The sequence below is a fragment of the Melospiza georgiana genome, chromosome 12 (assembly GCF_028018845.1).
Source record: "Melospiza georgiana isolate bMelGeo1 chromosome 12, bMelGeo1.pri, whole genome shotgun sequence".
NCBI lineage: Eukaryota > Metazoa > Chordata > Aves > Passeriformes > Passerellidae > Melospiza > Melospiza georgiana.
The window spans coordinates 16,567,542-16,769,552 of NC_080441.1; the positions used below are offsets into that span (position 1 = coordinate 16,567,542).

At 44.6% G+C, this 202,011-nt stretch overlaps 3 protein-coding genes across 5 annotated transcripts; 1 reads left to right on the forward strand and 2 right to left on the reverse strand.

The window, feature by feature from the left end:
- Nucleotides 1-5,265: 5,265 nt before the first annotated feature.
- Nucleotides 5,266-20,417, forward strand: LOC131088392 (serine/threonine-protein kinase PAK 3-like). 2 transcript variants are annotated; one of them, XM_058032410.1, is made up of 8 exons: nt 11,170-11,185; nt 12,089-12,152; nt 14,356-14,468; nt 15,309-15,426; nt 16,691-16,790; nt 16,908-17,104; nt 18,124-18,261; nt 19,904-20,417. In XM_058032410.1, exons 3-8 carry the CDS (start codon nt 14,371-14,373, stop codon nt 20,030-20,032), a joined length of 780 nt encoding a protein of 259 aa, XP_057888393.1. In that variant the 5' UTR covers nt 11,170-11,185; nt 12,089-12,152; nt 14,356-14,370; the 3' UTR covers nt 20,033-20,417. The 2 variants fall into 2 exon arrangements, with proteins under 2 accessions (XP_057888394.1, XP_057888393.1); XM_058032411.1 differs by lacking the exons at nt 15,309-15,426; nt 16,691-16,790; nt 16,908-17,104; nt 18,124-18,261; nt 19,904-20,417 and adding exons at nt 5,266-5,333; nt 9,609-9,658; nt 10,480-10,614 and having other exon boundaries at nt 11,032-11,185; nt 14,356-14,375.
- A 3,734-nt stretch (nt 20,418-24,151) lies between these two features.
- CAPN6 (calpain 6) lies at nt 24,152-71,135 on the reverse strand. The gene is made up of 12 exons (XM_058032392.1): nt 70,971-71,135; nt 44,500-44,631; nt 43,457-43,665; nt 42,589-42,781; nt 38,096-38,289; nt 36,460-36,537; nt 35,087-35,282; nt 32,420-32,542; nt 29,867-30,069; nt 28,652-28,773; nt 25,154-25,290; nt 24,152-24,334 (listed from the first exon to the last, which is right to left on the reverse strand). The coding sequence occupies exons 1-12, from the start codon at nt 71,133-71,135 to the stop codon at nt 24,152-24,154; spliced, it is 1,935 nt and encodes a 644-aa protein (XP_057888375.1).
- An 18,392-nt stretch (nt 71,136-89,527) lies between these two features.
- Nucleotides 89,528-174,051, reverse strand: DCX (doublecortin). 2 transcript variants are annotated; one of them, XM_058032426.1, is made up of 7 exons: nt 173,816-174,051; nt 171,938-172,328; nt 161,434-161,774; nt 115,147-115,249; nt 110,314-110,436; nt 103,131-103,225; nt 89,528-100,715 (listed from the first exon to the last, which is right to left on the reverse strand). In XM_058032426.1, exons 2-7 carry the CDS (start codon nt 172,299-172,301, stop codon nt 100,659-100,661), a joined length of 1,083 nt encoding a protein of 360 aa, XP_057888409.1. In that variant the 5' UTR covers nt 172,302-172,328; nt 173,816-174,051; the 3' UTR covers nt 89,528-100,658. The 2 variants fall into 2 exon arrangements, with proteins under 2 accessions (XP_057888409.1, XP_057888408.1); XM_058032425.1 differs by having other exon boundaries at nt 110,299-110,436.
- Nucleotides 174,052-202,011: the final 27,960 nt, after the last annotated feature.

Sequence of the window (202,011 nt, forward strand, 5' to 3'; positions counted from 1 at the left end):
CACTCCTATTTGCAACTGGCTCAGACCTTTCCATTAGCAAATTAAAATCTGTTCAAATTTATTTACTAATATATTAGGAGAAGCTTCAGGCTAACCCCTGTTGACCTGTATTATATAGCAAACAACTGTAGCAGAGAAAATAATTAATAGAATGTATTGCACCTCCTGCTTGTTTCTCCATCACAGCCCGGGGTCGGCCGCAGAGTGGGTTTGCCATCTGCATTCTGTTACAAGGCCACATTTACTTAAAAATTGTCAATTATATTCTGAAATTACTTCCTTTAATTGAACTCTCTCTATTCAAGGCATCCCCTGTTTTTAAGGCTTCTGAAAGCATGTACATGAAAATGTTTTCTTTTTCAAAACTTAAGGGGAACTTGCTGAATTACCTGTGGATGCAAAAGGAGCAAATATGCAACAGGAATTCCTTGTTACATCAGTTATTCATTACTATTATCATATCATACTTGTGTCATTCAGGTGGAAAGTATTACAAGACTTTTTTTTTATTTTGTATTTGCTATTACAATGTTTTCCAGAGAAGCTGTGGCTGCCCCATCCCTGGAATTGTCCAAGGCTGGGTTTGACGGAGCTTGGAGCAATCTGAGATAATGGAAGGTGGAACTGGATGAGCTTTAATGTCCCTCCCCAAACCATTGGGGTGTTACCCTCATCCAGCCTTTTCACCCTGGAGAACAGCTAATTCTGAGCTCTTCATCTGATTGATAAAGGAGAAAGTGATTATGAGACGTAGAATGATAAAAAAACGGGGTGTGAGGAAAAAATGCAGTTTCCAGCTGCCCAGACTGAGGTTTAGGTGCTAATAAAAGCTGGGGATGTGTAAATGCTTCCTTTCTATCAACACAAACAGCTATAATAAAAGCTGTCAGAGGGTGGTCAGCTGGGAAGTCTTGGCCTTACACAACATATTCAAGTTTTAAGAAGGAAATCGACATGCCACTTTTACATCTCAGTGAAATTTTTAAAAATGTATATAGATATAGAAATAAATTTGCACATTAATGGCCATGGTGACAAATTTAACAAAGTGAATGTAAGCTTATTTTATTATTATATGAACAAAACAAATCATGATCTCTGGAAAACATACAATTCTTGACAATTTACTTAGTTTTTGATAACTTCCTTTCTGTATAAAGGTAAACCGATTAATTAATGAGTGCTAGATCATCACCCTTCAAATGCCTTTAGAAAAAGAGATTGTTAACAACATTATAATTATTTCTATAAACAATAGAAGATCTTCTTTAAAATAACTAGAAAATCAAGTCTGATTAGGTGTTTTTATTAAAGTGTTTCATTTACAGGAAGAAGGGGTATTAGCCATTACAGGTCGCTGTTGACCTCTTGTGGTCCCATTCTGTGGTTACAGCAAAACCCTAAGGCCAGCCAGGAGTTGGACATCGATGTTCCTTGTGTGTCCCTTCCAAATCAGGATATTCTATAATTCTGTAACTCTCTGATAGCCAGGAAATCCCTGGAATTCTCCCCTAAACCTTAAAAAGAACAAACCCAAGATTTCTTCTGCACCATATAAATGTGCTATAAATGGAATATAAATAAAATTGAATATAAATGGAATATAAATAAAATGATTTATTAGAACAGCTTCTTTCCTGTGGAGAGGCCTAAATGTTGATTTATCAATTATTATCAATTAATTTATCAATTAATGTACCAATTTATCAATTATCAATTCTTAACAATTGTGTTTAAATACATGCAAGACTAAAAAGATTTGCATTGCCAGCAGCTAGCTCTTTCTTTTCGAAAGTGGAAAAGAAAAAAAATTATTAAAAAAAAAAAAAATTGAAAACGATAGAATACAACACGATGTTCTTCTTCTCTATTAAGTATTCAGCTAACCACCAAGCAACAATTAGCAGCAGGAGAAAAGGCAATCAGGGATGTGCAGTGTAATTACTGTGCCCCAGGTCTCATCTGGAGGGCAGTGAATCCAGCAGGGATTGGTGCACTGCTTCCAGCAGCCTGACTGCAGTTCTGCTGGGTCAACTTATTTACACAGCAGTCTCCACCCCAGCAGGCGGGCAGACACTGAAAATCCATTATTTACTGATCACTGCTATTAATATTGTGTTAGAATGTGTTCATCTGTTGAAACAAAGCTTGTGGGGGTCAGTGCTTTGTTCTGGAGGGGAAAGGGGAGAGGAGGAAGATGAGAAATAGAAGAATGAAGATGCAGATTACTTTCAGCACTGATAAATCAGCATTTAGGCCCCTCCACAGGAAAGAAGCTGTTCTAAACAATCATTCCCTCTGGAAGCTCTACATGCTCATAACTTTCTGTGCTAGTGAAAGATTATCTGATAAAAATTCAATCTCTATATTCAAGTGAAAAAAATATGTTTAGAAACTCATCCTGGCATATTATCTGCTTTCTCACAAAACAAAACAAACCCAAACATGTTAATAAACAGCTGAAATAAAGCAGCACAGTTCTAAGTACTACTAAAAAAATAAACAGAGCAGAAGCCCCCTCCATCTCAATACCAGAAACTGGAATATTACTGAGAAAACAAAATTCTGTTGAGCTACACATATTTGTGAAGAAGATATTAATTTGCACTTTTATGCTAAGCAGGAACAAGGAGAACTGTAGGTGATCCCATGGGGTTTTTCCTCCTGAAATTTCATGTTCCTGCTACCTACAAAGACAAAACAACATTTCCCAGCATGAAAACATAGGCGTTGCTCAAAAGCAAAGAAATATTCTATACCATTGCTAAGTGAAAAAAAAAAAAAAATTAGTTAAAAATGAATAGATGCTGTTGTGTCTGCTATCCCTGTTTTACCTTCTGGCATGTGTCCCGTTTCCTCTGGCCCACCACAATTCCAGCAGCCTCACAGCGCCTGGTTCAACCACCTGTGACCTCTGTGCCACTCCAGGCTGCAGAACAGCCCCCAGCTGGTTTCCCCTGGCTGGGAGGGTGAATGGGCAAACAGGAGCCCTCTCCTGAGGAAATGAACACAATCCTAAACTGACTCCAGGAAACTGAGCTGTGCTAATTCACAGAAATGCCACGAGGTGGCAAGGTAGGATTGCATTAAACCCTTGTACTCACACAACAGCAGCGAGGGAAAAATCAAACTGCAATCACTGGGATGGGAAAGGTGCATTCATAAGAAACATTTATGCAATCTAATGTTCCTATCAAAAACAAAAAGAGTTTTGAATAATAACAATAATTTTGGAATTATTTCCTTTCTCTGTCTTTAAACTTAGCAGGATGCTCTCACACACTTCTCCATGGATAGGGTTGTCACACCCTGGAACAGGATTCCAGGAAGGTGGTGAAGTCTCCATCCCAGGAAATGTTCAAAATCCATGTAGGCATGGCAGCTGAGGACATGGTGTAGTGGTGAGCATGGTGACAGTGCTGATGCTTGGTGATCCTAGAGGCCTTTTCCAACCTTAATGATTCTATAATTCTATTTCGCTCGGTAGTTTCTGGTTTCTTTTAAACAATAGCAAAAATAAAGAACCTCATATTGTCACAGACATCTTTTATGGAAAATCCTTTCCTTAAGATTCTTCCTCCTGAGAAGCTGAGAGACCTCAGGAACAAAATGTAAACAATGGTTATCTGCTGCTGTGGAATGCAACAGGTGCATCTGTGATTGGTCTCATGTTGGATGTTTGTAATTAATGGCCAATCACAGTCAGCTGGCTCAGACTCTGTCCAAGACAGAAGCCTTTGTTATCATTCTTTCCTATTCTTAGCCAGCCTTCTGATGAAATCCTTTCTTCTATTCTTTTAGTATAGTTTTAATGTCATATATATAATAAAATAATAAATTAAGCCTTCTGAAACATGGAGTCAGATCTCCATCTCTTCCCTCATCCTCGGACCCCTGTGAACACAGTCACATCATATCACAGGTTTTAAATATGTAACCACAAAATATATATATAATGTTCACTTCCAGTGAAATGGACCCAAAACTACACGATTCAAATGCAAGTTAATGTTTTTTCCTTGGGGACCAAGCCAGGGTAGCTGTGGGAATACATGCCAGGAACTGTTCAGCATCTGCATGCACACATTTGTACCTGAGGGTATGGAGGATCTCCACCCTACACCCCAATGGCTCCAGTGCCAGAAATCCCATTACTTTCCCATGACTCTGCATTTTGCACACAATATTTGTGCCTTTAATTGATGAAGGGAACCTCAGGAGCACTCCCAGCTCCTCACTGGGAGCAGGACAGCTCCTTGGTGCCACTCCACCACCAAGAGCTCATGATTTATTGTTAAATGTGAATTTGTCCTATAACAGCACGGTGTCACTTGAAAACCGTCTTCTGGAGAAAATAAAGAGAACAAAACTGCTCTTCCAGGCTCTTTCCCTTTGTTCTGCCATGAAGATTCTTCGCTTGGTATTTTCGCTGTTTTCCAGAAAAGTGAAGCTCTGTAGCACCTGGTACAGGTGACCTTTGGGTCTGAGGAGGGACCCATGTCTCCCTCCTATCCCAGTCTCTCTCTTATCCAAGTCTCCCACATTCCCAGTTTCCCCCATTCCCACTTTCCCCATTCCCACTTTCCCCATTCCCAGTCCCCCATTCCCAGTCTCCCCCTATTCCCAGTTCCCCATTCCCAGTTCCCCATTCCCACTTTCCCCATTCCCAGTTCCCCATTCCCAGTTCCCCATTCCCAGTTCCCCATTCCCACTTTCCCCATTCCCAGTTCCCCATTCCCAGTTCCCCATTCCCAGTTCCCCATTCCCAGTTCCCCATTCCCACTTTCCCCATTCCCAGTTCCCCATTCCCACTTTCCCCATCCCCAGTTCCCCATTCCCAGTCTCCCCCATTCCCAGTTCCCCATTCCCAGTTCCCCATTCCCACTTTCCCCATTCCCAGTCTCCCCCCATTCCCAGTCTCCCCCCATTCCCAGTTCCCCATTCCCAGTCTCCCCATACCCGGGCCCTCCGCGCCTCAGGCCCCTCAGTCCCGGCCCGGCAGCGCCACCTGGCGGCCGCGGCTCACAGCCCCGCCCCCTCCCTGCCGAGCCCCGCCCCCTCAGCTCCGCCCCCACCACCGATTGGTGGGAGCGGCCGCGGGGCGGACGGAGGCCACGCCTCCCCGCGGTTATTGAGGGGCTGGTGGGGTCTGTGCTAAGATGGGTGGCTGGGTGGGGGACGGGGAGCGGGACCGAACCGGAGCGGCGGGGCTGGGGGTCCTGCGCACCTCGCCCTCTCCTTCTCATCCCTGGGGGAGGCGGGCAGCTCCGGCATCCTCCGCCTCACCGGGATGCAGCTGCGCGATGGGCCCAGCAGCGACAGCGCGGCAGCGGGTGAGGGGGCTCCTGCAGGGACGGGGCTGCGGGGCCGTGAGGGGAGGCAGCGGAGGCAGTCAGCCCCTGTGAGCGCGGCGGGGCGGCACGGGAGCGGCCGGTGCCTGCTATGTGAGGGTGTGGGGACAGCGGGGGCTCCGCCTTTGGGGCCTCTCCCTGCAGTTTTGCAGCGTGAGGGGAGCTCCGGAGCTGGCGCTCGGGCCAGTCAGAGCTCCGAGCTGAGGTGGGGTCGGACCTGCAGGGTGTGAGATCCCTTGCCGTGAAGCTGTCCCGGTCTGTCCTTCTCAGCTCAGCAGGAACATGTTCCAAGTGCCGAGGGATGCGTGATGGTAAAAGTAAACCCTGGACAGCTGCACAAGCAGGGCAAAGTAAAGCCATCCCATACAGTAGGAAAGCCCAAATGAGTAAATTTTTTGATAACATGCAAGGAAAGAGCTCTTCACATAACACCAAATGAAATTCTGGAAGAAGGGGTCATTCCTGAGTGCTAGTTATTAAAGTAACTTTTTTTTTCCAAATATATTTCCCAACAGGTGGATGCTCGTGGAGAAGGGAAGCTGCGGGGGATGAGAAGATCATTGCTGAATCAGGGCACACTGCAAACATGACGTGCTCTTCCATGCTTGAAGCTGGATAAAACTCCCTGCCTCAGCAGGTGGAAAGTGAAACGCAGGCCTGGAGCAATTCTGGTGTGTAATCCCCAGGCAGTGCTCCCCACTCCTCAGAAGCTCATGGCGCTTCTGGGCTTTGCTTTCTTGGTTCTGGTGATCTCAGTACCACATTTACACTGAAATGTGGTCCAAGAGCCCTGGGGCAGCTCAGAACCCTGCTCCACATTCATTGCTGGCATTTCTTGTCTGGATGGCTTGGTTTTACATGATGCCTTGTGCTCAAATGCCTTTCCTTACTCCTGCTCTTGCTGAGGACACTTAGTAGGTTGGAGCAGAAAAGGATGGGATTGCAAGGAACTTCTTTCCAAACTGGGAAAACACAAAGACCCTGATGAGCCAGTGTGCCTGGCAGTCTGCCTTTTTCACAGCTCCAGGGGCACAGCCTGCTCCTGCAGCCCCTCCCTGTCTGCCTGTCCCCTGCCCCAGGATCTGTATTTCCTGAAAATAAATGGAATTTCACCCTTCAAAAGTTTGCTTCAAAGTGACAGAGGAAAAGCTTAATAAAAATGCCAAGGTCATATTTTCTTTGCCTCCTAAAATAATACGACAGATCCAATATCTGTATTATTAACTATGAGTGTGAGCTTGTTTTCTTTTTAGGGGCTTTCTAATTTACCTGGGGCTGTTTTTCTTGTGCTGCACAAGCACATGGCTGCAGCCACTCCTGAGAGCCTGTGGGCAGCAGCTCTCTGGGACCAGTAGTTATTTATTGTCTTGGCTAAAGATGCCCTCTCACTGCAGAAATAGCTCTGTGAATGCTCCTCTCTTGGCAAACATTGTATTCTGACAAAATAATGTCAGTGTTTTGCAGAAAAGTCCCTTTGCAAAAGACATGTATTGTTCTGTTTTGAACTGGAGCAGTCCTCAGGCTGAGCAGAGACAAGCAGGATTTCTCCCAACATCTCCAGCACTGTCCTCACCTGCCCATTGGCAGTCCAAGATAAGGCTGCAAAATGTCACTAAAATCTTCCAGGAAGTGATTTAGCAGCAATAATACTTTAAAAAACCCCAAATTTTGATGGAGATGTAATTTCATGCAGCAGATCACTTTGGTTTGTAGGTAAAAGCTGGTGGAACAGAGTGTGTGATCACTTGGTGTTAGAAAAAAACCCACAAAAATAGCATGTTTGGCAAATTAGCTGCAATAACTGAGGTATCAAAGACAGTTACTGATGGGGTAATTTGGGTTATTTAAGTCTGTTCTGGGAAAATGAGGATTAGGAAGAGGCATAATTAAAATATGCAAAGCCAAGGGGAATAGAGAATAGATATTAAGTCACTTTAAATTAGTAATTCATGAGAGGGTGGAAGGGAGAGAAATGGATGAAATTATGCTCTGAAAGGGCCCTGATATTCCATTGTTGCAGAGAGAAAAGCTATTCAGAGCCTGAGCACATCTTCTGTGCACACAGAAATTGGAGAGGAGGAGGATTGAAGAGCTGTCTGTCCACTGAGGGAGCTGATCCTGCAGGGTTCCCTCACATCCAAGGGAATATGTTTTTGTAGGGGCATCAGGGATTTCCAAGCTCTGTGTTCTGTACATTGACAGCAGAGCTACAGGAGCTGGGCCAGGAGAGTCCTTAGCACCAGAGTCTTTCCCCCACAGTGTTCCCTGGTGTGCTGGAAAGTAATTCCATCAGGGTGAGGTTTTCCCTCTAATCTGACAGCAGAGACCATTTCAGCAAGATTTTGTTACTGAGCATCAAAAGTCCAGTGTTTTGTCTACCAACGGAGAAGAGATTTGTAATGGAATCAAAGAATCATCAGGAAAATGAGTTTTGTCACAGTTATATTTTCTGGAAAAATCCTTTTGCCTGGGATTTTGCTCCTGGGAAGCTGAGAAGCCTCAGAGAAAAAGGAAAACAATATTATCTCATTGCTTCTCCTCTATTTTGCTCATGTGGAATGTTTGGAGATTTTTTTTATCCAACAGGTGATTGTTTCTTTGGATTCTGTTATGAATTATTTTCATTCTTTGGCCAATCAGTGCCAAGCTGTGTCAGGGCTCTGGAAAGAGTAATGAGTTTTCATTATTAGCTTTTTAACCTTCTGTAAGTATCCTTTCTGTACTCTTTAGTATAGTTTAGTTTAGTATTCTTTTATATAATATAGTATCATAAAATAATAAATTAGACTTCTAAGAGCATGGAGTCAGATTCATCATTCCTTCCTTCATCTGGGAACCCTGCAAATACAGTCGAGTTTAGCCTTAAATTTTTACTCCATGGAAGTGAAGAATTGATTTCCATGATGAGCTCCATGCAGAAAGAGGAGCTTTGCATCAGGAGGAAGGTTGACATCTCACTGCCATAAAGGGATCTCCAGAATGAGCCAAATGGAGCATCCAGCTGCTGCAGGAGCAGCCTGGAACCATTCCACAGAGTGTGAGCCTGCAGCTGCTGCCACTGTGATGTCAGGGCCCGTTGGGGTGCCACTGAAAGGTTGGCACATCCCTGCAGTGCCAACAGGACACTGCCATTCCTGCAACCCAGACCACCTCGATGCCCCTTCTGCTGGCATTCCAGGAGGATCCTCCTCCTCCAGGAGTTCTCAGTGGGCTGCCTGCACACCAGCAAGGGTTTTAGCTGAATTTTGGGTTATGCAGCTCTGCAAGTTCTAGCACAGCTCTGCAGAAATGATCCAGCAAGTTGTTGCCACAGTGCGTGATTTTCTGTCTGCCGCATCTGCGCTGTATTTTGACCCAGATAAACCCTGGCTGCTGACAGCTCATCTGAGGAGTGAGTAGTGCTTTGCCCTAGGTGCAGCATACCTGGCTTTGGGATCACTGTGGCCTTTCTGCTCTTCCTTAGGAACTGAGCTGAGTTTGGAACAGCAATGACACTGAGATGGCATTGGTTTGGTAGAGCTCCTGTCAACAGCTTCTGCTAAAAGGGGTGTCTCAATGGGGACAGCATTTGGAATGTGGGGAGCCCTGTGGGGGTTCCATTCCCTATGCACGACAGTTTGGGGAGTCTGTAATTCCCTCACTTTGCTCTTTCCAAAATGCAGCCTGGAAGAGCTTGTCAGAAGTGCTTACAAAAACTGTGCAATTATCTTCAGAACTGAGGGAAAAGATCTTTTTCCCCCCATAATTAAAAGATTTTACTAACCACCTGTGCTAAAATAGTGATAACCTTCATGAGGAGATGTAACTTCCCAATAGTGTATGCTCCTGAACCCAGGAGCTGTTCCTGTGCAGTATCAGAATAGAATTCACACAGCTAAGGGGATTTTGGGAAGGCTTTTCTAGGGAAGCATTTTCAGCAAGCTAAAGAGAACCAACATATGCAATTTAATAGTAGGAAAACTTCTTTAGCTCTTGGGCAGAGCAGAATCATTGATTATTAAAGAACAATTTGCATTTTCTTGACTGAGTTTCTACTTATTTGCTGGTGAAACAGCATAAAAAATAGAAAGGTATAAAAAAAAATAATCTGGTATTTTGTCCCGTTCTGTTCCTTACTGTGGAAAAGAACTGTTGCTCCTGGAGGGATTTGGTGAAATAAAAATGCTCTTTTCTTTGGGCTGACGTGTTCCATGGAGGATGCCCCACAAGAGGCAGTTTTCTAACAGCATCTGGTTCATCTTCTCTTGCCCACTGCAGATCTGATCATCCAGTTATCCAGAGGTGGATACATGGCAACCTGTCCTTTGGTGAGTGGGAAAGGAACCTCTGACATTCCTAGAGTTTAAGGACTGTGGAGTAAGCTGTGAATGAGCTTTGCCTGCTCCAACAGCGTGCCACCCTGAAAAAATGTCCATGTCTGGTTTTGCAGCAGCAGCAAAGGGATCCCTGGCTGTTTCCTCAGTTTCTGTTCAAAGCTTTTAAACAAATTAAAGTCTGGTTTTGCTGGGGGAAGATTGTGGGTTTAGCCATGGTGGAATATCTAATTCACAGCAATTTTCAATACTGTATGACTGCCCCATTTTAATTTAGTTTTAACAACTTAGAACTCCCTTTCTAGCAAGTTTCATGATTTATCTTTAGTACAGCTGGATATATAGCTGAGCATAAATAAGGTTATAATTGATAATGTAACTCACTGGAACCATTGAAAGGAAGTTTTAAATAACAATCCACACTGATAAATGTTGGGTTGCAGTAACAATCCTAGAGAGAGGCATGACATCCACTGGCCAAATTTATTAGGGTTAATATTAAGCATTTTAAATAGAGCAACAGTGAGGTGTGAAGGTGTAAAATGGTGCCTTTGATTTGCTTCAGTTCTCTAAGTGGCCTTTAAGCTTTAAAGCAGGTGGAAACATCAAATTTGGGGCAACTTGATGTAGTGCTCTGCCCCTGCAGGGCAGCAGCTGGGGTTGTTTCAACCCCCCATAATTTATAGATATTTAAATTGTACTGGGACATGTGCAACAGAGAATTGAGGCTGTAGGACCATATGCATGTCTAGATCAGTTTCTGATGTCAAAGCAGCTGAAAGTTGTGTGTAACTATCAAACCTCCCAAATGGCAGAAGGGAGACTCTCACTCCTGTCCCCAAGCCACAACATTGCCACCAGAACCTCAGCTGGCTCTTTCCCTTCCTGGACAAGAGGATAATGAGAAGAAGGTGGACAAGGAACCTGCAGCTGTTTCCTCAGGAGGATCAGTAAGTGCCAGCTTTGGTTACCATTGGTGCAATTCAGAGTTTCTGCCATTCAGCAGCTGCCATTCACAGCTGGAGTCCTGCCATGACATTGTGCTTCACCCCAGCCAGTGGCACCTGGAAAACTGGGTTTGAATTTCCCTTTTAGTCATTAGTTTCCCTTGCAGCATACAGGAGAAATTGTCTCCTGGATGTACCTGCCCCTCTGCACAGATTATTTGAGAAAATCCATGAAAATTGAACATGTAACTGGCCATGAACTTGCTTTGGTTTTATTCATTCAGTTTGTGATGTGGACAGCAAAAAGCTGTTTAGAGCAGTGGATATGGCTGACAGGCGTCTTCCTGAGGGTTTGCATTTGGAATACAAGCTCAGGGTATCCCTGCCAGCTCCCTTCCTGACACTGATTTCTCATCACAGATCCACACGAGCTCTCTGCTGGGAGCTGAAGATGCAGATGATGAGACACTTCTCCTGTCTGACACCCTCAGCAGAAGCTCAGGTCCTCTGGACAAACCCAGGGTCCGGCTGCAGAAGAAATTCTGTGTGACAGAGGAAGTGCTGGAACAGCTGAGTATGTGTGCTGTGCCTCTTGTCTGGTGTGTGTGTCCCAGCCTCAGCTGCACCAAAGGACACAGGAAGCAGAATTCTCTCTGGGCATTCCTCAGGGCAGCTCAGACTGGGTTCAGTTTCCCTGCCCTTCCATCTGTGCTGAAGGCAAAAGCAGGGATGGTTTCTGATTCAGCAGAAGGTGCTGTGACCTAGTGAATGAGCTACTGAACTCCTGAGTGCTGATGGCCTAATCAAGCAGGATATTTGGGTTCCTAAATTCTCTTTAGTCCCCTGACAAGACATTGGAGCAAAAATACTTCACAGCAACCTCTTAGACTGAAGACAAGCAGTGTGGTCCTTCAAATGGCACAGGCAAGGTTATCACCAGAACTTAGCCTGGTAACCCATGATGAGGGTCCTGGATCCTAAAGCCCCATCATTATTGATTATAACATGAGATGTTCTTTAAAATCATAAAGACAATCCTTTGGTGAACTGCTGAAAGTTGGGAAGGTCCCCTTCTCTCCTGGAAACACTTTGCACCGTTTCTTAAAAATGAATCCCAGAACCCAAGGTGCATTAAATCTTCAGAAATATTAAACCTTTTGTTGAATCACACAAAGGGTTTATTCCCAGGAAAATAAAGGCTGTGTAGTTTTAAATCTCCTAAATATTTGTAGAAAACAAACTCTTGCTTTGGTACCTGGTCTTTCCTGTCTCTTGTGAATATTTCTGCTGGTGCTTTGTTTCCTGTCAAGGTAAGTCTTCAAAAAGAAATATATGTGGAAATATCTGTGCTTTGGAGCTGCCTCTGTTGCTATTGTTGCCCACAGAGGGCTCACAGCCAGACAGTGGGGCTGCATCTCCCATCTGCTGGGGGGTGGTGTCTGTTTGAAGTGAGCATCCTGCATTTCATTTCTTTCAGGGGGCATTGTCAACGAGGGGGACCCTAAGACCAAATACATTGATTTTGTTCAAGTTGGCCAAGGGTAAGTCCCATCCCAGTTACTCCTACAAAGCCATGGCTGGGCATTTTGCTGCTGTAATATCAAGTGTGAATCCAGGCAAGCTCCAAACATGATGTGGGTTTAGATCCTCCATCTCAGTACAGGTCAGAATTAATAATTGTGGTCAGAAGGTGTTGTCAAAGAAAACTCGATGCTGGCAATGCCTCACCTGCAACAAGGAGCAGGACCTGAAAAATCTCCCATCCCTCAAACCTTATTGCCTAAAAGAACACCTTACCACTCCACAGCTGTCAGATAAAAGTTCTCAGTAACACTTGTTTCAAATATTTTGCTAAAAAAATATTTGGTACTCTGGATTATACACTTGCAGGACCTGCAAGATCTCTCATCCCTCAAACCTTATTGCCTAAAAGAGCACCTTACTACCCCACAGCTGTCTGATAAAAGTTCTCAATGACATTTATTTCAAATATTTTACTTAAAAACCTTCAGTAATCCAGATTATAACCACATCGTTTAGCAATTGAAACTGGAGGTGAAATAATAAACTTTTGCACTGTCATACAAAATCCCACCCTGTGTAGTCTGCAGCATGCATTCTGTGGGAAAAAAAAGACACACAGAGATACAAAAAGAAGGAAAAAACCCAATGCAATAAGGCAAAATTGATAAAATTTAAATATTTCTCAGTTTTTGTAGGCACACCCTCCCCCTGCTCTTAGGTTTTGAAGATCTGTGCTCCAGCTCTTTTTCTTCAGAGGGCTGCTGTGCTGCTGTTTGAAGACTAGATGAACCAAGGTGTTTTAAAACACTTCATGCAGCAGAGATCTCCTGTCTGGGCGGGCTTTCATCCCCAGCACCTGAACTGCTTCTCCTTTCTTCACTGCTCTTTTGTTTCCAGGGGTTTCGGGACTGTTTACAAAGCCACGGACCCAGCTACAGGAGATGTGGTGAGTGCCAGTGTGCTCCCAGCACACTGAGCGGCTCTTCAGGGCTTTCCCCTCTGCTGTGAGTTCTGCTGGAGCTTTGGGTGCCCAGTAGAGCTTTCCTGCACAGCCTTTCCTCAAGCACAGAGCAATGGCAGCCTGCAAAAAACTCGTTTTGGACAGGCTTTGTTCCTACTCAGGTGCAGAAAGAATGCTAGAGGGCCAGTGGTGTCTTTAAGAGAGGGACATAATTAAGGCTTAAAATACCAGAGAATGGGTTATTTCTTTAGAAACCCAGAAAATAATTGCAAATCTGAACTGTGGAGTTCAGATTGCTCATGGAGTAGCAAAATCGAAGTTCAAGAGCTGAGAAATTTTGTGGGATCATATTTTTTTTGTGTGTGTGTAACTCCTATGATCGTTTAGGATGGGATTTTATCCATCGTGTGCACATGTGTTTGCTTTGTTATGCAACCAAGACAAGCAGCAATTGCTGAAATAATGGCCAAACCCCATTGAATTGCTGAAGGATTCCCAGCTGTTTTGATGTATTTTCGAAGTCACAAAATCCTGCTTTGCAAAAACCTGTGTGAATAACAACAGAGGTGATAAACTGAGGCCATCAGGGAAGAATGTGGGTGCAGGGTGTTGTCAGAGATCTGTGGGTGATAGTTAAGGGAAATTTTTGCAGAGTTTAGAAGGCAAAATGTGTCTGGCAAGTGTCCTGTAAGTGGCACCTAAACAAGTGGTGAAACCAGCTGTTGTCCTGTCACTTCCTGAGCCCTGGTGTGTGGTCACAGGGCAGTTGGCACAGCCCGGCCCCATCATTCCAAAAACACTCTTTCCATGATCATTTTGCTCTATCCAAGCTAGGCACCCCCAATGCACCAAATAATGTGCTCTGACTCCATGATTCAGAAGGTTGAACAATTGCTTTATTAAAACTATAATATATTACACTAATACTATATTATAACTATACTAAAGAAAACCCATAACTGTCTCCAGACAAACACAGCTTTGAGTGATTGGCTAATCACTCAAAACCACTTTCACTTGTGTCCAATTAACAACTCACTTCAGGTCAACAGTCTCCATAACACATTCCACATGTGAAAAAACAGGAGCAGTGAATAGGGATAAGAATTGTTTTCTCTTCTTCTCTCTGTGCTTCTCACTGCCTTCCCAGGAAAAATCCTTGGGGAGTTGTGCCTGCTGCTCTCTGTGAAGAGAGCTGTGGCCACAGTGCTCTCCTGCAGCAGAACTTCTGGAGCCCCTGGGCTCCACTCTCATTTCAGGTGGCCCTAAAGAAGATGCCTCTGCGCAGACGGAGCAGGAAGGAACTCCTTGTCAACGAGATTCAGATCATGAAGGAAAACAGGCATCCCAATATTGTCAATTATATAGACAGGTGAGTGGTTCTGCTGTTAGCATGGGAATGTTTGTTCACACACAGCAAGGCAAAGGTTAAAAAACCCCTTTGGGCACTGGCAGAACATGGAGCTCTTTCTTATTTCTCTATTCATCTCCAGTGGATGGGTGGAGATGGCCTTGGGTCTCCATTAATCTTTTCTGATGTATGTAGTTGGAAACCTCTTTTCAAAAACCTGGATGTGCCATGTCTTACTGAAACAACAGCCTGTCAGTTCATTACCTCTGTGTTGTTTGGGGGGTTTGGTTTTTACAGGTTGATCATATTTTCTATGCCTTAACAACAAGTGCTGATAAACCATCATAGAAATTATCTCCCTTGGGCTGTTTTCCATTTTTCATTGCTGTGGAAGTCAGGAAGACTAAATTCTCATTTGGAGATCCACATAATTTGCCAGGTTTTACATAGTTTTTCCTGTTTCTGACTGTATTTTATGCAGTATTTTCAAAATGGTTGGCCAACAGCTGTCCTCAGTGCTGCAGAGCCTCCTCCCACAGATAACTCTGGAGTTGTGTTGCCTTGTTCCTGGAGTGAATGGTGGAAGTGATAAATTAAGATAATGATTCAGTTGATGGCAAGTGTCCTGGTTCCAGATTGGTCTCTGCTGTTACTAAATTGCATTTTTCATTTCATTTCTCATGAGCCTTTCTCATTTAGACTGCACAGGTTCCAAATACTCTGTAGCCTACAAGGAACGTCTCTCCATTTCATTCTGCCTCCATTTACAAGTGACCCAGAAACAAAACCCCCCTGCAGTCTTTCCCACAAGGTAATTTAGCTGTGCACATTGATCTCCATGCCATTGTTTTCTTCTCTCAGCTACCTGGTGAATGAAGACCTGTGGCTCGTGATGGAATATGTGGATGGAGGCACTTTAACCAGTGTTCTTGTCCGAGTCTTAATGGAGGAAGGAATGATAGCTGCTATCAGCAAGGAGGTGAGGGACCCTGCTTGGGCTTCCAATAGCTTGGACAGGAGTGACTTCTTGTTCAGAGCTTTATTTCAGTGCTGCTGTTATGAAATGTAAAATAAAAGGGTGTCTTGGTTTGAAAAGACAGGTGTCTATTAAGGAAGGCAGGAGCTTCTCTTGAAATGGAAAATGTAAACCCTCTCTCTCTGAATTATTATAATTTTGAAATTAAGAGGCTCTCAGGAAAGATAGAGGAATAGGAATAACAGTTCTTTACTAGGAAAGTTAAAAATGCAAATGAAACAGTACACTGCCAAAAGAACCACAGGCAGTGGAGGACAGAAAATGGGCAAAGTCTTGGAGGAGATGGTGTCACTCACAAAGATGCATTTTGTAAGAAATGGACTTAAAGAAACCCCAAAAAGCCGTGCCACAAAATCACAAAGTGTACCTAGATCCACACCTCTATTCCCTATGGCTCTTCTCCCTTAACAGAATTTCCTTTTGTCAGAAGATTTGACTAGGAAAACATTCCATTTTTGTGAGGTGTTGTGAACTGTTTTTACTACTTGTAATAACCATCCCGGCTCTGAGTATTCCTGTAATGCAATGCCATGCAGCAGAGAACCTGTCCACTTTATAGCTTTGCTCTCAATATTTGTTACTCATTGTTTTCTCATCTAAATGTACATTTGCAAAATGTGTGTCAACCTAAGACAAAGGGCATCTAAGTGAGCCTCCTGCCAATACAACTGCATTTCCTATACTCTGTTATTAGACACTTTTGTCAGTCTCTTTTTTAATTTATTTAACATTCTAAACTTTGCCTCATTAAACTGGAGCATGTCTGCACTGCATTCTTGGCCAGTAAAAGCAAACCTGCTGGTGGCAGAATTTTAAACTAACGGCAAATTAAAACAGAGACTCATTTCTCACAGCCCTCAGCTTAAAAGGAGAGCATTGCATCCCAAATGGTGTTTGTTTCTGTAAAGTGACTAATGTGCTGCTTAATGTGCTGTTGAGGCCAACATAAAACCTCTGTCATGCAGCCTCCCACACAAAAGTGATCCACCTCATAATGGAGGGAGAGATTTTTTTTTTTGGTAAACTTTCCTTTGTCACCTGGATGGAGAGAGCAGAACCACTGCAGCCATTCTGGCTGGGTTAGGAATGGACAGTCTATAGCAACAATTGGTGTTTCACCTAGAAATTCAATCTTTTAGGGCCATTTCCTTGTCTTGTGTGATGAAATGAGGTTTACTAACTTTTACCCTCATGGGTTTTGTCTCAGTGCCTCAAAGCCCTGGATTTTCTTCATTCAAAGAATGTGATCCACAGAGATGTCAAAAGTGACAATATTCTTCTCGGGATGGACGGCTCTGTGAAACTGAGTAGGTGTTCTTGGTCGGGCACAGCATCCCTGTGTTCTCAGACACAGAGTGGGGAATTCTTGTGCTTGGTTCCATGGTTCAAGCTGGCTTTGACAGTATTTTTCTTTTCCTCCTCAGCTGATTTTGGCCTGTGTGCTCAGCTGAGCCCGGAGCGGAGCACACGGTGCACGATGCTTGGCTCTCCTTACTGGGTAGCACCAGAAATTGTGAAAAGAAAGGAATATGACACCCAAGTGGACATCTGGGCCCTTGGGATTGTGGCCATTGAAATGCTGGAGGGAGAACCTCCATACTTTAAAGAAAGCCCCATCCAGGTAAGGTGCAAACACTGTCAGATGCCACTGTCTTGCCAATCTGTCCCATTCTTTGTCTCCCATGAACCAAAATCCCACTTAAATCAGCCTGAAATAGTTCCACCAAGGCCTACTTCTAGAAATGTCCCTGCAGAACATCTCATCAGAGGAGAAGTGACCTGTGCCAGTGCAAAAATGTGCCTTTTTTTCCTCCAGCACTGTTTGAGTTCCTCCTGCTGTGTTTGATCTCTCTCTGAGCTGGAGCTGGGAATGACAGCAGCAAGTTTCTCCAATTGGGAAATTATTATGAAAAGCATTACAAGCGTATCTGCAGGCCCAGAAGCCTCTTCAAATTCTGACCAGTGTCTTTAAGGGAGGGTCACTGGTTCTAGTGATGCCATAATTATGTATTACCATAAAAATTTCTAAAAGTATATTTGAGCAAAGCTACTTGTAGTAAACATATTTTGAAGCTTTCAGTTTTAGATCCTAATTCCTTAAAATGAAATTATGAGTTCTTATACCAAACAAGCAAGGAGTAGTGGAAGAATGTATACCAGGATAAAATCTCATGGCTATTAGCTGAAACCAGGTTAAATGCTGCACAGTTAATTCCCGAGGAATACAACAGTTTTGAAGATTTGAGTCTTCTACTCTTTTTTAAAAAGTTCCTAGACTTTTCTTGGAAGACCACTTTTGGATTGCTTTTGCCTTGTATAAGGCAGCAAACCCAGATGAAGAGAATGATTTCCAGATCCCAGAATATTCTGAGTTGGGAGGGATCACCAAGTCCAGCTCCTGAGTGAATGGCCCATCTGGGGATTGCTGTTACCAGCACCATGCTCTGACCAGCTCGGCTACACTCAGGCTCATTGTCATCACTGCTCTGGAGGCTGACAGTTCCCTCCTTCCTTGCCCTCAAACGCTGATCACAGCCCCTCGAGAGGCACCAGGAGCTCTCAGACAGCCAGGAGGGGCCTGCAGTGGAGCTGTCAGCCCAGGGATGGTCAGTGGCTGCCCCGTGCTTCCTCTGTCCCCAGGCTCAGCGCCTGATTGCCCGGAACAGGTACCCCCCTCTGAGGATGCCCAGCAAGATGTCAATTCTGTTCCACGCCTTCCTGCACTCCTGCCTGGACACCAACCCCAGCATCCGCTGGACAGCCAGGGAGCTCCTGCAGGTACAGGCCCAGGGGCTGCAGGGGGAAGTCTCCTCTCCTGATAATCCCCTGTTGTGAAGGTGTTCACAGGGGTCTGAGGATGAGGGAAGAGATGGAGATCTGACTCTGTGTTTCAGAAGGCTTGATTTATTATTTTATGATATATATTATATTAAAACTATACTAAAATAATAGAAGAAAGGATTTCATCAGAAGGCTGACTAAGAATAGAATAGGAAAGAATAACAAAGCTTCTGTCTCAGACAGAGAGTCTGAACCAGCTGACTGTGATTGGCCATTAATTACAAACAACTCTATGAGACCAATCACAGATGCACCTGTTGCATTCCACAGCAGCAGATAACCATTGTTTACATTTTGTTCCTGAGGTCTCTCAGCTTCTCAGGAGGAAAACTCCTAAGGAAAGGATTTTTCATAAAGGATGTCTGCGACACCCAGTCTGGGTGCTTTGCAAAGTAGAATCATACAAGAATTTGTATGATTCAATGGCTTGGAAGGGACCTTTAAAGTCCATCTGGTCCAACCTCCCTGCCATGAGTGAGGATGTCTTCAACTTGATCAGGTTGCTCAGAGCTCTGTCTGACCTGACTTTGGATGTTTTCAGGGATGGGGCATCCAATACCTCTCTGGAAAACCTGTGCCAGTGTTTCACCACCCCTAGCATAAACAGTTTCTTCCTTAGACCTAACCTGAATCTCTCCTCTTTTCATTTAAAACCATTATCCTTTGTCCCTTTGCCCCTTTGCAACAGGCCCTACTAAAACTGGGTCCCCTTGAAGTTTTGAAAGGCTGCAGTAAGGTCTCCCTGAGGCCTTCTCTCCTCCAGCCTGAACAATCCCAGTTCTCTTGGCCTTTCCTCAGAGGAAGGGTGTTCCATCCACCCTCTGACCATTTCTGTGTTGTATTTTGGGAGTGCATTCAGTCTTAGCTGGTGGCAAGAGAACTGCAGTAGAATGGTGCCAAAATGGTGTTGGTGGAAAAGGAACCCAGTCCCAGCCCAGCAGTCAGAGATTTGGCTGTTCTTGTCTTGGTGCTGAAAACCTGCACCTCAGTGTTCTTCAGAACAGCACAGCCCTAAATCCTCATGGGATCAACCTTTCTTAGCGGTGCTGGAGTTCCCTGTGGAACAGCCTGCACTCATCTTTTCTGACAACTAAAGCAGCCCCTACCTTTAGAAAAAAGGAACCTAAGTGAGTCCTTTGAGTTTCCTGAAATGGAAAAAGCCCTAAGGCAGCAAGTGGCATTCCCAGAGTGCTGGCAGGGTCAAAATCCCAGCCAGCTGAAGACACCTTGATAAATTGATTATTGCCTCTGACAGCAAGGTCTGAATATTAAAACTGAAGTAGAGATGGTCCCCCTCAGTCCTATTTATGTGTATTTCTGGTAAGCAGAGAATTCATGCTTCCTCTTGTGAGAAACTGGCTTTGGAAAGTAACAGTTTCTCTCTTTCTTTCTTTCTCTCTTTCTTTCTCTCTTTCTTTCTCTCTTTCTTTCTCTCTTTCTTTCTCTCTTTCTTTCTCTCTTTCTTTCTCTCTTTCTTTCTCTCTTTCTTTCTCTCTTTCTTTCTCTCTTTCTTTCTCTCTTTCTCTCTCTCTCTCTCTCTCTTTCTCTCTTTCTTCCTTCTTTTTTTCCCCTTGGGCAGCATCCATTTTTACGAACAGCCGTGAGTCTCTCTGTCCTGCCTGACTTGATCTGTATAGCCAGGAAAGTCTGTCAGACCACGGAAACAGCTCAGGACAGCAGTGCCAACACACAGGAAAAGAAGGAATAAAATTTTCACTCCTTTGGGAGATTTGCTCCCTTCTCACCCAATGGTTCCATTCACTTCTGAATTATTGGTTGCTTCTCAAAGATGCAAAGTCCCAATTATGGGGGTTTTGGAATGGTTTGGAAATGGGGAAGGGTCTCCTTCATTCATCAGCTTCATTCATCAGCCACGCTGGCTCTGAAATGCCCATGGGCTGGGATTTGCCCACTTGTGGCACTTCTGGGTGAGGGAGAAAGTGCAATGCATTTCCAGCCAAATGGGGGAGGCAAAACATCCTGTTGGATACACACAATCAGCTGGGACTGTGGAGTGTTTGGGGAATTCACTGTCCTCCCTCCACCTGGCAGAACACATTGACAAAAAAAAAAAAAAATAGAGATTACAGAGGAAGATATGTATATAACATAGATTGTTAAATGGGGGGGGGATGGGGGTGTGCAAATGTACATAGACACGTGATATACTGGATAATTATTACATGTGTAAATATACATGTATATAATTATTATATGTATAAATATTTATAGAATATACATACTATTATATATACTATATATGTATATACACTATATATATAATGTTTTTATATAATTATATGTATAGATAGTGTGTTACAGAGCTATGGACATACATTTACCTTGTACCTTATATTGTCCCCTATGCACAAATGCCCCCATAACTCTCCTGAACTGTAGTTCCTTATATAATGCTCCTTTTATATATATATATGATATAAAAAATATGTATCAGTATATACATATATGTATGTACATATATGGAATATATATCAGTATATACATATATATATTGGGGGTGTGTATATATAGTGTGTGAATATATGTATAAATGTATATATGTGCATATATCAAAAATATATTAAATTTTTATATTAATATATGTGTATATATATGTATGTGTGTATATATATATATATATGTATATATATATATGTATAATTTTTATATTAGCTCACAGGTGCTTCTATACCTGTTAGACAGTGTGTAGAGAGCTATAATAGCGTGTATAGGGCAACTCTATAAATTAAACACCGTTTTTATCCGGGTGTGTTGCACCCACCGCGGGCAGGTGTCGGCACCTGGCCCTGGTCACACCTGTGTGGGTGGACACCGAGCGCCCTCTCGCGGCCGCAGCAGGCGCAGAAATCACTAAAATTGAAATTTTTTGTAACATTTTATTTAGGTCACTTCGTATTGAAAAGTTCCAAAATGTTGCAATGAAATATTTTACACACTTTCCCACCTGTTTTTATTTTTGAGGTGGTTCGAGTGTGTACATAAATGCAGCCCTTCTCCCCTCCCAAAAAACCAACCCCAAGATATTTTCCCACGTGCTGATATTGTTACAAAATGAACAATTTTAAGTACCAATGTTAAAAGCAGGCAGCAGCACAAGCCCCTGTCAGTCTGCCCTTGCCTGGCTTCACCTGGGAAGGCAGAAGCATCTGTAAACCAGCAGAGCCAGCTGTGTTCCCAGGCTGGATCAGCTCCCCTTATGGGTAAACCCCAAAGAGTTTTCCCAAAAATAATCTCTGCAGAGGTGCAGGCATCCTGCTGAGCCTCCTGCAGCTCCCAGCCCTGCCAGTCCCTCAGGGCAGCACTGGCCAGCAGTGCCTGTCCCCATGCCACAGGGACAAACTGGGGCAATGTCTGGAGCTGGCACAGGGATCAAGGCCTAGAAGTGACCCTGTCTGTGCCCCCCACCCTGAATTCCCACTTTGCCAGCTTGTACATGCCTGAAAACTGCTGGTTCACTCCCTGTGTCCCACTGATGCTGGGGACAGCCCTGGACAGAGCCTGGAACAGGCTGGTGCTGCTGGCATTGGGGCCAGGGCTGTGTTGGCTGCAAGGAATGAGCCAAGGGACTCCCCTCCTGCTTGGGGCTGAGCTGGCTTTGTGCCCTCAGGGGGCTCAGGAGCCTTCTCAGCCAAATTGTGGGGCAGGGAGGCACAAACCTCTGGTGCCATCTCGGTGTGGAACGTTTTTCAGGATAAACACTGATCTTTGGGCAAGCCATGCCCTGGGAATGGCCCCCATCCCATAGGGAACACTGCAGGAAGCAGCTCCCACAGCCTGGAGCAGAGTGTGAGGAAAAGCAAAGCAAACAGCTCTCAGTGCAGGACGAGGGCAGCCCTGACCTTTGCAGTTCCCCTCATCCAAGCTCTGGTCTGCACGAGACAGTTATGCTTTATGCTTTTTTTATGCTTTTAAAGAGAGAAATCTCAGTTTACAAACATTTCTGGAGTCAGCAGCCCTGCAGCCATGACACAGAGAATGTCACCTGCCTGTGGGGCCTGTAGTTCACACCTCTGACAAGATCTCTGCTGTGCCAAAGGGCCTGAGCCCAAACTGTCTGAAAAGAGCTGGGTTTTGGTCCTTGGTACATGCAAGCTGATAGCACTGCAGCATCATTCACAGCCCCGCAGACCATCTCTGGCATGTCAGAGAAAGCATTTTCCTACCACAGCAATGATCCTTTTGCAGCCCTGAGGAGACCTTTTGTGAAAACATTAGCTCTGTCAAGGGCCATTTCATAAACTGTAAAAATTGCACAGTGTGGCTGAAGTGGCTACGAGGCACACAGAAATCCAAATTTCCTGGCTGTGAAAAGGCAGAATGGTCCTTCTGCTTAGAAATCCAAATTTCCTGGCTGTAAAAAGGCAGAATGGTCCCTCAGCTTCACTTTCCCACCCGGAATGTGCAGCTGTGTAAAATCCATTTCTGAGTGTGTGGCACAGAGCCCCTGCACTGCCAGGGTCACTGCCCAGCGTGCCCACCCCAGACAGCTGCTGAGGGAACCCTGCCCAGGGCTGCAGGGGAAGGGGAGAGCTGGCACCAGAGCCCTGCTGTGAGGGAAATGTGAAATAACACCCATCCTCCATGGTACCCAGTGAAACTCCAGCAAACATCAGCGTGCCAGCAATAAACGACTGCAAAATTTTGAGAGTGAGACCTGACAAGTGCCAGGGAACAGCACCCTGCTTTTACAAACCCACCCTTCTCATAAGCTCATTTTCTCCTCTTTTGGGCTGGTGCTACATCCACCAAAACAAGAGGGCTGTTATCTCATTTTTAGCATTATGTGGCTTAAACAAAGCAAGGAGGCTCCCATTACTGAATCTGTGCTCTGAGCAAAGCCCCAGCTGAACTGTGAGGTGCCCTTGGATAGAAATATCAAACTGTGAGTCATCAGCTCAAGGTGGAGAAGAGAACAATCAGAAAATCAATCTGAGAGCCTTTAGGTGGACAAAGTTGGTATTTGCTGTGGTGTTCAAACAGGCACTGCAAGATCTGCCCCTCTATTTTAGTGTTGTCCTGGCAAGACTGGTCTTAAGGCCATGAGCTATGACTGAGCTCCTCAAATAGTGACATTTTCACCAAGGAACAGAAACACCAAATCTGTAGTGAAATTCATCAATAAATGTGTATCCTTCTGTGGGAAGAATATGGAAAAAAATCCCCACGAATCCCCCTTGTATTTGCCAGTCCCCAAGCTGCTGGTGGGGGCCTGAAGGAGCTGCAGCCATTCCTGCCTGCATCCTCAAGGATGCTCCCATCCTCACAAGCTTACCTCAGTATTCCATTTGGCCCCTCTCCTGTCACTCTGTTCTTCTAAGTTCTTCTGATGTTTACATTCTTGTAATGGAGTTTCTCACGCACTTTTATGTAAATAATTCTTGTTTTTACATTCCTCTCTGGAGGAAGAGAAATTTGATGGACTGTTGGTTTGTCCAGTGTCATTGGAGAAGCGGCACTTTCATCCTCCAATGCACTGTCACTTTTGAAAGTCTATAAATGTTAGAGTCCAGAAATAAACCACCCTTCCTCTTCCCTTGCTGGTCCACGTAGTTTTGTTTTGTGTCCTACTGCGACACTCTCCTACTGCATGAGCTGTATCATAGATATGTATTAATATATATATTAATATATATTAATATATATATTAATATATATTAATACATATCATAGATATGTATTAATATAATATTAATATATATATTAATATTCCCCCTTTCCCAACGGAGGGCTTTTCTTTCCCCCCTTTATCGCGATGATGCTGATGCGCTCCCCGCGCTGCCCGGCGGTGACAGCAGCTCCGCGGCGCTCAGAGCTCGCCCAGGTCATCGCTGCTCAGCACGGTGACGCTGATGTGCCCCGGCACCTCGGCCGCTTCCCCGCCGCCCCTGCCCCGCAGCTTCAGCCGCTGCTGCTGGCGGGGCTCGCCGGGGGACGCTGCCAGCACCGCCTGCCCCAGGAGCTGGTCCCTCAGGAGGCTGCTGTTCCACACCTGGCGGCGAGGGGACACAAAGAACGCGGCTGTCACGCTCCGCCGGGAAGGGTCGCCCCCGATAACCCCTTGGAAAAGAGTGTGTCTGAATTTAGCTAATTGTCTAGAGAGCATGAGGGGGAGTCTGGATTTGCATGCTCATTTACATAGACTATGCAAATAAGGAGAGAAATGCAGCGTTTTGCTTTCTAGGTCAGAGCCTGCCTAGGAGAGGAATAAAAATGACCTTTTTTAGCTCATCAGCAGTAAAACCTACCTAGTGTAGCCTGTCTGCTGCTCTGCCTGCCTGTGCCTACCTCTGCCCCTCCTCAGTGCTAGAGTTTTAGAGCCTGGCCCACAGACTAGGCTGAAGACAAACTTTTCCTGGACTGCATCATCTCAATGCCAGGCTCTATTTCTCCAGCTAGTGCTGAGGTAAACAGTGAGGTCTCGTTCTCACAGGACTAGAACTCAAGGGTAGAAAAGTTCTTAATAGCATCCTTAGCTTTGGGTTTGTTTCCAACCCTGACTTGGGACAGCACTTGGCTTTTCTTTGTCTCTGTTTCATCAGGGGCAAAAGGAATTCTGTAAATTCCTTCAAAGCCTTGGAATTAAACATTCCTTGGAAAGAAATATACATTGGAATGAAACATTTCTTGGAATGAAACATTCCTTGTGATCCCCAAGTGCCATCAGCTGGTGCTTGTGGAGCAGCAGAGCTCCAGGCAGCGCCCAGCAAGGGGAGCAGAGGCTCTCACTCTTCTCTCGTGGGTCACACAAAGAATAGCTGGCCCAGTGAAGCCCAGGGCTGCTGCTGTGCTGCCCCTGAGGCTGTCTCACCTGGATTGTGACAGGACTGTCGATGTCCTTCCTGTAGAAGATCACCTGGGTGTTGAACACGGGGCTGGTGGTGTCGTGCTGCACCGGGGAGCGCCGGCTCTGGTTCTCACACTTGATGAGCACGTAGGGATCTGCCCCTGGAACACAGTCAGCAGCACAGCTCTGGGCACACAGAATGGCAGCTGAGAGCTGCCCAGAAACCCAGCAGAGACAATCCCCTCCTGTGCCTGGCAGCACCAGAGGACAGGGCACCAGAGCACATCACAGCCACGGCTCCCTGTCCCGGTGAAAACACAGAATCATGGAATGGTTTGGGTTGGAGGGACCTTAAAGCCCATCCAGTTCCACCCCCTGCCATGGGCAGGGACATCTCCCACTGTCCCAGGCTGCTCCAAGCCCATCCAGCCTGGCCTGGGACACTTCCAGGGATCCAGGGGCAGCCACAGCTGCTCTGGGCATCCTGTGCCAGGGCCTGCCCACCCTCACAGGGAACAATTTCTCCCTAATATCCAATCTAACCCTCATATATGACCTCCCTGCAATTGTTCAACATTCTAAAAATGCCTTGTTTAGACACTGAGCTTTTTTTCTTTCTTATTAAAGTTGATATTCTCTTTCCTTTACAATGAGGAGCAAGATCCATTTTGGAAACACCAAACACATTCAAATAGAATGGGCCATTCAATTTTCTAATTAACTTTTAATTAAATAAAGGCAATACTATGTTTTTATTTCAACACAACTCTATCCCTTTCTATTGTTAATGACAGAATACCTTTTTTCCCACACCTTGCAACTTCTTAGATACAGATTTTAAATAAACTCAGGGTATCTGTAAGTCAGGCTCATGAGAGTTTCTAACACACTTTATTTCACCATCTACTTGAAAATACCATTGCAGCCAGAAGGCAGCACAATTTTAGGCAACTTTAGCTTTTTAATTAACCATAGCCAGATGATTTCCCTCAAACTCATCACTCATTTACCAACACGACCAGGTACCAACACGAACAAACCACACAACAGCTGCATCCAAGGCAGACACAGAGTTTTCCATATGTTGCTCTGTGGTTACACCTGGCCAGAGCTGTTTCCCTGACAACCCCTCACAGCTCCATGGCAGGGAGCAGGATATTGGCTTTTCTGATGGGCAATTGCCTTCTGTGTCACTGAGCTGTGAATTCAGCTCTGGGGCATGGGGTGGCACCAGGCTGTGTCACCAGGGGTGGAAAAGCTGCCTTCCTTGCAAAGCAATTTGGAAAATGGATCTGGATAAAACGGGGTCTTGCCTGTTACCCCAATGGTGTTAACAGCTTTGTTTGAGGGCAAAGAGCAGAGCAGCACCCGATCATTAACAGTAATTAGGAGATAGAGAGCATAAGGAGGGGTGGGGAAAGGGCACAGAGCTAAAGAGGTGACAGGCACATCTGCTGGATGGATGAGGGAGCAGTTAATGAGGGGACTGGCTAAGTGAAGGGAAAAGGAAAGAAAATATCTGAAGGAAACATTCACATTCTCAGCAAGACCTCACAGAGGGAGGTAGAAGGGGGACACAAAATGTTCCTGTAGCCATGATGCTCCAAAATGTTCTGACCCTGTGATGGCAGTGCTGGATGGGTCAGTGTTTTAGGAAAACTGGCTCCAATTCCACAACAAAAGCAAGCAGTGGGAGAGAACATGGGGGATCAGATGTTCTCAGCTATGGATGGCCCAGTTCTGTGCCTGGTTTATTTACAGGACAAAGAAAAAACACCAAGGTCTGCTAGAGTGGAAAATCAATGTCCTGGTATTGGCCATGAGGTGGGAGTGAAACTGGAGCTGCTGCTCAAGGGAACAGCTCTGGCAGAGGAAGGAGGGCTGGGTTCAGCTCTGGGGCACACAAATGGCTCCAGCCCTGCCCTGAACCCCGTAACAGCTCTCCTGCCTCGGCCCTGGCCATGCTGCTGCTTTGGGAAGCTGTGCAAAAGAACAGTGCAAAGGAGAAAGTTGGAATCTGTAAAAGCCAGAAACACCTGAACAGTAATGGCATTTCTAAGGCTTAAGGAAATCTGTGCTCAGTAGTCTAAGGCTTAATTTTTGGGTTTTTGAGAACTGCTCCAAGGATCTAACACCCACACCCTGCAGCACTGTACCAATGCAAAAGGCTTTCAAGAAAACACTCCTGAGGAAACATTGCCAGCTGCATTCCCACTCCTCTGCTGCTCTTCACAGAACCTGGGGAGCTCTTACAGCCTCAGCCACTGGAAAAGGGCATGGCCCAAAGAGCAGGAACAGTGCTGAGACACGAGCACTGCCCTGGCAGTCACGGCAGGTTGTTTTGCCCCTTGCAGGTGAATCTCTGCTTCTCCTTCCTCCTGCTTCTCAGGCTGCTCCCACTAAAGATTCTCTGCCTCCAGGGCTGTCACACACACCACAGATCTCAGCACTCTGTTCATATTCTAAGAGGTGAAAAACAATTCAATGTCCAAATCCAACGTGGAATGTCAGCAGGAAGACTTAAAAGTGCAAAAGGTGATTTGTTCTCAGAGAGAAACTCAGGGAAAATGCCTGACAGACAGTAGTGAGAGCCATTTTAAAACCAGGCTGGGGGATGAGTGACAGAAAATCCTCTAGCACAGAGTTTCCTCATCATCCTGCAGACCTGCCACTGTGCCTGGCTCACAGACAGCTGGATCCACTTCAGAACACTGACTTGGAGAGAGGTACTTCCACAAGGAGCATCCAGGACTGAGTCTGGATTCATCCACTATTCCTGACAACAGCAAACCATCCATTATCTTGTCCAGACAGAGCAATGGATCAAAGACAGCACCAAGGAGGAGCTTTCCAATAAACATTTAAAATAAAAATAAAATAAATTTCCTCTGGCCTGGAACAGGGCTCTAATAATAACCAGCATTGAGTTGTGAAAAATGAAGACTATCAGACAGAGCAGGAGTAGAAAATGAAAAAGCAAATGACAACTGGGCAAGTTTCCTAATTAACTCAACATCAGGTGCTATAAAGCCATTTTGATGTCCTTCAGGACACTTCCGCTGACAGACACACAGTCATGTATAAAGCATATAACCCCTGTTCTACTTTACCCAGCTGAAAATGAATGTTTGAAAACCACAAAGTCCTTCCTGAAGCGCTCTAACGAGGTAAATGTAACACACTGCATGAGTCTGTGCCATTCAGCTGCCTCCTGGATATTTTCCATTTAGAAAACACACAGCCCTGACAGAAGAACCTTACTAATCCCCACAATTAGCTCCTCAGAAGAAGTCTGCCCACTCCTGCCCATCCTGACCAGCTACGGACCTGCCCATAACTTGCTGTTGTGCATCCCCATATTCATCTGATCTCACCACTGGGGCAGGTTTTACAGCAAGATGGTAAAAACAAGTCCCATAAATCCTCAGTTCGAATAATTTCTGATTGCTTACATATCAACCCAAATCATCTTTAGAGGATCGAAAAGCCAATCCCACTTGTCCACACTCTCTTTCCACTTACCTCCTGATCTGTCTTGTTTCTGCAAACCCTCTGCAGAGTGGACTTTGATTTGGGTGACTCTGCGTGGGTAGCCACAAAGAAGACTCCAACACGTCATTTTAGGCCTATCTTCCTTCAGCTCCCTGAAAAATCATGGAAAAAGCAACCTAAGCAAAGAATGTCAAGCAAGCAATCAATGGTTGTGGAAATCTGGCATTTTTAGAACATGAGATTTGTAGCTTTTCCTCATCTGCCGTTTTTGAAGTCTGTGGTGCAGAAATGACAGATGTAAGAAATAAAAATAGAGCAAAGCAAAGTAAAACAAATTTGTGTTATCTTTTGTGTGGAAGCAAAAATGGTGAATAAACCCCCAACTTTAAATAGTGGAAAATACTATCAAATCAAGAAATAAATGCAGCAGGCCTGATTCATGAAGCACTGGTTCTACTCTTGCAGCAGCCACTGCTTTCAGAGGAGATGCCCACAGAAACAACAAGTATCACTGTAACCACAAGCACCAGTGCTCAGGGTCCTGACCTAGAACTGGGGGCCACTGCAAGAACTGAACTAAAAAAGCCAAAAGACTCAAAGTGAATCATCCAAGATGCCCTTAACTAAACATTTCCTGACCATGTACAATAAAAACGAGAGCAGGCTCCTGGTTCTATAGTGATTTCAGCATTTATTATAAGAAAAGAAAGGCCTAAAGCAAGGGGGCCCTGGGCAGGAGCGTTCCCGGTGCTGGGGCTGCTCAGCAGCGATGGCCCTGACATCCCAGATGGAGCAGCACATATTCAGTGGGTCAGAAGCCCCTTTTTATCCTGTTTTTTGTCCCTTTGGATTGGTTTCTTTCTGGATCCTTCATTTTCATAAAGGTTTAAGGCGCTCGATTGGCCATTACAGTTCTGTCCAGGCTGGCTCGTGGTGCACTTTACTGAGCTGTGTTCTGGTACCTTGAGTACCGTATTTCTTACAACTCCCCTTTTAACCCCCTTTACAATATAATAACCAAACTAACAGTACATCCCTAATGATCTATCAACTATTTTACAACAGCTTCTAACCTATTTTTAACAATGTACAAACCTGGATATCCTCAGAGCTGCTCCTGATGTCTCCAAGGCCCAGTTCTGGAGCCACATGTGCCAGTGAGCTGCAGGACAACCTGGCAACCCCTTCATGGAGCTGCAGCCTGTGGGCTAAGGAAGACCTCCTGCAGCTGTGAGTGGCACCCACCTGAGTTTTGAAGGCACATCTGTGTAGAGCCTGAGGATGAATTTTGTGGGGACACCTGGGATGTAGGTGGTGGGGACCAGGACGTAGCGGCCTTGCTGCAGGGTCCTCCTCAGGAACACGCTGCGAGTGTTGGAGTAGGGAGACGTGGCCACTCTCTCCTGCACCGTCAGCTTGTGCAGCCTGTACCTCCTGTTGTCCTCCACCTGCAGCAGGAGAGGGGTTAGGGACAGCAGGGCTAAGGGCAGGGCTCTCCCTGAGCACCACACAGCTTCTCACCCAACAAGGCAAATCCTTTGGCAAGTGTTTTCTCATTCAGTTAAGCTGTGGCAGGTGAAAGTTTGGGGCTGGCAAAGACAGGAGCCCACTGAAAGAGATGATGTGATGCTGCTGCAGAGCTTGGAACACTTCCAGAGATGGACACACACACAGCCCAAGGACTGCACCTGCTCAGAAAAGGCTGAAATCCCGTGGAAGAGGTTTTACAGTGACTTCTGTGAGCCAGAGAGAAGTTTGATAAGAGGATCCATGTTTACCCCTGAAAGAATTTTCTACCAAGGTTGTTGACGAAGAAACCAAGAAAGACAGAAGGATAAATAAGAGAAACCTGCAACTGCCTACTCTAATGAGCATTTTCTTTGTTTTTCCTGACCAATTGTCACAGACATCTTTTATGAAAAATCCTTTCCTTAGGATTTTTCCTCCTGAGAAGCTGAGAAGCCTCAGGAACAAAATGTAAACAATGGTTATCTGCTCCTGTGGAATGCAACAGGTGCATCTGTGATTGGCTCATGTGGTTGTTTCTAATCACAATCACAGTCAGCTGGCTCAGACTCTCTGTCCAAGACAGAGCCTTTGTTATCATTCCTTCTTTTTTTTTCTATTCTTAGCCAGCCTTCTGATGAAATCCTTTCTTCTATTCTTTTAGTATAGTTTTAATATAATATATATCATAAAATAATAAATCAGCCTTCTGAAACATGGAGTCAGATCCTCATCTCTTCCCTCATCCTCAGACCCCTGTGAACACCGTCACAACCAATGAGTAAAGTGTAAACTGATAAGCTTTGGTAGAATGTATAAAAAGCATGCAGGCTATAAAAAAACAAGTTTGAAGCCTTCTGAAAATTGAGTGTTGCTTTGTATTGTGACCATCTCAACTATGACAAAATCCCTCTACCTCCTTTCTCTAGCCTTTCACAGCAGGCTCCCAATCCAGAAGCACACAGCTGGATTTTTCTTGCCCTTTTCTGAATACAAAAGCCACAGAATAACCATGAATGTTTTCTTCTAAGCCTTGAAGCTGTGCTTAACTCTTAACATCCTCTCCAGGGAACTGGTATTGCCAGAGCACAGTTTAAATCTAAACCTCTCTCTCAAGCAGCTCTGGAGCAAAGGCAGCCCTTCATTCTTTACTGGCAGCTCTCTTCCCAAGGCCTTTAGTCATGCTAATGAACCTGGTGTGTTAGAATATATCTAAAATAGAAAAATTATTGATTAGAAATAAAAATAGAGCACTGAAGACTTTAGGAAGGTGTGATTTTCTTTTTCAAGCCTTTCCAAATTACAGGCACGAACAAGGGAAATTATTCTGCTTTCTGCAACAACACTTTTCAATATATGTGGTTAACAGGTGATTGGCAAATGAGTAGGTGTGATGAAGATGTCAGCAGATCTAACCAACTGTTAAAAATTGATTTTTTTTTTTAGGGTAAGGCCATAGATTTAATGCAGTCCCAGGAGGTGTAGCAACAGATGACAGGATTACCCCAATCCTCAATGAAAGAGTAGAAAAATTGCTGTTTCTTTGCTTCCCTCCTCTGAGTTTGAGTGTTTTCATTTTACCCAATTTGCCTTAAGAGTGCAATTAAATTACCTTTTGGGATCCCTATGGTTCCCAATATATTTTTCCCATATATTCATTTCCTGCTCACCAGTCCAGCTTTTCAAAAGACTTTTTTCCTAAGTGGCAATAGAAAAACTGCAGATTTTTCAACCTCATTGTCCTGGCTGTATTTGCTGGTGAAATGAAGGCAGAATAAGGAGAAAAAAACCTCCATGTTTTAAGTATTAATATAATTTTGCCTTTCTCTAGAAAGTTTTGGGGTAGGAAAAACACTTAAAATTCTTTTGCAATGTGCAAAAATTATTTATCACAAATAAATGAAATTTATCCAAATAGAGTTTGAGCTGAACTAAAATCAATTGAGTTCCCATGGCCTGAGTGCAGTGCCCACACAGAGTTTGAGCACAGAGCCAGAGCCCAGGATAATCCTGGTATATTATCTGAAAGATCCATTTTCAAAGTAGTAACTACCAGAGTGAGTGTCCAGCACCCACAGACAGTAACAGAAGTTATAGGTCTGAATTTTCATGTGCTGGAGAGAGAAGGTCAGGAAGGTGGGAAAGGGAGTTGGAATGGATGAACAGATCACTGATTATCCAGATTTATCTATCTAGAGATGATCTCTAGCTGCCAAAGACCTCACTGGCAAGGAGAAGCAGGACTGAGCAAACTGAACGAGCTCTACACCAGGAGCACAGCTGGCTGCCTACCTTGAGGATTTCAAAGCCAATGGTGATGTTGTCTCCTTTGCCTTCTTTCTTGTACTTGCGGCGATCCTCCTGCTGTAAGGACACCAGCACTTTGTCCTGGGCCTTCTTAACATCAAAGAGGTACTGGGAGGAGACAGGAGAGAGAAGAGCTGTTGGAATTTTACCCTCAGGAGGCTGAGGGTAAAGCCATCATCAAGGAAATATGTTATCTGAGGTTGGAAATAGAGATGTGTGTTCTATCACCATCTGTCAGAGCTGGAGCAGTTCTCTGCTGTCCATGGGCAGTTTTTCCTTTCTCTCTCCCACACCAACCCTCCCTCCAGGAGATCTCTGCTGTCCATGGCCACTGAGTGTCCCTGCAGGGCTGATCCAATCCCAGCATCCCATGGGGAGCTGCTCCGCCCAGGGGAGGAGCCAAGCATTCCTGCCTGGATCCAATCTGAGCCTGGCACAGCACAGCAGCCTCTGCCCCCTGCATTGCCAGAGGAGCAGCTTTCTGCTGCCCTGCATGGCCAGAGGGAGCCCAGGCCCATCTCACTAAATCCCACTTGAACAGTTACCTTACTAAAAATCACTACCTGACCAGTTCATAAGTATGAACAAAAGAAGGTCAGACAGATGTCTCTTTATATGATCAGGAATTTAATTAATTTGTTCATTATTAGAGAGCCCTTTAAATTTTGCTTTGTGCATGCAGAGAGCAAACCTGAGTTGTCAGGAGGGGAGGGGAGGGGATTTACCCCAAGTTTGGACAGATGCTGTACTCTCCCATCCTCAAAGACATTTAAATGTGAAGAAAATAAATAGAAACATAAACCTGCAGCAGTGCACAGCTGGGTACCATGCGCACCACATGTTCTGATTTAAGCAGAAATTCTTTGGCAGCATAGGGAGGGATATCATCATTGGTTCAATTCCCCCTCCCTCTTCCTTTGACTGCTGCTAAAACACAAATTATTGAGCTTTGCTTTGAGGTAGATATTGAGATTGCCTTGGTTACAGAACCATCCACATCCCTCTGCCTTGGAGCTCTGCTGAGCAAGGCCCCATCCCAAGCTCTGATTTGTGTTTTATATCACTTACTGCAGCAGAGAAAGCACAGTGCCTGGGAGAGTCCCAGGGGTTGTAAGAGAACCTAGAAAGTGAGATATAAAATGCAGCAACACCCAGTAAGGCACATTTTAATCCTTGTCCCTGTTGAGCCATGCACAGGTTACCCCCCCAGGCTGCTCCAAGGCCATGGAGGGGTGGAAGGGCAACAAGTGGAATCAGGAAAGTTCTCCTGGTATGGTGACAGCTCTGCAGCTGTGACCTTCTTCTGATGGCACCTCAGCTGTCCCAATGGGAAATGATCTAGAATTCAGCACATGACTGTAGAATACACAAATACTTGGCTGAAATTGCCTTATCAAAGGGACTGCAAGTGGCACAGTCCCTCTCTGCCCAGATAAACCTCACAGGAGGCCTCAGAGCCAGGAGAACAGAGAGATTATCTCTAGATTATGGTGGGGTGTGCCACAGTAGCCTAAGATAACAGAAATATGTTCCAGCACTGCTGCTAAGAGCCTTTTAATCACCTGGCCCAGAGATGACACTGGAATACAGAGGCATTCCACTGCATCAGGCATTGCACTCAGCTAGAACTGTGCATTTTGTTCTCTGTGACAGCTAAACACTTACAAATGAGACCAGACAAGCTCTTGGAACACATCCAGAATCCCACAGGCCAATACCTGAATTCCATCACCCCCTGGAAATGAGGCACTGACAGAGGCAGAGCAGTGAGGATGAGCTGGGAAGCTGAGACCTGATGTGAGCAGCAGAGGCTGCACTGCTGCAGCATCCTGTTCTGAAACAGGCTGCAGGCAGAAACCTCCCCTGCAAGTGCACAGAAGCAGATGCAAAAATATCTTTAATTAATCTGGACAGAAAGATCCATTCTCAAAGTAGTAACTACCAGAGTGAGTGCCTAGACCCCACAGACAGTAACAGAAGTTATAGGTCTGAATTTGCATGTGCTGGGAGAGAGAAAGGCAGGAAGGTGGGAAAGGGAGTAGGAATGGATGAGTAGATCAACTGAATAGCTTGAAATGACCAGGTAGGATGAGAAAAGGAAAATTCCATAATGCTGATGAGAGGGCGAGCTTGGGGAAGAGATCAGGTACTTCCAGAATCGCACAGTAATGCCAATGTGTACTAACTAAATACAGTGGATCAAATCCCTGAGCTGTTTAAGGGGGTTAAGTGGGTTCTGTCATTATAAAATCAGACTTGCTGCCTTTCTATGCCTGGGAAAATGAAAGAAGTCCAGGCAGGATATCAGTAATTCTGTTGTGTGTGTGACTCACCAGCCCCAAGCATGATTAGTCCTAAATAAATACATAAACCCTTCTGAGAAATTGCACCAAAACATGCAGCACACAGCACACCCCCAGGGCAATGAGATTTTTTGTTTGGTAGTCACTGCCAACTCCTAAACAGCGTGGGTACTTCAGGAGCCCCAGTTAAAGTGGATACACTTGAATACCTCACAAAACTTCCCACCTGGGGGTTCTGCAGGAAGGTCTCTGTTATCAAATACCCCACAAAACACAGGGGTTCCCACCTGGGGTTCTGCAGGAAGGTCTCTTTATTATCAAATACCTCACAAAACACAGGGGTTCCCACCTGGGGGTTCTGCAGGAAGGTCTCTCTGTTATCAAAGCAGCCCCCAGATCGGTTCAGCAGGGGCTCTGGATGCTTTGCCCAAGCCCCATACATCATTTCCTTCTCCCAGGTCTTGTGGAGGCTGAAGCAGGAGGTGTTCACAGTCCTGCAGATGTCCACATCTGTGAAATTCTTACACCAGTCCTCAAACGTCATCCTGCTCCAGGCAACACCAGGGAAGAAATGGTTTGTTTAAAAATAAACAGTGATATTCACGCACAGAGCCAAAACAAAACACAAAATCTTCCAGTAATTTGAAGAGGAGGCATTGCTCAGCTGTCCAGGGGACAAACTGATTCACTGGAAAGCTTTCCATGTGGAAATACTTGTGAAACCACAATCACAGAGTTTTAATTCAGAGCAGCATCACTCAGTGCGTTTGGTCAGATCAGGATCTGTCCTGTTGCATCTCCTAAGCATAAATGACTGCTTGAACCCCCAAGGTTGGATTTGATAACACATTTTACAAAGGCCAGAGAGATCACCTGCAATTAAAGCAGGATGCACTCCTCACTGTTACAGTCCTTATTGTCACATCTGTCCCTGAGCACAACTCCAATCTCTGCCCTCTGGACAGAGCTTTCCTTTAAGCCCATCTCGCCTGTGCCTGCTAAAGGAAGGGGCTGGACTGCAGAGCAACTGAAAACCAGCTTGGTTCTTTGAGTTACCATCATGTCCTGGCTAATTCATGGCCCAGAGCCAAACCCTGCAGCTGCCAGTCCTGACAAAGCCAACAGAATGATTTCCACTGTGAGCCCTGCCAGCTCACTTGATGCAATATTGATCATCTCCTGAAGGACCTGCTGGGCTAAGGATCTAAGCTTTAAGCAAGCTCAAAATTAATAGAGCTCTAGACATTGGATAGAGAATGAACACTTGGAGAACACCAACAAATATGAAAATTCACTGGATGCAACTCTATTTTTAGATGCCTCAGCCATGGCTGACTGCAGACAGGCATAGTACTCAGTAAACAAGGTGTGAAATGCACATGGTACTTTCTCAGATATTTTTGCCTATTTCAAAATTTAACTGGTCTAAACAGTGTTCAACATTGGGCATTGTGTCCTGTAAACCAGCCCATGCTCTCCTAGTTTCTGAGAGATTATCCTAAATATAAGCAATAGATTGTGAGAGCTACTAATTCTGTTCTACTAGTTTTAAATCCGTTTTTAAATCTGTTTTTATTCTTCCTTGTGACCCCTTGGGAGTTTGAAAGAAACAGACCTTGGGATAACTTTAGCCATCTGTTTTTGAAGCTGTTAAATGGCAGATTAATGACAGTTCCTCAGTGTAGCCAGTGTCTCCAAACCCTTCTCATCACTCCCACTCACCAGAACTCTCCATCGTTCTCAACAGTGAGCCCCAAATTCTTGCGCTCAGAATCGCTGACTTTCTTCCACTCTTCAGAGCTAAAAAGGAAATAATAAAAAAAAGGGGGAAAAAATCAACAATAAAGATGATTAATAATTTAAAATAAAAACCCTCATCTGGAAAAAAAAAATGAAGCAAAAAAAAAATCTCTCCTGCTCTGTGGTTTTAAAAAGAATATCAGAGTACTGAAAGGGCAGATGATATTGATGAAAGTGTGAGGCTTTCAGGAGGGGTTTTAAAACATTAATTGATTTGAAAGCTACTAAAAAAGAAAGAGATTAATAGGAAATAGGCTCAACTAGAGCAGAACTTTATTGATTTCCTTTGTCACACCCTCCATTAGGACTCTTAAACACTTAAACAGCTGGTTTCCAAGGTCACAGGAGATTGACTCCATTCCCTGAAGGCCCCTCAAATGAAACCTGGTTTTCCTCCTCGGGAGCTTATTGAACGCTTCACTTAGACCAGAGTATTCTCTTTGTCTTTTAATCACCTTAATAAAACAGCCCTGAGGTCTGAGATTTCCCCGGGGGCCTTTGAGCAGAAACTGCTGGAGCCTGAGCTCACTGTCCAGTGTGCAGAGGGGTATTCCAGTGCACAGACCCTTCAGGCACACAGCCCCTGCAGGGGAGCACAGACCCTAAATTCCAGCAGCCTCCTGCTGAAACCCAAACCAGGGGTTACACCAGACAAACAGAGCCACAACTCCCCCCTGCTCCTCCAAAAGCACCTGGAGGCTAAAGCTGGAGGAGGCTGGAAGGACGGAAGGGAGGCTGCTCACCATAACAGTCATTTTCTTAACCTATTTGGAAATTGTCTATTTAATTCTGCTAGACCAAAGCCATGGGCCACTTTTAGAGTGCTCAGTGCTGGCATGAGTGGCATCTGTGCCAGGCTACCGGAGAACCCCAAGGGCTTCAGCTAAACAAGACACAGCAGCTCTTTTGTGCATTTTCTGCATTTCACCCAGACCAATCTCTCAAAGTAGTAGATTTTTGCTTGCTAAAGCAGGGATTATAAGAAATTAATATGCTGCTGTTCAGAGCACTGCAATGTTAAATACTAAATGCTAGCTGGTGAGCCCAGTGCTGAACTGTCACATATTTTTCATGTATAAATCACCCATGATAGAAGACATCCCCTCCAGCAACAATTTCTCTTGCTGTGGATGTACCTGCTAAGCCCATGGCCCACAAGAAAACTAATTAGAAAAAAAATCACAAATATGGCACTTTTACAGCATTTTTCACCAGTCACTTAAACTATCTACAATACTTTTACCATCCTCATCGGCTGGAAATGACAGGTGAGAAACTGAGTCACAGACAAGCTCAGTGGTGAAGCTGGGAATGATCCTTGTGTTCTTGACTCCTGAGCTGTTTTTCTTCCCGTGTTTCAGTGGGCCAGAAGAATGATGTAAACAGTAAATGAGGTCGAGGGAGCCAGGACAATAAATAAGGTCCAGACTCCTCCAGGACACGCTCATTTTCTCAGAGGTGGCAAAGAGGTCCAACCATCTCTGAGTAGGAGTGTGTCCCACAAATTGCAGTGCCCCAGCACAGCTTCACCTCTTCACACCGGGTTTGCAGCTCTTACCTGTCACTCCAAGCACCATGCCACTCCTTCTTGCCCCAGGGGTTCCTCAGCCTGATCATGAACAGCTTTTGTGCCTTGAAGGAGAGCACCATGGTCTCGCCGAGGCGCAGCTTCCTGATGGCAGTCACGGAATAGGCATGGCCCACGATCAGCCCCTTCTCTGTCTCTGCCTCGCTGGGCCGCCCAGGGGACTCCTGGGGCATGGAAAAATGACAATTAAACAAAAAGAACTCACATCTCTGAGGAACCTGATGTGGCAGCAGCTCTCTGGCCACAGAGAGAAACAGACAACTTTGCCAGGCATCGTACTGGGAAGGGCTGGGAGAAGATCAGAGAAAAGAATGAGAAACAATTCTTATCTTCACTTGCTGCACCTGGTATTGTGAACATGTGGAATGTGTTAGGAAGATTTGTTTACCAAAGGGTGGTTTCTTAATTAGCCAATGGTGATGGTGTTTTAACTAAAGGACCAATTAGGTCAACCCTGTAGCAAACTAGAGTATAAAAATTATGGGTTTCTTAATAAAGAAATTATCAGCCTTCTGAAATACATAGAGTTTATATCAATTATTATCTAGCTGGGGAACTGTTGTGCTGACAACCTGACAGCTCCACGTTCAAGGGGAAGGACGAGAAACATTTGTTTTTTCATTCTCTTCCTGAGCGATTTTACTATGCATAATAATGCCACTAGGAATCAGAACTAGGGGCTCACTAGTGGGGTGTTGTTAGTGCCAGACAATCCCAGGGCATGGGGGAATCTTGCCTGCTGCAGCCAGTCTGTCTCCTCCTGGCCTCAGAGTTAGAAAATCAGCCCTCCCAAAATCTTGGCATCTCTATCAAATGGCTCTTCTGGACACTGATGGCTGTGCCCAGACTGTCTGGGGTGTCCTCACCTGGGCACTCATTAATTTATTTGGCTATCCAATGCTTGTTGTAGTGTTGGAATAAATTAATACCCAGGAAGAACTACTGGCAGTGGGCAAAGTGGGAGAGCACAGACACAAGTAAAAAGGCTTCCAAGGCGTTTGTGTCCTTCACCTCAGTCACTCCTGGCAGGGCTCTCTTACATGGCAAAGGGAAGATCTTTAAGGTGCTTTAGGAACTGGGTTTGCTCATCATAAACTCCACATAAGAATCCCAGTTTCCAGCAGTGATCAGGCTGTCCCTAAACTAACCTGTTTGATGTCCCTAAACTGTCCTGTTTGATGACCTAGGCCTGATCAGATGCTGATCTAAGAATACAAAAAAGTAGTCAAGCTCTGAAAAAGAGCACAATTTCATTTAATGCATCCAAATCTCCTGATCTAAACCCAGAAAAGCAGCACCATACAAAGATGTTGGAGTTGTTTTGATGGTGCTGGATCCAGATTCTCCTCACCCTCACTGAATCCAGCCAAGTCATCTTTGAGTCTCTCTCATCTATCACCCACAGGGCCTGGAAACACTCATTCCCTTGGACATCAAGGAAGGAAAATTTGACTCAGTGCAGATCCTTGTGTGTAAACTTGTAATTACCTAATTAATGCTCAATCAAGCCTTGGCTGGGGTGGAGAGAGCAAGAGGTATGGTCTCTTGGTGTTACTAATGCAAATATTTAAACATGAATATGTTTTTATAATTAGACATTCATATATTAGTATAAATATATGAATATTTAAACATAAATAAGGACTTACCACAAGTGTGAAATGCACACAGTATTTCCTCAGATATTTTTACCCATTTCAAAATTTAACTGGTCTAGACAGACAAGATCTTTGTCCTAAGGCAAATGTTGCACTGATACAACAGTGCTCAGCCCCAAAGGTAAGAAATCACATTAAAAAAAAAAAAAAAAAAAAAAAAAAAAAAAAAAAAAAAAAAAAAAAAAAAGAGGAAGGAGAAATTCCTATCAAATTGGAGCTGACAGATGGGCGGGCAACTGTGAGAGTGTCACCAAGGCCTCTGTGCCTCTCACTGACAGCAGCTCCCAGAGAATCAGCTCAAGTGTTCCCCCATCCTGGCTGACAGCCCCTGGCTCTGGGCTCCCTCCTGTGTAACACTTTCACTGGCATTTTTCACAACTAAAAGCAAACAAAGAGTCCTTGACAGCACGGGAGTCTGTAACTTCTCCTGCTGCCTTTATCACCCCCCAGGCTTTTCTCACTGCTGGCCTTTCCCACCTCATTCTGCAGATACTTATTTATTTCTTTATTCAAATGAGATATTGAAGCATCTCCTGTCTGTTCAGATTTCCAAATGGTGATGCTCAGGGCCATTCTGTAATCCAAGGCAAATGATGACATGTTTGTAAGGCAGCAATGAAGCCACTCGAGTATTGAATATTCTACACCTAGCAAGCTCCACTGGGTGCATATTACATCAAAAAGTGACAAATGCAGGCAAACTTAGGAATGGCCTCTCTGCAATCAATGTTTAGAAGCATTTGTGTTTAATTTGGAAGGCAGAAACATAATGCCAGGAATTAGTGGAAGCACTACAACTGCCTAATTAATTGCTCTTTAAAATACAGCTCCTTGTGTCCTGGTCAATCACCTCAGTAAATTCTTGTTAACAAACAGAACTGCTCTAGCATTTGGGAGCAGCCCATCATTCTGGAAACAATGTCTGCAGCAACAATTCACGCCAGGCAGTCTGCTCTGAGCAAATCAGATGGAATTCTTGCAAATAAAAATTCAGGTCTTATGAAAAAAAGGTAAAACAAAACCCAAAGACCTTGAAGCTTTTGTTTCTGAGCTGTTTCCTGATGCTGCTGAAGGGACAGTCCCTGTTCTATCTCAGGGTAAAGTTTGTGTCCCAGAAAGTACCAAGTGTATCAAATTCAGGTGCCCCTGATGTGAGGAATGATTGGCATTGATTCAGAATGCTGAACAATTGCTTTATTAAAGCTGTACTATATTACTTAATACTGTATTATAACTATACTAAAAAGATACCATACTCTATTAAAGAGATACTAAAGAAAAATCCATAACTGTCTGAGACAGCCAGGACACAGCTTTGAGCCAATTGGCCAAGGAATGAAAACAATCCTCAGCAGAATCCAACTGACAAATCCCTCCAGGTAAACAATCTTCCTAAAACATTACACAACAGGAGCACAGAATAGAGATAAGAATTGTTTTCTCTTCCCTTCTCTGTGCTTCTCACTGCCTTCCCAGGAAAAAAGCTGTGTGGATTTGTGAATGTGGAAAAATTCAGTGGATTTGGGAAAGCTTGTGCCTCCTGCTTTCTGTGAAGGGAGCTGATGCCACACCAGATGTTCCTCTTTGGTGCCAGGCCCTGATGCAGGACCAGGGCTAGATCAACAGGTAACATTCTGAGGAACCCCCAAAACCAGCTGGTTTTCTACTGTTCTTGACAATTCCACAGCTCTCTTTATAGTAACAAGAATTTCTGAATGAATCATCTTCATTCACAGAGAGGGAAATTAAAGCAAAATGTTTAAGTGTTTAACTAAGATCAGCCTTAGCTAAGGCCTTAAACTGAAGCAGGGGTTGTGGGAAGAAGATGCTGAAATGCACTTAGATGCCAACCCTGCAGCTCCTAGAAAATGATCCCTTTTCTGTGGGCTGCTGGATTAATGGTTCATTATAAATGATTAAAAACATCATTTTAAAGCAATTTTTAAGGAAATATTCAGGTGCCATTGCAGTTTGTTAGCCCTTCAGATGTGATAATAACTGTGGACCAGATGAGGATTTCAGACTATCCAGCCAGGGTCTGACATTGCAGACTTAGGGGAGTTCAGTCCAGCTGTCAATGGTTTGCCTCCTGTGGCCAGGGGCTGGGCCAGAGGTGTTTTGTGAAGCACAGAGCATCCTCTGGGAGCTGTTATTCAACCATCTTCTAGCATAGGACTGGAGAGGGGTAAATCTTCCTCAGACACCATCCCCTCTCTACTGACTGCAGGAACTTCAGGGCTCCTAATGTGGGCACTGAGATACCTGAGCCCCACGTGAGCCAGCACAGGCAAGCTCTGCAGGTTAATTCCTGTGGGAAAATTATTCCATATATTGACTATATTTAATATATTCAATAGCAAATAGCTGAAATATCAATTAAATACCAAATACCTGAATAACCAGGTGAGCTCAGCCCTTCAGCTCAGCTCCACTGTTACCCTGGGCCGCACTGGCACAACCAAAGTCAAGAGGTCTCAGCAGCTCTATGCCAGAAGTGTTTTCTCTAAAGAGATTTCTCCAAGAAATAAAGCAGTTGAATGCTGCTATCTGCTGTGTAAATTAGGGTGGATTTACCTCAGGTCAGTTCACAACTGTGACCATGCAGAAAAAAAGAATTTCAGACACACAGTGAAGTGGCAGCACAAGCAGTTGTGATTGTATTTAGCGGCTCCTGGAGCTGGAAGCACTTGCTAGATTTCTCCATACAAAGCTTTTCCAAACATGCCAAGGAAGGACATACTCAATATCCTAATAATGCTATTTCTTTCAGAGTATTTTCATTGAAATCCAGCTCTCTGTACTCACCGAAATGGAGCAGCTGATGAACCCTCCTCTTTTATGCACTTTCATCAAGTCTTCAAACAGCTTCATCTGCTCAGGAATAAGCTCACCATATTTGCCCTCCTCCAAATTGATGGATTCTGCCACTGCTCCAGTGAAATCCACCAGGGCTTCTGCAGCACAGCCTCCATCCAGGGCTTGGTAGGATCCAGCCAGCCTGGGGGCAACACAGAACATCCTCAGTTTACAGGGGGCTGGAACAAGTGCTCTAATTTGGCTTGAATGAAGGGAACATGTTTGTGTTTCACCAAGAAAATCAGAACAAAGAAGAACAGAACAAAATAGAGGTGGAGAGAGCAAGAAGTGTGGTCTCTTGGTGTTACTAATGCAAATATTTAAATATAAATATGTTTTTGTCATTGCACATTAATATATTAGTATAAATATATGAATATTTAAATATAAATAAGGACTTACCGCAAGTATGAAATGCACATAGTATTTCCTCAGATATTTTTACCCATTGCAAAATTTAGGTGGTCTAAACAGACAAGGTCCCTGAATTAAGGTAAATGTTTCGCTGATACAACAGTGCTCAGCCTCAAAGGTAAGAAATCACATAAGTGAACAGAATCACATATAAGAACAGCGCAAAAAAGCCTGAGAAAACTGCAGATAAATCTTCTCTGGTTTCTAGGATCCTTAAGGATTTGGGCTGCTGAAGAAGAGAGTATTGCGGTCATTTATGATTTTAACAGAGATTAAAGAAGGAGTTTTCAGTCCTTTTTAGGTTCTCTACTAGCAGCAAAACTAAAACCTATGGAAAGTTTGACAGAATTGAAAGACAAATGGACCACACTGAGGACTACAAGGACAAGGAACCAGCTCATACTTAGCATAAGCTTTCTCCAGCAGAGCACTCCAGAATTCATTCCTCACATTGGAATGGCAGTAGATGAGCCTGCCATTCTCAGTGGGCAGCAGATCATCCACCACCACCTCTGTCCACTCTCCAAAGCGCCAGAAGCGGAAACGGAAAATCCCAGCGTACTTCCTTGGGCTTTTGGGGTCCCACTCCTGCTCACTGTAGTCTGGAATCACCTGAGAAACCATGGAAGGGTGGGGAAAAGGCCAAATCACTTGGTTTTAGGATTTTAAAAGTTTAATAGTAATAAAATGGTTATGAAAATAGTAATATAATCAGAGTAATAAAAATTTGGACAATTAGGATTTAGGTAAATACGAGACAATAAAAACAAAGAGTTATGGACAGTCTGGGTACCTCTTTTTGGGCAAAATAAGCCCAAAAAAGGACCCTCGTTAACAGAGCACTAATCCTTAAAAGCAATGGCCTGCTGAATATTCATACATCTCATACATGATGTATAAATTCCATTCAAACACAGGATTCTGTCTGGTCAGTGTCAGCTTCTTCCTCTGAATCCTGACAGCGTCTTCAGAGCTGAGCAAGGTGGGGAGAAGTTAATTTCTCCTGATAAAGGAGCAATAAATTCTCTTTCTCTGAAAGATTCAGGTGTCCTATGGCTGCTATCTGGTGTGAGTACCTCATTCCTCTCTTTAAAAAAATATCTTACATACATAGTTTCTATTTTAACGTCATGTTATAACCTAAAACTATATTTAACACTCTACTTAAGAAAATTAATACAGCATAACTTTCTAACATAACAAATATAATATTCATTTTAATATTTGTGAAAAGCCAATCATAAAATATGCATTTTTCACAGAGAGGAAGTTCAGCAAGTGCATTGTGCTGAGGTTTATTCCCAGGGCAGACTGCCCTAGAACATGTTAAAGAAAAGGAAGATTTGAATCCACCAAAATTTACCCCTTGTTAGTCTAGGGAGAAAAACAACCAAGGCTAGCTTGGTTTATCAGTTTTATTTCCTGCACGACACTCCAATCACCCACCTGCTGCCAGAGGCTCTTCCTCAAAGCCAGGCAGGAGCACGCAGCCACAAACCAGCAATTCCCCAGCTTGCCCTGGTGGAAGTCGTGGGAGCTCATTCCATCCACAAGCAGGTGGGGATCGTCACAGAGGTCCTGGCAAAGCAAACCAGAGATTGCTGGAGACTCCACTCCCAAAATGAGCACAGCAGCCTTCTGTTGTCTTATATATTGCAACAGTTCTCTTATCATTAACAGTGCAATGTTGTCTTATATGTATTGAGTTCTATTATCATTATGGTGCAAGGATTCCATAGCCTCAGAGTTGCATACCTCCTCAAAGTTTTCTGTAGGCAGCTCCTCTAAGCACTGACTGTTCTTGGTCCTTGCAGCAGCCATCTGACTCCAGTTCCCACTAATCCAATTTCTTATGCCACTTGTTTTTCTTGGCTACAGGTGTGGCCTGTTAAGATCAGTCCTGCTCCTAATCTTTGTAGTAATTGGTTCCAGTTGAAACTCTTTGGGGGATAAGATTACATTCTACATTACCTTCATTTATCCATACTGTGTCCCCCTACATCCTTCCAGTCAAGAAAAGCAGCAGGAATTGATGCTGCTGACACCTGAGCTCTGAGATTCTCCTTGTCAAGCCTCTAAAGGGGGGGAATGCTGCCTTAAGATTTTAGCCTTTATCTTTTTCAAATCCTGTGCTACAATAGTGCATAACTCTACACTTCATATAAAGTGTTAACTACTGTCTTCACACTTTGGTCAGACAAAACAATTCCTCTGGGCCTGGAACCCAAGGACAGCCTACAGCCCCAGGCCCCAAAAAAAGTACAAACAAAAGTGAATTGGGGAGAAGCAAACTGAGGGAATGTGACTTCATTACCTGAAGATGTAATTGAGGAATGAACCTCTGATATGCAAATAGGCCAAACTTATATCTGTCCAAAGAACTCGTGACCATTGTCCATCTTGGGTGTAGCCTCTGCCAGGCTCCTGCACTGCCCAAGGTGTGCCTGTTAAAGGCCTTTAATAAATACCCACTTTATTATTGTAACTTTGTCCTTTGCCTTATTCTAGGCGGCCACTCCAAGGCATCATCTCCACTGCCATTCCTTTGGCTGACACATTGGAAACCCTCCTTCACCAACAGCCTGGGTCACTGCAGTGACCCCAAGAGAACATCCCTTTGTGAAGCACACTTTTCATTCTCTGGGTCTCACAGCTCTGGCTCCTGTTAGAATTATTTGTCCCCTCCTTTCCTGGCTCCATTTCTCTCCACATGCAGATTCCCACCAGAATGTGGCTGGGATGTCTCCCTGCTCCTCCCTGGATTACACCTTGCACTAAAGGGAGTGTTTCATGGACCATGGGAAAGCCACAGGGGTGCATTTTGCAGCACTGATGTGTTTGTCCCCACAAAATCCTTGGCAGAGGTGTCCTGCTGAATGGAGAGGGAACCTTCCACCAACACTTCATCCCTAACTGGTGTGGAACCTGCAGGGTTCACCCCAGTCACTACTCCTGACACTCTCCTGTCAGTCACAGCTCCTCCTGACTGGCTGAGAAGATGGCAAAGAAGTTCTGCTCTTTCACAGTTTAATAACCCTCAATTTCAACACTGTGAAGATGATCCTGTACCCAAGCATTAGAAATGCAGAATAAGTAACTCCATCTCATCTCAAAATGGCAGGAGACCCCAGATCTCCTGCAGTTTGTCCTGTCTGCCATCAGCAGCAGAGGAAGGAGCTGTGTGTAGATTCTCTCTGCCCTTTGGCAATTAAAGATGATGATCCCCAAATAGCAGGAGTGCAACCCAAGCATAGCTACACACCACAGGCATCCATCCCTCTGATGTGACTCTGACAAATCAGTGCCAGATTAACTCATTTCCAGAGAAAAGAGCCACCTCAGTGCTCAGCTGATGGTTTAAAAACCTGGCTGGATTAGCTGAAATCAGCTCACAGCATGGAATTCATAGAGCTCCAGCCGTTATCCTTAAGGAAATTATATTTTGGGGATGAGGCTTTTCTCATTAAATAACAGTTTATTTTATTCTCATAAAATAAGCAGACATTTTAAGTGCTTTTTGAGAAACAAGCAACTGATCATTGCATGACACTGCTCTCCTGTCAGGAATTCTCATGTGTCTGCATTTAGAGAAAATTCAAAGCTTATTAAGAGACCTCAACAAAAATCTGAGTAACAAAAAAGCTGCCCAGGAGGAAAACTGAGCATGGACAAGATGCTCATCAGCATCATGGACAGATTCACTGAGCCTCCCTGGATGTTCTGACATGGAATGGCACCTCAGAGATGTGAATCCACCTGGCTGCAGGGGTGGACATCATTTGGCCACTTGGCTTTCATGGTGGCAGCACACATCCCACATCCACGTGGGCCAGATTCCATTTTATATCCCATTTCCTGGCAGCTCTGGCATTAATAATTTCTAGTTTGTTTTTCCTTTCAAAATGTTATTTTCTTAGAATAATAAATGAGGGATAAATGGAGCCATTGGGGTTAGAACTGTCCAAACTTTTCTGTCACTAGTGGAAGCCAAAGCTTTAATTGGTTTTAAAAAGAAATTAAGCACTGCTGTGTATTATGAATATCTTATTTGGTTTGTTTTGATAAAAATAACCACATTAAACTGCCATTTTTTAATTGAAGTGTGTCTTGCATCTCACAAAGTCCTCAGAGGAAAAACAGAGCAGCATGTGCCAACTGCCAAAATTTATGGATGAGATCAGCATTTGCTGAGTGCTGGGGTCCAAAGCAAACAGGGAACAGCAGAGCTCAGAAACAGAACCTCCCTGCTTCCCCCAGAGCCACCAAATCCTCCAGGATCCTGCCTGATAAACCCTTTCTGATTAAACCACCTAAGAACCCTGGAGTTCTGGGGCTAAAGAACGGTGTAAGAAAATGCCACAAATTCAGTTTCTTTTATTAATTAATAAATTAATAAATTAAAGAATTAATGTCATTATAACACCTTCTGTGGTGACTGTCACTGTGTGGCTCAGATGAGACACAATAACACTGAGGCACAGCCCAGAGCTCACTTCAGCTCTTTGCTCTCTTCTGGGCTTTGGGATTTTCACCACTTATGCCATATAGTCAATTCTTAGGAATACTTTTATCTGTCTAAGCCACAATTCCCCCAACACAAGTTAGAAATGTGCTATTTCAATGTATTATTCTGCAGTCCTTGTGAGGGTCTTTAAGCATTTTTGGTTGCCCTAAGCATGTAAAAATAGAAATTAAAAAGAAAATATATTAAAAATTTAAAAATATGTTTGTCTACAATGCTCCCAGCAGTTAGTATATCTAATGTGACCGTGTTCACAGGGGTCTCAGGAAGAGGGAAGAGACGAGGATCTGACTCCATGTTTCAGAAGGCTGATTTATTATTTTATGATATATATTTTATTAAAACTATACTAAAAGAATAGAAGAAAGGATTTCATCAGAAGGCTAGCTAAGAATAGAATAGGAAAGAGTGATAACAAAGGTTTGTGGCTTGGCTCTCTGTCCAAGCCAGCTGTGCTTGGCCTTTAATTAGAAACAAGCACATGAGCCAATCACAGATCCACCTGCTGCATTCCACAGCAGCAGATAACCATTGTTTACATTTTGTTCCTGAGGCTTCTCAGCTTCTCAGGAGGAAAAATCCTAAGGAAAGGATTTTTCATAAAAGATGTCTGTGACAATATAATGTTCCCAATTTAGAATAGCTGAGGATCAAGCCAGTTACAATTGGAGGAATTCCAAGGAGGAGACACTGACAGGAGATGTGATCCAGGCACTTCAGGAGTCCCAATCCCTTCTCTCTCTTGCTGCCTGAGCACCCAAGCACTGGGGCTGGGAGTTCCACCAGAACCTCCTCCTTTGCAGACACAATGGTTTAACCCCAATCCTTTTTCTCAGGATCATCTCGCATCATCTGTGCTGTGAAGGAGAGAAATATCTTCCCATTTCCAAGGAAACATGTAATTGTAGTTACTACAGGATCCCACTACACACCATTAATGCCTGACAGCCACCCTGTTTCTGACACAGCCCCGCAATAAAAGCAGTTGTTGCAGTATTTGTGCCTGCAGGGAGCATCCCAAATGGGAGAGCAGAGCTCTCCCCATTTCTCCCCTCACACAATGAAATAAACACCATCTGCAGAGCTCTAATTGGGCTGGGCACAGTCTGGAAGGGAGGTTGGAGGTTTCAGGGCCTCCTGGCTCTGCTGAAAGCCCTGATGCCCTCATTGTCCTACCAGGCTTTGATTTGCATGGCAGAAGTCTGGTTGTGTCACCTCCCATCCTTGCTGTGCAGTTGAAATATCTGACATTCAGAAACTGATGCTGTGAGGAATAAAGTGGCTAAGAAACTCCTTTTTCCTGATTTTAAATGGTCCCTTTATTTGTAACAGAGCAACCTTGTCAGCTGGCTTGTAATCTTGTCCCAGTCTGGATCCTACAGAATTCCCATTCCTACCTTCCTAGCCCCTCATCCAAGCAGCAATGAAAATTGTGATGGGGGATATTCCTGTAGGACTCCTGCAACACAATCTGAGAGTACTACAAGTAATTTATTTCACCAGCTATGCATCCCCATGAAGGAGTTTTGCAAAACAGTGTGAACCATGGTAGACAACAGACACTCATTTCACTGGAGCCATGAAATGGTTTGTGTGTTGTTCTTCCACAATTCCCTAAAATTAAAGAATAAATAAATAAAAAAGAAAGAATGTGCTTTATTTGAGACCAGATGCACCACAAAGTCCAGCAGGTAACTGATTGTGCATTGATAAATGCATTGACTCTTGGAGTAATTTAGCTAAAGGAAAAAAATTCCCCTTAGCTCTGAACATGCATCTCCTGGTGTGAGTATTACAAATATTCATTAACTAAAGGTTATGCAGTATTGGTTAGAGATAGGGAGAAAGACATTCAGAAGGTTATTAATTAGCTGTGTTTCTTCACAGGTGTTAGCTGAAGCTGCACTGTAAAAAAATGTTAATTATTGGACGATCTCAGATGTCCAAGAAAAGGGAAAGATTATTTTTAACAGACTGGGGACTGTCAACTGTCTCAGAGACAGACCCTCATTATTCAGAGAATATACAGGGTCCATATAACAGAGATTATATAGAGATTCAGTCAAGGGAAGAAGACAGAAGAGCAGTAAATTTTTGCAATTAAGATTTTCAAAGGTTTTTTAATAGTTAGAGCTTCCTTTCTCCAGCACCCTTTAACCCAGCCCTAGCATGACAAATAATCCACCTTCGCTTGCACATGAGACCTACAGAGGCAGGCATTATCAGACTGATCTACTTAAGCCCAGTCACCATTCCCTTAAATTCTTTAAAGCAGGTTGATTTCTGTCAGAGCTGAGAATTGTTTCCATTTTGTTCCCTTCTCCCACCCTCACATCATCTTGAGGCAACTCCTGTAGAGACAGTGTAGGGAGCAGGGGAAAGGCAATTCTTTCTGAACATGGATGGGAAAATTCAGCTTTGGCTGCAGCTGACACTGAACCAAACTCATCTAAAGGAGGGCAGCAAAGACAGCACCCTGTGATTGTGGAGCTGAGCAGGTAAATGGGGTTGTCCATCCTGCGATAAACCCCAGCTGTGTTGGCATGGCCACAGAAGCTCTCCCCAGAGCAGGATGTATGCCAAAGTGTCTGCAGTTAACCCAAGAAGCAAAAGGACCAAGCCCAACTGCACTGGATATTCCAGTGCATGCAAAAAGACTTTTAAACCTCGTTGTGGCTGAAAAAAATCTGCCTGTGGAGTGGAAAAAGAGAAGTGACCCCACAGGAGGCATCCATAAAACCCAGGGTCAGATGTGACCTGACTGAAACAGCCCTTGCTTCTCGGGTTGCTGTTGCTAATTGCTGCCCAAGATGTGCAGGATGTCTCTGCTTCAGCCCCGCAACTGAAGAACGAGTCTGGACTCTTCACTTTTCCATCTTGATGTTGTTTATTAATTCTTATCTATAAAATTTTCTCTCTGCCCAGCCGAGGTCTGCTCAGCAGGGCAGCCACAGGCACTCTGTGTTGTCCTCTTATACTACAAACTACTATAACATATTTACACTTAATTCCCAATACCCATCACCTATGTTAGACAGTGCCCTTCTACTCTAAACCAATCCCAAAGTGCCAACATCACTGCAGAAAATGGAGAACAAGAAGAAGAAGAAGAAGGAAGGCTGGACATGCCCAAGTTCCTCCATCTTGTCCCCATAACCCCCATACCAAAAATCCTAAAATCTACATTTTCACCCTGTGATAATTTTATTATTACACCATTCAACCTGTGTGACTTTCATCTCCTCATACAAAGTTGGCAACTTGCTCCAGGGGTCAAAATCAAATCCCCAGGTGCTCTGGGCTGTGTGCCAGGGTCTCTGAGCCCCCTGGCAGTGTCCCAGCAACTCCGGATGCCTGGAGGGATGCACTGAGTTCTGACACTTGCTGAGATCAGGAGGGGGCTTTGGGCAGGTTTAGCCCCAGGTTTCTGTCTGTCCACCCTGAGCTCAGGATGTGCAACTCCTCTGAAAGCTCTGAGCCCATCATCCAGCAGCATCAGTTCTTGAAAATGAGATAATGCCCAGTGCTGCTTCAAGAGAAACTGAGCAGCACAGGAGCAAGGGGGAGGACACGCCAGAGCTCCAGCCTTGTGTAAAAGAAAACTCAGCTATCTGAGGATTGAGAAATGCTTCTTTCCCCTCCTCCCTCTCTGCTAAATCCTGTTACAAAACCAAATGCATCACAACATTTTTATAGTGTTCTTTTTTTCCTTTTTCAGTTTGGGGCTAGTGGTGACTAATGCTCAGTCCATGGGTTTCAGCCCTGCCCTGCCTGTGGGACACGTGTGTTTGGGGAGGATCTGAATCAATATTTTGGAAGAAAAAACCCCAAAAATTGCAATTGGGCAACATGGTGTGTGTATCTTGGCTGTCTGTGGGTTTCACCTGACCCCTGGAGCAGCTGTGCTGTTCTCTCCAGAATGCTGACAGGGCTGGGCAGGGCTCAGTGAGTGATGGGCCCTAGGGCTGACCTCCTCCTGAACCTCCTGACAAAGCCTCTGCTGAAGCTCTGCCAGCCCTCTGCCAGTGCAGCCCAGAAATCACTGCAGACTCCAGTGAGAGATTTGCTGTTCTCCCAGAGCCCTCAGACAAGGACAAACCACCTCAAATCACCTCTTGCTGCACCATCCGAGTTTGTGATGCTCCAGAACGGCAGCACATCCATAACACCTCTAGAGAAAAGCTGCCTTGTTTGAGAAGAACACTTTGATTTTCACTGAATTTACCAGAACCCAGCCTTTGCCTCCTGCCTTCTTCCCCTTGGACCTATTCCCTTCTCTAAACTCAATTTGTGTGACTTTCCCCCAGCAGCAGCAGCAGCAGCAATCAGAGATGCCATTCTTAGGACAGGATTCACCTCAGGGAACATCAAATTCTCTCAGCCAGATGTCCAAGCTCCCCTGGAAGCAGAGCTCAGGTTCTTCCAAAGGGCAGTGCACAGACATCACCCTGCCACTGCCATGGTGCTGGGACATGGAGAGAGCCCTGAGTCTTTACTGATCATATAAACTGTGACGGTGTTCACAGGGGTTTTCAGGTGAGGGAAGAGACGAGAATGTTGACTCCATGTTCAGAAGGCTTGATTTACTATTTTATGATATGTATTACATTAAAACTATACTAAAAAGAATAGAAGGAAAGGTTTCATCTCAGAAGGCTAGCTAAGGATAGAAAAGAAAAAAATTATAACAAAGGCAGCTGCCTCAGATTCTCTGTCTGAGTCAGCTCTGCTGTGATTGGCCATTAATTAGGAACAACCCCATGAGACCAATCACAGATGCACCTGTTGCATTCCACAGCAGCAGATAACCATTGTTTGCATTTTGTTCCTGAGGCCTCTCAGCTTCTCAGAAGGAAAAATCCTAAAAAAGGATTTTTAATGAAAAGATGTCTGCGACAATAAACCTAAATATAAAATTGTTCACAGCAATTCCAACCCCTATGAAACTTGATTTTCAGCTATTCCAAACTACAACAACTGTGACATGATGTGGGGAAAAAAATTAATCAAAGTCCCAATATAATTGGCTAAAAATGTATATGTTTCAACTTTCTGGGAAAAGTGATAGTTTTCCATCCTAAAAGGACCATTTTGGGATCACTAATCTGAAGTTTTCTTGCAAACTGCTTTTACAAGGATTCATTCTGATTTTGAGGTGGTGATGCTCCATGAAAAACAGGTAGATACAGTAGCAGCATTTGAAAGAAAATCTGAACGTAGCCATGCACCAAAGCAGGGAAAATGTTTTTGCATTAAATGCAATAAAAGAGGATGGCCAGGAACAAAGCCAGTCCTTGGAGCAACTCCCTGACATCATTTCCTAAACACCCTGATGTGGTGAGGTCAGACATGGGCTGTAAGGCCACTCATCACACTCAAAGGCCACCCACTGTTCAGCTCCAGCTTTTTACTGCTTCCTCAAAATATGTTTGTCCATCAAATTCTTGGACGAGCTTCCTCAGATGGGGAATAAAAACAATAAGAAAAGGAGGTTGGAAAAAGTCACACACATTTTTTCACAGCACTGACATATTCAGCACTGGAGCAGTGTGGAATAAACTATTCCCAGGTCAGAACTCCTGACTGTCCAGCTCTGCCTGGGGAGGAAAATATTTGTTTGCCTGATAATGAGCATCATTTTGGCTCAGGGGCCATGATCTTGTCCAGTCTGACCTTCTGCTTTGTCTCAGGGGGCTGGCAACAGATGCAGATGGAATTCTCCATCACTGCCTTGTCTGAGGAAGGGAATTTGCTGTTTACAAAAGAGTATCAGGCAGATTTCAGCAAAGTCACATTTATTTTTTTTTATTGCATTGAGTGTTTTGTGGCAAAACTAAAGTCAAGTCATCGTCTGGAGTGAAAATTCAAATTAGTCTGGGAGATGATTTATTTTTCCTTAAAGGAGATATATCTCCCCTGCCCAGTGGCAATGCACAGACTACAAAGATTAAAAAGCATAAGTCTAAACACCACATTAAAGAGCATAAACCCCTTTAGCAAAAAGTTCTTCCTTTCCACATCCCTTTTCCAGCAGGGTTTGTTTCACCCTAGATTCCACTATCTACCATTTATCTCAGGCACTTAAGGATAAAAATCTTCTATTCTCTTCACCCAGACTCCTCTTCTTTTTCAGGCTGCACCTTGAGGTGCTCTCCCTCTTATTTGCTTCAGGCAAAAATCTGTGAATGCCTGGGATAACAGTTCAAGGCCTATCCAGTGACACCTTGCACAGAAACCTTTGGGATTGTGATTCACCCCACACCATTCTGCACTAGATGTTTGCATCATAACACAAAAAGAGGAACTTTAAAATTACATGAAGCCCTGAGCATAAGACACAACCTTTTTAGACTATTAGCTGTAGCAAATTTTGGATTTTAAATTGGTTTTTAATAGAAATTTTGTTCTAGCCAGCACAGCACAACTTTGCTGAGCCTGTGAAGGGCAGAGTCTATGTCTCTGTCCCAACATGACACATACCAGACTTTAAATTCTAGTCTGGACATCCTTTCTGGCAAAGAGCAGCCTTAGAACATGTAAACAAGAGTATTTTTCTGTCAGGAAGATAGAGGGCTCAAATTCTAAGCTATAAAAATATTGCCTTGAAAGTGACACAGCAGCATTCATTTTATTCCTGAATACTGAAAGCACTTTTATGACTCAGCCAAATCAGTGTATCCCAGACTCATAAATTCACAGGAACTACCAGGAAGGCTTTTATTTACACATCTTGAAAACAAACAGCAGCTTCTATCTATCTCTAACACATCTTTTAAAACTTTGCCTTGGAAAGCTTTTCATTTAGCAATTAAGTTATCAGCATGTGAGATAAGTTTCTTCAGTTTTGAGTGATGACACTGAAAAACCCACATCAGTTACTTCCAAAGAAAAATTAAGGAAAATTACAGTTGCTGTATCTGCCAGGCAATCAAGCCCATGCTTTTCCCTCTATGTAGATGATTTTGTCTTGCACAGATGGCTATTAGAGTACTAAAATGAATAAAATATGTTTGGATAACATGCTGTTGTTATACAAAGTGATCTTGAGAATTTCTTCATTCCAGCCTCAGGAGAATTTCCAGGATAAACCAGTCTGAATATGCTTTAATGTTTTTACAAACTCTGCATGTCACTTTGGATATTATTACTGTGCAACTTAAATGTCCAAACCATTGAAAAGCCAGAGGAACTTGGATGCTTTAATCACTTGTGTAAATGTGGAGCTCTACCACCATTTAAACAGTCAGTAATTTTCCTAGCACCATTAATGATCATTAATTTTGGATTCTCCTTCTGCTTCAACCCAAAACAAGGACTGGAGCAGATTCAGTCAGACAGATCCATGGACAAAAGCCTTTGGCTTTCTGGGAGGACCCAGCCTGTCAGGGTGTAGTCAGAATATTTACTTGGTCATGACTTTATCCCAGCTGAAGCACAGTGAGTTTCATCTCTCTGTGATTAAATTGTTTAGACATTTAAGAGACTTCTTGCTTGCAAAGACAGAAAAAGAAATTTTTTTTCCTTATTTATATCAAGCTGTTTCTTTCCATAGCTCTTTCACTGCTTGAGCCGATTTTTGATTTTCCCAATGCGATATAAATACACTGAGTTGAATTCATCACTTAATTTCAAACAAATTTCTCTATTAAACACTAACATCAGTGCCATGTATCACTGAGACATTACCCTCCTGATTTACCAGCTTAGAAATCTTTGGAATCCCAATTATCTCCCTCCTATCTTTTGCAATGACTGCTGGCAGCCATAGGAACATTCACAGTGCCCAACCTCACAGCACTTCCCAGAGAACACAAAGTGTTTGATTTGGAATTATGGATCTGAAGCCACATTCTGGGTAAAAGAAAAGGGATCCAGAACTCTAGCTCCTGTTGTGTGTTCAAAGCACCATAGAATTTCCTCTAAAGATGAAGATTCTCAAAGAATATCCAGGAATTGCTGTGAGAAGTTCATCATCTTTATTTAATCAGGGACTAACAGCTAAAGTGAAGTCAGTGAAAAACCTAAGGAAACATTTCTTAACTCTCAAAAGACAGGAGAAGAGCCTGTTTCTAATAATCTTGAGGTTTGTCAGTGTTGCTTTTCCCTTGTCTTACAACATAAGTATTTACAGTTCAGCCATTATGTTCATTGGGGGGGATGTTGGTTTTAATTTTTTGCAGATTTTGGAATGTCTGCACAAGCAGCTTAACCTGGTGTCTTCCAAGCACACCCTCCCCCTCAGGGTCTGCAGCTTGCACTCCACCCCGATGCAGAGCTGCAGGGCAGATTCTCAGCTGTAAATCATCCTCACTGCAGCTAAACCATCCTCATCCTCAGATTCTCAGCTGTAAATCATCCTCACTGCAGCTAAACCATCCTCATCCTCAGATTATCAGCTCTAAATCATCCTCACTGCAGCTAAACCATCCTCATCCTCAGATTCTCAGCTGTAAATCATCCTCACTTCAGCTAAATCATCCTCATCCTCAGATTCTCAGCTGTAAATCATCCTCACTGCAGCTAAACCATCCTCATCCTCAGATTATTAGCTCTAAATCATCCTCACTTCAGCTAAACCATCCTCATCCTCAGATTATCAGCTCTAAATCATCCTCACTTCAGCTAAATCATCCTCATCCTCAGATTATCAGCTCTAAATGATCCTCACTTCAGCTAAACCAAGGGCTGATGGTGCTTGCAAGTCTCCTCAATCCACCTCTGTCCATAGGCACATACAGCTTTGGTTTGGTTCATGAGACATTCAGCATTTTAAGGGAATAAATGTGCTCTTTAAGATCAGGAGGGAGAAATGCCATGCTTGGGTTTCATGTGAAATATGTGGATTGAATTGGAGTTATTCCCCTTATGGTGCAGACACCAGCTGTTTGAGCAGTTGGGTCATGTGCCCAAATGTGAAAAGCAGCTTTTAGGCAACTGTCACTTGTGAGGAGTTTTATTTGTGGAGAGCAGACTCAGAGAGTGAGGGAGGAGAGGCCAGAGGACAAGGACCTGCATTCACATCTCCATTTAGGGAGGAAAATCAGATGTCCAAGGCTTAAATGCCCTTATCTGAAGGGAGGAGGAAACATATAGCAGTGGTCATGCACAGCAAATGCAGCTCTGCACACAAATGGATTATCTATAGTTATCTTACTGACCTAGGGAGAGAAAATTCCTGAACTTTTGTCTTTTACAGTCCCAGAAGTGCTCCTTAAAGTTCCTGAGGTAAACTTGTGGCAGCAATAAAACTCTAAATGTGCACACCAAAGCTCAGTCCACAGGGGGATCACTGCTAAATGAGATTTAATTTTTTACTCACCATCACAGGACTGAAGATTCAGTACAGTCTTAGGCAAAAAAACAACCCCATTTTGATAATTATTCACTGTATCGGACTGGAAAGTGCTGTGTCCAGACAAAAATCAGACCTCAGAGTGCTTTCTACAGCACTGACAATCTTTATTAAGCAGATCTTGGGAAGCCACTTCTGCACCTCCCAAGCCCAGGAGTGCCCAGATGGCTCCTGGATAGCTCCAGACACAAATTCCATTTCCTGATGCACATAAGGAGCTCAAGGTGGCCTCTGCCACCTCCAACACTGGCCAAAGTTCAGTGCAAGAACTGAATAATTGTAACATAATTGTAAGATAACCCTTGCTCTTAGCAAAAAGTGTATTTTTCCAGAGGAGCAGCATTTTATTTCCTGAAAGCTGGAAAAAAATGCAAATTCCAAATTGTTCAGTCTTTGTGATTAAGTTAGAAACATTGCCACGTTCAGGCAAGAAAGCAGTTCTAAAAGGTTCTTTCAGCTATGAAGGATTTTTTAAAGCTTCTTTTTAGCCAAGAAAACATACATATTTATTTAATCTTTAAATAGAATTAATCCTGAAGGAAACATACATTTGAATCACAGGAACACAGCATGAAATTCAAACAAATTACTCTGAAAATTGAAGGCAGAATGGTTTACTAAAACTCCAATTCCAGCTCATCCCCAATACCCTTTTAAATATGGAAATAATATGACAAAAGCATGAAGCTCTTCACACAGAAAGCATTTTTTGGATGTGGATGCTTTCCACTCTTGCTGAAGAGTGTTGACAGAACAATACCTCCATTTCCTTTGCAACTGGCATGTTTAGGCTGTAATTTTTGCTTCAGACAAGTCAGACATTTAATTCTTTTGGAAGACTAAATCAATGAACTACCAATTACTGTAAGAAGACTTATGCTAGCAGGGGATATGATCCTCAGGCTTTTTGTTTTACAGTCTCAAAATAAATTTTACCATGTCATTCTTGCCATCACCACATTGCCTCAGGGCAAACAGAAACCAATTTTCATCTAATGACAACTGAACCAACTAAATGAAACCTGACATTTTAAACTTTAAAGAAACATTCAGAGCCTTGGAGTTGTACTGTTTGTGCTCTAGAAATGACATTAAGGTTGTTTAATATATTTTTTTTCTTTAGAGGAAACAACCACAACGACATAAGAAAGCCTTCATCCAGTCTGAGGGAGGGAAATACAAACTGGAAAAAGTGCCAAGAGAGAAGATAACAGAATACTGGCATCTGGAGAGCTGTCTGCTTGGCAAGCATGCAATGTCATTTACAAATGTTTGCCTTTAATTATAGTCCTGCAAGACTTGGGTGAATAATCCCACTGAGCAAGCTGCCACTTTCCAAAATTGCCACTCCATCCTATGGAAATAAAGGGTGGCCACTGAGGGGTTTTTGCTTCCTGTCAGGATGCAGCCAGCAACAAAGGGCACAACTAAAACCAAAGAATTTTCTGACTGACATCAGGAGTGGGATTGGGCCATCAAATTGATGTCATATGGGGTCCACTCAGTGACCAGGCTGTACTGGAGAGCTCAGACCTCCAGGATTTATGGTGCCTTACTCAGCTCTTCTTCTGGGCAAGCCCCATCTTAACAAGATTTTCCAGGCAAAATAAAATGATAGAATTCACAGAATTAGGGTGAGCAACAGCTCAGTTCTGGGAACATTTCGGCAATTCCAGAAAGGAACATGTCACAACTTCCCCCGCTGAAAACATTAAGGACAGAATATTATGGGAGGAATGTTTTATTCAGTCAGAAACCAAGATGGAACCATGCCAAACAGTGTTTTCAAGAGGCCTCCCATACTCAGCCTGCTGGGGGACAGACAAGGTGACAAACAGAACACAGTGAGATTCCCAAAGCTTTGAAAGGAGCCAGGGACCAAAAACTCTGATATTAATGTACCAGCATAAATTACTGGTGGGAATAAAACTGAATTAAACTATGTTTATAAGTTTCTATTGTTTAGAAAAGACACTTCTCTAAAATAACATCTCCAAGAGAACACAACAGTATCTGTTTCAGTCTCAATAGAGCTTCTTAAATTAAACACTCATCTCAAAAAAAGTGAGGCCCTCCCAAGTTCTGGAGCACTATGTGCTCCCATATTTTCATTTTTCAAATTAACACACAAGATCTCCTTGGGGTGAAGCACTCTGCCAGAGCTGGGCATCACCAGCCTGCTGCAGAAAGGTGAGGAGGACACAAAATCCCAGAACAATGTGGAATTCCTGATCCTGTTCCTGGTGGACCTTCTCAAACACAGAAATGGAATTTTATGAGGTTCTCAGGGTTTCTGGTCTAGAGCCACAGCACACTGCACTCAGTGTTCAGGAACACAGAATCACAGAATGTTTATATGCAGGTGCTTTTATTGAAGAGTGGGTATCAGGGGTGCACAGACCCAAATCTGACTCCAACATGGGTTTGGGATGAACATATTTTTATATTCTATCATTGTAAAACTTACATATTAATTATTAAGCTTACATTGCTCTATTGTATACATTGATTTCAAGCATGGGTTGAAACCCAACTCACGATCCCCCTCAAACCTTTGAACACAGTTTCTCATGATTCTTCTTACGATTAAACAATAATTATATCTAATTACTAAGCAATCATCACATTAACAATTATATCACTTATCATATACTGATTACACAGGTGCAGTTTCACATGATCTGGCAAACACAAGGTCTAACACTTCCCAGGGCCTACCCTTAACATTTTCCCAGGGCCTACTAAGCATGACTTTCTTTCTAACTCCCCTGAATATGCCATCATTTTAGAAACATTTTATCCCTATACTATCAACCCCAGCCTGGATGTGGCCTGCAGACCCTTTCTTTCTAACTCCCCTGAATATACCATGTTTTTAGAAACATTTTATCCCTATACTATCAGCCTCAGCCTGGATGTGGCCTGCAGACCCTTTCTTTCTAACTCCCCTGAATATACCATGATTTTAGACACATTTTATCCCTATACTATCAACCCCAGCCTGGATGTGGCCTGCAGACCCTGGCCTGGGAAATGGGGCCTGGACAAGGCTCACACAGCTGGACACAACCCCTGAGAGTGGAACCCAGCCCCTGCCAGCAATAATTGCTGGGAGGGACTCAGGGAATTAAGAGATCCCTCCTTGCTTGTTTGGCTGTGTGAGAGGAGTCCTGGGGGCACCACACACAGCTCTGCTCCCCTTCCTGCCTCCAGGACCCAAATAGCTGGCAAAGAAAGTGCTCAACAACACATGTGCAACAACCCTTTGTGTCTGGTGCCTCCTCAGCCCAGTCACTTCTCCTTGGACCCATCCTCTTTCCCATCACTACTCTTGGTACCAAAAAAAAAAAAGTTGTAGTTCCCTTATAAAGCTACCACCATTGAAATTGTACAGCCCAGATTCTGGGGCTCTGCCTGCCTTCCAAATGCCTCAGATTTGCTCTGGGATGGTGTCAGAACCCAGGACATCCCTCTGGCTGCCTTGGATGGCTCAAGCACCTGCCAAGGGGCTCAGAGACCTTGGCACAGAGCCCAAAACACCCGTGACTTTGATCTTGACCCATGGAAAAAATTACCAACCTTGTATGAGGATTTAAAAGCCACGAAAGTTTGAGTAGAATGATAGTTAGTTTGTCACAGGGTGAAAAATAGATTTTTGGGGTTTTTAGAATGGGGGCTCAGGGTCTCAAGATGGAGGAATTTGGGTGTACCCTGTCCTTGTTATTTCTTGTTCCTAGCCTTCATGTTCTGGGTGATGGTGGCACTTTTGGATTGGTTTCAGGTAGAAACTCAGTGTGCAACATAGGTGATAGGTATTGAAAAATAATTGTAAATAATGTACACGTAGTTTTTAGTATAAAAGATAACACCACTCTGAGGGCAATCAGTGTGCCATGGACTGACCTGCTGGACAGACCTCGGCAGGTCAGAGAAAGAATGTTAGAGATAAGAGAAAATAAACAACCTTGAAAACCAGAACAGAAGAATCCTGACTCCTTCTTCGGTCTCGGGGCTGGGAAAAAGAGACTTTCTCACACCTTGGGGTCATCTTGACACCAGAGACCTCGTCAGGGTGGCAAAGCAAGCCCAAAGCCTTCACCCTTCAGCATCCTGCTTCCCAAGCCCCTGCCCCATTCATGTACACGCATCCATGTGCATATATACATTTAAACAGCTCCCTGCCTGCCTGCTCTGGGTTCATGCTCCCACAGCCCACCATCCAGGCTTCATTTTCCTGTTAGAAATTGGGTTGGTGTCCTCACAGACAGAAATGCTGTTGCAAATAAATCAAGATTTCAGCTTGCTGGGGTTTACATTGTGAAATTGATAATTGTATGTGAAGTTTATATTGTTCAATTTAAAATTCTCTTTAGCAAAACACAATCCAATATGAAATATTTGCTGTTAACAGGATTTTCTCACGGTCCAATGCCCATCAGATTTCCAGAGACAAGCCAGTTAATTATTACTTTGAGGCTTTGGTGACAAAGGTTACTTTAGAATAATAATAGGCCAAACCTGCAGACAAAGTCAACACACATTTTCTAGTTTGTCTGGTGACAGCAGAACACCTGCAGAAGCTGAGGCAGGGCTTGCAGCAGAGATGTCATAGCCACAGAGAAAGGATCAGTGTCATGTTGAACATGAATTAGCACAGTGGCCATGGTCTGGACATTTCAACCTTCTCATCTTCTTTTCCTGGGATCAACATAACATTTCCTCAACTGATTATTGAGTATTTTTACTATTTATAGTAAAATAAATATAATTACACATTATATATATAATTATATATATAATACATTATATATAAAATATATAATATATATAATACATTATATATATATTATTTATTTATTTATATAAATAAATAATTATATATATATATAAAATTTATTCAACAAGGTATATTTTGTGGCAGCTCTTCTGATGTAGCAATAAGGGCCATTCCCTTTGCACTGCAAGCTGGCTCCAGAAAAGATTAGCTAACAAGCACATTAATAATAATATCAGCCTGGAACACAGGAGACTCCTTTGGAATCTCCCTGGCTCCTCAGGAGATGCTCTCAGATATCGTGAGCTGTCAAGCACGTTTTACATGCCTGATGTAACAAAAATCCTCCTGTTTGGTTCTTCCTTTTCCATCCAGCTATGGGAAAAAAATCCCAAGTGAACTTCCCAGTTGTGAAACACACAAACACACTCCCCAAAAAAATACACCTTTGCTATTTCTCAGCCAAGAAAGGGCAATGGTCTGTAGGAAAAAGCTTCCTGGAGCTCCCTACCTTCACCTGCCAGGGTGCTAGTAGGTGCCACATTTTCTCTTCAGAACATGTTCAGTGAAAAAAAAATAAAACAACTCAACCTCAAAATCTTAGGAGAAAATAATAATGGGAGAAGGGCAAAAATAAAACAAAGCCCACAATGTTTTCAGTGAATTGTTTGGCTGGACACCATCAGAACATGCTGTTCTAAATACCTTAAATCATCAACAAAGGAAAGCCCTTCAGGGCTGAAAAATGTTTCCTTGCCTCCAAGAAAAAAAATTCAATAAATATTTCAGATTTATTAGCACATTTGGGGAAAAGTTGCAACATTAAAATTAAAACCAAAAAGTATTTTAACTGAGTATTTTTCCCCCACAGAAACCCCACTATTTCTCCCTTCCATTCTTACAAAATGCATGTGCTCCTCAAAAAGATCAATTCCTTGGAACAGCTGGGACTGTTCTTAACTTCAAAATTATTACAGGATTGTATTAGGGTAGCATAAATAATGACAATGTTATTCTATCATGATGTGCTCTATGAGAACTTCCATTCTTGGTTGGTAAAATGAGAATTCCAGTTCCAAGGGGTTCCAGTTACTTTTTTGATCTCTGTACATCAGCGCATCCTATATGTATTTGAGTTATGAGAACTCTTATTTAGATTACATTTAGATTTCAAAATCCTGGCTGCTAAGTGCTGTAGAAAGTTTTGAATTTCCGTGAATTCCCACATATCTCATGCATCAAATCACAATTGACCTCCTCTGTCTCATCATGCCAGGGCAAAACCAGGTGGGCACACTTCTCTTGAAAATGACATTACATTTCCAGCTGCTGGTAAAAATATCCAAATCAACTGATTTCACCAAATAAAAGAAGAAAGCAGATTCTGAACCCAGCTGATCCAGAACTGCAGCCATGCAGGAAGGGTAAGACTTGTTTTGACCTGGATTTGACAGACCTTGCCCTCCACTTTTGGACACCTCCTCCTAGGAGCCCAGTGCCCTGGGATCTTGGTAATCCCTGCATTTCCAGTCTGTGCATCACCAGGATGCAAGGACAGCAATAGCTGCACAGAAGATCACTCACTCCACCAAATCTACCCTCATTAAACAAATAAAGCTCCCGAGGCTGATTTTTAGTCTCTCCAACAAAAAAGCCCCCAAGGTTCAGAAGCCAAGTGCCAGCACTAATTTACCCTTAGAGAAGCCCAGAGCACGGTGAAGCCCTGCCCAGCCGGCATCTCAGAGGGGTGGCAGCTCATTGTCCTACCCCCACCACCCCTCCCCTTCCCTCCCAGCTCAGAATTAATTCAGACAACGTGAAGACAATTCGACTTAATTGCAGCTGCATCATCTCCTGCAGGATCCCGCTGCCAATCCCGCCCTCTGAATGTGCAGTTGCCAGGGCAACGGGCACGGAGAGGATGCTTTTGTGCTGCCACTTGCATCCTCGGGAGCCGTGCCAACCTCCCGCGGCTGGGATGGGGTTGGGTTAACACCTTCCTGCCCGGGAGCCGTCTGTCTGTCCTTCCAGCCCTTGGCAAGCAGCTCCTTGTGAGAGTCTGGCCGAAATATGCTTCATTTTTGCCTCACGATTGTCATGGAGAGAGACCACCAAAAAATTAAAGTCTGCTGTCTGCTGAACCAGTGTGGTGGGGAAATCATGTGCCTGATTCCTAGCTCACCGTTTCCACGGGTGTTGTTTGTTATACGCCACGCTGAACTCGCAGGGGCACCCTGCCCTTTTTGCACAGCGGCCCAGGAATCCTCCCCACCTCCCGGCCTGGTTGGTTTGAGCTTTGGGGTGGTCCCTCTTCCAAGAGAAGACTCCTCTCGCCCGTCCTCAACCATCATAACAGACAAGTAGAGCTGTAGGCCTCTTCATCAAGGAACTGAGACAAGAAACCCCTGTGTGAGAAGGCCCCCTCACCTTCTTCCAGAGACTGGCACTGAAACCCCCAACTCGGGGGAGGTGTGCAGGGAGGGGGGGAAAGCTGCCCAAAGCAAGCACAGGTGAGAGCACTGGGCCATGAAAACAATGATTCTCGCTTGCTGCCTGGCTCGACTTTGTGTACCCCTGACCAAATCCATTCTTTCCCCCCTGAAGACCTTTGTTTCGGTTTTGAAATTCATTTCCCCTTCCCCCAACAAAAAACAGTATAACTGGGGTTCAGATGAACTGTGCCTCCGAGATCTTCCCGGACGCGGCCTGGTGAATTCTGTCGGCAGGATCCCAAAGGATAACGCAGCACCATGTTTGTTAGCTATAACCCACCCCTCCTCTTCCTCCCTCTTTTCCTTATTTTCTCCTTTTTTTCCCCAGTTCCCCTCACCAACGCCTTTCTGTTGTGGTTATTTCAATAAAATTGCACTTGCTGATTGTTGCTGCAAATCCCCTGTGCCGTGTTGGTTCTTTGCACCCTGAGATCACCCCTACGAACCATCACGTCATCCATTCACTAGGACGGATCGTGACGCTCCTCCTGCTCTGCAGAGTGACACCTGCATTGCAGGGACAGATGGCTGCAGCTCAGCTCGACAGCTCCAGGCACCCAGGGTGCTGGAACAGCTCCCCTCAAGCTGCAGCAGTGCCAGACTCCGTTTGCAGGAGCTTTGGGGTACATGGTTTGTCCTTGGTGAGGAAAGAAAAGGTGCGTCACCATCATTCAGGAATTATTTTCTTCTTGTGGTTTCCCATCTGCCTGTTGTTGTCCCCTCACCCATGCCCTCTACACTAACAGAGGACTGCACTGTCGCAGACATCTTTTATGAAAAATCTTTTCTTTAGGATTTTTCCTCCTGAGAAGCTGAGAGGCCCCAGAAACAAAATGTAAACAATGGTTATCTGCTGCTGTGGAATGCAACAGGTGCATCTGGGATTGGTCTCATGTTGGCTGTTTGTAATTAATGGCCAATCACAACCCAGCTGGCTCAGACTCTCTGTCCGAGCCACAAACCTTTGTTATCATTCCTTGCTATTCTTAGCTTAGCTAGCCTTCTGATGAAATCCTTTCTTCTGTTCTTTTAGTATAATTTTAATGTGATATATATCATAAAATAATAAATCAAGCCTTCTGAAACATGGAGTCAGATCCTTCGTCTCTTCCCTCATCCACGAACCCCTGTGAACACTGTCACACTGCACCATGTCTGGAGGAGTACACGGTCCCTGCCTCCACAATTTTAACCTAAAAACCATAATTAATGTGTATAGAAACCTCCCCATCAATCTGTGATTATCTTCCAGGGCAGACTGCTTCCCAGAGCTTAGCTCTTAATAGCTTTCCTATTTCTTTAAGATGAAGGGTTTAAACTTAGGTCAGAGCCTACTTTGCCTATGACCTTTTATACCACTTTTGAGTCTGCAAGCCTTTTATACCACTTTTGAGCCTGCAAGGCTTAAACCCTTCTATAAAAATTAAGGTGCACAGCAATCATTCTCTTTATACACACACATATGCAGTTAACAAAGAAATATCTGACTTTAAACTTTTCCACAGATAATGAGCTGTAGCTGAAGATCACGAGCTAAATCTGCTTTTAATGGCAAGGAAAACTATTTGCAACAACGGCAAACAGCCGCCCTGCTAGTGCACTCACAACTAATTACAGCACACAAAGTGCCTGTTGAAAGGATCACCAGTGTCCTCTAGGAACTCCTAAAATCCTCCAGTACAGCTGTACTCGTGGAGTGAATGTCTGAAAGTCACCCACTGAAGGATGCTGGACTCTCTGTGAGGACAACATTCACGGTGTTGAAATCCAGGATGTGACCAACACAGAAGGAAAAGAAACCAGTTCAGGATTGATTTCATCTTAGTGCAAAGCTGAGTCTTTCACAGCCCTTTTCTGCTACAAACAGGTCCCAGAGAAGCCCAGCAAACCACAAGACGCTGGCTCACACAGCCTCCAACCTGAAACCACCTTTGTGTCCCCAGCTGTGCCTGAGGCACACGAAAGGATTTGTGAGCTCCCTCAAAGCTCAGCAGAAGTTCAGCACCTTTTGAAACACATTTCCTCACCTCCCAGATGCCACATGCGCCATTATTTCCAGTGCAAACATGAATGTCAGCACACAGAGCTTTGCAACTTGAGTTTACCTACACTTGAACAAGAGTCAATAACCACCAGCAGCAGAGAAATGTGCACAGTTATGGGATAGGCAGAGAAACAGAAGCCTAAACTTCTGCTTGTAGCCTTTGCAGAATAAGTAATTTTTTCAGGAAAATAATAATTCTATTATTATACTATTAAAGAACTGTTATTTCCTGCTCCCATATTTTTGCCTGAGAGCCCCTTAATTTAAAATTTATAGCAATTGGGAGGGGTGGGGAGGGTTTACATTCTCCATTTCAGGGGAGGCTCCCGCCTTCCTTAGCAGACTGCTGTCTTTCCAAGCCAAGACAGTCACACAGAAGGCAGCAGTGTAGCTGCTCTGAGAGGAGTGCACATCACTGCCATGCCAGCTGATGGCATTCCCCTTTAATATCCACTCTCCTCCAGCTCTCGATCCCCCCCAGGCCCCATCCTGGCAGATATCCCAGGCTGTGAGGAGCTGTCACTCCTCTTGCAGTGGTCATGCAACTGCTCAAAGCCTGACACAGAGCCAGGACACCTCCCTCTCCTGCAGGCACCACTGGGCTCCACACGAGTCCCAAACATAAGCAGATGTCTCTGGTCTTATTCAAACTGGAAAACAGGGTCAGACTGCAGTGACACAGCTACAGAGGAGACAGGAATTAAATGAAGAAGAGCATTACATCTGAGGGACATTTAACCTGACAGCCAAATCTTTCATGACCCTCTTTCCATGAAATCTATGACAACTGGGTTATTGCTGAACATTCTGGAGGACACTGAGACCACAAATCCTGTGGAATAAAGAACATTAATGCAAAATGTAAAGCTCACCCAGACTAAATGCCTACACAGGGATTTGCCCCAAGCTTCCTCTGCCTTCCAAATGAGAGCAAAATCTTAAACAGGTAACAAGGTAGAGGAGGATTTAGGGTTTCAATCAGCACTTGTAAATATGAAGTTGTTTCAGCTCCTGAGACAATGGATCATTTTCCACCAGTTACAAGCAAACAAAGTTGGTGCTGCCTCCAGTAAACATGTGAAGGTGCAGAAGTCAGAGCCCCTGAATTCTCTGGGACCTCAGCCCTGGATAAATCAACCTGCTCATCTCACACCTCCCAATTTGAGAAGTGGGGAGACACTTGTTCCATCTATTCCTATCACTGTATCATTCCAGAACACAGTACTGCCTTATTTCCTGGACTTTTCACTTGCATGGTGATAACCACCCCTGAAAAAACTGGAAAACTGGTGAGAAGAGTGGAGAATGGGGCCCATGGCATGCAGTGTTTCCTGGGAAAAGGGCACTGGGTTGTGCAGATGCAACTCCCCACCTTCAGCCAGGTAGCTGACCTTTGGAGTTAATGGGAATTTAATCAGTGGGCTGGGACACGGGAGGGGTTTCTGGGGAAGCAGATCAGCAGCCCTGTCTCACGGTGCCTTTCTGTGCTGTTTTCCTGGACACAGACCAGCTCTGTCTTCCCAGAACATCAGGGTGCAATCACAGCCCTCTCATAAAGAAAAGATGCAGATGAAAGCAGAATTAGGGCTTAAAAACACAGGGTCAAACAGGGAAACCAGGAAAGCACATGATAAAAGTCTCATTCTGTAGGATCAGACTATTTTCCTTTGTGAATAACTAAAGAACACTGTTTATCTCTGAAGCAAGCTTACCCACTCCTTCCTCACATGCCTGCCTGCCCTGCTTGGGGGATCACTGCTGTTTGTTTAACACTGACAAAGATGTCCTTGAGATTCCATCCTTTCTGCAGGGTCAGTGAAAAAGTTCACACAAACCCGAGGTTTAGTTAAAAATAAGACAAAGCATCCATTCAGCAGAGACAGGAGTTCCTGGGTATTTTCAGGCCATGCTGAGCAGGACCACCACACAGAGGCAGTGTTAACCAGGACAGGTGGCCACGGACTCCCCTCTTGGCAGAACACAGCTGCCCCCAGTCCCACTTCAGCCTGGCAGAGCTGAAGGAAATTTTTTCCAGGGAAAAGAAGATTTTTTTTTTTTTTTCCCAGGGAAATCACAGGAAAAGAGCGGGATGATGCTAATATCAGTGGGCAGAAAGAATGTCCACCAACCAGAGGCAATGTCTCTTACCCTTTTCCCAACAAATCAGCAGGTTTTCTCCACAGAGTCTCCCCAGGAGGCTTCCTGCACGAGCTGAAGGGCTCTGGAAGATGCTGCACCTTTGAAATGGTCGTGCTCAGCTCAGTTATTTCACAGGTTTATCTCAGAGGAACTGGGGTATTAGCAGAGCCCAACGTTCTGAAACACCAGCAAAGGATTCACACACCAGGAGAGGCTTAGATCAGATACAAGGAGGAATTTATTTTCCAAAAGGGATGTCAAGCACTGGAACTGAAGTGGTTTTTTAGAGACCTGGTGCTAGGGACATAGCTTAGTAATGGACTCAGTAGTGTCAGGGTAAGTGTTGGACTCAGTGATCTTAGACCTTTTTCAGCCTAAAAGTCTTTTTCAACCTGGAAGATTCTATGGTTCTGTGTTGTTGGCATTAACACCAGAATTCACCCTCTGAACTTCACCAGGGATTGGTGGGATATGGTTCAACATCTTAGGAGGGTCAGGGTTGATCTGTGCTTGGTTTTGTGATAAATGATAATAAAATTTATGTAACTAGAACATTAATTAATATGTGAGGTTTCCTACATTAGCATCATGTTTAATGGGTAATAACTGAATGCAAAGGTAATCACTGACCTACAATTAGACTTCAAACCACTGACCACCACCTTGACCAAACTCATAGGCACAAGAATGGTCCAAAATGGCATCCTTGATAGAGTTTAGCTCTTGCTTCACATCTTTTATGAAGAACAAACACTCTTCCTGACCTCACTGTGAATGGTTGCACAGTAGGAGGGGATGAAAGACTCCAATAAACAGGAAGGTGCTCAGAAATGAAAATAAACCCACAGACTTTGGAATGTCTTCTTTTTCTTTCCCAAATTACTTCTCCCCGTTCTTCAGTCTCATGTCTTACTTGAAAAGCTGGAATGAGAAGCAGGGAAGCAACCCTTGAACTGCTCACTACAATTCCAGTAGAGAAGCTGCTGTGAGGAATGAGCACCACCAGGAAAGAAGAAGAGAAGCAAGAAAGAGAAGCAGCCTCAGGGCATCCTGGCAGAGAGAGTCCAGCCCTGGTCAGCCTCATCTGCTGTTCCCCTGCCACAGAGGACACAGAACAGCCCCAGATGCATATGGAGGACATCACATTGGCATCGTGTTTTCTAAGGACAGACACCCAAGTCTGTGCTTCCAGAAGATTAACTCCAATCCCAAAAGTGGACATGGGTGAAGTAAAGGAGTGATTCATCATGCTTAAGGGCAAAAATGCTGCATGCATCTAGCTGGAGGCTTCCACTGTCCTCTCCATTACACTTGTCACAGTAAGAGAACAGATGACACTGATGGAAAGCCAGACTGGGGAATGGATTTATGTTCTTCTCAATTGTTTGCCTATGGCTGTGAACCGATTTAAAAATACACGTAAAGCATAAAACCTCAGAGTAAACCAACTAACAGACCATAGATATAGGTGGTATTAATGATTTGAAGGTGGTATTAATGATTTGAAGTGCCTACTACATTAGTTACAATTCAAAGCAAATCACATATTTGTTTTCCTGTTAAGATGCCAGTAAAAGTGGCAAACAGACACAAGCATTCTTGGTTACTTACAGATAATAGCTGATCATTTGGCACAGAAAATCAATAGTGAGTAATTGAGGTTCTACACAAGTCAGAGACAAAATCCACTGTGAATTCAGCACAGCCATGCAGAGACCAGAGCTGGCATTAACCAATAAAGGAGAACTTTCCACTCTTTCTGTGTAGAACTTGCTGCTAAGGCTTCACCAGAACCAAACAGCTGAGGGAGAGGGTGGCAATTCAGAACAGAACAAAGTGTTCCAGATTACAATGCAAGATGTTTTCTATTACCATCTGTATGGCAGATTATCTTTGTCAAGTGGGCAGTTTGCCTTATCTCTCTCTCTGAGTGATCACAATCACACTCCCTGTGGAGGGGACATCTGCTGATAACAGCCATTGAATGTCACTGCATGGCTGATAAGAACTACAGCATCCCATTGGGAGATGTGAGCCCAGAGGGAGGAGCCAAGCATTCCTACCCAGATATAATCCAGAGGTTTTGAGACACCAGCACAGCTTCTCCACTGGATTTCCCAGAGGAACAGCAGCTGCCTCTCCTCTCACTGGATCTTCAGAGGAAGAATCCATCCTTCTCTACAGGATCCTGCTCCAGCAGAGCCACCCCTGACACTGCAGGAGGGCTGAGCCACAATTCCAATGGGACTGCTGCCAGCACCCTGACCCACAGGGTGTCAGGTTGGGTTCTGACTCTGTCAGTGTTGTTCTAGTGTACTGCATTGTTTATTTTATCCTTTTATTTTTTCCTTTCCGTATTAAAGAACTGTTATTTCCTGCTCCCATATTTTTGCCTGAGAGCCCCTTAATTTAAAATTTATAGGAATTTGTAGGGTTGGGGAGGGTGTACATTCTGCATTTCAGGGGAGGCTCCTGCCTTCCTTAGCAGACTCCTGTCTTTCCAAACCAAGACACCAAGTTTTGCTCAGACCCCTCTTGGTGGAAGTGTCTCTGCTGGAGGAGCCACCAGCAGTGCAAACACACCCATCCATTACCTTTGGCCGCTTCCATTCCACTTTCCCTTTTGCTGCTGAGTCGTAGTACAGGGATTCATCCGAGGCTGGAAACTCGGGGTCCTCAAAGAGGATCCCCTGCTGGAGGCACTGCCCCTTCAGCTCGTGGTACCTCTGATCTCGGAAGAGCTGCACTGATGAGGACATCTCCTGTCTAGATAAGATCAATATTGGACAAACCATGAAGGCTCTTGAAAGCCCATAGCTGATAGTCTTGAACAAGAGAGCATGTGACTTGTTCTAAATGAGGTCACTGATTTATTTACAATAAAACAAAAAAACCCTCAGATTATAAATTAGATTAGGTTAAAGACTGGGAAAGTATAAACCCAAGAAGATCTTATAGATCCTTACAGATAAGGATCATATTTTTGTCTGAACGAACAGAATTCTTATCCGGAAAGAGCCCAGGCCAGGCCCAAACCCAACATTTTGCTTTGTCTAATTGATTGGAAAGGTAGCAGAGAGAGGCTTGGCTCTCAGTCTGCACCATGTGTGAACGGCTGGGCCATCTTCCTGTCCTACATTCTTCTTCTGGTCTCTAAAGCTCAAATTATCTACTGCAAATCTTGTGCCTAAAAAAACCAAAACCAGATTTCCACATTTCTCCATCTTAATTTAAGTGACAATACTTTGGCTTGTACTATTGTCTTTGAACTTTATGTTACTTTTCAGAGAACAGATTTCCCAGAAGGAGAAAATATTTGCAAATAATTGACGAGAACTAAAAGTATCTTAAAAAAAGCACAACAACAACAAAAAACCCAAACAATGTTTGGGTTTCAAACCATTATTCCCAGAATCCTGATTATCAAACTTGGCAGGTTTATGGTCGCACCCACAGAACTCAAATAAATTGCTTTAAAACATTTTACAAATGAGGAATCAATTACAGAAATCACTCAGGATAGTTTGAAATTTGGAGGACATGAGGGATGCTATCTCTACTTCAAGAGAGAGAGAGGTGAGAGCACCTGAGCTTACCCTGTTTGGAAAGGTCCTGTGTGTCAGTTCCTTTCCTCTTCCTTCTGGACACAGGCTGGAGTTAGAGATGTATCTCCCCTTCCTTGCCTACAGCAATAAAGACAAATGCAGGCTGAATTAACCAACATGCTGCTCTGGAGCATGGCACCACATGGTCCTGGCAGCCACCCGCTGTGTCCAGCTGCAGGGAGCTAAGCTGGTGCTCCTTGAGCCACCTGCAGCACAAATTGGATGAGATTCCGCAAATCTGCAGGAAACTGAACCAAGCTTTTGCAGGTGTGCAAAGTGAGCACAGCAAGAGAAATACAGAAGAGTAATGAGGAACACTTGGAAATGTCAAATTTATTGTGGTCTTTGTTCTTGTGAGTGAAAGCTCTTTGTGGGTGCCCCATCCCTGGAAGTGTCCCAGGCCAGGCTGGATGGAGCAACCTGGGATAGTGGAAGGTGGCCCTGCCCAAGGCAGGGGTGGGACTGGATGGGCTTTAAGATCCCTCCCCACCAAAGCCAATTTGTGACTCCATTGCTTTCTGCTTAATTATCTCCCTCAATAAAAACTCTCAAGGCTTCTCACTTGGCAGGTGGCCTCCCCAAGACAGGGCAAATAGATTTGCTTCCTTGCCGCAGACATCTTTTATGGAAAATCCTTTCCTTAGGATTTTTCTTCCTGAGAAGCTGAAAGGCCTCAGGAACAAAATGTAAACAATGGTTATCTGCTGCTGTGGAATGCAACAGGTGCATCTGGGATTAGTCTCATAGAGTTGTTTCTAGTTAATAGCCAATCACAGTCAGCTGGCTCAGACTCTCTGTCCGAGATAGAAGCTTTTGTTATCATTCTTTCTGATTCTATTCTTAGCTAGCCTTCTGATGAAATCCTTTCTTCTATTCTTTTAGTATAGTTTTAATATAATAAATATAATAAAATAATAAATCAAGCCTTCTGAAACATGGAGTCAGATCCTCATCTCTTTCCTCATCCAAGAACCCCTGTGAACACAGTTACACTTCCCCCCACAAACCAGTTCTTCAAATTCAAGTGTAGAACAACTTGTCAATTTTACAGAGGTACCTCAGGGACCACAACAAAATAGTCTGACTAATTTGGGTGGGATATAGATTATTTCATGATAACTGGCATTCTCGATCATTAAAAATTCCCCATGAGCTATCTAACATTCTAAACCGAGCCTATTTGCTTTTAAAATAGCCCCTGGGTGATGAGGTTTCTGTCACTGCCTAATTCATTGAGACAGGTCTTTCATGACCTCATTCCCCTGCCCTTTCTCCCCACCTATCAGCCAGAAAGGAACATGAGTCCTTCCAGGATTAACACTCCATTCCACAACAGCCTGCAATGTTCTGCGGCCATGCACAGAAGGTGATGATAAAGCACTGCCTGCCTCGCCCTGGGCTGCAAGGGAAACACCAACAAGGAGGAGGCTTCTCCTGCCAGTCTCTTCTCCTGCCCCTCTCCAGGCTCCCTGTGATATCTGCAGTGTGTTTTAGGGGCTCAGGCTCCCAGAGCTGCTCATCCTGTCTGCTGAATGCTTCACCCCCACCCAGGAGGCACTGAACTGAAGTCTCATCGCCGTCTGGAGGAACCCACCCACTTTCACAGGAACCCAGAGCTGCCCATTTTAAACTCAATAAAAAGATCTCTTTCTAGTTGGAAAGCCCTCCATCAAGAATGTCAGTGCAGTTTCTATACAACAGCCTGGTGGTTTGAGTGCTGAGGATGGAGGAGCACAGCTGAGCCCACCTCTCCTGGAGGGTTCACCCACCAGGACATGGCCTGGCTCCCATTCCAAGGGTTATTTTTGAAGTAGCTCCCATTTTTTTCTTGACCCTCAGTTGATGACTGAAGCTCCCAAACTAAGAAGCACACACTCCTTCCTCCTTCCTGCAGCTAGGGCACCGTGCAGCAGAGCATCCCCTGCTCCACACCCGCAGCTTTACCCTGGCTCAGCTGGCACTCCAGCCTTGTAGCGCTGAGGAAACACTCCAGGGCTTGGCAGCTGCTCTGCCATGTGACACAGATCAGCTGGGCACAGTGGACTAAGAAACACAATCCTAAAAATACTGCACCCCAGCCCAGAGACACTGTCGTTCTGCAGAGAGAAGGGACAGAGGAGAAAAGAAGGGGAAAAAACGCTGAAGGGCTCTACAGGTCACCCAATCCCCTGGGGTATCAGCAGAAGTATGGTAGGTCTCACATTACTGAGCTTTCAACCTCACAGCTTTTAAGTCCTTCTCTGCCTCTCTGTTTTTCCAGAGAATTTCCCATTTTGATTAGGAAAAGGAATTCGGCAGAAGAGTGAAGTGGAGCTGGTGCAGAGTCCCCTCTTCAGCCTGACCACAGAACAATCTCAGTTTTACTTACAGTTTACTCTCAGAGATGATTCCTCTGCCAGGGTACAGCTAAATCCCATTCAGCACTGGGCAAATAGCAGCTCCTGGCCTTAGCAGCAGCATAAATTAAAGGGACATTCACTTGAAATCCAGGTATTCACCAGAGCATTAAGGTAAGCTTCAAGTGTTAAACTTCCCAACAGTGTTTCTTTACACTCACATTTCCCTGTCTTAACCTTTCTCTCCCCCAGCTGCTGCACAGGAGATCCAAACAAACAGCACTGACTGTCCAGACAGGCATGTGAGGGAGAACTACGCCCTCCTTATCCTTGAATTCATGCAATAAACACACAAATCTGAACAGAATTCACCTGCTCTCATCCCAGTTTGGTTACTCTGTGTGACCAAGTGACACGCAGGGTAAAAACCCAGGCAGAGCAGTTATTGCAGCTGCTCAGCCCAGCCATCCCTCCCACTCCCATCCTGGCCCAAGGGGCTCAGCAACAGCAGGGCTGGGTTTTTCCTAACCAAACCCAGCAGTTTCAGCCCCAAATCCAAGCAGCTGCAGAGGGCCCTCGGTGCCAGATGAAACTCCTCTGCAAGGAGGAGGCTTGATGTGTTGTAACACATAAATTCTATCACACACCCCACTTTGCTGTTCCAGCTGCAGGACTCCAAGGAATTTCCATGCACAGCACCAGGACTAAAAGGGCAAAGTGCATTTCCAGGCAGGATTTAAGGTCACAGTTGGACAAAACATTGAAAATGAAACTGCTTCTTCCTGAGAATCCTGAGTTCAGGCCCACATTCCTGCTGGTTCAGGAGCCCCTGCCTGGGAAGGCCATGGAGGGATGCCAGGAATGATGCACACAGCATATTCCATGCTCTGGGGCAGCCTCCCAGGCTGAGAGAGCTGGGGTGCCTCAGCCTGCAGAAGAGAAGGCTCCAGGAAAACCTTAGAGCAGCCTTTCAGTTCCTAAAGGGAGTTTATAAAAAAAGAGGGAGAGCAACTATTCACATGGGCAGAGAGTGATAGGACAAGGGGAAGTGGCTTTAAATTGAAAGAGGGGAGGTTTAGATTAGGATACCAGGAAGAAATTATTTCCTGAGAACTGGCACAGGGAAGCTGTGGACTCCCCATCCCAGGAAGGGTTCAAGGCCAGGCTGGACTGGACTTTGAGCAGCCTGGAAGATATCCCTGCCCAGGGTGTTGGGATGAGATGAGCTCTCCAACCCAAAGCATTCTGTTATTGTATGAACCCAGTTTGAGGATTATTGTCCATTTGCAGGTACCAAGTTGTCACCTTAGCAGGACTAACAGCCACACCTGGTTCTCAGGTTTCTCTTTTGTACCTGCAATTGTGCGATGGTGTTGACTGGGGTCTTGTGTTGAAGGAAGAGTGTCGCAGACATCTTTTTGTGAAAATCTTTTCTTAAGATTTTTTTCTCTTCTGAGAAGCTGAGGCCTCAGAAACAAAATGTAAACGATAGATATCTGCTGCTGTGGAATGCAACAGGTAGATTTTTGATTGGCCCATCTTAGATGTTTATAGTTAATGGCCAATCAAGGCCGAGCAATCTCAGACAGAGTCTGAGAGAGCTGCCTTTTGTTATCATTCTTTTCTATTCTATTCTTAGCTTAGCTAACCTTCTGAGAAGAAACTCTTCTTTCTATTCTTTAGTATAGTTATAATGTAATATATATATATCATAAAATAATAAATCAAGCCTTCTGAAACATAGAGTCAACATTCTCATCTCTTCCCTCATCCAAGAACCCCTGTGAACACCATCACAGAAGAGACAGAGATCTGATTCCATGTTTCAGAAGGCTTGATTTATTATTTTATGATATATATTACATTAAAATTAAAAGAATAGAAGAAAAGGTTCTCCTCAGAAGGCTAGCTAAGCTAAGAATAGAATCAGAAAGAATGATAACAAAGGCAGCTGTTCCAGACTCTGTCCAAGCCAGCTGACTGTGATTGGCCACTAATTACAAACATCCAACATGGGCTAATCAAAGATCCACCTGTTGTGTTCCACAGCAGCAGATAATCAATGTTTACATTTTGTTCATGAGGCCTCTCAGATTCTCAGGAGGAAAAAATCCTAAGGAGAGGATTTTTCATTAAAAGATGTCTGCGACACAGTTGTGTGCCTGTCTTGACAGCACACAAAAACATCCCAGCCCCAAACTCTGCTCCTTCAACACTGACTCCTCACCAAACCTCAAAGCCCCTGTTTGGACTACGAGAGCAAAACAGGGACTCAAGTATTTCACTGTTTGCAAACATAGTTCTGTATTTTCCCAAACATCTCTGTCTCCAGAGTTTGCTTTAGAACAATCAAACCAGTGAATGCCTCCAAAAAAGCAGCCCTGCAGCCAAAAGCTTTAAATTACTCTGAACTGGGTTTCTGTTAAACTAATTAAAGGAACTTCCAGATCTCCAGCTGGAAAAGGTTATTGCTCTTGCTTGCTGTGCAGAGTGATCACAGGTCCTTACGACACAGTGACTTTGCAAATCTGTATTAAGTGCAGGGGAACTTAAAGCAGTTGAAAATCTTCCACTTCATAAACACTGTGGTTTCATGATCTTGGCTATTCCACTGCTACTGCTGCTGTAAAAGCATCTCTTCTGGAGAAATTTACTCATTCAAATTCTTTAAACAGCCCAACATTAACTGGGAGGCTTTCTGCTGTACTGGATCTCCTCTCTTCCTCTGCATAAGCCAATAAAAACGTATAAAGTCAGTGTTAAATCTGTGTTGTGTGGATGTGCAATTGCATTAGTAAGAATGTATTCAATGATGATCAAATTTGCTGCACAGGATAATTTAATAGCCCCCTGTCCAGTATAAATGACTGTGATCCAGGGTTCTCAGTAGGTTTGGATGGCAGTGCTCTCCCTGACTGGGAGAAACACCAAGTTCATTGTGTGCTCTGGGGATGCCAGGATTGTGCAGCATTAGCCCTTCTTTCATCCAGTATTTGGGTTTTCCAACAAAATAGGGTTAGTTTGACTATAGCCTCTGTAACTCAGGACTTTTATAGGCATACAAAGAAGGTTTCTCTGTTAGCTCAGCTCAAGAATTGGCTATGGGAAGGAGACACAAGCATTTGCCTGCTTGCAGGACCATGCCAACCTTATTCTGCTGTGCAGTTTTGCCACACTTAAAATCGAGAAAGAAAACGGCATATTTTCATCTGGGAGTATCCCAGCCCATATCCTATCACTTCTGAGCAGGAATGTGGGGGAGAGCAACTGGACAGCCCACAAGCTGTTTGCTTTCACCAACAGCATCACGGCCTGGCAGAATCAACAGGCTATCAACCAAAGTTTTTCCACAATAAAATTAATTACAACATTTGTACTGCAACAGCACAGTTCTTAACCAGGTTCTTCTTTCACATCTCACTGAGATAGGAGAGGTTGTGTGATGTCGCAGACATCTTTTGTGAAAAATCCTTTCTTTAGGATTTTTCCTTCTGAGAAGCTGAGAGGCTTCAGGAACAAAATGTAAACATTTATTATCTGCTGCTGTGGAATGCAACAGGTGCATCTGTGATTGGCCCATGTTGGATGTTTGTAATTAATGGCCAATCACAGCCCAGCTGGCTTGGACAGAGAGCTGAGCCACAAACTTTTGTCATCGTTCCTTGTTATTCCTAGCTTAGCTAGCCTTCTCATGAAATCCTTTCTTCTATTCTTTTAGTATAGTTTTAATATAATATATATAATAAAATAATAAATCAAGCCTTCTGAAACATGGAGTCAGGTCCTTGTCTCTTCCCTCATCCAAGAACCCCTGTGAACAGTGTGGTACTTCAGAATTCTGGGAGTCAGAATTCAGGTTGCACTGCAGAGGGTGGGTGCTGGGTCAGGACCAAGCTGACATTTGCTAAGCCCAGGAGTGGAGCAGGAGCTCTGCCAAGAACTGATTTTCACAGCTTGTTCTCTCTCTCCATCTCTCCAGTTCTCGGTGAGATCAAGTGCAAACTCATTCTGACCCTTCAGGATGGGAGTACAGAAGCAAAGAGCTGCTGAGGAAAGCTGCCCTCGCAGGTGAGTGTGCCCAAGGGGGAACAGCTGCACCTGGCAGGAGCAGAAACACCCCAGATTTGTGGGGCTGGCTGATGGTCAGGGGGTGTGGGATCCTTTCAGCTTGAGAACAGAGTGATATCAATATACACCTGTGATTGTTCAGCAGTACAATGCCAACTCCTTAGTCAAAGCCACTCAAAGCCCTGGCAGAACACACTCCGAGGGGATAAACTCTGGCTGGACTCCCTCTCTCCCCTCCTTGCCTTTCCCATGGGAGTTTATCCACAGCAGCTGAAACACTTGAACTGCTCTCTCTCCCCTCCGACAAGGGCAAAGATTTAAATAGCAATGAGTTTAATTCATCGGAGCAGACTTTTGCCTCCGCCTGACTTCCAGGTGAAACCTCCAACAAAATCCTGGAATTCTTAAAGATCACTGCAAGCAGAGACAAAACCCATGGCTCCTTTCAGGATTTTCCAAAGTGCACAGGTATCCTCATGTTTTAAGAAACCTTGTCCTTCAGTGGCTTCCAGTATAGCCTCAAAATCAGACACATTTTCAGTTAACATCAGAGAGGTACAATTCCAGTTAGATTTTTTTAAAAAGTCATTTAGTACAATGGCAATATTTACAATTAACATTAATCCAATCAAGTGACCTATAAAAAGCTCTGAAGAAAATGCAAACAGCTTTGTCACTTAATTCATTCAAGCCAAAGTTTTGTGCTGAAACCACAGGAACAGCTTTCTTCAGAATTCCAGTACCTCTCCATTCTGCCTTTTCATAAAAGTTAGTTTAAATAAAGAGGGTAAAAAGAGATTGCAAATTAATCAGTAACTCCTTATCAGGCCAGTCCATTACTTTATATATCCCCTTATCAATTATTTTAGATACAGTACAAAAATCTCTCCTTCACAAGACCAATGAAATAAAGTAAAAAAAAAAAAAAAAAAAAAAAAAGCCACAAAAAACCCCTTGAATTTCACAGTGAAAGAATCCATGGAGAGAACTGACAATATTTTGGAAGATCAGAGACAGGATGGCAAATGGAATTATATGAGCAGAGATCAAACCACACTTTCTCAGCCTGGCCCCTTTCTTTGGAATAACTGTAAAGGATGCCTGTAGAGAGAAGAGTAGAACTGGTTACCCCAGAAGAAAGGAGAGCACCCACGCTTTGGTAATAAATCCTGCAATAAATTTGGCTCGGAGTTGGCACAGACTTTCTGGAAGAACTATATATTAAACAAACTGAAGTAATCCAAGGCATTTTCTGCCTGTGTTCACACAGAGCTTTCGTTCCTGGTGACAAAGGTGTTAATCAGTAAACACCGGTCAGGCACTCACCTGGCTGGGGTCAGACCCTGCTGCTGGGGCACATCCAACTCCAGAGCAGCTCCTGCAAACAGTGATCCCTCGGCTTCTCAACGAGGAATTCTCTGGGCTGTACCACAATCACATCTCTAGGGGCGTGTGTGTTGGGATAACTCTTCCAGGGATGTCCCAGGGAAAGCTCCGAGCTGACCAAAAGTGCAGAGGCTCGTGTGCTCCTGACACACAAACCATCAGTGTGGCTGTGCCTGGAACTGTGAATGAACTCTTAAAGAAGGAGATAAGGCCAGGCTGTTTGGCAAGAGTTGCAGGGTTTGTTTGGATTTTTTTTATTTAATTTTTTTTTTTTTTTTTTTGGTAGGGAAAGCAACAGATTAATGCGTACCGTGAAAAAAAAAAAAGTTACATTCCTTATTAGACTGCACAGCACTCATTCTTTTCTCTCTGTCCTAGTAAAGGAATTGGTATCACTTCATGAGGATAACAAAGTTTAGGACACAGAAAATAATACATTTCTCAGTGCTGTAGCAAAATCAAAAGCAGGACACAAAGAAATTCTCAACAAAAAATGGTTTTGGAAAAACAAGCTTCTCTCCATACTTTGCTCAGCCTCAACTTCCTCTTGGGTAAATCCTAAACATCTGGGTTAATTTGACTTGAATTTTTTCTGATTTGAGGACTATAATACCTTTATTTTGCCATTATGTGGCTTTTATTTGTATTTTAGTAAACGTAGTCCCATTTTTGAACAAGCACCATTTCAAAATGCATTACAAAATTTCATCTGTACCACAGTTTTATATATTCTCCCCAGTTTTTTTCCTCCAGTTAATCCTCATTTTAGCATAACTGGTCTAAGTTTATGAATAGGTTAATTCCTTCTCCTCAACATTATTATTGAGCAAATTTCCTAGAGGAGATTGGACCTCAGGGGATGAGTTACATCCACAAACTACTCTGAAGATGATTAAGCAGTATCACAAATTTCTGTACTGCAAGGTTCACCGCAGGAATATTTGCTCTTTTACCCCAATTCCTTTAGAACTCACGCTGAAATTTGGACTGAAAGTCCCTGGAAGCTGCCACTACAAGTTTTACCATTTCATGAGTAAAAAAGCCTTACAAACTAAAGCCATGTGTTTCCAATTCCTGATTGAGTAAGTAGCCCAGAGTTTAAATCATAATAAAAAGCTGATGCCTGTACATTACACGCAAACTGTGATTCATTTGCACAACTGAGGGAAGAACACGAAAACTCCCACAAGAGCACAACAAAATTCCACTCTGAGCTGATAATAATATTCACAGCTTATAAGAAGCGTTCTCGCAGTAGCTGCCTTTGCTTTGATCCAGTGCAGAACAAAACCATGAGAACTTTTTGATGTGAGTGGTGTAATCCAAGAACTAGATGGGATTTGTCTGGGCTGAGGAGGAGCTCCTGCTGGAAGTCTTGTCAGAAACAGAAATTCCTTTGGACAGGCAGCAAGATCAGCTACACAGATGGCAACTAATGGAAAAAAAAACCCAAAAAACAACAACCTGGAAAAGAGGTCTCAGTTATTGTGAAGCATTTAACCTAAAACATTGTACCTGAAATCCTTGAATGAACCCTGCAGCCTTTGGCTTCCTCGATGGATGCGTCACCTGCTCTGGAGTGGTTTCCATCTATGACTGTACTGCATCTCCTGGTGTCCCCAGTTTTCTCAGTGCTCTCCTGCCCAGCCTGCAGGCCCTCCCTGAGCAGTGCCCCACCACAGACTTGCTGCTTTCCAAACCTGACTCCTCCTGCGCCCTCAGCAGCAAACCAGAGCCCAGAGCCAGCCTGGTTTGTAAAGAGACACCACAGTGCAAGGAACCCCCAGAACTTGCTCCTTCACAAGGTTTTCTACACGCCATATCTGTGTGTTCATCACCTTGAGCTCAGAGCCCATCACGGCTTCAGAAATTCCTGCCTGTCACCTTGCCAGGTTCTTGTGTCCTGCCAGAGATATGTTCATCTATTATTCACTTAATTTCATGGGGCAATTTATTAATAAAGCATGAGGTGATTTCCAGCAGAGATTCAACTTAAATCCTACATGTTTACTCTACCCTTTCTAATTTAAGCAGTTTGAATAGAGAAATCTGAAAACTAAGCAAGATTCACTGAAAATTTTCAGAGCTGTGCGTCCAGTCATGCCTGATTTTGCTCAACAACAGCATTTTGAACCTGGTTTACTCATCCTTCACATTGTGGAATTTTGATGACAGGTTCCTTCCTGCTTTGTCCTAAAGCATAAATGACATGAAGGGTTGGAGTAAGGGATCAGTCCCAGACTGGTGGCTTGCCAGCACTGAGTTAAAGGAAGACAATCCCTAAAACAAAACTCACAGAAGGGGCTGTGCTTTGCCTCTGTCTACAGCTGCGACAGAGGCTGAATGTGTACAGAGCAGCCTTTATCCCCCCAACCACCTTAACCACAATCAGAAGAAAAAATTCTAAAAAGACAAGGGAGCACTGCCCTGCAGGGTTTGAAGTGAGGTTTGGAGTTATTTTCCAGGCAGACTGGTCACAGGGGGAAGGAGGAGCAGGGGAACAGCCCTGGAGCGAGGGAAGGGCCCCGGGATTTATTTCCCCGCAGGACACACGAAACCCTCCCTCCCTCCCTCCTGCGAGCCCGGGGAGGGGGAACGCGGCCGCGAGGTGGCGGCATCAACCAGGGATGGGAACGACAAGGAATGGGTGAGAAAAACAAGGCAAGGGAGAGGTGGGAAAGGCAAGGGAAGGGACGAGTAGCTGAGGTGCGATAGCTCCCCTGCCTTAACTCGCATATTCATCCCTTGCTTTGTGTTCCCTTTCCTTAATGCCCCTTCTCTTTCCTAACCTACTGCTCCCTTGCTTTGCCTTCCCTTCCCCTCTTGCCTTTCTTTGCCAGCCCAGCCCCACCATGAGCTCCACCACTACAGCTGCTCTCCCATCCCAACCCCACAGTTATTTCAGCTCCAGCCTCACAAGCTTTACTTCACTGCCACCTCAGTTTCCACCCCAGCTCTCCATCTCCCCGCTGCTGTCAGGTGAAGCTGCTCCAGGTCCTTGGCAGCATCTTCATTTTATCTCCAACCCTCCAGTCCCAACCCTGGCCCTGCCCCACAGGGGTTTCACCCCCAGCCATAACCATGTTTATGTCTTGCCAGCTGTGCTGCCTCTGCCTCCAGCTAAAAGCTGCTCCTGGTTCTCACTGCAGCCCAGGGCTGTTAACAGGGACACAAACCAGTCACTGCCATTGCCACTTCAGTATCTCCAGGGGCTGTCACACCCGTCCCAAATGGGCTCTGCTAATGAGACCTGATCCCAAACACACACACAGACCTTTCCATCTCATCCCAGATGGCAACAGGGGCAAGGAACAGCCACTGTGCTCCCCAAGGTTTCCCATCCCAAAATGTGCCCTTGGGCTGGTTCTGAGCCCCAGGAACCCACCCCTGGGCAGCTCCATCTCCTTCCCTGTGGCATTTATTTCAGCTCCACGTGGGTTTGGGTCTGCCTCCAGTGCCAAGCCCTTTATGGTCTCTGTGGCCCCAGTCCTACAACTTTTATTTCATAAACACTACTCATCTAGTAAAAGAATAAAAATTACAATAAAAATACTCTATTGCAAAACATCAGTGGAACATAAAAGCAACATAATAACAGAAGAAAACAACTTTATTGCTTATATTTTTAATACTACTTCAAGCTCTACTGGGCCATATCCCGCAAACCCCTCATTCAAGGGCAACTCCCCACACACAGGCTCTGCACCAGCCTCCAGTGCCACCCAGGGTTAGGGTTGTGCCTAGGTTAGGCGTCTCAAAACCACAAAGCCCAGAGCTCCAGGCACACTGCAGATGCAAAAGGCATCCCAAGGGGGACAAAAACCAGGATGCCTCCCAGACCCAAGCTGGCACCAGTGCCAACTTGGGCTGGTTTGAGAGTCCAAACTGCCTCCTGCAATCTGCCATCAGGAACCTGGACTGGTGAGTTTTGTTTCCCATGGAAAAGCGCTCATGTTTTTGTTCAGGGCCCTGTGGCTGTGAATGCCCAGTCATCTGCTAGGGTTCTGAAAACCCCCAAGCCCAGAGCTCCAGGCACACTGCAGCTGCAAAAGGCATCCCAAGGGGAGCACAGTGGCTGTTCCTTGCCCCTGTTGCCATCTGGGATGAGATGGAAAGGTCTGTGTGTGTGTTTGGGATCAGATCTCATTAGCAGAGCCCATTTGGGACAGGCGTGACAGCCCCTGGAGATACTGAAGTGGCAATGGCAGTGACTGGTTTGTGTCCTTGTTAACAGCCCTGGGCTGCAGTGAGAACCAGGAGCAGCTTTTAGCTGGAGGCAGAGGCAGCACAGCTGGCAAGACATAAACATGGTTATGGCTGGGGGTGAAACCCCTGTGGGGCAGGGCCAGGGTTGGGACTGGAGGGTTGGAGATAAAATGAAGATGCTGCCAAGAACCTGGAGCAGCTTCACCTGACAGCAGCGGGGAGATGGAGAGCTGGGGTGGAAACTGAGGTGGCAGTGAAGTAAAGCTTGTGAGGCTGGAGCTGAAATAACTGTGGGGTTGGGATGGGAGAGTAGCTGCAGTGGCAGAGCTCATGGCTGGGCTGGAGCTATGGCCAAGATCCTGCTGTGAGAACCTACCTGATGGCAGTAGGAAGTAGTTAGAATGAGCTGAATGGGCAGAGCTGGCAGTGAAATAAAGCTTGTGAGGCTGGGATGTTGTCATTATAGTCCAAGAGTTCTATTATCATTACATTGCAAGGGTTCCATATTGCTAGTTTCATACCTCCTTGATGTTTCTTGTAGGCAGTTCCTCTAAGCACTGACTATTCCTTGTCCTCACAGCAGCCCACTGACTCCAGATGCCACCAATCCACTCTTTTATAACACTCTTCTTATTGGCTACAGGTGTGGCCTGTTCACATCAGGCCTGCTCCTAATCTTTAGTAATTGGTTCAGCTGCAACTCACTGGGGGATAAGATTGCATTTTATACCACCTTCATTTACCCACACTGTATCCCCCTGCACTGGGACAGGGATTGAAGGAGCTGAAATCACCAGTTCTTCCCCACTTTTCTGGCAGTGTGGGCCCTGTGCAGCAGAGCAGGATGGGTGTTTTTGGGGCACACAGGACACATCCCTGCTGCCATCTGCCCTCTGTGCGGGCAGGCATCAATCAAGCAGAAAAACACACATGAAGAGAAAACTCCCTGAGGAGCTCACAGAGACAGGAGTTCCCTTCCCTTTGAATTGCCATTCGTATTCCGAGTGTTGTGTAAACATTAAATATTTAAAACATTGCCTGTAGCACTCTTGTTTCGCGGTGGGATTTGGATAAAGCCATTCCTGTCTCAGGGTCATGAGAAATGTGCTCAGGCTTAGCATGTTCCCCTTCTCCATCAGAGATTCCAGGGCCTCCAGGAGCACTGCCCTTCTCACACAGCCTGAAATCAGAGCCTTGTTTAATGCTGGCAGGAGCTGGACGGGGTTTGGCTCATGTTTGCCCTGTCATTCCTGGTCTGTGGGATGCTGGAACACTGTCCAAACCTCCCTCAGCATAGGAGCAGCTCTGCACTCCCAAACACAACCCACTGCACCAAGCTTTAGGGTTGTTTTGCAGTGCCCAGGCCATGCTCCCTGCAGTTCTACATCTGCATTGAGCACTGGGATGTTCCACCTTGGAACATGCCATTTTTGGTGGTGTGTTGATCATGCAATGACATTTTTTTATTTAGTGAAGGTTTGTCTTCTTGCAGTTTCAGGTGCCAGCTCTGCTCTCACAGTGCTGGTGATTTCTTGTGCTGTTGTAGATTTCCAGGTGAAACTCTTCACGTGGAGCCTGAAGGTGTGATTATCCCCATCCTGCTGGTGCCTGGAGACCAAAGAAGTTCTAAGCCCATTTTGAGCACTCGCTGTGTTTTTTCTGTGGTCCCAGGTGATTCCCTAAGTGACACAGAAACCTGTGGCCACATCAAGAGCTAAAAGTCTCCTGAGTTTTATCCTACTGCTCTCAACAGTCTTTTCCTAGTTCTGGTGCCTGGCATTTAGATGATCTACTTTTCTGACCAGAAAAGCAGAGTATGGTGAGTCATTAAAAAAAATTAAGGATATTAAGGGCAGGCTTGGTTTTGTGTACCTAAATCTGTGTCAAGGGGACAGAAAGGTGTTTTTTAGTTTCTGTTTTAACGGGGTATGCCTTGTGGGGATGCTGCACTGGCCTGTGTGTGCCTGGAGCCTGTTCCAGGGTACCTTGTCACAAAACACAGGAATAAGGGAATTGTCCTTTAAGAGGAGAGCACGGGAGGACACGTTTGCCCTTGTCCTCAAGTTCTCCAGCGCGTAACTGCATTCCCCCATCTCGTGTCCCCTCCCCACCCAAAGCCTGACCCTTTCATTTGCAGAGCTACAAAAGCTTGGCCTCATCTCCCTGCACTTGGCTCCTGCTCCCGCTGTGTGTGCACAAGCAGTGCCTGGGTGGGCGACCTCATTTGAGAGCTGATTTCATTTTAGATCAGCTGTGTTCCTCCCCTCATGGATCTCACAGTTATCTTCCTCCCTGATGAGGGCTTCTTAATTAAAGCATGGACAATTTGTGACAGAATGGCATTTTCCAAAGATTTTCTTTCCTGCTTGTACAAATGTGTCTCTCTCTCCAGAGGCCATGCTGGTCATGTGTTAATTTAAAATGAAGGTTTTATTGCTGCACCCTGCTCTAGGTGCTGCTCACCTTTCTAGGCAGCACTGGAAGAAGCACCATTTACAGGCTGATTTGGCTGTAGATTATTCCAGGCTTCTGTCCTGTGTTAATTCAACCTTATGTTGGCATTGTGCCTTATTTTTCAGCAAAGCTGAGGCCGTGTCAGAGTGGCATCTTTGTCCCCCTCCTCTTCCCAAGAAGAGTAATTGACTTCTCCTGTTCCACCAACCCTGAAGACCTGAGCAGATCCCAGGAAGGTCTTTCTGCTTCCCCCAGTGTTATCTTCTATGGGCTGTGGCACTCACAGACCCTGCTGTGTCCCCAAATTCACCGAGGCCACATCAGAGGGAGAGGGAGCTGTGCTGCCTCCCAGCAGGGCTGCGCAGCTCAGCCCCTGCCCTGGCACACAGGGGATGATCTCAGTGGCCTGGTTTAACCCCATCCCCTGGATTAACCCCAACCCCACACAGCCACTCCCTCACTGCCTTCCCAGGGTGTGACCGTGCTCACAGGGATTCTTGGATGAGGGAAGAGATGAGGATCTGACTCCATGTTTCAGAAGGCTGATTTATTATTTTATGATGTATATTATATTAAAACTATACTAAAAGAATAGAAGAAAGGATTTCATCAGAAGGCTAGCTAAGAAGAGAATCAGAAAGAATGATAACAAAGGCTTGTTGGCTCGGACAGAGAGTCTGAGCCAGCTGACTGTGATTGGCCATTAATCACAAACAAACTAACATGGGCCAATCACAGATCTATCTGTTGCATTCCACAGCAGCAGATAATCAATGTTTACATTTTGTTTCTGAGGCCTCTCAGCTTCTCAGGAGGAAAAAGCCTAAAGAAAGGATTTTTCATGAAAAGATGTCTGTGACACCAGAGAATGGGGAGGAGTCAGAGGGGTGAAAGTGAGAGCACTCGTGGGTTGAGATAAAGATAATTTAATGCATCAGAAATTAAGAAACTAATGGTGATTATGATAAAAGAGAATTACAATGTGCAAAGCAAGTGATGCACAATGCAGTTGTCCAGCCCATGGATGGCTTTCCCTCAGTTTATGTGATAAGCATGACTCCAGATGGTCTGCAATATCCCTGGGTCAGTTGGGGTCAGCTGTCCTGACTGTGACCCCTCCATGCTCCTTGTGCCCCGAATCTCCACCATGAGAGGCTGAAAAGTCCGAGCACAGACACTGCTTAGCCATGGCTGAAAACAAGTGTGTTACCAACATTATCCTCACACCAACTCCAAACCACAACAGTTGGGGCTACTGGGAAGAAAATTAACTCTCTCCCAGCCAAAACCAGGCCAGGGAACTCTTAGTCAGGTCTCTCATGTTCAGAATATGAATATTAAAATCTTTTGCACAAGTTTTTAAGGTAGCTAAAGATGCAGGTCAGGCTGATGAGGCTGACAAAGCACTGACACAATTAAAGCAGTGCCACTGGGGTGTTCATCCCATTCAGGCGTTTTCACAGCTCCCTGGAGAATCTCCTCATTGTTTTGGTCACTCCCACCCTTTGGGACACCTCTGCTTTAGAACGTGGTCCAGCGCTGCCTGGTGTGTTGTGTGGAGCACAGCACAGAGCCAGCCTGGGGTGACAACCTGAAAAAAGCTTTTTAAATCACAAGATTTGATGGCAGATTGTGAAAGGGAGCAGCAGAAAGTGGGGTCAGACTCTGGATTTGATGGCTCAGGAAGCCCAAAATCTGAACACAGATGCTGAGCATCATTTCCAGGGGTCTAAAATCCTCCTCTGTGTTGCCTTCACAAACCAGGAAAAGTAGAAGACAGCAGCCAAGGGGTTTTGAACCAGGCCAGAAGTTACTTCAGTCCAAGCAACTGATACCACATAAGGACTGACACACTTGGACTGAGACTTTCCAGGAGCAAACACTCTTGCTGCTCTGATGTACCAACATATTCCAGGATCCCTGATGTTCATTTCTGTCTAGATCCAGGCTGATGCAGCAGGAAGTCCAGGCTGTGGAAGCTGGATTTTTCGCTCTCACAGACAAAACAATAAATCTGGAGTGATTCCACATGTGCCAGAGGAGTTCCTGCTAAGACAGCAGCATCATTTCCAATGGCTTGCAGCGCTGCTTGGGGGTGCCACACTACCAGCATTTAGATTACCTTTTAACTCTGGAGAGAGAGTCCCTGGGATAGCTGTGATAAATGCACACAGCAGGTTTTTCAGAACATTTTGCATGGGCAGGAGCGCTTCCTCCAGGATTTTATTGACCTGATCCAACACACAGTCCCTGAAAGAGACACCAGGCTGCTTTGTTGCTGGCTCCTCGAGTGCACAGGGACACAAACAGAGAGTTTTCTAAAGCACTCGTTCTGCTTTTCTGATAACATTTCCTTCAGTTTCAGCCCATGCACATTCACATAAAGGCTGCCCTGAGTGTGGTTCTCTCCTGGTTTCATGATGGGAACTGCATATTTTTCCACGAGGCCTTTCCCTGCCAACAGAACTGCACTGTCTGTGCTGCGTGGGCCTGTCCAGGCACCAGTGGGTGCCAGCACTTTGCCAAGAGGGGCCATGGGTTGGTGGCCCAAGCTTTATTGTCATTTCTCAGGGCTCACAGGGAAGAAAGCTTTTGTGCTCACTGTGGTTCTGACAGAGAGGCTGGGAAAGGAAAACTTGGAGCTTTGTCAGGCCTGTGTGGGAAGGCAGGACAAACACAGTGCAGCTCTCAAATGTCACCAAACTTCCCCAAACTCATGTGGGACTGCACAGGCCTTGCCCAGGCTCTGGGTGCCAGGGCAGAGTTCAGATGGGGGCCACATTTGGTGCTCTGAATCTGCAGCTTTATCTGCAGGGATCACACAGGGAAAGATCTGCCCCTATTTCCCCCTTTTCTCCCAGAGTGGGACCCACATAGAGCTCATCCCTTTAGGCAAAAGGTTGGGCTGCTTCAGTCAGCAGATTTGTATCGTAATTAATTCAGGGGCATCAAATTCCCTCCCCAGCCTCTTTTTTTTTTTCTGCCTTTATACAAGTGGGGCAGATTTGGGAAAGTTGAGGTACCACAGTGAACGAGTGTTCTATAATTCACAAGTCACAGTCAACACACACTTGACAAATAAAAGACTCAGAAAGGTTTTTATCGGCCTAAATATTGAAACCAAATTTTATTTTTTGAAAATGACATTACACACATCTTGCAAATGTACATTTAGATGAGAAAACAATGAGTAACAAATATTGAGAGCAAAGCTATAAAGTGGACAGGTTCTCTGCTGCATGGCATTGCATTACAGGAATACTCAGACCTGGGATGGTTATTACAAATAGTAAAAACAGTTCACAACACCTCACAAAAATGGAATTTTTTCCTAGTCAAATCTTCTGACAAAAGGAAATTCTGTTAAGGGAGAAGAGCCATAGGGAATAGAGGTGTGGATCTAGGTACACTTTGTGATTTTGTGGCACGGCTTTTTGGGGTTTCTTTAAGTCCATTTCTCACAAAACGCATCTTTGTGAGTGACCCCATCTTTTCCAAGGCTTTGCCCATTTTCTGTCTTCCACTGCCAACAGAACCACAGCTAACAAACAAGAAGCCCCTTGTACTCAACTCAGAGCTCAGGAGTGTGGAGAAGGACTTGTTTACAGACCCCCCCAACAACACAATTCCCGTATCCCATCCCCACCCCCTTGCTGTGTATCCAGGAAAATCAAAAGTGTGTGCAAACTCCGCAAATCAGGGGCCGTGGGACGCGTCCCAGGGACATCACCCCCACCACCACCAGCAGCAGGAGTGGAGGCCACGGCCTGCGCCGCCCGCGCCTCTTGCCTCGGCTGCAGAGGCCCAGCAGCGCCTCACCCTCCAGCAGAGCCAGCCTCCCCAAGGCTGCACTGGCCCCCCAGCTCGGGCACAGGCACCGGGGGCTGAGCTCCTGCTCCTGCTGGGTCCTGCAGGTTGGATCTGATCAACGTGCCAAGGCAAGGCACCGCGAGAAGTACGTTCCCCCAGAGAACCTGTTGAGAACTGCTTTTCAAACCTGGTCGTTCACCGTTTTATTTATGCCCAAATCTGTACTTTACAACCACGAGAGAGAGAGAGACAAAGACAGAGTAAGAGAGAGGGAGAGAGAGAGAATCTTTCCGGGAGGAAAGGAAGAGCTAATTAAGAAAAGAGAGGTACAGGACCATGCATTTACTCTCAAGAGCTTGTTCACGAGCAAGCCAACATTTCTAACACTACAACCACTCATCTACATCTGTTTGCTAAGTAACTGAGTTCTACCTACAACTAGAGAGCAGAAGGGGTCTTTTTATTTTCTTCCCCCTCCCTTTAAAACGTCAATAAAAATGTTTTCTGTACAAGTTGAATGGCACAAAAGGTGGTTAAAATGCTAAGTAACTCACCACAAATGGAGAATGCAAAATTAGTTCAAAACATGCATGGATTGTGTACAGGTAAGCAAGGAATCATTGGCATAAAGCTGCAATATATTACAAGATGATACAGTTGAGATCTTTTGGAATAACCTCTGCTTGTTCTGTTCCTTTGAAGAGACCTTCACATAAAAACTCAGCATAAAGGGAATTCAAGGTACATATCCAAGCAGGAAGTTAACTATGGGCAACGTTATTTGTCTGAAGAGAAAAGCATTTCCCCTCCCCTTCCACACACTCCCCCAAGGTACAAAAGTCAACATGATCAGCATTGCTGCAGGCTTGCCAAAAAGAAAGGTTAGACAGGTCTGGGGTAGGAGAACAAAAGCACCATTTAAATTAATAACTCTTTGTACAATGTCATTAATTAAATACCTTACTCTTTAAACAAAAACATCCTGAAGTTTACCAATCCCACCAAAATAACCACAGACCCCTTCCCACCCCCATGTCCTCCAAGGTTATGTACACAGAGTTTAAAGTATACCAGCTAAACTTTAAACCCAGCTGCCCCTCCAACCCCCACCCTCTGAACCACGAGAGAAAATCCATGGTGGCCTCTCAGTTCTGTTATATTATATTGCAGCTTTGTCGTTAATGAGGAAATCATACGAACTCAATGCATGGTCTGAGACAGAAATCCACCATCAGGTTCCAGTTGAGCTGCACATCTCCCTCCCTCAGCACTGCTGGGTGCTGGCTCTGAGCTCTGGGTCCTGAGCAAAGGCAGCTCCTGCTCTCCAGACAGGAAGGATCCTGCTTGGGACAGGATTTGTAACTGAGAAAGCAGACAAAGGCTGGTGACAGCAAAGCCAGCAGGCTGATCCTCCTTTCCCGTGCTTCCAGGCTAGCTTTGTGACACTTCTGTGTCACAAAATCCAGAGGATTATGGAGGGGAATGTGTCATTTCAGAGAACAGAAGAGTTTTGGCTAGACAGGTTTCCTCTTTCCAAAAGACCCTGGGTGTCTTCTAATTGCTAATCACAGCTGTGCTAGGACTGCCACGGTGCTCAAGCTGCTTGGATCACCCATCATTTAAATAAGAAGCAAACTAACAACAATTTCACATGTCAGAATTCAGCATGTAATTATAACTCACAGGCTCCCTTGTTCTTACATTCAATACTCCTGCTTCACCATATCTAAAAACACCAATTAAGTGCAATTAATTCCCTAGACATTCTTCTTTTTAGGCAGATGCATCATTAGACATCACACTAAATCTGGAAAAAGCTCCTCTGTCTTAAACAGAGGGAGAGAAAGGGAAAAAAAAGTTGTGTGTTTTGCAACCCCCCTGTGACTGTATGGTCAGCATGAGAGGGAAACAGAATATCACAGGATTTCACCTGCCACCTGCTAAGGAAAGTGAATTACAAGTCCATCCATACATGCTCTGCAGTGGTTGGAAGCAGATAGAGAAAAGCAGCCAGGCTGTAATTTAAAAAAACTGACAAAATATTCCATCAACATAACCCCAAAAACCCAAACAACAACAAAAACAAACCCCACAAAATGTTTCTCAGGTATTCTCTGAAAATAAAATCTGTCATGTTAAGAACTGGGCCTGGACCCAAGGTTGGGATCCTTTGGTCCCTTTCAGGTATTTCCCAAGTCTCACCCTGTGCATGGGTTTCCCAGAGCTCAGGTTTGGTTCTGGCTGTCTCTGACCAGGTGCCACCATGTGTTCCATCCTGCCTGCATGTCCAGGTGAGTCCCAGTGCTCTGCAACAACCCCCCTGTGCAAGCGTGACTCCAATTTAGCTCCATTTCCTATCTATAACTCCTGCAAAGAGAGATGGAAGAACCAGCTTGGATAAAACTCAAAAGCAGCCTGGAGTGTAGATGAGTCACCTAAAATGAACCCAACCTTCCTTTTTATTTCAGAGGCATTTGGCAATGCTTTTCTCTAAAAACCAAGCCAACCACAAATCTCTATTCTGCCTGGTACTAGCTGGGACTAGAGTAGAAAAATACTGGTAAAAATAGAAATACTACTTCTAGTCCCATAAACCTGCTGGGTTCAGGGCATGTCTGTTGGTAGACTGAGTGAGAGTGAAGTGAGATAAAGTCAACACTCTTTAGAAGCAAAAGATATGGAGTAGGCCCTGATTTTACGAGGTTCCTTATTTAATTTTCAATTCTAAAACTTGTAATGTATTTCAGCAAACTATTTCAGCTTTATCAGTAACTATAATTAAACTATACAAAATATCTCCCATCTACAACTTGCTATTCAAGGTCCATACAAGAGATCACTTGATAACTGGGGTCAGTGAGCTTTTCTCTGCAAAGGCTGCAGCTGTCACCCAGGAAACTGAATCTGCACTCAAGTAATCTATCACACAAGAATTATCAACTGCAATCAATCTTTGAAACAGGAGACCAACCTTGGACCAGATAGATTCATAAATTAATTACAGAGGAGCTTCTGCCTGGTTAAAGCAGCAGAAAATTAGGTGTATTGGGTTCCGTTTGCATTGTATTGAGTGTCTGAGAATTTATGGAAATAAAAGAGATGCAATCTTTATGCCACAAAACGAATACTTTGAGACTGTACAGCAAAAAAGTGTTTGCATGAGTCAGTTATTTTGTGGTTTAGGATTAAATTCACAAGTAACTCAACTGAATTTAGGAAAAAGGTTTGGCTTTATTTCTGCCAAGGGGAGAGGGACAGACACTGCTGTGGACAGACACCACCCCCTGGCCCAGGTACCTGCAGGGACATCACTCTCAACAATAGCCAGGAGCTGCTGCTGCTCTTCTGTCCACACCAAGCTGATCCTCAGTGAGCCCCAGCCTCCTTCTTTGTTTGTCCCTGGAATTTCTTGCCTTTTGTCTCTCATTATTCCCATACATCAGTCAGTGGCACTGACATGTCCCAGTGCTCTCTCTGCCATTGGAGTTTCTCTGAAGCTCCAGCTCATTTCATGACTCAGCACCTACCTCCTAACAAACATCTCCCACCATTCCTCTAAGAACAGGCTTTCCCCTTCATTCCCTGTGTTTTCCATCATGACATCTTTCCCTGATGATGCCAGCTTTCTCTTTTTCAGCTGACACATTAATTACTGCCAAGATTTGTTAATTCCCTTTGGGCATCCTCCTTTTTCTTCACTTTGAGTGATAAACTGTCAGACCTAGGGACTCTCCAAACTGGCTCAAGAGCTCTGAGTTCAAGAGGGAAACAGAATATCACAGGATTTCACCTGCTACCTGCTAAGGTGATAAAGAGCAAGAGTCACAAGAGGTGAGTTCAGGTGCACTAAGCAGGGACACTGCTCTCTCCCATGTAGACATCTGACCATGAACAATTTCTAAACAAGAAGGTTTCCAACATCTGGTCCACTGTTTTCTTGGTAGAAAGCCACTGAAATAATTAGACTTATTCACTGTTTATAAACAGAAGGCCCATATTTTGACTACTAGCACGAATTGCCCTGATATGTGCAAGTACATCTAACAAACAGAGGGGCAGTGGGGGCTGTATCAGGCAGGAGAGAAATGGGCTGCTGGATGAGGGTATCTCCTTCCTCCCAGGGATGCTGCTGGCTCCCCCATGGTTTCAATGGGGAACTAAAAATGAGGTGTCTCTCTTTCCCCATGACTGAAATACTTATTTACAGCAGAGTTTTGAGGGAGCCAGAGTTCTGTGAGAGACTTGCCAGTTTGCTTCTGTAACATGCTCAGAATTGCTGAGCAATAAATACATTTTAAAATCAAGCTCTTTGTATCAGCTTATCTCAAAGCAAGCTACAGATGGAGGGAAGTATTGGGCCCACCCCTCTGTGCACTGGCACAAGAAGAATTGATCTGTCCAGAGTAGTGCCACACCCCAACAGCTCTGAAACCCCAATGGCTCTGAAACCCCACTGCTGAATCCACTAGGTTTGATTCTCATTTGCCCAGAAGCTCATCTGTTGGCCAGAAATAGGTGTTGATGTGTTTAACCTCCTCTAAGCAGCGTCCTGAGGGGTGGACAGTGGTCTGTGATCCCAAAACTCCACATTTTCCTCTGCAGGTGTAGTACTCACACCTGCCCTGCAGCTGGGATCCTGTCAGAGCAGCTGTGCAATGGCATTGCAGGAAAAACCCTTTCCACCCACCTACCTAAATTCCCTGAAAATCTCCCCTCTCCCTGTTAAAATGTGGGCTTGTCACCTTGGCCTCAAACCTTCAGTCATCACTGACTAGAGCTGTTCCAGAGGAAACAAAACAAAGCAAAGAGGGGTCTGTACATTGCTGCTCCCAGCCTTTCACCTGCAGGCACCAGGAGAAGCCAGCTCTCGAGCCAGGAGCAGAGGAGGAGGAGGATGAAGAACATCTGAACAGCAGAATCAACAACCACTGCAGCAGAACCCAGCCCTGTTCTCTCCTCAGTGAGGAGCAGCTGTGAGACACAAGGCTCAGCTGTAACATTTCCTGAGATACTGTGGAGAGGCTCAGATTCATGCAGATGGGACAGCCAGAAGAATTCTGTGGTTCTGGAGACAGCAATATTTAAGAGATATGCTAAACACCTCGAGAATTGAAGTGTGCCCTGTCTCCTGTGGTCAAGGCCATTGAACCCTAGGCCTTGCTGGGCACATGCACAGTGCTGCTTCTGAAGCCCAGGGGGTGTTAGAAGGCACTTAAGTCTTCACCTTCCTGCTCTCATCACAGCAGGGTGGGGTTCCAGCTGGATCCCTTCCAGGCGTCTTGTGTAAAGCACTCATCCTGTTGTATGGACTGGCCCGACTCTTTAGATACACAGAAAAAAAGATCCTCATCTCCTGCCATCCATTTGCTTCTGCAAAGAACCTCACCAGTCCCAAACACAGTCCCAGCCTGCTTCCATCAGCAACCAGAAAACTGACCTGGAGCCTAAGTCACCACATGGAAAAAAAAGCTGTTTTATTCCATCATGGCCATGATCAGCACCTGGCGTGTGGCAAACACGCCACTACAGAGCTTTCCTCTGGTTATGGATTGTCTTAGCTTGAGGAGACACTTTCTAGGCTAATTTTATATCTACTTTACTTGGCTATTTTTTATCTCTTTCTCTAAAAATGATTCTGCCTCTGCTACAGTGGAAGAGAGCCCTTGGTTGCTTTGCATGGCTGTGGGGCACCACAGAGGTCAGCAATAAAATCACTCCAGTGCTCTCAGCACACTGGAGAGGGCTCAGGCTGCAAAATCCACACTGGAGCCCTGCAGAGAAAATGTCCCTTCCAGGGATGGCTGTCCCTGGAACAGTGTCTGGGTAGGGATCCAGCCTGGAATGCCAGAGCATCCCACAGGCTGTGCTGGGAAGCAGCAGGAAGAGCAGCACTGACCTCAAAGGCATGAAAAGGCAAAGTCAAGGCATCCTAGGAAATGTTATCCATGTGGTTAAAGAGAAACCAACACTTCAATGCCCTTGCTTCCCATTGGAAATGCCTGGGTGTGACACTGCTTTGCTGTTTGCCACAATTTTTGGTTCTGCCTCCTTTTTTTCCCCTTCAAAAGTACTGAACAAGCAAATGAGAGAGAAATGGCAGCTCGACCAAGTGTGTGGATTTTTATGTGCCTATACATGTGTTAGCTGAGGGTGAGAGAGATGTGGAAGCTGTTTTCTAAGCAGGATTCTTCTATTATCTATGGAAATAACACAATTAGGGTTTCTAACTCCTGAGAAGACAATAAATAATGTGCAGATATTGGAAACACAGACAGCGGTAGGGAAAAGCTGCTCCCAACTCCCACCACAAAGTAAAATCTCATTATCAAACTCTTTCCAAATCACTTCAAGATATTTAGCTGGTGGAACTGAAGTAGCTCCAAATCATATACCAGATGAGGCTTTAAACCAGAAACTTCAGGATTATAAATGCTTTTCAAGTGATAAAAATCCCAAGGCTGAAGGTTTTGCTGCATTGTTCTCATCTTCTACAGTCAAGACCATCACCTGAGTGTAAAAATGCTAAACCTTTCTGTCTGTACAATTCCTTCCTAATAACTGTGCCTGAAACAGGGATCTTAATATGCAAATTTGCTAAATTATTCTGAATAAAGACAGATTTCAAAGAAACAAAGCCCTGCTACTTCAAGAGTTTCTCCAATTTGTTTTTAAATACTGTATTGTTTTAAAACAATATAGTCTCAGTGATTCAATTAGGCTCTGAAAGCACTAAAGGCAGCCTCATGAGGCAAATTAGACAGGGTTTTTATAGCAGAATTAATATGGCAAATCCTCATATCATGTGGAGCTTTATGTGCTTGTAAGTGTAAAAAAAAAAATAAAAATATGAAAGGTGAACTGTGTAGTATATAGTGGAATTACTATCATTGCTCCAGGATCTCACAGGGTCTGGAATTGCCATAGTAAATTGGAAGTAATTACTAATTCACAGCAGTTCAGGAAAGCTTTCTGACCAAATCCAAGCTTAATCTCGTGAAAAGTCAACAGGAGTAAAGCACGTGCTAAAATTTAAGCTTTTAGGTTTTTTTCCTGAATCACAGCTGTCCTTCTGGTTCAGTGACTAAGGTCTGATGCCTGTGCACTGTTTCTCTTTGTATTCAAATCTAGATGAGGGATCCTACAAAGCCAAAGATAACTAGTTCTGAATGTGTGTCACATTCCACATGCATTTCTGTACAAGAACTCATGCAATATTGGCATTAATACAGACTTCACTCTATGCTACAGCTGAAATGCTCACTGACTTCTACTGCCCAGGCATTTCTACCTAGAAAATTGCTTCTTAAAACTTGGGAGTCTGACCTCATACCCTGTTTTCTTTGTGGCTTCTGCTGGTTTGAATGGCTATTTTTCCCACTGAACAATTAAATTTAATCCTTTTAGGCCTTTTCAAGGTCCCCCTAATTCCCTGAAGGAATTGCTGGGCTCAGCCCCACCACAGGATGATCCTGATGCAAACAAAGCTGCATTCCCAAGGGAGATCAGGTCTGGGATGTGTCACCAGGTGCAGCTCAGGAGGAAGAGCTCAGTGATTCCTCAGTGATGCTGCACCAGGAAAAGCATCTCCAAATAACCAAACAGAGCTTTTGGCAGGAAGGAAAGGAACCCCTGCTCAACAACCATCCAAACAAAGCATCACTCCTCCCTTGGGATCCTGCTTTCTCTTACACAAACTGGGTGAGAGCATCTCCCAGATTCCTTTCCTCCCACCAGCAGCTCAGGCTGCAGAGAGCAGCCCAGATTTGGGTGTCCTGCTGGATCTGTGGTGAGCATCCTGCACTGAGCAGCACGAGAACCTGGGTGGGACTGCATGGCTGGTCTCCTGTCTGAGGAAAGGTGGCAGGACAGGCTCTCCCTGGCTGTGACAGGAGTGGCCTCTGTCACAGTGTGACAACACCCTGGGCTGCAGCTCCAGTCCATCCATGGTGACTGCTCAGGGTCCCTGCACAGGCAGAGACTCAGCGAGGGACTCTGAGATTTCCACCAGCACAACAGAGGAGAGGGTAAAAGCATGTCAAATTATCTGTCCCGCTAAAGCTTTCCTTAAGACAAAAGCTCTGATGAATAATATTGTTATTAGCATAACAAAGGCCTTTGACATCCTTATGCTGAAAAAAATCCTTTTTGCTCATGACCAGCTTCTGCAGTAGCACTCACAGGATTAAACAGCCAAAAATTAGCACCCATAACCAAATCTGCACCCAGAATATTTCAGCACCTTCTGTTAGAGGATCTGAAAGCACTTGACAAATGTTAACCAACATTTGGCCTCACAACCCCCAGTGAGGTAGAACAGAGCTGTCCCTGCAGGGACAGACAGACAGATTGAGGCACAGGGTTACTCAGAGACCTGCTCCCATTCAGACACAAAATTCAGCAGTGCCAAGGGCTTAGAGGTGTGCTGACTGCTGCACCCAAGCTTCGTCCACAGCACCATCCTTCCCCCCCACAAACCCTCAACGAGCCCTTAGCCTGTGAACTAACCCCAGATTCTATTTACAATATTTAAAATGACCATTTAGCAGTTGTGCAGTCAGAGAGTTATTCAATCAAATGAAGCTATTAGTGAGAACAAATGGCTCCTTGTGCAAAACTCTGGCTGTAAATGATCATGCACTAAGACTACTGGGTGCAAATTTGGTGCATGATAACTCTGACCCCTTGACAATTCCCAATCCTGGCCTCTCTCTGATAAATCTATTTTAAAAAGTTGCATTGTAAGTATGATCACACGAGCCTCGAAAGATGCACCCTGCACAGATTGTTTCATCCCAGCAATGCAAGCAAACAAAACGTGGAGTGGCTTTGGGAACAACCCGGCATTCATGGAGCATCAAACATCACGAGGATGAAATCCATCCTAACCACAAGGGGCTGCAAGGCAACAGGGAGTAGGTGTCTATGTTGGGGAAAAAAAATAGAAAAAAGCAAATAGAGCAACAAAGAAAGGCTTGATTGCACAGATTTCAATTAGGTAAAGTTCTGCAAGAATCAGTTTCATCAAAGCTTGTTCCATGAGGGAGGGAGGCAGTGGCAGCTGGCCTAGGACAAAGCTTTGGCGCAGTAAAAACCACCAGCCCTGCGTGAGGAGATGAACTTTGCATTCTGGAGGAGGCATTACTGATTAATAAAAAGCAAAAGCTTCTCTAAATACAGCGAGTTTGTTTTTTCTCAGATAGAAGAGTTTCTTAAAATACAGGTTTTAGAACACCACAAAACTTCCTTTGTTATATAAGTAGAGAATCTGGCCATAGTTAGGAATACTGAAGTGTAAAAAACCAAATACATAGTCTTAAACATTACAAAAACTATCAAAACATTCAATATTTTGAACTGACCATTTCCCCCCCCCCCCACACGTGTCTGTTTTGGCAGTGATGACAGGATTTCTAAACTGAGTTGCTGTTATTATTGTTCTGCAGTTGTGGTTGGTTTTTTTTGTACATTTTTTTTTTCTGAACGTGTTTTTTAAACAAAAGAAAATTACCAGCTTTTATAAAAAAGAAGGAGCTTGAATCCTTACTCCCAAAACACAGATAAAAGGTTTTCCTTTATAAAAAGTGTATTGATTTTTTTTGCTATAAAAAGTGACCTATAGGGTGTCAAACCTGAAAACAAATTCTCACAGTGTTTTCAGTGTTGGCTGTTCACAAGGCATTACTGTTACAAACAGAGATAGAGAGATACCATAGGGGAGGTATAAATATTTGTTACCAGCTGGCAGCATTGCATGTGGAAGATGTTCTACACCAGATAACTCAGCTGATTTATGGGGGTTTTTGCTTAATTATTTAAAAAAAATCCCAAACAATATTTGGATAATTTGAATTATTGTACTAACCTTACTTAGCATGTGACACAATCGTTCCTAATCTCATCCAAGCTTCTGCTGGCATATTAAGCATCCAACTAGAAATTCCCTTCCTGCTCTCCACAATAAAACCAAGACTCTTTAGAATGCAGTTGCCAAAACTGGGGCTGTGAATGAGGAGCAGGTGAGCTGGCAGTTTGCACAGGTGGGGAACATCACCTGCAAACTGCCCAGCAAGGGCTCCATTTGCACACCTCCAGGGGAACGACTTTACTAACACCAGGAAAACCACATGGTTGCAGCAGCAGAGGAAACAACAGAAGAAAATGGGAAATGCACAGAATCCTTGGCACAGAGGCCCCAAATTTCTCACAATGCCCATTTTGCACCCCTGTGACTTAAGAAGAATGGTATCCCTCTATCTCTATAGACTGGCAGGTGTTGGTTTGTGGCACAGAGAGGAGAAATCACAGAACAAAAATTACATTTAACTGCGTGTCCTTTGACTTGAAAGCACCAGTCACCGATCTGCTTGTGTGGCAGAGGAACTTTGCTGTATCCCAAATGCAACGTGGACATCTCGCTCTACATGGAGTCTCCCAGGGAATCCGAGTCATCCAAAGACAGAGGCAGGTACAAGTCCTGTAGGGAGAAAGGGGAAAATGTTAACCCTCACCATCAGCTCCCAACCGTGGCCACGCAAAGGGAAGCAGCTGAGAGGCTGAAATTCACATTCCAGAGGGTGGAATGTGCTGGTGACTGGGCTGGGATTACCAGAATCCAGGGAGCTCTGGGCTAAAATCAAGGCAGGCTCCTTGCACAGAGGAACAAGAGCATCTCTGTTCCTGATGATTGGTCAGGGATAAGTTTCAGGCGTTTTTTATTGTTCTGGATCGATGTGTCCATTCCAGCAAGTGCATCTTTGTTCCTGATGACTGGCCAGGAATAAATTTCAGAACTGTTTTTTTTTTATTGCTCTGGATCAATGTGTCCATTCCAGCAAGTGCATCTCTGTTCCTGATGACTATTCAGGTATAAGTTTCAGAAGTGTTTTTTTATTGTTCTGGATCAATGTGGCCATTCCAGCACATGCATGAAAGAGCAGCATCGTGCCTTAAACACATCTCTGTAAACCTAAGTCCAAAATAAAGAGTCTTACCTTGGTTTGACAGCTGCCCTCAGGACAAATCTCCAGGAAAATCACATGTTCCATGGTTTATTCTTTATTTTAAGTGACTTCTAATCAGTTGGAAAGGTTAATAAAATAATCTCAAGTTTCTTATTTGGATCAAATGCTCAATGTAAAGCTTTTGCTGTGTCCCTTTCTGGTGTAACCATTTCATTGCATTTGTTAAAAGTTCTGTGTGGAACAAGGTACAGGAATGAGCTCAAGAGCTCTCCTGGGACCTTTTTGAGCTCTGACCCACACACAGGTAATAACTGTGAGCAAAATGAAGAAAAAACCAAGTATTTGGGAAAGAAATCCCAGAAATCTTGATATAAGAAGAGGTAAAGTAGGACTTTGTGGTGAACTCAACCTAAGCATTTATCACTTGAGCTTTAAGGAGAGAAAAGTGGTTTCACCATAAGCAGGAAATTGCTTCTGGGAGAAAGACAATGATGCATGAATATTCTGGTAACCTAAAATGCTGAATTAGTGTTTGCTGATTGGCTTAACTTAGTGGAGAAAATCATAGCTGGGTTGGCTTTGCCCTCAGTGGTCTCCATCTATTACAAATGGTCTCAGGGCTGCACTGGAAAGGTCATAAATCAGCCAGCTGCAAACATACATAAAACATTAAAAAGGTGAGTTTTACTTGTCTTGAGCAAGAAACAAATCCTCATCTCCAAAGCTCTCAATGAGATGGAAAGTTTGGAAAATATTTATTGTTCCTAATGCTGAAGCAAAGGATGCAGGTTCGCAGCATTACTTCTGCTGAAGGGATGAACTCAGACCATGGGCCAGATTCTGTCCTCAATTATAAATTAATAATAAATCTGGACACATTGTGTTAAATTTGGTGTGTTTTCTCAAACTTAGAGTGAGCAGCTGAGAACAGAGTGAGGTCCTGAGGAAAACACAGTTTGCATTTGGATCCAGCTATGCCTTTGTTAAACAGAATTGGTTCAACCACTGCAAGCTGCCCCACGGTGGGTTCCACGTGGCTGCTGACTGCAAAACCTCAGCACCACCAGAATTTTTAAATTACTCTTCAAAATCTTTGAGTCAATGCTTTCAGAGTCAGGCTGAGAGGTGGATTCTGTTTTACTAAAGAGAAACCCACCTGACTTCCTCTCACACCTACTTTTGTGCCCAAGCTCCAATTCCCGGAACAAGTGAAAACTGTTGGAAGCAGCACTGTGGCTATTCCAGAAATGCAAAGGCCCACAGAAATGAAAGTCAGAACTCAGCACACAGTGGCCCTGAATAACAGGAACTGAAAAAGCTGTGACAGCTGCTGTACCTTTTAAATAAATCAATGCATGAATTATCCATGAGCCAGCACAGGTTTCCTGGTCCCTGCCAGGATGCTGTGCTACCTGTTGACCTATTCCACAACACAATTACCACACCAGCTGTAAGAATCACCTGCTTCCTGTAAAACAGAGCATGGCCTTAAATAATTAAAAAAAACCACTTAAATTCTTCAGGAACATCATTAAAGTGATGTCTGAGAGCTCCAGTAACATTTGTGTTGCTTCTGCTCTTTAATGGGCCTGATTTGCCAACACTTGAAGCTTTTCAGGCCGGGAGGGTTGACATGAAACCACATCCATCAATGATTTTTTCAAATAGTGGCACAAGCTCATGGTTAAGTTGTCTCCACTGATCCCTTTGGATGGTCTCCAGCACACATTAACAACTCCAGGGGAGGAGTCAGGCTTTGCTCACCACCTTGCCCTAAAGGACAACTTTTACAGGTGAAGAGCCAAACTGCCCTGTTTGAACATGAGTTGTTGTTATTCTTCCAGAGGATATGGCCATGACATGAGTGTCCCCCAGAGCTGAGGGGCTGAGGCAGAAGGAGGTGTAGTAAGGTATAAGAAACATAATACCTTGTGCTTGCGGAGGCTCCCGGGGCTGGTGGGTGTGGAGATCGGCGACTGCTTGGACTTGGGGGTGGACAGCTGGCTGCTGGAGGTCCCGTTGGCTGCCAGGAAACAGAACACAAGCTGGACATCAGGCAAGCAAGGGTGTCGCAGACATCTTTTAATGAAAAAATCCTTTCTTTAGGATTTTTCCTCCTGAGAAGCTGAGAGGCCTCAGGAACAAAATGTAAACAATGATTATCTGCTGCTGTGGAATGCAACAGGTGCATCTGTGATTAGTCTCATAGAGTTGTTTCTAGTTAATGGCCAATCACTAGCTCGGGCAGAGAGTCCAAGCCACAAGCCTTTGTTATCATTCCTTTCTATTCTTAGCTTAGCCAGCCCTCTGATGAAATCCTTTCTTCCATTCTTTTAGTATAGTTTTAATGTAATAGGTATCAAAAAATAATAAATCAGCCTTCTGAAACATGGAGTCAGATCCTCATCTCTTCCCTCATCCTAAGACCCCTGTTAACACTGTCACGCAAGGGGAAGGGTTTTGCCCTTTGGGGAGATGGAAGGTCTCCAAACATTTAACACCATGGTTTATTCATGTTCGCAGGAGGAAAAAAAACACAAAACAAGTGAACAGCATAGCTTTAAACATAACTCAAGGATTCCAGCTGCAAAATACAGGGAGATACAAAATAAATAGAGGGAGCAATATTTCACACAACAAATACTCACCAAGACAATCCAAGGCACATATCATCAGAAAAACCGAAAGACAATTTCTGTGTTCTCAAACTGTTTAAGGGCATGAATGGAAACCAGAGGCTGAAGATATCCTGAATCTTACCCAAGCAATGTCAAATGTCAATGATAGACATAAAAATTAGACAAACAGCAGCATGGAATGCCCTGGCTGTAGTTGCTGTGGGTGGGATTAAGTGACCAAAGAGCCTGATAGAATTATGCTTTCAATTGTGACAGCTGAATCTACAAATCAGTTACTTAAAATTCATCAAGTACTTGAGTGTCTGGAGGAGACTGAAGAAGTGTATAAAGTATCATAGAGTAAAATGTGTGGATGTTGTATTTTTAAGAGCCAAACCAGCACAGCTCTTGCTTTAAAGCCTCACAAAACCTCACTGCTCTTCTCTGTTACCTCCTTGTGAGGAACAGGGGGAGCTCAGCTTTGCAGCAAAGGCAGAGGTCAAGCAGGTGTGAAAAGAAACATGTGCTTGTGAAAAATGCATATTTTATGATTGGCTTTTTGCAAATATTAAAATGAATATTAGATGTGTTGTGTTAGAAAGTAATGCTGTACTAATTCTCTTAAATACTGTGTTAAATATAGTTTTAGGTTATAACAAAATGTTCAAATAGAAACTATGCTATATAGGATACTTTTTTTAAAGAAAGGACTCGCAGTGAGATAGCAGCCACAGGACACCTGAATCTTTCAGAGAAAGAGAATTTATTGCTCCATTATCAGAAGAAATGAACTTCTTCCCGCCTCGAAGGCGCTGTCAGGATTCAGAGGAAGAAGCTGATGATGACCAGACAGAATCCTGTGTTTTAATGGAATTTATGCATCATGTATGAGGTGTATGAATATGCAACAGGCTGTTGTTTTTAAGGGTTAATCCTCTGTTAACATGGGTCCTTTATTGGGCTGGTGCTGCTCAGAAAGAGGAACCCGGACTGTCTGTAACTCTTTGTCTTTATTGTCTCATATTATCCTAATTCAAATTGTCCAAATTATTATTCTAATTGCATTACTATTTTTATAACCATTTTATTACTATTAAACTTTTAAAATTTTAAAAACAAGTGATTGGCGTTTTTCACATGCTCAAAGCCCTGGGACAAAGGAGGAGCTGCCAGCACCTAAAAGCAACAAATTCATGGTGGTGTGGCTCCTCTGCCTTCACATCCATTCTTTCCTGTTGCAAGAGGAGGGTATTCATCACACACAGCTTTTTTTCCTATTACAAATGCACCTAACTGAGGAAATGGATATTTTTAAAAGGTGGTAGAAATAATGATTTATAGATAATTGGGGAACAGAGTGACACTTCACCTCCTTATCTTACTCAAGCCATGCTTTATTGATAGTGGGAAAAATCTGTTCTGGAAAGGCAGGAGCTGTTTCCTGCTGGCTCCTGCACTGAGCTGTGCCACTCTACAAAATGAGCTGCCCTCCAGGCTGGTGGGAAACAAAGTAGAGTTCTCTAACTGTATGCCAAATAATGAAGGCAATTCAGTAAAAAAAATAACTTGGAACTCTTTTATGTTTTATTTCACTGAGTGAATTTGTGTTTCCTATTAGAGAAAATGTGGGGAACAAGAGGACTGATATAATCTCCATTAGCTAGAATCCATTTCCAATTTCTAAAATGCCTCTTGCTTTATCTCCAATTGTCACTGATCCTTCCTAAGCTGAAGAATGCCACCTAACAACTCTGCAAGAAACCCCAATTTCCTTTCCATAAACAAGACTGGAACAACAGCAGAGCCAGTGTGCAGCAAAATGAATGTGATTGCTGCAGGGCAGGACAGAAATTCCCTAATACAATGAGAGTTTTAAGTGCTACAGCAGGCATTGTAAATATTTTATGAGCATCAACAAAAAACCAGATGTGACATCCAAATCAGAAATGGAATGAGATGGATGGATATCATTACAAAGACAGCAGAATTTTGCAGCAGGAGCAACAATGAAGAAGCCCAGTTTAATTTTCTTTGCCTGCTAATGAAGAATAGTGCTCATAAGCAAACTTGCCTTTTCCCACCATTTTATTCTTTGTGCATTATGGCTTATTCATGGCATTGTATTTGCTTTGCAACATCAATTTACCTTAATATGTAATATACTTTAATTTCAGGAGCATGTGCACTTTTTTTCCAAAGGATCCTCACCTCCCCCTGTGCACGAGGCACTTTTTACTCAGGAGAGAAATCAGGCTTGTCAGCACATGAGAGGGAGGATGGAGAATATTCCTGTTGTGTTTGAGATGAGAGATCCAGGGAAACTGAATTCTCTGTCTGCTTCCCCCAGAGATATTTTAGAATCACAGAGTGGTTTGGGTTGGAAGGGATCTTAAAGCTCATCCCAATCCATGTCCCAGGACCTTCCACTGTCCCAGGCTGCTCCAAGCCCCATCCAACCTGGCCTTGGGCACTGCCAGGGATCCAGGGGCAGCCACAGCTGCTCTGGGTACCCTGTGCCAGGGCCTGCCCACCCTCACAGGGAACAATTTCTCATTTATGTCTAAACCTGCCCTCCTTTAGCATAAGTCCATTCCCCCTTTGTCCTATCACTCTATGCCCTTGTCAAAAGACCCTCTTCAGCCTTTTTTAAGGCCCTTTTTTAGGCAGTGTTGGAATTTTTTGGGCAGTATGGAATTGTTCCCTGAGTGCTGCTTAGGTTTGCCAGGGCTCTGGATCCAGAGTCAATTGTCCCATTCCAGCTTTAGCCCAGGCAGTCCCACCCTGCTTGTTTTTCTCTCTCAGCCCATGCTGTTTGTGCTCTTGGGCTGAGATTTGGATCATTTGTCCTTGGTCCCCAGCTGGAGCAGGAATTGTTTTGTCTCCCTGCTCTGTGCACAGAGCTCACCATCCCCTCATATGAAGCCCAGACCCACACACCAAAGCAGCACAGAATCTGAGAAATATAAAAGCCAAAACCTGAGGCTTCATGGCATTCCCCAGACATCTGCTGCCTTGGACACACTCATCCCTAATGACCCCTGGGAGCAGCCCTGCAGCCAGGACAGACGGACACTCTGGGTCTGTTTGCTAATTGCTGCTGCCTGCTGAATGTGCTTTTGTCCCTCTGTCCATTAGTGGACTGAGACATTAAAGGTCCTGCAGCAGCCTCAGAGCCCTGCTCGTATTCTCCCCAGGCCAAATCAAGGCAAAGACATTTTCAAATTTCAGTGACTCTGTCCTGGTTTTAATAATCACAAGCTCTCCCATCACAGCACATGTTTTTATACATCTGAACCCTTGTTTGGCATGTCAGTTTGTGTAAGATAAATTCAAGTTTTTATAACAAAGAAAGAATGGTAAATGACATCATTATTTTCTCTCCTGTATTTCTCCCCTGAGATTTAGCTCTGGCTTTTGCTTAGCCTGACTCCTTATTGGAGCAGCCTGTTAAAGAAATTCTGCCAAACTTCATGCTGACCCTACTCCGTTTGAATCTCATGGATCAGAGCAGAAGCACAGAGGCTCCTCATGCCCAGTTTTTCTCTGCCATGTTAGGAGAAGGAATTGGCTGGTGCTCTGCAGGTGAGGTTTGTATGGATTTCACTGCTCTGAGCTGGGTCTTTTAGCAAAGCTGACTCCCTAGGAAGAAAGATTGAGGTTAGAAATACACAGAAGCTTTGTGACTCAAATTCTGCCAGAAATCCACTGGCATTGCTTAGGAAGGACAGATATAGGTTGGGTGTTAGTGAGGGAAGGGAGAAAGGATTTCCTTGGGAATACAAGGATTGGGGTGAGTTCCCATCTCCTTAGAGCAGGGAGACATTTCTTTGTTCTGCATTCATTCATTTAATTTTCATTCATTCATTTAAATGACTGCACGGTAAGAGAAATGCACCGTGCCAAGAAAACAATGTTTAAATTGCTTCTGTGGATTTGCCACCTCACTTTTTTGGATATCCTGGGAGCTGAAGGGCTCTGGCTGCCTAAAGAGATTGAGCTTTTCAGTGAGGCTCACTGTGATGTGAGTTCAGACTCCTCTCACCCAAAGATTCCCCTCCAAACCTGCCCAGACATCAGTGCCCAGATATGTCACAATGGCCTTGGAGACCTTGGTGGGAGAAAAGGATACAGAAACCTGCACAGAAAAGAACTGGGAAGAACAGAAACAACGCAAAACCAAGGAAATGCTCATGAGTTTTCACATGACAACCACAGCAGAGGGAAAGATAACAAAGACAAAAGGTACAAATGGGTAGGAGAGCAAACACAGAGCAGAAATATTGCATATATTTGAAGTAAAACTGCTTTTAAATAGTTTCACACATTAAATGGGTGAGATTCTCGGGGGAAAAATAGGTCAGATCATCTTTTATTAATCAGACTTCATTCAGCTTTCTTTGCTTTTTGAATGTGATAACTCCAAAATCTCATCTAAATGTAAATATTGGTTCTTATAAGATGTGTAAATCCACTTAGTTTATTACCAGTTCAATACAAGAATACAAAATAGTATTCTTTTTTTCTCTCTGTCCTGAGAAAACAAGAGTCTTCTATTTTTCAGTACTAAAAGAGCTCAGTCTTTTTTATTCTTATTAAGCAGGACAAGTGCCATTTTTTCCTTTATTGAAATTACAGGAAAGCACGAAAGACTCTTGTCTGGATGGATTAAAGAAACCTGATTTGCTCTTCATTACTGACCTTAACTCCAGGAACTGGTTATTGTTCAGCCTTTCTGGTTGTTTTAATCTCCCCCTGAAAAGCTCTGCTAAGTGTGTTCATTAAAGCTCATCAGATGAGTCACCATCCTGGGCCTGGAGTGCCTCAATCAGTTAAAATCAGGCACACAATAATTGCCATTTCATAATAAACCCTATGCTCATGCAGTAAGCTCTGCTTCTGGTGGGAATCAGCACCTGATGCTTGTAGAGGAGGTTTAAAGCTGCTCATGCATGAGCTGACTCCCACAGCACTGAGTGTTACTTCTGGGTTTTTGTAAATCACATTTCCCATCGTGCCTTCAGTGTGCCCACACAGCTTCAGCAGGCATTTGGGACTGTGGAAGTGGGTAAATTATGGCAAGCCTGAGTTTGAGAATAGCCATTCCAACAATGGAATCTTGAATAAAAACTTTATGAATGCAAAATCACCTCAGAGAGAAATATTGTTTGAAAAATACAGACTCTTGGCATGTGCCCACCCATTTCACACTGTCCCTTTAGGTAGCTGAAGAACACCCACACATCCTAAACAAATGAATTGCTTCCTGAGGAAAATTCTTCTGACTGCTGCCAAGAGAATTTTCTGACTAATAATCCCATTTCTACTGATGGTCAGCTGTTGTGTGATGTTCCCATGCAATATGCAGCATGTTAGCATGATGGTGAAAAGGAATTTCTGGTTTATGTCACCTGTGTTGGTGCTGTGGGACACCTGAACTCAAGCTGTGAAACTCTCCTGGAATTCTGACATGTTTAATTGATGATTTGGCAGTTTTAGTGAGAGGCCATGTCTGGTTCTCTTTTGGAACATCGGAAGGGTGGTGATGGACTGAGAGTTGGTGATCTGAGGGATGGCAACTGAGTTGAGAGTCCAAGGTTTTGTCTTACTGTGATGTATTGGGAACTTGGTTGGGGGGAGGAGGAATGTTTGGAAGGTTTTCATCCTGAGTTCTGTGTGTTCCTTTTATATATTTTAAGCTAATAAAGTTTTTTTTTCCCCTTCTATTCCTAAGCTGGAGCCTGCTTTGCTCTGTTCCTGGTCACATCTCACAGTAGACACCAGGGAGAATGCATTTTCATGGGGGCACTGGCATTGCACCAGCATCAAACCGTGACATTTTTGGTCAATCATAGCCCCAGAAACTCTCCATGACTCTAAAGACTGTCAATTACCAGAATCACTGCAATATGCAGCCCAGCCTTGGATTGACTGCTCTGCAGCTCCCCACATGTGCTGCCAACCCAGGTGCTGCTGCAGAAGGAGGGAAACATTTCAAATGGTGCAAGCTGCTGCAGCAAATTAGGATTCCCATTTTCCCTCTCTTCCATTACTAGATGAGTGTCTCAGTGTCTCATCAATAAACCCATCAGCAGTTCTGCAATTGCAAGGTCACTTGTCTCCTTTAAATAATGATTGCGAGGAGCTACTCCTGACCTGTGCAATAATCACCATTTGCTTTGCACAGGAGGTCACCCTAAATCACTCTGTATCTGCAGGGACCATCTGGGAGCACTGTGGCCTTGATTTCCTGCCTGGGGAATAGAAACTTCTTTTAAAATACTTTTTGGGGAAGGAGCTGTGAGCCTGTGGCTGGAACAACCCCAAACTGCGACCGCGCTTCACCAACCGGGAGATTCCTTCCTAATATTTAATAGCTTCTTGTTTCCAAGAGACACCCAAGTTTTCTTTACAAGCACAGGGAGTTTGTGCTTTTCCCTGGAGCACAGTGGAAGGCAGACACCAAGAAACAATCACTCACCATCTTGGTGGTTACCTGAATCGGCCGGGGACTTGCTGCGGCGCATGGGCGCGGGGCTCTTGGCCGAGCTCTTCTGAGGGGTGGGCGAGGATTTGCTGCCCGTGGCACCTGCTGGGCTCCCCTTCATCACCCGGCACTCTGGGGGAACACAGACACACCTGGTTATGGCCCTGCTGTGAAACAGCTCGGTGCCTGGTCCCCAGAGAGATGCAGGAAATGCCAAGGGCAAGGGAAAAGCTGAAAAGCTGATATTGTCCCTTGTTCTCCAGGGCTGAAAGGAGACTCATCAAGGGGAGGGCAAAGAGAACAGCTCTGCTCCTCTAGAGGAGGTGCTGAGACTCTGTGGGTGCCAGGCTGGCTCCCACCAAACATTTGCTGCCCTTCCCTTGGCTCTCCTGAGCACAATGAAAACGGCCAACACTGACTGAGGGAACACTCAAGAAAATTCAGTTATTTTGCTGTAACCCTCCCATGTCACAGACATCTTTTATGAAAAATCCTTTCCTTAGGATTTTTTCTCCTGAAAAGCTGAGAGGCCTCAGGAACAAAATGTAAACAATGGTTATCTGCTGCTGGGGAATGCAACAGGTGCATCTGGGATTGGTCTCATGTGGTTGTGTGTAATTAATGGCCAATCACAGTCAGCTGGCTTGGACTCTGTCTGAGACACAAGCTTTTGTTATTATTCTTCTTTCCTATTCTATTCTTAGCTAGCCTTCTGGTGAAATCCTTTTGTCTATTCTTTTAATATAGTTTTAATGTAATATATATAATAAAATAATAAATCAGCCTTCTGAAACATGGAGTCAGATCCTCGTCTCTTCCCTCATCCTCAGACCCCTGTGAACACGGTTACACTCCCGTGAAGATCCAGTACCAGGAATGATGAGTGCCCTTCCTGCAGGTGCAGAAAGCCAGCAAACAGCTCATGGTGTGCTGTAAATGAAGCCTCCAAGTGGCAGATGGGGCAGCTGCCCCAGGAGGCTTTCACCCAGCTGGAACCTGCCTCTTCTGTCCTCAACAAGCTGCAACTCTTCAGATGCACAAAGCAAAGGAGACAAAATGGTTTTACAAAGCACATCCTCTGTCCTGGCCACTCCTCCCTTTCAGCAAGGTTTGTACAAACAAGCCCAGCAGATTTATGTACTGGAAGATGTGATCAGATGAGGACCCCAACTGTGCTTCCTTAAAAACTAAATAGGCCAGGAAGAGGGGAAAATGTAAACATGATCCACAGAGTCCTGCAGAGGGGAACTGAAATGCTAACAAACCTCCACGTGTCCCAGGATTTCAGGCAGGCCTGATCTTCAGAACTGGGTTTTATTTACATTGAGAGCTAACAGAAAAGGAACTTTCCACCCCTCAAGTTATTAACTTAACCCAGTTAAGAAGAAGGCAATAAAAAAGGGATTTCCTTTTTGTCAAATGCAAGCTGGTTCCACCTCATCTCCTCCAGCAGCTTGTCCTCACCAAGATGTGAAAAATGTGTGTTTTTTACAGATGTGAGTTACGTGTTCCACATGCAGGCATTTTTTTATGGAAAAGTTCAGCTCAGCCCCACATGCTCCACACTGAGGCCCCCTAGAATGGAGTCCCCAAAGGAATTAAGGCAGCACAGAGCAGATAAATAATTGGTTAACCAAAATCAAGCTGTCTGACCTAAATGTATGTGTTATTTAATTATATATCAGTGTATCTATGAAAATGTAATTGGCTTCAATTTTTCCCCAGGCTTTGCTCATTCTCAGCCAGCCAAGGCTCCATCTCTGCTCCTTCTGGATGGTTTGAGAGAGTTTTGCTGTTGGGCCATGCAGCACAAAAATGTCAGGAGAGGAGGCCTTGTGCTCCAGGGATGCTGCATGGCAAGAATTAATCCTACAGTCAGTTTATTTTCTCTCCTGCTAAACTAATTTTGGAAATTCTAAATCAGGGATAGAAAAAGTTGTGGGGTTTTTTTCTTCAAAAATACTTGGATTCTCATTGATGATGTCACTTGAAAGGCTTGTAGAGGTCCAGCCCCAATATAGCCCCAATTTTTTGGGGCTATATTATACATGAAGAGCAGTAGTGGTGCTGTGAGGGGACTCAAAGGGTGTCAGGCAGCTGTGTTTAGTCACCTGAATTACTCACTAAAAAAAAACCAAAATAAACCAAAAAAGTAAAAATACTTCATGTTAGGTCTTTGCAAGAGCTTCCAAATTTATGCTCTTCCCAGGGGAGTAATTCCTTGGAAGGAAACCTGGCTTTGCATTTTCCAGCACAGAAAGGCTGACTCTGAGGAATTCCTCCAGCTCAGCCCTTGGCAAGTGTCAGAGGCAATCCCTGAGCTTTTGCAGGAGGTGGAAACCTGGCTGTGCTGAGCTTGGTGTGAAAAGGCCTCTAAATGTCACCAAAGTGTGACATTTCCACAGTGCTGAAACCAGGGGGTACAAAAGGGACAGAGCAATGTCCTCTGGAAGGTGCTCAGAGCAGGATTAGAGGGTGGAAGCTCTGGTGGGCAGCCAGGAGGAAAAAGATGACATAATCCTCTCTTGTGCTGCTTCTCTTTTTGTTTCCTGACGTCCTGCCAGAGTGAACATAATAACCAGCAATCCTGGAGTGTGTCATCCAAACAGGCAGGAGAAATTTCCCCATGACAGAGGAGATTTTATGAAGTGACACTCATCTGCAAAACCTCAAGATTTGCGGCTCTCCTGGCAGCAAATGGATGGAAGGAGGAAGAGTGATGGGTGTGCAATGGGGAAACACTGCTGGGGCTCCTCATCTGCTCCCTGGGAGCTGCAAGGCTCCTCCAAAAACACCTCTGGAGCTGCTCACTGCCTTCCCAACAGCAAACTTGGCTTTCTCCTGCCAGAGAAATCCAAGCTGGAGAAGTGAGCAGTGCCCAGGAGTGGAGGCAGAGGGCTGGGATTTCCATCCAGTTGTTCTGCATCCAAGCTGTTTTCCAGCGTGGAGCTCCCTGTGGAGCTGACTCAACTGCTGAGTGGTGAAAAACAACGAGAGGCGCAGCTTACTGATCACTTCCACAGGCTTTATTCTCCTGCAAAGTCTCAGCTGAACCTTGGAAGCTTCTTTTGAATTACCCCAAGACCATCAAATGGGTTCATCTGGAGTACACAGGTCAAAAGTACCTAAAGAAGCACTTTAGAAGCACTAAAATAAAATCAGGCTTGCAAGGGAGTAATAAAAAAGTCAGTGTTTGGAGATTAGAGGCTGCTTGGCTTCCTGGCATCCAGCAAAAATCCTCTTTGGTCCTCAATACTGAGCCAGTTTGCAGTTTATAGGACAGGATGAGGCTTGTGTTCCTCACATAACATACCTAGAGCTTTGGGAAGTGTGCCTAGATGCTTGGAGAGCATATTTTTTTCTGTTTAAATGGTTAAAATAACACTAATTTCCTCTTGCTGCACTCACTGGCACCTGCAGACAGGTGGGTAGAGTTGCCAGGTGGGGTGGGTGGTAAGGCCTACAAGTAATCTCTGTATACTCTGTAAAATCAAAGATTTCATGGTGTAACTGATCACAGAGACTCACATTATTACAGATTTCTGCTGGCACTGGAAACAAGGAAAAATAACAGTGCTGTCCCAGTCATGCCCCCAAAAAGGGAATTATTGCCCTGCTTTTTGAAACAGCAGAAGTAAGCAGTGGAAATGTGATTTTTTTTTTCAACTGTTTCTTGTTTCCATTTTTAATTTGCATGTGTCTACATAAGGATGATTAGCTCTCAAGAAAAATGCACTTATCTGAATGTGACTGGAGAAAATTGAAAATATAAACACTCCGCGATTTTGCAGTAAATGTCAAAATGCTCTAGGACTTAATTTATTCTGACTATACCTCAGTCAGTATTTGCCTGATTATAATAGTGCTGACTGGATAAGTATCCCAAAAGGATGTTAAGTGTTATAGCAGCCTTCTTGAGCCAGAGCTTTCAGCTTATGAAAGCTCTGGCTCAAGAAGGAGGTCTATAACACACCCAAGATAGCTCAGCTACCCTTGGAGACATAAAAATCAGCAGGATGGCTTCTGTTGCAGTGTTGGAAACAAAAAGGTTTAAGAAAAGGCAAAATAACAAACAGAGAAAAAACCAAGCCAGTTGCAAGAGGTTCTTGCTCTTGGTAAAACCCCCACAAAAGCCATTAGTTTCTTTCCTCACTTCTATTTCTAGTAAATTGCCCAAGTGAGACTTTTTAGCTTCTGTCCAATTGGCTATCCTTAAGTTTGAAATGATGTCCCCATAGCCTCTGAAGTGGCTTTTTTCAAAGAGAGAAACTTCTGGGCTTCTTTTATTTTGAAGAGACAAAGGATAGCTTTGTCACTCCGTCAACAGAAAACATATTTGTCGCAGACATCTTTTATGAAAAATCCTTTCCTTAGGATTTTTCCTCCTGAGAAACTGAGAAGCCTCAGGAACAAAATGTAAACAATGGTTATCTGCTGCTGTGGAATGCAACAGGTGCATCTGTGATTGGTCCATGTTGAATGTTTCTAATTAATGGCCAATCACAGTCAGCTGGGCTTGGACAGAGAGTCTGAGCCACAAACCTTTGTTGTCATTCCTTCTTATTCTATTCTTAGCTAGATTTCTGAGGAAATCCTTTCTTCTATTCTTTTAGTATAGTTTTAATGTAATATATATCATAAAATAATAAATCAAGCTTTCTGAAACATGGAGTCAGATCTCTTCCCTCAACCTGAGACTCCTGTGAACGCGGTCACACACATTCCTAGAGCTAAATTCCATGTACTGGGTCTCATAAAGCAGACCAGAAGCCTGCAGCACTGAGCTCAGACAGGAGCAGGGAAGGGCAGTGCAGCAGAGGATCAGAGTGGGTTTGACGTTACCACTCTCATCCAGAGAAAAGTCGTCCTGTGCATAGCGGAACTTCTCGGGGCCACAGGCGATGAACACATCATCATCCCCAAAGAAATCGTGCAGACAGGTCACCTGCAGAGAGAGCAGAGGCGTGCATTTTAGTGGTAATTAATTACTTTATTATACTACATTATTCTATACTATGTTACACTATGTTACATTACATCTAAACAGAATCTGCCAAGCATTCAGCTGCAAGAGCTTGAATGAGGGATGTGGGACTCCAGGAGCTCTCCAAAATGCAGTTTATTCCATCCAAGAGTTACAGCATCCAGGGCTGTGGGTGACAGAGCTGTGCCTACAGCTGTCAGCTCCAGCTGCAGGCAGGCCTGGAGACCCTTAGTTTAGGTTACAATGCATTTTCTTTGCTGAGCATCTTAATACAGTAGAACCAATCTATACCTTAATTTTTACCTATAGCCTGTCATAACTACTATAATTACCATATTCATGTTACTGTTCTCCAGTCACTAAAAGTTAGTACATTACAGTTGAAGCTAGAAGTTGTTTTTCAGTTTTCTTGCAGTGGAAAATTCTGAGACCTTTTTTCTACTTGCCACATTTGCTGCCTTGTTTGCCTGTGCTCTCTTCCTGCTTGGTAAAAGCATCTTCTTGTTTGGGGTGGGTTTATCCTTTGCTCTAAGCCATAAAAACCCCTTCTAACTAACACACCCTTTGCCTCCTTGGTTATCCAGTAAGACTGGCTCAGCAATTCTTTTCTTCAATATAAAAACTTGCTTCCATCTCTATTCCTTCTTCAGATTCTACATTAAAAATCTTTCTGCCAAGCACACATATCTGCGAGACTTTCTTGTCAAACTTTCATCCTTCCCAACACTCAGCTCTGCACACACTGCCCAGAATGTCATGACTGTCCCCCAACAGTCCCAATTCACACACACATACCTGGGCCTGACAGGCCAAGGGAACAAAACACGATCACTCTGGGTAAACAATCTCCATATTGCATTCTACTTTAAAATCCCATCAGCTGGGAGCTCCTCCCCATTTTCAGCTAACAGATGTCGCAGACATCTTTTATGAAAAATCCTTTCCTTAGGATTTTTCCTCCTGAGAAGCTGGGAGGCCTCAGGAACAAAATGTAAACAATGATTATCTGCTGCTGTGGAATGCAACAGGTGCATCTGGGATTGGTCTCATGTGGTTGTTTCTAATTAATGGCCAATCACAGTCTGCTGGCTCAGAATCTCTGTCCGAGACAACAGCTTTGTTATCATTCTTCTTTTTCTATTCTTAGCCAGCCTTCTGATGAAATCCTTTCTTCCATTCTTTTAGTATAGTTTTAATGTAATATATATCATAAAATAATAAATCAAGCCTTCTGAAACATGGAGTCAGATCCTCATCTCTTCCCTCATCCTCAGACCCCTGTGAACACGGTCACAAACAGAGATGTGCAGATTATGGACTTGCTTTAACACGGCAATTCCTAACAATATCCTGATATCCCAGATATCCTGACCAACAGTTGTGTCAGGAGCAGCACAGATGCTCATCTGCAACCACCCCAGTGTGGAACAGCTCCAGCAGAGCCAGCCTGGGGCAGCCACACACCTGAGCACCCAGCAGAGCCCAGGGTGGCTTCCCAAAGCTCCACTTTCCCAGGAAATCATTCCAAGCAAGCCCAGGGTCAGCTCTGGTGTTTGCAATGGAGGAGAGAGGCTGAGAGCTGCTGCTGCTGTTGCTGCTGCTGAGCAGTGTTTTGCCATGTCTGGGCACTCAGAGGGACTGCAGAGAGCACTGGAGATAACCATGGGGAACTCACTGGAGGCAGAGCTGAGCTTCTCTATCTACCGATCTCTTGGAGCTGGACTGTGAAAAGTTAATTTCAAGCTCTAATAAATCAGCTCTAAAGAAGGCTTTTGGCTATCTTAATAAGGCTCAGTATTTCACACTGGTTAGTATAATGTATCATTAAAGCACTGCCCATGAGTGCCAGCTCTGGTTACAATGCCAAACCTTAGTGAAAAGCCTTTTTTTCACATTGTCATGACTTTCAAAATGGAGCAGGCTGAAATCTGCTGTGGCTCTGATGATCAGAGTTAACATTTCCTCTGCTAACTCCAGTGAATTCCTATTTTTGATTGTCTAAAATTAGATTGAAAATAGCTAACTTCATCTATAGAGAATTCTCCCAAAGAAAAGATGACATTTCAAACCAGCACTTGGTATTATAGCCCTCCCCCTGAGGATGTGTGGCACTGGTTCATTTGCAAATAATTGGGTTTGGCTCAGCACACCAGTTCCCATCTGAATGCTAAGTACCACGCTTGTGCCACTCAAAAGACCTATGGGTTGCTCTGCTCCACTGTGCAGTTAAATCTGTGATCTAAACTTGGATCAAAAGGCTTCAGAAATTTCCCAGCCTTTTGCATGACATCAGAAAGGGCCCACAGATGCTTTTGTTGTCTCCAGGTCAGAAGTCCAAATGTGGATTTTGTCCTTGACTTCCCACAGCCACCCTGAGCAAAAACAAAATCCAGGCAATCAATAAAATCTTCAGATCCAAGGGTCCAAATGCAATGGAGAAGTCCCAGAGTGTCCAAGGACAGGAACCTGACTACATTTCAAACAGAGACACTTGCAATTCACTTTTCTGCATGCCTCTCCCTCCAGAGAGCAGTTATTGTGCATAAATACACACAGTAGTTATAGCTATATATATATATAAAAGAATATATATATAAAATAATAGTGTTATACATATCTATGTATATAATAAATATTATATATATTATAGATATAATATTATATATTATATATAAAACAATATATACAATATGTACATTATATATATAAATATATAATATATAATATAGTTTAATATATAATATAGTTTAATATATAATATAATATAATATAATATAATATAATATAATATAATATAATATAATATAATATAATATAATATAATATAATTAGTTATGAACAGCTGGTGAGCACTGGAGGCTGGTAGAGAATTCAATAATCTACCTGCTGAACTCTGAATATTAAGGAAACAATCACTTCTGCCTTCGCCCTATTTGTTCCTTTTTGGTTTCTTGTTGTAACTTCCACTACTCAGAGCTCACCAAAACACAGCAGAAAGGACAGCCAAAACCCAATCCTAGTCTCCTTAAATAGTGCAAAACATTGCAAAATTCAGAAAATATCTGGGCTTCTGTGCTATGGGGCCTGTAGCTCTGTTGCTTATGTTCACCACGTGTGTGGTATTTTCTATTTACCTTTTGTTTATTCAACCCCAGACCTTGATCACTGTCCTGAAACACATCCCAGATGGGTTCCTGCCCTCAGGAAGCCACTGGAGTAAACTTTCTTTGGGAAAAAATGTGATTACTCTGCTGGATCTGAGAGCACCAGAGCCAGCTTGACTGAGGGGGGCATGGAAAAAGGAAAATGGAAAAAAGAAACCCACCAGGAAAAAGCCTTGGATATGCTCATCCCTACAGGACATGAAGCTGGGAAGTGGGGCCATGCTGGGATAACTGGTTTGAGACCTCATTAACAAGTATGGAACGTTTAAGGGTTGTTCTTGACAGGCAAGGCCAAACCTCTGCCTGCAGTAATGTTGGAGAGGCTTTTAGTGACTCCCAAATAACATTATTGGTCTTCTCTGCATTCTTCAGAAGTCTTTTTTCTGATGTTTCCTCCATTTACATAAATAAATAAATACATAGATAAATAAATACATAGATGATAGATAGATAGATAGATAGATAGATAGATAGATAGATAGATAGATAGATAGATAGATAAACAAATGTAGTACAAGTCTCCCCCCAAGCAGTGTAGACTTTTCTTTTTGAAAGAATATTTTCTGCTTTAGCTTACTTGGATCTATAACTCTAATTATATCCAATAATTCACCTGGAACACCATGAAAAAAAAATCCCTGAAAGGCTCATAACAATAAAAAATTTACCCCAGATGACAACCTGAAAATATTTTTTGTAACGCTGTGTTTTCCTTTTCATTATAAATTTATTAAAGCACGGGACAAAAACCCAATAGTAGCCAGATAGTGCAAGGAGCAATGCTGCCACTTGAAAATGGTGATTTTGTTGGTGGCTGTTGTCATGCACCCTCAGCAATGACACCAGGAATCAGCAAAATAGGAAGAATTTGTCTTTCTGCAGTTTTCAGTCTCCAAGCATTCTCATCTATAATAAAAAAATTAAACTGGTGTTTATGGCTACAGTAGACAAGGTAAATAACATTGATTTCCAAGCATGCCTTTGTTTAAGGAAGGATAATATTGAATTTGAAATTCAGCACTGAAGGGACAATATTGACTTGGGAAAGGATCATACTGCATGAAATGTTTACTCTCCAATTCCTGTAGCTTAAGCAATTCCAAAGAAGGAAATCATATCTTCACAGCCCAGTCAATGAGGCACAAATTTATTTCTTACAAAGTCATTATTCCTAACAGGTCTGACGGTAGCATTTTTCTTTGTGCCAAGGTCTGATCTTTAAAAACCCTTATAATATATATTATGGAAGAAATAGAAGGTTGTAGAGATTAGTTTGCAATTCCTTAGGTTTTCCTTGTTAAATTAAATCCTTCTCTGCTTCTATGAGAAAAAGCTTCCCTGAGAGGGCAGCCTAGCTGGGGTTTCTGCAGTGAGAGTCCATCAGTGCCTGCTGCAGCAATTTTAATTGCAGAGAGGAAAAGCTGCAGCCTTGTGAGAGCTGCTGAGCCCCTGCCTCATTTTAATACAGCACTTGTAGAACTAAGCATTTTTCAGGATTTTGACAAAATGGAGTTTGCCTCACACACATATCCCTGTATGTGAGCTTACAGCTTGCTGAAATGCCAGAAATTCTGAGTTCACCTGGAAAAGGAGCAGTAAAACCACAGGATCTACACTGGCCCAGCTCAGAGCAACTGGCTGTCCCCAGCTTCCTCCAGGAGGCAGCAGCACTATTCAGAAACTGTGATTTATTAATAAATAAAACAATTAAAAAGAATTAGAAATCAAAAGTTTGAGGACTTCAGCCTCAGCCTGAATCACCCAGTGTCTTGGTTTGGAAAGACAGGAGTCTGCTAAGGAAGGCAGGAGACTCCCCTGAAATGGAGAATGTAAACCCTCCCCACCCCTACAAATTCCTATAAATTTTAAATTAAGGGGCTCTCAGGCAAAAATATGGGAGCAGGAAATAACAGTTCTTTAACAGGAAAAAGAAAAACAAAAGGATAAAATAAACAATGCAGTACACTAGAACAACACTGACAGAGTCAGAACCCAACCTGACACCCTGTGGGTCAGGGTGCTGGCAGCAGTCCCATTGGAATTGTGGCTCAGCCCTCCTGCAGTGTCAGGGGTGGTTCTGCTGGAGCAGGGATCCTGTAGAGAAGGATGGATTCTTCCTCTGAAGATCCAGTGGAAGGAGAGGCAGCTGCTGTTCCTCTGGGGAATCCAGTGGAGAAGCCGTGCTGGTGTTCCAGAATCTCCAGATTATATCCAGGCAGGAATGCTTGGCTCCTCCCTCTGGGCTCCCATCGCCCAATGGGATGCTGTAGTTCTTATCAGCCATGCAGGGACATTCAGTAGCTGTTATCAGCAATGTCCCCTCCCAAGGGAGGAGTGATTGTGGTCACTCAGAGAGAGATAAGGCAAACTGCCCACTTGACAAAGGTAATCTGCTATGCAGATGGTAATAGAAAACATCTTGCATTGCAATCTTTAACGCCCAGCAGTGCAGAGCCTGGGCTGCTTTGAAGGGTTGGGATTCCCCAGCTCCTTTTGCCCCTCTCAGCCCCTCCCTGTCCCTCACAGGTAATGGACACTGTCCCTCACTGTCCTTCACTGTCACTCCAGGACAATCATGGGCACAGCAGTGACAGAGGGTGAGCTGAACCATCCTCCTCATCCTTCAGAGAAGATTCCTTTTCAGACAGAAAATGTTCTTATTTTCAGGTCTCTCCCTCAGTCATAATTATTTTGTAAACCAATCTCTCTCCAATCTCCTTCCCATTTAGGAATTTAGGCAGCAGAACAGTGATAAGCACATAAGTAGCTTCAAAGTCCCTAAGTTTCTGCAAATCTAATGGTTATGTTCAAAGATAACAGATCTCCACTTGCTTTCTTTAAATCATCACAGTTCTTCAGCTTGTAGGCTTCCAAAGGCCAGAACAGGGGGAAAACTGTCTACAGAAAAAGCCAAAAAAGGGCCAAAAAGACCCCAGAAGACAATTGCATGCCTGCAAGAACAGAGATGAATTAAGACACACTTTTCTTGTCTAGGCTGCTTTGATAAGTGCTGTAAAATTGAACACGTCCAATAATCAGATAAATACAATAATGTGCTATAGGTGCCTGCTCCTGTCCTTTCTCTCTCAGCACTGAGCTGAGCAAGTCAGACCAGCAGCCAGACAGGCATCAAGACCTCACTGAGCTGAAAATGACACTAAAACCTCTTTAAACTCTGTTTTAACTCACATCAGCAATCTCAGGGATTTATTTACCCTCCATCAGCTGGACTCCAAGTCAGATTGGCTGTGGCCTGCTTGTTTCAGGTCTGAGGAGCCAAAGCCCTACATCACAAAGGAAATTGCGCTTTATGATGTGTCACTTGGGTGTCTGCAATCAGCAAAGCCCACACCAAACACACTCAGAGTGACCCACAGAAAGATTCAGAAGGAATATGGGAATTGATGAACATGGGTAGCAAGCTCCTCACCACACACCCACAAAGAAAAAAGATTTCAGAAGACTGAAGGGTTAAGGCAATGCAATGGAAAATAAATATGTTGGTATTGGAATGCTCAGCACTTAATGCATTTTTCTTTTTAACAGTCTGAAGACTGCAAGCCCAAAGCAGACACTGAATTGATTTACATTTTATTAGATTCTGGTTTCCTGCATTTAAAAATAAGACATGTTTGGATTCAATTATTTCTTTAAAGTATGCACACACCCACTCAATAGTTTCCACATTTGCATTCACAGAAAGAGAATTACTTATCTGCTTTCCTGGAAAAAATAATACTACTTAAAATTGATAAGCAATAAAAAGAGGAGCAGGAAAAGCACAAATATGAACATTGCAGAGTGGACCCAGAGCACTCCTGCATGCCCAGCCTGTGTGACACAAATATTTTAATTGCACTTTGGGGAGCCCTTTCTGAGCCACCCAGCAGTGAGGGAAGGGGCTCTGTCACCTGTTCTTCCATCTCTGCCCCCCTGTGCCACCAAATGTCCACGTGGAGACCTGGCCAGACCATGGCCATGCTGTCCCCTCACTCCTGTGAGGCACCATCAAGGGCAGGAGAAGTCACCTCTGCCATCTGGGTTTCTCTGTGACCTCTCAATAGAAACGCAGAGATTTCTTTCCCATTCCTTCATGCATTATTCAGAGATCTCAGCTTTTTCTTGCATTCACAGAGACCATTCAGGCCCTACCTACACGGTTTGATTGAAACAATCAAACTCCTCTTTCCTGCAGAGGTGTTTTCTCTTCCTTTCTCACCTACAGAAGAGAAAGTTCTGGGCCAGTCAAGACCATCAAATGTTTCCTTTGACACCAGAAGGAATCTTTACACCTTTTTGCTGCTGAAAAATGCAGATTCTCTAAATTAGGCTGCATGACTCCAGCAGGTTGATCATGACTGATTACATCCACTTTATGAGGCAGCTGAACCAGAGTAGGGACACCAGCTCCTGACCAATATGCTTTATTTCTAGGATAAGCATTTGTGATGCTTATTTAAGTGGAATAAGGAATATTCATGCATGTATGTCCACAGCAGCTTGTAAGAGTTCATGCATGAAGAAATGCTGCTCTCAAGGGGCTGCAGCACACAGGGCCTGTTTATCTAAGTACTGGAAATGGGTAAGTTTGAAGCAGAATGGAACAGAAAGCAGGAGGGAGGGAGGTCAACAGCCAAGCTACCCAGTAGGAATGTAAAAGCTGAATTTTAATATCTCTGATGAATTAGTGGTGCTTCCAAACTGTGTGAAATCCAATTAGCCTCTGGGAGAAAGGTTAGTTTGTTATCCCCCTTGCCTATACATATGGAGGAGACTGTGAAACAGATATTCAGGCTGTTGATTCTTTTTAAGCAGAAGAAAGGCTTGCTCTTGCATTCATGAGGGTATTACGCTGAGATAAACGTGCTGTGAAGTTTGGGGGAACAAAGAGCACAGCCATGCACACCAATATATAAAACATTACCATTTCTCCATTGGAAAACCATAAAATGAGGAATTCTGGGTGACAGATTGACTTTGAAAGGAGAGATTGCCAGCACAAATAGCCCCAGAACAGGTAACACTTAGCAATTCAGAAAACTGCATCCTAATCAGCATCCCATCATCACTCTTGAGAGGAAACTGTAGTTTTGGATGACAGAAGAGCAGCAGAGACTTTGGAAGTAGCACAAGTACATGGCCAAGGTCAAGCAAGACTAATAGAAATGGGAGCCTTGAAAGTAAGGACACAGAGCCTGTAAAGGTGATGCTGGAATATCCATTAATGGGATTTCCAACTCCAAAAAAACCCTAAAATCTATAGCTGTTGCTGTCCTGTTGTGCACAGTTTCACAAAAGGGAAAGGCTGTTGTTCAGCTTTGTGCAGGTCTCTCTTGAATCAGGCACTGCCAGTGATGAGATTTTGGGAAATAAATCCTTGCTTACAACACAAACACAGCACTCTGTGGCAGCATGGAGTGCTTTGGGACAAAAGTGATGTATCCATACATTTCCATTTCCAGAGGGAAATCCAATGTCTTTAAACCCACCCTTCTTCCCAGCTGCTGCCCAGCACAAAGCCATAGGAGGACAGGGCAGCATCCCAGCACAAATAAAGTTCTGGGAAAATTGGGATTACACAAAATAGCTGTATTTGTTCCTACATCCACTGTGATGGGGTGTAAAGAGACATGAGAGAAAATTCTGTCCTCAGTAGTCACCCAGAGTGACAAAGGAAATGACATCAAATATGACTGATGCGTTTCCCTGTAACACGTGGATGTGCTTTACTCACTGAGGCAGCCCCTCTGAGAAATGGAGTTATTTCAGGTTGTCCCACATCCTGCTGACATCAGTAACTTCCTTCCAAAATAGGTGCTGGGGAGAAATGAGAGTCAGACTGGTTGTTTTTATCAGGGCATCAGGAGAGTTTGGGGACATTTCAGTTTGAGTCAGGCTTCAGGATTCCTCTGGAGGAGCAAATTCTGCACTGGCTGTGTCTCTCCTGGCACAGCAGCACACTGACACACTTCTAAGGGACACCCTCGTCCTCCTTGGCACTTGTGATAGACAGAATATGTTGGGTAGGATTGAGTAAGTCACAAAAACCTCACAAATCTCACTCAAAAAGACACAGCAGCCTGGCCTTGTTTGGCCTACGTCACCTTCTTTTCAAGAGTGGCAATAAAAAATAAAAAAAAACCCAACAAGACACAATAAATCAAGAGAGTAACAGGATAAATGCTTTCCCTCAATATTATTTGGCACTTTGGCAAATGTTTTCGGACTCATGTGTGCCATCCTGGGTTTCCCAACCCAGGGCAGACACAGGTATAGTGCGTGTGCCCCAGTCCTTTGGGATGTGTGTGCCCCCCTTTGGGAGGGGCCTGGGCACAGGTACAGGGTTTGCCCCTCTGTTTTTTACATCTCTGAAATCCTACACACATCCCCATCGAGGGACATGCTGAGGAGATGACATTTTTACTTCCTTCTATCAACCTTCATGGAAAAAAGACACCAGTGTGAAGTGTTCAATCTCTAAGTTGTGGCATTCACATTCTCTGATAAAATCCCTTTGCCCAGGATTTTTCTCCTGGGAAGGAGAAAAGGAAAACAATTCTTATCTCATTTGCTTCTCCTGTGTTGTGCTGGTGTGGAATGTGTTTGGAGATTGTTTACCCACAGGTGATTGTTTCATTGGTTTCTGCTGCGAGTTGTTTTCACTCTTTGGCCAATCAGGGCCAAGCTGTGTCAGGACTCTGGAAAGAGTCAGGAGTTTTCATTATTGTCTTTTTAGCATTCAGTAAGTATCCTTTCTGTATTCTTCAGTATAGGATAGTATTCTTTAATATAATATAGTATAATAAAGTAATAAATTCGCCTTCTGAGAACATGGAGTCAGATGCATCATTCCTGCCTTGGTCAGGGGTGCCCTACAAATACAATACTAAATAAACCTTCCTAATACATCTACAAACCTAGCGAGGGACAAATGTCCCATCCTCCAGCAGTATAAATTAATTTACAGCCTATGGATCCAAGTCAGCCAAATTCTTGAATTAAGGGAAGATGCAACTGGTCTGTGTCTAATTAACACTGGCTTTGCATTTCATCTCACCCAAAGCATCAGTGCTGTTGCTCAATTCTTTAAATATTCTGTAAAGGCTCCTAGAGGCATTTTGACTCGTTAAATTTCAATGTTTGCCAGGATCTTTATCACAGTGTTAATTCTGCAGATTAATGGGAATTAAAAATGGCGGCCTTTAAAAATTAAATTGTAACAGATGCTACATGAAATCTAAAGGAAAGTAACAATTGTTATCAAGCTGTTCCTTCCAGGGAGCTAAATTTTCTTCCTTAATTACAAGTCTGAACCTGTTCTTTGTGTTTTGGGAGATATCCTGAATTTACAGCTAATGCATATCCCTTCCCTATCAGAAGAGTTTTGTTTTCACCCTAATTTCTGTTAATCTTTGAATAAAGCTATTATTTTTTTTTATCTAATTAACAGGTCTTTTCAACTCAGCTGACAGAGAACAGAGTAGTGGAAAATTCAGCTTTATATCCTGAGCTAAACCATATTAGGGTAGAAATTAACAGTGTTAAGCAGGCTGGGAGATAAAAATACTTTTTATAGCACATGTAGAGAGGCTGCTGAAATGGATGTCCCAAAGCTTTTCACATGAAAATACCTTTTTTTTCTTTTTTTTGCAATGTATTTCATCCCTTCTATGCTTGCAGGACCAGTGACAGGTTCTAGCTTAGTATGCAGCAACGTTAATGGAATAATTGATGCAGGAATAGTGAAATAGATGATGTGTAAAATGGCAGGCTGCATAATTGTCTGGAGTGAGTTCAAGTATTTCTGCAGTGAAAAATTGTCCTGTTTTACACTCCCCTCACGTCTCCTCGCTGCTGCGTGGCGAGCAGATTTCATTTGGAGATGATGCCAAGATGCAGTTGATTTACTGGAGGGATTCCAGAAGGCAGGAGGTCAAAACCTTCCTACCCCAACGAAACAGCACCTGGGAGAGGCATTACAGGGCTCACACTGCTTTGGGGAGCAACCACTCAAATTACAGCTCAGTAATAAACACACAGAGCTCATCAGGGTGGAGCTGTGCCACTGAGCAGTGGCAGAAGAGCGCCTGATTAGAGAAACAAAAATATGACTTTGTAATATTTGACCTTTCTTTTTTGCAATATAAAATATTATGTGGTGGAAGAAAAGGGGGAATGGAAAGAACATGGGTTTTTAAAATTATGATGCAATTAATTTCTGCTCCTGTGAAACATGCAAGAGCCACTACATTTGCATGGCATTTCTCATCAAATCAGTTGTAGACTACTGAAGCAATTAGAAACTAATTGCTATGAGATTCCCCCAAGAGATGTATGATGGAAACAGGAGGTGGCCAGAGACTTACAAGCAGAAGTGTGTCTGTTTCTTTGCCAATCTCTAGGAAACAGCACATTTCAGCCCTGGAATGGTGCAGAGGTGGCTGCAGGGCTCCCAGATCAGCCTGCTGCAGATGGCTGCACTCCCTGACATTCCCTTTGTGCACTCCCTGGGATAATTGGGGGTTGCTTTGCTTGTTTGAACCACAGGAATGATGCATCAGGATTTTTAACTCTGTCTGCATGAATTCCTCAGCTCTTCACCCATCCTTCCCTCTCCAGCTCTTCCCAGCTCCCATCCTTAGAGACTGCGTGTCATTTCCATGGTAAATGGATCCTTTCTGCTGGTGTGCAGGACACCAGCCTGGCATCTGCCCCACAGTGCTTCCCTGTCCTGCCTCAGGCATGGGCTGAGCTGGCATCCCCCCTGGCACTCTGCTGTGAGGCAGGAATGAGCACAGGGGGCACCTCACAGTGTCCTTCACCTTGCCTGGGGTGGATATTGTAGATTCTTTCCTCCCCTGACCCTTCCTGCTGATCCTGGATGTTGGGGAAGATGAAACAGGAGAGCCTTACAAATATGATTGTCTGGCAAAAGATTTTGAGAATATGGAAACTATAAGCGAGATTGAAATGAAAGCAAGCTTTGAGATCCCTCAGTTACTGAACAACTGGAAAACAATGGGGTGGCCAGCTGAAGGTAATTCCCTTTTGATGAAACAACACCCTCTGCTTGCAGACAGGCCCAAGGGTCAGAGCAGACCCTGCCAGCTTGGCAGAAGGGGTCCAAAGAGGAGTTTTTAGGGTTTAAAATGTAACACAGTATAGTAATGCAGTGATTCTTATAGGGCGTATGTAAATGTTATAGGATTTGTATAGCATTGTACTAGATTGGTTAGTGAGAATCAGAATATTCAACACAGAAGAAGATTTATGGTATTGGAATGGGAACCTCACGTTCTTACCCCTTTTACTCTCTTACCCTTTTGCTCTCTCAGCCTCTCATCCTCTCTCCCCCTCTCTTCTCTCTTTGCTGCTCTGAGCTGTGTTTGGCAGCTCCCAGCAGGGCCCTGCACCCAGGCCCTTTGCAATAAATGCAATAATCCACAAGTTCCAAGCCCTGGCTCCAGAGATCTCTGTCCATCCTGACCATCCTGACCATCCTAACCCCCAGTGCTCCTACACCTCACATCTGCACAAAAGAGTTTCTTGTTCCTTGGCAGGTTTTGAGTCAGGTTCTGATCTCCATTATGTGCCCACCAGCCCTGGGTCAAATCATTCTGAGTCCTCTTTGTGACTGTGATCAGAAACTCTGCAACTACAGTTAAACAAAAGGATTTTAAATAACCCTTTGTCAGGTTCAGCAAAGCTGACACATTAATAACACCCATTTAAAGATGCAGGTGTCTTGTTGGGCTTGTAATTCTGGAGTTTTTTGTTTGTTTCAGAGTTTAATTTTGTTGTGAATGCCAAGAAAGAAGTGAGGTTTGTTGTCTGCTCACGATGGGAATGCTGCTTATACATAAACGGATATGTAGGCATTGCACAGAGGCTGAGGATGCAGTCATGAGCAGGAATGTAAATAGAAGGGCCAAGGCCATGCTGACACAGGAGCCTCTTGGTGCAAATCCACGGGAGAATTCCACAGAGCATCACTCGGGCTTTGCTCTCTGATTACACTGACAGCACTTCTGAAACTTGGTATTTTTAGTTTTTCCCCCTGAAATGTTTTACAGCCTCCCTTTGCTGCCTTCCCCTTCCATCTCAGAGGCAGATCATTTCTGACAGGTAATCCAGCAGTATCAGCCTCTCCCTCCCCTCAGTGGTGTGATTTCCATTTGCTCCTGCACTCCCATAAACATCCAGCACAGACAGCCAGGGCTGAGCTTTTTTAAGAAATATTGAATGTCTGCAATTCCAGCTGGGCTCAAGAACTGCAGAAAAACATTTCTGAGGCTTGGGATAGCAGGGATAAGTGCAGAGAGGTAGTTGTAACAAAACCAGTGTTGTGCTTTCCCTGGTGTCTCTGAAGAAATCCTGTTCAGAACATACATTTCCATCCGGAATTTGGCGCTGGAGTTCACTAAAATGTCACTGTGCTAAAACAACTTTCTCTAATTTCCCCCTGTGTGCCCAGGCAGTGCAACATCTGTAACCAAATAAGGCAGCACACCAGCATCCTTATGAAAGAATTAGGGACTCATGTCCTGACAATTAACATGCTGGTGCAGTCAATTCCTGGAACATCAGCTCAGCCATGATACTTGCACACTACAGCAGCTTAACAAGCATTTTGCTTTTGCTGTCTTGAACTCAAACATGCCAAAGTAATTTTAAAAACCTGACACTCTTCTCCCTTTGTAGTCCAGGCGAAATATTTTGTTTCTTTCCCCCAGAGAATACATAATCTACACTATTGTCTTGTTTTAGTTCCAAGGCAACCTTCTTAGACAAAAGAAAAATACCGGCTGCCTAGAAAATCAGCCTTAGATAATGAATGGTACATTCTCTTTACAACTCCGCTTCATGTCTTTTCAACAGCAAGGCAAATATTAAATTCGTTTATCCTAGCTGACTTATATTTCAGTTTTTACTGAGAACTCTGCTGTCCCTTTCCTTTGTTTCTCTGATCTGGTCCTGTAGATGCACCCATTGTCCATGGGTGTGTTTGATTAATTCACAGTTTTATTCAGCTGCGTTCTGACCACGTGTGCAAACCAAACTCTCCTGGTTACTCAGTGAGATGCACCAGATCTTCACTGGGAGACTGTATAAATATACATTTATTTATAATGTATAAATGTATATTTACACATTATGTGTAAATATACATTTATTTAAGGACCATCAGGTGGTCATAGAACTAAGCATTATATCACAGTAACATACTGACTCATAACAAGAATGCTATTCTGGCTACTGTGTGTAAGATTTAGGCCAGTGAGTGGCAGAAAAAGTTCCCAGTCTTTTCCAGAACAGATTTTTTTCTTCTCTTCAGGATGCAAATGGAAATCTGGAAAGTCTTATCTTATGATGAGCCTCTGCCTTTCTAATGCCATTTAAAGAGCCAATTTAATCCCATTTCAACTCACCTATATTGAATTAGAAATAAAGCATCACTTTTGTAAGGTCTGCCATTGTGCTGCAGCCATGCACTGCAGTTCTGCATTAAAGGACATCTCTGAGGAGCCCTGGGGTGCTTTAATTCCATCCTTTGCAGCTCCTCTAATGCTGATGAGAGATGTCCCAAAATTTGGGGGAATTTTGGGCTTTTCCTGGTGAGCAGCACACCCAGAGAGAAAGTCTGAGCCCTTGAGACCAAGGCTTGAGAGCTGTTCCTGGAGCTGTGTGTGGGGCAGAATTGGAACAATGGGAAACAAATAATGGGACACAAGCAGCAGCTGTGTCCCACCTGGAGGTGCCTTGGGTACCTGGGAAAAATTGCGCCATTCAATGTAAAATTTCCCCGAACTAGATTGAATTTTAAATGTGCTGATGACAACTTGATTTTCTTTTGTTTTGTTTTGTTTTTTGTTTTGTTTTCTCAGCAGGTAGCATCATAGCAACACACAAGAAAAGGGATCCCATTTGAATTGTGTACATATTCATCGTGCTGTAATTTCCCACTCATGCTTACAGCCCCTAATAAGATGATGTTGCTCTCTTGTTTGTGTACACAGCCCAGCCTGCTGTTTGGGGGTTAATGAATGATAGCAAGTGAAAGCATGGAAATAAAATTAGCAATGCCCAGAGCAACCCACTTTATCAAACTCACCAGTTTATAGGATTAGCAATGGATTCTGTACAAATCTCTGCTATGGGTATTACAGGGCAAGATTCATGCCAATTAGCAGAAACAGTGCAGATTAATTGGGAAGAGCATTGACAAGAGTTAAAAACTCCCTCTACTTTCAAACTGTGTTGGTGGGACATCCATTTCAAGCATTCAACTCCACTTACAAGGTTATTTTTACTCAACTCCCAAGTGCTATTTGATTTCTTACATGTATCTACAGCATTGTTTCCTGAGGCAGTGAAAAAGGCTGAATTGTTCCTTTCCTAAGATAAATCTTGCACTCTGAACCTTCTCTGGATCCAGGTCAGGCTGCCCTCAGCAGAGCCCCATGTGTGTCACATTGTGCACTCCTCTGCAGCAGATGTGATTCCAACCACACAGACCCCACTGGGGAAATTCCCTGCTCAATTCCAGAGGGATCAGGCCCAAATCCCCATGGCAATCAAGGACCTGAGGGAGAGAATTCCAGACATGGGTTGGCAGGTGCCACCTGAGCAGCAGCAGAGGAACATTGCTGATGGAACACAGCTCCTAAACCTGCAGCTCTCCTGTGCGCATCAGAACAGCAAATCCATGTGGAGATTTCATTGATAATCAGATTAGAAAAGGAAAACTTCATGGAAAGTGGACTTTTCCCATATACTCAAACCTACAAGAGAGGAACAAGCTGGTGCCATTGAAGATGAAACATCCCTTGGAAAGCCAAGTTTTTGGGGGAGGACCATTTGTTCTGCTTCTCTACAGCCAAGTTTTAATAAATTAATAAACTTCCAAGATAGCATCCTCTCTCATCTCTGCACAGTGGATGATTTGGAGCCCTGGGGGATGTGTGAGCTGGTCCCACTCTGAAGGGACAAAGATGCTGAGTTTGGTCTAATTCCACACACACACACGTGCCACAGATCCACTAATGGGTTTTTGCTCTGAAACAGTTGATAATCTCCCAGCCAGTTTATCCTGAAGAAAAGCTGGTTAATAGAACTAGGTATTTACAACTGTGACAATTGCATTGAAGCAATTTGTGTGCGGACATAATTATGTTTCTAATGAAGATTAACTTAAATTAAATGCTTTTAATTACAATTTGCACTGCCTTTGGCTATTGTGCAGACCGTGTTCTGACACTCACGCCTCACCAGACACAAGATTTACACTTCGCTGTGTCAAAGCTGACCATAATTATTGGCTGGATATTTGCTGTCAGGTGCTGCTGACATTGCAAAAGGGCTCAGTGCTGGAAACCACAGTGTGGAAGGATCAGAGATTGAACCTTTCAAGAGCTGTTTGCTCAAACTCCTCTGATAACACCCTGTCTGCCCTTGTGACTGCAATTCTTCTACCTGTCTGCTCCAGCTTTATCCAGAAGGAGAGGGAATGTTGCTTTTTATTTCCAGAGGAGCATGTGGAAGCCTCTGTATCTGTATAATTTGCTGGAGTCCCTCCTTCTTGATAACTATGAGAGCCCAGTTTACATATTAGATCCAAATTTGAAAAAAATTAATTCCAAAGGGTCCTTAGGGGCAGCATCTTCATTATTCAGAAAATCTTGGCATGTAAACTCCACCTACCAGCATTCAAAAGGAATGAGTGATCAAAGCCAGATTACAGATTCATTAGTGAATAATCTGTTCAGGAAAACCTTCCCTGGTGCTTTGCAGGAATATGATAGGAATATGATTAATAGTAATAGTTACAATAGGATCACAGCCAAAGCTATAAACAGCTACTAAGAGACACAACCACAGGAGCCTTGGAGTTTCCCTCCTGAAGTGATTTTGTTTGGTGGAGATGTACTCAGAGCTCTGTGTCCCTACACTCTGACTGGAGCCCTTCACAAGCCTCCACATCCCTGGGAAGTGTTGGTGATAACAGACCTTGGAGGTCACAGCCTCAAGCTGCACCAAGGGAAATTCAGGTTGGATATTGGGAAAAATTTTTTTACAGAAAGAGTGATAAAGTTCTGGAATGGCTGCCTAGGGAGGTTGTGGAGTCCCCATCCCTGCGTGTGTTTAACAAAGCCTGGATGTGGCACTGGGTGCCAGGGGTTGGGTGAGGTGTCAGGGAACAGGTTGGACTTGATGATCTTGGAGGTCTCTTCCAACCTTGTGATTCTGTGAATTCTGTGATTCTGTGACTTCAGTGGCATTTCACTGCCAGAATTGCAGTGCCTTGCCTCCCTTATGCCCTGTCCAACTCTCATATCTTCAGGAAAATTGATGATGACATAAAGCAGGGCAGAACTTAGCCCAGGGCTTCCCCTCTTGGGGTTTGCCTTGTTCTTCCTGTCCATGTGTTGGAGTGGGAATGAGTTACAGAAAATATTTCATCTCTCCCTTCTTTCTGTAAAGACTGTCAGAAAAACAACTCTCACTGTGGGCACACATGTGACATTCCACCTCCAGCACAGCCCTGTGGAGCCTGCATCAGCACATTGTCCTTCCCCAGGGGTTGTGACAGCCCCTGCCTGCCCTCCTTGGGAAGGGGAAACCAGCAGGGGATAAATCCCCTTTAAAGCACAGTCTCTGCATAGAGAAGAAGCATTTTGTGCAGCAAGAAACATTAAACATCTCCAGCAAAAGTTACAGCCTGTCTGATTTGCCTCACAGGAAAGAATCTCAGAATGGTTTATGTTGGGAGAGAGCCTTTAGATCACTGAGTCCAGCCACTAAGCCAGCCCTGCCAAGGCCACCACTCAGCTGAGAGTAATGCTCATCCCACTCAGCGTTCATTCCAATACATATTTCATCATGTTGATGCATATTTTATTGCACTGTTTGTACCAATTCCTCCAGCATTTTGCTTTTGCAATGGTGCCTAATAACCCATGATTGCATGGAGCCCTGTGTGTTGGTGACTGCTGGGATTGCCTCCTGTCCCGAGGAGGGAATGATCCTTCCAGGCTCCTGTTTTTCCTTGTGTATTGCTCCCTTCCTGGGTTTCTCAGCCCATGATTTTCCATCACAATGACGATCCCATTCCCAGCTCCACTCATTCCTACAAACTTCCACCCTCCAGCTTTTTAGATACAGGATCCATGGCCACTCTACCCACATAAACCAAAAAAACTTGGAATTTTTACTTTCACCCACAGTCATCCTGATTGGACTAAGTTTTATTCATAGAAATACAGATTATTATTTGGTAAAATACTAAGAAAACGGCATATTTGCACAAAAGATAAGCCAATGCTGACCATCTTTTTTTTTTTTTTATAATTTTTTTCTGAGCTGCTGTTTCTAAGTTAAGAGGCTGGCTTGTGGATGGGCAGTGCAGTGCACCACACTCTGCAAGATCAGGCAGTGGAAACCATGAACATTTGTGCAGTACATTATTTCCAACAGGTTATTTCACCCACCAAAGGAGTCTCCCAGCTCTTAAGAGCTCAGCAAGAAGGATGTAGAGCAGTGTGGTGATTCACTTCACTCCACAGCCCAAGCTAATCCTATAAAGAGCCACCTAAAAATGCATAAAAGATTTTGTCTGCAGAGCTGTACATGTCTGTTTATGTTTATATATTTGATGTGTATTTATATCCTTATGTGCAAGCACACATTTTCACATCTTGAAAGAGCACACAAAATAATATAATATTTTACAATATCCCAGAGGAAATGAGGACATGGTTTCACCATCAGATCCTCAAGGACAAAATGTCAAAGCAGCTATTGAAAGTCCTACATCAAATTAGTTTCTATAAAGAAATAGATTACTGTCTACAGAAATCACTGGTGGCTTTAATGACCCGTGTTGGAACTTGTGCATTTGAATAAAGCTCCATGAATGTATCAAAATAATTTAAATCAATCCACTTGCAGAGTGATGTCTTTTTAATCAAATGCCATATGTGTTTTTGCACTCAAATTTAACACATGAATTTTAGGCCATTTTCCTAAGAGAAATTGAATAAACAAATTTCATATGTATTTATTTCTAGCAGTACAAAATACATCCTCTTCCCAACACACATCAGGGCAGATTCACAAAAACTAATTAAAGAAACATACACATACACATGCATATACATGGGCGTGTGTGTATATATATATATAAATGATAATTTTAAAATATATATACATAATATATATATATATAAACTGTATATAAATCTATTTTTAAAATAACATTTATTTTAAATATATTTAAATATATATTATTTATATATAAAAATATATTTAAATATGTGTTTTATATATTATATATATTTATCAATATAATAAATATAAAAATTATTACAAATATATAGATAAATGAATAATATATAACATTTTATATAAATATATATTAACAGTACATTATAATATATTTCTAATAGTTCTATATAAATATATAAAATACTGCTATAAAATATCAATAAAATTATTTTATTTTTATTCAATAATTTAATTATTTCACTTAATTATTTAAAATTGTCTTATTATTTCATTTAGTATTATTATTTATATATTATAAAATATATAAAATTATTTTATATATAAATGTGAAAATTACCATCTTCGTGGACACCCACTGATGCCCAGGGAAACATGAGAGTGAGGAGCACCACTGATAATTTTTCAGTGTAGTTCTGGCCACTGGGAAGGCAGTGTCCAAATGTGAGGGCTTTCAAGGTAAAGTCACCCCTGAGGTATTGGATTTTGGATTTGGGAAACTCTCAGAGCCCCCACTTTGCTGGTGCCTCAACACTTGAGGCAAGAGAAACCTCCTCAGGAGCTCATGCCCCAAATTATCTGCAGTTCTGAAAATCCAAGTCAATACACTGATTTTGTAACAGAGGACCAGGGAAATAAAAAGAGAAATAAAAAAGTGTTTTAGCAAATGACAGCCTTACAGGTTTTTTCCCCCCTCTTGATGTTCTCTGGACGGAAGAGCAGAGAACAAAGCCCAGCCTGGCTGGTTCCAAAGGGCTGGATTGGCATCCTGACACCCAGCCACCAGGAGCAGATGGGCACAGGAGGCCCCTGGGACAGGATCTCACAGACACAAAGCCTGGGACAAGCCTGGAGAACAGGTCAGGATCCCTGCCATGGCTACAGCCAGAATCCTGCCTGGGCAGGTTCAAAGTTTGCTCTTGGGCCAGCAAAGCACAGGCACTGAAGTGGCTGAATTTAGCTAAATTCAGTCATTCTGCTCTCTCTCTCTCTGAGGGTGACATAACCCAGCTGGTTCCCACCATCCCCTGTCACCAAAGGGGTGTTGAGGACAGCCAAAGGTGATACAGACTCCATCCTCAGAAGGCATCAAAAGACACTTTACTATTAGAAATTCAGAGATCTTATAGAAACCATGGTGGACCTAAGACCTGGTTGGCCTTTAGGAACCTTCTCTCACCTATCTTCTCTCACTATTCATATGTGAACTTATGAATAGCACATTCTGGAGAACCATATCCATAAACAATGGCTACAGAAAGAGAGATAATAATTGTTGGAATTCTTTCCTCTAAGTCTCCCACAGCTTCCACACAACTTCCCAGGATTTTCCTGGGAAAACCACGTCTCTCTCTGCTCAGAGGATATGTAATTATGTAATTACTGTAGTCCTCCATCTACACAGCATAAGGAGCACTGGCACAAACCAACATGACAGATGTGTCCTGACAATGCAAAGAACTGCCCCAGTGCCACCCCTGCAGGTGACAGGCAGTGCCATCAGCCTCAGGTGGCCTTTGCTAGATGTTTACCCAGTTTTTAAGAAATCCCCCAGCCAATGCTTTCAGGGTGGTTTTTATCAGTCCATTGTAGCTCTCCACTTTGCCTGCAGCTGGTGCATGGGGGATATGGCACACACACCCAATGTTTCTGTGGTGGGGCAGGAGGGCAGGATTCCTGTCCTGCACCCAGGATCAGCAGGGGGAGGACATTCCCTGTGCATCCAGGTGCTCCAGGAACAGGTAAAGCCATTTATCCAACCAGCAAAGCAGCTTGAAAAGCGTCTTCTACTAAACAGAACTTCAGTGTTGGCAAAGGATGCTGAATAAGCACTGCCGACTCTGTTTTAGCTAATTCCCTTCTCCTGCTCTTTCAAATCATTCCCTGTGGTAAAATAATGATAAAGAGGTTCTTCTACCAGCCACAGATGGGGCAAGTAATGATCCCAAGCCTCAGGTCACCAGCCTGTTTGTTGCCCTCTCATTTCAACCTGTACTCTCCATGCACACTTCCCCCACAAGGAATTCTGTGTTCATTTTGGAGCTGTGAAAAAAAATCCAGTTATTTCAGCTGCTCACACCTACAGGCCCCATTTCCACCTGGAGGTCCTCCAGGGATAAGTGGAGATTAATTGTGCTCTCCCCCAAGTCCTTACTTTGATAAATGGAATTTCCCTATGTTCTTTGTCCAGGAAGAGCAATTTCGAACAGGTATGGAGTGCACACAGTGCAGCATTCAGCACAATGCAGCTGGGAGCCTGGTTAATTGACAAGGAAAAATAGAAATAAACCTTCCAAGGACTGTAGGGAGCATTACTGGGGGGAGTGAGAGGGGTGTGGAAAGGATCACTGAGCTGGGCAGGGGAGGAGGGAAATGCTGAAACCTCTCCACTGTGTCACCTGCTGGGTGACCTGGACCAGCCAAGAGGGCTGAGGGTGTAAAATAAAAACAAATCAGTGAGGGAAGGGGTCTTGGCTGCTTTTAAGACCAGCGTGACATCTCCTACCCACATCTCAATGCAGCACTGGCTTCATTTGTAACACACCTGAGCTGCACTGTCCTTCCTGAGGATGTAGCATCACCTCCCACACCCAACACCAAAGGTACTTGATTTCCCTGGGTTTTGGTCTGACTCACCCTTGAATAATTTAATCAAGCATGAGGTGCCTGGAGTGTTCTTATGCTTGACTACCTGCTTGTTTAGGAAGGTGCTCTTTTCCTCTCAAATTAAAAGATGTGCTCAGCCAAAGTAATCCTGTTTTGTTGAGGCATAAATCCATTTATGCAAGTTACCAAAGGTACCACTCAGCTTTTGAGGGCTGGAAAACTTAAAGAGTGTCCTATATTGAACTGAATCATAAGTACTTCTCCATTTCATCAATATTCCCTGAACTTCCCACTCTGAATTCCTGCAGGAGCAAGTGCCTCTCCCTATCAGAGTCCTTACATTAAAATTTTTAATCTTTCATGCCGCCTGCTGGGACCGTCTGAGAAAGGAGCCCAGAATAACCACAGTGATCACAACAATTCTAAACTTTGAACTTAAATTCATCCATTTGGCGCCTGTGATTACTGAATTTGAGCCCAATTTGACACCACCCTTATTTTGAGGCAGATTTGCTCCAACATTTCTTTTGCCATGTGCCAGTTTCAATTACAAATACTCTGTCTCCACTCTGCTGCCTTCCAGATGCACTGAACTTCCCTCCTGCAGACTGCAAGAAAATGACTTGGCTCCCTTTCCCCTGCTTTCTTTTTATTCCATTACATCAGGCAAATAAACAAGACTAATTTGCACTAACTTAGTACATCACTTAAAATTTCCTGCACTAATTTTTTCCTCTGAAGAGATACCAAAAAACCCAAAGCATCCAAGCCCCATGCATTGGTAACCTGTATACTAAAACATCCATATTCTTTCTTATTCTAGGCAGAAACAGAAGGATAGCAAGCAAGAGGAATTATTATAACATCTCCCCAGGAGGTAAATGTTGGTTCTTTCATATAATTGAATTTTATAACTGGTGTTCAAGGACCTAATCGTGTTTCAGCTTAATTTTCAGTCTACCTATTTTATATAAATGCTGGATTAAATGGAGAATCTAGTCAAATTCACTACAGTAGGTTAAAAAGGCACTGGATACTTGCCTCCTACAGGTTTTGGGGTGGAATTCTTTTTTGGTTTTTTGGTTGGTTTTTTGTGGTTTGTTTTTTGTTTGTTTGGTTGGGGTTGGGTTTTTTTTGTTTGTATTTTGTTTTTTGGTGATTTCCAAGATCTGGTCTCTTGGTTATAATTCATCCAGTGACACCTTTTAGAGCAGTACTAATCCACAGATGGAGATGCCAAGCAAATGGCTCAGTGTCCTTATCCCTAGTGACAGAATCCTGACAGAAACAGTGCTTACCTTTACCCAAGGCCTTTCAGACTTCAGATCTGCCCCAGCAACCAAATGCAGGCGACCTATTTGATAAGGCTGAAATAATCATCAGACTGGATACCTCTTATAACCAAGGAAATGAACTTTGGGACCTCCTGATGCCTCTCCTGAGCGCCACAAGAAGATGAACGTTTCCAGTCTAGCGCATCGGCCATGATGGATTTAGAGCATTTGGCCTCCTACAAGAATTTTATTTCCTTTTGCAGGAAGGAGGCAGCACATCCCACGGGCACCCCTCCATTCACCTGTGCAGATATTTGAATCCTCTGCCCACTGGGCTGTGCAGAAATGTCACTTCCCTCACCTCCAGGGCACGTGTGGAAGCTGCTGCTGCCCTGCCAGCCACCCGCACTGATGGGAATCGCTGCAGCCCCTCGGCCTTGACCCACGTGAACCAGGGCTGTCTGCAGAGGAGAGCTACCACAGCAAGGCACAACAGCCCTGTATTTGCCCTTCTGATCTGTTCTGGCTTTGGGGACCTCACAGCAGCAGAGCTCCCCTCAGACCCCACTGCCAGCAGCACCAGGCTTTGTTCGGCCATTTACACCAATATAAAGTGAGAGCAAACTGCAAAGGAAGACAGAAAATCAGGGGCTCTGTGGCCAGCTGGGCAATAAACAGGCACCTCCACTAATAGGATTAAACTCTTGCTAGATTACAAGTGTGTCAAGTTTACAAACAGTCAGATTGGGGCCGTGCCCTCAATTTGCAGCGCTTGACACTACAGGTGGCAGCTCTGGGGCAGGCACACCGAGCCTATTGGTACACACATTTGTAGTTGGAAGTTCAATATAATGCCCTCTTCCTCTTCAGTCAGACATTTTCCTATTTTCCTTTTAGCATATTAAGTGGGTCCCCACCTCAGTGCCTCTGTCCAGGTTCATTTCCCTGTCACTTGCTGCTGCACTGACAACTTGTGTCTGCTGATGGCCAGCACAGTGGGGAAGCCAAGAGCAAGATGGAGTAGATGTCTGCTCAGGGAGCAAAATAAAAATCTGAAAATTACCTCCAAAAAAATGGAGGAAACCTGGAACTGGGAGATTGTTTTGTGCTCTGCAGGTAAACACACAAATGGTTGGATTAATAAAGTCCAGTTCTGCTTACAGATTCTCGGATGAGATTTGAACCCAGTATTCCTGACTGCTCCAGTCTGTCTGTTCTGCACATCCCTGTACATTAATGAGCCAGAGCAGCATCTCAGAAGGTGCTTGTCTTACCCTTCAGTGATGCAGCAGAGGGAAAGGGGCCACATTCTGGACAGCAGGCTGAGAGTCCAGCTCTGATCCGTGCCAGTGGCACAAACAGAATGAAAATAAGATAATTAGGGAAGCACCTCAGAGGAAAATATCCCTTGGAAGGCAAGCAGAAGTTAGTTCTTGGAGCTCTCTCCTGTGCAATGCAGCTCCTCTGGCACAGCCTGAGCAACTCAGCTTTTCCACAGGGCTGAGGCAATTCCTCAGACAAAGGATGTGCTGGGCTTCATCACTGCTGCTGGGGAAGATGTGTGAGCCCAGCTCACATGCACTGAGATGCTGCATGCTCACCCCTCACCTCCCCTCTGCTCAGAGAACTCTGCTGCAAGGATGCAGAAATTACCCTGAGCTGCTCGGCTGGGATAAATTAGGAGAGATTTTTCTTCTGCACATTTTGTTTTTTTCTCTGCAGCCATGAAGAGGACAAACGCTGAACCTCCTGCCTGGAGCTGCCTCAGATGCTGGCAGGGAGAAAACAGTAAAGGTTTTTTTGTCTGGTGCCTAAGTGGATAAAATGGCAGATTTGCCCTAAGAGAAAACTGGGTAATTTCTGAGACTGGCAGTACAATGCTCCTGCTAATAGTATCATGCTCAAAATCCTCTGTACACCCTTTCCAAATGCATTTTTAAACTGTTAGCACTTTAACAAGGGACAGAAGCAGCGCTGCTAAGAAGGACAAGGAAAGCAATATGAACTACATTACTTTGGTTTTAAAAGCAGCTTTAGGAACAGATTTTCAGCCAGTGTAAGTCAATAAATCTGCACTGTTTTTAATAGAGTGACCCAGGCTTATGTGAGTTCTTCCTCTGCAAATAGCACCTCAGACCTTCCTGTTTACAGCGTCTCAAATTCATGCTTTGGGGATATTCCATTGTCAAAAGGGATCTATTTTTCTAACAGTTCTCTTGCAAATACATCCCCAAATGTGACAGCCAGACAACTCCCGTACCAGCCCTGCTAATGGATTTCTGCAAAGTCTAGACCTGCATGCACTGTGCTTTGGGAATATGTTTGTTTTGAGTGCTACCAGAAATAGCATCTCCACCACTGTGCCATCAATTACATGGGTGCTACCCACAAGTAATTCTTCCACAGCTCTCCACTGAGAGCTCAGCATCTTGCTCCCAGCTAAAAGGAAGGAAAGGGATGGAAACCTTGAGTATCATGCCTGGTTATTACAAATACACTGTGGCACTGGGGATGTTCCCAGGCTGGGGCTGAGGTCCTCACCTGCAAAGTGTCACAGAGCTTCATCTCTCCCTAAGCTTGGATATTTTCCCTCTTACAGGTATTATTTAAAATCTGAAATAAGGCTGAGGCAGCTCCAGCCATGCCCATTCCTGCATTCAACAAGATGCACTGTTTTTATGGGAGAACAACAGAAAGTGCTGAAACAGCACTGGGCAACAGAGAACAGGCTCTGCTTAGGCACCTTTAGTAGAAGAAAATGCTGATGATGCAGGGCATCAAGACCAGAAAACATCAGAATTGCTTTAGTCAGGCTGAAAAAATGACATGCAATTATCAAAACCATTAGAAAAGGTTGCATTTGCAGGGACCCACCCAGAGACTGGATTACTGCCCCAGCTGCTTCTGCCTTGCTCAGGGGTTCCCTAAAACCACACACTGAGCCCAGCCAGGGCAGGGACATCTGCAGGAGGGCACAGACCTGCACACAGGTCACCAACTCCATGCTAGGCACGAGTAAAACAATACAAAATAAAAGCAGCTCTTGGGGATGCTGTGACCTTTGCTGTTACAGATGAGTTTATTCCAAATGACAGAAGCATTTAAATGACTGGGTAATGGTTTCCCCTCCAAAATTGCATTTCTTGCTACATCAGACATTGCTGATTCTCAAATTATAGTTTGCCTTTAAGTAGGGTTTTCCAGTCCTTGCTGGGACAGTGATATCATTCCTAAGGAAAAGCCACAAACTTTAAGCGAGCTACAGTCAAATCCAATTTGAAACAACACAAGCATTTAGAGTTACAAAAGAACAAAACTTTCTACAGCCAGCTGGCCAGGGGGGAAAAAAAAACATAAAATCAAGGCTTATTTTGTGCAGCAGCAGATTTGAGTCAGTGTGCTGGCATTTTGGATGCAAATGCTGCAAGGGGAGAATGGGCTCTGCTGAGAATGGGGATAAAGGGGGGACTGTAGAAGAGCCTCATTCGTGCACTGGTGAAAAGCAAGTCCAGAGTGCAGCATGGAGTAACAACAGGGCAGACAAAGAGCAGCCCAGAGGGGCTGGAGCCACAACAAGAGAGCAGGCAGGGAGTAACAAGCTTCTGCAGTGAGGAATGAAGTGAAACAAAAGGCTGGTCTGGGAAAGCTTTGGCAGGGGAAAAAACAGGACACATTTACACAGGTTTCCTCCAAATGGCCAGCTAACCACTGCTGCTTGTAAAGCTGTGCACACACCATGCTCTGATGCCAGGTGAGATCCATGCTCAGGGCACGAGGAGGAAAGCAATGTCTTGCTTAGTCAGTTCTTGAATGATAAGTCATTTGGGCAGGAATCCTGTCAGGGGAGGGAGTCCTGCAAGGGAGAGCAGGGTTAGGAGCAGCATTGTGTTCAAGGATGGAGTTTTGGTTCATGCAGTTATTAGGGTAGACAGCTTTAGGAATTTGGTTGTGTTTAGAATGAGGAAAACGGTTGCAGTTATTACAGCGTACAGGTAGAAGTTGAGGAGGGTGAGTTTAGGGTTGTAGATGATGATGATTGCTATTCAGCCTAGGTGGGAGATGGAAGAAAAGGCTAGGATTTTTCAGATTTGTGTTTGGTTGAGACCCATTCATCCTCCCAGGGCTGCTGAGAGGATAGCCAGGATGGTTAAGAGCGTAGGGTTTAGTGATGGTGAGGTTATGTACAGTAGCATGGGGGAGTGATGCTCCATAGCAGGACAACCAGGTGATCAGCTGGCACCCAAAATGACCCCCGCAACCAGGAGCACAAGGGGTACAAACATGGCCCTTCTGAGGCAGAGAAAGGAGCCTCTGTGTGTGAGACAACTTCCCCTCCCTGTTGTGAGGGGAGAGCAGAGCATCCTTATTGTCACAGGTGACAACTCAGGAGCAGTGCTGGTTTTCCCCTTGCCATGGAAGGCACTGGACCATCAGACTGAGGTCATGGCCTGGAGTGTTCACTGTAGATTTCAGTGAGCTTTGGATAAGGCTCTGCAGCTGGGCAAGAAATAAAAATCTCCATGCCTGAGAGATTCATGCACATCTCTATAGAAAAAGATGAGCCAGGCCCAGTCCCTGCCACGGGCTGTACTCCAGCCTTTTTAGAACCTCTTGGAGGTTACATAATAATGCAAATTACAGGTTTATTCAGAATGACACCCCTGCACTGATGGACACTTCCTCCAACCTGAGCAGTGGAAGCCCAGTACTGGGGAGCTGTGTCAAGCTGCAGGGCACAGCCTGCATTGCTGCAGGGCTCAGGAGGGAATCCTGTTCCTCCTACTCCTGCACACCCCACTGCTATGCCCAGGGAGCATTTCCAGCTAAAGCAACGAGCCAGCCAGGGGCAAAATGAAGGACTTGGAAGGTTAATGGTCTCATTTGGTGTGGCAAATCCTCTGAAATCCACTGACAATTTAGGAACATAATCCCCTCTCTTTTATTAGTGGCATGCTTCAGTCTTCCCTACAAATCATAGACTATATTTCCCGTGCACCACAAACTTATAGCCAGTGATTTCCCTCAAAAAGGATGGGCTCCTCAAACTGCCTGCTAGGAATGTCGTTGCCCCTGAACACAGCGAGGATTAAGGTGTGAAATTCCTATTAGGGCAGGGGGATTAGGCTGTTGCATTTACATAAGGATTTGACACAGAGGATCAGTGCATCGGTGCTGATGCACAGCCTCTGTCAGGGGCTCAGAGCTGAATTCCCTGTTTCAGCAGACAGGGAAGCTCCTCCTTCACAAATGTACTTACATCTTTCAGCATGATGCTGCCTGGAAAAGCCCTGATCCCTTCAGTGATCGCTGTAAACCCCAAAGCATGAGCTGGAGGATTGCCCTGATTATTGTCTCCATAAATCCAAAAGTAATCAGTGAGGAAACTGCTAGATTGAGAATCAGCAAAATCCATGCAAATACCACACATGCAAAAAGTATCTGGGAACCACCAGCTCAGGGATGAAAACTGTGCCAGAAGTGCCTGTATTAGAGTGACAAAATGTTTTCAGGGCAAGAAAGAGATTATGGCTTAAATATGTGTTTTTTAAGAAAGAAATTCCACCCTGGCTGTGGTTTATTCACTCAAAAGGTTCATGTAATAATGCCCTGTGCAGGCATGTGGGCATAAATAAAAGGCCCAAAGCCCCCAGGTGTCCACTACAACACTGGCTATGACAGCTCATGAGTGAGAGGCACTAAAATTCAGTGTCCTCATTCTCACAATCAGATCAGAAGATCACACCAAAGCAGCCCTTTCCCTTTCCCTTTCCCTCAGCAGCTCTGCATGCCACATTTAGCACTGAGTGAGGCAGGTTCATTTCCACTTCAGCTCATGTTCCTCAGTCTTTGACTTTAGCCCTGGGAGCAGGGCAGCCCAAACTCTCAAAAGGTAGTTTTACTTCTTGGCACATCAGGGCTTTTGATCTGGGAGGAAAATGCCAGAAACCAACAACACTTCCCAGTCTGGAGTTTAACAGCGTTCATACATCAGTTTATCCATGTTAGTGTGCATTTCATCAGTGAACCGTAAACATTTAGGGTTTATTTGTCACCACATAGCACCTTGCATGAATAAATTACCAAAAAGCCATTAACATATTATTCATTGTTTTATTTTTCACAATACCTGAGGAGCAATGTGCTTTTCTGAGGCAGAGGAGGAGCCATTCATGGCTATTTCACAGATATGACCTGCACAGCACAGGATTATTACAAAGAATGAACAGGCAGGCAGTCACACACTGGATTAAGGAACAATGATTCATAAATCCAAATCCCCGTCTCACATGTTGCTTTTATATAGAACCTGGTAAAAGCCTGCCTGAACCAGCAGTGGCAATCACAGCTTTTCATTTCATTGCTGCATTTTTTTTCTGAAATAACAGGCCACTTCTGCACATGCTGTCACCTCCCTGACTCAGGGAGAAAAAGGTGCATGCTAAAGAAGCCATTAATAGTATCTGCTGGTGCTCCCTTTTCTATTATGTTGACTTTGATTCAGGTCCTCGCAATTACTGGGAACAAGAGAAAGATAAATAAAATTATCCCAGCTGTTTGTGGCGGACAGACAGCCCCAGCCTCCCAGCTGAGAGCTCTTTGTGCTGCTGAGAGCGTCACCAAGCAACCAGCCCTGGCAGCTGCCAGGCTCAGGGAGGTGAAAGCATGACTTATGGAAAGGAGGCAGCACACGTGAAGGCTGGGACTGAATCAATCTCAGCTTTGTCTCCTGCCTAAATATGGCACCAGAGTGCCCTCAGTGCATCCCACCCGCTGAGGGGGCAGAACCCGGATGCTTACTCTGTTTGAGAAGCCAGACCCTTGCAGAACTTGTTGGGGAAGATGAAACAGAAAAGCCTTATAAATATGATTGTCTAGCAAAAGATTTTGAGAATACAGAAACTAAAAGCGAGATTGGAATGAAAGCAAGCTTTGAGATACCTCAGTTACTGAACAACTGGAAAACAATGGCATGGCCAGCCAAAGGTAATCCCCTTTTGATGGAACAACACCCTCTGCTTGCAGGCAGGCCCAAGGGTCAGAGCAGACCCTGCCAGCTTGGCAGAAGGGGCCCAAAGAGGAGTTTTTAGGGTTTAAAATGTAACACAGTATGATAATGTAGTGATTCTTGTGATTCTTATAGGCTGTATGGAAATGCTATAGGATTTGTATGTTGTACTAGACTGGTTAGTGAGAATTAGGATATTCAATACAGAAGAAGATTTATTGCATTGTAACAGGAACTTTGCTCTCTTAGCTCTTGCCTCTTAGGTCTTAGCTCTTGCCTTTTACTCTCTTACCCCTTTTGCTCTCTCACCCTCTCTCCCCCTCTCTTCTCTCTTTGCTGCTCTGAGCTGTGTTTGGCAGCACCCAGCAGGGCCCTGCACCCAGGCCCTTTGCAATAAACCCCAAATCCCAGCAGGGCCCTGCACCCAGGCCCTTTGCCATAAACCCCAAATCCCAGCAGGGCCCTGCCCCCAGGCCCTTTGCAATAAACCCCAAGTTCCAGACCTGGCTGCAGAGATCTCTCGTCTCTGTCCATCCCCACCATGCTACCCCCCGATACTCCTACAAGAACTAAGATCAGGTATTCTGTAAGCTGTGCAATGAAAAGAAGCGGGGTTCAGTCTGCTATGATGCAGTTGAGACCTCCTCTCCACCAGTCTTAGCTGGTGGTCCAAAAAGCAGCAGAAGGTGGCCCACGGTGCAGCTGCCAGAATGACTGCATTGTCTCAGCTCAGTAAGGCATACCCACGTGTAAGTCAAGTGGAGGTGAAAAAAGATTGTGTGGTAATTGGAACAATATGGCAAGGAAAGCAAAGCAAACAGGCAAATCCCCATGCACACAGGCAGGGAGTGAATGAAATGGGAGGAGGGGAAATGGAGAGATAAATGGCCACTCAAAGTGTGCTCTGCTTGCTCCTGATTGTACATCACTGTTAAGAGAGGCATTGCTCTCTTAGAATAGACATTCCTCCTGCAGGATTTAGGCAGGGCTGAGAAACCCTGGCTGGCACCTTCCCTGAGCCCCAGCATTCCCCAGCTCTCAGCAGCTTTACAAATGAGTCCTGTTTTACCTAAAGGCAGCTAAGACAGGGATGTGTGGAAACTCTTCCAACCTGGACATTAAAGACAAATTGATAAACTCATTTCAGCTCCCTGTGAGTTTAAATGTGTCACAGCAGCCCAGGCTGAAAACAGCAAATTAATTGCCTTGCTCATGGTCACACAGTGCAGTTGGGTTGAGGCCAGGAGCCCTGAGAGCCACTCCTGAATACCTGCAGCACACTGCCCCTCATTGTGACATCAGATATTTCCTGGGGCAGTTACCTTCTTCTGCTTTGGAGAGAAAGAAGGTCTTTGTCAGCTGTGCTGGGAAGAAAAAACCAAATTGGCTTTCACTCATTATGAGATCTGTAAAACGGCGATCAGTGCAATTTTGGCCAACTTTATTTTTCCTTATCTGCTGTCCGTTTTACGGCACACTGAACACACGCGACTGGAAACAACCCAAACAATGAATGTCAGGATCAGACAGCATTTTCTCCAGCATCTCCTTTTGGAAGAAAGGGCCTTCTGGAGAAATGGTGTAAAATGGAGCAGTTCTGCACTGCTTGGTACGAAATCACTACCTGCTGCCAAGAGCAATGCAAAAACTTTAGGAAGAAATTCATGATATGGATGAAAATTCAAGGAAAAGCAGACATTTCAAGAGCTGTTCTCCATTTTAAAACTGCAAGAAATGCCAAGACTGTAAAGATCTTTGTTGCTCTACGGTGCTAAAAATAACATTTGCCAACAACTCCATCAAGTCTCTTGCACAAAATTCAGCCTTATGGCTTTCATTTTGATTGTGAAATGAGCACATCATTTTGCCAACCTCCGTGACTGGGGCTGTCTAAAATGAAGGAAATCCCCAGTACCATTTTCTCTCAAAATATTAAAATTCACTAGAAGCAGAAAAAAAAAGATGCTTCAAATTTCAGCTGGTATTAAGAGATGTTAGTTCTTGTTTCTAATCCATTATGAAGGGCTTTCAAGTAGGCAAGAATAACGTTCTTAGATCCCAATGTTGGCTACCTAACTCGACTCTTTGATACACTTCATTTACATGTAATCCTGCAGCCTGCCAGCAGTTGATAAGGTTCCTGATATCTGCACATTTGAGAAAGAGAAGTTTAGTTCATGATGGGCTAAAGCTGAGCTCCATGATGGAAGGCTGCTCTTAGGGTTTCACACTGATTTTTTGCTTGTGTGCAAATGCTTCTCAGCATTTCTCCCCAAATCATTTATCTGCCAAGATTAAAGTTCTTGAGCAAGTTGAAATGGCTGCACTGGATTTTTGCTTTTTTCCATTAGTAAAATATTTTATGACTTCCTGTTAACACTGGGTGGTGGGGAGAAAAGTGAGGGGTGTATTTTTCTCTCCACTCCATTTATACTACCTGGTAGTTAAAAGGAGAGCAAAAGTTACAGAAGTGGCTGAGAGAAGCCACAAATGCTGAGTTAGTGGCTCTGCAGCACATCTGACTGAAGGATGGACAGGTCCATATCCACCAAGACATCTACAAGCACTGAATTTTATGTCCCTCGTGTAAAGAGCAGGGTCATTCCATGCAGTTTTGACAGAAACTTTCATTTGACAAAAACATTCATGAACCATTTCAAAGGTTCCACCACAGAATCATAGAGCAGTTTGTGTTAGAGGGGACCTCTAGAGGGAATCTCATCCAAGCCCCCTGCCACGGTCAGGGACACTTTCCACCATCCCAGGATGCTCCAAGCCCTGTCAAACCTGGCCTTGAACTTGATCCAGGGGCAGTCACAGCTTCTCTGGGCACCCTGTAGGGCCTCAGCGCCCTCATTGTAAAAACCTTCTTCATTTTATCTCATCTAAATCTACTCTCTTTTAGTTTAAAACCATTATACCTTATCCCAGCCAAGAATGTCCCCCTATCTTTATTAGAAGCCCCCTTTATTTACAGAAAGGCTGCACCATGCCATGCCATGCCATGCCATGCCATGCAGGGGGATAAGGTGTGTCACCTGGCTGTAGAAATTCAGGGTATTCCCCACCTGCAGAGCTACAACTGGAGCTTCTCTCAGCATCTTTGCACAACTGGAAACTTTGGGTCTCCAAAATAGGTGAACCTGGCAGCCAGATCACCTTCATAGACAAACTCCTAGATTCAAAGGCACAAAAATACAGCAAGACTGGGCAGCAGGGGTGATTCAGCACTCAGCACTCCAGAGAAAGGGGCTCTGACCATTTGTAACCCCCTTGGTGTCTCACCAAGCTCCAAAACCCTGCACAAACTCGAGTTCCCAAGCACCTGCAGGAGCCAGCCCAGCCTGCAGAAGGTGGGAGCACAGCACAGCCACTGGGGCAGCTCTTTATTTCCTTCCATCCTCTGAGACACATCTGAGAACGTGGAGAGGTGAAGTGGAAAGATAAATGGAATGCAGCAATATTTTTAAAAGCTGTGCCTTTCTGTGTTGAATTTTGAATGGGTACCATATGCTTTAGCATGCTGTTTTCATTCTCTTCTAAGATATTATTTACTAGCCTGCCTCAACAAGGCAATCCTCTCTCCAGAAGAGTTATTTTTAGTTTAAAAAGACAAATATAAGAGTAATTTCTACCAGTGCTGCTTTGAACTTACAATTATCCATTACACTGCCTGTTCATCTCAGTCCTCCATGCTTTTTATTACCACAGTCCTTTCATCATCTTCACCAAGTGCTCCCACCTCCAGATCACTTCAGAAGATAGTAAACACCACTTGTTTATTGGTATTTTTCTTTACTCTGATAAGAAGTTATTTCTACCCTGGTTTCTTCTTCTAAACCTGTTTCAAATCTGTGATAACATTTTTACTCCTTATCACTACCTCAGGTTTCTTCACAGGTTCTTGAAGGAGCCTTTCCTTCCTTATGAATTTTGAAGTCCAAATATTTATTAGCTCTCCCCCATCCATGGTTTTATTATTTGATATTAATAGATCAGCAAGGTGAAAGGGGTTTTTGCATGTTGTAGCACATTTTTGCATAGGTTTGTTTTTTTTTTTTTTTCACAATTTTGTCTTTCACTTGATTTATCCAGCACAGAAGCTGAATTTCCTGGTGTATTTTCACTGCCAGACACACAGAGGAGAGCAGGTACCATTGGTCCCACTCTGCTCCTCTTCCTGCACTATTTTGGGCATGAGGGAGTGAGGAAGGGCACAAGAAGTGACACAGCAATAACTTGAGGAAATGCTTCTTTCACAGAAGAGTGCACACACCAGGAGATGCTTTCCCAAACCTATTTCTGTTCCCTGCTCAGAGAACCTGAATAAAGACAGAAAAAACAACACCTGCAGCCAGAAACTGTTCTGCCAGGAGCACAGGGAGGTGCTTCAGGTGAGGGATTGGACTGCTCTGCCACAGCCAGGAACTGATGCCCACGGGCAGGGATGGATGGATGGATGGATGGATGGATGGATGGATGGATGGATGGATGGATGGATGGATGGATGGATGGTGGATGGATGATGGATGGATGGATGATGGATGGATGGATGGATGGATGGATGGATGGATGGATGGATGGATGGATGGATGGATGGATGAGGGATGGATGGATGATGGATGGATGGATGGATGGATGGATGGATGGATGGATGATGGATGGATGGATGGATGGATGATGGATGGATGGATGGATGGATGGATGGATGGATGGATGATGGATGGATGGATGGATGGATGGATGGATGGATGGATGGATGATGGATGATGGATGGATGGATGGATGGATGGATGGATGGATGGTGGATGGATGGATGGATGGATGGATGGATGGATGATGGATGGATGGATGGATGGATGGATGGATGGATGATGGATGGATGGATGGATGGATGGATGGATGGATGGATGGATGGATGGATGGATGGTGGATGGATGGATGGATGATGGATGGATGGATGATGGATGGATGATGGATGGATGATGGATGGATGGATGGATGGATGGATGGATGGATGGATGGATGGATGGATGATGGATGGATGATGGATGGATGGATGGATGGATGGATGGATGGATGGATGGATGGATGCATATGGGTAGGAATTGATGCCCACAGGCAGGGATGGATATCCACAGGCAGGAATTGATGCCCCCAGACTAGAATGGATGCTCACAGGCAGGAGTTGATGCCTACAGATGGAGATGGATGCCCATGGGCAGGGATGGATACCCACAGCCAGGGATTGATGCCCACGTCCAGGAATTGATGCCCACAGCCAGGGATTGATGCCCATGGGCAGGGATTGATGTCCACAGCCAGGGATGGATGCCCACAGCCAGGGATTGATGCCCACAGCCAGGGATTGATGCCCATGGCCAGGGATTGATGCCCATAGCCAGGAATTGATGCCCATGTGCAGGAATTGATGCCCACAGGCAGGGATGGATGCCCACAACCAGGGATTGATGCCCATGGGCAGGGATTGATGTCCACAGCCAGGGATGGATGCCCACAGGCAGGGCTGGATGCCCACAGGCAGAAATTGATATCCACAGACAGGAATTGATGCCCACGGGCAGGGATGGATGCCCACGGGCAGGGATTGATGCCCACGGGCAGGGATGGATGCCCACGGGCAGGGATTGATGCCCATGGGCAGGGATGGATGCCCACAGCCAGGGATTGATGCCCATAGACAGGGATGGATGTCCATGGCCAGGGATTGATTCCCACAGGCAGGGGATGATGCCCACAGACTCGAATGGATGCCCACAGCCAGGGATGGATGCCCACTACCTCAGCAGTGGGTCCTGCAGCTCCAGGGCATGCAGCAGCAGCAGCAGCAGCAGATAAGCAGCAGGGAGCAGATGGTGAGGGCAGGGCAGGGCAGGGCAGGGAGGAAGGAGCCCCAGCCCTGCTCTCTCCGGCTGCCCTGCAGGCTCAGGGGCTGCATAATGATTCCTGGGGAGCCAATCAAAGCTCCTTGAGCTCATTGTCCTCCTGATAACAGAGCTCAGACCTGGAGCACTGGCAGGACTGACCTCTCATGCCAGCTCTGACTGGAGCAAAATCCCCTGGAAAAATCCTGCTAATTAATGGGGCATATTATCTCATCTTCCTCATCTTCATAACTAAATCCCCCATCTGGGAAAAAAAAAAAAAAAAAAAAAAAAACAGAAAAAAGAAACAGTAAAAGGTAGGATAGCTCTAGCAGCCACTCTAGCTGAAAAATCCTTGTTCTGAGGTATTTTTTAAGATAAAAAATTACGAAAGTGCCATGAGCTAATAGACATTAATTTCCTACTTATTTTAAATTACGTGGATAATTTAAAAACTAGTGGTTTGCATTTTTGTCAAAGAATAATGTAAAAGTAAGCAAACATTTTCAAAGTGCAGTTAAAGACCACAGTGAGATGCCTTTGCTTTTGATTTATTAGGGTTAGGGAACAAAAAACAATAACGCGGCTTGAGGATATCAGAGCACAAGAATTCCAGTCCTTGGGATTCTTTAACTACAGGAAGAGTTAGGATTGCTTAGACAGCAAATTGAGCTGCAGAGCTGTGTTGTACAAACTTAGTAAAATGTATTTATAGAGACAAAAACGTGTTTACTCACACACACAGTGCTTGCAGTTAACTAGGGAACTAGAACTGGGTTTAATAATGTAGATTTTTATTAAATATCCTCTATATAACACCCAGCAAGGCCTGGCTGCACATTGACATGGAACAGGGTGTGCCTGTGGCTGGGAGCACTGAATGCTCTGGTTATTAGCCCTGCTTATTCCCCCTATTCAGCCTGAGCAAATCTCCAGGAGCAGGCCTGCAGTTCCTGCTCTGTTTTAATCGATTTTCTGCAGCCTGAGGAGCACAGGGACAGCCCTGAGCTCTCACAGCTCCTCTCTGCACCTCCCCAAGAGTGTAGGACTACCTTAACAAGCTAGGAGAAGCGTTGCAGACATCTTTTATGGAAAACCCTTTCCTTAGGATTGTTCCTCCTGAGAAGCTGAGAGGCCTCAGGAACAAAATGTAAACAATGGTTATCTGCTGCTGTGGAATGCAACAGGTGCATCTGGGATTGGTCCATCTTAGATGTCTGTAATTAATGGCCAATCAAAGTGAGCTGGCTCGGACTCAGAGCCCGAGCCACAAACCTTTGTTATCATTCTTTCCTATTCTATTCTTAGCCAGCCTTCTGATGAAAACTTTTCTTCTATTCTTTTAGTATAGTTTTAATGTAATATATATCATAAAAAATTAAATCAAGCCTCCTGAAACATGGAGTCAGATCCCTGTCTCTTCCCCAATCCAAAAACCCCTGTGAACACCGTCACAGAAAAGCTCCAGGGATTGCATCCAACTTGGATTTTTTCTCCTCAGTTCCTTTATGCAGACACATTTCTGCATGCCTTTTGTCACTCCTGGCAGAGCTGAGGGTGGATGGAGGCTGCATCCTCTGCAGGTGAGCAAGGCTATCCCTGCTTCCCTTACTGAGCCATAAAAACACCTTTGTGGCCACTGGCACCGTGGCCAAAAGACAGGGTGAGGAGGGTTTTGAAAACCTCTCACACTCACAGAGCCCTTAATATTTAAGCTCCATCCAGATACAGGCAGTAGACACAAAAATGGATAATCTGGCTCTGCCCATGTGCAGTTTCAGAGGCAAGAGAGAAGGAAATGCTGTTGTGCTGGCTGACAGCTCTATCCCAGCATTTCTCCCAGCCTCTGTTACCTGGTTGTTTGCCTTTATTCACACCTAGAGCAGGATTTTCCTAGAGAAAAGTGTGAACTGTCTCATAACTTGCCTGCCACTGAGTGAAAACAGTTTTTTGGTTGAAGGCCAGTAAGAACTGGTCTTTGGTTGAAGGCAGGGAAGGGAAGGGAAGGGAAGGGAAGGGAAGGGAAGGGAAGGGAAGGGAAGGGAAGGGAAGGGAAGGGAAGGGAAGGGAAGGGAAGGGAAGGGAAGGGAAGGGAAGGGAAGGGAAGGGAAGGGAAGGGAAGGGAAGGGAAGGGAAGGGAAGGGAAGGGAAGGGAAGGGAAGGGAAGGGAAGGGAAGGGAAGGGAAGGGAAGGGAAGGGAAGGGAAGGGAAGGGAAGGGAAGGGAAGGGAAGGGAAGGGAAGGGAAGGGAAGGGAAGGGAAGGGAAGGGAAGGGAAGGGAAGGGAAGGGAAGGGAAGGGAAGGGAAGGGAAGGGAAGGGAAGGGAAGGGAAGGGAAGGGAAGGGAAGGGAAGGGAAGGGAAGGGAAGGGAAGGGAAGGGAAGGGAAGGGAAGGGAAGGGAAGGGAAGGGATTGTTTCAGGCAGTCAAGAAAAAGAGATGAACTTGCAAGAAGATGTGGAACGTGGCACCAACCACCAGGACATCCTCAAGGTGTGTCCCCCTGAGGGAATTCAGGGGTGTTTGTTCAATCTTTGAGCTACTGCAGGTAAGGAGAGGTGAACAGAAATAATGTGTGATGCTACTCACAGCCCAACACTAAGGACCTTGGCACAGCAGAGAATTCTGCTTATTCTGTGAATTCAGAATAAGCAAGATATCTTCCCCAATACAAACAGGGGAAATTCACATATTTGATCTTTCCAGATGATCAAAAAAAGACATATACAAGAAGCCACACCCTTGCTCAGGATATTTTAAGTGTAACCTTCTACCTCTCAGAGAAGGAGGGACTCTCATTTACATTGGTGGAATTGCTGCTGAAGCATCAAAAAGGAACCAGAAACTCAGGTTTCACATAATGACACAAACTCACAATGGAAAAAACAACAAGGCTTTCTTGGCCTGTCCACAGCTCCAGATATTCAGCCTTATTTCCCTTGCTCATTTTCAGCCCATTTATTCCAAGATAAACCCTCTGGCACTACAGTGAATAATCCTCTTCTCTCTTGGGATTCAGAGTGAAAAGGGAACGTGTCACTCTGTATGACAGAGAGAGCTGCTAAAATAAAGATGCTGCTGAGGATCGAATTTTGAGCACACGTCTTGTTGGGGGTGTGAATGGCACCAGGATGCAGAACCAGGGGCCAACACCCCCAGGTCACCAGGTCAGCTCTGACTGCATCTTTCAATAATTCTGACAGCCTGCCATCTGTGGCACGAGGAGCAGGTGTTCATGTGGAGCATGGTCAGTGCATGGCTCTAAAATCAACCATTTCCAGCAAACAGCAGCTCTGGAGCCTGCTTGTGGACTGGGAGCTTCACTGCTTTGAGAGAAAATGGATTTACAGAGATTTTACCCCAGCCAATGAGTACACAAAGCCCTGTGCATGGCAGGCAGGGGATGACACCTCCTCCAGAGCCTGAGAGTGAGGCAAAGCAATGGCAAAACACCCAGCAAAGTCTGCAAGATGATGTCCTCCACTGCCTCCCCTTGCTCTACACACAGAATTATAGAGTGGTTTGCCTTGAAAAGGATCTTAAAGCTCATTAAGTGCCATCTGGGCACTGCCAGGGATGGGGCAGCCACAGCTTCTCTGGGCAGCCTGTGCCAGGGCCTCACCACCCTCACAGGCAAGAATTTTTTCTCCCCAGTATCTAATTTAAATCTGCCATCTGACAGTTTAAATCCATTTTTCCCTGTTTCCATCACTCCCTGTCTTAAGGAGTGGTCAGACACCACACCAGGGGTAGCCAGGTTACAGGAGAACAGGTCTGATGGAGAGTTCAGCTGCTGGGATCAGCCTGTGCCAGCTTTAGGAAGCACAAGGAATTAGGATCCACAGTGCTCCAGACAGGCCCCTCTTCACCCAGATTCCGTGGCCCAGAGACCCAGGAGAAACAGAAATTAATAAGCATGAGGTTTCTAAATAACATCTCAGGAAGTCTTCTGAATATTTTATCCTAAGTACTTAGCTACACACTCATGGAAGCTGGGCTTGCTCATTCTGGTGAGTGCTGAAATCCTTGTGGGATACCTGTGGACTAATTGGTTTTGTCTGTGTTAGTGTCTAGTCACTGCATGAATCAGGCAGTGCTGGAGCTGCAGCTTGCACTGAGAGCTCCCTGAAGAAGGAGAACTAGGCTGTGTTGTCTGGCTCTGTAAGTGGCTGGGTTCAGAAGTTCTCCAGCCCATACATTATTACTAATCCTCCCTGCATGACTCCCTGCTGCTGCAGAGCAGTGATCTCACGCGAGCACCCCGAGCCAGAGCATCTGCAGCAGCCCTGGGGATGAGGGAGCCTGGGCTTCATCCCCATCCTGAGGGATTTGGGCAGGAATCCTGCCTGCTCAGCCCTGGGGAGGAGGGAGCCTGGGCTTCATCCCCATCCTGAGGGATGTGGTCAGGGATCCTGCCAGCTCAGCTCCTCTGCCCAGCCAGACCTGGACTCTTCTATCATTTACATGGGGCCTGGCAAATCTCAGAAGAAGCTGCAAGAGGAAAGGGCTGAGGAGCAGATGCAAAGCAGATCTGGGTTTGTTGTTCCAGCTCTGTGAGGCAGGGAGGGAAGGGGGGGACTCCCCTTAGCACTGGCTGTGCAGGAGCTTTACAGAAGGTGGGACACAGAACACACATCTCTCCTCTCCTGCTCTTCTCTCTGATTTCCTCTGAGGCTGAATTCCATTGTCTCACTATTAGAGATATAACACAACATGCACACACAGCTCTCTTAAGGTAGAGAAGAGGGTGTTTAATCTCTGACTCCAGCATTTATAGATTTATAAAAATGACAGGGGATTGGAAGGTGACAGTGCCGCCTCTCCAATGACACTGGACAAACTAACAGTCTATCAAATTTCTCCTCTTCTATAAAAGAATGCAAAACAATAAGTTATTTACATAGAGTGTGTGAGAGAGTTCGTTACAAGAATGTAAACAGCAGAAAGTTTTTAAAAAGTTAAAAAACAGGACAACACCAGTGCATAAACTGAGTATTCTGGGGTCACTCCAAGGCAGCTCTTCAGCATCCTAAAAGGCAGCCAACAATCCAGAGGGAGGAGTTGTTCTGACATCCTTCACCACAACATGTGCAATAGCACAAAGCAATTTGCTCACTTTGTAGCCCTGAACCTGGTGCCTCAGGGTGTGAGTTAACTCCTGCCAGGGCTCTGGGGGGAACAGGCTCCCTCTGATCTTCCAGCAGTGCAGATGTTATGGGCACAGCCACACAGGTGTCACCTCCTTCCTCAGCACCAATTACAGATTACAGCTATTGGAGGCACTTTTATATTTCAGCACAAACCTTGTTCCGTGTCTCATTGATACAATTTCATTAATACAATCAATAGATCTACATTATCCTGGAAGAGTTTGGTCCACTGCTGTTATCAACACTTGATTGATTAATTTTTTGCTGTTTTTTTTTCCCAAATACCAGCTTAAAATCAGTGCAGCAAGTCCAAAGTTTGGTTTCTTCAGTGCAACTTGTAGGGATGCCTTAGTGCTTTATTATCAACTAATTTAGGAAATGCTAATCAACTTATCAACTAATCAACATCTCCTATTATCAACTAATAGGAGATGCTTTATTATCAACTCATTTATTGAATTTGATCACAAAGTCCCAACCTTAAACTTGCTGTAAGCTTTGTCATCCTGCTTCTCCCTCTGTGGCTGCTGCCCTTCCTCAGTGCAGGAAATCTAAAATGAAATGGCAACTTCTTGCCTGGCCAGGAGAGGTGGGCTGGCCCCCAGGGCACTGGCATCAGCTTCGCAAACACAGGATGGACTCCCCTCATCACCTGCCACTTGATATCCTTATCAAAGCTCAGGCTGCTAGAGGGGACCACTTTATTAAGACTGGAAATTCTATTGGGAGTGCAGTCACAAGTGCCCTGACATATGGAAATGGATGTAATTTCATCTGATGAGACAGCTAACACTCAGCTGGAGCAGCAGCACTGTGTCTGGGCAAGGCAACAGCCAATGAGCAGAGCATGGGAGACTTCTCCTCATGTTTGAAGATTTCAAAGGCCAGAGGAGATCACTGATGTTATCATGGCTAAACCCACAATCTGCTCCCTGCTTCTTGACCAGAATATCTCTATTTATGTGCAGCTGAAGCACGCTAGCTCTCCCTGCTCTGAACAGCACCTATTCAGCTTATCTTTTGGTGATGATAATTGTTGGGGCACACAATGGGGTGTTTAGTTAATTAAGGCATGGCAATAAAACAGCTGGAGAAAAAGAAGAAATTCCACATCACAAAAGAATGTATTTTGTAAATAAAGTACAAAAGTACATAAAGTGTCTTTTGTACATAAAGTACAACTGGACTGATGAATTTCAGACTGACGCCTGATGAATTTCAGAGTATCACCAAACTCAGCCAGCAACCAATAAATAAAGGATTGATTTTTGTCACTGCGTCTCTTCAGGCACTTGGCTGAACAACTCACAGACCTTGGAATAAAATACAGGGCAGGGAAAGAGGAGCTCAGGGTGCAGAGAACATCAGCTCTCACAGGGCACAGAGAGGCAGGGAGGAATGCAGGCAGAGCCCACCTGCAAGGCAAGGTGCTGACAGCAGCTTGGGGCTGACAGGGGTGCAGCAGCCTCCTGTGAACACCGACCCATTGTGCACCATGGTGAGGAAGGAGCTCAAGCAGGAGCAGGACAGGAAATCCACACAACCTCTGCGAGGTCTAGCTCAGCCTACTGCATTCAAAACATCCCAATGCAACTCCATCCAGGGTCTCAAATTCTGCTTTCTAATTTGGCTTGTTAACAACGTGGAGCAGGAGCTGTCATCATGTGTCTGTGAAGCAGCCAGGGCTCCCAGGAACCCAAACTTATTTGGGACATTGGGTAGAACTAGGAGCTTAAAAAAAAGAGGAAGAATCTACCAAAATAACTGTTTTCCAGCATGATCCACAGGCCTGACCAAATTAAATCCTGGATGTGTGTATTTTAATTGTCTACATTTATATCTCAACACCACAGCAGTTGTAGTCACAGAACCAAGTACTGAATCTGGCCCATTACAGCACCTGCTTAATGCACTGAATTCTCTTACCCACTCCATTTCCTGCACAGTCATGAAGTTCCAATGTTAAATCTCTGTTGTGATCCCCTGTCATGCTCATTTTTGGTCAACTATTTGAAAAACCTTTTCAGCTCAGGGGTGTGCATCCAGAGGTAATGCTGTGCTCCAGGGAGGGAAGGAGCTTCAGTACAGACATCAGAAATATGTGCAAGTTAAATTAACTACTTAAACACAAGATGCTAATTTAGCAGCTTCAAGGGCCATATTTCTCCAGCCAACCCAAGACATAAAAAGACACAATTTCATTAAAATAACCTAACCCCACTGTTGTTCTGAGTGCTGCATTTATTCAAACACAGCCCACCAGCTCTCAATTAGCTGCTTTAGCACTCCAACTGCAGCAGGTCTGCAGTACACAGAAATGTAATTATTCACACCACCCTGTCACTGCCACCATGTCTGTACTTCTAAAGCATCTTGATTACTGCACTGATGAGCACTATGGAAATGCCTATAAATAAAATAATCATCTCCCCTCATTAAGTTCCAGCTCGTGGACTGAGGCAGGATGATTTCCCTTTGTACGTTCCTTTTGTAAATTTTATCATTTCACAACAGAGGGAGCAACGTGCCTCTGATGGCACTCAAAGAGACAGACTGTCAGGATTTTTGTCAGTATTTCAGCTTTGAGCAGCTTGCATTTTTGCATGAATATTTCCTCCCGAAAATAAAGCGCTGTTTGTCAGAACCACGCATGCAGTAATCTCTTTCTAATGTCAGCATCAGACATGCAAAACCCCCTAATGTCATGTCAGGAGGTCAGATTTTATGGAGCAGTATGTCATGGAAACCCTTAGAGCCAGCATAACCTTCTAGCTCAGACTTCCACACTAAGAACACACATCTGTAATAAAGAACAAGCACTGAAAGAAACCTTTCACTATAAACAAAGCCTTGCTGAACCAGGTTTGCTCCTCAGGAAGCTTCAACAGCAAATGGTGCTGCAAACAAATACCAAACATCCCATTATTGCCAAATCACAGTCCCACTGTTCACAATAACTGCATTACTGGGTGTACATTTGCACACACAATCTCCCAGCAACATCTCCAACATGCAAATATCTGATTTCATAAAATGGTGAATTATAAAGCCAGAGAAACAAGTTAAATGTTATATCAGGGCTGATCCTGTCTTGCTCTAGAGCCAGAGGTGGAAGGGAATCAACACTTGCCCCTGCAAACAGCTAAAAGGGGGAGAAGAGGGCAGGAGCATCCCTATTTCTGCACCTTCCAAAGCAACATCTCACCCCCAAGCTGCCAGCAGCTCTCAAAGAACTGAGGCCACTCACAGGCTCAGATTAAGATCCCCCTTCCCATCTGGTAGAACAGCAGGACTCTGTGTCAGCATGAGCAGGGAGCTGCTCTCAGGCCAGATCCAGCCATGGAACCCTCTGCAGAGCTGCTGTGACCCCAAGGGCATGGCCTGTGCCCAGGTGTGATCACCTCAGGGAGCACAGGTCATTTGAGAATCTCCTTCCTCTGTCCCTGGACTCTCCCAGAGTTTCCAGTGCACCTCTCCTGGTATCACTGTTCATTTCCAGCAGGTTTTTGTGTCTGTGGACAGGCACCCTCTCATGTTCAAACTGTGCATCTGAGGAAGGAAAAGGGAAAGCTTTGGCAGACAGATGGGATTTTTTGTGCATCTGAAGCTGGAACCAGACAGTAACTAATGTGCAGGACCAGGATGGGACAAAGCAAGAATCACAGAATGGTTTGGGTTGGAAGGGACCTTAAAAACCACTTAGTTCCATCCCCCTGCCATGGGCAGGGACACTAGACTATCAGATCAGAGTGACATGCTGCTCTCCCAGGAACTACACTGCACTCCTGGACTGTGCAGGACATTTAGGAACCTGCATTTGGGATGAACATTTTTATTTGTAAAATCTGCATTTCCTTGGGCAGAGTACTTGAATCATTTTCTTGAATAATTTTCTCCAGAGACAGGACAGAAATTAATTTAATGCAAACCCATCAATCCCTAGAATAGCCAGTGTCCAAACCCACACAAGAGATGTGCTGCCTGGCTCCAGAATCTGGAGCAGGAAAAATAGCGACAAAAATAAGATCATTCCTCAATTACAATAAACAGAAATGTTAAATCAAGCTCAGAATCGTCCTTGAAGAATCTAGCTCTTCCCAGCTCTAAAAATGATCCCCCACATTCCTTTAAGGCTTTTCATAGATACAGCAATACGAAATGGCTCGTTGCTGTGTAGCTGCTAACAAGAGACAGATGTTTCCTTCAGCTCCAGCAACATGTAGACATGAAGCACATTTTGATGACCTGCTAAATATTTCTGACTCTTTCTGCACGTTACCTCCTCGTGCACTTAGTCAAGGAAATGCTCCCCAGTTCCACACTTTCCCTGCTCGCTCTGGAGCTGGCCAGAAGAGCATGCTTGGATCAATCGCTTTATCTTAGCAAGCCTTCACCAGAGGGCAAGGAAAGTCAAGCAACACGTTTTCTCTGAGTGGAGCCAAAGCTGGAGAGCTCTTCCAGTGAGTCCAGAGCCAGAGCAGCTGGAGGCTGTGAGCCCAAGCCCCCCTGTTATTTATTTAGCTGGCCCAGAGGACACGCACCGCACGCCGGCGTGCAGGGCGAGCATCTGCTCCACCCAGACCCATGGCTGCATTCTTTACTTGGTATTAATATCAGGGAAAATTTAGTAACCTAACCACTGGCATGAGAAGCCATACTTCTAAGGCAACAGATGGCAGCAATCATCTCAGCTTAATTTTAGCCTTCAAGAATTACTCTGAGTCAGCAAAGCCACGCGACGAGAAGAACAAAAAGACGTAACATCTGTAAAAACCTCCTACCTGCTTCCCATCCAAGGTGTAGAGCTTTTTGACCACCCCTGTCTCCAGCTTGATAGCTTCAGTGATGTCAGTGAGGACCTGCTCGAAGGAGTGGGCAGTCTTCTTGTTGAGGAGCACACGCACGGCCTTGCGCGGCTTGACCCCGCTGCGGATGATGGTCACCAGCTTGGGGCGCACGAAATCCTTGTTCTCCTTGGCCTGGGCACTGTTGCTGCTGGCCAGGGACTGAGGTGCTTTCTGGTTGGCAGAGGTCTTCACGTTGACAGACCAGTTGGGGTTGACGTTCTTGGTGTACTCCACCTTCTTGAAGAAGTTGTCGGACGAGCAGACGTAACTCTCGCCTTGAGGGAGAAACGAGATTCTGCAGTAAGCGCCAGCTCTGTGCTCTTCCCCCATAAATCATGCACATCATTGATAATTGTTCCCATTAGCACTCCCACGACAGCTTGTTCTTAAAACATTCTACCTTGTTTTAATGCTATATTTATGGTTATTTTAAATATTGCTGGTATTTCCACAAAATAAGCTTGTCAGCCATCAGCAAATACATAAAATCACGTGAACCGGGGGTTGAGAGAGGTTGAGTTATAAAGGTATTTAGGTACTTGAAGATGCATCTAAGCCCTCCAAGAGCTTCAAAACACAAAATTCATTTGACCACCTTGATTATTTTATAAATTTGCCAGTTTTCCCTTTATCTTTACAGACCTAGATGCTACTTCAGTGTGTCATTCCCTGCCAAGAGGACATCAACATTCATCCACAAAGTGCCTTCTGCATCATGCCTGAAGAATAATCACAATCTTGTCCTGAACAGTCTCCACTAAAAGCAGCCTTGATAAATCTAGCAGGCATAACAAATATGCACTGTTGGAGCATCAGTGGTTTATTAGGGAACAGACCTAGTGGCAGCTGAGATTAAACACTGCGCCAAATACCACTTCTTGATTTACATGGCTGATACCAACCAAAAATACATTAAATCTGAATTTAGACATGGCAGAGAAGAGTTACAGGGTCTTTTTAGTAATTCCCAAAAAGCCCTTCCCTATCCCACCCAAAATTAGTTTCAGGCTTTGTCTGTAATTTACAGGATCCTATCTATCCAAGGTTTTAAAAGCACCTTAAAGGATTTGTAGGAGCTTCTTTTGGGCCTGCAAATCTGATGGATGCTGATGAATTACAGAATGAGACTGTAAACCAGTATCCCTAAGGGAATGTAGCTGTCTGGTCTGAAATGACTCAGGCTGCACTGAAAAAAAGTCACTCACTGCTGGAGGAAGAAGCTTTCGTCTCGCCATTAGATAAAATTTTAATAGAAACTGAAGGCATGACCTGTAGGATTTTAAAGTCTCTTCGGGTGTTTTCTTTGTCTGATCTTACAGAATTAAGTTTTTCACATACTATGATATGTTTAAAATCAAAATACAGATTTAACTATTTTAAAATACTTTTTTTTTTAAAAAAAAGGAACCCCTTCTTTACCAAAAACAGATTGGCTGCCTTTCCTTGTCTGTCCCTGACTGCACACTCCAAGGCTCAGACATCTTTGAAAAGCCTATCCCACAGCCAAGTCTGGCTTCGAACCCAGGGATCTCTAGGACAGGATTTGACATCCAGTTGGCAAAATATGGATTTCCAAACATGCCACTGATTTTCACATGGCCCAGGCACGTAACATGTCCAGGATAAAGTTCATATTGCAGCTCCTTCTGCTGACTAAACTGCACTTCTGATGGAGGCACCAGAACCCATGGTGAGACCACAACAGACACACAAAAACCAGATTTGAACAGGCTTATGACAGCACTATGTGTATTTCTGTCCCTATTATTGACCAGGGTGTGATGCCACAAGCAGCCATAGAAAAGATGCAGGATTCTCACTTATTTCAACCCCACCTTTGTACCCACTTTGCCACCGTGATGCCCACTCGTGGTGTTTGCATCACCAACTGCAGCTCTTCTCCATGTGTATAAAAATGACCAAAATCCTTGATCAACAGGAAGCAGATATTCCATTTCTCCTTCTAAAGATGGAATACAAATACAGAAGAGAGCTGACAAGGTTTGTGATGAACACTCAGTTGAGCATTTTTTGTCTGGGTATTACCCAAACCAACAATAATCCCACCAGCAGGTTCTGTTGGCCTGAACAAACAGTAAAAATCTCTATTTGCTGACAGCAACACCCCTCAATAAACCAACCCTGCAGTCCTGCCCATAGCTGGAGCTCCTTAATCCCCAACATTTTGTGAATCTGACTCAATAAAAACTCAAATATACCCTCCAGAATACCACACATTATACAAAACTCCCTCTGGGGATATCCTTTTCCAGAAGCTTTGAATACTTCAGATCTCTCTGATTAATAAGTGATAAGTTGTGGTTTATTCATCTGCTTCAGCCAAGGAACACCTGGTGCAGAGCAGGCCCAGGCTTCTCTCCAGTTTCATGACTGAGAGAAGGGCAGCAAAGAGTCTGGAATGCTCCCAGGAATTAACCATCCTAAGAACATGAGCCCTGCCAAGCCCATAATCCCCGGGCAGCAGAGCCCTCCTAAGTGTGCTCAGCAGAACTGTGCATTATCCTCTGAGAAAAGAGATTTCTCTGCTTAAATGCAGCACTTAGAATTAGTGATTTGAGTGCTGCTGTCACCCCAGCTTCCCTGTGCCAGCTCCTGACCTCACATTCACCTCTGCTTCCCCACCTGAAAAACAGAAATAAACTATCAGCCACTGAAGTGCGGCAAGGCTTGGCTTTCATCTGCATTTGACCTTCATCTGTATTATTTTCACAGTGAAAGAAAGTGCAAATTTGCACTGTGTTCTGTAGACACCTGAGGTGCTAGAGCATATTTTTTATTAACAAGTTGCATATTTTAAAGTAAGCTGAAGAGATTCTTGATCTGTTTGATACAGTACCATTACCCTTAGTTCCAGCTGAGTCCTTTTGAGCTGCTCACTGCACAGCACAGCTGTTTGTGGATTTACACCACTGTACACCAAAGGGAACAGTGGCATGAAGGCAGAGCTCTTGTAGGGTTTGCTCCCCAGATGTGATCCTGGGCAGCTGTGCAGATCCACACACAGCCTCTCCAGCTGTGCCCACACTCACAAGTGCCAAATGGAATCTGCCTTTTCTCCGTTTGTCTCATTGCACCCAAACTCCAGCAAATAAAATCCGTGCTGTATTCGATTCTAAAACTGGAGACAAATTTCCTTGGAGAGACACTCCAGAGGAGCAGTTCAGAGCAGCAGCTCTTCTCAGCATCATCTCTGCAGTCACAGCAGCACAGCTCCAGGGAAGAGGAGCTTTTCTTCCCTTCCTCCCTGACCTAAGGATGTGACCTGAAGCTTTAACTTCATTTAAAAACCACTTCAACTAATGTCTTCCCTAACTCAGTTTATGAGCCTCAAACAGCAGCAAAATCGTCATTCAAGTCCCTCAGTGAGGCACACGCATTTTCCAGCCAGGAACACACTTCCCACACTGTATTTCACATCCCACAGTGGAATTTTACCCAAACCTTACCATGGTGGCAGCAGGATTGAGCAAGCATGGGCTGAAGACCTGTGAACTTTGCAGCTTTGAACTGCACTATGTGGCCAGGAGATAATAAAGAAGAGAAATCTTAAAGGGAATAGAGATACCATGGAGGGAGGAGTGGGCTCTCTGTGGGTTTCTGTGCCACATCTGTCTGAGCTAAGCCTGTAATGAGAAGTCAAGGTGTACAACTGTGCCAGGCACAGAATTGTGACTGACAGACACAGCATGAGAGCAGAAGATGTGCTCAGCATAACAGAAGGGATGGGAAGGGGATGTGAGATCTTGTCACGAGCAAAAGAAACAGCTCCAAGAAGAACATTGCTCCCCAGCCCTAAGCACAAAAATCTGTGCACAAATATTTTCAGGAGCACGTCTTGAGCCAGCAAGCAGCTGTGCAGAAATCCCACTGCAAGCCATGAGAAGGTACAATGGACAGCCAGGTCATTAATTCCAAACAAACCCCAAAAAGGCAGCCCCAAAAAGACACATTCATGCACTGGGGCTGGGGAGCATCACCCTGACAAAATCCCTGGTGCCGAGGACAGTGTTGGTTCAGTGCAGGGCCAGCTCAGAGCATGAAGTCCTTTTTACACTGCAGAGCCAGAGCCCACAGGGGGATGAGCATTGTCACCATGCCAGGCTACTCCAGACGTGTCACGATTCCTGTGGTGCCACCAAAGCAGCCAAGGCATTTCCTCAGTGCTCCTGCCTGCCCTCAGCAATGGCTGGGCTGGCTGCAGACCTCAGAGATGCTGTCATGACCATCATATTTGCCATTTGAAGGCAGGCTTGCATCACACAGAACTACTCCGAGTGCATGACACATCCCTGTGGTACCGATTTGATGGAAGCACAAGGAGATTATTCAGCTCCTAAAGAAGGGATGATCTCAGCAAAGATAAGGTTTGTCTTGGAGAAGGTTCCTTAGAAAAACCCTAAGCTCCAGATGAGCGCTAATCCTCCAACCCTCTTAGATCAGCTCCCTGTGACAATACCAAAAATGACAGGCTGTGCTTTCAGGAAAAGTTATCCTTCCTCAGCATGCACCAGCAACTTTCCAAGGATAATGAACTGTGGGCAGAAGTCTTTTGAGAAAAATCAAGAAAGCTGGATTGAGGCCATTTTAAATGTCTAAGTGTTAACAGTTATTCCAGGAACAGTCTCTGTGGGCAGCAGTCAATTATTCTGGCTGTTAGATCTGCAGTTGCAAAGTTGAGAATGTGCTACTGTGCCCAGCTTTTGTGTTTCATGGAATTTACCAGGGCTGCAGCAGGAATTAAGTGGACTTAACACCATGCAGAGTTCATTCCATATGGTGTTGGAGGAGGCCTTGAGTTTCAAATGCATGAACTTGCTGCTGCTTCATGAGTTAAAAAGATCTACTCCAGTTAGAAAGATCTACTCCAGTCAGAAAGGCCTACTCCAGTTAGAAAGATCTACTCCAGTTAGAAAGGCCTTCCATAGTTAGGCCTACTCCAGTTAGAAAGATCTACTCCAGTTGGAAAGGCCTACTACAGTTAGAAAGGCCTACTACAGTTAGAAATATCTACCTCAGTTAGAAAGATCTACTCCAGTTAGAAAGGCCTACTACAGTTAGAAAGGCCTACTCCAGCATGGCAAAATGAGCCCTGGAAGAGCTCCCTTCCCTTGGCTCCTCCATGAACAGAAGCACCTCTTGCTCTGCTGGAGAAGTGGAAGAAATGCCTGATTAGAAATCATCTTCAGAACCACAAGATGCCCCTAAAGAATTTTGGGACCACACCAGTCCTGGCTGCACCTAGCTGGGGTAAGCAAGCAAATAAAACAGAGCCCCATGGAGAAATTTTGTTCTGTAGGATGTAATTAGCTGAGCTATCAGGCCAGCAGACACCCACAGAAAACAATTCCACAGGTTATTAAGGTTTCAGTATGAAACTACAGGAACTTCACTTTCCCAGGCAAACTGGAACACACACATTGGGTGGAGGTTCCAGGATGTTTCCTATAAACCCCTCAGTCCCAGCACACACCAGACTCCTCAGTTCCAGGGTGGAGCCCCTCCTATGATTACTTTAAATGTTCCTGGACAAGATTATGGAAAATATTCCCAAGGGCATGACAGGATACAAAAAGCTTGGAATCACTTTGTGGAATATCTCACACAGCCCAAGAACATTTGCAATAAAACCACACTGAGCAAAACAAATCCTACTCAGCTTTTTCTGGAGTTTGATTTGAAACAAAGACAAATTTCAAACAAGCAGCCCAGGACAAGGCATAAAATCCACCTTGGGATGTGCCTTGCCTTCCCTCCCAGGTTGTGCCTCACTGTCCATTATGCCAGGAAGTTGAATATGGGAAAGCAGCAAAATTATGAAGAGAGCCAAAAAAAATCCCTTATGTCCGACAAAGAACTCATTTATGGGACAATGGGAACTGGAAGAAGTGACCAAGAGCAGCATTTCCTAAGCCACCTTTGCTGCTGAAGTCCATGCACAACATCAGCTTCCACCTCTACCCAGCTCTCCATTCCAGGACAAAAAATAATCAGAGCTGAGGTGGGGCAACTTCTCATCACATGAAATCTTCAAGAAGAGGCTCAAAATGAACAAAACCACCACATCCAAATACCAAAGGAGCTAAATTTCAGCTGAAACTTGGATGAAAAATGTGGATTGCTCTATGATCATCATGAGAAAGGCTGCAAAGGATGGCACATGATTATTTTAGCATCTTTCACATGCAAGTTTGATCACAGCCCAAGGCACAGAATTATCAGTTACAAGTGACTCACCAGTAAATGCAGATCTATAAATCAACTTCCCAAAGCCCTGGCCACTGGAACCAATTCTAAATGAAGGGGAATAAAGCCCACATGGTGCTATTTTCCAAAAAATTCATCTGCCACCATAAATAGCAGCACCTTAGGCCAACATTCACTCCTGACCCAGCCAAGGCAGTGGGATGTGAGTGGAAGGATGAGCTGGAACAGGATTTGCCTTGCACTTGACCAGCACAGAAGTTAAGGAGGAATGCAGCTCTAAGCAACATCAGCAGGTGCGTTCTTTATTTATATTAAAGCTTATTATTATATTATTATTAATTATTATTATAGTTTATTATTTATTTCTATTAAAGCCGAATGCTGAAAGTAGGAAATCAGGATTGAGACAATGACTACAGTGATGGAAGATGGCTGCTAGGACTGAAGAGGGGAAGAAAAAATGATCATTGGGAGGATTTTGAGAGAAAGTCACTGGGAGATGAGACAGCTGCCTGGAAAAGAATGGAAAAAGCAGCCTGTGACCAGTGAGGGAGAACTCAGCTGGCAGCAAAAGGCACCTGTGTGACAGAGCTCTGAGGGCTTCCAAAATGTGAGATGTTAGGGTGCAGCACAGGAAAAGACCAAGAGGCTCAGCCCAACAGATGGAAGGAATGTGACAAAAGACATTAAAAACTTCACTTGTTCTCATTATGGGAGTAACCTTGAGTGCCAGGGAAGAACTCTGGGTCTGGAGAACAAAGGGTGATTCCAAGCCCCAGTTAATTAGCTGCACACCACGTGGGTTTTATTCACCTGAAATCTCTGTCTCTAGATATTGATGCTGTGCAATATCATTCTCTACCCTTCAGAAGTACACTCAGGCTACACTATGTAAGTACATTTTTCAATCAGAAGTAATCAGGTGAACATGATGTGAAATATTGTCAGTAATTCACAAGTTTTTTCCATCAAACCACTGAGATGAGCCTCTTTGATGACTTTTCCTAGATTCTACCTGTTTATTGGAAATTACAATGATAAATTAGTCCCATTATAGCAACAAGGACTGGTTTGGTTACCCTCAGTCTCCAAGCAGAAAGTCAGATTATAAAGCAGACATGCCCTGGTTATGTGTGCACTGTTTTGGTGTGTCACAGCAGAACTACTCCCAAATTTTGGGTTTCATGCATGTATTTGGTATTTTGGCACACAGGTATTTTGTACATAGCTATGCACACAGCCAAGCTGAGGGCAGAGTTCACCACAAGGGCTGGTTATACCCACAGTGTTGTAAATTGCTTTTCTGCAACAGCAGTGTAGGTCATCCCTAGAAATATGGGATCAATAACAGCATGCAGACCTACTCTGGCATGGTCAAAAATGGATTCCTTTGTCTTCACTCTGCTCAGGTTTTATTTTCGTAGATGATGCTCTGCTGAGGACACAGCCACAGCGACAATCCCATTTTGGTTTAGTGCCTCTTCTTCAGTGCTGTTTTGGCAGAACAAAGCCAGAACCCAAATGCCAGCATCTCCTGTCTGTACTTCAACCAGAAAAATGTATTTTCATGAAGTAGGCACCTCCTTACCTGCAACAAAACCCTTTTAAAGGAGGTGTAACAACTAAAGCTTCCTTAACTGACAAAAATCAGGCTGAGTATAAGAGGAGGAAGAGGGTAAAAAGAGAATAAAGAACTGCATTTTCTCCTGGAGTTATTTCTGAAGATTTGCATAAAACCTAGGACAAGCAGGACTGAGAGCTGCCATTAGAGAAAGGCTGTGGCCATGTTAAGAGACCAGAATGAAACATGGCAGAATCTCTAAAATTAAGAGAGGCCACACCTCCCTTCGACAGCTGTAAATGGGCTGAGAATAACTCCACCAGGAAGCATCGCAGCTCTGAACGGCAGCGATTTCTTCCCAGGAAAACTCTCCTCTATGGAAACCAAGATTTATTCCACGTCCTTGTCCCTGAGAAGTATTTTTGGGAGATGAGTATCCTGCCTGACAGGGAAGGAATGAGAGGGAGAGCTGCTTTAGTCAAGGTCACACAATGACTCGCAGCGACGCTGCCCCTGCAGTTCGTGCCTCACTTCCATTGTCTTTCGCTAAAGGCAAAAGCCTCGTGGATTTTTTGGTAGTCACCAAAACTGGCCAGGGATGTCTGCTGGGGATAAAAACACCAAGGAAAAGGGAAGAGCACCTCCCCTCCTGCAACAGGATATTCCAGGTCCGAACAAAGAATGAATGGATTGCTCGGGGAGGAGAAAAGCAGCGTGGCTGTGGTGCCCTCTGTCCATCCCACTGTGCTGTGGCAGAGCTGCCCTCGGGCAGGATGCACTGCCCATCCATCCCTGCGATGCCATCCCAGGGCTGTGCTGACCTGCCGGGAAATCGGCGAGCAGGGCAGCACCCAGGGCTGGCAGCTGAGCAAACCTTCCCCAGGGCACCCCTTCCTTCCGAGCAGCACCGATTTAGGCTCATCCCTCACCCCGCAGAGCAGCAGCCACAGCCCCTGGGGACACGGGGACACCTCGGCCCTGCCCCGAGCACCCCCGGGATGCTCCAGAGCCAGCGCAGGGACCGCTCCCCAAAGGCAGCGAGGCGCTCCCTTCCTCACAGCCCTGCAGCGCATGAACTCCCCGCGCCCTCCGTGCACATCTCTGACAGACACCCAGACCCCCTTACAGACCCTCCAGGCCCTCTTACAGACTCCCCAGACGCCCTTAGAGACAGCCCCGCACACCTCCACACCCCCTGAGCACGAACTCCAGCGCAAAGAAACCCCCACAGCTCCCGTCATTAACCCTCCTCACGCATAAACCCCAAATTTCACCAAGCGCAACCTGTCAAAAACGCCCTTCTCTATTCACGAGCCTCGCTCGTTAAATCTCCTTTCTAATCAGGCTGTGTGAACTCCCAACACATCCCTGCATAGCTCCCCAAACAGAGACCCCCGCGCCCTCCCAACCCCCCTCACATCCCAGCACCCCTCTCCACACCCCCAGCTGCCTGCCCAGCCCATCCCACACCCCTGAGCACACACATGGTGTGTGCCATACCCCAAAACCCCCGATACAGAGCACACAAACCCTTCCCAGCCCATCCCACACCGCTGAGCACACACACACCGTGTGTGCCATACCCAAAAACCCTATACAGAGAGCACAAACCCTTCCCAGCCCGTTCCACACCCCTGAGCACACACATCGTGTGTGCCATACCCAAAAACCCCGATACAGAGAGCACAAACCCTTCCCAGCCCATCCCACACCCCTGTGCACACACACTGTGGGTGCCATACCCCCAAAATCCCCACACAGAGCACACAGACCCTTCCCACACCCCTGTGCACACTCACACCGTGTGTGCCATACCCCAGAAACCCTACACGGAGCACACAAACCCTTCCCAGCCCATCCCACACTCAGGAACACCTCAGCCCCTCTTCCCTTTCATTCATCCCCACCCACTCCAGTGGGAAACCCAGCCGGGCTCACCCCAGCCCGTACAGACATGGGGACACCCTGAGGCAGCCCCCGAGGCATGGACACGGACACACGGACACGGCCAGGAGCCGGACACACGGACACGGTCAGGACACACAGACACAGCTAGGAGCCAGACACACAGATACGGCCACGGGTCAGGCACGGACACAGCCCGGAGGCGGACACACGGACACGGCCAGAAGCTGGACACACGGACACAGCCAGGAGCCGGACATGGCCAGGGGCCAGATGCATGGACACGGCCAGCAGCCGGACACATGGACACTGCCACGAACTGGACACACCCCTCCGGCCGCGAGCCAGACACACGGACAAGGCCTGCAGCCGGACACACAGACACAGCCAGCAGCCGGACACACAGACACGGCCAGCAGCCGGACACACAGACACAGCCAGCAGCCAGACACGCCCCTCCAGCCACAAGCCAGACACATGAACACAGCCAGGAGCCGGACACACGGACACGGCCACCATCCGGACACACGGACACGGCCGTGAGCCGGACACGCCCCTCCAGCCGCACACCTGCAGGCACTGGGCACACAGCAGCGGTGGCCCCAGCCCCGGGCAGGCACAGCGGGCTCGGCACCCCCAGAGCCGGAGCAAGGTGACCTTGCGGGCAGCCCCGAGTGCTGCAGCCCCCTCCCCATCCCTCCCTCCTCCTCCTCACTGCACCAAGGGATGCTGATGGATGCTCGTTACCTTCCTCCAGCTCGTCCATGCTGCCGATCTTCCTGGAGCCATCGATGGTGTAAATGTAGCGCACGCCCTGGGGCAGGTTGATGTTGTCGGACAGGGAGCGGGTCAGGTCCGCCAGGAGGGCATCAAAACTTCGGAAGCGGTCGGAGGACACGGCGTATACAATCCCCTTGAAGTAGCGGTCCCCGTTGCGATAGAAACGAACCTTCTTGGCTTTCTTCTCGTTACTGAGCGCCTGTAAGGTCCGGGTTCTGTAGAAGCTACAGTGAGCGCTGTGAGTGGGGCTGGGCAAGCCGTTCATCCGTGTGCCTCGCATGTTTCTGGACGCCTTGTCTCGTTCGTCAAAGTGTCCAAAATCAAGTTCCATAGTTTGGTGAGCCCTAAAGATCTGAAGCTGAAGGGCAGGAAGGAGATGGGGAGAGAAGGAGGGCAAAGGGACGGGTTAGAGCCGCGATCCGGAGAGCAAAACCACGCTAAGGCTGTGCCTGGAGCAGGACAGATGCATTTGGGAAGCGCCCCCTCCCCTGACCCAGATTTGTATCGATTCTGGGGACTGAGAGTAGGAGGGGTCCTCGCATTCTGAAAGGGATCCAACTACTGGGGGCAGGGAACACGTTTCCAGAGAGCTGCCTGCTCCTCCTGCACCTGGGAGTTTTCAAAGTGCAGCAAATTGGGACTCGGGGCCAAAGGGATACATGGCAATCACAACTCAGCCCCAAAAAACTCATCCAAACACCAGTTGGCAATGAATTAAACCTCTGAGCCCTGTGAGGTTTCCTTTGGCAACAGAAAACAAGGAGATCCCAGTAAGTCAGCCCTTCAATCTGTCGAATCACGGAAGGACCCAGAGCATCTGAATGTTTAACATTAGAATAAACTGGCATTTATGAAAGAATGGTCGCAGGGGAATAAGCAGTTTCTTTGTGACAGCCTGTTCAATAAGGGTTAGCAATGAGATCCAGCCCACCCTTCCCCCTATCCGCAGCCCCCTCCTAGCCCATCAATCAATTCCCAGGACCAGCCTACATCTCCAAGAAGAAATGACTGCAAAGAAAAAAATCTGTCATTGAAACGCAGCTTCGGTAAGCTCTTTTCAGCCCGAGCCTCCTCTGAATTGCATTTTCGCTCCCGTTTAATGAGGAGGAGAAAATAAAGGGGCTATTTCCACCCCCCGCTCGCAGCCCTAAGTGATTTAATAGCTGGAAGTGCCCGTGCCCCAGGGACACGCCAACCCTGCTCCTCACCTTTCATTGTTCTGAGCACTGCAAAGCCCAGGCTGGAGCTGACACCCAGCCACCAGGAATTCTGCACTGTCTCTACTTTATGCTCGAGAACAACCCTGCACCAAACCCCAACACAAAAGGAGAAGGAACCCCCTCAATGCTGCAACAGAGACCCTTCCTCTCCCCCAGCAGCACCAGGCGCATGCACCTCTTGTATGCATTTCTCACGTTAACACAGGGCTGAGAGGGGATTTACAGCGCTCGGCAGCCAGCTATAAACCCAGGAAAAGCTGTTGCTATCTCATCCCCGCCCTTTACACTCGCCGGAATGAAGCTCCTTCCCTGTATTTTACAATGTCAGCGTGACCCATGCGAGAAAAAAATCATTGTCCCCAGGCTGCAGGGAGGCAGGTGACAATGCAGGCATTGCACACAGAAACCCCGAGTTGGGAACGTTCCCCCCACGATGCCAGCCGGGGTAGGTTCAGTCTGGTGTCATGCACTGAACAATGAAACAGCCGAGCAACTTCGGGAATGAATCAGAGGATGCCGGGGTTTTGATTTCAAAATGAGCTGCAGATGCTGTAAAGCAGCAAGAAAAGATTCCTCCTTTCTGTTACTTTTCTGCATGCAAGTCACTCAGGAAAGCTCTACTCACCGGTTTTCAGCGTGCAGGGTGGAGATGCTCAGAGAAAGAAAACCAGGCTCACTCTGCCTTTGTTGTCTGAGCTCCAAGCAAGAAATTCCTGCCAGGGTGGATGAGACGCCTCCTAGGTCCTAGTGCCTTGTTCCATCCCCTCACGGTAACTTTGCCTCAGTGATTCTCACTCTCACCATCAGCTGGCTGCTCACGGGCTGTGCTTGAGGGGAAAACGAGGTGCTGATTCCAGCTCTGGAGAGGTCAGCAAATCGGTGAACAAAAGGTTTAGAGGGGCACGCTTGGGGGTGGTGTTTGGAAGGATGCAAATTTCCCCTTGAATCCAGTTGTACCAAGAAATCATCTGGCTCAGCAGAAAAAAAAAAAAAAAGGAAAAAAAAAAAGAAAAAAAAAGAAAAAAGGGAAAAAAGCCAGGATAATTGCCTCAATCCTACAGGATTAGCAGTACAGGGGGGTCACAGTCACAATCCCACAGTGTGGCACAGTGCTGGCACAAGACACCTGTGCATTAGGAAGGCAAATGAGAAAATCTCTGACCAGTAGAACTGGGCACAGTCCTGCTCCTGTGCTGGTTTTACACAGCATCTGTGGTTTACACTGGCAAGCAGAAAGGGAGAATTCACTTGGTGGTTCTGCATGAGGTGCCCCTGAATACTTTTCCTCTGTTAACATTGGACACAAGCCAAAGCCCGAGTGCTGAATCCCAGTTCATTCAAATCCCCAGGGGCTTCGGGATGGAGTCATCCAGCACGAGCCAAACCCAGCGGATCCAGCGTGGCTCATATCCCACTGTAAAAGAAGTTTATTTTCTGATTCCATTACAGGACGAGCCAGCTGTTAAAAAATTGCACTGAGCTCTTTCACTTTGACAGCAAAATTTTTCACCTGCTTTCTGGGTGGAGATTCCTGTGCTGCAGCACCACTAACCCTGCTCCTAACCCCACTGGTGCAGGCCTCATCTTTGCATTAGAAAAGAATAGGATTTGGAAATGGGAGAGGTTTCCCATCTGTAGAAGGAAACCTTTCCTAACAACACTGCGTCTGTTTCGAGTGAAAACATCAGATGTTGTCATTTTGGCACATCCCAGCAGTATCACATTTACACAGAAGGAGTTGGTATTTATTCCAGCTTTGTCTGCCCTGTGCATGATAGTCCAGGCAACACTGACACAAACCCACTGAGAGCTCCTCTCTGTCTGCCAGCAACTTTCACACATGACATTTGTAAAAAGTTTCTTATTCCCTGAAACCAGCCTTTTATTCAAAGGCTCCCACACATCCTCTGCTGGGGCTTTTGGCGGCTCCCTTGTGTGCGTGGTCAGATCACTGCAGAGGAGACAGAGCTGCTCTCCTCCCTCAGGAATCAGCCCTTGAGAGGAAGAACAGGGTCTGCCCTCTCCAGGGTATATTTCAGTTAGGGGTATGTGGGACTTCAAACCTTGTCTTTCCCATTTGGTCCTATTTTCTGAATTAGATAATTCCTGGCTGCTCATCACCATGAGCTTAATCTGTCCAGAATTAACAATTCTTTCCTTTAACACAATACTGCTGTAAATATAATTCTGCCTGTGCTTTAAAAAATTGCCAAAAATATAAATCATTCAGCATGTGCCAAGTAGAGCGGCAGCAAGAACAGAGGAAAGGAGAGTCTTCATTCAGCCTTCAGTGGCACACAGCTTTGACAGAGAAGAGGAAGATTTTTGGGATGATGGCTCAGGATCCAGGTACCACACCAAAGAAACCTGGCAGGATGATGTAGATCCAGGTGGAATTGTACCATAATGTGTCAATCTCCCAAATTTGACTTGTATGGGAAGTTCTGAGGGCAGCAAAAGGTGCCAAGCACCATTAACAGATGGCTCTTCTTTCTGCACCCCAGCCCATGCCCTGTGTGAGATGAGCACATGTGCATGGACACCTCTGCTCAGGACAGGGACAGAAGCTTTTTGAAGCACAGGCACTTCCTTTGAAAAGCATTTTAAACTAATTATTCCAACAAGAGAACTGGAATTTGTCTCTGACTGAAGGATAAGGTTTCTACAGGAAATCATGGTAATGTTCATCTTGAATAAAACCTTGAGTTCCTCCTAAACAGTGCCCAGAAAAACCTCCTTTAATCCCTCCACAAGACCAGGAGGATCTCACAAGCCAGAGCACCATCAGAGGTGAAGAGCCCAGGATCCAGACTGATTTCACATGTCCTCAGTGAAATCACACCATATTTGCTTCTCTCCAAGTGAGAACAGAATCACCTCGGAGCACAGACATCAGCCCAGAAATCAGCAGCAGTTTCTTGAGGAAAGCAAGGGCCTGCTCCTGACTTCACTTCTTCTTCAGAGCTTCTTCCCTGGCCTTAAGGAGTTAATGCCAGTCAAAACATATTTACATCAGAAGAGACTCACCCTCTGAGACATCACGCTCTAAACAATTTTAGGCAGTGTGAGTGATTGAGACTTGGAAAGAAAATTCCACTTCCCATCAATAATTTCATCTAGTTGCAAAGGAAGGATAAATTTAGCTCTTCCCATTAAATTATCTACTTCAAATCAGGTGAATCATCTTTCCTCCAGGAACGTAATATTTAGACTTTTGCCTGTGTCACTAAATTCATATAAATACATGTTTGTTGACATTGCTGAGCAACTGTGACACTTAGGAAAGGGACAGACTGCAGTGACAGGGATTGTGTGATGCTGTGTGCCAACTTCTTCACATACATCTAGAAAATCCAGGTTTTAGCATCACCAGGATCTGCAGTCTCAAATACTCTGTGTCAATGCCCTGTTGCTTTGCTGTGCAGCTTCCTGACATGGATAAAAATTGCCTCTAATGGCACAGCACATTGTCTGAACAGGAGATAAGGTAGGGTGATAAGCAGCCAAGGTCTGGCTGTGCCACAGAAACACAGAAAAATCAAGTGATCATTGGGTTAGAAGAAAGTCTTGGATGAGCATCTCCATGTCAGTCTATTTGGAAGCACATGTTTAGTTACATTTCTGACTTTAACCTCTGTGGTTCTGGACTGTGTAGAAATTGTCATCCCTGATCACTGCTGTCACAGCTCTGCTTGATGTAACTTAAACACCAAAACTCTCTGAAATGACAAAATTGTTATTTCAGGGGTCTGACAAGGGTGTCAAGGCACTCACAGCTGAAATCCCATCAAGTCAGTGCCTCAATCTCAACCCTATAGAGCAACATCCTTTAAATTTGAATCGTCAAAAGAGCTGAGAGTTCATCAGAGAGTTATCCTATATCAGGATATAAAGTTCCTCCTACAGAATACTACGAGCTAACAAGCAATGGGGACTTGGCAGACTTTCACCACATAACATTTGTTTCCTTTGGAGATTTATTTTTATAGGGACCACACACACATCTGAAAGGCTTTTAAATAGCAAAGCTGGAGAGCCAAAGTCAGCCCAGGCAGTGGGGAGAGGAGGGTGGATGGAGGGTCACCTCCAGAGCAGCTGCCCCTCTGCAAGCCTTGGAAACATCTGCAGGGGCTGCTGTCCCAGATATCATTTCATGAAAAATCCTTTCCTTAGGATTTTTGCCTCCTGAGAAGCTGAGAAGCCTCAGGAACGAAATGCAAACAATGGTTATCTGCTGCTGTGGAATGCAACAGGTGCATCTGGGATTGGTCTCATGGTTGTTTGTAACTAATGGCCAATCACAGTCAGCTGGCTCAGACAGAGAGCCCAAGCCACAAGCCTTTGTTATCATTCTTTCCTATTCTATTCTTAGCTTAGCTAGCCTTCTGATGAAATCCTTTCCTCTATTCTTTTAGTATAGTTTTAATGTAATATATATCACAAAATAATAAATCAAGCCTTCTGAAATAGGGAGTCAGATCTCCGTCTCTTCCTTCAACAGAAGACCCCTGTGAAGACCATCACACCCCTGGCAGATGCCCTCAGTCTCAGCAGGTGACTTTAGCTTCAGGTATTTGTGAAATCTGGGAGCCAGGGGCTTTTGCATCCTCTGAAGGACCATCAGGAAGCAGGGTGGAAGGGAAAAGGCAATTTTCTGTGCTGAGTATCTGGAAAATGTGCAGCTCAATGAACTCAAGATATTCCAAATGCATCCAGATACAACAAAGCACTAAACCCCACATCAGTCATCCAAAAGGAAAATACCTTCTGCACTAGATGTCTTCTGGCTCAATCCCCTTCCTTCTACAGCAAACCACCACAATTAATAAATCTTTCCCAGCTGAAAACAAATTCCCTGACAGCAGGAAGGGAAGCACCCCACCCCAGCATCCCACCCTGTGTATTTTGGGTGAACTCTGCCAGAACCAGTGAGTTCCAGGAGCCAGGTTCTGGTGGCAGCTCAGTAGCAGCATTTTCCCTTAAAATCCAAGTGCAAATCTTGCAGAAATCCATGGCTGTGCCTGCCTCATGCACTGCCTGTACCCAGGGACGTGCAGAACCCCCCTGAGCTTGTCAGAACATTTGTGCTGACCAAATTATGGATGATACATGGTCTGTGAGCCCCAGGTCATGACAAATGGAACAGCAAAACATCCAAATTCTCCTTTTTCCAAAGTTGTCCATGGGCTTCATCATAGTAGTTAGGAGACTTGTGACCAAGAATTTAATAACTTCTTGATAATTTCATTTTATACAGTGATTGGAATTGAATACCTGATTGCCAGCCTCTCTCAAAATGCCTGCTGAGCACAACACTGGCTTGAAGGACTTTCCTGATGGAATTCTAAGTGATGGAAAGGAAAATCCCATCAAAGCCATCACGGGGGATCATGTCACATTCAAGCTGGAAGTGCAAGATGTTTCCTCTCAAACACAGATCCCTTCTGTCACTCTGGAGGCAGTGACAGTGAAGTCAGGTGACACTGGGGATGCATTTGTAAAAGAGACCCGAGTAGATCATCTTAAAAGCATAGAAATCCCAGCAAGAGACCATTTCAGAAGTTGTTTTCCATGAGATTTCCACTCAGTAAATGTCATCCCAGACCAAGCCCAGCAGAGGCTGCAGGATTTGCTGTATCAATGTCCCAGGAGTAGGGCAGTAGAGCAGGAATGAAGAGGTAGGAAAGCAGGTAAAGAAAGATTTTGTGCCTGTTTTACTCTTTTCAGGAGATGGTTTCAATCTGTTTTGTCCTAAAAATACAGACAATACTAATGAATGGTGATTTTTTTTTCACGGCAGCAAATATTCCCCAGCTATTTTGCTATTGTTCCTCAGGCACACATATCATGTACCTACAATAAACTATTGAAAATCGGTGCTTTGCATCTGTAGTGGCATTTAGAGGTAGATACAGCAATGAGAAAACTCATTTAGCTACATCAAAAGAAAAGCTTATCTGCCCCAAGTCTCATGCAAGTGAGGAGCACGCTGACAGACCATTGTTTAAGCATCAATGAGCTGGTGGCTCCTGTCTGCAGAGAGACACAGAATCCGAGTCTGACACGATGGAGGAACAATTAAACACCGAGTACAAGGTCAGCATCTTCAGCCCCTTTTCCCCAGCAGGGAGAGCCAGCACTGCAAACTCTGCCCCAAATTGAACCAAATCTGAGTTTTTTTCAGTAATTCCTGGGTCTGGCACACAGCATTGCCCTGTGGTTTACACGGCACCCCTGAGCACAGGAACAAAGCAGGTTCCAAACACATCCTGACAGGCAAAGCCCCGACCCAAGCAGCTCCTGAGGCCTCCAGGGATTTCTAAACCACCTCCTGAAGAGCTGCAGAGGTGGATCCCTGTGTGTTTTTAATCTTTAAAGCAAAGGTTACAGTATGGAAACACTGTGGGACACTCTGCCTTCTAAATAGCTTTATTTCAAGTACTGAAACTGGAGCTGAACTTCTGCAGCTCCTCCCCTGCTCCCTCCACACACAGCAGAGCTGTGCTGAGGTGAGAGATGGCTGCAGGCAGGAGTTCTCCCTGTCTGCAGTGAGACCACCAAGAGAAAAGCACTGAGCACCATTAATGCCCCTGGACAGACGACTGGAGAGAAGCACCATCCAGCAGGGTGACGACTTTGGCATTTGTCACAGATATCTTTTATGAAAAATCCTTTCCTTAAGATTTTTACTCCTGAGAAGCTGGGAGGCCTCAGGAACAAAATGTAAACAATGATTATCTGCTGCTGTGGAATGCAACAGGTGCATCTGTGATTGGCCCATCTTGGATGTTTGTAATTAATGGCCAATCACAGTCTGCTGGCTCCAACAGAGAGTTTGAGACACAAGCCTTTGTTATCATTCCTTCCTCTTCTATTCTTAGCCAGCCTTCTGATGAAATCTTTTCTTCTATTCTTTTAGTATAGTTTTAATGTAATATATATCAGAAAATAATAAATCAGCCTTCTGAAACATGGAGTCAAATCCTCATCTCTTCTCTCATCCTAAGACTCCTGTGAACACTGTCACAGGCACTCACCTTTTTAGGAAAAAATGTAGTACCTTTTACCTTTACCTTTTACCTGTGAACACCTGCAACTGGCTGGAAAAGTCCCTTCTAGCACTGCAGGGGAGTAGGAGATGATTGTAGGAGCTACTGGACAAGAAGCCAACACCAGAAACTCCACAGAGATAGTTCTGATGCTATTTTGTCTCCAGGTTAGGCAGGTTCTGTTCATCAGGAAACCCTCCCAGAGGGGCACACACTACTCAAAGATTATTTTATGAAGTTCCCAGCCTGGAAAACTTTGGGAACCATAGAGTAACTGAACAGGGGAATAACAACCATATCAGAACATCATGATTGGTATCCCAAAGTTTAGATGAAGAGCCAAGTCAAGAAGAAACTCCTGATCTCTTCTGAGGGTGCTGTCAAGCACATTTCTGATTCCATGAGCTCTCCTAGGGGTTACCCAACATCAGCTCTGTAAACACTCACACTGAGCAAGCACAGCAGCTGCTCAGGCACCAAAAAACCAGCAGGTTTCCAGTTAAAATCCATTCTGAGCAGTTATCAGTCACCACAGAGCTGCAGCCAAAGAGCAGCTACTTGCAAGGAATCACAAGGGAATTCTGGCTGTTTCCTGTGGCCCCAAACTCCAGGGAAACAAGCCCTAGAACCACTGAGTGTGCAGTGTGTAAATTCACTCAGTGTGAGTTTGAGCCCTGTCTCTACATGGGATGCACAGGGCAAGTGGCTCAGGCCAGAAAATCAACTGATGAAATGCTGTGGTAGTGAAAAAAAAAAAAAGATAAAGATGATTTTCAATGCTGGCTAGATGCAAGCAAATGGTCTCAGCAGCAGCCTGGCTTTACCCAGGGCCCTGTGGGCTGTAACCACAGTCATCTCTTTCATTAGAGCAGCCAAACTGCAAAGGCAAGGCTCTTCCTGCAGCAGCAGCAGTGCCCAGTGCTGTGTGCACATTAAACCCCAGAATGTGCCCATCCCACCTTTGCACTGTGGGATAATGGTTTATTATGATATAATTGCTACAGGCACTGCTTTTGCCCAGCTCCTGCTTTGCTGTAACTCCCAGAGCTGCAGCTCAGCTGCTGCAGCCCCAGAGCAGAGCCAGGGTGAGCCACAAGCACTGACAGGACATTGTTTGGTTCTGTATCCGTGGAATGCTCTGCTGCTCTGAGCCCAGGTTTGATTCTGTTTCCAAACAGAAACCCAAACTGCCTGTTGGATTAGATGACTTCCACTCTCTAGGCAACCCAACAAATATTTTCCATTTTCTCCCTACTTTTCTGAGCCCTGCAAGCACAGGGAGCACTCTGCCCAGTTAAACCCAGTTTAACTGCAGGCCCACCCAGCATGAACAGCCCTGGCCATGGCCATGACTGGTTCCACTGTGCTCACCCTGCAGCCCCAGCTCTGCTGACCAGCCCAAATTTCCAGTTTGTGGGCTCAGGCTGTGACCATAACCCCGGCAGAGAGTTATGAAAGGCAGGGCTTGTTTCACTTTTAGGCCAAATCACCTCCAGGCTGGTCAAGCCAGAGATTCTTTCATTTTCTTCTTACTTCACTGTGGGACAGAACATCCATTCCAGGCCTCCTTCCTCACCTCTTCCATGGAGAGAGGACCTGCAGGGAGGTCTGCATGTGCTTTCTGCAATGCTAATTATTATATTTTTATAATTATTAACAAAATAATTCTATATGGTAATCATAATTATTATGTCACATACCCCAGCTAAATTATTATGTTAAATAATTTATATTAAACTATTATTAAATATATTTATAGTATATATATTTCTATTCATTATTAAGTATAATATATTTCTATTAAGGTATATTATATACTATTAAATTATATCATAGTAGATATTATTTCTATTAAGTATTAAATAATAATTTAATATAATTTTAATTATTTTAAATATAATTTTAAAATAATTATATTATATTATATTATATTATATTATATTATATTATATTATATTATATTATATTATATTATATTATATTATATTATATTATATTATATTATATTATATTATATTCTTTTAATGTATATAATATTTAATATAACTTAATAGTTAATAGAAATAATATCTATGATGATAATAAATTGAGAGTATTTAATATAATTATTGTCTATATTATAGTATATATTATTTATATTAAATATTAATATTAATTATGCTATTAAATGATTATGTCACACACCCCAGCCAAAGAAAATACCTGGGTGTTTAGACCCTAGCCAGCCACTCTGCAGCAGAGACACCTTTGTGGTACTCCCCAAAATCCTCATTTCAGTGATCCTTTAAGTCACCCCACTCACATACAGTGACATTATTAACAAATGTGTCCCTGTGAGCGTGGAAGAAAGGACAGGAAATATTGATGAGGCTCCAATATTGGTGAGTTCAGCGCCCTGGGCGCGATGCCCGTGCCAGGCTCGGTCACCGGAGGGACCCGCGGTGCCACCGCGTGGTGACACCGAGCAGCGGGACGGGCACGGCTCGGGCTGGCAGCGCTGTCACACAGCGCTGTGCTGTCCCTGCACACGAGGGTGACCAGCGCACACCGACAGCACCAGCGCCTCTGGGATAATGTAATGAAAAATGGGGGAAAAAAACCCCAAAACTGCACAGCACCATCAGGGCTCAGAGAGGAGCGAGATGTGTGAGAGGAGGAGAGAAGCTGAGCCCAGGGAGAAGGGAGGGCTGGGGGAAGATATTTCATTATTTGCTTTTATTTCTTGCTGCCCTGCTCTGATTTGATTTGTAATAATTAATTTCCCCAGGACGAATCTGTTTTGCCCGTGACAGTAATTGCTGAGTGATCTCCCTGGCCTTATCTCCCCAACGAGCTTTTCATCACATCTTCCTCCCCCTGTTCAGCTTCTCTCAAACCATTCTGAATGGTTATTCAGGTATGGACTGCCTGACAGGATCAGAAACAGAAGATCCCTTCTTAGGCTACACCAGTTTATAAATCGGGCTATTTCAGGGGAAAAAAACAACTCTCCCTAGATGGAGTTTTGGCTCAGTCAATATTGCATTGAAACAGCTGTAATGAGCCTTATGGAGTCAGCCCAAGGAAGACACTCGAACAGGAGGAGTCACAGGACACATCACCTCCTGTCCCGGTTTGCAGTGTCCCCTCTGTCCCCAGCAGTTAGATGCGGTGCCAGCAGATGGCAATCCAAGAAGGGTTTGAGCTCCCAGCAGCTGCCACAGCCACGGGGCTGTCACAGCCTTGGGGACCAGCTGCCTTCCCTGCCCCAAGCTCTGCTGGAACCCTGGGTGCTGAGAGTGTCAGACTTTCTGTGCTGCCACACACTGGCCCCCAAGAGAACTCTGCACTGACCTGAGGCTGTGGAGAAGCTTCCAAAATGGAATGATGGAACTGGGATTGTGGGTGTGGAGTTTGAATAGAAGTGTGCAATATCACAGGGTGGACAACTTAAGAGTTTAAGGGTTTGGAATATAGTAATATTTTCATCACATCTTTCTCCCCCTGTTCAGCTTCTCTCAAATAATTTTGAATGGTTACTCAGGCCAGGATCAGAAGCAGAATAGCCCTTCCTTAGGCTACACCAGTTTATAATTTGAACCAGATCAGAGGCTGGTTCTTCTTCTTCACTTTCTCCATGGGTTTGGGTGGTTTTGTGCAATTGGATAAAAAAAAGTCCCCGTTGCAGGCCATGGGTGGTTGGTTATTGGGTTAAAAGTGTTGTCATCTTATCACAGGGGTTCCATACGGTTGTCTCCTTATCACAAAGGTTTCACACCTTCTTGGTGTTCCTCATGGACAGCTCCTCAGAGCACTGACTCTTCTTAACAAAGCACTGACTCCAGCTCCCTTCTCAACACCACCCCACTCTTTTATAGCATTTTCTTCTCATTGGATACAGCTGTGACCTGGTAAAATCAGGCTGTTCCTAATCTTTGGCCCAGCTGCAACTCCTTAGGGGTAAGGTTACTTTCTACATTATCTCTATTTTCTTATATTCTATCCCCCTACATAAAAGTAAAATAATTTAGGTGTCATTTCATAATTATACAGTTTATCCTTAAAAGGCCTTGTAGAGAGAGAGATGGGGCTCCATTTTTAGTTTGTTAGAGTGAAGTGCTGTAGAACTCAGGGTCTGTGAGACTGTAACATGAATAAGAACTAATAAACATCTGAGCCCAAACAAGAAATAGCATCTCACATCAGGCATTTAATCCCAACCCTGGCAAAAATGAAGCAAAGACCCCACACTGTACCATTGCAGCCAAAACTCTGAAGGAGCTCAGAGGCTGAAGAGAACACCTGGGTGCTTTAGACTGCAGCCAACCACTCTGCAGTAGTGACAGCTTTATGGTATTCCCCAAAATACCCATCTCTCTTATGTATTGGAAAAAGGCTCCCAATATTACCAGTTAGATTGTGCCTGGGCCAGTCTGACCCTCGCTGCCGGGCCAAAGGCAGCAGCTGTGGTGTATCACCCCAGAGATACCTTGGCTTGCTGGAGATTGCAGCTGGGCACTGAACAAGTCCAGGCTTGTTAGGAACCCCGTTTACCTCAGGAGGAATGGCTTCAGGCAATGGTGAAGAGAAAAAGGAGAGGATTCTGCAGGAGGGTTTAATGTCCAGAGGTTCATTCCATGGTTACAGAGGTCTGAATGTGAGCAGCTGCTCCAACAGAATCCAGACCGCATGGTCTGATCACCTTTTTAAGCTCAGGGACAGGGGGAGGGGAGGTACAGGTGAGCCACCAACCAGGTGAGAGGGGCAGGGTCTCAGGGGAAGATGACACCCAGACAGGCCAATGACCTCTGGGCATAGGGGCATCCTTTGAACTTGACCAACCACACGACGCCTTGCTGGAATGTTAAGCCTGATTGACAGGACTCACTCAGCATGGGGGCAAGGGGGAAGGGAGAGAGATATAGGCACACCTGGGGAGGTGACCTGGAAGGCCAAAATGGGACATTACAGCACACCACAACAGTTATGGATATTTAACTCATCCCATGGAATTCTTATCCATTTCAATAGCCTTTAACTAATCCCATGGAATTCTTACCCATTTCAATAGCCTTTAACTCATCCCATGGAATTTTTACCCATTTCAATAGCCTTTAACTCATCCCATGGCATTCTTGCTGGCCTCTCAGTGCTGGCACATGGAAGTTGACCCCATTGCACATGGTCACTGTGATTTAGCAGTGTCAGAGTCCCTTTTCTCTCCCATCCCTGCAGGCTGGGTGCAGGTGGTTTCCTTTGAGCAGTGCTGTCCAAGGCACAGCATTGATCTTACACACTCTGGCATTTGAGGCAGCACAAATCCATCTGCCCTCAGCCCATCTTCTCACATCCCCATGGCCAGGAATTAATTTCAGCCAGCTCTAGAAGAGCTCCTAATTTATGCAGTGAATTGCTGATCATATTTCCCTCTTCCTCCAACAACAACTGATTAGGGTTTAGATGCAGAAACATTTTCAGTAGTGCTTTAAGCAGAGTCCTCCTGGATTTTTCAGAGGCTGTCAGGGAGCAGGTCTGATGTTCCCTGCAGACTTGCTGTGCTGCCTGTTTTGAAGGAGCAAAACTCATCTTGGTGCAAGTCCAAGTGAAAGTAATGGACCTCTCACTGGTCCTAAACACATTTATGCTCTTAACCCTAGTAACCCTGTCCACCCCCATTCTATTCCCTCTTCTATCCAACGACCTCAAAAATACCCCTAGCACAATTATAAACACAGTCAAAACTTCCTTTTTAATCAGCCTAGTCCAAATAACAATTTACATCCACTCCGGAACAGAAAGAGAAATCAGCCACAGAACCAGGGTGCCCAGGGACACAGCAGGACCCCAAGGGCTGAAGCTAGAGCAGAAATTCAGACAAGCCACAGCCCACATGCTTTTCCCTCATGTTCCTGTCAATGGCTCAGCTCTGTGCTGAGAAAGAGCCCACCCAAGGTGCCTGTCTGGTGACTGGGTCTTACCTGGTCTACATGAGAGATACCAGCTCAGATTAGAGTCCAGAATATTCTTAAATCTGTGCTTCTACATCTACAAAATGGAGAATTTAGATATGAAATGGAGAACACTGGTCAGGATTCCCAGCACTTGAACAAACCCCAAACCCAGGCACATTTTCACCAATGTGTTTTTTTGAGAAGAGACAAACTATTGATTATCCCTCCACAGGGCAAAGCAGCTGCTGTGGCAAACACATCTAGAAGGACTTGTAGTGACCACTTGGAGCCATTAAAGGGGATATGAGTGATCTGCCTGGTGAGGGATGAGATTACAGCAGCATCCTGCTAATTAATAGACAGGAGGTCCCATCCACTGAACTACTGATTGAGCTGGTGCTTTTAATTAGACTCTGAGTTGCTGTGCTGCGGGGCTGCTTTCCAACCCCTCACCCAGGACAGAGATTAGCAGTAGTTTTATGCTAATTTATGTTGGCTGAAAAGCTGGTGATTTCAGGAGACATTTAGATTTCAGGGAGGAACTACTTATTAATATTCATCTCAGCTCCTATAAATACATTTCTAATCCACTGCAGGATTTAGAAGGCTATGGATGGCAGCTGTGTCACTGCTCACATTGGATTTGTTGCAGAGCAGGGGTCATGTTGGGTCAGGGGGTGTTGGAGCAGAGCTGTGGCAGGGTGGGCACAGCTCACAGCTGTGGGATGTGGTAGGTGGCATTTCTGTGTTTCTGCCACAGTGACGGGGGCTGGACAAGTCCCAGGATGAGCACACACAGTGTCTTGGGCTTTTCCTAATTCTGGCTTCTCAAACTAACTTCAAGTTACAGAGGAGGTAGAGCTCAGCTTTATCTTATGGTTCTTCAGGGGCTCTCTAAGCCTTTGCTTTGCATAATATTTGCTCTCTGTCTTGCATTTCCCAAACACCTTCATACATCCCTTTGCCCCAAAGGAAAGGAGAGCTCAAACCCAAATTATACTTGCTAATATGAAACAATCACTCACCACACTTTCAACTTTGCTACTCCCCACCTAAACTCCTCTCTCCAGCATAGCCACAATCCAGCTGGGTGTGGGCATCCCAGAAAGTGGCACCTTTTTCTATATTCTCTGCACACACATGGCCATGCACTGACCTTTCCACATGCCTCCATTTACTTTCCCATCAATAAGAACTGGCTCCAGTGTTGCAGCAAACACCACAATCAAGCTGGCCACAATACACAGAGCAGCTCCACACTACATCAGAAGGCTGCAAGCATCTGCCCTTCTTGTTCTTTAGCCCAATCTTTTACACCCTTCATGTTGATGCCCTGCCCCTGTGTGCCCTCTGCTCTCTTTGGTGGTTGCTCAGCACACCTGGGCACCCCATGGCTCATTGCTGTCAGTGCTGCTCACAGCTGTGCCCACTGGGGATGGGGCTGGGCCATCCCATCCCAGTGACCCCAAACTGTGCCTGCAGCCCCATCCCAGTGACCCCAAACTGTGCCCACAGCCCCACCCCAGTGACCCCAAACTGTGCCTACAGCACAGCCCCACCCCAGTGACCCCAAACTGTGCCTGCAGCCCCATCCCAGTGACCCCAAACTGTGCCTGCAGCCCCACCCCAGTGACCCCAAACTGTGCCCACAGCACAGCCCCACCCCAGTGACCCCAAACTGTGCCTGCAGCCCCATCCCAGTGACCCCAAACTGTGCCTGCAGCCCATCCCAGTGACCCCAAACTGTGCCTGCAGCCCCATCCCAGTGACCCCAAACTGTGCCCACAGCACAGCCCCATCCCAGTGACCCCAAACTGTGCCCCTATATTCCAGGATAACATTTTTGCTGTGGCCATCTCATGATTGTTTCAGCCACAGCAGTAGAAAAGTATTATTTTCTAAGAAATATACTTAGAAAAGTATTACTTTTCTAAGAAAACTAATGCCCCATTGTAGAATCTCTGGTGCTATGAAGTCTCCAGAGGGTACAATAGCATCCATAAGCAAAATCACAACTTGCAAGACCTAAAGCCCTAAATCCACATTTCTAGAGCACTGAAACAAAGAGCACAATGTGAGTGGAGCAGTACCATTCCAAACAACCACCAGCAAGCTCATCAGAAGCTGGGAGAGGTTACATCACACCAGCTGGCAGAAGAGCTTTTGGTTCCTTTCTGTTTGCCACAACAGCTGGGAAAAACCCACAGACCATGGGGTGGACAAAACCAAGAATAACCAGCCCCAAAGTGACAGTCCTCACCAGGACAGCAGCTGCAAGGAGGAGAGGTGCTAGCTCACCTAGGTGAGCAGCAGCCTGCCCCATGCCTCAGCCAGGGAGCCTGGAGCAGATTCAGATGGTGCTAAACAAAGATGTCTTCAGGAGGGGTGAAGGCATCCTGGCACTGTCATATTTTCTGGAAAAATCCCTTTGCCAGGATTTCTTCTTGTGGGAAGCTGAGAAGCCTCAGAGAAAAAGGAAAACAATATTATCTCATTTGTTTCTCCTGTGTTTTGCTGCTTTGGAATGTGGCTGGAGATTGTTTATCCAACATGTGAATTGTTTTTACTTAATGACCAATCACAGCCAGCTGTGTCGAAACTCTAGAGAGTCACAGGTTTTTCATTAGTATCTTGTTAAGCCTTCTGTAAGGATCCTTTCTCTATTCTTTAGTATAGTTTTAGCATAGCATAGCATAATATAATATAATATAATATAATATAATATAATATAATATAATATAATATAATATAATATAATATAATATAATATAATATAATATAATATAATATAATATAATATAATATAAACCTTCTAAGAACATGGAGTCAAATTCATCTTTCCTCCCCATGACGGGGGACCTCAAAAATCCCAGAGCATCTTTCAGGAGGGAAGCAGGGAGCAGCTCCTTCCCTGATGTGAGGGGCTGTAGGGACGGTGGGTAGGACAGTCAGGACGGACAGAGACAGAGATCTCTGAAGCCAGGTCATGGAACTTGTGGTTTATTGCATTTATTGCAAAGGGCCTGGGTGCAGGGCCCTGCTGGGAGCTGCCAGCCACAGCTCAGAGCAGGCCCCAGAGAGAGAGAGAGAGGTAAAGAGAAAGTGTGATATTTTCAGACGTTCCCAGGATGAGGTGAGAGATGAGTGAATCTGACTCCATGTTCTTAGAAGGATCATATCATATCATATCATATCATATCATATCATATCATATCATATCATATCATATCATATCATATCATACTAAAACCATACCAAGGAATAGAGAAAGGATACTTACAGAAGGCTTGACAAGATACTAATGAAAACTTGTGACTCTCCAGAGCCTCGACACAGCTGATGGTGATTGGCCATTAAGTTAAAACAATTCACATGAAACCAATCAAACAATGACCAGTTGGTAAACAATCTCCAGACCACAGTCCAAAGCAGCAAACACAGGAGAAGCAAATCACATAATTATTGTTTTCATTTCTCTCTGAGGCTCCTCAGCTTCCCAGGAGAAGAACCCTGAGCAAAGTGATTTTTCAGAAAATATGACAGTGACAAGAAAGAAGGCAAGAGCGTGGTAAAGAGAATGAGAGAGTGACGTTCCCATTACAATACAATAAATCTTCTTCTGTGCTGAATATTCTAATTCTCACTAACCAATCTAGTACAAGATACAAATCCTATAGCATTTCCATACAGCCTATAAGAATCATTACATTACCATCCTGTGTTACATTTTAAACCCTAAAAACTCCTCTTTGGGCCCCTTCTGCCAAGCTGTAGGGTCTGCTCTGACCCTTGGACCTGTCTGCAAGCAGAGGGTGTTGTTTCATCAAAAGGGGATTACCTTCAGCTGGCCACACCATTGTTTTCCAGTTGTTCAGTAACTGAGGTATCTCAAAGCTTGCTTGCATTTCAATCTTGCTTATAGTTTCCATATTCTCTAAATATAATATATATAATAGATAGATATAATAGATATATGTAATATATTATATATTAAATAGATTATATATAATATATATACTATGTTATATAGTATATAGTATATACTTAATATAATATATTTATATATTATATATTATATATAAATATTATACATAATATTTATATATTGATATCTATAAGGCTTTCCTGTTTCATCTTCCCCAACATTTGGATTTGTGTCTGGAATGAGGAGCTGGTCTCCAGAGCCCCTGGCAGGAGCAGCAGGTGGCACCATCTGGGCTGTGAGGTGGCCCTGTGCCAGCAGCACTCGGGGCTGGGTGACTCCGAGCAGGGAGCACAGGCACAGCCTGGAGAGAAGGGAGAGCAAGGGAAGGAGCAAACTGAGGGAGAGCTACTCTTAAAGAGCCTGGAATTGATGTTTCACTAAGAGCAAGGAGCTGTAGGAAATGTTTTCAGTCTGTTTGTTCACATGAAGAAAGGGAAAGGAGAGTTAACCTGAGGGCAATATTAGGAGGAAAAAATAAGAAAAACAGTAATTCAGGGAAGTTCCTAACCCCACTGAGTCAGGAAATCACCCAGCAGTGAAAATGGCAGATGTGAACACCAAAATGACAGCAGGGACATCACAACAGGCAGTTCTCTGCCATGCTTGAAGAAACAAAGATTGCCTCTCTGGCTAAGGGAGTGCAGAGTCTGTTAAGTTTAGCACACAGGCTTCTGTAGGACTGCCTGGCATCTTTGGCGCAAGTCAGGACGCAGACTTCCCTTGCCTTGTTCTGATACTACAGCACAAAAAGCACTCAAGTGAAACCAGGCCTTTTGCACAGTGCAAAGCGTTGTTTTTTTCCTTTTCAGGTTAGAATTCCAGTATTATTGGTGGTATTCAGTCAAAGGCTGGACTTGATGAATTTTAAGGTCTTTTCCAACTTCAACAATTCTTAAACAAAGGTCAGGTCTCGCCATTCAGAGTACTTTAAATAAAAGAGATTATTTCCTTGGTTTTTTCCTAGTGTTTGCTGATACTGGTAGGATGTGGTAGAGAAACTATAACACTTCAAAAGTATGTAAGTTTGTAGTACAATGTGTTTATTTTTCTCTTCAGTCATTATGAGCTCCTGAAGTCCAAGCTCTTTGTGCTTCAATGGGTTACAGGCAAAACCTGAATAGAGAAGCCAGGAAAGCTGGTTTTGCCCCCTGTTGGTGTGAGGATATCAGTCAGCCTGTGGTACTCTCCTCTTCAGAAATCAAGGCTTGGAATGGATGCTTCCCCATTTCTCCTTCCTGATTCCCTCAGGCTCCCATAAGAAAACTGTTCCAGTGTTGGAGGCACACGTGAGGGTCACGCCTGCAGAGAGCTGAGGCATCAGAGCTGAGCTGAGCCTGGCTCTGCAAGCACAGGACAACAAAGCCTTCCCTGTGAATTACAGGCAAGCTGGAGTTTCAGGTCAAACACAACAAAGAGATTTGCCTTCCCCCATGTAGGAGTGTTGGGGGCTAGGATGGTCAGGACGGACGGAGACGAGAGATCTCTGCAGCCAGGCCTGGAACTTGGGGTTTATTGCAAAGGGCCTGGGTGCAGGGCCCTGCTGGGATTTGGGGTTTATTGCCAAGGGCCTGGGTGCAGGGCCCTGCTGGGATTTGGGGTTTATTGCCAAGGGCCTGGGTGCAGGGCCCTGCTGGGATTTGGGGTTCATTGCAAAGGGCCTGGGGGCAGGGCCCTGCTGGGATTTGGGGTTTATGGCAAAGGGCCTGGGTGCAGGGCCTTGCTGGGAGCTGCCAAACACAGCTCAGAGCAGCAAAGAGAGGAGAGAGGGGCAGAGAGGGTGAGAGGGTGAGAGAGTAAAAATATAAGAGAGCAAAAGCATAAGAGTGCAAGATTCTCATCACAATACAATAAATCTTCTTCTGTGCTGAATATTCTAATTCTCACAACCAATCTAGTACAAGATACAAATCCTACAGCATTTACATACAGCTTATAAGAATCATTACATTACCATACTGTGATACATTTTAAACCCTAAAAACTCCTCTTTGGGCCCCTTCTGCCAAGCTGGCAGGGTCTGCTCTGACCCTTGGGCCTGTCTGCAAGCAGAGGGTGTTGTTCCATCAAAAGGGGATTACCTTCAGCTGGCCACACCATTGTTTTCCAGTTGTTCATTAACTGAGGGATCTCAAAGCTTGCTTTCATTTCAATCTCCCTTATAGTTTCTATATTCTCAAAATCTTTTGCCAGGCAATCATATTGATAAGGCTTTTTCATCTTCCCCAACACTCCCCAAATTAAAATGTGCTCCTTTGGGCTGATTCTAGGGGGAAATGTGACACCAGATGATCAGGAGGCCAGCAGCTAACACTGATTTAGCCAGCCACCAACTAGAAGCTAGATCAGAGCAGGGTTGATCTGGTTTTGCTGGTCAGGGACAAAGTATGGCAGCTGCTTCTGAAGCTGCTGTACAATCTGAGCAGTGGGGCTGGGACAACAGCTCATCCTGGGATGTTGGTCAGCCCCAGCTGGGTGCTGGCTGCTCATGTAAAGTTTTGGCAGTGCTGATGCGGCAGCAGGATCCTTTTATGTCAGCTACAGCTTTTGGAGTGTTGATTTTCAGTTTCCCCTTTCTTCTGGAGTCCCAGTGAACCTGCCCTGTGAGCTACGAGCAGTTCCTATCCCAGCCCAGTCCCTGCTTGGCTCCTGTTCTCCAACCTTCTCTCACTGCCATCTTCAGCCACTTCTGCCACCACTTGCATCTCCTGGGTTTTAAATGGCTGCCCATTACTTATCAAACATATTAATTACAGAGAGATTTGCTTTTATCTCTGCAGTCCCAGAGGGGTTTGGGGATTTGTGGTTGGAGAGCGCAGTTTGGTACCACCTGCCCTGGGGGAAGGATGCAGAGCCAAGGACCATTACACCCCTCTGATTTCTGATGGAAAAAACATTCAAGCTTCATCCATGGGCAGCAACAACAGAAATCCATGGGGTTTGTTTCAAGTGGAATCCTCCCTGAAGGTGCTGCATCCTCTGGAGCAGCTGGACTGGGATGCAATGGGGAAAAAGTGTCTGCTGGCACTTCCAGAGCAGGGGAAAATCTGCGCTCTCCAAGGCAAACCTGGGTGATGCTCTTCTTCAAAAAGGTATTTATGAAAAAGTCTGTGCTTTTCAGGCCAAACCTGACTGCTGCTCTTCTTCCCTAAATAGGGATTTATGAAAACTTCATTCAGTTCTTAGAAACACACACTAAAGAAAAGGAAGCATAGCTGAGTGATGGGAGAAAAAGAGTAAGAAATCAGAATTAATCTCTCCCTCTCCTTTCCATCAGGGTCTCCAGGGCCTCTCCAGTGAAAAGCATCTTTTTGGTTCCCCTGTGCTGGGAAGAAAGCCATGCTTTGCTGGTATCAGCCGTCTAATTAGGAAAGGGATTGTGTGAGTGAGCAGGTAGCTCAGGAGCAGATCTTTTGTGAGCAGAGCTAATTTCATTTGTGCAAAGAAAAATGTGGGGCTTAGGCTGAATTATCAAATGAATTGTACCAACAGATCATTTGCCCTCAGAGTGATTTAATTATCAAAGATTTTGCAAGTGAAGGGAGGGGGGGAACCAGATGAGGGACAGAGAATTTCCTGAGGGAAATGTCAGCTTGGCAGCTGCATCCCTCACCTGGCTGTGTCAGGCCAAGGTTATTAAGGGAAGGTGACATGGTGCAATCGTTTGTGATGGAATTCTTCTGTACATCTGCTCTCCCTTCAGCTGTAGCTCTTTCCAGCACACAAGCATTTTCCAGTGCAAGGAACTCACCCTCTCTCTCAGATGAATTATCCCAAGCAACCTCAGACACTTCAACATTTCTTGTCAGGCTCATCAAACAAATCTTACCTCAGCTGGTAATGAACCTGATGTGCTGTGACAGCCACAAGCAGGGCAACAAAGAGAATCCTCACATGTCAGCAGATCTGAGCAAGACCTCAGTCTCCCAGCACCAGAAAGAACAGGATGTGTCTCTGAAAGTGACAGCCACAATTTCCTCACACAGGAACCTGTGAATGCAGGGACTGATGTGCCAGCTTCTATTAACACACAATTCCTTTATTATTCTTTTGTGGACTTTGTCTTGGATTCCTTTGGAAAGAGTTATTTCTTTGTGGACATTGTCTTGGATTTCTTTGAAGAGAGTTATTCTTTTGTGGACCTTGTCTTACCATCAGGTCTGATGTTGTGCTTTCCTGGGACGAAGAGCAGGAAAGAATTGCAGATTGTTTTATTTTCTTTTAAAAAGTGTTTTCCTGCCTACAGGAAATATTTGATGGGAGAAGGCAGTTTTTATACCACAGGTCATGCACTGCAAAGTGTCTTATTTTACACAACATGAAGGTACCTCGTGGAATTATAGGCACTGAAAATGAAATATCTCAAAATGTGAAAGGGCAAGAGGCATTTTATGAGTAGAAAAAGTAGTGGTACAAATCTTCCTTCTTCTTGAAAGGAGATCAGCTGGTTCAGGAAGATTCAAAGGTTTAAATTCCCTTCAGAGGACTTCTATTTAAATCAGCAGAGCTGATTACACTGCAGGGTGCTGTAAAGTTCTTCTGCAGTGACTGGACTTTAGTGATCCCCAGTGGAATTTAAGCTACACTCTCACAGTTATCTGTGAGATTAATGATTCATTCAATTGTTTGCATTAAACCAGGCAGGGCACTCCTGCAGTCTGGTGGGGTCCACACACATGACATTTCTACAGAAATTTCTACAGAAATCTCACAGCTGATGGTTCTGGGTCTACTCCAGGCTCATGACCATGGAGATTTCCTCTATTCTCTTACATTCTGATCCCATTTTAATGCATATATTTATTCCTAGGATAATCTTTGCAGGACTGGCCTCTGCTGAGAGCCCCAGACCATCACACACAGGTTCCACTTGCTCCTGGTGCAGCTTAAGGAGGACACTTCATGTGCAGTCCAGCACATTATTCCTGCACTTGTTCCTCTTTTTCTTTGTTATTTTGAGCCTGTCATCAGAAGCAGAGCTGAAGCAGGAGGAAATGGTGATAATAAATTGTATGCAGAAGCAGATGATGTGCCTTGTCCTCCCTGTAGCACAGGACTAAAATCCTTGGGAATGGGAACAGGGATTTTGCTGGGTAAGACAGAAAGCTCCTCTCCCTTCCAGAAGTGGAAATAGATAATTTGAAATCTTTACAGAGAACAGCACTAGCGCTGAAGAGACACTGACACAAACCTGACACTCCCTAAAACCATTGGCAGAGCAGGGTTGAGAGCCTCTACAATTCCAGGGGGAGTCAGGTGTGCAGAGCTGACCTGGGATGTTTAAATGTCCCTTAATCTGGGCAAATGGAACTGCTGTTTAAATATCAGAGGGATATAGGAATGTTGTTGTGTCAAAAAGTTGTTCATCTACCTCTATGTTCAAATCATATATAGCCAGAAATTTGAGGCTTGCCTAGGAAAACATTTCACCAAAGTTAAGATAGAAAATTAGAACCAAATTTAAAAATTATTGGCATAACTACAAATTGTCGACAAGGGAGAGACTTTTTCAGTTCATGTTCCTTTCTCCTCCTTCTTTTTATATGTATATAAAGGGTGAGATATAGGAATGTGCTCCCTGTTGATGGAGTGACAAAGCCATCCTTTGTCCCCTCAAAAAGGAATGAAGCCCAGAAGTTTCTCTACTCAATTAGGTGAAAATGCCTTCACTTCATAGGCCTGGGGGACCTGACCTCACCTCACACTGAAGGATGGCCAATTGGACAGGAGCCAGAAAGTCCTGCTTGAGCAATTTACCAGAAATAGAAGTGAACAAAGAAACTGATGGCTGTTGTGAGGTGTTTTACCAGGAGCAGGAGCCTCTTGCACCTGGCTTGGTTTTTCTGTTTGTTATTTTGCCTTTTATTAAATCTTTTTGTTTCCAACAGTGCAACAGAAGCCATCCTGCTTGTTTAATGCTTCCAAAGGTAGCTGAGCTATCTTGGGTGTGTTGTAGAGACCTCCAAGAGCTTATGAGACCCGACTGGAAGAGGCAGCTATTACTGAGGGACAGAAGCCCATCTCCAGCAGCAGCCTGGCATCCACACCCTGCCTCTTCCCAGTGTCCTCCCTGCAGCCAGGGACTCTCAGCTGGTCACTGCTGCCCAAAAAGGAGGAGGACAAAAGCCCCTCTGTCCTCTCCAGAGCATCACCTGATTTTGCACGAGATCCACGTGGCAAAATGGTCAGAGTTTGGAACTGATGCCCAGGCACTGGAAAAGTTTTAGAAGTTTTCTGGGGTTTTAGAAGCTGGGACTTGCTGCAAAGTCAGTCTGGAGCATGGATGTGAAAAACGCCAATCACTTGGGGTTTTGTTTAAATTTTAAAAGTTTAATAGTAATAAAATGGTTATAAAATAGTAATACAATTAGAGTAATAATAATTTAGGCAAATTGAATTAGGATAATATGAGACAATAGAAACAAAGAGTTACAGATGTCTTGGTACCTCTTTCTGGGCAGCACGAGCCCTAAAAAGGACCCACATTAACAGAGGATTAACCCTTAAAAACAATAACCTGTTGCATATTCATACACCTCATACACAATGCATAAATTCCATTCAAACACAGGATTCTGTCTGGTCATCCTCTGCTTCTTCCTCTGAATCCTGACAGCGCCTTCGAGGCGGGAAGAAGTTCATTTCTTCTGATAATGGAGCAATAAATTCTCTTTCTCTGAAAGATTCAGGTGTCCTGTGGCTGCTATCTCACTGCAAGTCCTTTCTTTAAAAAAAGTATCCTACATAGCATAGTTTCTATTTTAACATTTTGTTATAACCTAAAACTCTATTTAACACACTACTTAAGAAAATTAACACAGCATTACTTTCTAACACAACACATATAATATTCATTTTAATATTTGCAAAAAGCAAACCATAAAATACACATTTATCGCAATGGATAAACCTGCATCCAGTGAGAACTCAGAGAGTTTGTGTAGGGCAAGACGGAGGAAAAGACCCATGTGGTGAATCTTTCTGGGTAGAGATCTTTGTCCAAATTGAAAACACATCTTCAGCCATGAAAAGTGAGGCAATAAAGCAACATTTGTTGTTAATAGGCTAAAAATAAAAAGAGAGATCAGTCTTCTGTTCAAAAGGAAGGGCTGTTCAATAAGCTTTTTGTCCAGTGTTTTCACAGAACAGTTTCTTCCCAGACAGCCTGATCCTGGAGACAGAAGGATATTTTGTATATTTTGTGGCACATAGGCTGGAAGGGAGACCAAAACTGGCTATTAATAACCAGACACATCAGTTAAGCAGAATCACACAGGGATGTTTATTCTTTCCTTCACCAAAAATGAACAATAATTAAGTGGAACTGGCCAGTGAGCTTGTTCTGCTACTGACCCAGAGGCTGGGGAAGAGGGAGCTTGTTATTCTAGTATTCTAGAGGGAACTTGACTGCTATTAGACAAACAAAGGCAACAAATGGAAACATTCTCCCATTTAGATTTACTAGAAATGTGTAGGAATTGCTGCCACAGCTGAGACTGAGGGGCTGCCTGGGCTGACACCATCTCCACTCTCCCATGAAAACAGCACAAGTTAAAAACTGTTGTATAAAACAATTTGTTTCACAAATGTGGAACAAAATGGGAACTGTGCAGTCGTTATTCACATCTTCATCCTGCCTGCTCTCTCCTTCAGCACTCCCCAAGCACCAACTGTGTGGAAGAGGTTTTACAGTGACTTCTGTGAGCCAGAGAGGAGTTCGATAAGAAGATCCATATTTGATAAGAGAATCCATGTTTACCCCTGAAAGAATTTTCTACCAAGGTTGTTCACAAAAAAACTAAGAAAGAAAGAAGGATAAATAAGAGAAACCTGCAACTGCCTATTCCAATGAGCACTTTGTTTGTCTCTTGTGACCAATGAGTAAAATGTAAAGTTATGAGTTTTGTAAGATGTATAAAAAGCATGCAGGCTATAGTAAAACAGGGTTTGAAGCCTTCTGAAAATGGAATGTTGCTTTGTATTGTGACTGTCCCACCTATGACACAACTGGGCTCCCCATGAATCAGAAAGGATTTCAGGATTGGTTTATGTGGTTTAAGTCTCTGCTCATTGCCTCAGTGCAGCAGAATAAAGTGGGATAACATTGCACAAGGCAACACATGGGCTCAGTGTCAGTAAATGGCTGATGCTGAGGTACAAATGCTTTGGAGTGGAAGCCAAGGGAGCCATGGCAAGAGAGGGATCCCTACTGTTGAGAAGGGATTAAAGAGAAACACCTGAATGGCTTTTGTATCACTTGTAAGTTTTATTTTTTTTTTTTTTTTAGCTTTAGCTACAACAATTCTTTCAGTACAACTGCCAGCAGCTCAGGATTCCTGTGCTGTGCTCTCCTGTACAGAACAGATGCGTCCAAACAGAGGATTTCCTCAAAAATGCAGTGGAAATGGGTGGCACAGCAGAGATGGCAGTGTTTGCATCTATCACTGTTTTTCACTCTTCTGCTGTGAAGATTTCAACCATGTTTCCTCCAGACAGGTTTAGAAAGAGTTCATCCAGCCTGCTTGGAAATGCTGATATCTGAAATGTTAAAGTGTGTGGGTGGGCAGAGCTCTCTCAGCTGCATATTCTGTAAATGGGAATTGAGAAAAGAGACCTTCTTCCCCAAGACTGGAATTAAAACAAACAAACCAAGGAAATAAAAATTGGTGTAATGTGGTCACCACAAAATTGTTTTCCTTTCAGTGTAAACAGTCATGATTATTATTTAATGATGGTAATTGAAGAACTGGTCCCCCCTCAGTATAGGCAGAAGCCCATCTGTCAACTGTGAATCATGCAAATAATGTGGCACCAACCCTTCAGAGAAGGCTTTAACTGTTTTGCAGCTCACATTCCCCACCCTGCACTCAGCTTCATGGCCTGGCTGGGGGGATTTGGTCACAATCCAGGAATTATCTGTTCATATTTTAAAGATTTGCCTCGTGGGTCCCTTGGCAGGAGTGAGTTGGTCAATACCTGGCTCTGTGAGCACTGGGCTCAGACCAAAATGCCATCCTGCTCAACAGGGAGCTCCAGCTCAGGGATGGCTCTGCTCAGGAATTGCTGATCAGTGTTGTGATCACAAGGGCTGCCTGGAAAGCTCAGGGATGCCTTGGTTTTAACATGTGTGACCTTATCTGAGACCCTCATGTCATCCCCTGTGCTGTGAAAAGCACCTTTCAGAGGATCCTGCATTAACCCTGCAAGCTGTTCCTGCAGGCAGAGATCTGGGAGAAGCCCCCAGGAGCCCAAGGGCTCTCAGCACACAGCTCTGCTGGGCTGGGAGGGCTCTGTGGTGACAAGGTGTCCTCCAGTGCCTCAGGAGTGACCATGGGCTGACACCAAGGGAATGCTCTCCTCACCCAGAGCATGGAGCTGGCAGGGGGAAAGTGAGCTGGGAATACAAAATACATTTCCAGGCTCCATCCAGAACGCCCAGAGGAATACAGAGAGCACAAAACCTTCAAATTTCACTCATTTACACACCTCAGGTGTTGGTTAGGTGCCAGGTGTCCCCTGGGGCACCAACCCTGCCCTGCAGATGGGAAGGAGAAAATTCCATGGGTGACTCAACAACCCTGCATTGTCCTCATGGGTGATTTGTCCATCAGGCAGGGAGACAGCCTCATCTCCTGGAGGTTTTCAGTGGCTACAGCCCAGCCCAGGTGTGGTGTTCACTGTGCAGCCCTGGTGAGCTCTGGGACAAGCTGGGTGAAAAACGAGAGCCCATTTATTGTACTTGATGGGAAATGTCCTGATGAAGGCAGGAATGATGCACCTGACTCCATGTTCTCAGAAGGCTGATTTATTGCTTTATTATACTATATTATATTAAAGAATACTAAACTATACTAAAGAATACAGAAAGAGTATTTACAGAATGCTAAAAAGATAATAATGAAAACTCCTGACTCTTTCCAGAGTCCTGACACAGCTTGGCCCTGATTGGCCAAAGAGTGAAAACAACTCACAGCAGAATCCAATGGAACAATCACCTGTGGGTAAACAATCTCCAAACACATTCCACATGAGCACAACACAGGAGAAGCAAATGAGATAAGATTTGTTTTCCTTTTCTCTGAGGCTTCTCAGCTTCCCAGGAGAAAAATCCTGGGCAAAGGGATTTTTTCAGAGAATGTGAATGCCACAGCCATTCTCAGTGACTGAAGCACAGTGGCTCACTGTTGTCTCTCATGTTGTATTTTAGCAACCAAAATATTGTATTTAGCCAGCCAAAACCGAAGGATCAGCACATCTCAAAGTTTCTCCAGACCTGCATGAAGCTCCTGGGTTGGGAGTTTGCGCTGAACTCCCTTAAAAATAGGCACTGCTGCAAGAACTATCCTACTTCAGGAGAAATAATAATAATAATATTCCAGACTGTGGGCTGGAGAACACAAGATCTGTTTATTTTTCAATAAATTTTTGCCAAGGCCCACGTGATCCATGTGGGATCTTGATGGAGGGTGGCTGACATGAACTTGTAGCTTGGATCCCGCTGGAATCTGCTTCCCAAACAGCCTCTGCTCCAAAGGTGTTCACAGGACCCTGTTCACTGCCAGCTGCCCTGCCTGAGCCAGCCCTCACTGACTTTTCCTTTTGCAAACAGTGCTAATGCCATGCTGGGGAAATGCAATGCCTTCCCCACGAGCTCACTCACAAAAATGAAGCCCAGGGCTGTTCCAGACAGAATTCTGTGCAGAACAATGCAGCCCTTCACTGACAACTGTAAATCAAATTAGAAACGTTCCTAAAAATTAGCAGCGACATCAGACAACACTGAGTTTCTTCAGTCATCTGTGGGAGACTAAGTTTCTATAAATAAACTGAAGCATTGCCATGATGAAGTTCCAAACAAAGCCAAATTGTCAAAACAGCCCTGGAGCCTTTCAAAGCAACAAAACTCTCTCAGTCCAAACTCAGGAGCATTTTCAGGCTCAGTGTGCTGGAGAAAAGGAGATTGTGTGGGAAAGCACAGAGGGAAAGGGTGCTGCTGGAGCAGGGCACACATGACCACTGCATTTGTGTAGCCCTTACGGGGGAAGGGAACAATAATTTTTTATTTTTTCATGAAAAAGAAATGAGACAGAGAGAAGTCAGTACATTTGGCTGGGGCCTAAGCAAGGAACAAGCCTGAGGCAACTGTCTTTGCTTCCAAGGTTGCCACCCCTTGCACTGTGGGGTTTCTCCTCAAAGCTGCTGGCAGCTGGACCCATTTCACAGGAACCTGAATATTTATCATATTTTAAATTCCATCCTTTAGAGACCCCTGGTTCAAAGTCTACCAGAACATGTCTTTTTACATGTTCTACAAGCCTGTTTGTGGTACAGAACAAAAGACATTAGAACAAAAACAGATCCCAGTCTGCCAAGACAAACAGCTACCCCTTGCTTTAGTGTGTCCCCAGTCACTGCAGCTGCACTGAAAGGAAATTTTAGTGCCCCAAATTATGCATTTACTGTGTTGATAGGATTCCTGAGTTAGGGTAACACAAGAATCCCTATAGGGACACACAGATTGTACTCACTAACAATCATGTAGAGATCTTGTTTGCCTCTAAAACCCAAATTTCACTCAAAGACTGGTGGGGATTGTTATAAGATGTGCAAAATGACCTGATAAAATCTTGAGACATGGGCCAAATTGTGCACAGGAAAGAGTCCAACAAGCTCCCTTGGTTTTTGCCCCCAAATTCCCAAGGGCTATTTAAAAATATACATTCCCTGGGGCCATATCTGTGAGCATCTCCAAGGGAGTTTGTACACCTTTATTTTATGTCACTGATTGCCCCAAAAATTTACATACTTCTCAACAATTTGGGGATTCAGCAATCATTCAGTCGAGTATTCATCAGCCTCA

What these genes read in the sequence shown, in the direction of transcription:
- LOC131088392 (XM_058032410.1), top strand. Translation starts at nt 14,371, where the DNA reads ATGCCTCTGCGCAGACGGAGCAGGAAGGAACTCCTTGTCAACGAGATT. An exon ending in GGACGGCTCTGTGAAACTGA is followed by an intron (nt 16,791 to 16,907) that starts GTAGGTGTTCTT and finishes TTTCCTCCTCAG; the next exon opens with CTGATTTTGGCCTGTGTGCT. An exon ending in TTAAAGAAAGCCCCATCCAG is followed by an intron (nt 17,105 to 18,123) that starts GTAAGGTGCAAA and finishes CTCTGTCCCCAG; the next exon opens with GCTCAGCGCCTGATTGCCCG.
- CAPN6 (XM_058032392.1), bottom strand. Translation starts at nt 71,135, where the DNA reads ATGTCCTCATCAGTGCAGCTCTTCCGAGATCAGAGGTACCACGAGCTG. An exon ending in TCATCAGCTGCTCCATTTCG is followed by an intron (nt 38,290 to 42,588) that starts GTGAGTACAGAG and finishes TCCATGCCCCAG; the next exon opens with GAGTCCCCTGGGCGGCCCAG. An exon ending in GAAACAAGACAGATCAGGAG is followed by an intron (nt 25,291 to 28,651) that starts GTAAGTGGAAAG and finishes ACTGTGTTCCAG; the next exon opens with GGGCAGATCCCTACGTGCTC.
- DCX (XM_058032425.1), bottom strand. Translation starts at nt 172,301, where the DNA reads ATGGAACTTGATTTTGGACACTTTGACGAACGAGACAAGGCGTCCAGA. An exon ending in CATGGACGAGCTGGAGGAAG is followed by an intron (nt 161,775 to 171,937) that starts GTAACGAGCATC and finishes TTCTCCCTCAAG; the next exon opens with GCGAGAGTTACGTCTGCTCG. An exon ending in CTTTTCTCTGGATGAGAGTG is followed by an intron (nt 110,437 to 115,146) that starts GTAACGTCAAAC and finishes GTGTTCCCCCAG; the next exon opens with AGTGCCGGGTGATGAAGGGG.